General features: G+C 41.3%; 5 protein-coding genes and 2 long non-coding RNA genes across 19 annotated transcripts; 2 read left to right on the top strand and 5 right to left on the bottom strand.

Annotated features, from left to right (window-relative positions):
• Positions 1-26,163: 26,163 nt before the first annotated feature.
• On the bottom strand, positions 26,164-49,423 carry usp53a (ubiquitin specific peptidase 53a). 2 transcript variants are annotated; one of them, XM_026161868.2, is made up of 16 exons: positions 48,927-49,423; positions 48,133-48,225; positions 47,798-47,932; positions 45,663-45,773; positions 44,728-44,810; positions 44,419-44,503; positions 43,776-43,922; positions 42,348-42,497; positions 40,332-40,500; positions 39,115-39,261; positions 37,707-37,844; positions 34,455-35,214; positions 32,541-32,608; positions 28,556-28,622; positions 27,730-28,454; positions 26,164-27,637 (listed from the first exon to the last, which is right to left on the bottom strand). In XM_026161868.2, the coding sequence occupies exons 1-16, from the start codon at positions 49,068-49,070 to the stop codon at positions 27,561-27,563; spliced, it is 3,099 nt and encodes a 1,032-aa protein (XP_026017653.2). In that variant the 5' UTR covers positions 49,071-49,423; the 3' UTR covers positions 26,164-27,560. The 2 variants fall into 2 exon arrangements, with proteins under 2 accessions (XP_026017653.2, XP_026017655.2); XM_026161870.2 differs by having other exon boundaries at positions 27,730-28,451.
• A 17,938-nt stretch (positions 49,424-67,361) lies between these two features.
• Positions 67,362-74,862, bottom strand: myoz2a (myozenin 2a). Of its 2 annotated transcripts, XM_026161867.2 has the most exons (6): positions 74,675-74,862; positions 73,731-73,814; positions 72,838-73,004; positions 70,639-70,783; positions 68,558-68,741; positions 67,362-67,894 (listed from the first exon to the last, which is right to left on the bottom strand). In XM_026161867.2, exons 2-6 carry the CDS (start codon positions 73,810-73,812, stop codon positions 67,669-67,671), a joined length of 804 nt encoding a protein of 267 aa, XP_026017652.2. In that variant the 5' UTR covers positions 73,813-73,814; positions 74,675-74,862; the 3' UTR covers positions 67,362-67,668. The 2 variants fall into 2 exon arrangements, with proteins under 2 accessions (XP_026017652.2, XP_026017651.2); XM_026161866.2 differs by lacking the exon at positions 74,675-74,862 and having other exon boundaries at positions 73,731-73,958.
• A 3,458-nt stretch (positions 74,863-78,320) lies between these two features.
• Positions 78,321-100,746, bottom strand: synpo2a (synaptopodin 2a). Of its 5 annotated transcripts, none has more exons than XM_080290117.1 (5): positions 100,507-100,745; positions 93,239-93,390; positions 91,395-92,074; positions 82,755-85,651; positions 78,321-79,055 (listed from the first exon to the last, which is right to left on the bottom strand). In XM_080290117.1, the coding sequence occupies exons 1-5, from the start codon at positions 100,612-100,614 to the stop codon at positions 78,462-78,464; spliced, it is 4,431 nt and encodes a 1,476-aa protein (XP_080146243.1). In that variant the 5' UTR covers positions 100,615-100,745; the 3' UTR covers positions 78,321-78,461. The 5 variants fall into 5 exon arrangements, with proteins under 5 accessions (XP_080146243.1, XP_026017634.2, XP_026017633.2 ...); XM_026161849.2 differs by having other exon boundaries at positions 82,695-85,651; positions 100,507-100,744; XM_026161848.2 differs by lacking the exon at positions 78,321-79,055 and having other exon boundaries at positions 80,722-85,651; positions 100,507-100,746.
• Positions 86,734-89,683, bottom strand: LOC145420690 (uncharacterized). 2 transcript variants are annotated; one of them, XR_013902005.1, is made up of 5 exons: positions 89,546-89,683; positions 89,056-89,091; positions 88,545-88,697; positions 88,090-88,180; positions 86,734-87,484 (listed from the first exon to the last, which is right to left on the bottom strand). It is a non-coding gene; the product is annotated as an uncharacterized LOC145420690 (long non-coding RNA). The 2 variants fall into 2 exon arrangements; XR_013902004.1 differs by lacking the exon at positions 89,546-89,683 and having other exon boundaries at positions 89,056-89,193.
• An 823-nt stretch (positions 100,747-101,569) lies between the features above and the next one.
• sec24d (SEC24 homolog D, COPII coat complex component) lies at positions 101,570-118,036 on the top strand. Of its 2 annotated transcripts, none has more exons than XM_026161855.2 (23): positions 101,570-101,708; positions 103,390-103,592; positions 103,731-103,833; positions 104,156-104,292; positions 104,403-104,708; positions 105,285-105,406; positions 106,949-107,060; positions 107,251-107,378; positions 108,966-109,104; positions 109,586-109,701; positions 110,558-110,682; positions 111,725-111,916; positions 112,094-112,187; positions 112,701-112,817; positions 112,977-113,147; positions 113,523-113,619; positions 113,714-113,859; positions 113,970-114,108; positions 114,471-114,589; positions 114,690-114,869; positions 114,959-115,150; positions 115,619-115,708; positions 116,253-118,036. In XM_026161855.2, exons 2-23 carry the CDS (start codon positions 103,442-103,444, stop codon positions 116,391-116,393), a joined length of 3,117 nt encoding a protein of 1,038 aa, XP_026017640.1. In that variant the 5' UTR covers positions 101,570-101,708; positions 103,390-103,441; the 3' UTR covers positions 116,394-118,036. The 2 variants fall into 2 exon arrangements, with proteins under 2 accessions (XP_026017640.1, XP_026017637.1); XM_026161852.2 differs by having other exon boundaries at positions 101,590-101,728.
• Positions 118,037-119,613: 1,577 nt separating this feature from the next.
• Positions 119,614-278,366, bottom strand: kcnip4a (potassium voltage-gated channel interacting protein 4a). 5 transcript variants are annotated; one of them, XM_026161857.2, is made up of 9 exons: positions 263,423-263,596; positions 262,621-262,775; positions 136,409-136,533; positions 123,772-123,841; positions 123,197-123,267; positions 122,531-122,638; positions 120,775-120,879; positions 120,626-120,688; positions 119,614-120,535 (listed from the first exon to the last, which is right to left on the bottom strand). In XM_026161857.2, the coding sequence occupies exons 2-9, from the start codon at positions 262,757-262,759 to the stop codon at positions 120,488-120,490; spliced, it is 729 nt and encodes a 242-aa protein (XP_026017642.1). In that variant the 5' UTR covers positions 262,760-262,775; positions 263,423-263,596; the 3' UTR covers positions 119,614-120,487. The 5 variants fall into 5 exon arrangements, with proteins under 5 accessions (XP_026017642.1, XP_026017648.1, XP_026017647.1 ...); XM_026161863.2 differs by lacking the exons at positions 262,621-262,775; positions 263,423-263,596 and adding an exon at positions 278,166-278,366; XM_026161862.2 differs by lacking the exons at positions 262,621-262,775; positions 263,423-263,596 and adding an exon at positions 229,625-230,295.
• Positions 126,692-127,302, top strand: LOC145420692 (uncharacterized). The gene is made up of 3 exons (XR_013902010.1): positions 126,692-126,828; positions 126,977-127,032; positions 127,164-127,302. It is a non-coding gene; the product is annotated as an uncharacterized LOC145420692 (long non-coding RNA).
• Positions 278,367-288,358: the final 9,992 nt, after the last annotated feature.

Below are 288,358 nucleotides of genomic sequence, written 5' to 3'. Positions count from 1 at the left end.
GTTTACTGTACTTAATTGACCTCCACAGTCACAAAGTGTCAATCCAACAGAGCATATTAAGGCTATGCCAAGAAATCTGCTGCAAATATGTGACGCTATCATGTCAGTATGGACCAACAGGTCTGAATCCATACCATGCAGAATTAACACAGTTCTGAATGAAAAGGGAATCCAACCCAGTACTAGCAAGGGGTACAGAATAGAGTGGCCAATGAATGTAACCGTATGGAAGCACCTTTGAGTATAACAGCATAAAACACGATTCTATGTAATCGTTTTTAGTAAGACGACAAGGAAGTGACGTGAATACATTCATACAACTTACATAACACAACAGGTTAAGTATATGCTATGTACTTCTCAACTGTACAGCAGGGATTAGTTGAAAAAGCACATTCACAGCATATTCTGTTCCTCATATGTGAAACAGAGTAACACCTATATTGCACCGGCGTTACTCTGTATCAGTATACAAACTATAATGCTGAACTTTATTGGGGGGCGGGGTTACAATCTTGGAGACTGTCACACCATCCTAACTCTCTTCCAAGTTCCCACCATCCAACCTCCACCCCACACGATGCAAACACACACTTTAATCATTTAGATTTCCATTATCACAGCTTCCTCTTCTCATTACTCAACCTAGTTCCCCTCACTACTGAGCCATGAACCAAAATTAATTCATTACCTTGTCTTCACCAGAAGATTGCTATCTTAGCCGGCTTTGAGTTCTCATTTCAAACTCAAACATTTGATTTTTTTTTTTTTTTCCTATAGCTTCTCACAAAACCTACCCAGATTAATTAGAATAACGTTGCTCAAAGAGAGAAGAGGCAGCGTACAATCCAACTGCTCGAGGGAGAAATAGCAAAGAGGAGGAAGACTACAGGATGAGTCTGTATCACTGAAGCACTGAAGCAATTTCACAGAGACTGGAAAAGTGTGACTGGGAGGTTCCCATCTACTTGTCAGTCACAGAAACCTGTGCCTAGTGGCTTTGAACACTGTGTGCGACCGTGCTCGTGCTTGTTCTTTTTACTCGTCGCCTCTCCACCCCTCCCACCGCCTATTTCGCTCCTGCTTCAGTGCATTTCATATCTAAGGGAAAACAAACAAGCAATGTCATTCCTCTATTATTTGCCAAGAAGCCCACTACTCAAGCCTTGACACTTGCATAATGAGAAGTAGATGTACACGCAGCCCTTCTCAGATGAGAGCTCAATTAATTGATCTACAGCAACAGCCCAAAGAGTTTGAGGAGTTTAGTGAAGGAGGAAAAACACACAGAGGCAGAAAGTGTGGGGAGTGCAAAGCCGAATGCAGTGTTGCTCTCTGCAGCTGCATGTCATGTGCATTTAAAATTGCTCGACTTGTGGTTTTTAGCAATTGAGACCAATTTGATCACATATAAACTAAGACAGCTGTTTGTATAAATTCCTTGCCACTTTGGCCGGTGTTAAAAAACAGGAGTCTCAAGTTACTCAGATGATCTTTTGATAGCCACATAAAAGAAGGTGAACTCTGGGCTTGGGTGCGATTGGGACTTTGATCAATGACTGGGGAAACTCATTACGAGCGTGGGCCAGTGCGTGAGGCATACCCTAATTGTGTGCCAGTCTGTAATTCTGTGCTGTAATTGACAGCTGGATGAAGCAGGTGTGCCCAGTGACACAGCAACGCGATGAGAGAGACAGAGGAGAAAGGGACAAAGAGATCACCAGATGAGGAAACAAGAGTGCTAGTGATTTTAGTTTAAAGATAAAGGGAAACATTTAACATTTCTCAACATGAGGAGATTTAACATGAAAGTAGCTATGTGGATTTGGCTCTGAATATTTCAATTATATAATTGGGTGTTACCAAGAAAACTTTCCCGTGATATTAAACTGAATTAATGAAGTAAAAACTGTGTTAGGAGAGAAACTGTTGAAGCGTGTGGCACCAGGTGCTGTGCAACTAAACATGTTTTATATTATAAAACATGTTTCCGTGTGCTCGCTCTTCCTTCCGTTTCCGCCATCGGTTTCTCATACAACAATTCAGCATCAACGGGAGCTCAGCCACTCTCCTAAGAAGCTCCCGAGATGAGGCTTCATCAGCTGCAGGTGTGTGATGCGCTCCAGGTGCGGCGAGTCCCCCATGGCGGGACACATTCTCCAAGTCTGCTGTCCCAGGAAAACCAGGACACAAGCACAACGCCGGTCACCATGCGGGGACGGCCAGCACAAGATAACCCCAGAAAATGTTTATCAAGCACATGAGTCCTGGGTCCCCAGGCCTGTGACAACCTGATATATTGTTCATTTTCTACTTTACTCCTAGAAACTTTACCTTTGCTGTTAGCAGTAACCAAGTGGTAAACTAAAGCTAGAAAGCTACATCAACAAGTGAGTCATGTCCCATAGTTCCAAAAAGGTCACAAGACGTCAATGAAAACTTTCAAAGAGGATGCCTTGACATGTACACAACAGCTTTAGCAGAGCAGCGCAGGGGTGTAGCACTGTCACCTCACAGAAAGAAGGTTCCTGATTAAAATCCCAGCTGAACTTTTTCTATGTGGAGTTTGCATGTTCCTCCTGTGTGTGCATGGATCCTCCGGCTTCCACTCACAGTCCAAAGAGATGCATGTTAGCTTAACTGGGGATGGATGTGAGGTAGATAAAGTGAGTGAGTTAACTACAGATCACACTTTAGTGCTTTGAGCGGTCAGTAAGCAAGATGCTACATAAACGCGAGTTCACTGCCTTTGGTCTTGCAATGTGTTCTAAGTGTTATTTAATGCTAAATAATTCTAGATGTAGTTATGAGGATCATTTTATGATATGGCAGTAATGACAGTGTTTAACTGCTTTAACGGTTGCATAATAAATCCCAAACAGCTCCAGAATATTCCTGTCAACTTCACTTTCACTCAAATAAAATGATGATGGCTGTTTGTCTTAGGTAAAGTACGACACGATAGTGTTTGACAGCATTAAACCTAATATATATATATATATATATATATGTATATATATATATATATATATATATATATATATATATATATATATATATATATATATAAATATATACACACATATATATATATATACATATACATATACATGACACTGTCCTGACTAAACAGATATGTATTTACCTATTCTGTGAAGACAGGTAAAATGAACAGTGTATAAGGGTTCAATTCAATCAGTGTTATTTATATATCACCAAATCACAACAGCAGTCGCCTCAGGGCACTTTACACTGTAAGGTAAAGACCCTGCAATAATAATACCGAGAAAATCCCAGTAAAGCAAGAAACCTCGGGCAGAACCAGTCTAATGGAGGGACAGCCATCTGCCAGTTGGGGGGTGGTTAGATAGTGATGTTGGAATACTATCAATTATGGTTCCATACTTACAATTCAGACAGAGCACCTCATATAATCTGTTAGCTTACTGTTAATAGCCTGCTGATAAGAACTTTTAGTGCAGCCTTTGAAAAAATGCTAAGAATAAACATCCAGCATATACACCTATCTGATTATGTTAAATGGACTGGTTCTTATATAGCACTTTTCTGTTGTAACGTATAATACAACGTGGCTCATTCACCCATTTACACACAACTTCTTCAACTTTTTGTATGCCTGTGACAGACGTGGTAACAAAAGCTGCAGGTCTTTCTGTGAATGTGGCTTTCAGACTATCACTGTTGGTACACTTGTCAGCTTTTAGATATATTATGTGTTTGATGAGGTGTTACCTCACATTACGTGTGTCCAGCTTTGTATTTTGCACTACAAAACCTGCATTTTTGGCTGGCTGCCACTGCTCTTATCTCACAGTAACATCACATGTTACTGTGAGCCCTCTTTTTCCCTCTTCTAGGATGTTAATAGTACTCGCCAAACAGGCATTTTTTACCAGGCCTGCGGCATGTAAGGGACACTCCGTACTCCCCGTACTCTCACAACGTACATTTGATGTCAGACCTGAAACAAGCTCAAACAGAGAATGCTACATTGATTTTGCATGAAAAGGATGTGTAGCAAAATAATCGCTGTATCTGAGATGAAGTGTGTGCAAAATTTCATTCAGATTGGTCCACCAGTTATCAAGGAGACAGGGTACATACAGACATGTATACATACAGTATGAGGGATACAGTTACATGAAAAAAAAGCAAACTCATAACAGCTAAAAATCAGCTTGAAAAGAAACCCAATAGTTCACATCATGATGATTTGTGGTTTTTGGTTTGCACCAGTAAGATTGCCATACATCTACAAACCTCATGACGTTCCTTTATTTCCTTTCCTAAGGTCAGTATGAGTTTGGATGCATGAAATCCGACTCAACGTCTACCTGTGGAGACTCTGCAGTAGGCTAAATGTGCGACATGAGCTACAGTGTGCGGCACACCTAGTAAAAAGTTGTCCCAGAGAAAAGCCTGTTTGTTTGCTTCAAGTGATGCACCAATAAAGGGTAAGCTCTTTGCTATCTTCTGGCAAGCTGTCATAGACCAGGGGCACAGAATGTTGAATTCAATCAAGCACACCATAATTCCTTGCAGTGTATGAGTGGGGCTGACTCACAGGCTTCTAATGGCTGCTCATAATCAAGCACCATGATTAAGCACTTGGGGAAGTGGGCACACACTGAAAATCCTTTGGAGATGTCCTTTCCCTTAGAGCTAAGTACACTCATTACCTCGCAACAGCGGGTACGTGGGTGCTTCATTAGCTTTTATGCCGATTTGCCTGTATTTGCCCATGGTTTTTCTGATTTCCATAGAGTGAAAAGGCACCCGAAGAGCCCTTGACTGTAACAGTTTGAAGTCTGTATGTGGACCAGGAAAGTCTCAAACTGTAGCAATTTCAAGTTTCATGGTCTCACTCCAAGCAAGAAACAGAAGAATGGTTATTTCTCTACCACAACTGTTCATATTAGGGCTCATTTTTACATAATACCCTATAAAATGATTAAAAATGACTTGAAAACTCCATTAAAACATGAATGACCACCGAGCTGATGTGACATTATGCCTTGATGCACTCAAAAACCTCCTCCTTTAACTCTGCCGCCCATTAATATTAAATCAACATGATCCATAGGCATGCATGTTCTGTTCTTGGGATTAAGGAAAACATCTATTCTATTTTTTAAAAGTACTTTCAAGAGGTCGTGCTCAGCACAAACCACGCTGAACCCCTCAGGATGCTTTGATCGTGGACTAATTACAATGTCGACTCTGCCAGTAGAGACTTGACTTGTTGCAAGAGGCCAGACGGTGGATGACATTTTCCACATGGCGAGCGACATTAGATATCCAGACAGATGCTTCAGCCAAACAGACTCATTAGTAAGAGCCATCAAGGTCCTGAACCAATAACCGCAACACTGACCACAGCCATCTGTATTCGAAAAACACCATGAATCCGTTTAAAGAGCATTATTAAGATGAAATAAGTAGAATTTAAAATTTCTCTGTTCTCATCAATAAAGGCGCCATTTTTGAGGATTTTTCCAAACATTGTTCCGCAACGATGCTGTGCAAATTGAGAAAAAGCAAATTTGGGTACACGCATCCCCGCAGACATCCACGGCACTACCTTAAGGCATAGCAGAAGATGGATTGCCACTAAGTGTTTTCTGAATCATATTACAGTCCATAGATTATAACCATTACAGGTAAACCTTCTGGCAAAAAGATTAGTCTAATTAGTTCTCTCTTCAAGTATGCCCATCTTTGGTTGGACACATTCATGATATATTGCCTCTTTAAAAATTTAGAGAAGCAAGTAGAATGCCACTTTAATCGAGTGTTTTACACCTTCCAATCTGTTTACCCTTGTCATTGTAATGAGACTTGAAATGCTTAAATGGCTCTCGAAATGATTTATTGATGATGATTTGCTTAATATTTGTTTGAGAAAGCGTGGCCACAAAGAATACCCAAGAAACAGTTGAACTGCCGCGACTCTTCCATATGAAAGGCATCTTCCATCAACTTTGAGCCGTTTTTCCTCCTCAAAATATAGATTTGATGATACTCATCTCTCACTGCTAAAATAAGCACAGACAGATGCCTGACAAATGTCCTGATATCTATCAAAGTACTATCTCCTTGTCTTGTTTTTCCCTATCCATGCAGCTGCTGACAATACATCACTGCCTTTGATCCCGACTGTCACAAATGTCTGCTGAATGTCACACGAGTTTTTTTCAGACAGGTTGTCAGGGTGGTGTTTAGACAACGCTGTGTGTGTGCGTGTGTGTGTGGACGCAGTGTGCAGGCGCATCGCTGTGTAAAAATACGCACAGATGTGCAAAGAGCACTATATAATTTGTATGTACGCGTGGCTGTATGGGTGCATGTGTGCACACACACACACACACACACATGCTTGAGCACAAGCCTTATCCAGAGAGGGATAAATCCAATCCATTACTTGGCGGGACTCAGGGCAGCTCAATCGATGGCACTCTCAGTGGCTGCTGATGAACTTCCCTTTCTGACAAGGTGTATCATTCAAACCTGTCGCAGAGCAAGAGGCTGTCTGGCATTTCAAAGCATCAGGGAAACTGAAGGCCAGAAATTTTACTTGAGGGAAACTAAGTATGTGTCCACACTACTGAAAGCATGTCCACGGAGCATTCGCGCTTTATAAACGATTCCCGCCTCCCACTCGTAACTTGAACGGCTGCGAGTAGAGCTGCGTGTATTCATCATGTTAGCACAGCACTCGGCGCTATTGAAGGCATGTATTATCAATTTATGCATGGGTTGAACATAAAGTGTAATTATATTCAATCACGCCAAATAGGAAAACACTGAATAATATGCTTTCGGCATGTCGAATCTGGACTCATCTGCAAGCATGTTTCCTTATCGTCAGGCTGCCACTTCCCTTCAACCTGGGAGGAAAACAAAAACAAAACAAGGGGGATGGAGAGATGGTGGAGCAGTCAGTGTGAAGGAGGAGGAGAAGATCAAATGGCAGGGCGGTTATGAGATGTGTGTCTGATGCCTTTTCAGACTGCACTGTTTTGGCCGCCGCACCAGTCAATCACGATTACAATGGCGAGGAGAGATGGGAGCAGTGGTGCAGAAAGAGCAGGAGTGATAATTACAATGCAAGGGACAAGATAATGGGAACACGCTGCACTCTCCCAATCATTTCATGTATCAGCTGCTGACTGACCGACCCCCACCCCGTATCCCCCCAACACGCACACACACACACACACACACACACTGACAACCAGCAATCACAGGTCATATTTGTGAAATCCAAAATGAATTAATTTGATGACAGGCAGTGGGGGATGTGATCCGTCCCTGTGCATGCACGTGTTTGCGTGCGTGGTTTTTACTCAAATGTCAACGGATATTTACTTCTCTCTTCCCTTCCTTCTTCCCAGTGAAATAAGCATTATCCTTGTAAGATGGAGAAGAGAGGGGGGCCGCGAGTGCAACACTATAAGCAGCTTTTTTTCTGTATGGATGTCGCAAGGCATGTCAATCCCCGATTTAAAATTGGATTACATTTTGACGTTGTTAGTAATTCACATCACTGTATGTGATGCTAAGCTAGCAATGCACACTTCTCGTTGTAAATACTCCTAGCTAATGGTTAACTCCTCGATCGGTTCTTCGAATTGTAATAAACGATCAAGTTATCAGAACTCTCACTACTTTTCTTTTATGTATTTATATCCATCAGTCACGTTCAGTGGTACTTTGAATGCGGCTTGTTTGTAAAGTTGACTGGCAGCTACAACAGGTTGGGGAATGTTAATTTTTTCTTACTGACCAGCAGTTACCCAGTGGTCCTTAGGTTGTCTCAAGGCTTCTGTAACTGGGACTTTTGCAGTAGTTTTCACAGCAACTCTGAGCAAGTTATTGCAACCTATCAGGGAAAAATTTTCCCTGCCAAGCAATGGTTGCCAGATGGTCAGCAAACGGTTTCTAGGCCTACGTAAGATTGCAAGGTGTTTCATAGACTATTTACACGGGTGCACATAAGTGGTCCGCAAGTGCGCATTCGCTGTCAAAATAAAAGACGCGCACCAGATACGATTTTCACGGCATACTCTGCACCACATCTCTGTGCGTCCATCATTTGTTTGAAGCCAGCTCACCTCCTGCCACCACTTTTTGGAGAATACGCGCTTCTTTTGTGGTTCGGACTCCTTCTGACATTTCTTTGCAGGTGGAGGAACACCAAAGTAATTTCTTAAAGGAGCTTGCTTCTTCGACATCTTTAAGAGTTCTAAACAAATGTCTGTCCTCCTCCAGAAAATCTTATGTACGCAAACGCGCGTTGCAACTTCTTATCTCGTGCGCGTCTTTTATTTTGACAGCGAATACGCACCTGCGGACCACTTATGTGCACCCCTGACTATATAGGTGTATTGTACAAGGATGGATACTTTTAAAGTAGCTGCTAAGTAACTTACTGATAAATTCATGAAATTCCACTCACTTTAGAAGGTTTTTAGCCACACATCAAGCCATAATATTTGTATGATAGTTGCATTAAAATGCTGCAAAAGGCACCAACAACACAAACATAGTTGAGAGGTTAAGTTCAGTGCATTAATTAAGTTTAGGTGAAACCTAGCAGAGGGCTAGTGGCTTGGTGCTCCCACCCATCAATGGAAGAGGCCATGCCCCTAATAATGCATAATGCCTCTACACAATTATAGCACTTTGGTTATTACAAAATAACCCATCCCCTGTGCAGGGAAATTAGCAGCCATTAGAGTCTAAAGTCACTTTTTTATGCCAGGCAGGAAGCACGATTCATTTCTTCTCCAAATCTGAATATTTTAAGGTTGTCTGTGAGGGACTGCCTCAAGTGGCATTTTCAGGAACTGCAGTTTTCGAGACCTTGTGTGTGTGTTTTTTCAGACCACGCAATTGCTCCTTGATTTTAACCCAGACTTTAATATCCAAACAAGTAGTTTTAATCCAAAAGGCTACAAAAGCCTAATATGGTTAAATTTACTTTATATATCTTTAATCATTTGATATCATTCAAAAGGTGCATGTCACATAAAAATGCACTCCAACTCCAACAACCAGTCAAATCTTTTTAGGCAACATATTCGTAGTATGAGGTTTTTGGGGGGTTTTTTCAACACATTTTAACAATTCTATCTTGTGCAGGATTATTACATCTTGCATTACTGCCCATCATGGCACAGTCTGGCTGTTCCTTCACTATGTTGAGAGCAGCACATGCGCTGCTCCTCTTAAGTATACTCAGCTGAGAACATTAATCATAGGATGATCTAAATTAAATTTACCATAAAGCGTAAAGAGGCTTAATGAAAATGAAGTTGTTTATGATGTGCATGATTACAAGGGTATCTTCTCTTTACTGGAAGTACTTGAGATGAGCAATTTTAGTTGGACAACCAAAGGCTTTCAAGCTAAGTACATAGCCACAATCAATCATGGCGCTGTTTAGCAGGGAGTTGTTTGCATTATGTATTTATGTAGTTGATAACTTAGACGTAAAATGATCTCTATTTTACATGCTAACTCTAGGATAAATAAATAAATGCACATGTATTGCATCATCTTGGCCTGATGAGATACGATACACTTTTAAACATAAGGACACGTGCCAGTGTAAATAGTGCTTTGCATTTTGTGTAAAGGACATCGAGCTTGATCATCTGCAGCATTCACAGGAAGAAGCAGAACAGAATTTAGTTACTCTGAATACTGAAAGTCTTTGAGAGCATTAATTGTGTCTGCCGGCACAATGTCAATCAACTGATCCTTGCAACCAAAGCTGTTCACACAAATACACGAGGAGTGGATGATGGAGATTACAAATTATATGCACCCATGGTCTGTTTAAACAATGTCAATGATAAGGTTGCTTTTCTTCCTTGCTACCAAACAAATGACAAAAGATGCTAAATGCTTTGCAAAACCAAACATGAATAAACGACTGATTGCCCTTTTGACCGAGAGTTCAAGGGTCACGCCTAGCACAACACATTTGCTGCACTGACCTAATTTGCACACGGCGTCTAGACACGCACACGCCTGCGTTTCTGTATGCCGCTTTTTCAGACAAAAAGAAGGAAGGTTGAAGAGGTAGAGACCACACAGCTAAAGCTGCGTGAGGGAGAAGGCAGAGCTAATCCACGGTTATCAACACTTTTAAGCCTGCAGACTTCAGAGCCATTTGCAACCCCCCCTCCCCACCTCACCTCCCGCCTTATTTCTACTCCACATTCCCTTTTCACGAAAAGATACTTGTGTTTCCACCTGAATCCGTGATAGACCGCCTGGAAATGGCAGCGCAGTAATGGTTTCCAGGGAGACGGCAAAAGGCAACGCTCCTAGATGTATTGGGATACAATGCGTCACGCCGCATTTTTGCTCCCAGGCACAAGCCGCTGAGTCCTCTACCCAGCGAGCGCCTTCTTGAACCTGTGTTTACCTCGTCATCTTGGGAAATAAGTGAGGATGATGTTTCTATCTTCTCACGTGTGCCTGTGAGTTATACCGCTGGATGTGGCCATGTTGCAGGCTTTTATGCAGGATTATCACAACATGTCAGTAAATAGGGTAATGATTTAACACTTTAACGTCACCAATGCGGAATGATATATATATATATTTTTTTTTTAATATTAGGAGGTTCAAAAATAGTGCTTGTACAACCAAGCACAAAGTGTGCCTCTGGGAAATGTTCCTGGCATCAGATTAAATTATAGTTTATGTTGGGGGGAGAAAAAGGGAGAATGTGTTAATAAGTAGTGCTTTAACTTTTTTATCCCGCTATTTTTCAGGTAAGGAAGACTTAAGTCTAACTTAAAATGTAAAATTTGCTGTCACATGTGGTTCATTTGTCAAAGCGATGTTGGTAATGTTAAGTTTCTGAGCAGTTTTGTAAAAAAGATTTTTAAAAAATTAGGCGCACTTCATGATTCAACAGTAGCCTTTAGCAATAAGTTGCGGTAATTGTTTTTTTTATGACTTTATCAGTCTGACACATGCTTGTAGAATGATTTTGTCCCCAACTTCTTTACGATTTTGCTTTAGTTCATTGAGGTTTACAAGCATTGTTTTATGCACAGCTCTCTTAAAGTCAGTATATCAATCTGGACTTTGACTGGGCTATTGCAGCATTTTGATTCATTTGGTTTTCAGCCATTCTGTCTCTCTGTGCTTGGGATCATTATCCTGTTGCTTGACCCAATTTCAGACAGCTTTCTAGAATACTTTGGTATACAGATGAGTTCATAGTCGGCTCAGCTGAAAAACAAACCCAAATCATCACACCTCCACCACCGTGCTTGACAGTTGTATGAAGTGTTTGTGCAGATATGCTGTGTTTGTTTTTTACCACACATGGTGCTGTTCAGAGCGGCAGACGTGGTGACAAGGGTTCAAATCCACCATCTGACCATGACTTTCTGTGTGGAGCTTGCATGCTCTCCCACGTGTCTCTCCGTAGGTTCACCAGCTCCTTTCCACAGTCAAAGACATGCAGTTAGTGTGGTTAGATTAAGTGTTGGTGATTCTTGGCCACAGGTGTGAATGTGATTGTGAAATATTATCTGTCTCTGTGTTGGATGGATGTATCGATGGATGATAGATGGATGAATGGTTGGTCGTTCGTGTGTATTACAGTTAAATGTTTCCACTTTGTTGTCATCTGTCCAAGTCTTGTGCTTTCTTCTTCTGGTTACCCTTCCAAACAAACTGCACTTGATCAGGCTTTTTCTAAATCTAACTTTAACATGCTAACTGAGCCCTGTAGAGTCTGAGATGGAGGTTTTGGGGTTTTTTGGGGGTTTTTTGGCAATTTCTCACTGCATTGCACAATCTGACCTTGAGGTGAATTTTCTGGGACATTCACTCCTGGGAAGATTGTGGTATTGTTTCTTCACACACTTGAACGCTCCAGAGCAGCAAACTGCCAAAACTTGTGTTTTTATAGAGGCGCTCACACCTGCTGATGATCAATTAATCAAATGCATTTGATTAACAGCAGCTGGCTGCTGTTTACTCTCATTTATCCTATGGAAGCATTAAGGCTTTACTTAGTTTTGAAAACTTTCATTTTTGTTAACAAAAACCAAACGTTACTGTTGTTTGAAGAGAGTTAATAAAAGCTGATGGCTTTTCTACTATGTTTGCTTTAGGGTTAGTCCCAAGAGACATGAGACCAGTCCGCCTCCTAACTGCGCGTGTTTGAAGCCAATCTCAATCAATTTTCTTTTACCGAAACGGCTGCTGGTGTCACTTTTTGTGTGAGTACGCAAAGTTTAACATGAACAACTTTGCAGGCTTCGGCGTTTAAAGCAGAGAAAGGATGTGAATAGTTTGCTAAATGAGTTTTTCAAAAACGATCTGCTGGGGTCAAAGCAATAACATGCAATCAGCGTGGCCTCCGCGCAAAGCAGGAAGATTATGGAAGGCAGGGGGAGAAAAAAAATTGTTTTCTCAGCTAAAGAAAGGATTAAAATTTTCAAATTGCAATTAAAACCATTCAGAAGTCACTGAGAGGGGGAAAAAAGTTTACACTGAGTGCTTATTATTGAAAGACACATGTCAAGTTCAGCCCTCGCCTCCCTCTCGGGTTTTACACTTTTTTTTCTATCATTCTAATCCTTGTAATAGCTTTCGGCGCATTATGGAGTCTGAGCTTCCTTCTTGCATGATATTGATTTGTTGCAGGTGAGAAAAGCCGATAGCATTTGTTGCAGGTTTTGGAGAAACAAACAGCACGCCCGGAGAGAGGACAGCAAAACAAGCACAGTCATAACAGGGGCAGCATGATGATGTCATAGAATCACATCTCTGGCTTGAATTTTACACGCACGGAGGAGGAGGTAAAAGGAAAAAAAGGGGTAATGTGTGAATTTTTAAGAAGAGGGCGATAGCAGAACAACAAAAAGATGTGATGTCTCCGAATGTCAAAAGCATCACACCTCTGTTTACAGGCTTTCTTAAAAACCTCATAATGCGACACCAGAGTGCCGCTTTAATGTGTTTCCTGCTGCTGGCGGTGCACACCTCCTCCACCCCGGCGCAGCCAGATGAACCAAAGCACAACTCTTCCCCGTAAAGTCGTGTTTCTCTCCACAGTGCAATCATTACAGTGATTTTTTCTCTCTCTCTTTTTTTCTGATGCAGGAGTAAGTGAAAGTGTTGGAAACTGGCAAGTGGGGCTTGAAATAAAAACAATGCGTTAATGCCCCCTAGTGATCAATTGCAGCAATGCCGCGTCAACGGCACGTCCTCTGGGAAATTTTGAACCTTGGTGCTTTGCAATGTTGGCGAAGCTTAACTTTTTATGTCAGAGCTGCGTTCAGGAGGAGGTTTGGAAGTGCAGCGGCATAAATGGGAGATTTTTCCTCGTTGTTTCAGTGTTCTTCCATTGCGTTTCCGAAATATTAGCCGAGAATAACCTTAAATATAGACTATAGAATAAAAGAGAGTTCACAATACTGCCTAAGCAAAACTAAAAAAGTCACTATTTTCCACCTATGCACTTTGCAACTTCTTCTCTCTGTCCTCTATTAAGCTACCCTCTCAAGTCTGAAAATTTCACAAATCCCCGGAACAGACTACACCCAGCCGCTATACTTCTTCAGCCGTGCTCGCGTTTAGGATTCCGCCGACCTCACGGGGTCCTATTTTTTAAATCTTCCAAAGCAATCAGATTTCACACTTTCTTCTGCCCCAAGAGGGCCTCTACCCGTAATCCTGTTCCTACTGCTTGTCAGGATGACAACAAGAACAGAGGCCCCGTGGGCCGTGTGTGTGCGCGTGCGCACGGCTATGCATTTGCACACAGCTGGGAACACCAGTGGTCTGCTAAAGAAGAAATACAGTCGAGACAGGAGAAATCTGTGGGCTGTGGGTTGTGTTTGTGTGTTTGGGAGGGGTGGGGAGGAAAAAACAGCTGCGGGGGAAATTTTTTGTGAAGCGTTTGAGGGGAAAAAAAGAGCGGGAACTGAAGTAGTGATGTGGCACTTCAAGTTCAGCTGTTTCTAAATAAGTTTCAAAGAAAGCCTGACACAAACTAAAACGTCGGATGTAACAATGAACATCTCGAGTCCCCCTATTGCACAGAGAGCAGAACAAAAACTTCAAAATCATGAGGTCTTTTATGCAGGGCTAGTTGTAATAGTCCTTAAATTGCACTCCTGAGACATCCTGCAGAGACTAAGTGAGTGGCGCTTCTACAGGAAATGAAGAAGCTCACCTTCTTACTCTCTTTCCTCCATGTTTCCCCAACGGTTTAGCACATGTAACAGACAAGTTACCTTACAGTCTGAGTTAGATCTGGATCCTTCAGGGCTTTTGGTAGGTTAGTAGCTAACATAGACAAATTCTGAGGAACTCTGGGAAGCCTCTAGTCTAAGTCTGCAATCAATTTTTTTAACCATGCTGGCATGTCTGGCCTTCCACACTTTACTTACACATGCTTGAACGTTGATCCATTGCAGTGTTTCCCGTAAGGTGTGCCGTGGAAGATTATCTGGTTCCACCTGATTTGTACTCTAAGCGACCAGCGTGACTAACGGAAAGAACAGTTACATTCTCTTCCACTAGAGGGCAGTACAACTACCTGCTCTAATTAATTAATTGGGTCGTCAACTGCCAGTAAAACAGAAGAAGAAGAAATTACACGATAGTCACGCTGTGAGACGACGCAGTGCATAATAGCGATAGATAAATATTTGAAAAGAAAAAGTAGTCAATGTGACCTGGGTCCTGGAGAAAATTCCAACCCAGGTGAAGGTCTTAGCATGAGTAGTGGTCAGAAGAAAGCAAAATATTATCAACATGCTTTTTGTGTCAGTTTTGTTTGGTGGCGTGCCGTGTGAATGTTCAAATGTGAAATATACGCTGTGGCTCCAAAAGGTTAGGAAACACCGATCTATTGGAACTACCTGATTTTTTCGTGACCCGACAGAGGAACCGCACTGATCACCTGGTTCGTTAACTGTGTCTGTGTGAAACTACAGCCACACATGACCCTGATGTAGAAAAAAGTGAATGAGACATGTTGTGCAAAGAGCTGCGGCTGCTCAAGTAGAGTAGAAAAAATGTTAAATGAGACCTAATTCATTTACACTGTCAGTGCCCTATCTATACTACATATCTCTACTACTCTACTATCTATACTTTATTCCTTGTGGACGTATATGTGGGTTTGTGTTCTTCAGGGGATTTTCTCATGAGGCTTTAGAGTTAAGTAGTCTCATGATGACCTTGCATGTGAAAGCCCTTGAATTTTGCTTTGTTCTTCCTGGGTTTGAGTCACAACCGTTCTTTAATTACACTTGTCTTCATTTGGTTTTTATAAATTTATAAAGTGGCTTTAATTGTGCATCAGTAACGTTAAGCTCCTGGCAGCCTTTACAGTCAGCAGGTGTTTCTAAAACTACAGCTGGCATTGCTTGCAAAGCTTTCCCGCGCTGCATTCACGGAGTCCTCGCCGTCACAGATTTAAAAAGTGTGAACAATGAGCGGCACACCGATCTACAGCAGTGGCTTAATGTAAGACTGTTTCTAATGGCTAGCGCCCTGTAGTCATCTGGATTTATAACAGCGTTCACATCCACCGCACGCTGTTAAACTTCTTAGAAAGATTTCAATAGAATTTATGAAACACCTTAAAATTACTTCAGCACTTGTGAAATCCAAGATACACCCAGAGTGAAAACAATCATATAAAGGCCCCTCAGAAGCTGGCTGAGTGCTGTCGTTGGCGGTCACAGGCTTTATTGAGACTGTAAGGTTTGATGATGGACAGCTTTCAGGAAAAAGCCGGCATCAGGACGGCAAGAAGCCTAAATCTTACACTACAGAGTGAGCGCTAAACTTTTCTAGCCACGCGCTTTCATATTATAAAGATTCGTGATTTTTATAAGTGTTCACACAAAACACCAGCTGTGTGGAAGCTTATTCAAATGCATCGCATCCACGTGGTTTTAAGTGCAGCTTCTGTGTCGCCCGCGTTTTATGTCAGGAATTTAGTGGTAGCTGGTTTTATGTAGGCTAAGCTAAATGCAACGTTCTCCCAACATTTGAAGGAAACTTCAGAGCCTGTATGGAAATTAATTATTTCTCTGGCGGGACATGAAACATTTGAATTTTCTTATGACTAGATGAAAGATACTGAAATGACTGCATTTTGGAGAACTAAGTCCACATCCACGCTACAGAAAAACCCGCCTTTTTTTTAAAGGTGTTAGCATAATAAATGTGTTTGTGCAAAACAAAGGTTATGCTGATTTAAGGAGGAAATAAGACTTTATTTTAAAAGCTGGAGCATCGAGGGCGGCTGATAAAACGAGTTTGGGGAGGAGAGAAGGTGTGGGCCGAGAGCAGGAGGGGGGAAATATGTAGCAAGAGGGGAAAGATTGAGGTAAGTTGACAGTGTGAGAAATCAGGATTAGGATGAAGAATGTGAGCGAGCTTGAGGGACAGTGTGCGAGCGGGGAGGGTGGGCAGAAACACCGAAAGAGAGAGCGCAAAGGGAGGAAAAAGGAGAAAACAGAAGTCTGACTCTGACAGTAGAGCAGTGAGCTCAGCTGATGGCCCCTAATGAAGTACGGCAGCTGCAGAGGAGGAGTTCGCGCTGACAGCCCGAGACCCACTCTGACGGATGGCGGCGAAGACACACACACACACACACACACACACACACACACACACACACACACACACACACACACACACACACACACACACAGAGCAGAAAGACAGCTAAAATTTAAGCATACCAAAAACTGTGATAGACATGCCATGCAAGGAAGAGCAGAGAACTGAATGGGGAACATTTTCAGGATTCTCTGAATACACTGCAGGATATGAATTTTCCCTGTTTTATCCTCCAGTGAACACAGTGAATTCTTCTCTGGTCTGCGGCTGTCATTTGAAAGAGGCCATAATACTGCTCGTCTACTGATTCTCGGTTAATTTGAGTTTTTAGACACAGAATACATGATGGTTTTTTTTCTCTTCTTCTTTAGTGACTCGTTTACGTTGCTTTCCTCAGTTGACACAGCGATCTGCTTTGTTTTAGGACATGGCAAGCTTCATCCAAGGAGTTATGCATATATGTTACTTAATGACATAGAGAAGTCACATAGAGAAAAAGTCTGACTGCTTACAAGGAGAGTAAGATAGTTTAGGAGCAGGTCTTTTGTGTTGCATATAGCTCCCTCTGGTGGGGCTTTATAGGTTTGCATTTTTGACATATAGAAGCTAAACAAAAACAAAAGGCTATACTTCACAAAAGAGCTAAAAATGGGTACCACACACTGATACACAACTCCAACCACACCTACCCATCTGACTAGCTCTTGAGTTCCTATCTAGTAAATTTGGATCTAGAAGCAAATGAACTAGTGGGGAACAGTGAATCAATGAGCTGGCTGATCTCCTGGGGAGATCACCTCGCTTTTTGTCATTTATGTTTAGTCACTGAACATGTTGTTGCCTTCGACTTGTTAAGACAAGATTGAAGTGTTTTTAGTGTCCAGAGAGACCAATGGTGACTTGGAGTTTGGAGCTATGAACTGAAACATGACAAACATAGTACTCCGTGAATTTGGTACACATGTTGAGGTTACAAAGGAAAGATTTTGACGAAACAGCCAGTTTGAATGCAGTAATAGTTTTTAAATCAGCCCGCATCTTGCTAATTGTCTGACACACATCACAGCACAGGTCACTAATTAGACACGTTGCCTTATGTTGTAAATATGGACTAAATATGGTTGTTTTCAAACCATCAAAATGTAACATTTGTCCACATCGAGAAATGAAGAGCATCACAGCAGCAAGTATGAACAAACATATTGACCATATGTTTGTTCATACTCGCTGCTGTGATGCTCTTCATTTGACGAGTGTAACGAAACAATTTTCTGTTTTGTTGTTAGCTGTGTAATGTTTGAAAACATAGGCTTTAACATCTCTGCACTGGTACAATACATCGCATATATACAGTGGGGCAAAAAAGTATTTAGTCAGCCACCGATTGTGCAAGTTCCCCCACTTAAAATGATGACAGAGGTCAGTAATTTGCACCAGAGGTACACTTCAACTGTGAGAGACAGAATGTGAAAAAAAAATCCATGAATCCACATGGTAGGATTTGTAAAGAATTTATTCGTAAATTAGGGTGGAAAATAAGTATTTGGTCACCTCAAACAAGGAAAATCTCTGGCTCTCACAGACCTGTAACGTCTTCTGTAAGAAGCTTTTCTGTCCCCCACTCGTTACCTGTATGAATGGCACCTGTTTGAACTCATTGTAGAGTACACCCAGCACAGACACACGCACACACAGGCAGGTATAGCCAACTTCCACGTTTATTGATATATTTGTATTTTGACAGCTGACTCAGTCGCACCGTCTGACAGCTGGAGCCCAGCTGATCTTCCCTGGCCGCTCCTCCTCGTCTCACTATAAACACAGCGGAGGAGACCATCATTAGTCCATAAACAATATCAGCTGTTCTTACCGGCCTCGCGGCGCCGCCCCGTTGAGCCTTCCGCTCCACTCCTCCCCTGCAGCTGCGCCCGGGGCCACGCCTCCGCCACACACCCCCACCGCCCGTTCGAGGCCGGGGAGCCGTCCGGCCGAGCCAACTCCCCCCCCCCGCAAGCGAGAGAGGAAATCGGCCACTGCCATCTGCGCCCCCGGCCTATGGATCACCTTGAACTTAAAGGGCTGTAACGCCAGATACCACCGGGTGATCCGGGCGTTGGCATCCTTCATGCGGTGGAGCCACTGCAGCGGGGCGTGGTCCGAACAGAGGGTGAATGAGCGTCCCAGGAGGTAATAGCGCAGGGAGCCGACCGCCCACCGGATGGCCAGGCACTCCTTCTCCACGGTGCTGTACCGGCGCTCGCGCTCTGCTAGCTTCCGGCTGATGTATAGGACAGGGCGGTCGGCCCCCCTTACCTGCTGGGACAAAACGGCTCCCAGCCCTCTGTCCGAGGCGTCAGTCTGCAGAACAAAAGGGAGGGAAAAGTTAGGAGTGTGAAGCAGCGGCTCCCCACAGAGAGCCTTTTTCACCTGCACAAACGCCGCCTGGCACGGCCCCGTCCACTGGACCAGATCCGGGGCACCCTTTCGAGTGAGATCGGTCAGGGGGCTGGTTAGCTGCGCAAACCCCGGCACAAAGCGACGATAGTAACCCGCCAACCCCAAGAACCGTCTCACCTCCTTTTTTGTCCTGGGGCGCGGGCAGGATGCGATAGCCGCCGTCTTCTCCACCTGTGGACGCACCTGCCCGCCCCCCAGGTGGTACCCCAGATACTGCACCTCCCTCCGTCCAACCGCGCACTTCTTCGGATTGGCCGTGAGCCCCGCCCCCCTCAGGGACTCCAGGACCGCGGCCACCCGCAGCACATGCTCCGCCCAGGTGTCGCTGTGGATGATCACGTCATCCAGGTAGGCGGCAGCATACGCTGCGTGCGGACGCAGTACCCGGTCCATGAGACGCTGGAAAGTGGCCGGGGCCCCGAACAGGCCGAACGGAAGTGTCACGAACTGGTACAAACCGTACGGAGTGGAGAAGGCCGTTTTCTCCCTGGCCTCGGCAGACAAGGGAATCTGCCAATAGCCCTTGGTTAAGTCCAGTGTCGTGAAAAAGCGGGCTGTGCCTAACCGGTCCAGGAGCTCGTCGACCCGAGGCATGGGGTAGGCATCAAAGCGTGACACTTCGTTCACCCTGCGATAGTCGACACAGAACCGTATAGACCCATCCTTCTTCGCCACCAGAACGATGGGGCTACACCAGGCGCTGTGCGACTCTTCTATTACTCCCATCCTCAGCATTTCCGCCAATTCCCTCTGCACGATTTTTTCGCTTGTGCTCCGGGAGCCTGTAGGGCCGTGAACGCACCGTCACGCCAGGCTGCGTCACGAAATGGTGCTCGATGAGGGACGTCCGGCCGGGCAGGGGGGAGAACACGTCCGCAAAACGCTGTTGCAACGCGACAACATCCGCTCTCTGGGCCTGTGTGAGATGGTCATCACAAGGGAGGGAGGCGGGAATGATAGAATTTGGCACCTCCGGCCCCAACTCATCTCTCTCCTTCACCAAGCTCACCAGAGAAGCGGTTTCAACCTCTCGCCACAGTTTGAGGAGATTGAGGTGATAAATCTGCGTGGCTCCTCCCCTGTCCGACCGAGCGACCTCATAGTCCACGTCCCCGACTCGCCGTGTGACCACAAAGGGTCCTTGCCACTTGGCGAGCAACTTCGAGCTGGAAGTAGGGAGTAACACAAGCACTTTATCTCCCGGTGAAAATTGCCTGAGCCTAGCCCCTCTGTCATACAGGCGTTGCTGACGCTGCTGAGCCTGGAGCAAATTCTCCCGTGACAACCTCCCCAAAGTGTGGAGTTTTGCTCTCAGGTCCAACACGTACTGAATCTCATTTTTGGCGGGGCTCGGACCGTCCTCCCAGCTTTCTTTAATCAGGTCGAGCACCCCACGTGGCCTCCTGCCGAACAGCAGTTCAAAGGGAGAAAATCCCGTGGAGGCCTGGGGCACCTCCCGCACTGCGAATAACAGAGGGTCTAGCCAGTGATCCCAATTGCGTTCATCCTCGTTAATGAACTTCCGAATCATGGACTTTAAAGTCTTATTCAGCCGCTCCACCAGCCCGTCAGTCTGAGGGTGGTAGACGCTGGTCCGAATAGATTTAATGCCCAGTAATTCGTACAGTTCCCGCAGTGTACGAGACATAAACGACGTGCCCTGGTCAGTCAGTATCTCTTTCGGGATTCCGACTCGGGAGATGACCTGAAACAGTGCCTGCGCCACACTCTTTGCAGAGATGGTGCGCAGCGGAACTGCTTCCGGGTACCGCGTTGCGTAATCCACCAGGACTAACACAAAGCGGTAGCCGCGTGCACTCCGGTGAAACGGCCCGATGAGGTCCATGCCGATGCGCTCAAACGGGACCTCAATGAGGGGGAGAGGGCGCAGCGGCGCCTTCGGTATGGCCGGCTGGTTAACAAGTTGGCAGTCCGGGCAGGACGCGCACCAGCGGCGCACATCCGCTTGGATGCCCGGCCAATAAAATCGGGCCGTTATTCGCTCCAGAGTTTTCTCGTAGCCCATATGCCCTGCCATGGGGTTATAGTGGGCCGCCTGGAAAAGCGTTTCCCGGCGGCCCTGCGGCACCAACAACTGGGTGTGTGTTTCCTCGGTCTGAGTGTCACGACTCACTCGATATAACCGGTCGTTTAATAAGACGAAACGCGGGTAGGTCTGCGCGGCCTCAGGGCGCACCACGTGACCATCAATAGCCATCACTTGGTCAAAGGCTGAGCGTAGGGTGCCGTCACGAGACTGCTCCAGTGGGAAATCACCCATGGGGGACACTTCCGGGGCCGGCGGGACGTCCCGTGAGGGACCCGCCGGCTCCTCCCCCCCGGAGTCGGTGTCGGACGACCCCGCGTCACCGCTGAATGCCGCGCACACGCTACACCCCGCTTCCGGTCGTGATCGCACCCCCGCGTACTGCCCCAGTAGCTGATGAAACCCCGGCCAATTGGTACCCAGAATCAGGGGGTGCGACAGGCGCGGGCTAACCGCCGCCGTTACTCTATGCATTTTGCCCTTATATTTTAATAACAGCGGCACTATGGGATACCTGTGAACGTCACCATGCACACACCTCACCTCCACCCATTCTGCCTCCAGCAATGCCCCGGGGCGAACCAAGCTTTGGTGTACGAGGGTCTGCGTGCAGCCCGTGTCCACCAACGCCTGGCGTATACCCCCTCGAGTCCTTACCGGAATACTGTATGTCCCTCCTGGACCGGGGGAGGGTGCTGGGGCGCCAGCAACACGAAACACCTGCCCCACTTCCATAAGCGGACAATCCCTCCTCAGGTGCCCCGGCTGCCCGCACTTCCAACACTCCGGCCCCGGCGTCTGTGCTGCTCTCCGTGGCTCGGGGGCGGCTCCACTTGGCTCGGCTGCCCTGGACGGCACCAACGCCGCGAAAGGGTTAGTGGGGCTCAGCGCCGGCAGCCGCTCTGCCTGCCCTGGTGCCGGCACACGGCGTCTCGGGGCCGGCACTGGGGCCTGTTTGTTCGGCCTCCGTCCGGCGTCCCCGGGTTCCCCTGCTCCAGCGGCAAGGTGGTCTTCCGCTAGCGTCACCGCTACCTCCAGGCTTGCGGGCCGGTGGCACCGGACCCATCTCGCCGTCTCCGCTGGCAATCCCTCCGTGAACTGCTCCAGCACCACCTTGTCCACCAGCTTCGTCTCGCCCTCCGATGCTCCCGGTTGCAGCCAGCGCACCGCCGCGTCGCGCAGCTGCCGGGCCCAGGCGAATGGTCGGTCCGTTGTAGCCAGCCGACAGGCCCGGAACCGCCGGCGATGGTCTTCGGCGGTGAGCCCCAGCCTGTCCACCACCGCCCGGCTCACGTCCGGGAAGCTGCTCCTCGACGCCGGAGGCAGACTCAGGGCCGCTGTTTGTGCCTCCCCAGACAGCAGGGGGAGCAGCCGCGGAGCCCACTCCTCCTGCCCTTGCCATTGGCAAGCCTCCGCCGTGGCACGGAAGGTCTCCAAAAAAACTTGTGGGTCGTCCCCGTCCCCCATCCGGGGCACCGACACCGACAGCGGCGAGGGCTTCGGCGTGGCAGCGGCCCCGACCAGCCGTTCCAGAACTTGCGTCTGTCGGTCCGTCTGCTCCCGCAGCGCGGCCAGGTGGGCACGCTGGTCGGCCGCCTGATCCCGGCTCATCGTCGCCATCTCCGCCAGCATCTGCGCCAAGAATTGCAGAGGCTGGGCGGGTGGCGTGGCCTGTGGGTCGGACATTTCCCCACCGGCACTAATCCTGGGTTTCGGCACCACTTGTAGAGTACACCCAGCACAGACACACGCACACACAGGCAGGTATAGCCAACTTCCACGTTTATTGATATATTTGTATTTTGACAGCTGACTCAGTCGCACCGTCTGACAGCTGGAGCCCAGCTGATCTTCCCTGGCCGCTCCTCCTCGTCTCACTATAAACACAGCGGAGGAGACCATCATTAGTCCATAAACAATATCAGCTGTTCTTACCGGCCTCGCGGCGCCGCCCCGTTGAGCCTTCCGCTCCACTCCTCCCCTGCAGCTGCGCCCGGGGCCACGCCTCCGCCACACTCATCATCTGTATAAAAGACACCTGTCCACAGCCTCAAACAGTCAGACTCCAAACTCTGCCATGGCCAGGACCAAAGAGCTTTCGAAGGACACCAGGAAAAGTATTGTAGACCTGCACCAGACTGGGAAGAGTGAATCTACAATAGGCAAGCAGCTTGGTGTGAAAAAATCAACTGTGGGAGCAATCATCAGAAAATGGAAGACATACAAGACCACTGATAATCTCCCTCGATCTGGGGCTCCACGCAAGATCTCATCCCGTGGGGTCAAAATGATCATGAGAACGGTGAGCAAAGATCCCAGAACCACACGGGGGGGACCTGGTGAATGACCTGCAGAGAGCTGGGACCAAAGTAACAAAGGTCACCATCAGTAACACACTACAACGGCAGGGAATCAAATCCCGCAGTGCCAGACGTGTTCCGCTGCTGAAGCCAGTGCATGTCCAGGCCCGTCTGAAGTTTGCCAGAGAGCACATGGATGATACAGCAGAGGATTGGGAGAATGTCATGTGGTCAGATGAAACCAAAGTAGAACTTTTTGGTATAAACTCAACTCGTCGTGTTTGGAGGAAGAAGAATACTGAGTTGCATCCCAAGAACACCATACCTACTGTGAAGCATGGGGGTGGAAACATCATGCTATGGGCTGTTTTTCTGCCAAGGGGACAGGACGACTGATCCGTGTTAAGGACAGAACGAATGGGGCCATGTATCGTGAGATTTTGAGCCAAAACCTCCTTCCATCAGTGAGAACTTTGAAGATGAAACGAGGCTGGGTCTTCCAACATGACAATGATCCAAAACACACCGCCCGGGCAACAAAGGAGTGGCTCCGTAAGAAGCATTTGAAAGTCCTGGAGTGGCCTAGCCAGTCTCCAGACCTCAACCCCATAGAAAATCTGTGGCGGGAGTTGAAAGTCCGTGTTGCTCGGCGACAGCCCCAAAACATCACTGCTCTCGAGAAGATCTGCATGGAGGAATGGGCCAAAATACCAGCTACTGTGTGTGCAAACCTGGTAAAGACCTATAGTAAACGTTTGACCTCTGTTATTGCCAACAAAGGTTATGTTACAAAGTATTGAGTTGTATTTTTGTTATTGACCAAATACTTATTTTCCACCCTGATTTACGAATAAATTCTTTACAAATCCTACCATGTGGATTCATGGATTTTTTTTTCACATTCTGTCTCTCACAGTTGAAGTGTACCTCTGGTGCAAATTACTGACCTCTGTCATCATTTTAGGTGGGGCAACTTGCACAATCGGTGGCTGACTAAATACTTTTTTGCCCCACTGTAAATACATGGATAATCAATAATATGACACAGTAACAGCACATGTAAGTGTGGTTGTGTTAAACAGCAGCACGGACTCACTTCAATCAATATTTCTAAGATTCTCGGCCATTTGTTTTGTGTCATTTTTTAGGACAGTGTGGGCTGGACTGAGGTGGTCCGTGGGCCGGTCCTGTTTTTTTGCCCATGTCTATTTTAAGACATCTGCAGCACTCCAGAGGAGACACAAATCCTGAAATATTTTTGATTAATCTTTATTGTTTCTGTGTTGCATGTTGAGGTCAGTGTACTGGAAGATTAAAATATTGTGCAAAAAGCAATTATGACTTTAATAATGGATTTTTTTCCTCTCCTTTCCAACTAGAAATCCTGTAAACAAGGAAAAGACTGAGAACAGAATAAATACAAAAAAATCGGTAATACCGTTCAGCAAATCGCAGGCAGGCATGGTGATGAAATCAAGTGGAAGTTAGGGTGCAGATAGTGGTGCATGCCTAAATCTAGCTGCACGATGATTACAAAGTCCTCTACTCCCCTCTTCAGGATAAAAAAACAAAATTAAAATAAATCTATCTTTATGTATATGTTCATATAATTAATGCAAACAAATAGACGCTGCAGGTAGCGTTAGAATACTTGTATAACACTCCCTTTGGATGGGTTTATATAATACTTTCCCATCTCCCGTCGAGGTATCAATTTTCCCCATTTATTATTTATTGAGGCTGTTCAATGACATACAAGCTGTAACTTGGATTCTACAGTCACGACCATTTTATTACTTACATTCTGCATAGATTCACCAAGGAAACGTTCCTCTGACGTGTTCATCCATACTGACTTGTCATCGCAATTCCTGCAGGTTTGTTGGCTGCATATCCATGATATGAATCTTTTGTCTAATTAGATGTTCTGCCTGAAACCTCAGTATGGAACCACAATCAATAGGACTAACGTCACTATTTAACCACCTCCAACCAGTCAGAGCACGTTACCCCTCCCTGAACCTGGTTCTGCTGGAGGTTTCTTTCTGTTAAAAAGGTGGGGGGTTTCTCCCCACTGTCGCCAAGTTCTTGTTCAAGTGGGATTGTTGGATTGTTTACAATATAAAATGATAAAATGCCTTGAGGAAAACTAAACTGAAATATTTGTACACCCATTACCTAATAAAAATGGGCAGTTGCTCTCTCTGATGCCTTTCGCTCTGTGAGAATTAAACCATACTGGTCACTGATGTATCTTGAGAGAGTTCTGTGCTTTGGTGAAAACTAGAGGGTTCCACAGAGGAGGGAAACTACAAAATTATTACAAAATGTTTTTAATAATATCAGTCCATGTGTGCTAAAGGGGGCACCTTGATAAAGCAAGGTAAAAAAAAACTTTTTTGTTTTATTAATTTGGAAATAGCGTTATTTAAAACACTTTAAAAATTGATTTCAATGGAAAAATCAAAATCATAAAACTGTATATTTGTAGTTGGGTAGCTGTTATATGATATGAAAAAGTGCATTCAAGACACACGACTGCAGGTGGCAGCAAAACCCCACATTTCCCACCAGCTGCCTTGCACAGTGACGTCCATGCTCCAGCCAAAAGGCAACATTTATCATCATGGAGAGTTTATTTGGATAATTTGATTTCTCCTCAAATCCCTGTTCTAAGCTTTGCTCCCCCGAAAGCAAGAGCTGACACGAAGATATGGTTAAGTAGAGCTGTTTATTTGACAACTGTTCAATAAAAATAAAATTAAAACGCTACAAAAATTCTTTAAAATCAAATTGTACAAACCATGGCTTCGATTTAATCTCGCCTCAACACAGAAAAATACAAAAGGCACTGCGTATTAGTCTGCTGAATATATATATATATATATAAAACATCTGAACCAAAAACAGTAAACCAGTGAAAGTCACAACACATTATTAGTAACTCCCTTCATAAAAAAAAAAAAAAAAAAAAAAGCAAAAGCCATATCTGATCACCAGATGACACAATTAAATCATCTCGTGTCCTCCAAGTGCAGACGTGCTGCTCACAGAAGCTATCGAAGAATCAAGTGACCAAAATCCAAAGAAATTATTCTTCTAAAGAGAAAAATAACAGAACCAAGGAGTGTGAAAAGAAAAAAATAAACAAGGAAAACAGTGCAAAGACATACATATATTTTTTTTTTTTTTTTTAAGGAAAAGAAAATTCCGTAAAGATGATGGGATATGTGCAGGTGTCAATGAGGAGTAAGGATCTGACGCAGGCTTCTACCAACAGGCAATCAATTTAACACATTGACCCATCACCTTTTAAACCCACTCCAACACCCCTCCCTCACTCTTGAACAGTTATTTTGGTATACCAAACCTCTCACGAGTGTCTGACAGAGGCAGAGAAGGAAGAAAGTCCAACGCTGGTTATTTGCACAAGTTCACGCGCAAACAAGGACCCGAGTCTGTTGGCTTTACGGATTGTGCAAAGATGTCTCATCAGCTAAAACCTAATGTGGATGTCGTGGAGATTCACATTCATACGGATCCTTGGGATCCATTTTTTAAGTCGTGCCAAAAGCATATCTAGAGATTTCTGACCACAACTGGAACCTTTCCTTCTAAAACCCCCTGACAGGCAGGTATAACTGACAGAATTGGGGCAGACACCTCAGTCATAACACTGAAAAGAGAATAGTTAAACAAATAAGGGCATTCCACAGGATGTGCAGGAAGAGTGCGACTAGGAGGCATAAACAAAGAAAGAAATCACTTCATCTGCTGTTTAGTAAGTTGGTTTTACGTGACACATTCTTTACCTTCCCAACCCCTCTGCGTCCACAAATCCAGCAAAATATTTTTAGGCATAATTCTGTTTGTACCTTTCTGCTGTGCAAATTCACTGTTCAAAGCTTTTTAGTAGCTAGAAAGCTAATTAAAGACACCTGACATTTTTTTTTAGTACAATCTCTTTGGCATCCAGTTTCATGTCCAACTAGCTGTTATGACAAGTACAAGAGAAAATACCTCTCCACATACGAGTCAATCTGTAGCAGTCGCAGTGCTTAACAATTCCTGTTGGCATCCAGCCATCAGAATCATTCAGTCCATAAAAATCATAGGAAACCATGCTCATCAAGACCCTTCGGAGTAACTGGATTCCACTTCGCAAAAGTCTTAGGAGTGGAAATGCCTGGAAAAACAAAAGCCAGAGAATCAGTCAGAGATTTAAACCAAACAGGTGCATGTGAGGTCTTAATAAAAGTGCGCTGTGCTTTTGCATACCTGATTCTGTTCTGCTTTTGGAAGGTTCTAGTGTTTGAACATCTGTCAAAGGGTGCCCCCTCCCTTCGACATCGCTCTCCCCTGATGACGTATGGTCCTGTGCTCTCACGTACACGGCAGGCCTCTTGTGGTATTTGGCCCGGTAAGTATCTGTCATACAGTTATCCACTGAAAAGTAAGTGGTGGGAAGAACTCGATCTGTCAGAGTTTGAGAGTCTGTACCATCATCGTGTCTGGACTTTGGACTGGGTAACCTCTCGTCGCTCTCGCTGGCCGACAGATCGTTCCTCTCCTGGTCTGACGACCCCGACTTGGAGCTGGCATCTGATGAAAGCCTGTGCTCGGCAGGCGTCTCGATCCACCGCCGGAGGCTTGTGTGCGAGTGGGGAGACGAGCCATTTTTAGGTTCGCTTCGGGAGCTAAACCGCTCTGGCACCTCTGGTGGTAAGGAGTGGATGCCAGATGGGTCTGTGCGACTGTTGCCAAAAGTCTTGAGAGGTAAAGGTAGAGGAAAGCTGTGAGACAGAGAGTCTGCAGGGCCAGAGCCATTCTCTTCTTGCTCCGAAAACTGTCCAACAAGGTCATCTGAGCTGTTCCACTCAGAGCTGCTGGTCTTTGCTAAGTAGGGAGGCACAGGGCTGCTGTCCACATTCTTCTCTCGCTCGTCGTCCAGGCCATTGTTCTTTTCCAAGATCCCGGGTGTGTACCGGAAGGCTCTTCTTCTGCTTGAGCGCAAAAACAGAAACATTTATATTTCACTTAAACTTGTGAAAAGTCAAGTGAAGCATTTTGCTAACAACGTGCACTTCTGAATAACCTTTTTTACCTTTGTAACAGCTGATCAGACAACATGTTGGACTCTTGGAGTTCAGGAGATTTTCTCCCTGGTTCATCTACACAAAAAAAATACATTTTCATCAGTACTTTATAACACAAGACCCTAATTTTGTAAAGTTATCACAAACAGATGGTCCAAAATAAGAGCCAGGTAGCATCTGTCACGGGTTTCCATTTGAATATTGCTACAATATCTACTTTATTTTTTTCCTGTCTCTCTCCTGCAGAGACATGTTATCTAACAGGGGTCATGGTAAGGCCTTTTGCCTGGTGCTGCGAGAGGAAGTATCAAAGCAGCTAGTCTGGCAGAGCGCCCTCAAGGCCCCAGTGTACCACTCTGACTGTCTGATCCAGCCAAAGAACATGGGCCCTCAAAGGGAATCTGGGTTCATATCCAGGCCTGTTAAGTTCGAGCCAACAGTCCTAATAAAACAATAAGGACCTTGATTGAACTCTAACTGGTTCATAAGTTCAGTCTAAAAACTAATGAATACAACAACAGACGAAAGTAACAGTCTTTTAACCTATAGGCCAAACATATCCCAGTGAGATGAGCCTGAGTTATGCTGCTAGTACTTGGGGCTGATGGTTGATTTTAGCCATGAGATCAGCACAAACACATGTTTAGAAGCAGGTCCCTGCACGGGGTCGGGTGTGGAGCTTTGCCAAGTTAGCTGGGCGTGTGTGATTTACTTGGCCTGCGCCAGACAACAGCTGACTAACAGGACAAGGAAGGGAGTGAGCGGCTGAGGACCATCTGTGATGTGTCAGCATACCCCCTCACCCCCACCCCCCACCGCTCTCTCAAAGCATTAGTGGCTAAATCCTTTGTGCTGGCATGCAATTACGCCGGGGTCAGACTCCAGACTTTACATACACTATTGCGTTTTTAAGCCGCTAAGACCATGCGACAATTCCCAATTTGATGCTGCTGCTGATTTGTGATGTTGGCAAGCAACCGTAACAATATCAGTCTTGATAACAAAAAGGGATGCAGTTGACGATGATTTTCTCTGTAGAAAATCCCCTCTCCGTCTTTAACGTCACGTGCAACAATGCAGAGAGAAAACTTGAACTTTAGCACTTAGCTGGTAAATCCTCCAGGTTCTGTGATTGATCTAATAACATTTCCAATTTTTCAACATAAACTTGAAAGTATGAATTAAAGTGCTTAAAAATGTGAACACCACAAAGAATGAGAAAGCATGAGAAAAAAATCAGTTTGAAAGAAAAGAAAAGGAGCTTTGAAAGTTTAAAACATTTAAACGAGGGTCATCAAGAACTGATCTGGTATCATTTTAATTTGCTGAAGTTTCGTTGACCTTTTTTGACTATTACAAAAAATAGAAAATAAATAGCACACAATGTAGCTTTAAGGCAGTCAAGTCATGATTCCAGCCTTGTGTTGTCTGATGTACTTAAAACATCTGGAACATCAATCAGAAGGGCATGCAGGTTTGCAACTCCAAGTTTCCAAGCAGGGAAACTGAACAAGAAATATCACATAAGTGAATCACAAAAAGTTGGGAAATGGCACGGCTTTTTTATGTTTCAGTGTAGCATGGTAATGGCACGGCAGTAGGTCAAAAGCCGTGGCGTACATGTGTACTCATTAGCATCATTCACTGGCTTGTTAAGTGGCATTAATGAGCCAAGCAACTGGCTCTTAACGTGCTACATCATGGACACAAATAAACAGCTATAAAAGATGTATGCAAACAGAATGTAGAAGGCATCCATGTAATGGTATAAAGGATGAAATTCAGTGACATTTAACCTTTTCTGATTGTCATGTCAGTTTGGGTTTTTTTTTTTTAAACTAGATCAGAAAGCATCATAGTTGACTTTTGGCAACTATGATGATGATGACAAACAGCTGTAACAGCTTCAAAAGTGTATTTCTGTAGATAACTAGTGAGGTCTGCAGAAGCCAGTAAAGGAAAAGTGAGACAAACGCATCAGGTTCAAGTGTCCGTCCAATATGCTGGCAGGCGGGCAGGACGTACGATTTCACAGCGTGTCAAAAGTTCTGTCATTAAGGTGGCAAAAAAGGCCCCGACTCGAATCTCTTTCCTAGTGCAACAAGCCATCAGAAGAACGAATATCTGCGGTAAAAATGTCAACAATGCTCCTCACAACTGCCCTCCCACACGAATGTGCTTTCCGAAAGGATTTTAGTCTTTAATGGACTAGTGGAACCTGCTCAGGCTTCTCTGAAACTGCAGCTCACGCCAGACTACCACCACTGAACTCGTGCCAAATTGACTCTGGACACATTTACTGCGGCTTGTCAATACAATTTGCAGGCAGCCAGGCGTAAATATCCCATACTGATTTCAAAAATAGCTACCAGAGAAGAGTCCTCAAAGGCCCTTTCAGGGTTTTTTTTGTTCTGTTTGTTTTTTTTTAAACAAGGTTGAGCTTTGACAGTTCACAAAGCAACATTTCAAGACATTTGTGAACTACAAGACAGCTGTGGGTACTTTTGAAATATAACCAGGCCCTGTGAAACATTACAAACAAAAGAGAGGGAGAAGGATGAGTGGATGCAGCTTGATACAGATATAATCATAATTCCTTAACAGCCTGAATGAATAAATGAGAGGATCGATGAGTGCTTGTCCTAAAATTACTAGCAATAACTAAACTAAAGCAATACTACAGTTTGTTTGTTTTTTTACATTTTGCCAGATTAAAAACTGTGTATGCCACAGTAGTCTTTGCCTCCTTGCCAGGGCTTCAGTCACATGAATCTCTCTGCATGTGCTGATGCTCACAGACAAAAACAAGACCGGCGATGCTTCTGTTTCTCAACTTGCCACCCTTATGTTGTAGCTATATTTAACTCGGCAATGAACCTCAGATCATACCTGCATTTTCTTTTGGGAACTTGAAATAACTGCAGAGCTGTAAAACTGCATTTTATTTGAGCGGTGTTTGAATACCACCTTCTGACAGGTCCAGTCGTGGCATTTTCTGTCTGGCTGGGCACAGCTGGGTGGCCCCAACAAGCTCACTCATCTCCCCCTCCAATTCAGGATTAACTCAGGGTATTTCCATTGAGGGAATTAGCAAGGCATTTTTCATTTATAGTTTCTTTCGCTCCTTTTGCAGTGCTGATAGTGTGCATCAGCAAGCACATGCTAGATAAAGAATGTCAAGGGTGTCCAGGAGACAAGCCCCCTAGTGCTATTCGTGTCACCTTATCTCCCTCCCATCCTACCTAGAGGATAAAAAAAAATAAAAAAATACTGCAACTTCGCAACATGACTCATAGTTAAGACTCATCGTTTCTTTTTCCTTTTAAAACAGAAGTTCTGAGCTCTAAACCCGATTTTCCCCCCAGATTTTGCATCCCTGTGAATCTAAAAGTTATTGTACTTCCTGTAGAAAGAAACCATTATTCACTGCAGTTAACAGTTGAAAAGGTCCTTGAGGTTTTTTTTCCCCTCCCCCCTACCATTTTCCATTTGTTCTTCTATTCACTGAAGGACAGCCAATTAAATAAAATTAAACTGAGCCTGGCTAGTATTTTTCCACACCAAAATAACAGTGTTGAAGGTACAAAGCTTGTTCCCCACATGGGCTCATTCTTCCTTTGAGCTCATGTAATTTCACTAGGTGCTGCATAACATAAACTTTACTCAGGAAAAAAAGGTCAGGGCCAGTCAGTCTGGAACCAGAGCGCACACTTCCATACAGTATCCCTTCAATCAGGCTGTGACCTTAACACGACTGATAGAACAATAAATCAAGGAAACTGCAGCATACTATCTTAATGTTTCAGGTCCTTACAACACATGGAAGTCTATTGGGGAGAGGAAGTATCTTCAGTATCAGGGCGGAGCCTTTGTCAGAAACTGATGCTTTCATCTATTCCCCTCTAATGTGTGATGAAAAATGTACACACATCTGGAGATTTACTTGAATAACGACAAAATACTAATTTTTCACTTAAAGCAATAGTTACTTACTAATGGAAATTGTTGAGTACAGCACGTCACTCTTCAATTCATCACTTCTTCTCTGAGGAAAGTTATCCCTAAAACACAAAAAATATAGTTATTATTTGTTTTTTTTAAAAGAGCCACGAGCTCAGAGCAGATAAAGGTGGATAACAACGACTTTAGTTAGAATCTGAGTGCATAGTTGCATCTCCAAAGAGACAGTGCAGTAGCATGATTTGCATCCCAGTATGAACCCAGACATCTTATTGTAAGTGTTATGCTTTTATCTCCTCTTAGATCGATAAGATGTATTAGAGAATAGAGCTGGGCGATATATCGAGTTTTTAAAAAATATCGATATATTTTTATACGAGATATAAGATGTGACAATATCGTTTATATCGATATAGTCTATGTTACGTTATAATTATACTTGTGGAGCCGCAGGTTTGCCTCTCTTTCGTCCACTTTCGTCTTTACGCAATGTTACTCGGCCTCGCCTCTCTTTCACTGAACACAACTCCCCCTCCTCCCCCATCGCTTCACCTGCAGGAAGCGACAAGACGGACACGGCAAATCTCCGTTAACGAGTTACTGCGCATCGCCCCGTGCGTGGGGCTGGACGGCGTCAACGTGTTAGCTAGCTAACCACGCTAACGAGCTAACCACGCTAACGCCATGCAGCCCAGAGGTGCTGCACGGACTAAAATCCTTTCATTTTCTCAAAAGTTGACAGCGCGCCTTATGTATGAATTCTGGTTGTGCTTGATGGCCGCGAACCGATTTTATGTGGTACACGGCGCTCAGCAATCTGTCAAAAAATGTTTTAGTACGACTTTAGTAAGCTACGGAGCTGCACCGCTTGATGGATTGTCGGAGCATTACGGCTGAGCCTCGCGGAGTGATACGTACTGTGCTTCAACGTAATATTACCCTACTGTGTATAAGGACTATAAATGGCACCTGTTAAGAGACGTGGTTGCGAAGCGGATTTCAAACTCCAGGCTGTCAGTCACGCAGTACAAGTTGGGAACAGAGCAGCTGTGAAATCTGTCTTTGTTATTGTGCTCAGCGTCTTTTAGTTTACATTTTGACTGCACAATTGTGAGCTTTTTGTTATGCACAAAAACAACATTGTTTTCTTTTATTTATGGAGCATTATTATTTAATAAATGCTCATAATTTATTTTTGAGTAAATTTTATGTACATCTGCTCTATGTTAATAAAAGTGCCTGTGTGACATCTGGGACACAGCTTTGACTAAGAACTCTCTTTTTGTTCTTACTTTATGGCTTTAAAAAATATATCGAGATATATATCTTATATATATATCGAGATATGAATTTTGGGTCATATCGCCCAGCCCTATTAGAGAATAAAAATAATACAATAAAAAAAAAAATCACAATTTCACAGTTTTAGTGGCTTCAAGCTTTAACCCAAACCAGTCACAAAAACATCTTAAATCATGTTGAAGAATTAATAATTAAGGAGACTCTTTACTAGCGTACTGTCAACAGATATGCTTAAATAATGCACCGGCTTTTGAAGAAGTCAGCTATCTGAGGCTGCCCCTGCTGAGTACAGGAGTTGTCAGCTATATGGGATCATTATCTACAAACAAGCCCTGAACTACAAATACAACAAATGACAGCCCAGCAAAATAGGATTTGTGCATCTGCCTTGTGTGCATTTATTGTTAAATGAGACCTGCTATTCTTAGATCAGTTTGTTTGTAATGTTTTATTATTTAGAAATGGCAGCACTTCCGAGACTCGAGTCCTTAAATGAGTAGGCCACGAGATGACAAAGCGCCTCTATGATGCTGTCGTCATGCAGGAAATATTGTGTCAGCTTTTTTTTCCTCTGCATCATGCTTTGCAGTGCAGAGTTTTGGTGCGTCTGGGTGATGTAAACCCAAGTGGAAGGATCTGTTTTACCTCATCAGATGCAGCTCAGGTATGGGCCGGAGGTCCTTGGAAGAAATGTTCTCTACAACGGGCGAGTCGAGATTAGCTGAGCCATTGCTCAGTCTATCACTGCTCTCATATCCAGATTCAGTTCTCTGAATCTTCCAGTTGTCACTGCGCACTTTAAGAGTTGCTGAGCCCTTTGCTCTGTCTTTGTCAGTGTGGCCCCCGCGGCTGTCCGAGTCCAGAGAGCTTCGGCTGCCACCTATTTCGTGCTTCTGCTCGTCCTCGTAGATGGTCATCAGGCTCTTTGGCTTACGTTCTTCCCGGCCTCCCCACAGATAATCTCGATCACGTGAGGGCGACTGACTATTGGGTCTCGTCTGGGGGCTGTGCTGCCTTCGTTCGTGACTTACATTCCCGCTACTTAATACGCTGTCTACATTTAGCGCTTCCCGTATTGGCTTCCAAGCTCGACCGGGCCTGCTGCGGCCGTTCTCTATATTTCCAGAAAGCCCTCTGGAGTCTTGGCTGCTGTCTGTATCGTATCCATTTGAGATCTGATCTAGTCTCCGCCTGTTATGACGACTAGTTACAATGGGCACATCAGGTAGCACTTGGTGCCTTAAACGAGAATTTTCATTGGAAGACCGGCCCCCAAGCTGCGGTGTTCGCTCAGTCCGAGTGGGACCTTTTCCTTGGCTGCTGTACAGTCGAGTCTCCAGGTACTGCTTGAAGCCATTCTCTGGGGGTGAAGCTGAGCGGGAGTAGGTCCTGTCGTGAGCTGGGTCTGAGAGAGAGAGAGCGAGAAAAAAAATTCATGCAAGAGCTTAAACTAATATATCTGTAGAGGATATTTATTAGAATTTTTTCGACTGGCATGTTGCAGGAACGATATTACAAAAGGAAAGTGTCATAAATCTCATTGCAAAAGGTAAAAATTGACTTAAACTGGCACTTCCACACAATAAGACAGGGCTGTGTTAAGAAAACAGCAGGCTAGGTGGAGAGTGAAGGAAGGGCATGATGACAATGGAGTTTCTGACATTTATGTCTGCAGCAGGCAGGAAAGTGTAAATTACAACCACAAGGAGTCGAGTTTCTTCCATGCTGTGTGCACAGAGGGCAGCCAGCTCATGCACAGACATCCATGCAGATATCGATGTCACCGGTGTGTTCCTACATAGAGTCTGGCCCATAAAGTTTTGGACAATGATACATTTTTTTTTTATAAATTTGCATCTTTATATATCTACAGAACACTTTCAGACAATCAGACTGAACTCCACCGTCACTGACTTTCAATTTGAATTCAAGTGGTTCGACAAAGTATTGCATTAACTGTTTAGGAATTACAATAATTTTTGTAAACAGTCTCCTAGTATCTCTATCAAGAAGCATTTGCGTGCTTCCTATCATTCTGGCTGTAAACTTGACAGCTCGAAAAGTTTAGAATAAATTTTGAGAAAACATTTTAGGGGTGTCGAGTGGAGTCATGTTAATAATCCATTAAAATTTGTCTTGCATCCACTGAGGTCTTCAAGGACAACATAATTTATTGGTCGAAAATGGACAACAAAAACCTTACAACTCAGAAACTATGAATCCTACAAGTGTGCGTTGTATTGTTAACATATGCAAAGATCTTTATACAAATTTAAAAGATGTGACTTTGGACCTCTGGCCTGTCCTTCAAGGGCAATAGATGGATGTGAAAGTCACAGTGACAATAGTGCTGTATGTCTCTTATTGTTTGCATTAACATATAGACATATGGGAATTCTAAATGCCACATTATTTTGGACCTTAGGCCACTTCTTCAAGGTCAGGTAGGGTCAAACTTTCATTAAATGGATTCTAAATATCACATTTAGTTTGAATCCAAATATCATGTCACTTTTAACCTTTAACATCAGTTTTATATTTCACATTGGTCTTTCTTTCAAGTTGATCCCAAATGTGTTTTTACTGTACTTTTAAAAAGAACACAAAAAAGAAAATAAGTATATACAAAATACAATACTATTACCTTAAAATTAAATGCTGCCCAGAGAGTGAGCAGCCTTGGCGGAGGTTTGCGCTCTCTGAATACTTCTTGTTATTGGGCTGGATTACAAATTTTTCATGTTTTCCTTTCACAACGTTGATACTTAAGTCTTCTCCTACATTTTTAAGCAAAATCTGGTACTTTTTACATAAAACAAAAACTAGTGTCATGCAAATTTAGATTGCAAGGATCATCTGTTAAATGCATTCCCCTAACCTAAAGCTGGCAGCTAAAGGCTCCCTGCCTTGTACGGGAGTCATCATCTAAATGACGGGTAAACCTGATCCTTTTTTTCAGCGTACAAAAATGAAATTTTATTCTTCACATAAAACTGTCATTCTTGGGAATAAGCATGCAAGAGATGGAGTCCCCTGCTTTGGATTTTGCTGACTGTGTGGCACAGTTAAATCACTTTAAACAGAGCTGTCTACAGTTTTGCTCACATATACACCACGATACCAGCCTGTTTTAAAAATTTTCTGCTGCCACCTCAATAATGTCAAATGTACACATGACTGTGAATCATTTTGGGAGAAGGGCAAGATGTTTAAATCTATACGGTTAAAGATCATGGAAAAATTCCTCAGGCTACTGAGGAAGTTGATTGAGCTTTTCCTGTTTCGTATCGTCGAGAGTCTGAGAATGAACTATGATACGGTTAATTTATACCTCTAGAATCGCCATTCATCACAACAATGACACTAGGCTGCCTTAACCTGGTGCATTTATTCATAAAGGGATGCAAGCTCTGTGCTAACACAGGCTACCGCTGTTGTCATGGTGGATTTGGTGTATTATATTGTGCTTGATAATCCCCCCCACACACTGACACTTAATGAAAGCAATGATATGCTGAAGGAGTATTAAAGTAACCTATATTAATCAGCATACTCATTAAGGCACACTGACTTAATTTGTGAGAAAAGTTTGTGCAGAAATACATTTTGGAATCAAATTTAAACCTTAGAATAAAAAAAATTAAAAAATTAAAATCAGCATTTGTTGCTCTTTGGTTTGATCTGCTTAGTTTCTGGTGTGTTTAATAATATTGGTGAAGACTACAGGACTACAGGGATCAAGGCAGGCACCAACAGACGTCAGCACCTAATCCCCTTTCTAACACATTGCTCCCAAACAGAGGGTGATATAAGGGAGGGGGAAGGCTGGGCTTTTGTAAAGCAACACCTGGCAATTCTGTGTATGTGCAGTTTTGCAGTCTGTATAGAGCAACCCACCTCTGTAGCGTGACTCCACCCTGTGTTGACCAGTCCTATCAGGCTCTCTTCGGGGTGAATGCGCCCTACGCATCTCTCCTGCTTTCTGGGCAACTTCTCGAGAAATCTCCCTAAGGCGGCTCTTGTGATTGCTTTTCACTAAGAAACAAGAAAAGACAAGAAAGGTATTTGAGACATTTTTTCCCCCTCAGTGTGTGACGAGGTTATATAGCCAGCACTTGAATAACGCTGACCCTTAAAAGAAATAAAAATAAAGTAGCGACGGGGCATTTGCTGAATCAGGTGGAGATTCCCACCATTAAAGTATTTTTATCCCCGTGTGCATAGATACATCTATCACCGCTACATCCTTTTCCTTGTCGCTCTTCGTCCCCGGCACCCCCGAGGCACTGAGCAGCTGCTGAGTGTGTAGACACAGGCGAACTTTACGGCACATTGCTGTGCTGATGGGAGAGGAAAGGCAGCGGGGAGGAAACACGGCCATGCAGAGGCTGGCGCTGCATCTCTGGCCCCACACTTTCTTTAAAGCAACGATTGGTCCTGGAATAATGCTGTTAACCATGTGAGATTTTAAAAGGAAGCGAGCGAGGACGAGGTGGCATCTCAGAAAAACAGAACAAAAAGGAAACAAAACATTCATATCATTCCAGATTTTTTATTCGTTTAATAAAAAGAAAAGAAAAGAAAAAAAAAGCGGCGGATGTTTTTGAGATTCCACACATTCCGCAAAGCAGGAAGTGTAGCAGTTTAACCACACGATGAATCAGTTTGATAAATTTGACTCTGCTACTCCTTAAAACTGCAGCAGCTGCTGACATTTCATTGTCTTGCAGCATCCCCTCCCATAGTGATCTGTTCAAGGACACGAACAACTTCATACCAGCAGAATGTACAAGGATATCAAAGAAGACGCCGTTAAATCGCATAAATAACTCCTCTTCTCAATTCACTCTCCCCTCTGCTTGCAATTAAGCATGTGCATAATGACCTCTCTCTCTCCTCACTAAGGGTCTCTAATCCCTTCTGTATTACTAGCATGGCCAGATTTAGTTTCGGAGCAAAGACATTTAATTATCTCTTCCGCTAGCTGCTGTTCCAGATCTGTGCTTGTCACCACTCTCCGAGGACAAAATATTTATGAATTAAGGAGTCTTTTCAAGGCTGAAAAACTGCCACACAACATGACTCACCTCTCTGTTTGCATCTCTTCTTATTCACATCAAAACATTTGTGTGTAAACCATAAACTAGGTTTACACAGGTTACATAGCAAAGTGTAGCAGTTTGTAGCAGGTTGGTTTGCGCTGCTAATAATTTGATTTAATTTGTAATAGAGGCAAAAATGAAATAAAAAAATAAAAAATAAAAAAAAGCTGCTTAATCCCTCCATATTCGTTCCCCCCCTTTACCTGTTCCCCGTCCTCCACTGGTCTGAGTGCTGCCCCTGCTGAGGATTGAAGGGGTTTTCTTGAAAAGATCCTGGCCCAGCAGAGCATTCAGGTTCTCTCTGGTGAGGTCCAGTTTTCTGGGGGAGACTGAAACTTGGGACTCAGTGACTAGAAAGAAAGGAAAAATGTTTTAAAGGTAAGGCCATGCATGTAGGCGTGTCCTTCCCATGAAGAAAAAAAAAATCCTGTTGAGTGAAGATCAATAAAATAAAATAAAAAAACTAATTTTACCTGAAACTACAACACAGAATTCAATTACAAGATCCACACTGTGTACTACTTCTTGATTTTTGGAGGATGATCCAGTTTAGTCGGGCGCCCTGTCAGCTCTGACGGACAGTGAGCGCTTGCCACAGCCTGGACCTGGGGCACAGCCAGCGTGGAGGGCTGGAGGAGGGTCTTTAAAAGGGATAAAAACCTCCCCAACCACACAAATCCAGGGATATGTAATCCCAACAGGAGAGATGTTCAGCTGTTCACATCAGCAGCGGCAAAGGCAAACAGTGCATTTGATTTGGGAGGTTTTTTTCCTTATTTTTCCCCCCCGACTTCTGATTTAAATTTTACATTTTAATTTTGTTACTTTAATGTACTCGGAGGGAGTATGGAAATTTTTCAACTAAACAGCCGGCTGTGTGAGAATTTTAAGTAGTAAAAAAAATTTTAAAAATACATTTCCATGAAAGATTTAGTGCTCAACTCAAGCTAAAGGTTTACAGAGGCAAATAAGCCACACTTCAAACCCCACAGCAAACATTCACCTCAAACTTGAGACTACATTTGCATTTCAAAACAAACCACTCGGAAAACTTTGGCTACACTTTGCCATTCGACCAGGCGGTAGTAGTAACATTCAGATTTTCTTTTTCTTGGCCTCCAACACTGCACTAAAAAGACAGGCATCTGCACCAATCAGCTTCACTTTAATGGCTGCTTGTTTTTTTTAATGGTGGGACATTATAATCAAATGGGGCATTTGGGATGTGACACCACATAATGAATGCTGAGAAAAAGACAGTTGGAATATCAAAGAGAAACACACAGGGGAGTTTGGATGGTGTCATTTCCACAAAAAGACACTCAATCAACAACATCATCACACCTGATATAAAACTGCTATGACGAGGCTTTTAAATGCCAGCATGATGACCTCTGAGGTTATTTTTAAAACATCGTACCTTGCGCTTCTCCATTAACGGGGTTCTTGCTGTGGGACTGGCTGCTGTTTTGTTTTGAGGCATCTTCTGTGGCGATAGCGCTCCCATTTTGATTGGCATAAAAAAGAAGAAGAGGCTGGAAGTGACCTTTGATACATTTACTGACGACATCTTTCCACCGGGAGCCGATCTGCACCAGGAAACAAAGAAGAAAAGAAGAAAAAAGCAGGGTCAATTAACACATTTTAGCATACCGTATAATACTATACCTTCATGTGTGATAGCACAAAGTGAACCAACATGCATTCAAGGGTATAAATATATATAAAATTCACATGCAACTTCAGACTATGTGTGACAAAATGGGGTGTAGCTTTAATTTGTGAGTGAATATAACACACTAAGGCCAAAGCACACAATCACATTAGCAAAGCTGTGTAAGGTGCGCATCTCTCCACAAAGGTACCACAAAGGCAGGCTGCAGGCTAACAGATGCTTCTGTGCTCCTTAATTAAGCAAATGACGGGGGTAGAGGGAGGGGGGAGAAAGAGAAAGCAGGTGTGGAAGAGATGGCAAAACAAGGTAAAGAGCAACCAATTCAAAGGAACACAGACAGAGGGGGAAAGGATTTTGACTTGGGGAATGTGCACATATACAATATAGAGGAGGAAGACAAGCCGTGATTGACAAAGCATGTTAGATCAAGGCAAAACAGAGACACATCTGTGTTATTTTTGGATCCTCTTTTCAATGGTGAGGCACAACATTTTTTATCTGAAAGGGCCAAAGACATGTTAAGGGTTAAGACTCTTGGCCAAATCTGCCTTTCTGTTACAGCTTTTTCTCTTAAAGTCTATTTTTTTGCCCTCCAGTTTTCAGAAAATCTTTAAATGAATGTTAAAGCAGATATATCTGTGAGCTTCAAAACAATCTCCAACCTCTTCAGCTAAAACCAGTAAAGCTTTATCTGTTGCTAATGTTACATATCATTTACCACTAGTGCATTAACATCGGCCATGTTCTGATTAATGCAAGTGTCTTTAAGCTACCCATGACCCACCATCCGATCAGAACAGCTAGTGAGTTACTGCACTTAGGATTTTGTGCAATTTTATTTCATGCAATGGAAACACAGTAATTGGGCTACACTGCAGCAGTCATTAAGGGGCTGGGACTTGGGGAGTCACAGAAACACTGGCAAGTTTCATTCCAGGTATGGACTTGGCAGGCGCAGAGTACTCTAGCTCCTCCATCTCAGTTGGGAGGGGTTGCACACGCAGCACAAGCTGCTGATGGATTGACACAGAGCCAGCCGGCCGCTGCACCACAGTCCCCGTGAAAATTGTGAGGATGTGAGACAGAAGGCATGCTTGCATGTACACACCATGAAAATAAATCCAACATTAACGGGAAAAAACAACTAAAGGATGATAGGATTCAAAAGTGAGTGTGCACAAACAAACTACCAGAACACAGACACACAAAACCCACTTTCTACATCATGCACACTACACATTGTAACGCAGCATTGTCACATCTCCTTAAACTTTACCCAGCTTCATAAAAAAAAATAAAAACGTCTTTATTAGCTATCTGTGCTTTACTACTGCAGTGCTCTGAGACTACAGAGTAGAGTGTTTGCAGTAGAAATCAGGCAGGAAGTTGGGAGTTTGGCTGACTCCTCGCTGCCATAAAGGCTCATCAAACCAGAGGCTCATGAAGCGCAATCAATGTGGTCCTTATTGGACGATAAAAAGTCTTTGTAACAGAGATAAGAGACTGAACATTCGGTCTCGTCTGTAGCAGCTTCTGCTTATCTGTTCAGTGATAACATGAATCCCAAACTCGGATTTTTTTCTTCTTTAGAAAAAGCTTGCACTAATTCTATTCTAACATCTAAAAATACCACAAGGAAGGGAAAAAAAAGACTTTTCATATGTGTGCTGTACAACTTCCTTGCTATTATAATAAATATGTTTCTTATTTTCACATGTGACTCATTTAACATGACTTGAGCACTAGTGCACGCTCTCTCACCTCTTTGACTGTTGCGTCATCAAAGAAGACCCATTTGGCAGATTTGGTGTGGAAGGTGAAGGCACAGTAGTGACGGCTGGAGTAGCAGATCATTCCCACGAGCATCAGCTCTCCCTTTTTGGCATGCTCATCTGTCACCCTGTAGAAGAGCTGTGTATACACACACACACACACACACAAATGCATCAATCACACAGTTAAATCACCACCAAAGTAAGTTGGAAGGCAGCTAAATGATGCAGAGAGCTAGCAGCGTCAGTTACTCCATTTGTTTACAGATTAAGGTCTGAGGGAATGAACTAGCATTGATTCGGTAATCAGTACAAGTAAAGGCTGGTTTGAATCACTGCAGGGGCAGCATATCTTTCCATCCTGGCTACAGGGGTAACCTAGTACTATGCTGTGTTATTTTCAAATGATACAAAGTGTGACTTGTTTGTCCCTCCCATGATTCTTGTACAGCCAGTTCTCCGGCTCTCACTCACTCACACAAACAATGGATTTCAAAGCAAATGATGGTGGCAGTAAGCTCCCTTTTAACGCCCAATAAAGTCACATGAAATGTGACTCCCCAATGAATAAAAGCCTTTGTGGCACATTAGCGGGTGGGTGAGACTGAAAATTCTTCCCATGTCCTAATTTTGTCTGAGTCGTAAAACGAGTGGCTGAAACGCTTCAATCCAAAATAAAAAGATAAATAAATAAATCAAAGTTATGTAAGGTGTAATTCGTATGAGCACGTCCTCACATCAACTCCACTGATCGACTCTGGCTTGTGGAACTCATCCACGTGTGTTGGATGTAAACACTAACAAGCACATATTAAGTAATGTGTCACTATAGTTTATGTTTACTGTGAACATGGCTGAAAATGATCTATGTACATAAACAGAAAGCAGACTTTTATGAGAAAAAAAAGACAACATCACTCCAGCTGTGCATACTTGTGATTAAGAATATATGAATATAAATTAAAAAACATAAAAACAAAAACAAAGTTGTGCTGAACCCCCCCATCTCAGTGGTATCCATTTAGTTGACATGTTCGCTTAGGAAGGGATCCACGCACACACACAGACACACAAAGATGAGAGGAGGGGCTTTTTGACAAGCTGACCAAGGCCAGCAGGGGCTTTTTGATCAGTGGCATGGGCCAACTGGGCATTGGGAGTTGACGGCTTACGCAACTACCCCGATTTACAGAGAAATAAATCCCTACTTTATTTCCCACATATGTTGAATTGCACAAAACAAAACAAAACAACAACATCAAAACAGCAGGGCAAGAGGCACTGCTTGTGTAACAGTTGTATAAATAATAATTCACAAATATACTGACACATTCAATAAAATCTCTGAATACTCAGATTAATCCAGTAAAACGTCATAATGTGTAGGATATAGAAACTAATGCATGAGATTGCTCACCGAGGAAAGATTGAGAACAGGCCCTAGTGAGCGGATAACATCCTCAGTGAGGTCCGACTGGTCGGAGTCCCACACAAAGCCTATGGTGACAATTTCTGGGGAGTTCATGAGGACTCGTCTGATCCTGATCTTCTGGCCACAGTTGCTCTGGCAAAAAGAGAGAGAGACGCATAGATAAAGACAACAAAAACAAGTTCAGCTGGTTAGAAAGTAGCCTACGACCACAAAAAGCCCCCAAGAAAATGTACTAATTGGAAAGAGTGCCCTTAAATCACACATTTTACTGAAAAAAATGATTAATTTTGCTGGTTAAATAAGGCAAGATAAGATTTTTTTTGTACTAGAAGGTTTGTAATTTAAATGCTATCGAGTTACACGCAACCAGTTTGAGCCAAAGAATCATGGCATCTGGCCAAATGTGTCAAACGATGCTAAGACTGAATAATGTTGACATTTTAACTTTCTTATAATCTTTCTCACACTTCAGTAATGGCCAATTTATGAAATATGATATGTACTGGGTGTACTAAGTAGCAGCGAGGCCAGTCAACAAAGTTGATGTTTTCCAGATTGCTCTTTCACGCAACATCAATGTCATTTTTGGGTGTAAATGCTTCAGTAAAACTCTGGAAGGGTCACTTACTGGACAGTTACGAAGGTCCCCGATCGTACTCGCTGCTTTTAACACGTCCCCAAAAGACTCATCTCTCCGCTGAGGCGTCTGTTGACTGAGAAAGAAGGCAGTGTAAACAGCACATTGTCAGCAGAACTATAGGAAAGAACAAGCAGAGACAAATAAAGATAAGGCACGCTCAGAGACAAACACACTTTTGAAATGCCGCAGTCAGCAAAAGAAATCAGAGTTCTGACCTTGTGATAATTGAAAGAGAGTGTGGAGCAAGACAAATGACAAAAGGGTGCTAAAGGAGGTTACATACTGTCTTTGGCTTACCAGAGTGCGGTGGTGGAGACATAATGCACCAGCTCTGTAAACGGCAGTGGGTCAGAAGATGCCCCACAGCTACGGCACACACACTGCAGAAGAGAGAGGAGAGAGTGACCAACGTGGGCGACAAACAAAAGGATAGAAGTTACCAACAAATTAACGAAATAATAAGTGCACATGTGATTTCGCAAACGTAAGCACTGCATATGACTGGTTAGCATATCAGAGAGTCACTTTCCAGAAATGGGACAAAACCAGTTCTTTGATTTTTGGCTTATTTCCCTGTGATCACATATAAACTCCGAGCTCTCCAGTATCCTTTTAAGTCAGACAACTGACATTATCAGGCGTACGATTTCAGGCCTCTGTTTGAGGGAGGCAATGCTCATTTGGGCCTTTATAATATTTGCAGGATAGGGTGCCCTGAAGTCGAGGTGGAACCAAATCCACCGACTCTGCTCCTGAGGGATTTAGTCCAAAGGCGTATTATTTGTTAGATTCACAGATAGAACTGGTTCAGGACAGAGACAGTGATGGGCATCAGAGCCACGGGGAAGAGTCTTGTGTTTGTGTGTTTGTGTGTCTGTGTTGCGCCGAGGTGGAATTTATGTGTACTCTCCTGACCAGAAACACCCTCTATATTTCACTGGGGGCGAGCCAGTATCAAAACATGAACGATTGGATTTCTATTGTCTCAGACGGTGATTAATACCTGTGTGCGCATGTCGCTTAATCCTAACACTGTCTAGTGTGTCTGGCTTTTCCACTCAACACAGTAGAGACTGTGCAAACAAAGATTAAACAAACTAAAACACACACACACACACACAAAGTGAAGACACAAAATTAATATAACCAACTCGTGCTTAGATAAGCCAGAATAAACAAGCAAGCTTCCAGGGAATATAATATTTATTATTACTTCCTAGCCTCTTACTGACCTGTTCATAAAGTGACATGGCGAACTTCTGATGTGTGATGCAAGAGTTTGAAGTGCAGGCATCTGTCTCCTCAGGCACAATGTGCAGGTGGATCCTCTCCAGTATGTTTTCCTGTGACAGGACAGGAAAACTGTCAGGTATGGGGCTGGTGGTGGTGAGGGGGAACATTCCACACAGCCTATAGTTTCTCTCCAATTCAGCGATTTCCAAGACAAAGATTGCAGTGTAATAAAATATACGGCCCATATTATACAGAAACTTCAATTTTAGCAGTCGTGTTGTAAACCTTGCAGCAGAAGGAGCACGTTAAAAGAAGAAGCTCCACTCCGTTTTAGCTCCTTCCTGGTTCTAACGCTTGTGAGTTTATGAAATATTAAGGCTGTGAGGTAGGCCTGCAAAGGTTACAGGCTATACTTCACAGGCTGTTAATCTGACACTAGCCAACTCCTCACATAAATTCTCTGCCAGCACACTGCTGCCAATGCTTTAGAGAGAAAACGCTCAAGGGCAAAGATCTGCGCGGTATTAAGAAATGGTACGTCCACATGAGACAAAGAAAACTTTGGAATTTCAGTTTAACAATCCCTCTTCTGAAAAAGCAGGGACATGATTTAAAACGTAGATAAAAATCTGCAGATCATTTAAATGATGTAAAGCAGTCAAATGCAAAACATCAAACGTTGTAACTATGAAAACATGAAAATATTTTGAATAAGATACCAACAGTTCAGATAGAGCATCATATCTTTTAACAACACCCTGTACATGTTTGGGAACTAAGGAGAGCAACTGCTGTAGCAGATGAAAGCCAAGGGAAAAAAAGAAAAACCAAGAAGGGGGTTTTGCATTTTGGCTTGACACTGGCTTTAAGCTTCTAAAGAGTTCAGGGCCTCCTTTGTCTTTCCGTTTCATAACGTACCAAATATTTTTAATGGGAACATGTTTGGCCTCAAGACAAGCCACTCTATTAACCAGACTCTTTTACCACTAGAAAAAGCACAAGTGGTGGTTTTTGTGCTGCTGAAATAAGTTAACGAGTCTCTGAGAAAGACGTCTGGATGGCAGCATGTTACATTTCGTTAGTATGTGCACTGATGACCCCCGTGTGATCACAGATGCTGACTAACTCTGAACCACGTGCTGATAATAAGCCCAACAATCATCCTTTTTAGTCCTCATAATGCATCCATAAAAATATTTTTAAATTAGAGAAATTTATTGGAATTCTCAAAAACTTTTAATTACTTACACAAAAGTGGACATACTCCTTTACATATCTACTTCTGTAAGTGTTTCTGGGATCTCCCCCCCTCAGCCAGCCAACTTTGTAGTTAGTTGAAATACAAAATAGCAGGTAGAACATCTCGTAACGGAATAGTTTGCCAACTATTTTTCAGACAACTGCCCATGTGCCATTTTTTCTTAACTATTCATATAGTTTATATGGTTTTCTACATAACACCTCATCATGTGGTAGGTTGATCTGTAACTTATAGGAGAAGCAAAGTGACAAAAATCACACTTGTACAGCCCAATGTGCACGAGTACACTCATCCCCCCGTTGTATTCGCCAGATTCCCTCTTTTGTTTATTCCATTTCTGTGTAATTGCACTTCCTAAATAGATAAACAACCGTTGCGTGGGGAGGGGAACAAAAAAATAAATAAATCAGGATACATCTGTGCCATTTTGGTGTACAGTTTACAGGCACAAGATATCAACATTGTAAGAGAAAAAATTCACTAACCAAACGTGATTGACAAAGTAAAACTTTTTAAACAAATTAAAAGCAGGGTAACAGGACCTTTCCTTTTTGGCTGGAGTGGTAAAAGAGCAGAAAAACTGAAAGCAATATGCTAGAACGATAAAGACCATATGAAAGTGATTCTTCAAAAGCTCATGTGCCATACTATGGCAGCAGATAAAAAAAGCGGTTCAAACACAACTCTGGTACTTATATAAGCTGTCATGATGATATTCAGCGCCTATGTGGCTGGGGTTGATGGGAGGGACAGAAGCTGTTTCAGTGACCTCGCCGAACAGTTTCATGGCAGTGCTTCGCTTGAGCTGTGCGGCAGGATAACACACAAACATACACGAATCCCTCCCGCCATAGTGTTGCCACAGGAACTTACAAAGCACTCTGCGGCATCATCCATGAAGCCCAGCTGGAAGCGCTGCTCGTCCTTAAAGGTCTCCGCCAAGGCGTGACGCAGGTTGTCAGAGGGCAGGGCTCGCTCCCGACTGTGCTGGAACTGGGTGAAAATACCCTGAAGAAGAGAGCAAGAACTTGTTTACACCCTGACAACGGCATATTGTGTTTGCAGAAAGCATTTGTGTCACATTTACCGCTCAATGCACAGTCTGAATATGAGAGCAGATGCTCTACACATTCATGCTGACAAACAGGAGCTGCACGGTTACTTTAAAGTGTCAGCTCTTATTAAATAGGCTTATGATCGCATCTTACCTTTAATGCACAAAAAATGCACGACTCTCCCAGACAGAAGTGTCCAGGCAGCTGCCTCAAGCTGCGTCTGAAGATGTCCAGATGCCATAGTACCTACACAAGGGATAGAGCAGAAGCTCGTGAGGCTGCCCTTACACCATAAGATGTTGGGCATATCTCTTACTTACAAGATAAAGCAGTCAAGCAAACACATTCATATGCACTTCAAATATATAGATTTTCTGTACCAATCTGCCTATTTACAAAATAATCATTAAGAAAAGATTCACATTTTTCCCCCATTATGAAACTTAACATCTTTTTAGTTGCTCATAACATGCAGGCATGCTACAATAATAAACTCTCCAAGGTCATAACAACGAGGAGTGGGTGAGAGAACAACTCCCTCACAGAAACAAAGCCGAAAGTAATGATCATCTTCGACCAGCTCATCGGTTGTCTCACACACCCTCTGAGTAAGACCGTCCGATGCTGACCTCACTGCGCGTTGGCTGATATAATGAACTAACTCACCAGCCAGTACCCCACAAGAAAAAAAAACAAAACTAACCATCCAGAATGAATAAATAGCTGGGAAGCTCTGACAAATACAGACAGTGACTAAGCTTTGCAATTTCCAAATAAATAATGGTTATTTTTTCAAGAGGGTGGAACATGTTCCCAGAGGGGGGCTGCAATAAATAAAGTTATACAAGCAGCAAATAAATTGAAGAAGTTTGGAGGACCGGTTAGAAGCAGTGACCGCCATTTTTGTGCAGTTTTTACATAAAAATGTTCATGAGGTGTCAACAAACCTGCACAGCACTGTTGAGGAAACAGCTGTTCTGGCCAGGCTCGTTGAGCAGTCCTTTGGTGGGGGCCAGAGACAGCATGCTCCCCGGCTGGTAGGATTTCCCCAGATTGCCCCCTGGCTTCCTGAAGAACTTGACCCATGCCATTGGTTAGTAGGGTTGCCTTAGTACAGGTGAAATAGTCAGATGACACGGTGGGTGGATGCTTAGATCAGATCCCCGGAGCCCTGAAGAAGCAGCTGTCCAACAGTCTGAAGCTAAGTTATTCCACAAGCTGCAGCGGCTGCTCTGCTATACATGGGAGTCCAGTCTATGTCTGCAGCTCAAGGAAAAGGTCCTTATATCGTGCCAATTACTTAAAAATCTTCTGTATTAAAAATTGAAAAATAAACACACATGTGCGCACAAACGCACACATACACACAAAAAAAAATTACAATCCAACTCTTCTTTTTGGCCGGCCTTTGTTAACCAGTGATCTAATATGATGCATTCTCAACACGAAGGGACGCATTTCAAACATCTTGTGCTGTTTGTGGTCAAAACTTCATAACAGCTTCAGAACAAATTGTTGACACCTATAAGAAAATCCTGCCACATGGTCCTGGCGACTCTTCCCTTGTTCCCGCTCAGAAGTTCACACGTCGAAAGGTTAGACAGCAAACACGACCGGGCTGTGTAAGAAAAAACAAAAAGAGAACTAGATTTAAAAACACGTTAACAGCTAATGTGGTTTGCTGCTTTTTATCCATTATGCCTTGCTGCTTTAACATACATTTAACACTACTGCACTGGATGAGTGATTCAAAACAATACCACAGGAAGTCACATGTGAAATTTCAGTCGTGTACCTCCAAATTGAGGTCAAACCTGACTGTTTATACATGTCAGGAAAGCTTATATATTAACTTTTACAGCCACCCTTTGCACTGGAGGCGTGTCAAACTAAAGATGGCACTAACTTTGGTTTCACATTAACATTCAGACAAATTTATTATTTCCTAAACAATACAGACAGAGAGCCAACACACACGTAGGAGTTACAGCTCACTAGGCTGCAGCCTGTACTTCATTTAAAAGGCAGAAAAATTAAGAATTATGAATTTTCAAATTTTCTACAGTATAGACAAAGACACTTAAAAGAAAAAGAAAAAAGGGAGGGGCGATGGTGACAATTGTGCAAAGAGCTATCATCAGACAGGAAGCGAGCTTAGAGGAAACACTGGATTTTTTTCCCCCCCTCTAATACTGACGCAGAACATCACTTCCCCAGTATGTATCACTTTCACTGGAGGGGATTAACTCTTGTCAGTATCAGTTAATTGGTTAATGTTTCATCCAATTAATAATCCAACATCATATTAAATAGAAAAAAAATAAGGGACCAGAATCCAAAGCAACAGATCAGTTTAATTTGCCATCTTGTTACTGGACTTTAAAGTCCTCAGGTCCTCAATTTACACGGTAATTTGAAACCAGAAAACTACTTCCCTTTCTCTACTCAACATAATCGAACAATAGTTAAAAGACCCATCTGAATAAATTCTGCGTACTTCTCTACTTCTGACTTCTCACTATGGGATGCAGTGGTACCTCTGTTGAAATAGAAGCATACAAAGATTGTGGCATTATTTGCAAACACCAATCACAACTTTCACTTTATAAATGCTAAAAATACATATGGGGAGAGAGGCCTGAAAAAGCAGTTCTAAAGACGTGGCTGTACATCAATCAGCACCGAGACACACGGTCTAAAACTGGAGGACTCTCCCGTAGAGCAGGCAGCCAGCAAAGCTCAAACTCAGCTCAACTTGCAATCCTGTTATTTTGGCAAAACAGCAGAAATTTCTACAAAGCTTACATTTTTGCTCATGTGTCAACAAAAAGAAAACCAGTGAATGGGTTTATGGGCTTTTCCACATGTCTGGGATAAATAGCATCATGATTGGAGGACCCAAAAACCTCTTTTTCAGTCTGAAGCATAGTGGAGGCACGGTGGACTTACGTTTCTATCTTAGGAAGGATATAAAGATTTTATTTATTTGATTTTGTATTTTTAAAGAGAGAGATAATGTCGATAACCTGACGCTTATGCATGTAAGAAGCTGGAGAAATATAAGAATATATAGTGTACTGCAAACACAAACAAGTAAATTTATAATTAAATGGTGGAAAAAGAAAGAAAACATGTTTTGGAATAACCATGTGAAAGGCCTTGATCAGGAGGACAAATGGTCTAAAATTCCTTCACATGGTTGTGTAAGTTTAGCAGCAGCAATATTAATAACCGAGTCTGGTGCTACCAAAAGGTTCAATTAACTAGAACTACTTTACTTTTTTCAGCTTGCACCGCCAGTTATTAGTGTGTCCAATAAAGACACACACAAAAATTCAACTGTTTGTGTGGTAATTAGTTCAGTCATACCGTGCTTGTCTAGAATTATGACTTTAAACCAGACCAACTTTAATTAGCAACTCAGTTATCCTGATAAATTTTCATAATCTCTTTATTGCAACTGTGTGAACCTGAAGTGAAATAAATAGTTTGAAATGAATTTTAAACAACGTGGGCGGCTGTAACTCCAGAGGAGAGCTCAGTCTGAAACTGCTAGTCAGCTATTTGTGGCCTGACATTTCTAAAAACCCATATAATGCTGCTCCAAGTTTCTATTCTGTCCCATTTTTTTCTTACTTTGTCTGGCCCCGTCACGCTTTTTATAAAATCAGCTACAAAGAAAGACTGCCCTGACCTATTTTTTTTTCCACCATGAGTTGAGCTGTAGTGAGCATTTTAACAAACAATTGAAGATGCAATAAACTGAGCTACACCAACAAAATCTGGAGGGAAAGTGCATCTTGGCCGGAACACATTCATCCAGCAAACCTCTTAAAAGTGTCTGTGTTTATGCTGAACAAGTCAGTGGGGGGTGTTAATATCAGTGAATGGCCAAAGAGGTCAGCATACAGTCAAAACCTTTCAGTTGTGATGTCTTTATTGGGATTTTCACATGGTAGCATTTTAAATGGTAACAGGACATGTCCTTGTAACTTTACATATCTCACATTGTTCTCATTGTTCCAGTACCAAAAAGTACAAAGAAGCAACAATGTGCAACAGTGACTCATCCAATTTTAGTCCCCAAGACCCAAAAAATAGTCGCAAAGAATAAACCTCAAACATTTTGTTATTCAGAGTAAGAAGAAGAAGAAAAAACTGCCCTACTTAGAACAAACAATGAAACTTCCCTCTTGTGACAGTCGCCAGAACCACTGAAAAGTTTCGGCTGAAACTTGCAGGACGACATTGCCATCGTGGTATTTTAGGAATCCTCGATGTATGATGACATTGCAACAACGCAGTTCGATGCAGAATCTAAGGTTGTAAGCTGCAGTTTTGTATTTTACAGTCATCTTCACATGCTCTGACTAAATGCACAAATGTCTCTGCCGTTGTACTTTGCAACTGGGCTCCTTGGCAACAGCATTCCAAAGCAATCACTTAAGCTCAGAGTTTCTTAAGAGCTGCTGTTTTCGGATTTGCTTCAGGGCTGGACTGGCAAATGGAAAACCCACCTTTGCCGATGACATCACAAGTCGGGACAAGTCTGTACAAGGACATCAAGTTTGTGATCATGTGATGAAATGGAAAAACAATTAAATTAATCACCTACACCTTAGACGACAGAGGCCGAGCACTCTACTAATCCATTATACATTTATTGATTCTGTTAATTAGGAACTGGTACATTTATTCCTGTTTTCAGGGAATAATACGCAAGCATCAAACATATCCGGCTATCGTCTCACCCATACCCATTTAGCAGAATGCAAAAACAATCCCAACCCTTGTCTACATTATTCAATGTCAAACTGATGTAACAGAGAAAGAAGCTGAAGCATGTGCTGTATTGAGACACTGCTGACAACAGCATGAGTAAATATGGCTCTGTCTTTCTGGTCCTATGAATGTTATTGCATTATATTGGTCCATTTGGAAAAAACTGTCAAGCTCAGTTATGTTAAACCATCATTTCTAGGAGCAAAACTGACAGCAAGTACACTTCAGTAATGTTGTGACGATTGTAAGATCAACATTTTGCTGTCTGGCTTAAGTTAAGCAGGCAGAATTTATAACCACCGCCTTTATTTAACAATAATTAATTAACATTACTGTTATTCTTTTTCTTTTGTTTGTTATGAGGGGATTAATGGATATAAAATAAAATAAAAGCAGGAAATCAGAAAACATCAGGTGACAGAGACCGCATAGTGTTGGCACTACAGGATACGTGCACATTTTTAGACAAGGGTTGGCTATGCTACAATCCTGAAAGGTTAAAGTAGCACATACTGTGCCTAACGTGTAAACACGGACCAAGAAGAGTGACGAGAAAGTAAAGAGAGAAGCACACTGCCTGCACAGATGACTCTGCTGACATTCTTGCTGTATTTCATCTTCTTCTGTTATGTGATATTAATGATAAAATACCTATTTTAAAATTGAAAACAGATCCCCCACAATCAATTTCAACTAACAGCAGCCATATGAAATATGTGCTTTCTTGTTTACAGACCTAGGTGGAGGAAACGAATCTGGCCAGCGGCAAAATTGTCCATAAGCCAAGTTTACATCACTGAGTAGTAAGCCAAGACGGCTGTTGACACCCTTTGCTTTCAACTCTAAGTGGAGAATTACACCATATTTCTCTTATTTTCCCTTTTCTGCTTCGATCCCAACAACATAGTCCACAAAACCGCCTGACTTCACTTTAAAACACAGTCGTGTTGACCTCCAGTTTCTGCCTTGTGAGCAAGTAGCTCCCTCGAGTTCTCTTTGAATTACCTCTCGTAATTAAAACAAAACATTGGTGATTAAAGATAACAAAAGGCTATGTTTAAAAATTAACCAGCAATTGCGCTCTCACACACATACACACAGGTGAAGCAGAGTTCAATCACATGCAGCAAAGTATCTTTGATAAGTGGAAATTAGGTCACACCTGTGGCCAAACGTAGTGCCAAAGTTCCACTGAGGTAAAGTACATAAAAGGGAAACATTAGTTTACACAGCAGCGCTTAAAACTGCAGAAAATAAATAATCAATCAGATCCTACTTTACACATGAAATATCCTTAAGTATATGTTTACATCTTATATTTAGGTATATCACCAGAACTGATATTTACAATACCTATTATACCAACATTTTTAAAACTCAAAAGGTACTTGCTTTTTACAATATTGTAGTTACCTAAAGCATGATAACTGAATAGGGTTGTCAATAAAAATGGATTACATACTCATTTGAAACAGTATTCATACCAGCAGTACTTTGCCTCCTCCAGCTGACACACAGCCCCTCCCCTCACTAGCAGCTGAACACATGAACAGTAGTATCTTAAAACATCTCATCTGCTGACACTACAGTCTTTACAAAGAATTTGGTGAGGTCAGTAAAGCTCCTGTTTAAACAACATCGAAGTAATAAACACTTAGGAACAGATTATATAAATAATTGTTTTTAAAAACTGCTTTCTAATCCCGAGTTTAGTTATCCATGTGGTTATGCAACATCCTTGACTTACAGCCATTTAAAAGGAGAAATATTGCATTGGAAAACATTGTTACTAGATAAAATAGTTATCCATAAAAAACAACAGCAGCAATGATTTTCAATGTACTATGGAAAAGTTGTCAGAGATGCAGCATTGAGTCAAAAACAAGAGCCAAACAAAAGCAGTCATTTCTTTTTTTCACCAAGGGGCACAACTGCAGGAAGTCCAGTCTTCCTTTGTAAACAAAGACTGGCTCAGACTTGTCAAACAAGGACCAGGAATGACTCCCTTCTCCCCTTGTCATATGGAAAATGCTAAGGCTAGCACCTTCAAGCAGTCAGCCAAAGAGCATGTTGTGCAGTGGCAGCTTTGACGAGCCTGGAGGATCTGTAAAATGTGTCCAAATTTGGGGTGACGGAGTGGAGAGTCAGATGCTATAATTTATGAGTTAGTGATCAGTTGATGGATAGCCCCATTAACAATGATTCAACTGATCTCCTTAATATGGCAACGCCAGCAGCTGCTGATGAATCAATCTGTGGTAAATTGAGTCACACTATGTCACTTTTTTCAAGAAACAAAAATAGAAATGCATCATTGCAGCAACACAAAGAGAGAAGATTTCTGATGTATATATTGTTGGAACGGTCGACTTTCGGGTTCCCAGTAGCGAAAGTCTGTAATTCTCTCCACATCGGCTTTTTCAAAAGCCCAAATTACAGCGTTATTAATTAATAAGGCTGTAAGGATTAATTCTTAATTCACGTTCACAATTTACAATATGAACTGCCACAGAGTACGATACAGCTTAACGTCTCTGAAACTCCTTCCTCTCAAATGCAGATCAATACATCTCCCTGTCAAGCTGGTGCATTATACACCTAGATGACAGCCGAGTGTGTTCCCTCCTGTTACTCCTCAGCTGTGACTCACTGTTGATGAATGGCTTTTTCCTTACTGGAGATCACGTAGAAAAAGCAATTGCTGCACACGTGTTCTCGCTGCGTGTCATGCATTTTAATGGCATATGTTAAAGAGGAAACTCGTAAATATTCAACTTTCCCTTCAGAAAAATAACTTCAGGGCCACGCACACCGGCTCCTACTCTGCATCCTATGACAGCCATAACATGCGTCATCTCTTTCCCACCTTCACAGACACTTTTCTAAATGTGCTTTAACCACACGTGAAAATCATTTCCGGCTGACAGCAAAATGAGATCTTTTTTTTTAAATTAAAGAATAGTGGAGCTAGATTAACATAGAAACACTAATGTTAGAAAGAAAAGGGGTGGATCCAAATAAAGTGAATAAAAATAGCTGAGCGAGGTAAAAGAGTGCAGTGGGTTTGTTGTTATAAAGTGCGGTTCATAAAGGCTGCCAGGTGTAAAATCTATTTTAGCGTTAAGTTAACCATATCTGAATTTAGAGCCGTTCCTTGGAACAGATTGACTTTTGACAAGTGGACAATTACTCCCATTTTCTGGGTCTGTTTTTAGACTTGAAAATGAACTTCTCCACTTTTGGTAAAGTCATACAAAGTTCCAAGTCTGACTCATATTGATAGAGTAAGGATGAATCACAATTCTTCCTCATAAACTACTCTTAAAGCAACATTTAAAATTTCCCTGAACTGAACGCATTCAACATTTCTTCCCTCGGTCGGTTTAATTAATTAGGCGTTAGAACTAGGAAACAGATTCATAAACAAGCAGCCAATGCATGTACAAGAACAAGCAATAAATTTGACCCTGTGTGTTTATTCTACAAAAAAACAAACAAAAAAATAAATAAATACCTCCCCCCCAAAAAAAAAAAACCCCAGAAAAAAAAAAAAAAAAAAAACAGTGAAACTTCACTTGAAATTCCCTGCAGACTGCAGACATGGTTTAAGAATGGGTAACAATGCAGCGGTCATTTCCTGTGTGGGCTTCCTGCTCAAAGTCTTGCTGCGTTCCAACACACGGTCCCCGTGTTCAACCCTGTGAAACTGAACAGGTCACCCACACCGCGCTGAGTCACCCATTACTCCTTACTGCTTCCAACAGAGGAAAAGGAAGAACAAAAGCACAGAGCCAGGATCCAAAGCTGAATAGAATCTGACTGAAATATAACATCCGCCTTTCTGCTCTCACAATTGCTTCCTTAATGGCCCCTCATTTGACAACAGCTAGCCAAGAAACATCAAGCATGATCATGACCCTGCCCCCAATTTATCTTTTTTTTTCTGCAACTTTTTTTTTTTTAAATGCATAAAGAAAAAACTTTTAAAGCTAAACCTGAAGTGGCAGACCTCTGGGTTAGTAGCTTATCATCACACACCATCTTTCTAAAAAGCTGATGAAGACACAGCACATTAGTAAACAGTTTTTCCAAGTACTCTTGCTCAATGTACTTGCACACAAAGACGTGGCAGAAGGCCCAGCGTCAAAAACTGGTTCGTCGGCATGCCTTTATGTTTATTTCACCATCTTTGTCCTTAAGGAAATGTTCCACTTGCATCAATGTGAAGGCTGAGTGAGCAAGATGTCTAAAGGGTTGATGATCTCATCGCCTCATCATCACTGTGCTTAAGGGACTGGGCTCGTCGGGATGAGGGTCTTATCATGAGTTTAGAGGGGAAAAACCAGTCTACTGGTGCCACATAAGAGAAGTTCTGTTACAACAGATCTGATCCCCCCCCCCCAAAAAAAAACAAAACAAAAACAACAACAACAAAAACCAGACTAGCAGCAATTTTTTCCTGTAGATATAAACAAAAGTGTACATGATTGCGCAACATGAAACCTTTCCACACGCAATAAAAAGTGATGAGACATCCTCTGATAGCACACTGTGTGACAGAAAAGCTGACATAACGCACGTGTGTGTGTCACGAAATAAAGCATTCCAACACTAAAAACGTCACGCCAGCTTCCGTGACCTTATGCTACATTTTATAATATTTAATGACCGATTCATAGCCTCACTCACAGCTCACTGTTCACAGTGAGCCTATTTCAAGGCCCATAAATAATAATAATAAACTGAATAAAATAAACAGTCAAAAAATAAAAACGACAAATAAACTCTACTAAACTTCTAAACAATTTCCACACCTATATTTTTATAGCAAGTTATGCTAACTAAAGCTAGCCTAACTAACGCTAGGCCTACCTGGTTTCCGACTTACCTGAGTTCCAGGTAGAGCTTCCGCCCCCACGTACTGCCACAAACATAAACAAGGAAAGACAAGTACATTTGTCAAACTTCAGCTGACGCTTACCTGTGGCTGAATAATGACAACAAAAAGTGCCGCAATATCCTTTTTAGAGTTCGCTGAACAAGAGTTGGAAGTAATTTTTTTCTTTTGGTTGAGTTTCGCCGAAAAGCCGAATGAGTCTCTGCTTACTATGTTCTTCAAACGGGGAGACGCTGGGAACTAAAACACCGCCCAGACAAGTAAAGTGTTGCCTCGCGTCGCTTAAACTTCTCTCTCCCTCTCCGGGTTTTTCTCTGTTTTCTTCTCCTACGGCGAGTTTCCACTTCGGATACACACCAGCCCCGTCTGTCCACTCGCGGTACACTCCGGCTGGAGGAGGCGTGCGTTTGTGCTGCAGTTCTCTGAAGCGCGGCGGTAGTGAGCAATGGTTCGCTCGGTCGACTTGGCCACCTGAAATACTGGATTAGAGATGTTTTCAGAGCGGAGATGTCAAACCCCGCCTCTTCAACACTGTATTTACTGCAGTCTGCCATGCTACTGTACACCGCTGCCACTGCTAGGGCGCGCGCGCACGCACGCTCCAATATTTGCAGAGCGCCAACTCTGCTGGCAAGCTCGTTAATGTTGCTTTATGGTGCTGGCGAGGAGGGGGGGCAGCTTACTGCTACAATGCGGAGTGCGCTAGAAACAGCATCACATGCGCACTTGGACGGTTCTTTATAATATTCCAAAAGTCAGTTAAAGTATATTTGAGTGCATAAAAATTTTTTCACAACGTGTGCTTTACAGATTCCCATAAATCTCACAGGATATCCGCGTTCTTGCTTTTTTTTTTTTTTTTTGCTCTTTTCCCCCCGCAGATCAAGTGTTGCAGCGTTTAAGGTTTGTTTACACCTGCGTGGTTACACTAATACTGTGGTGGCAATTCCTAACAGCGATGATTATGAACAACTGGGAGTGGAGGGAAGTCATGTAAGGCTGGTGTTACCCAAACACCATCTGCCTGATCCTGTTATATAAAGAAAGCAAATGAAAGGAGTGTACAATTAAGCCCCCCTCATCCCAACCTCTCTCTCTTTTTTTTTAAGTTAGACACTAGTGTTTCATCCCTGACGTGTTTCATGGCTCAAGCTCACCATATTTTTTTTATTTAGAATAATTACATTAATTTAAACAAGCAGCTTGGATTTCGTTGACATTTACTCAGTTAATACCCTCTAAACCAAGGCCAGGCATCTTGTTATCCTTTTTCTACATGACAACTACATCACACTGTATATGGTTGAGATAAATTTATCCAACCTGACTGATTATGCATGTGAGCATGCTGGTTTTTGGTAATGGATTTGTCTGATGCATCAATACAAATATCAATAGTGTCGATACCAACGCTAGTATTGGTATTGGATCATGACGCACTGCTCTCCCATACATAAACTGCCTTTAAAGGTCACTGGTGGCAGTATTGGCCCTGTATTTACTCTGTATCCAATCGATACTAAAATTTGCAGTATAGCACAGCACTATTTCCAATGTCTCTCTAACACGGAAATGTGCCTGCACCGCACCACCTGCGTTTAAACTCATAAATCCTGTGTAAGTGATTAATTAGAAAGACTAATAATCAAACGTAAGATAAGTCCATATATTTTTAGAGAGCTATAAAGACAGAAGAAAACTCTGCTTTTAAAAACACTCGTTAAGTCACTCGTTAAGGCTGAGGAAACTCTGCGCAATGATGGAGTGTGCGCTGAGGGGACACAATGTATCAGAGTGGTCCAGCCTTTCCCCAGGAAGTACTTGAAAAGGCCCATTGAGGAGACAGTGCTATTTCCCTGTGCACACATTTCCTAGAGGGACATATAATGCTTCCTCTTGAAATCTAAAAAAGCTCCGGAGTGCAGTAATAATATTCGTGAGTGATGTGAGCCTTTAAGATCTTGGTGTAAAAGTATTTAACTTACCTCTAGGCCTATACTTGCTTTATTTTATGGAAATACACATTTTAATAAAACATATTCTACTTCTATTGAATGGGATGCAGTTAAGCCATGCACACTGGGGTGATTTTATAGAAGTGATATTAAGATTTATTTTTTTTCACACAGGATTAACGATTACTTTGTTACCAGTGGTTCACGCTCACATTAGAAAAGATTCATATTATGGACACCTTCTTGGCTACCTTTGAAGTGCTGCCACTGAGTAATTTAAAGTCCCTATAAATTATGAATCAGACAGCTCGAAGAGATCAGGCCTTTAACAAGTTCCACAAATGCAAGCTTAATATTTTTTTTTACTTTCCTGACCTTGGTGGACAGCTTGCAATCAAGCTGGTGCATTTGATAATTTGTGCCCCGTCAGCATTATTTCCAACTTTGCGCTGAAACTCTAAAAACAAAATGACTTTATCACTGCACTGACACATCATTGCCTGGATGTAATGCACTTTAAATGACTTTTGCAAAGTAGTGGCTGATTGATTTTAAGATTCATTTTTGCCTCTTTCTACTTTTCTACTATTTTTTGTCTGTGCTTCTCACTTTTTGCAAATGGTCCAAATGTCTAGTAAATTCCCCAAAAGCCCAGCCAACCACCAGTCTTTCCAGGTTTGATTCTGTTGTGAAGGGTGTTTTATTTTAAGAATAATTACCAACACTTTGCCAGCTCTGCAAGGAGACAGCGCACATGGTAAATGTCCCGTAGAGACCTGGTGCCATTGCCCGGACTTCTCACCTTCAGAAAGCTCCAGTGAGCAGCAAGAGATTTGCTGAACACAGTGAATAAACACAGCTCAAATGACAAAACTATACCATCTCTTTGCCAAGAAAGAAAACCACAACCAGTACACATCAGATTAGTAGAATCAGCTTTTATTGAAATAGATTCATTGATTATCTCAAATGGGTTACTGGGCAACTAAATCCCATTTCACCTCAGCTGTGTGGTGCCATTTTTTAATGGTATATTTTTAGCACTGCTGTCTGATTTTTCGATCCATATTTACTGTACACCATAAACACAACGGGAGACTTGTGTGTTCAAAAGGTCTCTGCTTTCATCTTGCTCCTCTTTACTGTGAGACAGATTGAATCTAAATAGCAAAATCTTCTATTTAAATGTTGAAAAAGTTAGAATTGGTTTCCCTAGAGGACAGTGGGAATACAGTGTAAGGAAATATGAATGAATAAAGCTTCAGTTTCTGTGTCTCTCATTGCTTTTATCTGCTGTAGCAAAAGCATCTGCAAATTTTAAAGCGCCTAACTGAAATCTGAACTTAATCTGCTCCTGTCTACTAACAATCAAAGCCCCAGTGTGTGCGCATACAAGTTTGAATGTGTCATCGTGGGAAACGCAAATAAGTTCAAAAAAATGCAGGGACACAAACAAATATGGATTTTTTAAGGACACAATGCAACATGTGAGATCGAGTTGTGAAATTGACAATCAAGGTTATTTTCCCTTCCTTAAAAACAACTTCCCACGGAAGAACGACTGAACAAAGCAAAGCTTGTTGTCTGTGAACACCATTTGCTGTGATCCTATTGAGTTACTACTAATGAAGCAGTGAATGTCCTGTTGTTACGTAAGAGATTAGACATGCTCCAACGCCGCAATGGAGGCCATGGGAGGGCGACGCCTCCAAAGCGACTTGTACTATATTTAACCGGGGTTTAAAATCCTGTAATAATTACTTTTTCGAACGAAGAAGCCTTTTCAGGTTTCACAAGAATGTTTCAACAAGTAGTTTCTGAAGAGGACTTTTGTTGGTCAACCACTTTTTCATCCACTTCATGGTCGAAACATCTAGAAATGCATTTTTGGGGTACAGTTCAAAATAAAAGCCTGTAGAAAAAGACATAGAACAGGCTAAGATACAAATATTATCTTTGGTATCTTGTCTACATTGTATAACATTCACCAAAATGGCATTTGTGTAAGTCATGATGACTTGGCATCACCTCAGACTTGTCCCGTGGGACAGGAGCAGGGGCAATTTGTATTAATTTACATTTTCTATCTGACCCCGAGTGAAACACTGCTCATTGTTTTACTGCAGAAAAGGGGATGACATGAGCATTGTTTTTTGCCAATTCCCCATGTTACATTAACTCTGGAGTGCAGCCAAGGTGGTGACGGTGATATATCTCTCTGCTGTGTTTGCTGTATCCACGGTAGCTGCAGCACACAGAGCAAGCATGCTATTGCCCCAGTGCATGTTCAGAAAGTGAGATAGCTTCACTGACTAAGATTAGGTACATAAATTAGTCTTTCCCCAAAAAAGACATCAGCAGAATGGGCTACTTCCTGTATCAACATCGAGGGCAATTACTTTTTTCTTTGTTGTTGTTGTTGTTGCTGTTGTTGTTGTTGCTAGGAAAAAGAGCATTTGCTTACCACCTAAAGGTGTCATTGCTGCAGATTGTTTTAGCTGCTGTTCATATTAGAAGCAGAAAGTTAATAATTCCTGGCTGACTATTAAACAAAGAGAGGAAATTGATGTATACTGACCGCTCCGGAATATAGATGAGCCCTCTGAAGGCACAAAGGCCTAGGCTGGATTACCGTGAGGGAACACAGTGCTAATTGGTCTCAAGGGCTTTTGCAAGTAAACAGGAACATGATTTTGAATGTTCATTTGTCCATACAAGGTAATTATTTGCCTAGCTGTGTGCATCCCTCCATGAAGCTGTCTCTACATTCTGTTTGCTCAAGCTCGGTGCATTTAGTGAGAGAGGGAGAGCGCATGTTCCTGTCCTTAAAAGCTGGAAGAAGTTCAGAGATTCGTGCTGGCATTCACCTTAACGCCCACAACACTTCTGTACCTACTCACAGAAACTAGCATATTCATCACTGTTTGTCAGTTATTGTCCACTTGTGGTTTCTGAGGCGTGATCGACTGAAGGGTTTTTTTTCTCAAGAGCCAGACATACTTGACCCTGTTGCGTCACTCCACCTCATTTCAGAAGCGGAATGTGTGCCGCGTCACCCTTCACCTCACCTCATGTGCAACTAAACGCCGCCCGACTGACCCCAGGAATGCTTTATGTTCGCTCGTATATTTAGAAATCCCACCGGGCTTTGCACTTTCCTGTGAGAATGTACACCTGCTTCGCATCAGATGAGAAAGACATAAACTAAAACGCTGACACACTAGATTAGCTTTGCATTTTAGTTGCTAGTGGATTTTGATGTCAGGAGGTCATATATTAAAAAAGGTTAATCCCAGATTTCCAACATTTCTAACCTAACCTAACCAACCTAAAACGTGACACTGAAAACATTGGAAGTGCGGCCATATGCAAAAACCTTTGAGAGAACCATATGTCTTCATGTGGGCACTCCTCGGTGCCCTTGCAGTTGTTATTTCACAGCACATTTGTTTTTCTCGCTAGACCCATGCATACTTAGAGGAATCCTTCTGGGATATTGGCCGGTCAACTTGTGCAACCTTTAAGCAGTTGTCTGTGTCAGCAGCCATACTGCACAATCAGTGTTCGGTGCTGTGTGTGCAGATGGAAACCCACGAGACTTCAGCTTTAAAACCTGACAGCGAATGCAACAGCAGCAGGGACCATAGTTAACTGCTGATAAACATACAGACAGCCAGCTGTTCAGACTTAGCCGGGTCACACTGTACAAAAAAACATGACTCTAACATCTCTACTTCTTGCATCTGTTGAACACACCCAAAAACTGTACGTTTCCATCTTGTCAGGGTTCTTATTGCATAACAAGTGATAACTTGATATCTATTGGGTGTTTGTGTACTCATTCTTTTGCTCCAAAGGCATTTTATTTTTGAAGGAATGTCCTCTGAGATTTCGACATGCTATCACGAGTGTCTCTCCCTGGTGCTCTTATTCAAAGCAAATCTTTTTATCAGTGGTGTTAAAGACTCTACAATGTCTTTTAACTTAACAAGGCGACGGCCTATTAACTTCACATCAGTGATCATGATTGACTACGATAGTAGTCAAACAGTAGTTTCTCTTTGCCAGCATAAAAAGGATTTGTTTTTATGCTAACAAAGAAAGGATATTTTGAAAAATGGGAAATTTTAAAGGAACCCAGTGAAAATCTAGAGAGAGTTGTAGATTTACACAAGAACCAGCAATATCCCAATTAGTAGATGCTCTGCTCTACGTCCTGAGTCATAGCTGGAAGCTATTTTGAACATGGAATCTGGAGTCCTGGAATCCACATTTCTAAACAACTGCAGATTTCCAGATCAAAGAGTTGTTTGTAAGTACAAATTATTTGGATGTGTCACCACTCAGGCCAGTTATGGAAGAAGACCCAAACTGTCGTCCTCAGATGAGAGGAAATTGGTTAGGATGTAGAGTTGGATGTCTCAAAACCGGTCTTGGTCTCGAGACTTCGAGAACACTTTTACGTGGTCTTGGTCTTGTCTTGGTCTGGACGGACTTTGGTCTTGGTCTTGTCTTGGTCTCGCTGTCTTGGTCTTGCTGTCTCAGATCAACATAGTGGTCAGGAGATTTGGAGTCAACAGTATCCTGACACACAATGTAACATTTAATAATGTGTCCTGCGCAAAAGCATCAGCTCTAAGGGCCGTGCTTAGAGAGTGCTTTGTAGTGAATCTGAAGAGTCGCCTCCCATTGAGCGAGAGCCGGCTCCTCACTTAATTTCCTTTCGCTGCTCAGCTCTCACAGTGGCTCAGCTATGCTCCAATCCCTCCATATTGTGGCCAATCACATGCGAGGATATAGGATAATATCATTATGTGAATAACAGAGAGGGTGAGAGACGCGGCAGTCAAGTGGAGCGTGCGTCTGTCCTCTCAGTAAGTGAGTGAGACAGTAGACAGCTCCAAATTACTATGACATCCATGCCCATAATGAGTGTATGTAAACTTCTGACCACAACTGTAAGAGAGCAAAGGATTATAAAGTTTAATCTCCTGTTCAAAGACTCCATAAGAGTCCATTGCTGAACCTACATCCAACCTTTTAGTTTGGGACAATCCACTATCCCGGGCAAACTGTAGCTCTAGCCTGTACCTACTGTTCTATTTCATGTCAAGGCGAATGTGCCTCAGGGGAGACCGGTTGCAGTTTGACACAAATAATCGAATCGTCTGGCTTCCCCAACCCCCAGCTAGGGTCTCTGCCAATAATATTTCCAGTGCTGCATTTTGATAATGGCTACATTCAAAGTTCAAAGTGAGTTTGTGCCTGGTGCTGATAAACACTGCTCGATATCCGCTGTGGTACTTGGCTGGGCTATTGGAAGTGTTGGATGCTAGGCGGTGTGCTGTACAAACAGTTTTCCTGAAGAGACTGGTTAGAGGAATTCAGGAGGACAAAAAAAGGGAGTGGTAGCCGAAGCTGCACATACCAAAGGCTCTCCAACAGCGACAAGGAACACCTACACTGGCCTGAGTCACATGGCTGCAAAATATCTGACAGGCATTTCTTATTTCATTTTTGGCAGCAGGAACAGAACCACTTTAACAGAAATCAGCAGCTAAGTATGCAGCAGTGTTGCAAATAGTCAAGGTTTCATTATATAGCAAAGCAAGTTATCTTTATCAAAGGATGATTTGCCTTGATAAACTTAACTGAAAGCTAATTCAAGGCAATCAACTTACCTGAAATCAAAATGACACCTTGTCACAGTGATTGGCAGTTGTAGCCAACCTACAGCAGATGTGATCTGTCATAACTGAGACCTTTTAGCTGTTAAACCTCCTGACCGTTCAGTATCGTTTAGTATTGTCTGTTTGGTATTTCCCACTCATATTTCCATCAGTTGGGCTTGAGTTGTAAAATATACACACATCACAAGACCAAGAAAAATTACTATTTACTATTTACATAAAAGAATAAGATCTTGAAAAAATAGAAATAAGAAAAAAATAGCGATAATTTCACCAAAGTAAAAAAGGCTATTGAAGTATTAAACACAATAAAGTGCAATGTTACTTTCATTAAACATAGGTTATCAAAGTATGCTGTGTAAGTATGTCAAATATAGAAACTCTGGTTATGTAAATGAAAATTTAAATTAAAAATTTATGTAAATTCAATTCAATTTCTGTAACTTCAAACACAGGTACATCAGAGGCTACTTAAGAGTGATCTATATCAGATATTATGAAAGAATCATGTTACCTAGCAACCATCTGCCAACAGGCTAAAATGATCATTTTTTTGGCAATTATGCACATATGACAATTTATAAAAGCATCTTATCATTCTTTCACCTAATTTGTATCCATGAAAGTTGAATTTTGCTTGATATAGTTTGGCACATTCACACTGCCTGACAACCACCTAGCAATGTGCTAATATGATCTGCTTTTAGCCTTTATGTGCCTACAGTTCGATATGAAAGCGTCCTTTCATTTTAATTTCATGTAAGCAACATCTCATTTATATACCTATTTTTTGCATATAAACAACATCTGTCCTCCATAGAGTTTTTTAATCTTATCAATATGTTTCAGTGTATCTCTTTGACATCACCAAGAATAGAGCATGGCCATGTAATATTCATATCACTGCTAGTACCAGGTTGATTTGATTTGTGTAATTTGGCATACCTTCGCCTTTTCTTCCTGTTTCCATTTGTTAACAATAGCCTCTTGACAGTCACCCTTCCACTGAGCCCATTTCTGATGAGGTGAGGGATCTCTCAGGTCCTATGTCAGGTCTTTGCTGTGTTTTTTAAAGCACATTTCTTTCAGATACTGTTTATCTTCAGTAGATAGCCTTTCAGTTCTGCCAATAGTTCTTTTGTCTTCCATCAAGTTTCCTCAAATTTTTTAAGGACACACTGCACACCATTGACAGCTATCTCAGGATTTTGGTCAATAGCTCATCAGGAATCACATTGTTGGTGAAAAAAGTATTTTGTGCCTGCCAAACTGTCAGTCAAACTATCATTTCTTAAATAGATTCAACTAAAGAAATGGGAATCAGCTGTTTGTTTTTGTCACATGCTACTAGTGACAAAGTGCCGAAAGATATAATTTTAAACAGATTAATAGAAACACTTAGTACAAAGTTAGCATGCTAGCTAAAAGTTAGCCTGACAGTATGCTACTATACTAGCTGCTTTAAGCAAAAAAACATTGTATGAAGAGATGGTGCTTGAGTATACATGAACAAAATTCCAATAATTTCTTTAATTTCTATTTTATTTTATTAATTTATCTCTCTGAATAACCATAAGATAACTGCACAATATCTATTCGCCCCAAATGTAACATGTATGGTATCGGGGAATAAATATGGCTGCTTAAGCTTGTTGTAGCTGGGGTGCCTTCCAAAATAGGCTGTTGTGGTAGTAAACAGAAAGACAGCGGCCACAGCTTATCAAACGTCAATCTTTCTTCTGCTTGGCATAGCCAAAAGGTGAGAGACACATCAGTCAAGTCGCTCATATCGCTGAAGCAGATTTGATTTGTCAGGCAGTGTAACCTTGAGGCACGTTACACTGGCTCACATGGATCTCTGGCCTCTCACACACTATGATAACTGAGAAATTTGCATAGGACTATGGCACAAAAATGCACCGTCCTTCACTGGAGCTAGCTCATACCAACCCGTATCGCACACATACATATTGCATTCTGTTCCCTTTCCCAAAACAGAAATGTGCAATTTTTTCCCTTTCTTTTGAAACCAATTAAAAGGAAAATCAAAAATTCTGATTGGATTTTTGATCATTGTACGCCACTTTATTGAGCAAAAATGTGAGATAAAATCTGTTTATGAAAATCAATATACAACAGTTTTCAGTAGTGTGCCTGTCTAATGTACACAGTGATTTTTTTAAATTATTCCCTGCAGTGCAACAGTTAACATCAGTGGAAAGACCAAAGGGTACTACATACACGCTAACTTGAACCAGCAACACCCAACAGGATGCTCTGTTCTGACTCCAGCATCACTCCACAAACAACAACCTCAGGTTAAGCAACTAAGTAGACAGCATCTCTGTGTGACTTCAACACGGGTTCAAAGGTCTTCTGACTCAGGGATGAGCGCATTCTCGACAGAAACATTAGGGAGGGGGACTGGACCACCCGTAGACACCCACCCCAGAGCAGCTCTGTTGAAGGAGGGTCGAATTACCGGGGTGTCCCCTTGGAGCTCCGGGAGCTCTGGGAGGATTTCTACCTGAAGGGTCTTGACAGGAGCAGGCCTGGGTGCTTTGCTGAAACCACCGAAAGGGGTTGCCACCCTGGAGATGACAAAGCCACGGTGTTAACAGCAGACAACATGTGCTAATGAGAGAAACTTGAAGTGACATTTGAAGTGATGCAATTAATTAAAGCCAAGCAAAGACATTGACCCGGGGACATTTCTAAGATACAGTTGCTGAGTGTGAGAAACACTGTGCAACGAATGAGGTGAAGGACAGTATTTTCTTTGCTCACTCACCACTTGCAGTCATGCTATATTAAAGCAAGAATGTATAATTCAGAGAGAGTTAGACTTTTGAATGGATGCGATTTACATTCATAAATAGTAAAACACACCCTCAACAGTTATATATTTAAATGTTTTATTGTTATAACTTCACTTTTAACTCCTAATTTCCATTTGTGTTTCCATTTGTTCACCTGTTTCAGGGATGTCAGACTTATTTTACATCGTGGGCCACATAAGGTCTGCTTTGATTCAAGTTCGTGCAAAGAAGTTTAACTGTGCATTTAATCTCAGGGCTATCTTTTACATGATTATTTTGATCTAGTATGAATGGCCATGGGTGAGGCCTTTATCAGTAGGAAAATCTGTAAAACGTCATTTAAAACTCCAAAATATATGCCCTCTTTTACATTTGAAAGGATGATTCTGGCCCTCGGGCCTTATATTTGACACATCTGACCTATTTGGGAATTACCTGTTGAAGCTTTTGTACCCTGGCAGGTCTTGTTGAGGTGCCAGCTCTGGCATGCGGGTGATGAGAGTGTCAGCCAAGGCAGGGTCATTGATGATGGCCTGCTCCCAGGGTGAGTGGTAGGACTTTGGCACAGCTGTACTGTTGAACTTCTCCGGAGGGATGTCTTTCAAAGGACCTCCATACCCTGGATAAATTATACAACACTGGCAGTGAAGGCATGTGGGGCTTTTCTGTTTTTCTATGTCAAATAAAGACCAGGTGTTGGCTTTTTCCACACGGTTCGCAAACCAGAACTTTGTGAGAGTCAGTTCAAAAGACTTCTTCAACAGCCACCAGCGAACGTACTGTCCAAAGAAAGCAGATCCTTCACTTTCATCGCAGATCTGAAGAAAACTTGAGTTCAGAAGTGAAAAAACGTTTCCCCTTTCCACCGTCTGTAACTGTTAAACTTTTAACTGATTTTGGTTTGTCTTTTAGTTTGACTGCATGTAAATACAAAAGAACAAAGAGATCAGGTCATTTCAGACTAAAGGAAAGTGACATTTAAAAAAAAATATCTTCATCTGTATTTTGTTACAAATGTGTACCTAATTTAACAGCAGTCTAAGTGTCCTGTCTTTCTTCTTTAGCTCCTTTTTTTCTCATTAAAGTTCACAGCCAAACAGAATAAAGGCACAGCTTCCCCGTGTTTGTGCGTGTGGGTGTGTGGATGCATGCCTGCATGTATGTCTCCCCACATACACTGTGTGTGTTGATGGGAGAGTCCAATCGAAAGTACTATCCTTCAAACCCAGCGCTTCACTCAGGGGGGCTTGCAAGCTTGGCGTTACATAACACGGGCCGCTGTGTCACGTCCTAACCCCTCACAATGAACAATTCCCCCTTCCTGAGTTTATGTTTTGCCCTGAGGAGGAAGCAGGAGAAACCAAACAGACCTGTGGGGAAGTTTACAGATTTTTTTGGTAGGGGGGGAATAATCTATGACAAAACACTGTGTAAAAATGTTTCTGAGGCCATGGGATATTATTCCTGTGGTTGGACGTTTGGCTAAGCTGATACTTTCGTGGGAAAGGATGATTACACCCCAGTTTCATGCAGGGATAAAAGAAGGAACTAAACCAAAAAGGAAATGTGAAAAAAAAAACCAGCAGTTGGCTTAATTAGTGTCCAAGTGGCCTGATAACTAAAGGCACGTTTGCTTATTCCTTTTTCCATTGTTGAAAAATGGCACAAAAATAACTTTTTGTGAAGTTTCCGGTGTTTAACTGTTGAAATGGGCTTACTGTATATGACTATTGCCTGGCATGCACTCCTACAGTAAGTGGATGAGTGGGCTATTTTAAACATAATTCCCATTTGATACCTGATGCACTTTGGCCAGATTTCTGCTACAGTTGGACTGACTTCATTCACATACCCTGGGGTCTGTGTCTGGGCCACAAATAGCACCCCACCCTAGTGTCAACACGGTCATCCTTAAATCATGGTTTTGTGTCAGCTGAGCAAAATTAGGACATGAGGGAGGATGTGAGTGCACAGCTGATGGTATCAGCAGCACAAGAGCCAAACAGGAAACGGTTTCCGTGAGTAAAACTCAACGAATTTTAGAATGATGGTAAGAGCTGATTGCAATAAGGACAGTTGAATAAAAGGAGTAGACATGAGAGAAGGGAGTAGGATGAATATATAGAAATAAATAAAGGAGTCAGGCTCAGAGAGGGAGAACAGAAATGTGTAATCATATTTAGCCCGAGGCCAGCAGATTCCAGGCAAAGAAGAAAATTGTTTTCCTGCACGATCAAAGCCTGCTTGAGTACAAACAACGAGAAACAGTTGAATCCATATCAAAACACGGCACATCTAGTACTTTGTGCAGAGCACATGTGCGCAGTCACTCTGCTGGGAGCTGTACTTAGCATTCATCATACAGCAAAAAGACCAAAGTTTAGTACAACACAATTAACGCAAACAGGTTAAATGGATAGGAACAGCTGAATATAAGTCAGTAGTATATCACTGCTGTATGATTTTGAGTCCTTGGAAAGTTTTTTCAGTGCACTGTATCACACAGCTTTACCTACCCGGAGCAATGCGGGTGGGATCTGGCACCATTTCCATAGTTGTTGTGTCACATGTCACTTTCGGTGGCTGGTCAACACCTACGTTGTTCTGGCCGCTGTGGCTGTCAGTGGTATTCCCAGTCTCAGTTTGGAAGATGGCAATGCTCTACAAGAAAGATCAAAGAGGTCATTCGGGCCCACAAAAAAGGTTTGAAACCATTTATCAATCAGTTGATTCCTGACAATTCATATCAACGTTTCACACGATTTTTGGAACATTTTCGACAGCATTTGTTTGGTTACTTGGTAACAGGAGAAACAAGCAGCAAACATCTTGCCATCTTTGAGGTTAATATGACATAAAAATGGATAACCATGACATGCATATCAAAGTTTCCTCAGTTTAGAAGTCATAAATCTAAACAGTAAATCAGTTGTATCTTCATTGCAGCGATATCACATGATAAGCACATAACAGATCTTCAATTTTCCACGTTTTCCTTAAACAAAGGAGCTATCTGTTTGTCCAGTTGTCTGTCCATTTGCCCTCTACATTCGAAATAGTATTCTCTGGACTGAGATGAAATGTACTGCAGCCCCAGCACCCGGCTTTTCATCCCCTCTGAAAGATATTTATGATGATTTACTCGAGGATTTCCTCAGGAAATGTTGACAACTTGAAACAAAATCCTTCTATTGCCCAGAGCAATAAACAAACCGAGATATCTAAGTCCTTCATACATCAAAGATGAGGGGAAAAACTTCTCTTGAGCATAATAGTTATTTTATCTGTGGACTTAAGGGGGGCATTGAAAAGTACACAAGGGAACCACACAACTAAATTAAAGAGGACATAACTACGGATCCTAATTAATTAGATATAACAGAGAGAAACCTGGCTTTACTTGATTTTGCTGTGCGCTGTGAGACATGAACTTCTTTGTGTGACCAGATCAGCGAATGGTACCGCTGAGAAAAGAAAATGCTAACTTGGCGTGTTGCCCATCCATACACAAAGGAACATTAATAAAACCACTTATGACCAACTGCACGACTTGTGCTACAGATACACTGCCCTGTGTTTGTGGCACAAGCAATATAAACACTCGAAGTGCTTATACTTTGTCAGGATGTAAGGTGGAATGTTTTTCATGTTTTGGTGAAAGAAGATGAATTAGGAAAGGGATAATCGGGCATGAAAAATATGCACGCTAGCAATGTGGAATTCTTACGGTACCCTCTTAATCTTTATCCCTACAAATGATCATAAATTTATGTGCATTTCAATGATTAGTTGTGCAGTTTAATGAGATTATCTGCTTATTTGCTGTCTTATCAGGAGTTAGGTGGTTAAAAGATTTAAAGATTGCAACCTTGGGTGCTAAAGAATTGACCGTTAGAGATGCCAAGAACTGCCTCCACAAGTGACTGAATCCCCATAGACTCCAGTAAGTAAATGCTCAGCTTTAGACCAGAGATGAACATGTCTCCAACCTATTACAAAAGACAGCTTGGGTTTGTATCAAAAGTTTAAGTTCTGCATGATTAAAAGCAGTAACTGGTCAGCACCAGGCTGGTAGCCATCTTTAGACTTCATCTTGGTGGTTGAACTGGACCTCAACAGTGTGTTTGTGATCTTTATCCTTTCTGGGGCCTTTTAATTAAAATATCTGACTCACATTATTGTTTAATGTGAGCTACAGTGGCCACATTAATGCTTTAAAGTATCCATTAACAGCTACGTATGGGATTTACATGCTGTTATGTTGCAGTGATCTTAAACTGGTACAGTTCAAACAAAGAAGATATGAAATGTGGATTATAAAGTTGTAGAGGACAGATTTTTGGGGGGGTTTATTGTTGGGTTGGTTGTGTTGGTTAATTTGATTAGTTTGGTTGGTGTTTGGGTTAGTTGGGTTGATTGATTGTTTGTGTTGCGTTGGGTTGATTAGCTTAGTTGGTTAGATTAGGGTGATTGGTTCGTCTGGTTAGTCAGTTTGTTTGATTTAATTAGTTTTTATCTTTTGAGAGAGTCAAGGTAACTGGCTAGCAAATCTTCCTGATAAGGTAGCCTGCTGCTGCCTGCAGCTTTAACTGTAGTTCCTACGCAAACATGAACAAGGACTCGATTTTGGGACCTATTGTTGAAAAAGAAGATTTTTTTTCCCCAATATCTAAAGATTTCTTTAAGATAATAATTTAGACCACAGTTCTTCTTACATTCAGCTGTGTGTTGTTTTGGTTCTGGATGCTCTCAAAAGTGTATTTTTCTGATCGTCTCTGACGCATTTTGAAGAGACGGGAGCCCCGGTTGGAGGCGAAAGACAGCTCCTCCAGCATTATGTCCTTAGGCACACTCATCTTCTTTCCCAGATCCATTTCTATATCTGAACAGAAGGAAACAAAACAAGACACTAAACAACTTGTGTTTATTCAGTGCTTGAATCAGACTTCTGACAAGACAAATGTATTTTCACGATTCCTATACTCCCACCTATGCTGAATCAAATTAAATCCATACAGGAAAAAAAAAACCTCCCTGCACAAAAGAAAAAATCCTGTACATGGCTGCTGACTTAGCATTCCTGCCAGTATGATGAACGAGGAATTATCTTCCCTCGTAATCAGCTCATATTCAGTGCTTGTTTTATGGTTTGCTCCGCATGTTAGCTACTGCATGCTGATCATGGAGATGTCATCGACCTATATTCAAGCGTGAGACACATAATTTGCCAGAATATCTTTCAGCTGTCAGTAGCCTTCAGACCCTCCCCATCCCCAAGGCGCACAGTTGTCCACGCCCTGAAATAGCGTGTTCAAAGGAGAACGACAAAGGATTAGTTACTATGAGCCATAAAAGTAGTCATTTGCTTATTTATAGGATCATAGAGGGGAAGGTTGGCAACTGTTTTGCTAGAAAATGATGGGCTCATGCCTTTTATAAAGTAAATTTTGGAGAATTTGACAGTAAGGCTAACAGATCTGTACTGTAACTTATGGTGTTGTTAACTAATTGTCTTTGTTTACATGTTTAATGAAGAAGGTAAGAACAGAATGTGGGAGGTCAGAGGGATCAGGAAAACATGCAAGTGAAGAGGAAACGATACAGCTACCTTCTTGGGCTTGAACCTCCCTGCAGATTGCTGCTGCCTGCATTTTCCTCTCTCTGGTTGTCATGGTGGAGAACTGTGACATGGCTGCCATTGGGGAGATTGGGGTGAGGCAAAAAGTCACAGGAGACAGTGCACATCAGTACAATCTGTTCAAATGTACAATCAAAGACAAAAGCAAGGCAGCTGCATGTTAGTCATCAAACACCCACAACACGCACAAAATCCCACCGAAGCAGATAGAATTTATCAAGGCAGTGAAAAGGGCAAAGTTAGCACTTCCCTTTAAATAACCTTGGGCTGTTAAACGCCAAGCACATGCTCTGCAGATATGGCAACCAGCAGTGTCAGGGGCGTCTCAGAATCGATATGTTTGAAATTACCCAAGTGGGCTGAAAGGACAGGGATGCAGAGCATGGTGTTGTCACATCGAACATGTGAGACAGCAGATTAGAGAGCAAATCGGAAAGTTTACACCGAGGTGTCGGAGAACACGAGTGTTTTATTAGAATCCAAAATGCTTTTCACAAAGCAAAGAACAATTTCTCAAAGAACCAACGAGCATTTCACAGCAAGTCTTCAAATTACCATCACTTAGAAATCAGTTGATAACAGACAAGGTTGCAAAATGCTTTACCTCCAATACGCTGTTGTGTAGATATATATATATGCTATTTATAGCTTTGTATTTGAGGTACATTCGCTTTAAATAAATCAGGACATATCCCATATATACAATTAAATTAATACAGAAAAAAGACATACATTTTCATGTATGTGTTCATTAAAAAAATAAAAAAATAAATATAAAAGCAAGCTATCACACCAACAGTAAAATACAGAGGGACTGAGTGTAGGTGGCAGAGAGAGTCATGCTTGATTAAAAGTGCAAGTGTCACGTTAGACATGGACAGCACACCTGTGGAGAAGCCCAAGCGATGGCTTACCTGTCCTGAAGGACCCTCAGGGGGTTGTCTCAAGTTGTGCCTGTCTCCTCGGGGAAAGAAAGGTGAGGTCAGACCGGGTAGTGTGACCCGTGTGGGCGCTCACGCTCCCCGTTACTGAGGCTTGTGTTGGGGAGGGCAGCAAGTGGGGGCTGCAGCCTGTGAGTGACTGAATGAGTGGGTGGGTGGGTGGGTGTCAGTTTGTCTGTTGTCATTGGTATTTAGTTCACAAGCAGAGGGCGACTAAATTTAGACCGCTGCCACTACTACTTCACTTGCCCAACACCATCTCCCTTGGCCCGGTGTTATTACAGTAGCTCAGAATGAATCTGTGTTCATTTCAAAACAGGCAAACATTTACCTAGCGGGCACTTTTAGAGTTATTATGTAAAAAAAATGAGAATGAACTTAATGAAAAAAGCAAATAAATAAATAAAAGGCAAACACTTTTATTAGGCATACCTGTTACCCAGTCGGATAACTGCAACTCACTGCATTTAGGCATGTACAGTGCTGTGCAAAAGTCCTAAGCCGCCACTAATTTCTTTATATATTTGGAAAATATAAAGTAGGTGCAGAGATTGAAAATCAGTATTTGGTACGATCGCTTCCATTCTTCAACACAGTCTGAGCTCTCTTAGGCAGCTTTCTCGTCATTTCTTTAAGTAGCCTTCAGATATAGTTCTCCAAGCTTCTTAAAGGACATTCAAAGAAGAAAGCACACACTGCAAGCTCTGCGGAGGCCATTGTGTTTGACTGCGAACCAGTGTGTGTTTTTCTATGCTGATATGCTTTTACAGCACTGGCAGTATTTGGGATCATTATCATGCTGAAAAATGAAGCTGTTACCAATTAGACAGAACCCCCACCATGCCATATAGATGGCCGAAGACACTCAGTGTTGTCCCTCGCTATCCTAACACATCAAAGATGTCTTGAACCACAAATTTCCCACTTGGATTAATCACTCTCTGAGACCTGTTGCAACTGATTTTCAGTCTATTTCTTGTATAATCCGGCAGTCTCTCCTCCATGTTTCCCTTTCTTCAGAATGCTTTCTTGACAGCCACCCTTCCACTGAGACCATTTCTGATGAGGCTTCAGTGAACAAAAAGGACTGAAAATGAATGAAAAAGCAGCTAATGTCAAAAGAAAAACTTTGAAAGACCTTCAGAAAGACTAGAAAACTATTCTTCAAGAGCACAAAAATTGCAAAAAAAAAAGTCTGGAAGCTAAAGAAGTAACAAATGTGGGGCGATTACTAGATCTGTAGTTCGGATAAACTTAAATGAAAACCCTCTGGAAGATAAAGTGAGGATATATCTGGCAGTTGATAAGTGTTGGAGGAATTGGAGTTGCTCTAACTATACATAGGGCAATAATGTGCTGCCAGCTTGCAACTTTTCTAATAGACGTGCATTGAAAAATGCTAAAGACATGAAAACTCGCTTAGTAAACCACTGACAAAGCTTTAACATCAAAATAAAGCTGTTTCAGCACTCAGGAAATTGCTATGCACAGCTAACATTAAATATATTCAGTGACATCCACCACGGGAACATGGTCCCCTCAGGGCTTGCAGACCAATCACATACTATTTGTTTTAAGTGCCATCATGTGATAAAGGAAGTACCAAAGTCTAATGGAATTCATTTACTTTATAATACCATCACAATGTTTCCAACGACCTTGCTACATTTAATTTAGTCTCATTTCCCCCCAGTTTTTTAAGAAGGCAGGCTGAGTTTGCGGCACATAGCAGAGCTACAGTATGTTGGATTCAGGGTTGGATATCAAGCTGAGTGGCATAACTGCACTGCATAGTGAACAGAAAGCTATGCCTGGGACACAGAATAATAATAAAGTTATGTCCCAAAAAGTTGATTCTGTTCATCTGGACATAGCGTGACTGAAGAAGTCACTTGGATGAGTTATGTTCAGCTGAACATAACTCATCCAAGTGACTTCTTCAGTCACGCTATGTCCAGATGAACAGAATCAACTTTTGGGGATTTTCTTACTTGGATAATTGAGCGTGCATCAAGACAATAAAATTACATGTGCTACAGTGCTATGCACTTCAACAGGCTTCACCCCTTTAAAAAGCATTTGAACCGCAAAGTGTTTCCCAGATCCAAATTGGTGGGGAAATACTTGCTTTTTATCGGCTCCGTCTGTGCCCTTATCTCTCATTCTCTAATGGTTCAGCTACACTAGGTACCCACTGTTGTTATGTAACATCTGGTCACCATGGGAACTGGTCTCCCTCTCAACTCCCCGTGCTGTATATGGAGTGACCATTTGAGACAACACATCTTGCAAAAAGCTTCACGGGATGGCACAGCAAGCAACAAATGGCCCCGAGCACAAGATGGGAATAGACAGCAAAGAGCACAAAAGGGCAACGTCTTAAATTGTGATATTTCACTGCATTTATTTTATAGAATGCTCTACATGAAATGGACTGCTGTATTGTATTACGACCATAATATGTGTTGTTTGAATGGAAGTGATACAGTAAAACAATCTGAGATTGTTACACTACACTATAGTACATCTGCATAAAACACAACACTGTGTAATAAATCTTATTTGCATTTATGAGGTTGCTCAGTGAGAATCGCATTAGGACATTATGCGCACTCTGTGGAAACACCAACGTAGCTTTAACATTTGGAGATGATTACAAGTCGATAGCAAAAGCCCAAACTAGAAATAAGCCACAAGCCAATTGCACAGTGTAAGTAATCGCCCTGGCAGCACTAAACCTTCCATAAACTAAACAAAAATCTTTTTTGTAGTGTTGATTAGATTTCATTGGTATGAAGCGATCGATGAAATTCACTCCCAACAAAAAGTTGTCAGTCGTTTTACATACTGCATTTGATTGTCTCCTATACAGTATATACTGTTATGTATGTGATGCTAGACAGTTGAAATGTCTATTCAATTCTATTTTAATGATATAGCACCAAATCACAAAAACAGTTGCCCCAAAGCACTTTATACTGAAAGGTAAAGACCCTACAATAATACAGAGAAAATCCCAACAATCAAACGACTCTCTTTGAGCAAGCACTTGGTGACATTGGGAACGAAAAACTCCCTTTTAACAGGAAGAAACCTCTGGCAGAACCAGGGTAATGGCCACATACCAATGCATTACTGAAAATACACCTATTGTGCACCAACGACATCACAGGTTATGGCACCTTTTCCCAAGGTAATTGCATTCTAGCACTTGAATCATTTTCTTATCAGAGGACACCACAAATCCTGCATGGATTTTGCAAAACAAGCAACAAAAAAAAAGAAAAAAAAAGAAAAGTGTACACCCATGGTAGCAACCTACATGGCAGATGCATGCATCCACAGCAAAATATCAAACTCAGATTGCTGGAAATCCACAAGCTCAAGAACAACTCAAGAAACAATCTTCACTTAAAACCTACAAAATGACAGGTGTCTTTTTTTTTTCCAATCACAGATAAGTCCACATATGCAATCAAATGCTTTTTCCACCAAAGATATTGATGCACTCTCTCTAAACAACGTACTCATCTCTTTATCTAATCAACTAGTCTTCCACATCAGTGTGTTTGCCATCCATTTTTCCCACATCTTTTCAAATATCTAACAATAGAATGTATTAAAAGGTTCTCTACCAGTTAACTTTCTGTCCTTTCTAACAAGCTGTTGTTTTTTATTTCCTGACTGCATGTGAATGTATTACAAAACTCAGAATAAATGAGATTTGACTCATTAAAGACCGCACAGGCTGAACTGTAGTCTACCGCCTCCAGCTCCAAGTGTTGCTGGTGTACACAGACTTGTAAGTTTGCTTTCCGAAAGGGCTCTTAGACTCATATGAAGACACCGAGGGCCTCGGGTTAGCCTCTGTCACAGATTTCTGAGGCTGCCACTGTCTGGGCAGGGACCTGTAACCGGCATGATTAACTGTGGTGGAGATAGAGCTCCTTACTGGCGACACAAACGATGGGAGCGAAGCTCGACTCAGGCTCTGGCTTTGGCTCCAAGTCTGGCTGCCTGTTTTCTGCGGTGCTTGGTAAGAAACCCTGGCTTTCCACTCTGCTGGCGGCTCAGGCAAGATTTTGCGCTGGGCTGCCAAGCGCACATTCGAGGCAAGGGTTTGCTGGAGGCTCTGGAAAGCAAAAGCTTCATCTACCAGGCCCATGGGATGCCGGGAGGCAGCCTCCCATGGTGTGAGGAGCTTTTGGCTTTTTTCCATCCAGCATGTCTGCCTTGCCGAGGGAGTTGTGGAGCCCAGTGCTGGGGGCTTTGGGGAGGAAGAAGTTGAAGCTGACTTCTGGCCCGTGAACTGTACTCTGGCTGGTGGAGAAAGGGAGTAGCTCCTGCCAGGGGCCTGTAAAGAAGAATCCAGACATGTTTATTTTAGTAAGGGTTCATTTGTGTTTGGCTCTTTGGCCAAATCAAATTAGCTTGGATAAGAGTGAGATGCAGAGTAGCTCCCTGCCAGGATTATTTCTTTTAAATGCAGTAATACATGTATAATTTACTTGTGTATAGAAGATCAGTCACTCTCTTATTCACAGGGGGTATGTGTATGTGTGTAAAAGAGTTCTAGGACATGTCATACTGCAGCCAGTGAATTAAACTGCACTAGCATTTGTCTAAACACATTGTCCCGCTTATTAATCAGAGCAACTGGCACATGAAAGTGCATAACCTTCTGGAAGTATAAGCCACATTCGGCTCATTTCCACTTAATATAGTTTGCTAAACAGCAACAGTTTGAAAGAATAACGAGATGGAAATGCTAAATGCCCAATACCAATAATATCCCCAGGATACCGGTGCTGCAGAGGGTTATGTGGGGTGAAAACACAGCTATACTGCACATAATCTCATCCAATGCCTCCTGTTATGTATGGTGGATAAGCAGAAAAGCCAGTGCTGCCATCATCTGGTGAGTGATGTGCACTGTCAGCTGATAAAATATGGCACAAATTTAAGAAGAGAGAAGAAGAGCGTGCAGAGATAAATGCTAAATCAGTCAAGGGGAATAAAGTCTCTGCTGCTCAGGTATGCGGTAGGCTTAAAATGCCCACAGGAGTGGGGGTCCTGGGCACAAGAATATATGAACAGATCAGTAGGTCATATTTTTACTTTGCTGAAGGAGACCGATAGCCCATTTGCACATGGTTTATGTCCTTCTATGTGCCATTTCTGCCAGATTTAACATGCTCAGAAAACGAGCGTAACAGCTGGGCTCCTTACATTTTAAGACAGATGTTCAAAACAGTCTTTAAATGCAGGAATGTTACATCCTGATTTATGGTTTGGCTAAGGTTTGATTTAGGGCATAAATACAATATTTATCTTGTATTTTTCTTATTAAAACAGAAATAATATGAAGCAAAAGGTGTCAAAGCTTGGTGTATTAGCACTACAGGGCATTAATGTGTGGGCTCTAAAGCAAGAGTAAACATTTGCTGTCTCTCTTTTATTGTCTTTTGATTGCAGATTGAAGATAAATGAATCGGCATGGGGATCAATTCCCTTCAGAAATAGTCGGTAAAATCCGCTAACTAAGATTATGAAATGATACTAATACTTTCATTCAACATATATCTGCTCTTTTTCAAAATCCATGATGCAACATGGATATATATTTCAGCTGTGCTCACTCACTTGACCATAATTATCCGGTGAAGTCACAGCTCTAATAATACTCTTCGTAAATGCATCATCACATGGTCATTCTGCAGGAATGTGCATCTCAAGTTTCTAAACTCTCTCTTTCTTTATTTTATTTTATTTTTTACAAAAAGGAGGTGATTTGGATAATTAGGTGCACCTTGCTGATAACTCTTGAAAATGGAACCACCAGATGCTGTGGTACGGACTAATTTGTGACAGATTTTTCTTTTTGTTGACAAGGTCAATAAGGACAGTATTTATAGTGAAAGTGGAGAAGTGGTGAAATTCAGCAAGACAACAGCAAAGAGACTAAAAATAGAAGAAACCCTAAAAGCATGTTCAGAGGACAAAAGAAAAGGAAACCAAACAAAGATAAAAGACAGTTTAATGGCACTGCAGTGAATCATACAGAAAGTGCACTATGAAGAGAAACACACAGACACAAAAAGAAAAGAACACAGAGAACCAAAGAAGCGACCCTGTACCAAAAATCAACTTGTGAGCATTACCAGGCTGGTTATCCTTTCAATAACTCTTCCTTTCTAGATCATGTATCATCTGTTCACATATCAAAACAAGGAACAGATACATAATGGGTAAATCTATGAGTGATAGACATTACATAACTGTCTCTTATCAGGAAAAATACTATGGCAGTCTGGAAGTTGGTAGCTTTCACTGGCTTAAGTTGAAATTTAAGCCTACTCTCTGGACCTCAGAATCTTGTCTCATGAGGGACTTTAAATATAGTGTCTAACATGACGCAACAGCTGGTAGAGAGCTTTAAATAAAACCCAACACACTTAAGTAGGTCCTACCAAAAAGGAATTGGGGAAAGTACTGGGGAAAAAAGAAGTATAGCACATTTTATGTTTAAGGAAAACAGTGTTAGTTGTCACAAGTCTGTCTGCCGTGTTATTTGGCCTAGAATAGCCTAAAATCCCACTGCTGTTACATAATCTCCGTACTCAACATCTGACGTTACACATTAAGCCTTCTGCTTGATATTATTACAGGCTACAGGCCCCATCCTTTTCACTTACCCACATACAAATACTTTTAGTATTTGCTTAAAAACTTTTTTTGGTCTTTTTAAAATGTAATAATTTGTAATATTAAGAACATTTATCATTTTCCCCTTTAAAAACATCAACCTGTCTTGACTTATCCAGTTCCACTGAATCTTTTTCTCGCACCCTTTTCTTTCACTTCACACTGAGCATTAGGCTCCCCTACATTCTTATTAATCACACAATTCTTTTGCATAAAATGTAATGAATTTACATTTATTACTTTTGCCTAATAAAATATGTTTACAATTATTATGACTATGCTGCGTCTGATAAGATATACTAAAATTCTATTAAAATAGGATGTAAGTCTATCCTTATATTCTTAATTTTATAGATATTCCTTTTTTCATTAGCTCCATGAACTTTTAGACTAGTAGGTTCTGCACTATGACAATAAATAGAGCTGGTAAGGAAAATAGTCCATGTGGCGGGGCACAAAACCTTTAATTCAAGCAGACGTCAAATAAGTCATGATTCTACAAGAATCACTCTTTATCAACTGCTGCAGGCTTCCACACCTGAGCTGAACTCTTATTAGCTGTAAACTTAGGCTTGGGAGCCACTCCAGGGTTACCACCAGATGCAGACTCAGGCCTAGCAGCCACAGGGAAACTGGGAGCAATATAGCTACTAAGAGGCTGTGGCTGGTAGGGCACTGAAGGAGCTGCCAGATAGGGAGGGCTATTGGCTGGCTGGTAACCAGCTTGTACCGAGTGTTGGTAGGGAGAGTTTGGAGACTGAGGGGCTTGGGGATGATAAGCAGGTGGAGCAGGTTGTTGATACTGTTGGTTATATACTTGCTGGTATGGACAACTAGGAGGTTGCTGATAAGGATTAGAGGGGGGATAAACATTTGGTTGGATCTGCTGATACTGGCTATCGTGCATCACAGGCTGCATTGGCATCTCATAGGTTTGTTGGGGGTATGGGACACCAAATGGTCCAGCAGGCTGGACCAGGGGCATTTGCTCATATCTGATTGGTTGGTTATCATCAGGTGGATTAGGAGGCGAACAGCTGGTCTTAGGTGCGGAAGGCTTGGTGGCCTCTGCTGCTGGACCATAGATAAAGAGTGAGGAATTTAGTTGATAGGGTTGATGTTTCATGACATCTATTACATTAAGAGGTTTAGGAGCAGGCATCTGTTTCGCTTTGTCTTTTTTCTTTGCTTTGGTTGAGGGGCTACTTGAAGGGGGTTGCTTTGTTGCTGCTGGGGGATAAAAAGGTGATTGAATAGGGTTATATGCACGTGGAGGTGGAGCACGTACATTGGGAGTGTATTTCCACTCATTCGGTAAGGAAGCTGCTGGTGATGTTGACCTGCTTGCCTTATTTGCTTCCACCGTCTCAGAGTCCACGATATACTTCTCCATTCGAGACTGCCTCTTTGCAAACATATCAGCTCCTTTTCCTTTAACAGCTGGCATCTCAAATGCTGAACCCTGGGATGATGGGTTTAAGACAGTGGCCATTGGGTTGATGGGCGATGAAACTCTTTGACCAATAGTGAAAGAGTGCATTCGCTGTGGCGGAGTAGGAGGGGATCGGCTTTGTGGAACATTTTGTGGTGGTTGCCAAGGTTTTGGAGAGGGGCGAGTGTTCACTGTCAGTGTGGAAATATTCACAGGTTTTTGCTGTGATTGTGGAGTCCAGGCATTCACAGGTGTCTGAGGCTGTGTCTGAGCTGGTTGCCATGTGTTTATTGGTGGTTGTGGTGGACTCTTTGATGTAGGCTGTTGCCACTTTGGCTGTGGTGCTGGCTGGGCTGGAACAGGTTGAGCCCATGGAGACTGATGGTGGGCCTGATCCTGCTCTTGAGTCCAAGAACTTATGTGGTGTTGACCGTGCTCTGGGGGGTGTTGAGCCCATGGAGGCTGAGACTGAGTCTGGGCAGGTACTGGCGCCCATGGATTTAAATTGGCTTGAGGCTGTGCTTGAGGTTGTGGTTGAGCGACTTGGATCCAGGGTGGCTGAGCTTGGGGTTGAGTTTGTGATGGGGCCCATGCATTCACTGAAGGTAGCTGTTGCTGTTGTGGTTGAGCTGATACCCAAGGTGGTTGAGACTGACCTGGTGCTTCAGTCTGTGGCCATAATTGTGGAGGAGCCTGATGTTGTGCTTGCTGAACCCATGGTGGTTGTGGCTGGGATTCTGGTTGTACCCCTTGAACCCAAGGAGTTTGTGCTTGGGATTTTTTATGAGGTTGTTGCATCCATGGTGGTTGATGTTGAGAGTCTGTTTGTGATGGCTGTGTCCATTGGTGCTGTTGTTGTGGCTGCATTTGTTCTTGGGCTTGACTCCAGTTGGGCTGCATTTTCTGTAGATGTGGCTGCTCAGTAGAGTGTGCCCAAGGTGGGTGAACCTGCGGCTGAGACTGAGGTTGCTCTCGTGACTGGGCCCAGGATGGCTGAACATGTGCTTGGGCTTGTGATTGCTCTGGAGGCTGCGTCCAGGACTGCTGAATTTGAGGGGTCCAAGTACTTGTGGGAGGTTGCTGTGCCTGGTTCTGAGTAGGCTGATGTGATACCCAAGGTGGGTGAGGTGAGGACTGTCTTGGAGGTGGTTCTGAGGGCTGCACTTGAGCTGAATGCCAAGAACTTGAAGATAACTGTTGTTGCATTTGTGTTTGAGCTGCACCCCAGGTAGTCACAGCAGACGACTCAGACTGCAGCGTAGAATTCATATGACCATTTGCCTCTTGAGCTACAGCTTGTGTGGGCTGTTGTTGAGATTCGGGTTCTGGGAGCGGCCATGTGTGCTGTTCCTCTTTGTTGGTACTGCCAGGATTCTCCTGGGGTGCAGCAGGGGGATAAGACTCAGGGGCAGGTGCAGGGGTTGGCTCTAGTTCTGGAGCAGGAGTAGTCTCTGCGGTGGGGGCTGCAGCAGGTGTGGATAGACTATTTTCAGCACACTGAGGCATCTCCTGGTTGGTTGCTTCTATCTGTGAGGACCAAGGAGGTGATGTGGGATTGATCACAGGCTTTGGGGCAACTGGTGGAGGAATCTTGTGTTTGACTCGCTGAGACTGAAGAAAATTACAAGCCTCGGCTCCAAGACTAAGATAATCATCCTCAGGTCCTGATTCAAACCCGGGCTTTTTATCACCTTTGTTTAGGAGGTTCAGCAATGCTGGGTTTGGGGATACTTTTGGGGCTTCCTTAAATGTGAACATAGGCTTGGCTGCATTCTTTTTCCTTGAATCCAACAAAAGTCCCGTCCTGATTGCAGGAGTAGAAATGCGCTCATCACGGGAAGCAATCTGCTCTCCTTGACTCACAGAATCTTGATTGGTCCCACTCATTGCGTGAGAATAAGGGGTGGCCGCCATGTTGTCTGCTGAGAAAGGCTTTGCAGTACGATTGCTGAAAGAGCTCTGCATTTCATTTGTTTGATGTTGGACAGTGCCATTGACAGTTGCTGAATACTGCTGCATTTTTTGTTGCTCCTGATGATATTCTTGCTGCTGGTGATACATTTGCTGTTGCTGATAGTGACTTTGCTCATATTGCTGTTGCTGATATTGCTGCTGATATTGTTGCTGATATTGTTGTTGTTGTTGGTAGTTCTGCTGTTGCTCATAGTACTGTTGCTCTTGAAACTGCTGGTACTGTTGCTGGGTTTGCTGGTGCACGTTTACATCCATGTAACTGCGGCCTTCTGCAGCCGACTGCATGTAGGAATGCTCCACTATTTTATTTTCAGCCTCTTGCACTGCTTCAACGGGGATCCCTTGGCGCCTAAGCTCCTCGTGTTCAGCAGAAATCTCATCCATCCTCTGGCGACGCTGGGCAAACATCAGCGCACCCTTGCCTTTGGTTTCAGGCAAAGATTCCATCTCTGCTTGGTTCTTCAAATTCCTTTCGATTTCAAGAAGACCCTTGTCCAAGGTAAAAGTTAGCACACTTTTGCCACTGTGGGTGCTAGTGAGAAAAGGCTTATCTATGTCAGAGTCGTTTGGGGCCACAAGGATAAATTGTGGAGCAGAGGTTTCTTGTCTGCTGTCTGGATTTTCCTCGTACTCCTCGTCGCTGTACTCTGGCTCGTCTTCTCCTGTGCCGTAGCTCACGAGCGTGAATTTCTTAGCTCTCTGACGATGCTTCTTGAACATCAACAGCCCCTTGTTATTGGGGTTGGTCGGAGCAGCCGTAAGAAGAAGGGCAATTCGTTTACATTTGGACTTGGCTTCTTTTAGCTGTTTCTCTGAAATGCTCTCGTTGCGCCTGAGCCCTTAACAGAGAAGGAAAAGAGAGACAGTTGTGTTTAAAAAATGGCCAAAATGAATCCAATTTAATGGTACTAAAACCTTAAAGAATTACAATCATAAAAACATTTAATCTGTTCATCTGAATTTACTTTAAAAAATAAACAGTTCGTAAAGATTTTGAACAAGAGACTTTAAAGAGGCTTTACAAACTGCACTAAACACGTGACTATAGTTAATATTTTTATATCAAATGCTGTTTAGTTTTGCTCTCATCAAAGCTGCCTGGAGAAGTTATGTGGAGACAGAAGATACAATTCACCTTTAACCTCCTAGGACCTGGCGTCCACATACACTGAAAAAAATATGTTGTTGGATTTACTTAATTCAATGGTGGACATTTGTTGCACACAGATGTTTTGCTTTGGCAGCAACTTAAACAATTGAGTTAAATTAACACAATTTATTCATGTTCAATAAACCTGTGCAATTTGTGTTGATAAAATGTGACTTAAACATGTTTTGATGAAGTAATTTGAGCTCTTGGAATATTTTAATCCTTCACAATTTTCTCACGTTATCCCAACACGATTCAATAACTTTTACCCAATACTACTTGGTCACTTAAATACTACATGTTATCTTCAAATTACATTTTGCTATTATATTCTAGTATCAAATACACAATTTTCAAATGGAGGCCTTATAACAGATTGTATTGTTCTCTTCCAAGATGGTTGCTGGCATCCACCAGTAACCTTTCAAAACAACATGTCTAATTTCACTGCAGTAGGTAAAGAATTAAACTGACATTACTCCTCTACTGAATCTATATAAATCAACAGTTAAATAATGTCAGTTCTTCCGTGTTCTCTGGAATCAATCACAGCAAAGAAATTGGACTGTTTCTTTTGAAAAATGTTGGGAAAGAACAATACAAAACATTCTATTTAAGGCCTCTGACATCAAGATTCAGTTAAACAACAATTATAACTAAACAATTTGAGGTAATGTTAGTTTCCATTAACATTAAATTAGGTTACTGAATTGGCAAACACCTTCCTATTAACATTACCCATTTTACCCCAATAACTAAAGAAATTAGCACTTGCAGGTCAAAAACTTTATTCAAGAGACGCAAAAATAACATTGATACAGTGACTGTCAAAAATTACAGCACTGATCATACTGTGACATCTTGGTTCAAAACAGCACACTTAGAAATATTCAACGTTCTTTACTTCAACTGAATGAAACTGAAAATACCATTTCACACGACCCATATGGGATATTTAGACTGTATAACTGTTCACGCTACATCTCTTCACTAGTAAAAGAAAGAAAAAATACAAAGAGAAATTTAAAAATGCTGCCAAACAGACAAACAGAACTTGTACAGAGCAAAAGGAAAAACAAACAACAACAAAAAACAGCTCGTCCTCATGGCAGTTGCAGAGTATATAAAAATGAACCCTGCGATCCGTTCCTGGAATTGAGCTTCAAAAATGCAGCAGAACAAGTGTGAGATTTAAATGTCCTCTCACCTAGAGCTGGTCACCTCACATGCATAACAGTGAGCTTCGTTGCAGGAGCAGTTTTGTCTTAGTTGTGAGCTTTTCTTGAGAGCTGAGTTGCATCCAACTCCATTACCACCCTTTGAATCACCTCAAAAGTGTAGCAGAGTTGTGATGGGTAACTCATGTTGAAGGAATAAAAAAGGTCCAAACAGCATGGCTACTGCAAAGGTCACGTTATCCAGATCTTGAAGAACAACATCAGAAAAGTCATTGCCTGGCGCATCTCTGGAGACAGATGTTCATTGTGGTTTTCTCAATCTGTGCAGTGGCCTCAGTCAAGTCCTGGTTAAACACAAAACATTTCTTTAAGATTCCTTTTTAAACTCATCTCTTTTGAATCTACCAGTTCTAATGTTAGAGTAATTTAAACCAATGCAAGCAACATAGTAAATAGCTATAGCCAAAGAGTGGCCTGCCATGCTGCCATTCATGGTCTAACAGAGTTTCTAAGAGAGGGTGAAAAACATAATAATTTCAAATGCTTTACATTAGTTTTTGTTAGAAAGACACCGGCCCATCAGAAATCCAGGCTATGTCACTCAGAAGATGTTAGAATTTAGACTTTCAGCCCCACAATTTGGTTAGCTGTTGGTCAGTTGGTCTTTTTTTTTTTTTTTTTTCAAACAAAAGCTAATGTAAATACTGGTGGGATTTTCCTTTGTTCATTAGAATGACAAATTTAAAGTTTTTTCACACTGATGTGACCCCTAATACAGGGGTGGGGGTGGGGCCTCAAGGGCCGGCGGCCGAGTTCACTACTAGGCCTCATGTGAACTTCAAATTATTAAAGAGGACTACTGGTCCTAACCAGTCCAATGAGGATCAAGTGGATAACTAAATGCATTTTTAAATGTTGCAAAGCCACAATCTACTCATAAAACACTCACCATGAACTCCTGCACCAAGATGTTGCAATTGTCTTTCACACAGATGCGGAGCACTTTGATGAGGGACTCCGAGCATTAATGTCATCCTTGACTATTATAACAAAGAAAACAGAGATTTGTGAACTTTTCAGTAGCACAGAAGAAAATGATCCCAGACAAAAACTCTTGACTTTTTAAACCAGTCAACATGCAACACCAGCATCTACAAAGCAATATCAAAAGTTCCTGTTTGACATCAACTTTATGGATATATAGTTTCCAGAACATTTATTTTTAAAAAAAGATAAATTTTTCTCAGTGGGCCAGTAAATGCATGACGAAAATTATGGCATCCTTTTAGTGGAATCATTACTCACAGGTAATAGTTGACTGTTTCAATGGATGTAGCATAAAAATTTTACTGACCTAATGCAATACATATACACCTTGTAGTTAAAGAATTTTAAAGTTCTTACTGTCATAATGGCAGCTACATCCTTTAGCTTTGTGCCCTGTTCCCCCGATCACTTTGCAAACACTTTCAGCAGACTGTCAGAGAGAAACTCAGCTCCGTCAGAAACCTTGACTGTAAAGGCATGGTTGGGATGCACTGGAATGCTGCATTTTATCTGAAATGACATAAAATTATTTTGAAATAACAGCAGGCACTGTGCTTGGTTAATCAGTAATGTTTTGTTGAATAAAAACTGTGTTTCCAGATCTTATGGGATTAAAAAAAATCCAAAGATGTTTGTTTCTGATTTGCAACCCAACAACCCACAAGTTACAACCTCATTTCAGTTCAAGTGTGCATTAATGCGAGTCCAGTAATCACCTTTCTGGCAATACATACAGGTATAAGTTAAACCTATGGCAGATTTTGGATTTCTCAGTTGTATTAATAGGGTGAGTATGCATGCACCTAATAATTATAAAAAACCCATTATAATTAAGTTACAGAAACGAAAATAGAATATACTTTCTTACCATAACACCTTGAACCCACAATCCATCAGCTGACTCCTGGTGAAATGCAGAATAGAGGTCGTCTCTCAATGTGCAGCAAAAAAAACAAAAACAAAAACAAAAACAAAAGGACAGCAGGTGAGGCCAGGAGGGGTAGGGATGTAAGCTAGCATAATGCCGCTGATGATATTAGCTAAAGCTGTTCAATGTCCAAAATCTCACTAACACCACGGTGCAGTAAATACACAATGTAACTGAAGAGTCAGTTGGCAAATCTATTCACACAGAAAACCAAATTATGTTATGAGTGCCTCGTAATTAGGTTTAATGTGATATTACGGCTCTTGTGCCAAAGACAAATTCAAATGAAAAAGCGCCAATTCTTTGACAACAGATAAAACAGCAAATAAGCTAACGGCTCTTTTTTAGCATGTTACATGGCGACACTCTAGACGTTTAACTACATTTGGCTGAAATATGGTAAAAATGAATTAAAAAAATCAAGACATACCAAAAACGTAGAGTTGGCTGCTCGACTTGACTGAGATGGATGCCTTTTTTAAACCACGATCCAAAGCCCGCGAGATGAAATCACGCGTGGTTTCACGAGATTTAACGTTGCTATCTTATTGACTTACTTCACCTGAACATGATATGAACAATTTAATACACCCTTTCTGCATATCATGTAGTTTTTACACTATATAGTTACATTTAACTTTAAAACATGAGGCAATTGTGTTAAATACATGCAAGATGCTTACATAAATCCAAGAGATGGCCAGTCCCTTTTTTTCAGTGTATGTGGACATCACATTTTGGGTTATTTAGACCAAAATACTCAATTTTGCTCTACATGGGCCTGATATCCACTTACGAGGACATTATACTGCTACTGTTCTATCAAAATTTTAAACAAATATCCGTATATGTGGCTCTTATTTTTCATAAAAACAAAAATAAGGTAAAAAAAAATAAATCTGGTAATTCTTTGTTTTTACGTTCATCTGGCCCCAATATGCCCAAATATCAAAGAGAAATTAAAAATGCATGCCGTGGAAGAGTTTGGGTCTTAGGAGGTTAAAATAAGCAAGCCACGAAGCAGTTTCATCTTGTAACGTTACTTTGATATTAACCTCATCCAGCATTTACAGCTAAAGCAGATACAGAAATAACAGTAAACTAATAATACAGCTTGCTCTGTGGTTGAACTGATCCAAACACTCAGCAAATAGACTGTAAACTGAGCTATTTACAGATTCATTCACTCAAAAAAAATGATACATTACATATTTTCTCAGTCCACACATTACATTTACATACTTACATACTATCCAGCTGTGATTTTATCATTCAAATGAGCTCATTCCCTTGAACATAATACACTGGCCCATAAAGCAATAATGAAATTCTCCGACCCATGTCTAATATTCCCATTTGTACACTCAATCACTCATCCAACCCTGTAAAGTAGCCAAGAATAGGAAGCAAGAAAGATTATTTTAGCATGCATGCAATAAATTCACCAGGACAGCAACGTCTTTACCAATCCTTCTGTGTGTGTTGGCACGCAGTCTACTTGAAAGAAAAAAAATAAAATAAAATGTTTTCTTCTGAAATCACATTTCGTCCAATCCGACAGTCACGGAGAATGTGCGCCGAATGCAATCGCACAATAACACCAGCGGGCTTACTTTTTTATATTCTTGCAAGACTAACCTGAAGGTGGAGGAGACAGCGGGAGTGAGCGACAGACTCACTTTTTGAGTTTAGTTAAAGCACTCAGTTTGAAAGGATCAGGTAACGGGTCTGGGGGAGCACATGCTGGTGTCTGTCAAAGGGCCACTTCTGCAGGCATCGTCAGCGTGCTGGGGTTATATTTATGTCTTCTACACAGCTCAGAGGAACGCCCCGGTATCCATATTCACCATTGCCTCTCTTTAAATGGATGGTTTTAATGTTTTATAGGGTGCAGATGCTCCCCCCCCATACATACAATCCATTCTTTTTGTATCTTTCTCTTGTGATAGTGAATTCTTATATGATAAGACTTTGTTAGAAGCTCAATCGACCCGTAATACTATAACTTTGGTTCTGAGATAATTCAGGTTAGATCCGGATGCATCTCCTTCCTTTCAAAGGAATGAGCACCCCACCCCCTTGCAGTTGCAGTGAGAGACTATTTTGAGGCGTACACACACTGGACATCAGGCTTTGGAATGCACACATGTTGACAAATGTAATTTAGTGCTGAAGATTACCCCTCTTAAAGAAAAGACAGTTATCCCCACTCACACACACAGAAAGAATGCACACGAAGGTAATACTGGTGCAGGTGGAACCAGTCCAAATATACTTACTGGCATGCCTAGCCCGATGCTTGTTGGGTTTGTGTTGAACTCCTTCAGAATCAGACTCCTGCTCTTCTGCAGGACTGCAGTCCTCTTCTTCTCCTTCACTTTGAGAACCAACTGTTTCCCTTACCCGAGTGCCACCTCCACTCTGGAGGCCCCTCCCTACTCCCGATGCCTCCAAAATGACCTCCACCTGCCCCAGCATTAAAGGGGAGTTGAGAACCACTCCATGATGGCTTAGCGGCTCCCTGACGGAGCGCGATGCAGTGGCGGCATTGGTGATATGAACAGCCTCCACAGCCTCCCGGTTTGAGAGGTCCCCATCAATCCCACGAGCACTTCCGAGCGAGGCGCAGCCCACATCATCCAAGGTTTGCTCAGACAGGGACACCTGGAGCTCCACCATGTCCCCGGGTGAGAAGCACCGCTGTACTTTATCATCTTCTTCCTTAGATGAGGGGATATGTAGCTGAGTGCAAAGCAGCTGGCCTTCCTTGGAAAACTCTGTGTTGATATTAAACTCTTTGCTGTAGGTCTCATCCGGGGATTCAGGATTTGGGATTTGGGATGTTTGCTTTGGGGGGAAGATGTGAAGGGTGGTGCTCTCTAAAGTCTCACCCGCAGAGGCCCTCTCACTGCAGTGCATTTCATCCGATTCATAGTCTTCAGTGGTGATGGAGTGGTATCTTTAGAAAAGAAGAAGGCGAGATAAACAATGAGTGACGGAGTAAATGTGTTTTTTCTTTTCATTATTAAAATGAACTGAACTTGGGGGAAGACATGAAAACAATTACTTATTGATAAATGTTATTGGTTACATTTTTTCCTCTTCTACAGTTTGAAATGTACACTTCCTGTTTTCCAGTAATGTCAAAACTTGGACAGATTTCTTTTAGACCCGTGTTTTAATTAAATCTCTAAATAGACTAAAACCCACCCAATTTACACCTCTAAGCAAGATGCAGGGGTGTTCACTCGACAGAAGCAGGCATTTCAGCACTGGATTGAAGCCCTCGTTGTTCTGCTGAAGTTGTCAAAGCAATCAAGGAGATTTAATCTCGATGTAGAAAGTGAATCGAAAAGGTCAGGGCACCGAAGTGGAAAATAATTACGTTCAGACACCGATCTGCCTAATTTCGACTTTCAAGGTCAGTTTGGAGCAGCATAAACTAACGTCATTATGCATGACAGCAACTGTGCTCAAGTCAATTAGCCGTTAAAGACCAGCTCTTGTCTCCAAATGTAATCAACTTCTGTCAAACAGCAAAGTTGAGACGATCTGCTCGGAATCTCCCTTTAAAGCAGCTACACAACAAGCAGTCAAGGCCTGTTAAAGAGAAAGCGGGATTATCTGAGGACATGTCACTCTGATAAACAGACTGGCACTGCCAGTTGAGTAATGGCTGAGCAGCTGCATGCCAATCAGACACACAAATCTGCAACACCTTGGCAAAGCCACTTGGTAGGTTCAGCATGGTCGAGGCACAGGCTACAACACACGCAGACGTGGCTGGATATGATCACAGAAACAGGGGTTCATTCAAGTATGCAAAAAGGCCACATGTCATAAAGCTACATGCTATCTAAATGCTAATAAAACAGTGGAACGATCAGTTTTCCCTGCTGCTGTGGTCACCAAGGACTTACAGTTTGCATGGCTCAGTTGTCACAATGCAAAGGCTCTGCGGTGTAACTGATAAACCTACATTATTTTGTGTTTTACTACTTCACATTATTACATGTTATCCTATGAATACGGTCCTGTGCCTTTGTTTTCTGAAACTCGGGGTTTTCTAGGCTTCGCACATGTCTCATATGATCTCAGTTCAGCGGCTGGCATGCTGCATTACCTTCTGACTAGCAGCTGCAGACAGTCGATTGATGTGTCGATTAGCGCAAACGCTTGTAAAAGGGTGAGGTCAGCACACGGCTCCCCGTTGATTGACACCACCTCATCTCCATCCTGTACTCCAGCCAGGGAGGCACGACCACCCTCCTCTACCTGCAGAAGACATTTGGGAGTCAGAAAAGAAAGGAAAAAAAAAAAAAACACAGTTTGATGTGTAACTTCTTCACAAACAGCGTAGCGGGGTGCAGCATCAGGCAATAGAAGGATAACATGAGATAAAGGCGTGCCAAGAGTGAGATCTGCTGTTTAAGATTCACGAATCTCGGTTGTCATGTTTGAAATATTACCTGTCAAAAAGCAGAAATCAGTTTCACAAGTTCATATTTTTTCTGGGAAATCAGATAAGAAAACTCTTTTTCACGTAACACGAGGTGAAAATGGACGTCCAGTAAAAGCCAGTGTGAAGATCAAGCCAGCCAAAGTGTGCAGAGGAATTCAGACTGGACCGTTAACATTTTAGAGATCTGAAGAGAGCATGCCGGCAGCGTAATTTAACTTAACGTAATGTACATTTGGCACCAAAATGTACAAACACTGACATAGGCTAGGTGTTCAGTAATAAAACTATTAATTCTACCTTGAATCTTGACTGTGCTGCTGCATATTATTGCTGTAGTCGAGCTCTGGGCAGAGCCATTTAAAGGGCACCTCTTTACACAGTTAGACTAATGACTGATGGTTTCATTTTCTTCTAATTGGTTCCTGGAGCCTATAAAATGGTTCATTAATAAGAGGATTTAATAAGGAGAAATACCTCATAAATTCAGCACAAAAGGCCACTCATACAGCTAAGGGGATAAATTATTACTGTAGTACTATGCTATTAGAGGATTTGGTTTCAGGAGTTATGTTAAGATATTTTGCCAGTATCCCAATTACAAAGCTTTAGGAAGGTTTCTCAGATATCTTAAGACTGGCAGCCGTTTGAAAATGTTGATTCCTTTTTCTTTACGCTTTATCTTCGTCAGTTCTAGATTAAAGACCACATGCCATAAAAAAAATAAACCCTGGTAGTGATAAAGTTATGCTTTTAATAAGCGTCTTTGGCTAATTTTCCTGAGGGATTGATTTAGAGAACTTTATACTGGCATCAAAATCAATACACAGGGAAGGCACCATGATTTTCTACTGTTACAGAATGTCTCTCTGCTGAATGATTTAAATGATCTCCTGACAAGCTGCTCTACCTGAGCACTTGTACAACATGTCTCATTCACACAAGCCTTTTTTTTTCTGTGGTGCTTTTCTATCTAACATTCACACTCGGATTGATGCATCAGAGACCAACTTGGGGATTTGTAACTTGCCCAAGGATATTTATCAAACCACCAACTTTCCAATTAATAGAGAATCTGCTCTATTTCCTGAGCTGCAGCCACCCCGTTAGTGGGAAATCAACCCCAAAATCTCTTATTTACAATCACTATGCTGTGTTATTAGGATGAAAATACATAAAGCTGTGCAACATCTAAAATGTCAAAGTCGTTTTACATTGTGTACCACATACTGCCAGCTTTGATCTTAAGTGGGTCAGAGTGGACCAGTGAAACTTGATAAATGGGTAAAATTACAAAAAAAAGTTCTGATAGTTCATTGCCCAGGACATTGTTCAATATCCTGTAATTCTAAAATATAAAGTTTTCATTAATTAACAAATGCTGGTGAAAAACATAGTAAAAAAAACAACAGTTTGTCATCGTTTATCTATAACTTAATTACTTTGGTGTAGTAAGAAAAGTTGGAAAACCTGAAAATACAGGTAAAGATCTATGTACTCATTTTCCAAAGCTGTCCAGTGGGCCAGATTGGAGACTTTACCAGGCCAGTTCTGGCCCCCGGGCCATATGTTTGATACCTCTGGTCTTAGAATAACAATGCTTTACAAAAGTGTCCTGAAACTTTGTGACTTTCATACTGCAAATGAGGCAGTTCTGCATAGCTGCAGTGAAACAACTTCATCACTAGATGGAGATGCACACACATTGTACAGCTGATGGGGGGAAGCGAAAAACCTCTGAGTGAGATTTCATAATATAGAAAGGAATCAAAAGTCAAAAAAGCCTGCCTTTACTTTGTACACCATTTTTGATTTCACATATTTGCTATTAAAACTTTCCCCAATGAAACCAGTTGTAGTCTTTCTTCTTTGGATGTCATTACTTTTGCCCATTGCTTATATTTAAATATAATGCAAGAATGATCCTACTTTGTTATACATACAAATATCTTTCAGGTGTTCCATTATAGAGATGGTAACTTTCCATCCTCGCTCCAGTTTTTCGGAGCAAACAGCGAACAAAACAAGCCCTATATGGCAGCCAATGTGTCCGTCCCTTTGGGACTCGCACCTCGCTACAGGGAGGACGGTTACTTCTGGGATGCCACAGCAACGGTCCACACTCCAAAAAAGGAGGGGAAAGATTTGTCGTTGTCTCTCCTCACAACTCAAAAATACACAGTCCGCCAATGTTTACCGCACAGCTTACAAAGAAAAGCCTCAGATATGCACTAAGTGCCCTTGAGAGGATAGCAGATAAATGCTGTGTAGGTTTCTTCAAATGGAGAGGAACTTGTCAAAATAATTGGCCACATAACTATTTTAATGTGGGGCTGTAACAATGTCTGGGTAACCACTTTTCAAATGAGCTATTTAAGTGCATTAAACCTAACAGAAAATCACAGGAAATACAGGAACGGGTGATGTCTCTGCCTACCTCCGTGTGGTTCCTGCCTTTCACAGCTTTGAGCAATTATTGTTTTTAGATTACAGGCAGATATTTTCCAGGTGTTTCACATTTAGCACTAAATCCATGCTGGAAGATTTATATTTGACCCTCCTGTATGTTCCCCTTGTTTTGTGTTAGGTTATTTATGCTATCAAGAGTTTAGCTTTCCTCTAAATTTGCATCATTTCTTATTATAACTGTATTTCCTTTCATTTGAGCTGTATGTGTCTTGAGGGGAGATACATTTGTTTTTTTGTCATGTGCATGCATGCCAAGCCATAACACACCAATGAAGGCACTGAAATAGAATATAGATTACTTATTAATCTATATTAATCCACATACATGTGGAAGAAGATTACTTTTTTTTTTTTTTTAAACTTATAATATTCATAAATCATTATTCTTCATTTCTGGCTTTGATGTTTTTTCTTGCAAAGAATAATTAAGCCCCCATTTAAGATCTAGCTATAAATCTGTTATTGTTTGTGTCACTGGTAGACGTTTCTCTAGTCTGCAGTATTTTTTTCTATAATAAAGATGGCTTTTAGCTGTAATTGGGTTTTATTTGCAATCAGTAGCAGAATTCCCGACAGTTTTCCATTTGTTACATCATCTGGATGTATGACTAATGTATGGAGTAATGGATCTGGAATGACATCAGTTCCCAAAAACTGCCTAATGTCTTTTTTGAACAGCTTTCCAAAAATTCTAATAATTCTTAAAGATGTCCTGCGGGCACAAAATAGATGAAATACAGTTTCACTTTATTTTTTTTAATTACCTGGCTGTAAATCCCAGAAAGTTCACTTTTTCAGTGTGTGCATAGTAATGCCCTGCTCAGTAAAATAAGCCTTAAACTCAGATTAAACTAAAATAAATAAATAAATAAATGATTTATCCAAGAACAGCAACATTTAATTCATCCATCATCTATAACTCAACCAGTTGAAGGCTGCAGGAGTCTCTTCCTATCCTATCCCAGCTGAGAAGCAGACACTCATTCTTATGCATGCCTTCAGACTGTCGGAGGAAGTCAAAGAAGACCAACGCAGACACGGGGAGGACATGCAAACTCCACACAGAAAGGTCCAAAAGGTCTAAAGCAACAATCCTAACCACTGCACCATCACGCCACCTATATCTGTGCACCACTCCAAACATCACACGCAATTGCACAATCAGCTATTTTAATATTGCCCTCACATTTGCACTGATGTGAGGGGAATAGCTGGACTCTGACACAAACATCACCTCTTTCACAATAAAAGCGACTTTAGAAGAAAGCAAGAAAAACAGTATTGCAACATCCAAGAATATTTTTTTTCTGTCACAAATTAAACACCACACACTTTGGGGGGTTGACGAAGAGCAGGAATGCCGCAAATACAAAGCTGTTTGAGCACTGGCCCTCATTTGTTTAGATGATGTGAAACAGAAAAGAGGAAAACAAGCCCGGCCAGCCATCGCGTAAGGTCACTGCTTTCTCCCAGGATTGGAAATGAGATGGCTTGTTGCACAACACAATGCCCAAACTCAGATAAGTGACTGAGCTGTGAATCACTCTGCTTAGTCTGGGAAAACAGCAGTGAATGACTGAGGAAACGGCTCATTGGCTCATTTCTTGGCAGCTTAACGAGGTTCCTGTGGCGCACTATTAGGGCCGAAGCATCAGCAACAAAAGCCGTCTTTGCTCTGTAAAAGGCAAAAGAACAACTCATAAAAGTTTTTATACTTTAACAGACTAACAGATTAGTTCATGTATGTAAGAATAAACTCGTGCAAACTTTTAAAAGTCTTTCATGAAGATCACAGTTATCACTGCGTGCTCCTTAACTGATCTGATGCATGTTGACATTTCACATACAGAGATGGAATACCTTAGTAATTAGGCCAAAAAGTCTCCTGATCAGGCTGGTGGGATTTAAACTCTCTTTAATTTTTATATTTTTTGTATTGGAATATCTGTTTAATATGAATGCATTCTGCATCACATAGCAAACGCAGCTTTTTCACCTCGGTGCGTGTTAGTGAATTTGACACGGCTTTGTACTGAGCGTGCTCCTGCAGCTTTAAAAAAATAAAGTGACCTCATCAACTTTGTACTCAAGCCAGGACTCCAAATAAGAAGAAAAATACAAGCACCCTTATATGGACAGAACCTTTTAAGAGGGGATACAGAGCGCCTTACTCTGTGTCGCTTGTCAGTACACTGAACAATCACTTTCCCCCAGGAAACAAAACACGGTGTCCACGACATTCAGCAGAAGCATTAAAAAACACACATTTTTTTATCAGACGCAGGAGAGCCTCTAGCTCGAGAGCATTTGTCACGATCTCGGTATGTTTGTTTCTCTTTTTGTAACTTCTGACTAACAGACTTGGCTCACTCACAAGAAAAGTTTAAAGGTATGTTTAGAGTTATGTCTTCCAGATGAGGCAGACTGGAACTGAACCCCCCCACACACAACCCCAGATGTCCCAAACTGGGGCATATGTAGCTACTTCACATTAATAGGCCCATACTTGAACGCAATGTATTCACAGCACCCGTTTGTTAACACACGGGAACACTTTGGGTGCAAGGATGCTTTAAAAAGCACATTTATGTCTGAAATTAGGCAGCACAGTTTCACGAGAAAATTAAAGCTTCAGGAGGCATCGAAGGGAGAGCAACTTTATAAATAGCTTTGCTTGCTTTACCTCACGTTAAGTGCTGTTTTTGGCTTAGAGTTGTGAGAGGGGATATAGTAGCTTATGTGCAATATTTGCAATTTTTTTCTCAATACAGTCTACTAAACTTTATGGGGTATTTCTCTCACTCAAAGCTAACAAGATTTAAGAGTTGTTTATTGCCCACAGGAGATATTTGTCTTCAGGTGCTTTTGCTGATGCTTTTATTCTGACATTAGGCAGACACTGAGTGTCAGGCCTGCGTGAGGGGGGCATTTCATAGGAAAAAGTGTCACTATACTATTTAATCAGACTAATCATATAAAGGACAGAAAGCAACTTTACAGATGTGGCTTCACTTGTTGGAGACATGCTAAACATCTGTCATGAAAATGATCTGCTGAGGTTTTTGGATTCTCCAAAACTTTCTCCCGGTGGCGCTTCGATGTCGCAGGAATGTGGCTTAAGAATGGTTTTTTTAAATTTTATTTTTACATGCACTCTGTTGACAAGTTGATGGGGAATGTGTGCAGCTTGAGCACTTTGGAACATACAGACCATATATAGAGCTTAAGCAGCTGGTCAAGGTAACGGCACCTGGTTTCACAAATACTGTGCATCACAGTGTGTGCAACACTATCCCATGTCTTTAAGGCAGATTGGTTTAAGGTGATCCAGCCTTTCAGTGATCCTTACACTCACAAAGATGCTCATTTATGGTTATGGTAAAGAGTAAAAAAGCTCCACTTAAGCTTAAACTTTCATTTTTCCATCCATCTACTTGTTTATTTGAACGTTTGAAGGCAGTAAACTAAGTTGGCTGGTACAATGGCTTTTACTGTATTATTAATTTTTTTGAGTGAGTTGTTGTATGCAACGCTGTCCACACTTGCATAATATGTAAAGCTGTTAAAAGTGACTAATTAATTATGATACTAATTTAAGTATCATAATAAGCTTTAAACTGGTTTCCATTATCACTGGCTGCAAAATGAGAACGTGTGATGGACGGACGAGCAAATAATAGGAAATAACCTAAAGAGTACAACATATATTATCTGTCTGTGTACATTTACATTACAGTATGTTAAAAAATGGCCTCTGCGTCTCATCAGAAAGTGGCTACATCAGCAGTTACCTCTAAGCAGATAAAACCCCGCACCTCTAAGGTTTATTACCTTATTATCAGGCTAAACAAATGTCACGCAGCTGAATCGTTCTTACAGCAAAACTTCAAATTTGCCTGTCCTCCTCTCTATCTCTTATTTGAATTCTTTTTGAAAGGGATATTTGCATGATAACCTCTTAGTTTTAGCCGCACTTGTTTTTTGTTCATACTAAAACGTAACACCTTGGTGTTATGCACATATACCTTCACTCTTCAGTCTGGTTACTGGACTTGCTTTCTTGCTTAAAAAGTCTTTGTGACTGAAAACAGATCATACTGCCCTGAGCTTCACACTCTGTCGTGGCCTTGACCATATAAGGGTGCCGAGGAATCTCTCACCAAAACACAGCCAACGCGCACAAAAATGCAGCGGCAGACAGCTCTCTCCCATCAAATTTCAGACTTTTTAAAGTCTCTGTTTTTCTGTTTTTTTCTGTTTTCCTGCTGAATTTCTCACCTTAAAAAAAAACTGTCGTGACTCTGAAGAAACAGAAACTTTTCCAGGATCTCAACAACAACATGTCCACAAACTTTCATTAGGCTGTTTATCCATCGTTGCAGTCTCACTAGCATTAGATTAGACAGGCATGACCCTGCTCAAGTGGTATTAAAACATCCTCCCACGCACGCTCGCATACATACCTGGGAAACTAGAAGAGGTCTGTAGGTGTCCCCTTCTCCCTCTCGCAGGGTGAATCCCCAGGGCGCACCACCACGCAGCGTTACGCAGATGTAATCCCCGGTGCCCATGCTGCGCGCAGCTCCTCAGCCAAACTTCCACGGCGCGCTCATGGAGCTGTCAGCCGGGCCAGCAGCACTTAACGAAAAACCACATCCACCGCACCGCTGTAGCCTATAACCCCCATCATCTGTCCTCAGAGTCCAGCCCGTTTTGGAAACGTCACTGCGCACGGACCCGCCTGGCGGCGTTAAACGCAACTGGTGGTGGGTGTAACTATCACTACTTCACCAACATCCCTGAACATCTTATTCAAAGGGAGATTTTGGGCAAGTGAGGTGAGGGGTACTTTTATGATTTAGAGACAGCAAAGACGAAGACAATGAATTATATTATAATAATACTTCTTGGTTATTTGTTTAAATCGAGAATGTTAATTCCAGCTTTGTTTGTGTCAGATACCTAAATAATGAGTACTGAATGTACTTTTGTGGCTTCATATCAGCATCCATTCATTCTCTTTGCCGTATAACTTCATTAAGGAATTAATTAGAATATTTAAAGTAGGTGTCTGATATGATTTTCATGTGTTTTATTACATATAAAAATGAAGTGTGACTAGGACATTTTTTTTTGTCGGAGAGAAAGCTCATGTGCGTTACTAAGGTGACGAAACAACGCATGTACTCTCGAGGACCACCACTCAACCCCTGTGGAGCCAGTGGTGCTGACGTGTATGGGTTCCCTCTCTTCCACGCATGCGCACACGGCAAACTGCGTCTGGGCCTCGTCAAATTAGCCACTCCATTCTGCCCGAAACAGAAGTGCATGTAATTCCTTCAACGTACAACGTGAAGTAGCGTTTTGAAACAAAAAAATAAGGGTACAAAAGGTTGTTATTGTTTTAGTTAGTCGTAAAATATTGATATTTCTACACTCAGGCTCGCGTTTGCATCGTTCATTTTGGATAAGCAAGTTTATTCGTCGTTAAGAGTTTTATTTTGAAACGCATAACAGGAAGCAGCTCACCGTTCTCTACGTGGCTGGAAACGCTGGTTTCGTCGCACAAACCAACAGAGCGACCGGTGCCGTGGTGGAGTTTGACGTGGCACTCTGCTTCAACTGAGAGGTGTAGATAGTGAAGAGGACTCTGCCCGACACACAGGTAGATTACAGCCAACAGACGTGAGTATTTCTATCTCCGGTAATTCTTCATTTGAATGTATTTATTGTAGAAATAGCTACGTTTCTGTCTCAGAGGAAAACTTTGTAGTAATTTCCGCGTTGCTAGCAAGATGTTTTCAGTCTGTGTGATTATAACTGAGCCGAGTGCTGTGTTGTCACATTACTGCTCCTCCTTTTTTTTCTTTAAAAAAAAGGGCATTAAGCTACATTTATTGTCAAACAACAAGCTACGTGTTACTGACAAAATTGTGTAGTAGCAGCAAACGGGCCAACGTTTCCAGCTGGATGTGAATTAAAGGAAGGCAGCAATGCTTTTTCCCCCCCATTTTTTTTTATAAAAGCCATCATAACGGTATTCGACGTGGCAGCTCTCGAAAATGTCACACGCATTAACTATTGCACCGCTCAATTACCACTCATATTGCATTTTTAAAAGGTTTTATTTGGGTGAAACGTGCTTAAAATTGTCACTTTAAAGTTATAAAAGTAATCATGGAGATGTCATAGGCAGCTGTTGCGCGTTGGCCCAGCTGTTCCCATTTCCTTTTAAAAACTTTACAGGCCACGTTTTGTTTATAAGGCGTTATTTTTTTTTAATTTTTATTTGTTTTTTAAGAGCAAGTTTAAAGCAAGTAAAACTAGGCATTTTGGTTAAAGGTTTATTAATGTTGGCAGAAAAACAATGTAAACACTTTGGTAAACACTGGAGCAAAAACAGAAATGAGCTGCTGGTGTTGTTAATTACTGATGATACACCAACAGATTGGCATTGTTTATTGCGAGATAAAGCAGTCAAAGGTTCATCTTACTGTGTGCTAATCATTGCATGAGGTCAAATATCAGTAGTCATTGGTGTGGTTTGTAAACACTGAAGATATGATTTGGTTTTGAATGAGGAGCGTAAAGATCCACCAAATGTTTGTGCAAACGGTTGTTAATTTTATGAATGTATGATTACCGGTACAAGTCACATGTAATTATGTATGTGTCGCAATGAAGAACCAGACCTAAAAAGTTTTGATTTAACTTGTCCAACCTTGCCACCTGGCAGACACAAGCTTCATTATATGCTTGTGTTCTGGATACAAACATCTAGGATTTTTAGCAGGTTTTTACATAAACGTTCACCTAACAAGCAAAAGCTTCCTGGTTTGATTCCAGGAGGAGATGCGACTGCCTTTGAGGGGCGATCGTGGCTCAAGTTGGGAGTTTGCCTTGTAATCAGAAGGTTGCCGGTTCGAGCCCCGGCTTGGACAGTCTCAGTCATTGTGTCCTTGGGCAAGACACTTCACCTGTTGCCTACTGGTGGCGCCAGTGTCTGGCAGCCTCGCCTCTGTCAGTGCGCCCCAGGGTGGCTACAATGTAGCTTGCCACCAGTGTGTGAATGGGTGGATGACTGGATGTGCAAAGCACTTTGGGGTCCTTAGGGACTAGTAAAGCGCTATACACATACAGGCCATTTAGTATTTTGTCAGGAGAGGCATCCAGCGTAAAAATGAGACTTGCCAAGCTCTCCACTTTGGCAGCCAAAAGCAGCTTTATTTTCATATTAAACTTTTTTTTTCAGACAAAAACAAACAAACAAATTAAAATCGCTATATATAAAACTGAAGTCCTTGTTTACTTTTTATAATCTAAGTATCCCAGTTTCACTGCCCTAGGTCATACTCTTTCATCTTGGCATGAGAAGACTGTGAGAGACATCCCAGCATCATGAGTCAACAGGGTTATGTCGCTGCACCCCCGTACTCCCAGGCCCAGCCAGGGATGGGGGCATATCAAGGTGGATTCGGATCTGGTCCTACACAGCCCCTCTACGGGCATTATGGGGGCCCACCTCAGGCATTCAGTGCTCCACCTGCAGGTAAAATGCATTTAAGTGTATTAAATATAACTTTTTTTTTTTGTTTATCTTGATGTGCATGTCTTTCAGAGTAAGAGTAATGGTTCATTTTGAAGCTATATCAGCTCCTGATATTATAATGTCTGTTACTCACTGAAGGTATGATGAAATCATCAGTTGCCCCAGCTGCTAGCATGCCTCTGCCTGCAGGGTCTAGTCAGTACAATCCAAACGTCCAGCAGAATGGCTCTCATCCTCAAAGGTAACGTTCCTTATCAGACTGCACCGACTCAGATCGACTGATTTTCCTTGAAGTACAAACAACAAAGTGATGAATTTATGTGGGCTGAAAGTTCACGCCATCTGCCTTTAAAAAAAATAAAATAAAAAATAAATGTATTTTTCACCATCCCACACCATGAAAGATGTTCACTGTTAAGTTATGTTAATAGGTTGTTGCAATAACAGCTGCTAACTTTTGCCATGTCTTTAAAGCAGCTTTAAAAACAAGGAACTGTGCAAATATAAGAATGCATTGAACCTCACGTATAGCTCAGTGCAATAACTGTTGTTATGATCTTCAGCTACCCGGCTCCACCAGCTGTATCTGCACCGTATGGACAACCACCACACTCACTATACAACAGCATGGCATCACCTGGCCCACCTCCAACACAGCAGCTCACCAATCAGATGAGTTCTATGAACTTAGGCAGCCATGGTAAGTTTTCTGTATAGCCTCAGATCATACGGTCTTTTAATTATAGTCTTTTAGTGGAATTGTTAGGTTGGAAAACTCACTACATAAGATGTGCTCTTTTTATTTCTTAGTCCAAGGACTGCAGAGCCCTCCTCCTCCAGCAAGCTCTGTTGTTCAGCAGCCTTTCCAGACACCACCTCCTTCAACAATGGCTCCACCACAGATGCCTCCAGGCCTGCAGTCCCCCCACATGTCCCCTCTGATGTCTCCTCCACAGTCACCCCCAGAAAGCATGCCAATGGCAAGCCAGTCGATGGCAGGCACATCAATGGCAGGCATGGGTAGACCGTTCCCTGGGCCACCTCCTCCAGGCCCTGGAGGTTTCCAGCAACCTGGTTTGGGATCTGCTGGTCAGCCAGGATACCCCCAGCAAGCAGGTAACTCTGAGCCAAAAGCAGTGGACATCACAGGTTTTCATTTAGACAGGTATCTCAACATCTGCATCTAGGGACCTTACAATCTATACAGCATACAACACAATCTGGCTTTGATTCTGATCAGGAAAATTCAAGAACAGTGTCAGCAGTGTACCCTCCGTGGAAATAGAAATATCATTTATTGTCCCTCATTGGGGAAATTCACATGTTCTAGCAGCAAAGTGACAGGCAGGTGGAGCATGCAGATTCACACAAAAGTAAAGAATATAAAATAAAAAACAAGAAATAATATACTGTAAAGCAGCGCTCCCCAACCTTTTTTGCGCCACGGACCGGTTTATGCCCGACAATATTTTCATGGACCGGCCTTTAAGGTGCCGCGGATAAATACAACAAAATAAAACTAGTACAGGTACCGAAAAAAAGAAGATTTATTCATAGCACACGTGAAAAGACCCAGGAAATCAGAGTTAACGATCGCTGCTAATTCATCAAGTAGTTATAATACAGCTGACTGTTCTTGCATTCTTTTCAGTGGAGCCAATAAATACCTACAGATGTTGTTTCAATGTACAGGTCAGTTTGGAGGATACATGGCTGGGCCTCAGCAAAACATGCCAGGAGCCTTTCCTGGAGCACAATCTGCAATGGCTGGCCCACCTCAGAAGAAACTGGACCCCGACTCTATCCCTAGCATTGTGAGTGAAAAGCATGCCTTCACTTATCAGCACAGCACATTTGTCTGTCCTCATTTTTTGTCGTGAACTAGCAGCTTATTCATTCTTCAAGAGTTGTGTGGCAAAATTACTGACATCGGCTACTTTGTTACTAAATATTTGTAGTGATTTTAATTAAAATGGTGGCTAATGCAAACAAAAGGATTAAGCAAAAAGTCTAAGATTACATAAAAAGTGTTCGGGGATATTAATTTGTCTTCAGATCTGGGCATGAACAGTATGTTTTTATTTTGTCATGGCAGGTCTCCTGTCTTTATGAATGATGGACATATTATGCTTTTATGTTGAAGTCTGAAGCCTGAGGTCCAAAAGCTCAGGATTCAAGCTACTCTAAATACCCAGTTTCTGTGTATTTTTCTTAAGCGCTTTGTTCAGTGTGATGTCAAAGGGGTAGCATGACTAATATGGTCATCTCTGGCTGTGAGCGCATTAGCCACACCTACCTGCTGTTAGAATAAGGGGCAGCCAATCAGAACAAAGTTGGCTTATGCTACAGTCACACTAGGCAAAAACACTGATAGGACACCAAAGCGAAACCAAAATTGTTGTGATCCTGTACAGTGAACTTGTTGCCTTAGAAATGGTTGCTTTGAAGCCAGGGGTCAGGTCTTTGACCACTTGCAGTCGGTTTTTGTCTTAAAATTGACTTTGGTGTGTCAAGACGTTGATAAAACAACTCTAAGATAGTGTCAGTCTGCTATCAATCAGCTGTCCATTTGCCATTAAGTTGAGTTAAGTTTGCAGTTACATACCAACTTATCACATACATCAGTTTGTAATAATACCACGATTAACGGCAATAAATAAATGTGGAAATTCACATTAAGTACTTGAATGCAAACTCCAGTCATGACCTCATAGATTTGAAACAGAAATTCCCTCACAAATAGTGACGTAGTTGCTACGAGACAGCGTTTTAACTGCAAAGTGGCATAACTGTTTTTATATAGGAATATAACTGGAATACAACCAGTTTGCAAGCAGCTGAGTCGAGTCTACCACTGCAACGAGAGATGTCGCGCAAAGAGATATGTTGTACTCGTCACCATGGACTGAGTCAGACTCTGTCTGCATTTATGAATTACATGGAAATATTTTGCAAACCTTGTCTGAGAGTGACTGCAGTCAGTCTGTACAATTACCTTACAGCCAAAAGTGGTTGCCCCGAAGTTGAGGGTGTTGCATACTCAACCTATTACAAAATATTTTTTAATACAATAAACTGGACATTGTAGGGATGGTAACCTAAAGGAAAAGGAGCTAAAACAGCTCATTTCAGACAATGGATCAACTGTGGGCAAGTCTCAGTACAAGATAAATAACAATTATATTTAACTGTAAATCAGGTAGAATTACTGTAGCAAAAACATGGAGTTGAAAACTAGCACAATATGATTACCTTTAATGAAGTATCCATTCTAAAAAAAAAAAAAAAAGTGCTTTTAACTAAATGATGTTAATAAATATCAGATTGCACTTTAATGCATAACATTTCTACTTTAGACCCATGTGATCGAGGATGACCAAGTGAAACAAGGAGGACAGGTTTTCACTACAAACATCAGAGGACAGGTTCCACCTCTTGTCACCACTGACTTCACAGTGACAGATCAAGGTAAAAAATGCATAACCAAACTTTTCGTTGAGCATTTAGTTACAGTAGAGTATTCATTTATCCCTTATAGCGAGTTTATTTGGGAAAGATTTAACAGTAAAAACAAAGAACTGTCCTTATATTGAAATAATATAACAATATGAATTGGAATAAACAACAGATTATTTATGCTTCGTTTTGCTAAATCCAGGTAATGCCAGCCCCAGATTCATCCGCTGCACCACCTACTCGCTTCCCTGCACTGCTGATTTGGCCAAGCAGTGCCAAGTGCCCCTTGCTGCCATCATCAAACCCTTTGCCAGTTTGCCAAAGAATGAGGTAAGTTACCGATTCACATAAAACTTCATCCGGTCGCAACACAAAATTAAGATTCTACGATAAAAGGTGGACAGCTACTGTAAGGTCATCCATCCATTTCTCAGGGTTTGCATTTTCATTGTTGCAATATTATTTTCAAAACACTGGACGTGATGAGGAGGAGTGAAATAACTATGCTAACAATTAGTGATTGATTGTTAGCAAATGAGCATATCACAGATATCCTTTTTTCAAATATAGTATCACCAAGATTTATAAAATAATTATTTTTTAAATTCACTTTTTAATTCAGTATGACCCAAAATGATGAACCCATTAGCAAAGTGTTTACAGAGACCAAGAGAGCAAGCTGTTTTCCAGTAGACTTCTATAAGAATAGATGTTTTTTTGCATCGTAGCGATTTCCATCTGGTGGCTTTCAGGTAGAGTTTCAGGTTTTTAGGCACTAATGCATCATCACTACAATCTTTTTTTAATATACAGTCTGTTGTTAAAATACAGTAGAAAGAGAGAGGAAAACAAACTCATCTTGTACTGTAAATGTAACATTTGCAATGACTGATGGGTGCTAATATACACCACTGTCTCTGAGAATTTATTCATATCTGTTGCTCATCCATCCCACACTTATCCTTGGACTGAGCTGTGTTTTTGAAATCTTGAACACTGTCATATATAATGATTCATAAATCTTACTCATAAAGAACACTTGACACTGACTGTTTCTAATGCTGTAGAAGGAGAACCAGTTGTTTATGCCATATTCTCCCAAAGAGTTTGACACTTTATAAAGTCTATGTTAAAGTCTTTTTGGCATCCTCCTGTAAGAGAGACAGGATCGTTAAAATGTCAAAAGTCACTTGTGATGGTTACATATTCTACACTGTTATTTCTCCTTTAATAGATGTTTCCATGAACTACAAAAGATCATTTGTCCCACGAATGACCTCCTTTTGGATCACGTGTGGTCCAAGAACCCTGTCTTAGATATTTTCCCCTCTACACTCGCCTTGTCCCAGACACCAGTTGGCCTTTTTAGGCAATGTTAGCACTGTCTCATCTGGCTTTTGGCTAATTGGCTAATGTCAGATCTGCAGGGACCAGAGAAGACAAAAAAGTCTTATACAAAAAGAATGGAAAATTAGACTCAGTCCCATCCAGTGCAAAAGGGAATTTAGAGTAGCCATAGTTAATCACTGCTCTGAGGTTGTAGAGAACCAAAAGAGCACGCTGCTGGGTCTTAATGTTGTTTCATTGCTGTTGTCATACAACTGCTTTTGCTTAGCTCCAAGATATTATAAACACTTTTACTCCTTAAATTTGCTGGTGTAATAACAAACCTGCTTGCTGCCCTGTCTACATGTGTTTTAAGGCACTGGAGTTCATCTGATGCAAACATATTCAGTTTATGTTGTGTCAGAGAGTACTGAATAAACAGTGCGAAGACACTTTGTCATCTGTGCGTGGTGTGCGTAATCCTCACCGTTTCTATTCTATTTTATGATAAACTCTTCTCATTTTGAAAGCAAAGTGTGTTTTTATTTGGGTGCCGTAGAGCTGATCTATTTATCTTTATTCTCTGTGCAGACTCCACTGTATGTTGTGAATCATGGTGATACAGGCCCAGTCCGCTGTAATCGATGCAAGGCGTATATGTGCCCTTACATGCAATTTATTGATGGAGGGCGCCGCTACCAGTGTGGTTTCTGCAACTGTGTCAATGAAGGTACAGCACAATACAGAAAAACTAACTATATTTTAATCCTTGGACTCTGTGTGTGATTCACTGTTCAGAATATTACAATATTATTGTTGTTATACTCGATCTTGTGGCAGCATCCCAGTTCATCCTTTGTCTGAAACAAGTTGTTGAGCTCTATTGCCCCTCTCTTTAAGACATATATTCCTTGTGAATGACTGCACTTCATACATTTGAAAGGCAGATGGGTGTTTATAGCCAGAGCTGAGTGCTTAAGATGACCGTATCTTATTGACGTCATGTGGAGTAAACAGACAAAAAAACCCAAACGACTGTTTAGAGCAGGCTAAAGCCTGAGCTCACAGGGATTACTTATACAAATGCTAACCTCATTATTTGAAAGTCTGTCCCGAGGGAGCAAGATGAAAGTTATTAAATTTAATTTAAAGAAGAAAAAGCACACAGTGATCAGCTCAACACAGAGTTATATTTCTCTCTCTGCTCCTAGTGCCAGTCTTCTACTTCCAACATCTGGACCACATGGGCCGAAGGGTGGACTTCTATGAGAGGCCCGAACTGTCCCTGGGATCGTATGAGTTTGTAGCCACTCTGGATTACTGTAAGGTACACAAAGACTGATATCAAGTACACAATATGCAGGGTAAATAAAGCTGGTCAGACTGATAGAAACAAGCACTTAGATTCAGGCGTTGTTTGCTTGTGAAAGGATGAGTTTATGCACTGATGCAACTGAATGATGTATCACTTCAAATAGCTGATTCTTTGTTTAGTTTGTTGAACGCAGTAAAAGAGATTTGTATCGGAAGAACGGCTTTTTGGATTTTTCAAAGGACATTTTTGGCCAAACATCCTGTGTTTTCAGCATCGCCCGAACAGGACAGAACAGGGTTCAGCTCAGTCTCTTCAAAGTACAAAAAAACTGTCAATGATGCCAATCAGTGTCCCCACTGAGCCTGTTGAGAACATTAGAGGGTTAAAGTAAGTAGGCAAAGCTGAGTCACTCCACTGGCCTACTTTTGCTCTGTTTAATATGCCTTATAAACAATCTAGGCAAGGCCAGATAATAAACAAAAGCCTGTAAGGTGAGTGTCTTGTAATGGGTGTAACTGTGGAAACATAATATCTCACTGACAAGCCCCCTCACAAACTTCACTGCTGTTCCCTTGTTTTTAGCAATTTATCCCTGATACGGTGTTCAGAGTTATAAAGAAGCATAGAGGGAAATATCTTTGATGAATAACAGAAACCTAAAGTGGAAGACAATGATTGATCCTGTTATGAGCTCACTGATATAGGTCTCTGATAACGGTGTGTTATCTCGTGACTTGTGTGTTTAAAAGGCCAAGGAGAGCTGCTTTCCTATTTGTAAATTCGACATGTTACGTTGGAGGTCAGCCAAGCTATCATTGCCCGAAAAGGAGCAACTCATTTATTGTGCCTGCTGCTGTTTCTCCCACAGAACAACAAGCCTCCAAATCCTCCTGCCTACATCTTCATGATTGATGTGTCCTATAACAACATTAAGAGTGGCCTGGTAAAGCTGATATGTGATGAGCTGAAGACTCTGCTGGAGAAGCTGCCCAGGTACACACAGTAAAAAGCACACTTGCTCACTACGCTGCAGGGCTTCCCCTGAAGCCTTACAGATCAGCCATCCTGCTGAACATCAGCTGAACATGAAACTTTGCAGATGACGGGTACGAGGGAGCGCCAAAAGGGAAAATATGACAGTGCACGCTCTCATCTTTGAAAAGTATCCTAAACAAAAAGCTTTGTTATGGTTTTCTGTTAAGAATGACTTGATTTATGTTAGAGGAGAGGATTGTGTACTTCACCTGGTTACTCCCAAAATAACTTGGAAACTGTCCTGCCTTCTCACTAGTCCATCAGTGCCAGCAACAACATTTCCTTAAATGTCTCCTGCCATGACATCACTCTTTAAACACCTAGCAGAAGCATATGCAAGATAAGGGCTTCTTTAGCTGCGTTTGAACCTCTGCTTTTGCTTTCACAGGCACTAAATTAAACCCACTGGATACTCGGTGGTTTTCATGTGGTTCATGTAATTCTGCAGTATTTGGAAAAAATGCATGAATAATTCACTTAAGAAGGTGGAGGGAACTTTAAATAGATCCAGATGTGTAGATGAAGGCTTTTAATGATATTTTTATCACCACTGGTATGAGGAAGAGCACAATAAATAAAATCTGCTGAATCTGTTATTTAGAAAAGCAGCTGTAGCTGTAGAGGAGCTGTTTCCAGTCACATTACATATTCCTACGGTGCGAGCCCTTGATTTAAGAACGTACGTCTACAAAGTGCAGTTGGGATTGTCAGGAAAGAATGTTTTGAAATCACTCATATGGTGACAGGTTTTTATTCATGGTCCAGGTCAGTGCAGCTGCCTATTAGACTTCTGAATCCAGGGGTTTCTGATAAATGTCAGCAGGTATTGTGTCTTTAATTCTTTACGTGTGCTGCCACCTTAACCCAAAATCATCTTTGTGCGCCTGGAGGCACAGTGTAGAAGCAAAAAATGACCACGGCAGGCAAGACTCCCCAGTAAATACACATCCTTTGGATTTAATCCATCCTGGAATTCACCGATTGCTCGTTCTCTCCACAGAGAGGAAGGCATGGAGACCTCAGCAATAAAGGTCGGCTTTGTCACCTACAACAAGGTCCTTCATTTCTACAACGTGAAGAGCGCTTTGGCTCAGCCGCAGATGATGGTGGTGTCAGACACGGCCGAGATGTTCGTCCCGCTGCTCGATGGCTTCCTTGTCAACTACCAGGACTCGAGAGCCGTCATCTACAAGTAAGAAGCACTTCGTCACTGATGTGCGGAGTCACTGTTTATCTTAGAGGGCCCTCTAGCAGAGAGCATCGGACGCAAAGTACTGTCAAACATTTCAAGAGTAGCTGTTGTGAAAGCATTAACGAGGCAGTGTGACACGTCCGTGTCAAACCATAATCCTCTTGCTTGTCTCTGCAGCCTCCTGGACCAGATCCCTGACATGTTTGCGGACACCGCTGAGAGCGAAACGGTCTTTGCCCCTGTCATCCAGGCCGGCGTGGAGGCATTTAAGGTTAGCCTCAGTGTGACACCTGTCAACACTGAAGTGGAACTGAGTGTAGCTCCCTGAAACAAACACTTACTGTAGGTTTGTTTCAGGGAGGGTGTGGGCTTCCTAAAGGTTTGGGGTAATTTAAATCTAAAACGCAGTGCTACTATGCTCTCACCAACACTGGCTCTCAAGCTTGAACTCATTCAACCTATCAACTGAGTGAAGCAACATGTAGATTTTACTCGCCCTGATATGTTTGTGTTTACTTAAAGTCCAGCAAGCTTTCCCAGTGATATGAAGTCAGTGTTTTGGCCAGTGACAAAGGGAAAGTTCCCACGCAGCTTTTAATTGGAAGCAGTTGCGATATTACACAACAGCGAGGAGTCAGAGACGTATTTATTTGTTCGTGCCCATTTATGTGGCGTACATGAAGTCTAGCATTAGAATATTTGCAGGAGTTGATATTTTTTTCACCTCTTGACCTCGTGGCTAAGCGAGATCTTCTTTCCCCTTCCATCTCTTGCCGCCCTCCAGGCAGCAGAATGTAGCGGAAAGCTCTTCATCTTCCAATCGTCCATGCCCACTGCCGAGGCTCCAGGCAAACTGAAGAACAGGGATGATAAAAAGCTGGTGAACACAGACAAGGAGAAGGTGAGTACCTTTTTATGTCAGTTGTGCCCCTAATCTGAATTCTGAACACACAGTGCTGGGCATAAGGAAAACCAATGCTGGTCTGATCTCAGTCTAATTACAATAAGTGTTTGAAACTGGTGACCTAATCTTGGTAAACTGTCTTGTACTTTTCCACAGACCCTGTTCCAGCCTCAGAAAGGTGTTTATGAGCAGCTGTCTAAAGACTGTGTGGCAAGTGGCTGCTGTGTGGATCTCTTCCTCTTCCCCAGCCAGTATACGGACATAGCAACCATGGCTGATGTGCCGTCACACACCGGAGGCTCCGTCTATAAGTACAGCAACTTCCAGGTACCAGCAGACGTGTGGTGCCTGTTTACATTGTATTTGGCTCTAAGCGCACGCACGCACAAATGCTGCATGCAGACTCATAACGAGCAGTTGTTTTATTCTTGTAATTGTATTAAGAAGTCCTAATTTCACACAGAGGCAAAGTTTGCTGCCTAATAAAAGTGAATTGTACCTACATAATGAGTTTGGCACAGAAGCCAGTCTGATATAAAATAGTCCCAAAGGAACGGTGCAGTAAGCATGGGAAGTTTGCACATAAGTACAATGTTGATTTTTATGCCTGGATCTGCTTCTTACAGACACGGCTCCAACAGTAACAACCAACACTGCCATCTGCTGGCTAAAACTTTGTTTGTTTTTGCTTTTTGTTGACAGATAGAGACAGATGGGGAGCATTTTCTGAGGGACCTGAGGAAAGATGTACAGAAGAGCATCGGGTTTGATGCCATCATGCGTGTCCGTACTAGCACGGGTAAGAGGAAAGACACGGTCGCTCTTTTGGTGTGTTCTGATCTATCACGGCGAGTTACCTCCCAGTTTTTCACACTGGTCTTTGTCTCCTTTAGGCTTCAGAGCCACTGACTTCTTTGGCGGCATTTATATGAACAACACCACAGATGTAGAGATGGCAGCGGTGGACTGCGACAACGGCGTGACAGTAGAGTTCAAGCACGACGACACACTGAGCGAGGAGACCGGAGCGCTCATGCAGGTGTGTGTTAAACCAAGCTTTATCCCAGACTGGTCATATTTGAAATCTTTTCTCTGAAGATTAAAAACCCAAGTATGTTTAAAGCTTATGTTTCACGCTTTTTTCCCCAGTGTGCCTTGCTGTACACCACCATCGGCGGGCAGCGGCGTCTCCGCATCCACAACCTGAGTCTGAACTGCAGCTCGCAGTTGTCAGAGCTGTACAAGAGCTGCGAGACGGATTCGCTCATCAACTTCTTTGCCAAATCAGGTTAGATTCCTCTGGAGTTCAGGTGGACTGCATTAGTTCAAACTCTGCTTGTGGGAAACATATTTTATGATGTAGTGCAGAGGCACGGCCTGCTAACACACTCAAATGTCATCTGACATTTGTTGATTATATCCCATGTATCACTAAATAATCTACTTTTACTCATATGTTTCACATGATGCCGTCCTTCTGTAATCTGCACATAGCGGACCATGAGTCCAGCTGTGTTACTGACCTCTGTTACCTTTTGGTTTTTTCCCCCCATACTTGCCATCAGATGCCTCTGAGCCGCCCCCCATGTTTTTTGTCTCTCCTGCTCTTGCTTTGTTTTTTTTAACTAATCTTTTGTCCTGCCCCCTCAGCTTACCGTGCCATATTGAACCAGCCTCTAAAGAATGTGAGGGAGATCCTGGTGAACCAGACGGCTCACATGCTGGCCTGCTACAGGAAGAACTGTGCCAGCCCCTCCGCTGCTAGCCAGGTCGGAGAATCACACCTAGAAAGAAGTTTCAATGTGTATTTTAACTTTAGGATTAAAAAAAAACAACTAACCATATATTTTTTAATAAATCCACCTGTAGCTGATCCTTCCTGATGCCATGAAAGTGTTCCCAGTCTATATGAACAGCCTGATGAAAACTGCCCCCCTGGTGGGCAGCACTGAGCTCTCCACGGACGACAGAGCCCATCAGAGGCTGTCGGTCATGGCCATGGGAGTGGAGGACACCCAGCTGCTGCTCTACCCACGCCTCATCCCTCTGGTAGGGAATAAAAACACTTTGCGCTTGGTCATCTCACTTAGACGCACACTATTAGTTTCAGTTGCTAAACCCTTTGTACTGTTTTTCAGCACAACATAGACGTCAACAGCGAGAAGCCGGCCACTCCTGTGCGCTGCTCTGAGGAGCGTCTCACAGACTCTGGCATCTTCCTGCTGGAGAACGGCCAGTCCATGTTCCTGTGGCTGGGCCAAGCAAGCTCACCAGACCTCATCCAGAGCCTGTTCAACCTGCCCTCCCTCGCCCACCTGCAAGGACACATGGTCAGCATTCATTTCATCACTTTGGCCTCAGTGTGCTCAGAATCCACATGAAATGGTTTTTGAGATATTAGAGTTGACATTTTAGCTCCCCGGTGCCTGGCGGCATTACGGTATGGTCAGAGAATGTCTGGATGGTAAAAGTCCAGTTTTGAGAAATCATCTCAGCACATCATAATTCAGTCATGTTCGACTGTGCCCACATTTTATGAAGTATGACTCACTTGAACTCCACTGCTGTGTAAAATGAGCTAAACTGAGTCAAAGCTTTTGTAAACCTCAAAGTTTTAAACAAGTACGCCCCGCACACAGAGATCAAAGATCCACGTTTATTTTCAAGGCAGAACTCAAAGACTTCAGTATGTGGTACTGCGGCACAGGAAGGAGGCAAGCAGTATTTAGGACTGGTCTTTATTTTTAGTGATCAAACTGCTCCTAATTACACTAAATCTTTTTGTTTGTTTGTTTTAGTGTGCGCTGCCGGAGCTTGACAACCCTTTGTCGAGGAAGGTCCGCTCCATCATCAGTGGCCTTCTTGAAAAGAGGTCAAACTCTATGAAGGTAAGCGAAACACAATCCAAAAGCATTGTTTAAACACAGTTCACATCCTTTATATTTGAACCTATTTAAACCAAAGAGAACATGGTTTACTTGAGGTGAGGCAGAGACGATATTGAGGCTTTTGTTGATCTCTGCTTCCCTCTAGTGGAGCTTTACAGTAAATACACTCCCCCAAAAGTTGCAAAAACATCATTCATTTATTCATGTTTTGCCCTGTTTCTATATAAATAGTCTAATCAAAGTACATCTACAGAAAGCACTGTACAAATGGCCCCATGCACTGCACACCCAGTGCTATTGAGCAGTTAATATATAGAAAGTTTGAATCCTGGATCCACAGAGGACCACACACATATACACACACACCAGCCTTAAAGTGAAGCTGAAGTAAATTCGATAAAATAGATGAGAAACATGTTTCACAAAAACAGGAACGTGCCAGCTGTGACAACAGAAACAATGTGAATAGATTTTGTAGTGTGACAGCTCCTGTGTTCCAGCTGTGCTGGAAATCAGTCACACTTCTCTTTTCTGCCCTGCTCAGCTGCAAATTGTGAGGCAGAAAGACAAACCGGAGATGCTGTTCCGTCAGTTCCTGGTGGAGGACAAAGGCTTGCACGGCGGGGCTTCCTACATGGACTTCCTTTGCTACGTTCACCGAGAGATCAGGCAGCTGCTAACCTAACCCGCTCACGTTCGGGCTCAGGTTCCCCAACTGGACCGTGTGCAAACCTCTAAGGCTCAGTCTCATTAGGTTCTGTTTGAATCTTTAAGATGAGCCACAGAATGACAAGAAGAAACAAGGAACCAGGGAGAGCCCGTCGTCAATTCAACTTCCAGAGTCCAAAGTTGCCTTTATCATTGTTTAGTGGCCCACAGTATGATCTTCAAATAACCACTTGACACATGAGGAACTTTAAAGTAAATAAGGGAATGAAATGGACAACACATTAAGGATTTCCCGCTTGGGCACTCTGTGTGATGGACTGACATCGATGCCCGAGGCTGAAATGCACTCTGGCACGAGGCCCATCGGCATAAGCAGTACAACTCACTGTGTATTCAATCGGGTAAAGTGTTTTTCCCCATTTTACTTTGTAGATTTATAGGATCTGGATTAGACAAGGGGTTATTTGTGGGCCATACTGTAGACGTTCACTAGTCTACTCTCCCAGGAAGACTGAGTATATTTCAGTATATTTCACTTTTTAAAACTCTTTTTAAACAACAGATGTTCAGAGAATATTTGCAATATTCAAAGGTCTTGCAGAGGTTTGTACATTTTATCACGCTTTTGGTGTCTGACCAGAAAATTGATTTCAATAAATGTTTAAAGCATGTATCAGTCATTTCATAATTTAACAGAAACAACGCTGAAACAAAAGCCACAGGCTGCCAGGTCCGAAGCGCGGTCCTGTTATCGCACCCTGAGTGATTCAAAGCATTCGATTCACACATGCCCCCACCAAAAATCTCATTCTTTGACCATTTATGGCTTCACTGCATGCAGTGGTAAACATAGCGTTTTGTTTGGGTGCTCTGAGCACACAATGAGTCGAACACAGCTAAACCCTCTCTACATAGAGAACACGTCTGATGAAAAGTGACACTTTTTCTTTTCCAATTACGCGCGACTCAGAGTCGGTGCTCAAAACGGAAAATATTTAGTGAGGGATTACCTCAACAATCCAACATAGGAATTTATATATGACTTTTTGTTGTTGTTGCTTTGGGCCTGCGCTGCTGTTGTGCTTCAACTGCAGCACGTTTTAATTTATACGCCGACTTTTATGGCAGATAAAAACAGTCGAGCTACTGTTTGTGTCGGCTGATCATTAGTGTAAGGGACTATCTGCTTACTGCATAACCATCCAAAATCGTTAAATCTTGTGTTCAGTGATAACATGTAACATCATCACATCATTCAGTGTAAGGTCACCTTCTGTTAAGAGGTACTGTACTTGCATCAGTATAATTAATGTTATCTATCTGCCTGCTTTTACGTTGATATATGTAACATCATAAAATCTACATGTCTCTGTGTAATACAATATAATTGTTTGGTTTATAAGCAAACTTATCTCAGGTAATCTAAGTATGTAGAAAGCAGTGGCTGGAATCTGACTGGAAAGATCGTTTTTGTGGAAATTTGTGCCAGATGCATTTCATTTCTCACCTTAAATGTCCTTTTTTTTTTTTTTTTTTAAATCCAAGTCAACTATTGTCTTTAAATGTTGCTCAACTTTGTGAACGTTTATGTTTTGTTTACAAGTGCAATTTATTACATCACCCTCTGACGCATATTAAAATGAAAACTTCATATCCATACGCCTCATTGCCGCTGTGCTTTTTAAACCAGAGCATTGTTGCTAAAGAGATAGTAGCACTTACCATGACTGGTGCTCATCCTCCTACTTCAACATCCATTTTAGCTACACTTGGTAAGATTCAAAATACAACATTCATTTTTTTTCATCCACTTTTTTCCTCTATACACTCTAAACAACAATATTATTATATATCCCAGTTTATGCCATTCAGGCAAGAAAGAATCAAGTCAATCGCCTTGTGTAATTCCGCATTGCTACCACCAGGAGGCTTCAGTGAGAACCAGTAAGCACAACATACACTACATGGTCAAAAGTATTTGGGCCACGCCTCCTAATCTTCATTTCAGGTGTTTTCAGTCCCATTGATGTATGAAATCAATAACCGAGCCACGCAGGCTGCCTTTACAAACATTTGTGAACGAATGGTTCAAATGAGCTCCATGAATTTCAGGGTGGTGCTGTAATAGGACACCACCGCGGCAACAGGTCAGTTCATGAAATTTCTTCCCTTCAAGATATTCCAGGATCAGTTGTAAGTGGGATTATTGGAAAGTGGAAGTGTTTAGGAAACACAGCAGCTCAGCCATGAAGCGTCAGATTGTGAAGTTGCAGAGCATCAGCACGGAAACTGTGCACCGGGAGCTTCATGGCTTGGGTTTCCATTGCTGAGCCGCTCCTGTGGGTGTAATGTGTAGGTGGCCTGGTACTTTTAGATCTAAAATATGACACGCTTTTGATGGAATCGATTTTTAAAAGTTTTGTCTGCAAACTATTTGATCTGTTTGTAACTTTCCAAATCAACCGTGTTGCTCTTTTGTATTCCGTAGTGGATAAAAGTTACTTTTCATCATCAGGTCTCTGCAAATAAAATACAAATCACACTCAAACAAGCGGTTTAACAAACAGCAAGTTAAACAAGCTAAAACCAAACTATCTCCTTTTACATGAATAACAAGAAGCAGGGCTGAGAAAAAGTGTCATTTTCTTTACTAAATTATGGATGATTAACATGCCTCACCGAGGAGGTTCATATGTTCCCGACTCCCAGTGATACATCGTAGAAACACACTGTACACTTCGAAGGACAAACATGATGAACCATTAAATGTTGCGACACATTAACCATAAACCACAGCTCTCAAGTATAAGTCGTATTTCTGCCTACTTCCTGTGTCTAATATCCAAGTCTCTGTGGAAAAAGAGCAAGAAAAAAAGAGAGCGCATGTCAGACAGAAACACTCAGACACACTTGAGACACTTCTCTCAATAATCCTGTAGTTTTTGCTAACATTTGGGAGCCAATCAAACCAATCAGGCTGAATCGGTGTGGGCAGCTGCATCCCACAGGATGGAGGAGGAGGAGAGAAACAGCAAGAAAACCCAAACTAATGAGTATAATACAAAGTTTGTACCAATAACCAAACCCCACTGGCCTTTCTTATTAAAAACAAATCTAAAGACCTGAAAATCACCCGAGGGTGACTTTTCATGTAATACTGTACAATGACCTGAACACCTTATAAATAATCCCAAGCACTGCTCCTAGTGTAAACTCATAAAACCCAAAGAAAAACATACTGATGGATGATTTTACTTTACAGGAAATATACATACATGAGGTTAAATGAATTCCACTGAAAGCAGCATTTCTCCTGTGACAAAGAAATGGTTGTATAACATCATAAGTAGAGCTACCTGTGTGCTTCTGTAGACAAACCATCGATATTATGGTCCAAGTTTGACATCAATACAATCCTTGTGTTGTCTCATTCTAGTTGGCAAGTAAACAAGAACAAAAGTTTCTCAAAGAGTTCTTATCTAATAATGTTTTTTATATTATGTACAGTTTAAAATGGTAAAATGTATTGTTTTTTCTTTTTTCCCCCTCTAAACAGTTCCTTCAAAGAGCAGAAAGACAGACCACGATGGCTAACTAAATCGGGAGGGAACACTCTGGAATTGGGAGCCGGTCTGGAATGTAAAAGCAGACGGAGTGTGACGTTACACCCGATGTTTTGTTCGGGTGTTTCTGATGCTGCAGAAAGTCACAGTGATCTGATTTGGCAGTAAATAAAACAGAACAGAATCTGTCTGAAGCCTTTCGTTAGACGTCTTAGGCAGAGTTCGGCAAACACAAAGACACTCCAGAGACAGAAGGCGGAAATCAACCTTAAAGTTAATGGTTTCATTTTGAAGCATCTCCTTTTAATCCATTTTCACTATTTCACTTAGAAGTTTCCCGAATTTGTTTAAAAGAAAGCGGCAACCAGCTCCAGAGTGTCCACGCCTATACCGCCTACTTACAACTGAGGCCCTCTGTAATGAAGAATAACTGTATCTATGGTCAAAAAGTCTGCATAGCACACTGTACACAGTATGAGTCCAAGTCAGTAACTGGGCCAAGCTAAAGATGATGGTCTCTTCCAAATCCTCCACAGCCAGCCGAAAATTAAAGAACGTTTTCAAAGAGGTGCATCGATCGCATGATGTTTTCATCCTGAGGATACAAAATAAGAGACAATACGATGAGCGGTGCTGAGACTGTGCCAGCAGCAGTGCGAGCTGATGTTCTGGGGATCGGCCTTACGTTTTGGCAACAGTCGATGAACTCGTCTATGGTTACCACGCCGTCTTTGTTCTTATCCATCTTCTGTTGGAGGCAGACAAAAGGAGAGATATGAAGGTTTTCTGAAGCCTCGTACATAAAACAGTAAAATCTGCCAACTGCCTGCTTGCCTGAAAGAATACTTCTACGTGCTGACGGGGCGTCTCCTCTTTGAGGACGGGGTATGTGCATTTTCCCATCATGTCGTAGATGGCCTTCATGATGTCCAGCATTTCCTGTGATGCGCAGAAAACATAACAGAGATAAATACAATGTCTTACACTCAGTTTGCACTGACTGCTCGCTAGCAGTTCTTGTGTCCTCACTCATATCTTACGTGTGACTGGATTCATGCACGAGTCGTGTCTCAGGATGAATTATTGGTCAGCGTCAGAAAAAAAATAATTTAAATGAATGGCCCTGAGCCTCAGCTGTTATGCTAATCAGCACGTGTTGCATTATAGAGCATTCATTTGTTTGTTCTTTCAGGTCCCCGTAAAACAGATTCAAGGAGCAGGAAGTTCGAATAACAACCCTGAGAATTTAAGGATGGCGATTATTTTATGTTGTTTTGTGATTTCTGCGCTACATTATTACATTATTCAGCTTTACTTATAGTGTTGAATCAACATCCTAATGAGTGATATACATATATACTCACTGGCCACTTTATTGTTCAACTGCTTGTTAACACCAAAGTCTAATCAAGCAATCATGCGGCAGAAAATCGATGCATTTAGATACATAGACATGGTCAAGATGGGACCATGAAGTTCAAACCGAGCATCAGAATAGAGGAGAAAGTTGATTCATATTTCAGTGACTTTGAACTTAGCACGGTTCTCGGTGCCAGACCAGTTTAGCAGTTCCTGAGTGTTTCAGAATCTGCTGGGATTTTCCCACACAACCATCTCTAGAGTTTACAGAGAATTAGGCAAAAATAGATAAAACATGCAGTGAGCAGCAGTTCTCTGCCTTGATGGTGTCAGCGGTGAATGGCAAGACTGCTTCAAGTTGCTAGAAAGACCATAAGTCAAATAACAGCTTGTTACAACCAAGGTACGCAGAAGAGCATCTCTGAACACACAACACATTGAAGCTTGAGGCAGATGGGCTACAGGAGTTGAAACAAACAGCTGTGCAGGGAAAATACTATTAGCTTGTTTAGGCCGGCTTTGAAAAAAGTGGCTTTAAATGTTTGCGGGCTGACTTAATCCCTGCGTTTGAATTAAATTAAAAGGAGCCAGCTTTGTTAATGAACATATGGCAGCTCGACAGCTTTAAAAATAGTGAAAGTAAAGAATAAAATTAAAGGTTAGGGTAGTTTTAGTTAAGCTGTAAATGTAGTCAGGCCACACTGGCAGTACTTTTGACACAAACTACTTTTGACACAGTAGATGGCAAAAAGAGCCAAATGTGGCTCTGGAGCGGCAAACTGGAGACACCTGCTCAGTACACGGACTGAAAACAGTACTGCAACTCAACCATAAGAGGGCAGTGTTTGTTTTCAGTACAGCTAATTCTTCCTAAGAACTTTTATTTTAAGTATTGTGAACTCCAATGCTTGAGTGCTTTCACACTGACAAGCTTAGTGAGCCAGTAGGAGGAGGATATGTCAATGTTAACCCACAGAGGCAGATTCCTGGGAGGATGTTTTCTTCAGTTTAACTGTTACATTTTGATCTTTACTGTACAAAAATCGAGCGCAGTCTGCAGGCTCAATGTGAACATTAGCAAAATGCAAACTGGCGTAGCGCTGTGCTCGATCAAAATCGACGAATCGTGGACATCCTGTACAACAACATGTAAGTGAATTAACTAAAGCATGCGGCGTGAAACACGGCAAATATCTCAGCACTGTGACCTTCGTGTTTTTAGGAGACGTACCTCTTTAGTGATATATCCGTCTTTATTGATATCATAAAGGTTGAAGGCCCAGTTGAGTTTTTCCTGGACTGTGCCACGCAGGAGGATAGAGAGACCCATAACAAAATCCTGTAATGGAAACGCAACTTACTGACAAATGTGCAAAACATCACAGCTTTAACTCAACAACGACGCATGAGACACTTTCTACGTGAGGCACTTCAACCGATTCCACCCTTTCTGTGAGGATGCCGTCCTCTATCACGTATTCATTAGAGGAAAATGATGAAACGGCAAAAGTGGAGCTATCATAAATCAAAAATAGCTCATTATTCAAATGTTTAGTCGACTCAGTGTCAGTCCTCAGGGAGATCTCGTACTTCAGAACAGAGTGGACCGCACATTAGGCAGGGAAACTTTGTTTGGCATAATGACAGCTGTTCCCTGTTCTGTCCTAATAAGCAAATAAGTGCCCTTCATAAATATTAATCAAATGTTGAGCATCTTGAGTAAACTTGATGAGGCTAGATTTTTTTTCTATAAAGGGGGTTGCAGGTTACATAATGATCGAGTGTAAAGCCTCGTCTGTAGGAGCGTTTGATGCGCACGCCTTTTCGACAGCGAACCCACACACTGGTCGAGCTTTAAGACACTGAGAAATGAACAATCTGGCAACTCTGGGCTTACCTCAAAACTCACAGAGCCATTGTGATCCGTGTCAAAAGCATTGAACAGGAAGTGTGCGTATGTCGAGGCATCTATGGAGAGAACAAACAACCAATCACAGAACATCTGTCGTGATTACGGCTCGCTGGCAGTGGTGGCTACTGCAAACAAGAAAAAGGTTCAAAGCGGAGACTGTTTTTTCTTTTCCACTTCAAAGAAAACAGGCTCGCGATGAGAGGGAAGAACAGTGTGCTTAGAGCTGAGGGTTTTATCATTGTTTCCTCTGTGCTGTGCCATTATGTTCACTGGCCTGCCTTTCTTCTCTCTGAACAGATATATCAAAGCTTCCTAATGTTTCCTCTGTTCCTCCTCGGGTTGAATCTTTGCATAATGATGAGAGCCAACAGAGAGAAACTCAAGGCTGCCTGAATACAAACTTCTCTTCTCCCTCTGCCTCTCACCGACACTGTGTTTTCATGGGAGGCGAGGAAACCTAACGTACTCCGGACTTAGTGCAATTTTTGTAAACACGCATGAATGCGGGAGCTCCTGGGAAAGGGAAAGCATGCTGGGAAAACAAAGCAGCAGGCACAGACCTCCTTGCGGGAAGAACTGTGCGTAGATGTCTTTAAAAGTGTCTTCGTTGACGACCCCGCTGGGACATTCCTGCAAGACAAAATGGAGATGCGCAGGTTATCTGACATCTATGTTTACAGTCCTAGCCTTAAACTTGAGTTCACATAGTGCCAATCACGGTCACGTCTCACTAAAAACAGGGCACCTCTGAGAACGACAAAGTCAGCTAGCAGTGGGAAGATGTCTTTAAATGAAAAACAACATATTCCACCAGTGACTGACCATCGAATCCTCAGCAGCTATCTCGTCCATGCCTGTGGTTATCTGGCAGCATTCACTGGAAAAGACTGAATAGTAACATACCCAAGAATTGTGCGTGTGTCTCTTTTCAAACAATCAAAGTAGCGGATGACCTTGCTTGGAGCAGCGTGGTGATGGAGGCAAATAGTTTTACAGGTTCGATTCTGCGGCACACGCTGACGGGATATTGACTTTAGAAAGTTACCCCCTACATGGGCAATTTCCAGGGCAGGAGCCTCGTGTTTCTCTGTATTTTATGGAAGAAAATAGCCAACAGCAGCGAGGGCTTTTATTGGAAATCAAATATAACAAAACAAAACAAAACACGGTGTGGATGCAAATGCGAACACCTCTATGATAGAAGGACTTCTGAAGCTACATTGTGCTTGTGAACTTGCATCAACATCAACATATTCTATTCCTTTTCACGAAAGTCAAAAGTAGACACGTTAAAAGGCTCTCTGAGTATGAGTAACCTCGCTAGAATTAAAGGGCACGCCGGGTTTCCTGCTTCCCGTGACCACGTCTCATCAGCCACTTTGGGAAACAGTGCGGCGAGGGGAAGAAAATAAAGACGAAACCTTCATCGTCTTGCTTCAAACGGGCGTCTTGTGTTTCAAGTTAAGAGGATGCTGCAAGGTTGTCTGCGCAAGTCCCCTGACACCCTCCTCCTTCTTGGTCTCACAGACTCAGCTGAATATCTTGCAGGGTGAGGCGAGAAAGAAGTTTCGGAGACAGAATGTGCACAAGTCTGTCTCTGCGTTGTCATCTGGCAGGCTCTAACCTGATTTGTGAAGTCTGAAAGTCGTTGCTTGGACTAGCGTGTATGAATCATAATGATGTACAATGAGGAAAATTACTCTCCATCATGGTTGGAATAAATGACACCTAATTATAACGGTCACAGTGCCTGGATTGAGGAAAAATATTCAGGCTGTTAATTTATAAGTATTGATCTTTATTCCTGGTAAAACAAAAGACTGCAGCTGCAAAGAAAACAATTAGTGCTTTTTGACTTAGAAAAGTATGACATTGCTGTGATATGTGGATGTTAAATGTGAAGCAACAGCGTTGTGAAAAGTTATTTTTTGCATATCTGTCACACTTGCATGTTTTAGATCAGCGGTCTCCAACCTTTTTTGCGCCACGGACCGGTTTATGCCCGACAATATTTTCACGGACCGGCCTTTAAGGTGTCGCGGATAAATACAACAAAATAAAACTAGTACCGGTACCGAAAAAAAGAAGATTTATTCATAACACACGTGAAAAGACACAGGAAAAACGAGTTAACGATAAAAACGATAACAAAAAACCCTGAAAACCGATAAAAACCCTGAAAACCATACATTTCACACCTGAGCCTCAACTCTCGCAGCCCGGTACCAAACGACTCACGGACCGGTACCGGTCTGAGGCCCGGGGGTTGGGGACGCTGTTTTAGATTATCAAACAATTACAACACAAATACAAAGTGTTTTTAAATGATGATTTTTTTTTATTTAGTGAAATTTAGCCCTATGTGACAAAGTTTTTGCCCCCCTTCTTAACTCATTAATTAACTGTGACTCTTCATTTTTTGGAAAGCTGAGTTCAATCTACCAGCCACGCCCAGGTCTGACTACTGCCATAGCTGCTGAATGACTTGCATACTAACATTAGTGATGTGCGATACCACTGATTTCCTTTCCGATCCGATACAAAGTAATATTCAGGGTGGTATCGACGATACTGATCCGATACCGATACTTTGTACTAGAGATGGCACGATACCACTTTTTTATGTCCGATACCGATACCGATATCATAAATTTGGATATCTGCCGATACCGATATGAATCCGATATAGTGTTTTTTAATCAACAAAACTGTTTTTTAAAATATCTTGCTGCATTTTGCAAGTCTGCAAGTTCATACTCAAGTTTAAAACAACAACTACACTAAAGCTATTCTGTTATACCTGTATACAAAAAAAATATTTCATAGTTCAGCAATACTGATCAATCTAATAAACTTAGACCTACACCATCCTCCCTATTCTGGTATTTTAAAGAGTACTTAGCGTAAATATTAAGCAACCTAACTAATAGGGTTCCAACTCCCAGCAACAACAAAAATAAATAAATAAAAAATAGGGAACCACCCCTCACGCTCCACCTCATGATGCTTAATCGACGTAATCAACCTTAATTTGATGCAGTGTGAAAAAAAATGCACAGAAATCAATTATTTTTCAAGAAATATTAAATAGATTCAACATCTTTCTTCAACAAAATTGCAGACTGCACAGATGGTACCTTCCCAAAGTAAAAAGTACTATAGCTTACTAGGGTATATATTAGACTTAATAGTTACTATATACAGTAATTGACTTCTATTCATTTTGCATCAAATTAAAACTTTGGCTGTCAGATAGTGATGGGACGTTCTGTATCGAGGCTTCGGAGCGTGTGTCGAGTAATGGAGGGGGCGTTTCCGCGAAGCGCGTATCGAGGCTTGCTTCATTTATGGGAGGAGCTGAAAATGATGACGTCTGAAGCCTCGCTGCCCGGCTGTACCACGTGACTGGTTCATGAAGTGGTTCGAACAGCGATATAAACCCCTCAGACTTCATTCAAAAATGTGGGTGTTTGATGGAGAGTTGCGGTTAGTGAGAGTTTGGAGACCGTTTGGAGGTTTATGAGAGTGAGGAAAGTCAGGAGAGAATGGAGCCAGCTAAGAAGAGGAGGATGTCCTCCCCTGTGTGGGAACATTTTGATCTTATTCCTCCCAACAAGGTATGTAAATTTCTACAGAAGATGTATTTTCATGATACTGATGGTGCAATACAATTTATGTTGAGCTGTCTTGACTTTTGTACAAGGTGAAGTGTTTGCTATGTGCCAGGGAGCTGGGATATAACAACAACACCTCATCCATGTTTAGGCACTACAGAGCTTTGCATGAGAATAAGGGGGACACCGATTGTGGAGCAAGACCAGGTGAGCCATCAAATGCAATGATAATATAGGATGCAGTAATGTTACTAAATGATATAACAATATTATACAACTGTTATAAGTTACGTGTGTGATATTTATATTTGTGCTTTATCTTTATTGTCTTTCCTCAGGAGAACAATCTCAAATAGATGAAGACCTGGTCAGCATGGTGATTGAGGACTCCCAGCTATTTAGCATTGTGGAGGACAAAGGATTCAAAAGATTTGTTAAATCATTAAATCCTAGCTATGTTCTCCCCACTAAAAAGGTCATAAAAGCAGTGAAAATTTTGTTTTTACAGAATAAAATGTGAACAGGCAGGACTGAGGCTCAAAGCCTCAGTGTGTAGCTGTCCATACCTCAACGTTACAAAAGCACAACCACTGTCCACACCCCAACCACACCTCACCTCACAGTAAATGATCATTTCCATTTCAAGCATTTCCAAATAATCATTTTCCATACTGCCACTATAAATATACACAGTATACTGCCATCACTACAATATACATGTTTTACACACTCCTTTTGTTGTTGACATTTACAGGCTGTGTGCAAAATGCCACACTCTTCAAATTCATGCCAGCTATTATTTTTACGTCCAGTAGGTGTCCTGCTAGAGCAAATGAAGCTTCATGAAGCTTCGCGTTGGGGTGAACCAATTGGATGAAAAGCTTCAGTGCTTCATGGGGCTTCATCTGCCCATCACTACTGTCAGATAATTATTTATTAAAAGCTCGACATTTTAAATGAGAATAAGAAAGAAAAGTATGTCTTTGTGCCCCCTTTTCCCTGTTCATGCCCTATCGGCCCCCCTGGCTAAACTTTGCTAGATCCGCCCCTGCACAGTTACCAGCGTCAGCTACGTAGAAAAAGATCCTGGTGTAGAAAGAAATATTAAATAAATTCTAACAACAGCTTATCAAGCTTAAACGTTCTGCTGTTGTTCAGCCGCTGGTTTCCTCTTTCTGGTGCAAAGTGGGCCAAAAGCAAACAAGAGAGACGGACTCGCGACAGAAAAGCCGATCAGCTGATCATTTAAGCAGTTTCACGATTGAAGTAGCAGCCGGAGAGCGAGAGGCAGTCGCTCGTTAAGCTCAACGTGGGAATGCTTTACAAACATTCAGAGATGGACTTACACACTTGCTTTACTTCTCTCGGGGATAACTTTGTCGGAGATGAAATGCCAGGTTGCTAGCGAAGCTCCAAATGCTATCCAGACCACGACAGGTCCAGCTGCTCTATCACGTGATGCATACTGCTCTGACTGTTAACGTTCTGAGGTGAGTTACGGCGTGTTGCAAGTTTTGTGAGGTGCTTTCGTGATATTTAATGGATCGGATTACATTTTTTATTTTTCTCCGATATCCGATCCAGTAATTTAGGTCAGTATCGGACCGATACCGATACGTAATATCGGATCGGTCCATCTCTACTTTGTACAAAAACGTATTTTATTTATTGTATCTCAAATTATAGCGTCATAATGATTACAGGGCATCAGATTTCTTGTTCTTATCACTTAATAATGCAGAGTAGGGCTGCCACAAACGATTATTTTGATAGTCGACTAGTCACCGATTATTTTTGCGATTAGTCGACTAATCAGATCATCATCCATTGAACGTAAAAGTACAGCTTATTGCACCAGCAGCATCTGCTCTTATATAACTATCATTAGCTTACAGCTTTAAGTGTTTAAGGTCTGTGCTAACTAAAAATAAAGACAAGATGATAGTTAATTGAATTCTAATTAAATGTGCAGATTGTTTCGGTGGAGTTTAATAAACTCAGCCGATTTACTCAGGAACAAATAAAATACTGAAAAAAGCCAAACAATAACATTTTTAAGTTATCTAAGTGACTTGTATATGTTTAACCTGAGTAGGGCGGTGGGTTTGAAAACGATCTACCGGGAGTCCGGTGCTCTCATGGCCCCCGGCTAGCTATCGAGCTAGTGGGTAACAGACGCCTCCAAAAACGTCGGAGCACTTTTGAAAATATGTGGTGTCTTGATAAACTGAGCAGATATTTGAGGTTTACACAGCTACATTCTCGCCTGAAAATATGTTAAACGTTTATTTTGTGACCCAGAAAGAATAATAAGAGTAATATTAAAACTAACTAGCTGCCACCATTGTTGACAACTGAGCTGGGCCGCGCTATGAATTCTGGGACACAGTTTCTTCTTCTTCGGGGTTTAACGGCAGCTGGCATCCTTGTACATGCAGTGCTGCCATCTTCTGTTTCAGTCCGTTATTACACTCTTAAATCCTGCTACTTATTCCTGCGTCTTTCGCGATCTTACAAAGCTTCAAATGACGCGTCGACTATTAAATCAGTCGTTGACGATTTTGATAGTCGACGTAATCGTGACTAGTCGACTAATCGTGGCAGCCCTAATGCAGAGTTCATCATATAGAAATAAAAAAACTAAAGTTGTGCCTATTTGAACACCTTGCCTGCCTGCAGCACTAAAGGACTCCATGAGAGAGGTCTGCCTCGCCCTAGCAGCACCTGTCCCTGTCCTCCTCTTCAGTTCGTCTCAACATACGCTCGTCATATTCTGTGATATGATTTACTCTGAGGTGTTTGACAAGGTTAGTGGTGTTGCCACAACCATACATGCCAACCCTCCCGATGTTTCCGGGAGAATCCCGGAGCCACCATTCTCCAGAATTTCCACCTGGACAACAAAATTGAAAAACCATATCGCAGAATTCATAGCGGGCCCAGCCAATTCCAGTTTCCAACAATGGCGGCAGCTACTTAGTTTTAATATCACTCTTATTTCTCTTTCTGGGTCGCAAAAAACCCCCCAACTTTTAACATATTTTCAGGTGAGAATGTAGCTGTGTAAACTTAAAATATCTGAGCCGACCGACACATCGTTTTCAAACCCCCGCGGTCTTTCGCTACTCGGGTTAAACATGATTTATAAGTCACTTTGATAACTTAAAAATGTTATTGTTTGGCTTTTTCAGTGCTTTATTTGTTCGTGAGTAAATCGGTTTGGCTGAGATTAAAGTTTAGATTAGATTAAATTTAATTTAATCCATCGAGAGGGTTCCTCCGGGGTTTTCACACGGCTGAATAAACATCAAACAGAAAACTAATTAAAGAAAGTGTGAGACGGTCGAGAGTTTACGCCAGCGCCCGGTTATATTTTAGATAGCAAGGAGCAGACGGCAGAGTTTCACTCCACCGAGGGAGCTGTGACGTACTACCCGGCTTTCTTTAGACCGCGAAGGCCGGGTCCTCAAGTGGAAGCAGCCTCTGAATTTGGACACCCCCGCTGTTTCCGGGCCGGCCAATAATAACGGTGACATTTAACGTATTTTATCTGATAAATAAACACTGTAAAATGTATTTAAACCCCCCCCCCCCAACAGCCCTTTTCAATGTCTCCCTAATTCTGAGGTCTCAAGGTTGGGAAAGTATGGCCACAACACCTCACTTTTTGCCACATGTATCGCAAACCACGTCTCAGCTGTTTGTGAAGGTAAAATACGTCCGCACAATTACGCTCAGTCATGGTTGTGAGTGCGCACGCCAAGGGGCTGCGAGACATTTATACAGCCGTATTTCGCACATGACTATGAAAGGCGGAAAAGCTTTCTGTGATCTGTTCATCTATTTAAAAAAAAATTATCTACATCTAATATAAAGAACCAAAAGGTCACATTTTTAAGAAAGAGGAAAAATCCATTCACTGAGAGAAAAAAAAGATTTTTCAGGGGGGAAAGAAGGTTTTTTTTTCAGGGAAAAAAGGCTGAAGTACAGTGGGGCAAAAAAGTATTTAGTCAGCCACTGATTGTGCAAGTTCCCCCACTTAAAATGATGACAGAGGTCAGTAATTTGCACCAGAGGTACAGTTCAACTGTGAGAGACAGAATGTGAAAAAAAAATCCATGAATCCACATGGTAGGATTTGTAAAGAATTTATTCGTAAATTAGGGTGGAAAATAAGTATTTGGTCACCTCAAACAAGGAAAATCTCTGGCTCTCACAGACCTGTAACATCTTCTGTAAGAAGCTTTTCTGTCCCCCACTCGTTACCTGTATGAATGGCACCTGTTTGAACTCATCATCTGTATCAAAGACACCTGTCCACAGCCTCAAACAGTCAGACTCCAAACTCTGCCATGGCCAAGACCAAAGAGCTTTCGAAGGACACCAGGAAAAGTATTGTAGACCTGCACCAGACTGGGAAGAGTGAATCTACAATAGGCAAGCAGCTTGGTGTGAAAAAATCTACTGTGGGAGCAATCATCAGAAAATGGAAGACATACAAGACCACTGATAATCTCCCTCGATCTGGGGCTCCACGCAAGATCTCATCCCGTGGGGTCAAAATGATCATGAGAACGGTGAGCAAAGATCCCAGAACCACACGGGGGGACCTGGTGAATGACCTGCAGAGAGCTGGGACCAAAGGAACAAAGGTCACCATCAGTAACACACTACAACGGCAGGGAATCAAATCCCGCAGTGCCAGACGTGTTCCGCTGCTGAAGCCAGTGCATGTCCAGGCCCGTCTGAAGTTTGCCAGAGAGCACATGGATGATACAGCAGAGGATTGGGAGAATGTCATGTGGTCAGATGAAACCAAAGTAGAACTTTTTGGTATAAACTCAACTCGTCGTGTTTGGAGGAAGAAGAATACTGAGTTGCGTCCCAAGAACACCATACCTACTGTGAAGCATGGGGGTGGAAACATCATGCTATGGGGCTGTTTTTCTGCCAAGGGGACAGGACGACTGATCCGTGTTAAGGACAGAATGAATGGGGCCATGTATCGTGAGATTTTGAGCCAAAACCTCCTTCCATCAGTGAGAACTTTGAAGATGAAGCGAGGCTGGGTCTTCCAACATGACAATGATCCAAAACACACCGCCCGGGCAACAAAGGAGTGGCTCCGTAAGAAGCATTTGAAAGTCCTGGAGTGGCCTAGCCAGTCTCCAGACCTCAACCCCATAGAAAATCTGTGGCGGGAGTTGAAAGTCCGTGTTGCTCGGCGACAGCCCCAAAACATCACTGCTCTCGAGAAGATCTGCATGGAGGAATGGGCCAAAATACCAGCTACTGTGTGTGCAAACCTGGTAAAGACCTATAGTAAACGTTTGACCTCTGTTATTGCCAACAAAGGTTATGTTACAAAGTATTGAGTTGTATTTTTGTTATTGACCAAATACTTATTTTCCACCCTGATTTACGAATAAATTCTTTACAAATCCTACCATGTGGATTCATGGATTTTTTTTTCACATTCTGTCTCTCACAGTTGAAGTGTACCTCTGGTGCAAATTACTGACCTCTGTCATCATTTTAGGTGGGGGAACTTGCACAATCGGTGGCTGACTAAATACTTTTTTGCCCCACTGTATGTCAAATTATATAAGAACTGGACTGGTTATCACTAGTAACAGATCTTTGGATAAATCCAAATTTAAAATGTTTGTTTAAATTTGTTTGGGATGGAGATCTTGTCAAAATTGATGGAAATAGTATGGTTGGATTGGGTTCCACCATGCAGTACTATCTGGAAAGCATCTGATCTGATTGTTGAATGATCCCAAACCCACTGCCAACACACAATGAAACTCAAACTAAAAATCAGTCATGGATTGGCCTCCCCCCAGCCTGGACCTCAACACAATTGAAGCAGTGTGGGATCACGCTGACGGGGAACAGAACAATATGCAGAAACCTCCAAAGATGAGCTTTGAATGTCCTTCAAGAAGTCTGGAGAACTATTCCTGAAGACTACCTAAAGAAATTACAATAAACTTCCTCATAGAGTTCAGGCCGTTTTGACGAATAAAGGTGGTCACACCAAATAAAGCTCATCGGGGTTGTTGTCTGTTTTTGCCTTATATGCTTTTTTCTAGATATGTTTGCACACATTTCAATAAATTGTTATTATTGTATTATTATTTAATTTCCCATTTTCATACTAAAATATAAAGAAGTAAGGGTTGGATCAAGATTTTTACGTAACGCTGTGTATTTTTTATCTGTAGCTTCTTAAGGAATGTAGAAATTCTGTCCCTGCAGGGACTTCACGCATATCCACCATAAAGACAAAATGCACTGTAGCATCTTTGTATTTGACAGTATTTCTCTGTTGTTTACCAGAGCAGCTGTTAATTAATGCTTTGTTTATCTTCTACAACCGTGCAGACAACACGCTCTCAACAGTCAACCTCTTGTTGTAGTTGTGCTCTGTAAATAAATATAGTAAGCAGGGGGATTTTTTTTTAATAGGACTTCTACTTGACTTGTAGAGTATGTGCATGGCTGCACCTGTGTGTGTCTGTGCATCACACACACTTCTTCTTCTATTCTCTCTACTGCAAATCATCCTAAAAAGCTGCAGAAAAAATAAAGCTCAGTGAAAGCTGTTGGAGCGAGTCTCACTCTCGTGGCAGAATTCAACTGATTGTATATCAGCGTTTCTTTGTAGCCTGATGATGACATTGGTGAGCGAGGCTATTTTTCAGTTGGGAATGGAGCCTGTGCGTCATCTTATTACCACATGCAATGCAGCGCCCCTGCAATTCAATTTCAAGTACAGAGAAATAGTTACACTTTGACTTTAGGTCCCATCAAGGAAAACTTTGATCTTGCTGAGCTAAAAGTCAGGAACTCATTTATTTTATATTATATACATATATAACATTAAGCCAGAGTTCATTTTATTTTCATAAAGTATGCATCTGTGTCCCAACAACAGATGAACATATCACCAAATTAAAGATATAACAAATATCTAAATGTTTACATTTACATACATATCGATAAAATTAATTAGCTTATTTTTCCTGCTAGGACTCAATTCATAAATATTTGCTCATGCACTTCTAGATCAAGACTTTAAGAAAAAGAAAAAAGCAACTAGAAAAACATGGGTTACATTTTCCAGGATGATCACCAACGTAGTCACTGTTTCCCTTTGTCCTCGTTTTTTTGTTTTGTTTTGATTTTGCACATTGTTCAATGCCGTTCTCATTAGACGGACTGAGAGATCAGAAAGTTTATTTGTATTCATTTGATATGCTTGTAAAATTAGCTCATCCATGATAATAAAATCACACATCCAATTCAATCAAATGCAAAACTGGCCAGGCATGAAATTCCTTTTGGAGACCCATGAAGCGAGGCGGCAATAAGCAGTGCGGGGAATGAAATATACCTACGAACAGACGAATCGTGACTGATGGCATCGAAAGTATGAGATCTTAATCTAATGCCCAAGTCAGTGCCCTGGACTGTGAACTGTGAAAGCTCAGAAGATTCAGTCAGACGTGAGGACAATATTGTGTTATTTTCTATAGTCTGAGGTCAAGGTTTTTTTTTTTTTTTAAATAATAAATTCTCTCAAACCTTTAAGGTGACCCCTTGCTCAAATTCTGCCTCGAGATCAAGGCCCAGAACCAGAGGTTTCATTTGGTAGACGAGACCTGCTCGACAAAGCGCTATATCTAAAACAAAGCACCACTTGTGCTACAAGTGAATAACTTGTAAAGTCTGTTGTCAAGACAGATGACCTCATCCTTCCACCAAATCAAACTTGGAGAAGTTTGATTTGCTTCAAAACCCTGGATACCAAGGACAAAGGGCCAAACTTCTCATCATGGGAATCATGCCAGCTTCTATTAGTCTGGCTCGCCTTAAAAGCTTTCCTTCATTCTGCCAATGTCACTGGGATAGGGCAAGACAAGATGAGCTGTTTGACCCCAGAAGTTAAAAAATGAGCCACACTCTAGATTTAGTGATGGACAGAAGCTATTTAATAGCTGTAATTTAAGCGTCATTACTCTTTCTCTTTGTCCAGTTTGGGGTCCTAGTTCAACCACATCTAACTCCACAGTAGACAGGAGCAACTGAGTAAACGGAGACGATGACCTCCTATTCCAATACATAAATGAATAAATACACTAAAAACATTATAACCATGCTAGTGGCTCAGTGAGGCTGTATTGAGGCTCTTTGATGTACAGAGGTAAATGCTAACATGCCAATATTTTACTATTCTAAACAGCAAACAAGCTAAACACAGTGAGGATCATGTGAATTTCATTTTTTGTTTTTTATCAAAAATCAAAGAATTTGAATTTAAAATTCAAGTTTAGATTTTAAAAAGGCAGATGGAGAATTAGGAAATGATACTGCGCGTTGTGGAAGGCCGGACAGATCCCCATGTACTAAGAAGAAGTAAATAAAATAAAAAGGTTAGATAGTGCTCAATCACAATCAGAAGAGTTGCCTTTTGGTACTTTCTAGTGTAAGTTAAAGACCCTGCAATAACAGAAAGAAAACCCCAACAATCAGATAATCCCTTTCAAGCAAGCACTTGGTGACTGTGGGAAGGAAAAACTCCCTTTTAACAGGAAGTGACCTGTTTGGAAAGCCATCGGCTAGTTTGATAACTTCTGGGCTAAGACTTCTTGTTGAATTGTTGTCAGATGATATCAATGGTTTCATGACTGCAGTTTAGCAGTTGCAATCTTTGTTTTGCTGTCCACACTGTCTGCTTACCTCCATCCAACCAAGACCTGCTTAAAGGTGGCATTATATGGTACTCAGACTATGAGCCGACAAAAAACGAAAACCAGAACACTTCCAGTACCAAATGGAAATTATGTCCCTTGCTAATAAATTCTGCATATATTCCTGATAAATCACCCAGAGGGGCAAATTAATATGTATGCCTTTTTCCTGGTGCTCAAAGAAAGCTGAAGGGGCCACCTGAGTTATTTGGATTCATCAGTTCATCCCTTCCAGTGGCAAAATAGAGAATGTCTTTAAACGCTGTGAAATCAGGCAGCGTGAAGCACAAATTAAATCCCTGATCAGAACACTTCTTACCTCTTACACCATCTCCAGTGGAAACGAACTAATGGGAAAGATTTGCAGGGACTTGGCTAGAGCACATTGCAGGCAACAGGAAACTGAAGCCTCACGGGAACACCATCACAGGACTCTCACTATCCTCTTTCACAGCCAGATAATCTGGGTTGGGTTAATTCTGGGTCATCTTATTATGCCTCACACCAGAGATGACAAAGAAGTAAGCTGGGAGGGGGTGGAAGGGTTGAGGTATGACCTCATTATCTCTGACACAGTGAACCGTGTACCGAAGTTTAAATTTTCTGTGGTAAGCACTATTGGACAGTTTAACATTTAATGCAGGTTGAGCTGCTTCAGGAGACTTGGGTGGAAACACCCTTGCTCACTACAGCAGGTTGTAAAAGAATACATGAAATAAAATCAAAAGGAAAACAATGTTTTTGATGTGAAGAAAAAAAGAGATATCCAAGAAAGAACAAAGCATTCCAAGGTGTACATTATGTATGGTGGCCTCGTCACTTACATTCTTGAAGCCGCGGTAAAGAATCTGTAGCTCCTTTCGGGAGAACCGCGTCTGTGCTTCGAGTTGTTCCAGGCCTTCTGGGCGATGGCGGACTGCTGATAGTTCCAGCTCGTCTTCGACGCTGTCTGGAGAGGAGAGAGAACAAGGTGAGACATGAAACGCGTCCTTGCAAATTTGTATTTTTGACACTAGAATTTTAACTATCTTGTTACATTTTCAGCAAATAGATAATCAAATAAAACAAAAAAAACAACAAAAAGCTCCATTCACAATGCCAGAACTCAACATTTTACTACAAAATGTTATTGGCTCATGGGAAAATCCATTCAAGCGGATCAGTTCTGAAGTCCTTTCTTTGCCTCACACGCCACATTCCTTTATCGGACCCTTCACAAAACCAAACAAAAAATCTGAATGCTCTTTTCTTCTCTACAACAAACATGACAGCAGAGGTAATTAGAGTTTTTTTGAGACCCTGGAACACAACAAGCCCTCGTGGCAGAGAGCCTCTTCATGAAAGAGTGTAGCTGAACCCTGTGAAATGTTTTAATGGGCCTTTAATGATAGCAGATGCTGTCTGGGCACTGTCACCGACTGCACTGTCCTCACAGCACAGCGTTTGACTTGTCTTGTGCAGGGTCTCTCATATACCTGAAGTGTGACACACTAAGTGCCTCATTAGCTCGAAGAGGCTTATTACGGCCCACAGTCAAAAGGCCAAATCTTTAAACGGACCATAATTAACCTGTTGCTATGGAACAAAAGCTCCGCATCCGTTGGGGGATGTCAGCTGATATAAAGGAAATAAAAATGGCTATTTGATCTCATTCTCATCATCATATTAGTCCAGAAACTGTAGCATTACAGCGGTGTAATTAACAAATTTCTGTTCACCTGACCTGTTTAGCATCACATATTCTTTTTCACGTCACCGTGTAATTACGCCGAAACTAATCTGCAATATGCAAGTGTTTTGTTTCAGTGAAAGATGACAGTTTTGACTGTGAACAGCAGAAAAACATTTTTATTCCCTTCAGAAAAGAAAGAAAAGATTTCACGTTGCAGCTAAAATGCAGCTCCGTCAATCATGTGTGACTAAAGCCTGTACTGGCTGAGAAAAGACACAGAAACAAAAGAACATCTTAGACAACAGCAACAAAATCATCAGAGAGACAGAGTGAAGGGAGAGAGAGGGAGAGAAAGCCTTGGAAGAGCCACTTGCTTTGATTAGTGGAGGATGGCTTTTTGGCTGTGGAGCATGGAAAGAGCCTCATGAGTCGAGCTCTCACCCCGCGCTTGTGGACAATCTGAGGGTAACCTGGGAAATACAGCATTAGGTCTTGTGGGTTACCCAGGCAACCAAGAGCCTCAGAACACTGTAGGACGCTGGACATGCAAGACGTGAGGGTCTAAGTTTGGACATGAAGCTAGCTGTCTTCAGGACAACAACACAGTGTTTTTGCTCTGCAGCAAGCAGCCTCAAAAGGAGCTCGGCTTGTGTCATTTTGGCTGTTACTAATTAGCTTTTAACACAATGCATAGCACACTGATGAGTAGTTTTTAGCTATTCAAAATCCTCAGTATAGGTCAAAAAAAAGAAAGATGGATGAAAAGGAAAAGGAATTTTTCAACATTGTTCTGCTCATTCTGAGGAGAAGTTGTCATGGCAATATCTCCCTTCAAATGGGAAACTCATCCCCAACAACAGGTTGAACCATTTGCACCAAGGACGAAAAACTTATTTTACATCATGTGCCACCCACAACCCACGTAATTTTCAGATTAGAAGGCCCAGAGACACTCTCCTTCCTGTTACTGTGACGACTTTAACTGCACTTTTATACCAAGAGCTCTTAATATAAGGAAAGTATGACAAAAAATATGTCAGACGTTTGCTTTGCTTTAGCTTTTTTTGTTTGTTTTTGCTGTGGATATGTTGTAAAAACTTTAAATTTCTACAGTAGACAGTAGAAAACAGGACATTTTCTTGCATTTATCTGTTTATCTATTACTTAATTACTTTGGTGCATTATGAATGACCATGGAGGAGGTCTTTATCAGTAAGAAAAGCTGTAAAATTTATGAAAATGCAGTTAAAAGTCCAGCTTTTATGCAAACCTTCAAATTTCCCAAAGTCTTTACCAGGCCGATTTGGTCCCTAGGCCTAATGTTTGACACCCCTGAGCTACACTACACTTCTCTTAATCCAGCCGAGAAACTTCTTAGACTGAACCAACTGGCAGATCAACAGACATTTTTATTTACTAGCACTGCTGAAGTTATCTCTGAATTTACTTCACGGACAGTGCTCCTAACAGATAAAAACAAGACCAACGAGGAACTTCTTCTTCTGTTTAGCTGAAACAGTACAAAGCTACTCCCAAGACCATCTACGAACTGTCTTTGGATTCTGTGCTTTGTCTACTGAGCTAGTCCTTGGCTTTTAAACAGATGTGCCCTTATATCTAGATTTAGTTGAAAAGTAAAACAGAAAGAGTTGTCCTTTAGGCTGAGGTTTATTGCAAAGAGTGTTCAGGCCCTTTAAATTTACCCACTGAGCAATTTTATGTTGATTAGAGAAAGGCCTAAAAGATCTGTCAAAACCTGTAATTCCTACTTGTGTCAACAGTGTTTAGTCCATCGCCTTGAAGCTGCCAATTTTGGGGTTTGCAGAGGTGGTGAAGAGGAATGGCGTCTTTTTAACCTTTTTAACCAAATTTATACTTAAAGTAGCATCTTTGTAATGACCTGAGAAGATGGCTTTTCACATTCCAAGAGAACAGATCTTAACAGTGTTTAGGTGTCTGTGAAAGTTGCTTTCAATGCCATTTTGGTGTATTTTTTTTGTGCAGTTTTGATGCAGGTTGGTGAAGCTATGAACTACAGGTTCAGGACTGCAGAAGTGTGAGATAGGACTAGTTCGCTGGTTACATTATTAATCAATCTCCAAGCACATTGTTCTCCATCAGTGTAAAAGACGGGCTCTGAATGTGATATGGAGGCTCATGACCTCGGGTCACGATGTAAGTTAATATCTCATCGGGTGTCATCTCTTCTCGCACATAATCAAGCTGGTTTCTTGACAAATGTGTTGCCTCCTCTTTAATTTAACAAAGTGGTGCATTCAAGGTAGGAATTGATGACCCCGCTACACACCCCAAAAAATCTTCTGTTGTATGCAAAACCAACGCGTGAATATGAAAGCCATTAAGTAATAAGTCCACAGTGTTGCCAAAAAAAACTCCATTTGCCCTCCCTCTCCAGGCTATTGTGAAAAATTTAGTTCAAGGTTTGACGGCAGCTGTGGGTGTTAAGACGAGTGCTGTGAACCATTTGTCAATTGTGCACCAAGCACAAGGCAGCGCTCGCAGGAGAAAACAGTAATAGAGATGTAGCTCATGGCATGTTTATAACTAACTAGTTAAGATGGCTGATGAGAGTTGCAAGAGGTCTCTATAAACCTGGGCTATAAAGGGATGTAGTAGTAACAATTACATCATTGTACAGAGGGCATGGGAATAGTGTCATAAATCTGCAGCCTACACCGTCATGAAGTGTAGAAGCAAACTGGAGGTAGAGGAAAGAGAGAAATGATCCTTGAAAAGGTTGTTGAATTAATGATAATTAATGCTAATATTATTCTTTTGGATCATCTACTGTTTGGATCAGATGTTGCAGACTTACACTAACGATGTATCATACTTGCTTTATTTGTATGAATTCATGTATAAGCAAAAGTGGCTGAATTGGAGGAGGAAGAAGCTCAACCAAGCTTAGCCTTAAGCGTGAATTTTTACTCCTAATTTTGCCAAATACTTATTCCACAGAGCTGGAAAGAAGCCCCGGCAGAGTCAATATTTAATGTGCCTCTGCCTTTTCAGCCTCACAGTGTATAAAGCATAAACAGTGCACACTGTGTTAATGGACCACAGGCAAACCGCAGAGTGTAGATGGTTAAAAGCTCTTAGGTCTGGCCACATAATGACCAACATTATTGTGCACAACAAACTTGTTTGCTGTGAAGAATCTCTTTCTGTTGAAGGCCGCTTCATATTGCCTCCTCTGATAACACAATAACTTTGAGATTTAGAGGATGAAGCTCTCATCTGTTCTCGTTACCTCGGTGACACACACACACCTTCCTACCTGAGTGGAGAGGAGACGTCTGAGTGCCCCCTCACTGAGGTTGAACTAGACAGATGTTGCTTTTGTTATCAAGATATATTGGTCTTGACAGCAAGCTGGCTTCATCTGGAGGCATTACTGTGCTCCAGAGAGGCACCTTTTTCTACCTTGGAGCTCAAGGACATCATGGAGAAGGGCCTTTAGTAGATTCTTTAGCAGCTGAACCGAGTTTAGGAGGCAGCGCGAACATTACAACGAATCTCGACTGTACTGAAGCGACAGGATGACTTAGCAAGAAGGCAATAAAAGCTGATCTCTAAAGTGGAACGGAGTAGAGCTTGAGTGACAGAGTGCTTAATCAGGCAAGAAAAGAGCAAACAGTCACGGCTGTCTGATTAAAAGTTGCCCTTTTATTTTATTGACAAAAAGGATTCGACGCTCGACTGTGTGTGATTCTGTGAAGAACAGCTCAAGCTGTGTCCTCCTGCCCCTTTGATAAAGGTTAAAGGTCGCACCTTTGCCGGTATTGCACCGCTTGTGTCCAGTTCATTAAAGGCAATAAAACCGCTGTTGTTGTCCTGAAGAATTAAATATATCATGCAAGTCTAAACATTTACTTCACTGGTTTAGTTAATACGTGCCAACTCATACCGTCATGCCATACTTTTGCCTTCCTCGAAAGAAAAAAAAATGACCTTAGCAGCTTCTTGAGTGACAGCAGCTATAATAGTAGGCTCTGGCTGACTGTACAGCTCGCCAACAACGTAATTCACAGCCACCCCTGAACAGCAAAGCTGCCTTCACTATTTTGGCCTGCAGCAATACAAGAGAATGAGACTGATGTCTCAGCAAAATGTAATTACCACAGACCATAGTGTAACACGCTTTGCAGACTAAACTAAAATGGTCTACCACACAGTATCTTCTTTGTCAATGCCCTGCAAAAACACTTATATCCTGAAGAACGAATGTCAGGATATTTCCCTTCCTCCCAGTTTGGACTGATCAATCACGGCCCCGCTGCTACAGTCCCTTAATGTTTATTATATCAGGACTCATTCATTCCAGAGTTATAAGGTCAAGCTGGAGGATAAAACTTTACTAAATCAATCGGGTCTATAAACAGAAAGAGAGGGACTAATAAATACTTGACACACAGACACAACTGCTTACTATCAATAACTCTTGGGTCAGTGCTGTTGAGCTTTCTGCTTCTTTGTTGTGGTAAGAGGGGGTACGTACAGTCTGAAGCTGCATACAGCCAAATGATGGCCTCGGGGAACACATAGGACAGATGAATTTAATACAGTAAGTGCAAAAGACCTGACTCCGTGTGGGGTTCAAATTAAAATGATTAAATTGGTCTTTAGTGGGGGAAGTCTGCATTTAATCTGTGTGAAATTGTCCAAGATCGTTTTTAATTTCAGCCACTGATAGGCTACATCAAAGCCTGGATTTTGCTTCCTCTCCAGCCGTCATTTACTTATTTGTTACAAGCTGCTTTTTATACGGTGACAGTCAAACACTGTGAACCAGCAACATGTGTCATTTTTAAAGACCTTCTATTTTGTGTGTGTGTGTGTGTGTGTGTGTGTGTGTGTGTGTGTGTGTGTGTGTGTGTGTGTGTGTGTGTGTGTGTGTGTGTGTGTGTGTGTGTGTGTGTGTGTGTATCTAAGATTAGGTCTTATATACTTTAGCTCCAGCTGCTTTAGCACAGTGGCGCCAAGAAGGCAGAGCTCACAAAAGTAGGCCATGACTCCAAGGGAGCACAACTTATCTTCTAGCACCAACAGTTAGATAGGGTTTTACAGGCATTAGAAATGCTGATGTGCACTTGTACTGCTTCAGTAGGTGGTCTGAAGATGACCGTGACTGGACTGGAGAGTTTTGGTTACAGATGATGGCCAACTTAGAACAAAAATACTGCATTTAGGCACGGAAAGTGAAAACCAAGGTCTGGACATTGAATAAAACCTAAATAACGGAGCTTCATGTTTAAAATGTAAACAACAGCAGGTTTTGGTTACTCACACAGATGCGCTAAAGCTAAATGCTAGTGTCAGTTAGCTAACATGCGCACATACTTATAACATACTTATCTTTTAAGTATCATGTTTTTACCTGCAGCCAAATTCAAAGATGCAGCCCTTGAATTTGGGCAATTAGTTTGCCATGTTAGCAACCTAAAATGTTCCTATTCAGCATTATACCCATTCTGCTGCTAGCTTAGGCTAACATTAAGCATGTAAACAGAAAAAGGGGGAAAGCTACATGACAAAAGCTGATGATGACAAAATCTCAAATTCTTTAATACATCAATGTTTACACATCCTTAAATTTATATTCATGAAAAGGATTGTTTTTCTGCCCTATTTTTGAGCCACGCTATACAAGACACTGTTCTAGATTGCTGATGCCATATAAACGTAGGGACAGAGAGAGCTGTTGATTCTGATTTTGAAAGATGGTGATTTTCACTCATTTCAAAGTCAGTGCTGGGAAATGAGACCAATGGTGTGGTGAGTAACCACAGTCCTTAAATTTTAAAAGAAAGTAATAACTCCCCCTCAACTCCACCATTTGGTTTTGGGCTATAAAATCATTGTTGGAAACATATTTTACACACTGTGGCAGAAAAGTACAGAGCTCCCCCAGAGGTTTTTTTTTTTAATCCCTAGGGAAAGTTTTCTGTAGTGGAAACGTGACTTTAGATGCATGTGCAGCACATCCTTAACCTCATGAGACCTGAGCTCTTTTTTGGGATGCACGAGATGTAACCGGTTTGAGACACGGGGTCTCAGAGGTTAAAATAAATTAATATAGAAGGACGAAAACGTCATTTAAAGTAGCTACAAAAGATACCACAAATACACCACATGTACGGCTGGATCAAAAATTAATCATTATGTGGTGTTTTTAGTATCAGTTTCCATAACAGACTCATGTCATCATGCTAAATCTATAATAAACAGATGTAAAAAACAAAAAACAAAAAAACCCTTCTTATCAGATTGGCTTTAGTGCAGAACACTTCACTTTAACAGCAATAAATAAAGAGATAGAGAGAAGAAATAAACTCTTATGAGTTATTGCAGCTTTTCTGGAGCAATGAAATAACAAAGATCATGACAGAGACAGTAAATAAGTGATGTAAATAGCTCTTTTCAAAGCGTCACTTACTATCAAAACCTGCCTGAATAAATCTGACTTCCTCACATTCACCAAAGTAACCACTGAGACTAGCCATCGATAAGCTCCAGATGACAACCAAACTCAAATCTGATCTTATCTTAACCCATGCTAACTCCTAATATAGCAGGTTCTGAATCCTGGCAATGCAACACAAGAAACTGAGGGTATCAAGTTAATCACAAGGCTGTGCTGTTTCCTCTGTTGGCCTTTTAGGGTCAAAATATGCTAACATAACAGCAAGGTATGGATGACTGCAATGGTTGTCAAACACACTACTGACTCAGATATTAAATAGTTCATATCCAAGAGAAAATAAAATGAGTGAATTTTAAGTTTGTTGGCTTCCAGCATGATTTGATTCGATCATTTTTTTTAGGCACAATATGGTCAGCAGTGATTTTCTGGGATCCTCCAAGTCACCTGTATGAGTGATTGTATGTGGCGGAGGACACCAGTGCTGCTGTCGCTTCTATCTGCATCCTGATGTGTATCTGGTCGAGAATCAAACTGGTTTAAAAGAAGTAATTAATCGCTCTGCACAAAATGGGATTGTTTTACTAAGCTAGAGAGTTAGTGAGGCATTGGTTCACTGAAGTGCCAGTGATTCCAACGATATTGGATAGTCCGTCAACAAAAATATACTGCCTTTTCAACAACTTCTGCTTTATAGGTTTTCTGGGGTTTATAAAAAAAATAAATAATAAGCTCTTTACAAAGACAACAAATGACAACATGCCAGACATCATTTATTAAGAGATGGATGGTATTGGATATTTTGAAGTGTTTACTGTCCTCAAGCCAGGTTTTAAAGTCAGTGGTTCCCCAGGTGTTAATCTCTTAACACCTTAATCTGTCTCCTGGTGGCCTCGAGACAGATCAAAGTTGGAGTAGAGTCCGAGCAGCGCCACCTCTTATCAGCCAAGTTTTACATTACAACAAAACACACAGCAATTTCATGGCATCTGCAGGGTCAGTGCCAGCTTAATTTGACTGGATCTTAGATGCAGCACAGCTATTTGCTTTTCCTTAAACATGCTTCATATCATTGAATGAACCAAACAGAGGCAAAATGACAAGAGGCTGTAAAAAAGGATTGTTTGATTGGATGGTATTTAAGTCGATGCTAGTGACTGGTAATTGCCATGCTGGTTTGTCAATACCTCGATTTAAATTCTCTCATCTTTCTAAAGGTCACCTTGGTATTAGTAATAGTCTGTATATGGAACATTTACAAAAGGTCATACAGCCAATTGATGAAATTCAGAGGCAAAGCCTTTTCGGTCATATAAATCTAATCTACTCAGCCGGAGCCAGGGGCTAGGATGCTTCTTTTAAGCTCAGTGTTATTTGGCTGTAACGCTACCAGTGTTTAAGTCCCAAGGCTGCATGCTGTTTTTGGGGGACAAACGTGGCAGATACTTGGCAGCTAGCAATTAACTGAAATTATACCCAGAGACAAGGGACGAGGGCAGCAGATGAGCAGTGTCTGGCAGCCTGCGCTTGCATGATTGGCACGAGTCCTAAAAAAAGGCCAATGTGATGTGAAACTGACCTGAAGTTACATCAACTCTGATGTCACAAGCTGTCTCCCAGCAGAATACTGAATTGCGCTAAGTGTTGTGTGGCTATGTTGATTTATTGCTCAAGATATGCTTCTGTCAACACTAAAACATCTGTTAACAGATGATACCTCTGGCGCAGATGCTAAACATAATGAGCATGCATTAGTGTAATGCTTGCATTACAGTATGTTAACACGTCGAGCGCAGCCAGATTATACAGATACGGGTAAACAGTTTTCAAGCTACAAAGCAGAGCAGTAAATGGGACTCGTGCTTATATGGTGCTTTTGTGCTTTAGCTGAACACTTAGAGCACTTTGTACTACAAGCATCATTCACCCATTCACACAGTCATACAACAATTTATTCTGTGCTTTTTGGCACTTTCCCTAACATTCACGCGCACAATCACACTCCAGTGGATGAACTGGGGGCAACTTGAGTTGCAATACATTGTCCAAAGACGCAACAAGCAGACTAGAAGATGCAGGGGTTAAACCACCAACCTTCCAATTGATACACAACCTGCTCTACCTCTTGACCCGCAGCCGCCCAGTGAAGCAGAAGGTAAGCAGAAGGTTACTGGGTTGATGCCAGACTAGGTAAGTCTGGCATCAACTTAGATGGGGGTGATGTCACTGCATCAAGACAGTTGACCCTGCTACAGTAGTAACATTGGAAGAACAAGGAAAAACTGGATTTCTTTTGCTTCTAACAAGGTCGAGTCATCCATCACTAGTAATTCAGCCCGGTCACAGCAGATGGCCGCCCCTCCCTGAGCCTGGTTCTGTCGGAGGTTTCTTCCTGTTAAAAGGGAGTTTTTCCTTCCCACTGTCGCCAAAGTGCTTGTTCATAGGGGGTCATATGATTGCTGGGGTTTTCTCTGTATGTATTATTGTAGCGTCTACCTTACAATATAAAGCGCCTTGAGGCGACTGTTGTTGTGATTAGGCGCTTTATAAATAAAATTGAATTGAATTCAATGTCTAGTTGCAACCCATTCATGGATAGTGCCTGATCCTCCATGAATTGCTTATTTACCAAGTTATAAATACATAAAGTAATAGCACAGATTGAATGATTTACTACTCTTTGCATGCACTGCCATCATCTTGGATTGTAAAGTCGAAGATTGCAGGACATGTCCAGCTCTCCAAGCCAGAAATTCAATTTGGGGGGGCAACTCAGAAGTTAACAAATGGAACATAGCATAATGGCTAGTTTATGGTGACTGCATTCACTGTGTCCCATACCAACTGGGACATCGTAGCCCTGTCGCTTGAGGCATGCAGGACTCCCTGCAGTCTTCTCCTAAATGATAGGTGTTGCCACTCAAAATAAAGTTCCGCATTAGCGATGATGTGGGAGTAGAGGGAGTCAGAAAGTCTTAGCTTTTCGGACTGTTGCAACGTTTCCTTCTGTATAATCTGGGAATCTCTGAGCTCCTGTACTTAAATATCACTGACATGGTGGTAAAGGCTCACGACAAGACCAAACGACACTAAAGAATGGAACACACCAGTAATTGTGAAGTCAATTTCAGTGCGTGCTGGAGGGCATTCAAATGTGGTATCTACTTAGGGCTGAACGATTATGGAAAATAATCTAATTGCGATTTTTTGCCCCAATATTGCGATTGCGATGCGATATGCGATTATTTTTTAAGGTCTTTGTCTTCTGTATTATTAAACAAAGACAAGCAATACATCATATAGTATGGCCAATACTATATTACATTAATTTTAAACTGTTCTTTCCTGGAAGACAGACCTCTGTTATGATGACATGAGGTGATGCATGAATTGATGACTGACATTTTTATTTAACTTCTTCAATCACAACAGTATATTTGAACATACACAATAGTTTATTTTTAGCTTACAAACATCTGAGCATAAAGTGCTGACAAGGAACCCTGGTGTAAACATTAAAATGAAAGTCAGTACAATGTGCAGATTGCAGAAATATACATAAAAAAAAATCAGTGGCTTTACCACACTCAGTTTTTCGACATCTGTGAACTACTAGACAGTCATTCAATTAAAAAATAATATTAAATAAATAAAACTAATAAATAAAAAATACACACATCTTACTGATCTCTGCAGTCAGTAACATTACACATAAAGTGCAAACATAATAGCAATTGTATAAACACAAACACGCCTTTAAAATTTAAAGGCGTGAAATTGGACGGTCTAGTTCTGATTAGCGTCACCGCTGTCTCGGTGGAGTTTAATAAACTCGGCCGTCTGCTTCTTGCTATCTAAAATATAACCAGACACTGGTGTAAATTCTCGACTGTCTCATACTTCTGTTTAATAAGTTTTCTGTTTGACGTTTAGTCAGCTGTGTGAAAACCAAGGAGGAACCCACCCGGGGGATTAATAAAGTTTTATTTTATCTAATCTAATAACTTTAATCTCAGCCAAACCGATTTACTCACGAACAAACAAAACACTGAAAAAAGCCCAACAATAACATTTTTAGGTTGTCTAAGTGACTTATATATTACGTTTAACCCGAGCAGCGAAACTCCGCGGTGATCTGAAAATGATGTGCCGGGAGTTGTGCCGTTCTCGGCCGCATCAGTAATCCTCGAGCTCCCGGCTAGCTGTCGAGCTGGTGGGTAGCAGACGCCTCTGAAAACGTCGAAGCACTTTTGCAAATATGGGATATCTTGATAAACCGAGCAGATATTTGATGTTTACACAACTACTTTCTCGCCTGAAAATATGTTAAAAGTTTATTTTGTGACCCAGAAAGATTAGTATGAGTAATTTTAAAACTTAGTAGCGGCCGCCATTGCTGGAAACTGGAGTTTGGCTGGGCCGCGCTATGAATTCTGGGATATGGTAGTAATTTGGACAGCCTTCGGCGCGTCGCTGTGACGTAATCGGTCTACAAATGCGGCCTCAGGAGGATGCAGCCCATGAATTTGGACATGTCCAGAGTATAATCGCAGCCTTTGCGGTTAGAAAATTGCACTCGATCATGTCGCGATATTATCGCAAATGCGATATATCGTTCAGCCCTATATCTACTCAGATGAAAGTGACACCATGTATATTCAACTCGGAACACAGCTGTTTGGGGAAATACATACTGAACTTTGGAAATATGCCAAGTAATAAAACTTAATAGCAAAGAGGTTGAAAGCAGAGCAAAAGCACCAATGAATCCATCATCTCCAGATCCGCCAGCAGACAGATTTTGCCTCTACCTGAAGCACTCTGAACACCAGAGCTGCCAGCAGTGGACATCTGCTGATTACAACACATTTTTTTTCCATGTGTAAGATCTGCAGATGCAAGTCAGTGAGAGATAAGTAATTGAAACGCAGGCCTCATGCTATAGCAGATAAATGAGAGGAGCAAAGAGGGAGGTGGATACAGACCTGCCATTTGTTTCCATTTTGGTGGTCACAAATACAAATAAGCTCTGAGACCAGAGTCAGCCAAAGCGATATGTCATTTCTGTTATTTAATAAAACAGTTTCTTATGGCAGGCAGGAAAAATGGCAGTGTAATCGCTGTAGTAATAGGAAGGAGTTGGAGGGCAAGGTCAGTCGAGCAAATTTCTTAGACCACATGGAACAGTGCAAACTCTTTTTGCTGAGATATGAATTTATTTATCCAGAGACATATTAAAAATTCTGCGTCATGCTGCCAGTAATGAAAAGAACATCCAAACGAGCCAAACCAAGGAGACCGGGAACGGATCCGTGTGAACAGAAGCCTTGACTATTCCCTTTACAGCAGGTTAGCTATTACAAGACAGAAGGCAAAATATCTCCAATTACAGTGGCTCTTTACTGGCACCAGGAACACATTATCCAATGCTTTCCACCATTAGTACAATTTGCTACAGCTTCTATGTTGCCTAATGCAATAATAGTAGTTTTAATTAGTTTAAACAAGCGGATACCGAAGACATGTAGGAACTAATTTTTCATGCTGAGTATGGCCAGGACCATAAAAAGCTGTCCTTTCCTGTTCTGACCTGAGTGTGAGTGACTGCACTGACTGGTGGTCTGGGAACCGGATGGCAAGGTTCTTTATGAGCGAGAGCGGACTCTCACGCCGGCCATAATGACACACCATCACCATTTATTGGAATCTGGGGGAAAGAGCAGTCTATGTTTTTAATTGCAATCATTTGTCATGTGGAAGTGCTTCAATAATAGTCTGTCTCTGGGAAGGCGTTGCTACAGCAGTGGAAGAAAAGGAACTTTGCCCTTTCTTCTCCAATCATTTTAAAGATTATAAGATGGGACAAGGGAGGGAAAAGGAGGTTTATCATACTTCAGCTCCAAAGATTAGAGCTTTCACGCCAAGAAAAAAGGATACCCGGAGAAGAGATGGTCTTTATGACTAACTTCAGAGTGAGTCATCCTTATTCCAGCTGCTGACACTGACGCTACCAGTCACTCAGAAAAGTGCATCAATGGATTAATGGATTTTACCCCAGACAATGTTTACAGTGTAATTCACATCAACAGTCTGAGATGCCAAAACAAACTTTTGAACTCACATCCAATTTTCTCCATAAACTGCGGCTCAGCCAAAAGACGTGATGTGATCACTTGAAGGGGAACAAAATGGCCCCAATAGTTGATTAACGTTTTACTTACTTCCTCCATTATTTCTCTGACAGTGAGGCTTTTACTCTGCCACCGCTATTGTGATGAAAAGGAAGTAGCCAGCTGGGATGATTTATGGTCTGCAACACCAGCCAATAAGATCCAAATGAGCTAAGTGATTTTTTTTCCTTCCTTTTTATTCAAATATAGAAAAGTATTATTTCATGTGCTCGGACTACATTAACATTTTCCTGTAGCTTTACAGCTGATGATGTATGATATTTCATCAGACTCAGTGCAAATTCAGACTTGTCCTTGCTCAGCAAATGGTTTCAATATAACAGAGGAATCTCTCGTGATATGAGATTGGTTTGCGAGAGGTACAATTCAGCACTTTATATTTCCCAGTGTCCCAGTTCTTTTTACAATAGTGCACACCACTAAATTCTTCCAAAAAGCCCTGCTGTTCAGTTAGTCGAGGAGTTAAAATCAAAACAAATAGAAGAAACATCAGTTGTGCCCAAACATGCAGACCCACCTCCCCCAGCTTCCACCCACAAACAACAAAAAAATAAATCCTCAGTGAAATTAATGGGGACTATAAACTCCACTGAATTCACAATCAACCACAACAAGAAACATGCATTATGAATAAGAACTGATGTCCTTGGTTTAATTATGGACAATACTGTTGCTGGAATGATTATTCATTTTGCAGGCTAATTAAAGCCAGAAACACGCTGAATGAGCACGCTTGTTGTGCAGCCTTGATTAAAAAAAAAAAAAAAGGGGGAAAAGCACGTGCAACTTCAAAGGTCTAGAGATGGTTGAAAGAAGCAAGGCTCAAGCTTAAATTAACCCCAAAAAATGCAACACCAAATCCTTAAAAACCTCTTAATGTATTCACAAGACAATATGCTTTGGAGGTTGTGTCCTACATTGCTGCGCTGTATGTACAGGTCATTTAATTAAGTGAATCTTTAAGTATATATTGTGCCTCCTGCTCACTCGTCCATGGGGAGCTTTTTCATGCTGCCATCACCTATCTCGCAGCATATATATCCTTGCCTCAGAAGCATGCAGCTTACTTTTATCACCACTTATTACCAGTGATGTTTTCATCAACATTGATTGCTTGTGTGATACTTGCCCTTGCTTTAAAGTAAGTCCTCTTACTTCCACTAAGATCCACTGCCAGGCCTTTCTTACCTCAAAAGACACCATGAGGACCGGTAACGCAGCACAGGTGGTTGCTCTAAAGCATAGAAAGTAGCTAAAGGAAAATTAGACCATTTGACTGTTTAAATTTACTGCTGAGTGGATGAGAGATTAAAGCGCTACAAAACACTTTACACTTCTTTACCTTTGACTGGATTTGTTTCCAATCTTTTAAAAGTTTGCCTGCTGGAGTAATTATTAGATTTATTCCCACAATGGACACAGCCAAATGAATTTACTGAAAAGACTGTAAATGCCATCCATCATAACAAAAAGGATGCTAAACACTTCTGACCCAACTTTGATGATATGTGACTTAAACAAAACAATCCCATAATAAAGATGCACTAAACCATCTACGATGTCCAAAAAACAACGCGTTTGAATGAAAAATGAACGCAATGCACTTAAAAAAATGAAGAATACCTTTTTGGTATTTTACAGTGATATAAATCCCTCACAGGCTGTATGCCTTAAACAATATCATAAGTATGTGTACAGACAATGAAGACATAAAGACCAACACAGTTAGCTGTCATTCTCCTACTGCAGGGGTCGGCAACCGAAGGGTTAACTGATGGCTCGACCATAGCTGGACTGGCCATCGGGCATACCGGGCATTTGCTCGGTGGCCCGGTGACTTTTTTTCCCCTTTGTAACGGTAAAACACTGAAAGGTGGTGGATTGGCCAGATTCTGGTCGGTGTGTAAAAATAACTCAGTTGTTTGGTGGCGGCTATGGCGGAGCTTCCTCAGATTCAGTAAAATTAGCAAGTGGTGGAGGCCAGCAGGTGGATGAGAGAAAGGGGAGGCAGGAGGAGAGACCCGAGGCAGCCGCCAGTCCGAGTGTCAGGTGAACTGAACTTCAGGTAAGAAGTTATGACCTGCAGTCTGTCTGGGTCAGATATAAACCAAGTTTAGGTGGAGTTTATTTTTGTTGTGCTGACTTTTTACAGTCAGCTACAATAACTTGTACTGCGTACTAGCTAGCATGACGGAGTTTCTATACTGCTGGGTGGGTGCTATGATGTTACTTACTGATAGTGAACTTTATTTAATTCATAAGGTTAGTTAGTAGAGTTGCCAACCGTCCCGTAAAAAGACGGAATCGCCCCGTATTCAGAGAAAATATTACGCGTTTCGTGTTGAGGTGAAAAGGAACAGTTTGTCCCGGACTTCAGCTAGAATGAAAAAAGGACACAAGGCTGGAGTTATTCTGTGTCTTTGCTGCACAGCTGCCTCTTCTCTCATCTCCCCCTCCCTCTCCTGTTGCTACTTCAATCATGAAACTGATCAGTGATCAGCTGATCGGCTTCTCTCTCTTGTTTGTTTATCGCCCACTTTGCACCAGAAAGAGGAAACCACCGGATGTCGCGCTAAACAACAGCAGCACGTTTAAACTTGATCAGCTGTTGTTAGAATTTATTTAATATTACTTTCTACTATCAGCTGATGTTTGCTGGAGCCACAGCTGTAAAAGCTGCTGGTCATGATATCGGTTTGGTTATCTGGTGAGAGGGAAACATGAAGATGTCCTTACTGAATCATCAGAGCTGAACAGGTGATGGAGAAACAGGTTTACCTTTTAGGTGACATGAATGAGTTGAAGGGAAGTTATGAACTGTTTCTGAGAGACAAATAACACCAGGATCCTTTTCTACGTAGCTGACAGCTGGTAACTGTGCAGGGGCGGGTCTAGCAAAGTTATGCCAGGGGGCCAGGTAGGGCATTAACAGGGAGAGGGGGGCACAAATAAATACTTTCTTATTCTCATTTAAAATGTCCAGCTTTTATTAAATAATTATCTGAAGCTTACAACCAAAGTTTTTATCTGACGTAAAATGTATAGAAATCATACATATAGCATCGAAGTAGCTGGAATCCATAGATGTGCGTGTTCATGGAGCTTGCATTTTCACCTGCTGGACATCACTACCTGACAAGTTTAACTGTCTTCAGAACATTGCAAAGGCCTTATTGACAGTATTTGGCTCTACTTATCTGTGTGAGCAGATTTTCTCTCACATGAGTGTCCTCAGGTGGCCGTCTGAATGCTGGACACTTGGAGACCTGTGTCTTTGAGTGGGAGACCAGAGATCACATTAACACACATTAACATAGTTTATTTTTCTTATCATTGTTGTGAGGAGACCATCAATAGCATTTGTATTTTCTGTATTTTCTGTATTTGCTGTTATGGATAAAAAAGTGTCTTTTTTTGTTTCCAAATTGCTGATAACTATTCGCTGATAGCTGCCAACATCTGCGAACAAATATAATTCTATAAAGTGGTCCTATATAGTGTGTAACTGTTAATAAAGAGCATTATTAAATTTATTGCTAATGCAATCATATGGCACATTGACTTCTGAGGAAATTTTAAATGGCACTCGCCATCAGAAAGGTTGCCTACCCCTGTCCTACTGTATGGCCAGCTTCATGCCGAGATGATGTGATTATCAATGACAGGCATGTCAGAACAGCTTGATCATAAATAAATGCCACCAAACAGCAACAGAAAGGTCACTCATAATTTTGGATGATAAAAATTCACCAGCTGTGGGTTCCAAAGATTTTTACGCAGCAGGCTTTAGACATCTTGCTGCTTATTAACATTAGCTGAGCACGATTATAACACTCAGCAAAGCTTGGTTGATCCTTAACACCCAATCAAAGAAATCTGAAACAAAAGCGGTGTCACAATGAGCTCTAACTATATTTGCGCTATCAGCATTTTCATCTTCTTAACTTAGCACATTGATCTAAAATGTGTTAGTTATGTTTAACAAAAGGTGTTCACAACCTAAAGCAGTGGAAATGGACAGCAGGACATAAAAATTGTCTAAAGACAATTAATGCAGTATCTGTAGAGATATTGAAATGTAAACCAACTGGTGGTGCTTCAACTGGCTTCATCCATGTGACTGTGCATCCATTTTCTTCCCCCTTTCCAATTCAGGGTTGGTGAAGCCTATCCCACCTGTCACAGGAGGAGAGGAGGGGTACACCCCACACAGGTTGCCAATTTGTTTGCAGAACTAACGCATAGTGTCTTTTCTCCCGTCTTCCTCCCCTCAGCCCAAATGGTGGCAGTAGATGTGATCCATCCCTGAGCCTGGTTCCATCAGAGGTTTCTTCCTGTTAAAAGGGAGTTTTTCCTTCCCACTGCCGAAAGCTTGCTCAAAGGGGATCGCCTGATTGTTGGTGTTTTCTCTGTATTATTGTAGGGTCTTTACCTTTCAATTTGCCTTGAGTGTTGTTGTGATTTGCCACTATTTAAATAAATTGAGCTGAATTTAACTGAATGGAGACAGACAACCACTCACACCTACAGGCAATTTAGAATTTTGCCTTACCATTTAGAATCCATCATGTCTTTGGACTGTGGGAGGCAATCAGAGTACCCAGCAAAAACACACAGGGAGAATATGGAAACCAGGACCTTCGTCGATCATTCTTCAAACCATCCATGAGATATGTGATTATCAACAAAGTAATGAACAACATGATGTGTTTCAGATTACGTACCGCCATACTAACACCCACTATTCTATGTGTACAAGCGTGTCACTAAGTGTATCTCAATGCTGTGCTTTCAGTTAAAAAGTTAACTGAGAAGCACTCAATTCTTGCTTCCTTTTATCCCCATTTCAGGCAAAGGAAGGGACGATAAAGCAAGTTTTAGCTGCTAGAAAGAGGGTACACCAACACCAGCGATGCTAGTTAGCTGTAGCGCGCTAAAAGTCGTAGATTTATTTCAGCCACTGTAGGTAAAAAAAAAAAAAAATCGCAGACTGCGTCAAATGTTATTTTAAGTAGGTGCCTGACACGCTTTACAGCTTTACCCCTTCACCTTTGATCTCACACGGTCCTGTGAAAATGCATGCAGAAGTAAGCTGTAACGTACTACACGGTAGTACAAGTGTCCAAACTGACTGAAACCATAAGAATGGCTATGATGACGGTCCAGTTAATTGCAGGTGATTATTATGTCTGGCTCTATTATCTTGGCTTGATTTTACTGGAGTTTTTGTCTGCATCACCTACAAGCATAATTTGTTGGTACTAGGGTTGCCAACCGTCCCTTAAAAAACGGAATCGTCCCGTATTTAGAAACAAAAGTACACGTCCCGTATTGAGCTAATAAGGGACGCACTTTGTCCCGTAATACAGTGAGAATCAAAAGTAGTCTATAAATGTTAATGGAATTAACGCTTTGTTTGAAAACATAATTCTCAGCCCCTCTCCTGCTTTGTGACCAATGAGCTGGCAGCACACTTATGACAATTCGAGTATGACAATTCAGATTATCTCATTGGTCGAGGAAAGGTCGCTTACGGAGAAAATACCGGAAGACAACAGATGACCACAACAACAAGCATGGCCAACAGGGAAACAAACGCCGTCACTGCGGTGCAAGTCTCGGATGACAGTACACCTAAAGCTGGGCAGACACTGTGCGATTTTTTCAGTCACGTTATTCAGCTCCTGCTCAAACTGCACGATTGACTCGCAGGGTTAGAAGTTGGTAGGTCATGATGCAGGGTCTCACACTATACCGCCCGATGCTCTGATGCGACCTGAGTGCTCACACTGTGCCTCCATAAAATGAAGGTTATAACAGATAATCTGTCGCTCGCTCTCTCTGTCTTTCACTCACACAGACACACAAACCACCACCATCAACTTTGCTAAATTGCTAATGAAAAACATTGATCAGGCAGCTGTGATTGAGCAGCAGTGTAAATCCAACTATTTTCACGGTTGTTGTGGTCGTGATCATTTGTGATGCCACATCGAAAAGGCTCGGATGAGCTTTCCAAAGTTCTACAAGTTGTGCCTCCATCGCTTGTGTCCAGATCACACGCTGCACAGCCGTGCTGCTCCATCTTTTTCACCGATGTTTACGTGTTTGCGCGTGAGCAGTGTGAGCGGCTGCGGTGACACCCTCGCGAGCGATTGATGATCGGGAGCTGGTCGTGAGGTGTTAATCGCTTCTCGTTACCCCACGTATACTACACGACGCACGATGAAGGCCAAAATCGGTCCGATCACCAAAACGGTCGCACGACTCAAATCAGCTCAAAATGGGCCTAAAACCGCACAGTGTGAGCCCAGCATTAGAGCAGTAATGTTTGTTCCCCCTCAGAGAAAGGGAAGAATGGGAAAAGGAAAACACCTGGCTGGAAAAAGTTAATATGGGCATGTGCAGTGAATATCAGCGCTATGTGGCCAGAAGTGTGATAATATAACTTATTTTGTGTAATAAACAGCTGCAAGGATAGATGATTACAACAAATAGATGACTAATACATAAAAGTAATACATAGATGAATAATGATGAGTTATGATGCGTAATCATGGGAACAAGCGGGTTTACAAACAGGAGCAGCTGATTAGCATTAGAAAAGCTGAAATAATACCTCAACTGAAGCCAATTGTACTAAATGCACTAAATGTGCACTGTTACAAGAATATTTTTCTTTCTATTGTTTTCTATTAATTTATATAATTTTAAGTTAAGCAGGACAGAGTTCTTTTAAAGAAAGATTTACTTATATTCTCAAAAGTTAAGCATGACAGGCTTCTGTTTAAGAAAGAGACCTGTTTTACTGTGTTAATGTTGTCATTTTGAGCTAAAAATAAATGGTAAATGATCATTTGTTTCACATGTGTTCATATCACAAAGAATAGAATATGCATCTACTTAAATCAACTTCAAGTCAAATGGTTAAAAAATAATTTCACACACAAAAAAAAAGAGCTACCACACTGGGAAGGGTGAAGACAACTGGGTCGCCCGGCCCTGGCCACGAGGTGTCCCTTATTTATTTTTCAGGGAGTTGGCAACCCTAGTTGGTACATAAGAGTCCTGTCACTTATGTACCAACAAATCGAGCCAGCATGCTCATTAGCACTTTATTACCACTCTAAATAAATAAATAAAAACAGGCAATAGGGAACAAAAAAGGGTCCTGGTCAGTTGCTGACACAAATTATTTTTATTTGCCCGCCTTTGAAAATCCAATCAAGGTCACACAGAACATAAGAACATTGTTAGATGAATGTCGGTGCTGAGATACTCTGTCCTCTGAGCCGGTAATAAACAAACGGCAGGTCCAAATTGACACAGTGTTCCATCACCGTTCTGGTAATGCTGTAATTGCGTGCAGTGTGTGCGTGTTTGCAGGGCTACGAGGTTACGGTCGGGGGTGTTGCTGTGTACAGCTGAACCAGAGAATAATTCATCATTTCGTGACATACTGATTAGCCTGCACCTTGAGGCTTGAGTCTTTACTCAGCAGTTTGCAATACTGCATTATGTAAGTAGAAATGTACATACGTGTGAGAAGGATCTGGATATGTTTGTGAATAAGCAAGTGTAAGAATCTACATTGTTATTCGCTATTCTGCAAGGAGGAGGAGAAGGCTTGGTGGTTGATTATTCAGCAAAAAACAAGCAAACATCGTAATTTCTCCATCTTTAACTCAGTCTCTAATAAAAGTGGTCATTACATTATTTCGCTAGCCGAGGAGGGCAAACACTTGCCAGCTGCGCTGCCATTCTGCTCAATGGCAACAATACAAGCACACATGCATCAGTTCTGCTGCATTCACAATTAAACTGAAGCAAGTGACTTTTGTGCAGCTTGCCAGACCTTACTTTTATTCACAGTGAATGCTCTGGTGATTGTGCACGGTCTGATGCAATAGTCCTGTTATATTTCTCCAACGTGAAAGCATGCCAGGAGCAGGGAGAGGCTGTTAATAAACTATTTCTCAGGGTCTGAGGTCCTTACAGTCTGTGAAGTCGAAATAATCAATCCCAGGAGGTCAGACTTGATTTTTTACAAAGGGTACAGTTTCTTACTTGCTGCCAGCTGACTCTTTACAGTAAAGAGCCGAGCAGTGCTGGGACACATCCAGAGCGTGCTCTCGGCTCGAGATAACTCCCGTGACTGGAACGTTGCCAGTTTAAATCTACAGCGCAGCTGAGAAACTCCCTCAACATTTACCCCACACAGGCTTTTGAAAGAAAGACCTTTATCCTGCAGAAGCCCCAGCGGAGCAGCTCAGGTGGCCTGCAGTAGAGGGATGTGATCGTACTGGGCAGCTCCCAGCTGTGAACGTGTCTGACTGTATGAATGTTAAGCAGACCGTGCGCTTTCAGTGAACCTCTGTCCCTGGAGGTTTCTTCAAAAATAAAAAATAAAAGGGGCAAAAACAAACTATTTTAGTTATTGCAGAACGTGACAGCTGCTACAAAGGTAAATCTATACAACTGTGAGGTTTATATACAAGTGAAGCTACGCAGATGCTTGGCGGTTAAGACTGTCAACTCAGATATTTGCAAGCACAAGCCCTGAATCCTGATCTTAGCTTGGCCTTTCTGAAATGCAGTTCTTTTAGTTTTAGTTTTTTCCGCCCCTGCTGACTTGAAAATATGAACGCCGACTGAATAATGACCTTAAAGTTGTTTTCTGAGTTTTGAAAATGCAGAAAAAACAAACCTGTTTCCACTTATTATTAGCTCCTCTTTCTGCAAGAAACTTACAAATGTGCAGAATACCCTTAAACCATTTGGAAACATGCTTGTTGTCTGTCCTGCTGAATCCTGGTTGAGATGATCAGTTTGTGTTTAATTCAAACCTCGCTTCAAGACATTTAGCTTTGTTTAACCGAGCAGTGGAAACAGGGAACACAACTGGTCTGTCTCTATAAAAGATGCCATCTAACACAGTGCAAAGTTCTCCTATTTACACATTAAGATATCTGCGCTATAGAAGAAGTTACAGGGAAACAGAAACTGTGGAATAATGTGCTGTTGACTAAATATATTCAGGCCTTTATTGGCTTTTAGCTTGCTTACTAACAAGATCTTTAGATGGAAAGAGCAATTTATGTCAACATGGGATCTGTGAAATGAAAAAAGGACCTTTACTAATTGAGCAATCAAGAAAGGAATAAAACTAAAAAGTAATTCTTAGTTGCACCTCGAGTTTTGATGATTTATTTGCTTCTGTATGGGCTTAATTACAAAATTTAACTTCTTTCTACCCCCGCATGCATCGTGGGAGATTTTAAGACTACACACAGCTTGCGTTTGCCAGTGTTGATATGATTACAAAAAGATTTGTGGTCTCTCATTTGAAAACCTATTTGCCTAATGAAAAGCATTTCGCGTGCATTTTCAGCCCCTCTCCCAATATCTTTTTACCATTCCCTCGTCCTGAAAACGACTGCAAACACAAACAAAACATCGATATCTGTATTGACAGCCTGTCGGGCACCGCCAGCGCAGGCATTCTGTAAGTAATCAGGCTCTGAGACGGCTCCGTGGAATATAAATCACATCAACAGGCAAACGGCACCCGACATGCCAGCCCTGACATCTGTATAATCTCACCGTCGCCGATAATCAATATCATGTCAGCTGCGCTTGGAGATGCAGAGCGAGGGGAAATCTGAGTCGCCAGTGTTTAGCGAGGCATGTAAACTGTTACGTCGGGCGTGAGGTTCACCATCCCCCCAACCCAAATGAAAACCCAGCTCCCAGGTGCTTTTGAAACAGCACAGCCAGAGACAGTCAACAGACGCTAACACGTCCATCTAAACACTCGTCTCAGGTCGGGTCAGGTCGGCTTTTTCCTGCTACTGACTAAAGCACATTATCGCCTCTCTATTTACTTGCTGCCCCTCTGAATATGCACCCACCTTTGATTGATTATTCTAATTACAGGTTAAGGTGTATTTACTGAGCAGCGTGTGCTGTTCTTCGGTTTGAAGTGCTTACCATAGTGCTCGACTTTATTTAACGAGACAGCTTCAGTAGGTCTAAACTGAACGCTTTCTTTTCTCATTCTGCGCTTGCCGAACTTCCCCGCTCAGTTTTCCTCAAGAGCAAAGTGAAATGCATGCACAAGAAAACAACAGAGGCTTCTAAGGTCTGAAATACAGAGATTCTCTTGCCTCTCAAATGTTTTGATGCTTCAGAAGTGACACCGTTTTGCAGCTCAAGACATTCCTCGATCTCATCACAAGCTCACGCATACTTCTGTGACATTTCCTTTGCTACGCATTAATTAGACCGTCTTTTTGTGCTTCCCACTCCTGTTTTGGCATAATGATTACCTCAGTTAACTTCAAAACTTTTCAAATTGCAGTCTTAGAAAGTTTCAGAGAACTTCGAGCAAACTGAGAGTGAATCTAATGAGTCGAGGGAGCAGACGTGGAAAGCTGAAAAGGTGAGACTGATTGAAAATACATCAGCAAGGCTTATTATAGTCTATCAGTGAGCAAGCTTTAACTTGTTGTGTCTGCCAACCTCCACCTCCCTCCACCACCCCAACAACCTTCAAATCAGTGTCTTACCCTCTGAGAAGCTGATGAGCCCCAGAAGGTGCAGGAGCTTGATGGAGGCAAACACCAACACCACGATGCCCACCGTCTGTAGCCCCTCAGTTTCCCAGATCGCGTTCAGCATCACTCCCCCTTCTGCCCACTCCCCACCGCCATACCCGGACCCGAACCCGGAGCCCGAGCCAGCTTCTTCTACTTCCGGGCCGCCGCCGGGACCAGGACCACCATTCTCACCTGGCCCCGCACTCCAGTTCCCCTGCACCAACTCCAGCGCTACGCCGGCCCAAGCGCACGGGCCGGGCGCCCCCTGGCACCCGCCTTCTGCTCGCTTGTTCTCTAAATCCACTCTGGGTAAGGTTAAAATTGGAGATTAACAATCAGCAAGACTTGTCCTCAGGTTTGCGAGAAGCCTGAAGTCATTAAGGATGTTTCTGATTTCGAGAAGTCACTGAGAATTCAGGACGATCCTCTTCCTCTTCATTTCCTTCCCTCACAAACGAGGAGACCCTTGAAAGCCGGGAGAGCAAACTCTGCTGTTCTCTGACAGTTTGGAGCTCTCGCTCACTCTTTCAGGCGCACCGACTGCCTCGCTGCAATGTAAGGGAGGGAGCAGGAAAGGGGACGGATATGAGTGAGGGAGGGGAGATGGGACGGAGGCTGTGGGGAGGTGTGGTCCTAGAAGGCGCACAACCGAGCGGGAGCTACACATGTTCAAATTAACTTTAATCACAGGAGCGGCACAGCAAGCGTAACTGAATTCTGTCTGCTGGATAATTATACCATTAAATCAAGAAAACGGCATAATTCTGTGGTTATAGGAAAGACTGATCTTGGAGATGGGAGGCAAAAAAAAAATTAAATTGCAAAAAGCCGTACAGAGAGATCAAACTAACTTTTTAGCAAGGCAAGACAAAATAAATATCTCGTGGTTCAAAAGGAAGGAAAAAGAGAAAAAGCTGATAGCGTTCACTAGATAATCACCTACTTCAGGAGTAAAGAAAGCAACAAATCGCACAACTTTATTTAACTTAATCGCTTGTTTTTGAATCACATTTGATTGCGATGAGATGTGGCGAGCCGATAAAGAAAACTAGAGCGACAGAGACCGTGTGTGTCCAAGAGAGAGGCTGATGCATGCAGTCAGCGTTTGGAGCAAATGAGTGAAGACACCACCATCTACTGGTCCTGTGCAGACTGTAATTATCATACAGCACAGCATTCGATATTTATCCTGTTTTAACCAAAGAAAGAAAATTACTCCCATTTTATTTTGAAAATAATAAGCTTTCATGTTTCAGGAAATCAATGCTTTAACTCCAATAACTACAAGTTCAAAACAAGTAGAAAAGCCACATTGAAAGCTTGTGCGTTTCTGTGAGTTATTTGCGACTGCAAACACAATTTCACTGCACTCTACTTGATTATTTTGACTCAGAATGTCCCTCTGTCGTGTAAGCTGTGAATCAATTTAGAGTAAAGTCCGCCATATATCACTGATGTAAATGCACAAAGCCAACTTGATTACAATCATCACAACAGGATATTTTTTTGGCACTGTGAAAGAAACCGTGTCTCACCGCTTACTCAATTGCTCTATGATAAATATCCAGTGTGACGCAGTGCTCTTTTCCAGTGATGGAAAAACGCGCACTCATCCATTTACATGCGGTCCATCTGCCGCTGCTTTTTCTTCAGCAACACAGAATGGAAAGTAGGAGATGTAATTCCATGTTTTTTTTTAAATTCTCTGAATAATTTAGCATGATGCTATTTGAAAAAGAAAATAATATTCAGCAGACATCCTGCTTAACCTGAATAGCCCAGAGCATTTTTAAAAAGTCGTTGGTATGGGAGACTTGTCCTTGCAAAGTGAGACATTTGATGAGGACTGAACTCAAGGATTATTTTGTATGCAATAATTTTAAAAATGTGTATTTATTTGTATATTTGTATTTTGGGTGCGCTGTTCTGAAAACTGAGTTAGAGCAAAAAGTACATCTTTAGGCAGTATAATACAGCATGTATTCTGTAATTACCTCGTGCAAAAGAGTCTACTTTTCTTTTCCAAACATTTAATGACTGCAAATATCTCAGTTGCTCTGTGTCTGGATCAGCTTTCTATGCTTTTTTTTTTTTTAAAGGAAGATTTTTTTTCCTAAGTAACATATTCAATCATTGCTTTTATCTGTGTTTTACTTAAATCCATCTATTACAGACACTAAAAGAACAGTCAGATGCCATTATTGCACTACACAGCTTAGATAATAGCAGATAAAATAACTGTTGTTGTCAGATCTAGATGCCAGCAGTTTATCCCATAGTCTACAATCTATACATATATTTTTACTCTGAATTTGTTGTGTCCAAATCACAGGTGAGAGGATAGCAGACCAGTTAGTCCAGTCTTTTAAGTGGTATTTTCATACCAACTGTTTATGTTGGTTTAAGCTGAAAACCTCCAATGATCCGACTCCACAGAATCTCTCAGCTATACAAAATCCCCACGTTAAATCCCCCACATCAGTGAGCAACGTCATTGTTTGCATTCATACTTTTGTTCTGGTTGACTTTCATTGCTCTGAACAGCTCTTTTTGGATTTGGAGCTCATTAAATTATGAGGAGAAGTTAATTTCACTGAAATGCACATTTTCGAAGTATACACATTGTCAGTGCTTTAAAAACTGCATTTGTGTAGTGTACAAGGGCAAAATACGATATATACACACACACACAAGCAAAAATGAATGACAACAACTCCATGAATTTAGGCATTTAGACACGGTCAAGCTGACCCCCTGAAATTCAAACTGAGCCAATTCTGAGCATCAGAATTTAAGAGATTCTGAATGTGGCATGGTTGTTGGTGTCAGACTGGCTGGTCTGAGTATTTCAGAATGGGATTCTAATGGGATTTTCTCACAAAACCACCTCATTGTTTGTCTATTTGTTTTTCAGAAGTGGCCCAAAAAGGAGAAAATATTCTGTGTGTGGAAGTTCCTGGCTCTAAAAGCCTTGTTGGTGCCAGAGGTTAGAGGAGAATGGCCAGACTGCTTCACGCTGATAGGAAGGCAACCTCATGGTGCGGGGCGATATTTTCTCAGCACATTTGGGTTCCTCGGTGCCAACTAAACCCCACAGCCTACCTGAGTGTTGTTGTTGACCATATCCATCCCTTTATGACTACAGTCTACCCATCTTCTGATAACGGCTCGCAGCAGGATAATGCTTCATCTCACAAAGTTCTCACAAATCATCTCAAACTGGTTTCTTAAACACGACAATGAGTTCACTGTTTTAGTTCAGAGCCATTTTATTAGACTGAGTAACCAGTCTCAGTCTAATAAAGCACCTTTGGGATGTGGTGGAATTGGATATTCTCATCATTCATTACTATGATGCATAGTTACACTTCTGGAAGGGGACACATCAGGCTGCAGCTGTTTTGTACGACAGTGTAACATAGTCCTGATATTTCATAGTTTTGGTAAAAGTTTCCATTCTCGGTAACATCATTCCAGTTTTCCGTAAAAATGCACCAACAATCACTTTAATGTCTCCTTGAGGTCAAAGGCAGTATCAACATATTTCCAATGTTAGTTTAGCATATTAAGCCAATCAAAGTCAATAATACACATTTATGTGGAAGAATTACAGGTTCAGATCAGATTGTATTGGTATCAGTATTGCTCAGCTTTCACATGCAATTTATGAAAAATCAACTAACCTAAAAGTTTAGTTCTTCAGTGTCTCCTGACAACTCACAGCAGAGCTGCCAACATGTGGGCACTGGCACTGCCTCAGTGAAGCCACAGCCACATCACAAGGCATTCAACGGGCCAACAGAGGCTTCACTATCCCCCTTTTCCAAAATCATGGCTTGGCTTGCCAAACACTTCCCAGAAGACCAATAGTTGATGAAACAAGTAGGAATAACTGTCCAATCATAACTTCTCTCCAGCATACAGATACCATCTTAAAACCATAAATTACTAAAGCTGTGAGGGCGGAGGTGAGACAAATGAGAAAAGTAGTAGTGGGGATTTTGTGGCATAAGCATTCACTCAGCTATTATCTAAGCCATGATTCTATCAATGGTGCTGACAGATAAATATTACACTCCACATCTTGCTCAATTAATGTCACACAAATTCTGGACAATCACCACTCTAAAAACTATTACAGGATGGCAGGTCTGACAGATAGAAAACCTGAAAATTCTGCGTTTATAGACCTGACAAGAATATTTATCTTCGCGAGACTGAGATTACAAAATGATTTTATTTCGATATTGGAGAAGAAAATGGAAGCTGTGGAAAGCTGACACTTCTATCATTTGAAACAAAGGCCTGAGGGTAAAACACAGCTCCCTGAATGAGGCTCTATAGAGCTGCTCACAACACTAATGATTCAATAACCTGTTTGAGAGCACTGAAATGTTATTCAAGGAATATTACATTAAAGACCAATAAAGATGCCAGCTGCCTCAATCAGACATAAAAATATGAAATTATCACAAGGAATAAGAAGCCTTTCAGCTGTAACGTGAAAGGCTTTCTATTAATGTCATCGGGACTATTTAAAAGTCTTGAACCAACCCGCATTTCTTTCTGCTTTCCTACAAAAATTGGAAATAGGCGGGGAAATTTATTGCAAACATACATGGGAATACAATACAAGGCCAAAACAGAATTTGTACTTTCCTAACGAACTTCAAAGTCCATATTTGGTATCATATATTAATAGTAATTCACATTTGACCACCTTTATTCTCAACAAGCTTCCTTGTCATTTCTTTAAGTCATCTTCAGGAATAGCTCTCCAGGCTTCTTGAATGACATTTAAAGTTCCTCTTTGGATGTTGGCTGCCTTTGATTCTGTTCTCTGTCAAGATGATCCAACACTACTTCAATAATGTTGGGGAGGCCAATCCATGACTGATAGGGTTCCACTGTGTGGTTTTTCTATTCAGGTATGCTTTTACTGCACTGGCAGTGTGTTTAGGATGAGTGATCCATCTACCCTCATCCATTCGCTTCCGCTCATCCTTCTCAGGGTCGCGGGGGGCGCTGGAGCCTATCCCAGCTGTCGGACGAGAGGCGGGGTACACCCTGAACAGGTCACCAGTCTGTCACAGGGCTAACACACAGAGACAAGACAACCATTCGCGCTCACACCTATGTGAAATTTGGATTAATCAGTTAACCTATCCCTAGGGCTGCTCGATTATGGCAAAAATGATAATCACGATTATTTTCACTGAAATTGAGATCACGATTATTTGACGATATTTATTTAACCCTTTAAGACCTACCATAGAACCAAGTCCGCCAGAGCTTATATTATTATTTTTTTTACATGTTGTAGTGCCATTTGTGGGAGCATTTCAAGTTGCTATACATCAATACAACTGTTATAGCCCATATTTTAATAATATGTATGCATTAAGTCCATAGTAACTACATTAATTGCAAACAAGTGCAATAAACTACAAAAAAATTGAAAATCGTTTTTGTTTTGTTTACATATATTTCTACTTGGAGAAATTTAAGAGGTTTATCCCTCAAAACTTTAAATACAAAAAAGTTGCAAAAAATAGTTTACAACAACAGGAAATTTATTTTGAGTGTCTTCATAGTTTTATTTTGGAGATACAGCAATTTTTATATACTGCAGGAAAAAGAAAAAAAACAATCCTATGATGCAAATTTGCAAAGAAAACAGCACGTGCATCAAAATAAACTATTTCCAGCTGTGCAATTCGAGTTCTAAGCATCCCAGCAACTATTCAGAAAAGTATAGAGTCAAACATGACTTATAAAAACACTAGTATAAGTATAGTATAGTATAGTTTTTTACTTAAGGCCTACAAGTAAAAAACTACATTTTCCGCAAAAATGACACAGCTTTTTATGCAATTTTTGCAAAGCTTTATGTGGAAGGAAACTGTGACCGAGGACAAGCTGATGGCATAAGATGTAAGTACAACTCCTCCGGTTTCATATGCAAAACAAATTATTGCGCTAGCTTACACGGTTCAGGTTCTACAGGGATTTAAAAATAGTTACGCAAAACGGAGTATGCTGCTCTGACCGGCTTTAAAGGGTTAACAATAACAATGTATTGAATAATGACTTTAAAAAATAATATAAAATAGTGTGCAAATACTGATAACAGTGCAAATGTTTGCAATATAAGAAATAAATGAAAAATGTAAACATCTATGTTTAGTGAACTTTGCAGTGTTGCTCTGTGGTGCAGCTACTACATCGTAGCAAAGTTTACACACTGTCTACTTGATCCACGTCTAACTCCGCCAACCCATAATGTTTCCACACCACTGAAGTTTTTTTTTTTTACCTCTTTTCAACCAACGGCAGTCACTCTCCTCTCCAAATAACTTCTGCTTAGCTTTCCGAGCTTCCCTCGGGTCCTCTTAATTGTTGTGACGCGTGTTCGAAATGGAGAGCGGTGCGCTTGACTTACCACACGGAGCAGCGCGAGAGTAAAGCATGAGGGAGGGTCTAATAATCGGCTCAGTCATTTTTAATGATCGTTGAAAGCCCAGATCGTAATCGTGATTAAAATTCGATTAATTGAGCAGCCCTACCTATCCCCACTAACTGCATGTCTCTGGATGGTGGGAGGAAGCCGGAGTACCCGGAGGGAACCCACGCAAACACGGGGAGAACATGCAAACTCCACACAGAAAGACCCCGGCCTGATGGTGGAACTGAACTCAGGACCTTCTTGCTGTGCAGCAACAGTGCTAACCACCGTGCTGGATGAGTGATGAAAAATTAAATTGCTGTCAATCAGATGCTTTCCAGATAGTATGGTAAATGGTTCCATTGGGTTTTATTTTTTTTTATCTGGGTACTGTATTACTGTAATGGCAGTGTGTTTGGAATCACTGTCATGCTGAAAAATGAGACCATTGCCAATCAGATGCATTCCAGATACTATTGCATGGTGATGGCTGAAATTGAGTTTCAACCCATAACAGAGCCCCCACTGTGTTTTACAGATGGCTGTACACACTCATTGCTATACCTCTGTGCTGACCTCCTCTGTACATACTGACAGTAGTTCAAACCAAACATTTCCAAATTCAATAGACTGCTCCATAAGGCCTGCTACCACTGATTTTCAGTCCATTTCTTCTGTAATCTAGCAAATTTCATCTTTTTCTCCCTGCTTTCCTCGGCCACCGTGAACAGTAGACGGAAGAGCTGATAGGCCAGATGTAACGCAATAAGCTTTGTGTTATTGCAGCAGGTGCTTTGCTGAGTTGTCTGTTATGTGCAGACACAACACTGGTCCATCCTTAGAGTTAGGTTTTTGTGTTTGAATGATACACAGGTCAGTGTCAACTGACTTAAAAAAGAAAGCCTGGAGAATTATTGCTTGACTTTAAAAACAAACAAAAAAACCAAGTTAGCTCCTTGGAAACAAAGTATAAAGCTCAAGACTTTAGCAGAGCAATGTATGTTTAATGACAAAGAGCATTTGAAAACTGTGCACATCTAAAGATGTCTCCTTTTTTCCAGATGCCAGGGGATGTGTGTTTTTGAGAAAGACTATGGCAAAAAAAAACAACTATTATTTCCTGTGCTGTAGTTTGGCACAAAGGAGGTGTGCAATAATTTCTCTAAATCAGTTCACATTAAGTGCTTTTAATTTGGTAGTTTCTAGTTATTCCTTCTAATTTTTGAGAACCATACAAGAGACATGTGCCTGATGACAGCTTGCACCAACCAAATCCCCACATTCATCATTCCTTCACTGAGAGCTTTCACAAAGACCTTGTCCAACCTCTATAACCTTTGTTAGATAGCATCTTTGAAAAGAAAAAGTCTGAAATGTCAAGCTGCACTCAGGTCTGGAGATTTGCCATGTCCAAATTTCTTATCTGCGATCAGGCAAGACAAGTCTGAGTGACAAACATGCAGTCCTTTTTGTTCATTTGCCGCTGTAGACTGATGGACACTGATCTTGGAACAGATTACATATTTTTCTCACTCACTTGCTGCCCACACGTCTCGTCACTTTTCATGCTCAGTATTCATAAGGGGAGGATCTTATCACGTTTGGTCTGGGCAGAGTGGATACGAAGGACAGGATCGACAGTACAGGTCACTGAAAAAGTCTCGCGAGCTTAAAGTGTTTCCTGTGTACATGAAACTTATGCACCAGCCAAATGGACTAAAACTAAACAGTAGCCTATGTGAGGTTTTTTTCTTAAAAGATTTTACCCTTTTTTCCCCCGCACAGTCACTGCGTATGCATACCAAACAGGCCCCCAAGAACAAAATTCCCATTAAAAACTGGACACGTGTTATCTTTCTTAAGCACACGGTGAGCCTTGGTGAAAATACAAGACCAACAGCAGAGAAACTGGCTTCGATGTAACCGTCATCAATCAAAGCTACACCGATCGGTGGATGGGAAAAGAGGCGAAGATGAGATTGTCCCGCTGTTTACAGATCAGCTTAGAGAACAAGTGGATGATATAATTAGGTGACACCTGCAGTGATTTGCTCAGGCATGCAGAGCAGCGTTAGTGTTTGGGTTATGTGTTCCAAGGCACATTAAAATCAGGCTGTCATATTTACAGAGGCAGCGCCTGTGAAAGGGTAGACAATTATGAGCCGTGAACCAGGGAAACCCTCAGTGAAGCAGCTTGTGCAATCAACCATGGAGTGCCGTGGGGTGACTGATATTGAGGACTTAGTTTGTAGAAAGCACACTCTGCAAGGTGCGTGCGCATGCATGCATTTATAGAAATTTGCAATATTTAACCCTTTCAACCTCTGCATACACATTGTAACTGTAGGGAAGACAAAAATGACTGTTTCAGACTATATATAGGAAGTGACAATTCATTCTGTCTACTGAGTATAATCCAGGACTCAAATAAATGTGTATTTATGTGATATTCAGCAAGAATTCAACAAGTCAGCAAGTGCATGAATAGTGTACAGAATTTCATGTTACAGTATTATGCAAAACTCTTGAGCCACCCCTCATTTCTTTATATTTTGCCTTCTTTTTTTGAGTGCTTGACCAATAGTTCTCCAGGCTCCAGGCCCTTCACTTGATCCAGCTGCAGGTCATTGAAGCCTTATTAGAAATTCTTTCAGTGGAGGCGTGGATGTCAAGAAGCCATTCTTAAGAAAGCAATACATGGAAAATTGCTGAGGTATGCCAGATTACACAAGAACTGGACTGAAAATCAGTGGGAACAGATCTTTGTTGTCAATGCATCAATAAGAGTTCAAGACAGAAGTACAGCAGTGAGTGTCTGCAGCCATCTGTAAAACACGGTGGAGACACTGTCGTGGTTTCTGGCTCTATTTCAGTCAGTGTTGTTGGACAAAATTGATGAAGTTTTGAATGTAGAAAAGTACTATAGATTTTGATCCACCATGCAATACTATCTGGAAAGTGCCTGATTGGCAACATCTTCATTTTTCAGCATGACGATTATTCCAAACACACTGCCAAGGCAGTAAAAGCATACCTGGTTAGAAAAACACACAATGGAACACTATCAGTCATGGATTGACCTCCCCAGACCCCGGACTTCAGCATTAGTGAGGCAGTGTGGGATCATCTTGACAGAAAAAAAGGCAGCCAACATCCAAAGAATCGCTTTGAGTGTCCTTCAAGAAGACTGGAGAACTATTCCTGAAGACTATCAAATCTCTTATCTAATAAAAGCTTGTCTTTATAGGAGAAAGAGTTAAAGAATCCACAAGAAACCTTGTATAGGAGGGTTCAGACAATGTTGTAGAATAGAGGTGGTCATACCAAAAATTGAATTTCAAGCTCATAAAAATTGAACAACTTTGTTTTAACTTACATATAGTATCTCCATTTTTTATTTGGAAATTTCAGTAAATCGATGCACCAATTTTCCGAGCAAGATATGAAGAAATGGGGGAGGGGGGGACAAAAGAGTTTTTGCACAATACTGTAAGCTCACATTTACCTAAAGGAAATGCAAGAAATGAATACTCTGGGATCTGATGCATTTCCTATGGGCTGTAGTTTGTTTTTTGATCTGGACCTTATTACTTGTTTTATGTCTTTTTGTAAATGTCAAGTTAAATTACTCAACAACTGATGTAATATGACTGTAGTAACATTGTTCTATTTTAGAGATGGTATGTTTGAGCTTTTTATTTAGAAAGAAATGCAGAGCTGCGATGTGGCGTGATGATGTGCACTGCTATACTGAGCACTGTTACACATGCAGCACATGAACAAGAGAAACTGTCTTTATCATCATTCTGAGTTGTTGGGTGGTGGCAAAAATACATCCGTGTATGTGGAGACACCATCAATCTACCTTGTCTTTTTTTACTACTGCAGGTATGTGAGTCGGGCTTTTTGGTTATTTTCTGAAATATGGGTGTGTGTGGCCTCAGCGACATTCACAGGAAATGCGTTTTCCGCTACCAACTACATCTGCTGTGCTATGGCGATGCCTCATCATTCAAGGTTGGATGGCTAGTAAACACATACGCTCGTCCTCCCCCATTTCCCCACCTGAATCAGTTCTGTCCGGTCCAATTCACCAACTCTGAAAGTTACAAACATGCCCCAGGAAGCCTTAATTTTAAAGGTAATGAGCCAATTCAGAAAGCAAACCTTACTTGTTATACGCTTTTGCATTTTAGTGGATTGCATGTTTCACCGTGTTTCCATGCAAAAAAACGAAAAAATGCTAATTCTATCCATAGCATGGTGTCAAATAAGGAAGAAAGGGAGAAAGACCTACAAATTGCTCAAATACTTGACCAACCAGATCATAAAGGATGCTGAAATTTAGCTCCAAGAAACAAAAGCACAATAAAAGAAAAGGCAACGTGTTGAGTGATGGGTCGGAAATTCCCTTTGGAGGCAATAAGCCTATAAATGAAAGACATTCATTTTCTCAACAAAACGGCAGCCATCTCTCTCTACAGCAGAACCACTAGATCTTTATCAAACTCCCAATTCATTCCACATGATTAGTTGTAGTGAAGGGAAAGGTCAAAGGTATTGTCTGCAGGTGGACAGTAATACAAAGATCCAGACAGCGTGCTACAGGAGATAACATTGAACTCCTCCTTTCTGTACCTCTGCAATATTAGCTCCTGCGCGGCTATCTGTTGGCTCACTGTGGACAACACGTGAGGCCAAAGAGCAGGACTCGAGTTGTCTTTGCACAGCCAGCCTGTCATCTGATTTATGATGCACCATCCTTTCAGCAGCAGCAAAGTGCCAGTCAAGCTGAGCTTCGAGTGCAAAGGTCGATGGAGAACATGCATTAGCAGGAACAGTAAAAAGAGACCAAGGGTGGCATAAAATGGCAGACAGAATACAGGACGGCTGGAGCCACTGTCCAAAGGATGAGATATGACGAGCACAGTTCAGCAGAAAGAAAAAGATGCTGAGAGGAAATCGATATAGAAGGCTGTTCCTAAAAGGAATCATCAACGTGGGTATAAATTTTTTTAGCAGGATGTGGAAAAGTGATGAGTAGTGCATGAGCTATTGTGTCAAAGCACTGCAAATACTAAACTTTCTGGGTTATAGAGAGCACGCATTGTGTTGAAGCTATTAAGCGCCAAATCAAATATTTATAGTACTGCTGAGTTTGCTACTCAAACAGACACTGATTTGATGGATCGTATCAAAGCAAAAACACGTGAACCCAGTTTATCTGCAAGACAGAATGAGGAGACTGAGCTACTGAATTTCAGGTTAATGCTTTTATTTCCTCCTCTTCTTTCAGTCGTGTAAACTTAACTGGCTGACACTCCGGGACTAATTCCCGTGTTTGCTTCAAAGTGTAACTTCATTCACCTGTAATTAGAAATAAACTCTGATAAATGAGTCCCAATAAATCTCATATCCTGCGTTGTGAGTTCGGTAGAGACAACTCTGGCTAGGGATGCTTAAAACCACCTTTGCACTGCTGCATGCTGCAGGGCATGCATGCTTTATCGTATTCCTGATTCTCCAATTAGGAAAAAACAAATACAAACAATTTACTTTTGCCCTGAAAGCCAGGATAAAATAATTATGCCATAAAGTATCTAATGAAAAAATATCTGTATTAAATAAACATATCCACTTAATATTCCAAGCAAGGGGATCTCCTGAGGCGAAGTTTGGTTGAGGTGTTAATAATCTCGCACTGCTAAATATTCTGGTATTCAATACAGCTTCATTTCTAGTTAATTGTGTCGAGACATCCCCTGCCATAACAGTATTAAATGTGAGGAAATAATTTATGAAAGCTGTTTGGTCCACAGATCAGATATCATTTAGCAGCGGAGCATCCAGTAGAATAATGTTTTATCGAACCCAGAGATACACTTACAAATCAAAAAAATGTTCATCGTGCATAGCGAGCGATTTAATATCACGGGCGAACATGAACCGGAGTTCATTGCTGAAGAATTTCCTGATAACAGTGGGCTGTCACAGTGGCACAACAATAAATAGCACCACAAGCAGGTACTGCGTTATATTAGGAGGTGGTAAAATTATGTGAGAATGCACAAACTGAGAAAACTGCCACAACAACAACATGAAAGTGCAGTTAGTCTGCATTTTTCATGAGCTTATTCGTCATTTCTGGGAATAAAAAGGCTAAATAAGCAACAAGACCACTATATCTGCTATATTTTGGTAAAACCATAATCCGAGTTAGCACTATAATCTTGTTACAGTATACTGCAACCAAATTTTTCTTAACTTGCTTTAATTTCCTATTATAAAATAATTGTGCCAATCTGTTAGCGAAATGGCTTGTGTGTATTAGGGAATAAAACTTGATTTAGCTTTAACATTTATCATGAGGCTTTTATCAATGCCTGAAGGCAAGCATGTAATGATTGCACTGAATATAATCCCCTTCATACAGTTCTACACTGTGCACAGTCCACTATAATTTATTAACATTTCAGTGTGATAATGAGCTTTTCCTCATGTTATTGTTGGAATCAATTCAGAATTTTACAAAACATGAGCATAAACTCGGACTATTTCCCACAACGTCTCCCTCTCCTTACCCCAAACCCCTGCAGATGGCTGCCCCTCCATAATCCTGGTCCTGCTGGAGGTTTCTTCCTGTTAAAAGGGAGTTTTTCCTTCCTCCCGTTGCCAATTGCTTGCTCATAGGGAGTAGTCTGATTGTTGACGTTATGCATCTGTTATTAACGGGTCGTTATCTTACAATGTAAAGCACTTTGAGGCAACTGTTGTTGTGATTTGACGCTATATACAAACAATTGAATTGAATCAACCAAAAGCAAAACCCAAACACGGAACGAACAGATATAAACATTCAAACACAAATGTGTGAAAGGAGGAGCTAGGGTGGAGGTGGGTTGCAAAGAGGCTTGCAGATGCACAATGAGATTTACCAACTGGATGAGTAAAGGTTCCATGTTCTAAAACGTCTACGTAAAAGGAAGGAGAGGTGATTTCTAAATGTTCTGCATGCTCCAAAAAGGCTTAACTCTACTTTTCCTTAATATGTGAACAGGTTCCAAAACCAAAGACCAAGCTTAAGGCTTTTAGTTGGAAAAAGTAGATTTTCAAGAGGAACATGAGATTATACTTTGTTTCCTCATGGAGGCCATACAGATTCCAGCACTTAGAAGCATTTGTTTCTACATACAGCTCAGCTCCAAAAAAAGCTTAAACCTCATCTTCCCTTTTACAAATGTGCCTGCAGGATGATCCCCAAAACAAATGAAAGCATCATACGTTCATGATTTTCCGAATCAATCATTAGCAGCTCTCTCATTGCAGAGATTGATGGCAGAGTAAAACTGAAGCCTGTGGAATCATCCCTAACAGAGTTTAATTCAGCAGAAAGACACAAGACACAACAATATTTCTCTCATACCTGTCTGAGGCTCTGGGCTATTATCCAAAATTATAATAAATTGCAGATTTTTTAATATTCCTCCACTGAATAATATAGGACTAGATTTGTGAAAAATATGTCGAGAAAGTAAGATGAAGGCAATAAGGAGCACATTACTCATGCTATGAAGGGGACTAAATGTTTTTTTAAAAAGAGAGAGAAATCTTACATATTCCACTTTATTTAATGTGCTCTATACAAACATGAGCCTCCCTTTGCTTTGTGCCCACATTTTAAAAGTTAATAACTGTCACATCCACATGTGCTGTTCTAACAATATTTAAATGCTTTGTATTTTGTTTAAAACTCACACTGTAGTGTGCTACTTTAGGTTTTACATTTGGTTTCAATTTGAGTTTAAGTGCCCTCCTGGTGTTTCATTTTCTATCTACAGAGCTTTATTACTGCACCCACTTACTACATTACTAGCATTTATATGGTTGCGCTGCACTTTGTTAGGTTGGTGTGCAAGTGCAAGATAAGACAATTTATGTTCTTCTTACCAATTACTGCCCATTAAATCACACAGCTGGAACTGCTGGAAAACGGAATCCGCCTGATAGATACTGGTTTGTTTTTACTAGAGAACCTGGCTTTGCCTCTAGCTCCCAATCCTGGACTCATTAGTACTGAGTGGTGAGGCTGACTGTAAACTCTGGTTCCCTCTGGTGGCACATCTGCTAAACATGCACGTCAAAGAGAACATTTTTTACATAGGTTCAACTGTAAAACCACATTAAAAATGTGAGCTTATCGCAGAGAACAGTTATGGGCTTTTTAATGGACTGGAACTACTCACAGTGGTGTAAACATACAAATAATGTACAATAATAACTGTTCTCTGTGTTTATTATGTTGACAGATTCTCTGGTACACAAAACCATTGTAATAAAAGCTACACAATGTAATAAAAAACACACATAAACAAAACACATTATATCTAAAAGCCGTGTCATGGCAGCTTGAATGCCAGTGATTAAGCATCTTTATGTATTTTTTTTCCCCAAACACAGTACTGTGTTCGTTCGACTCCAAGAAATCATGTTTTATAATGCAGCCAAGCACATCAGAGCACTCGCTTAGCAAATATTATTAGGATGCAAATACATGTCCTCTCCATTCACTATAGACCAGAGTAGTTTCCTCTGTAGATAGATAGATAGATAGATGAGATAGATGAGATAGATGAGATAGATGAGATAGATGAGATAGATGAGATAGATGAGATAGATGAGATAGATGAGATAGATGAGATAGATGAGATAGATAGATAGATAGATAGCATTAATAAATAACATGTGCACTTTTGTTCTTCTTTTAGCTGCTGCCTTCAGGGGTCGCTACAGCGCCTATCTGCACCATTCACCATCTCTAGCATCCTCCTCTGTCACACCAACCCTCTCCATGTCCTCCTTCACTACATCCCTGTGGTCTTCCTCTTTTCCTCATAACTGGCAGCTCTGTCTTCAACATCCTTTGAGCAGTATACCCACTATCCCTCCTCTGTACATGTCCAAACTAACTCAGTCTTGCCTCTCGAACTTTGTCTCCAAACTGCTCAACCTGAGCTGTTCCTCTGATGAACTCGTTCCAAATCCTGTCAATGAAAACCTTAACATCTTCAGCTCTGCTTCCGTCTTTCTGTTTGTGCCGCTGTCTCCAAATCATACATCATACATCTTTCTGTCTCTTACGCATCATCAGTTGCTCTGGATGGTTGATGCCAGGTATTTAAACTTACCTACCTTCACCAGCCCTTCCTGTCTCCCTCTTATTCACACATGTATTCTCTCTTGCTTCAATAAACAACATGTACACTGTAAATCTTATAATCTTGGGACACAGTCTGCCAACCCAGCAGGTGAGACCTGTGGCATGAGGGGTGCACTGTGTTCAATGAAGGTGAGAGCATACATTATTCCATCCAACACATGAAAATAATTTGTCCTCCTGAAGTCTAAGAGTCTAATTTACACACGGTAATGGCTATGGCAGCATGTACTGGCAGTGTGTTTACAGAGTCACAGCTGATGAAAGCCACACCTTCAGCAGCAGCCATGTAAATGGCTGCCCTTGTCAGCTGTCACGTCCCACTGCACTGGTGACACACCGCTGTCACTCACTGTCACACCACTGAAGAGAGGCACAGACACTGAAAAGAGCCATTTGGGTCTGGCTGTGTTGCGAGTCTATTTTTATCCAAAAACCATCAAGTGGGAGAGTGCCACAGAGTAATAATCAGCTCTACAAATTCCTGATATATTTCCTGGTTTATTGTTGGCTTGGTTTTGGAGAGAGCATGTCAAGTTAAAAAAAAATCAAGTCCTTTGTTTTGGTTGGACCTTTGAAAAGGCACTCATACGGGACACTTCTTTGCTTTTATGACAATAATTTTCATAGCAGACTTTTAGTAGAGGGTGTATGGAATCATCCGATTTCAAAGTGCTTTAATTTAGCAGCTGTTGAAGGGTAACGATTGAAACATGTTAGAAAGAGCAGCTTACACATAAGTAGCATTACAAGAGCAGCAGCTGCAGTAAGCGTGGACACAAAAATATGGGATGAGTTTGACTATCTACCTGCTGGTTTTAAAGTTATTTTAAAGTCATATCCCTGAATTTGATTTTTTGTGACATAAATCATCTCCACGTTTCTTTAACAAACCTAAAAATACATTCTTTCTTCTGATTGGTTGAGTTCAGTATCGACCACAAACAAACTGCATGGGACATAAATGGGATTTTCTCACAGTCCCACGTGTGAATGTGACTGTTGCTGTTGGCGTGCTTCAACCGGGTGTTCGTGTCATGAAAAACATGGAGGGAACATTAAAAGTACAAGTGGAACGAGCAAGTGCTTTTAATTTTGAATTGTCAAACGTTGGCAAACATTGGTCCAACACTGGCAACCGACTGCTTTTATCCTGGCTGGTCTGAAGATGTTTGCCTTTCGCAGCCATAAGGCAAACAGCTTGGCAGCCTGTACAGTAAGTGGAGCTCATAAACAACAGGTGGTCTTCTGTGCCGGAGAGACCCAGCTCCTCAATATTAGATTCACACTTTGGTGGGAAAGATTCAGCATGGCACCTTGACAAATCTCCAGTGGGCGAGGGTTCAATCATTGTTCCCTCCTAAGCCAGGAGAAAGCGAACACCAAAAACAAAATGAATCATGAAGCAAAGGCATCTTTGAGAGTAGCCGCAACCAACAAGAAAAATTCAGATGAATATAAATCACTGCTTTTCTACTTCAGTACCTGAATTAGTGAAAACCTTTCATCCTTAAAATGACAAAGAACAGGATTTCATCTGGATTTGAACCCTCTACGTTTCCAGCTAATGAGAGAAAAGCAAATGTCACTGCGGCAGTTTAAAGCCCCAACTATAAATTCCAGGTTCTCAGCACCAGAATGAAATCCAGTCCTCATCATCATCATCATCTCTCTCTCTGTCTCTCTCTCTCTCATTTGGATAAATAAGTTAAACGACCCACAGATGATGCAGGCTTTCACGCCCAATTAAATTTAATTTCAATTTAATAAACAAACCATCAAAGTGGAGGCGCAAATGTCAAGAACCCACAAAGACTACCGGGTGTAAAATGAAATCCTAAAATTACACTGAGACGCAATGAAAAGGAATACAGTCAAATTATAATATTTGGATGTGTGTGATGTGTGAGTCATCACGACTGTTAAACCAATTAGCGGCAAAGTCAGGTGACTCAGAGAGATGCAACATATTCAATTAAAATAGCTTGAAGGGCGGACGCAGAGGCTGTCGAGGACTTCCGTTTGACGAGCAACAGACAACAAAGTTGACCTTATAAAGTCCACAGAGCACAATCACACAGCGAGGAGACAGTAACATCCATCTGAGCCTCTAAGGCTCACACTCAGCCTGTAGCATTAGGTCTATTTTCAGGACATTTGCAAAAGGAGTCAGACTTGTATTGTATATTGCTCAGTGTCCACTATCACACGTTTTAACCATCAAAACACAAACATGTCAACATTTTTAAAATCTATGTAAGAGGACCTCCACTGTTGCACAGCAGGTAGTCTTACTGTAATAAACTACACTCTGCTTTTACAAACTTTCAGCAACAAGTGGTTGAATGCCAGGACAGAAATGATTTAGCTGTTCCCTTACCATCATAGCCAGATTCCAACAAACCAAACTGCTCCAGCACCTTAACGAACAGGACCACAACCACGAGCACGGCGATCATTTCCAGTCCCTCCAAGTTCATAGTCAACATGTCGGACAGGTCATAGGGTGCCCATGGCCAACGATGCAGAGCTCAGTGTTCAGCACTGTCAGCAGGCCATTTAACTCCACTTAAGAGCCCTGCATCTCTGGCTCTGATGAGAAACCGGCACAAGTCAGGGAGGGAGGAAGGGGGAGAAGAAGCACGTGGAAAAGAAAGGGGGGGGGATAGAGTGGCAACGCTAAAGATGAGGGGGCGTGAGGAAATGGAAAAAGAGGCAAGGAGGGAAGGGCGAGGAGAAGGGATGAACCTGATCGTTGTGACAAAGATAAATAACAGACAGAAGGGTAAAAGAATGAGGAGAGACGGTGAGCCACCAGTTGCTGTGGGATGTGAAGCACTGATTACGTTTAGGTGTGCTCACATTTTTATACACTTTTTCTTGCTAATGCACGAGAGACAATCGTTACCTGTCAACATAATCCTAATTTTACACACAAACACGATGGATGGCTAATTTAATCATTAACACTCATTTCTATAAGCTTCAACAATAGACTACATACAAAAAAAGGTAGGTTGCTTTGCTCTGTTCTGTTTTGAAGGCTCAACTATTTACCAGCTAATGCTAGCTAGCATTATCAGGCTGCAACCGTCAACTGTGGTTGTGTTGCACAGACAAATATCAATACTAGTGCAGACCTTGTAAAAGGTTCCAGTAACACAAGTCAAGAAGTCTCAAATCACTGACTTCAGTGTCTCTGCAGACAGTGACACTGTCACTGACACCCAGTCAAAGTGGCCATAACCTAATTCTCACAGTTTGAAATGTTGGGTTACAAAGGAGATTAACCCTGCATGTAATTTCTCACACAGAGTCGCCCGATTGTTGGGGTTTCGCTCCATTATTGTAGTGTCTTTACTTAAAACACTATGAGGTGACCATTGTTGTGATTTGGCACCATATAAATAAAACTGAATTTAATTAAAAATTTAGAGTTTTTGTGGATTAGTTACTGTTAGTTACTTTCATGCTCTTGTTTTTTTTTTTTTACAAGTCTCTTTAACATGTTTCCCAGCCATCCCCAGTGTTTCCCCTCATGCAGAGTTGATTTGTATATTTGTGTGTGTAATACTTTCATTTGTCTATTACTTCCTGTTTTGGCAGTCATCTGTTTCCTGTGTCTTGTATTTACTCATTATTCTCATTGGTTTCACTTGCTTCTTGTTACCCTTCTGTGCCCAGTCCCCTGATTAAACCGTTGTGTAAACCATAAATAGTTCTTTGTCTCTGTGGTTGTGTACCTGCCACATGTGTTTGCTCTCGTCGTGTGCCTCTGGCTATAGTTTGCTTTTCCATTTTGGACTTTGTTTTTCGCTTTGCCCTTTGGATTTCATGTTTTCCTTTATGGACTTTTGCAACAGCCTAATTAAACGTCTTGCCTTTTGTATAACCCCGCCTGCCTTTCGAGTCTGTGTTTTGGGTCCTCGACTTTTACACAGTCTGCATAATCTGCAGATTGTGATAGAAGGTCTTGACCTTTCTTAAATGCCACTTACGAAAAAGATAGCATGATAGAACGATGAACACGGCCACAGTGTGCTTCGCTTTCTAACCCATGCTGCAATCATTTATGCGACTGTCTTTAATAGACAAAACTTTTCTATAAGTATCGAATTTGCGCGATTTTACTCTTTTTTCCCTTTCCCTGAACAAATTAATTCAGTAGTTTAATAATTAATTATAAAGGACTATCCAAAACACCTGTGTAAATTAGAGGTGATATCAGGCTTAATCAAGGCATTGACAAATCAAAAATACTTGCCACAATCGAGTGAAATGTGATACTGACAAGCTCAACTAATCAAAAGCAGGAAAAGCAGGTTGAAAACTCAAAATCAGCTTAACCCAGAGTGATTGTCTGAAAATCATGGCAAATCGCTCTAGTGATTGTCTTGACAGAAGAAGACTGCAAATCACTCAAGTGATGATGTGAAAATGTTTTCCGTCTTTTCTTTTTTTCAAACTCTGTTAAGGAACTAATAGCATTGTTGATTGAGGCAAGACACCAAAGAAAGTTGGCAGGAGGACTGATGAGTGTAAAATGTCAGCTCGTGAAAAAAAACAACAACAAAAAAACAACATGTGTCTGACCTCACCATCACCTAGACTTTAAATAAAGAGCAAAACTATAAGGGACGGATGATAAGCGAGAGGTCAGGGAGAAAGACAACACTGCAGATGAGAGGGCTTTGAGGTTTCTGACTGCGGTCAGCAGTCAATGAGGTCAGAGTAAAGTAATCATCTGGTGTCTCCTGATTCTCTCAGTTCATAGTTGTTGATATTGTTTGTATCGTTTCCCTATTTATCAATATACGATATTACTTATTAATCCAGAAAACAGCCCAATTCCTTCACTAACGGTGAGTGAATTCCACAATTCATAGTGTGACCTGAATGTGTTTTTAAAATAGGTCATGCAAACTTAGGGCATCAAGCTGCTAAAAACTGATGAAAGGAGCAAGCAGCTTCTGTCAGATTTTCAAGATGAGCCAAAAAGTGAAATAGTTCTTTCCATTCAGAGCAATAGTCACAACTGCCTGGTGCAGAACCGCAGAAATATGATCCTGCCTAGGCACTTTTTGCATGTTTAATTAGGAAAAAAAGTGACATGGTAGTTTATAATTAAAAGCTGCTCCAGAGATAAGGTCCCTTACACACCCTCTCATGGATGGGAGTGATCATTTCCACATTTAATCTTCGCAGCCCGTTGGCTCAAATGAACTGTTAGGACGCTGTTTTGCCATGGAAACAACCGCTCTCTGCTGCGCATGCTATTGGGCAGCTCGTTTATCCCACTATCACTTACTTTCCTTTATTTGTGGCAGCTGGGTAAGAGCCAAATATAGCTCCCAGGTCTTGTGTGTTTGTGTGTGTATGTATGTGTGTGCACTAGCATGCTGTCTCTGGACATGAGAGGACTGGTAACTGTGTAGCTTTCAGAGAAAAGGGATTGTAAAATTGGTGAAAAGAAGGTGTGACAGAAGCCTCAGTGACAAAAGCTGTACCCCGACATGAAGAAAAAGAAAGTGTTTTAATCTGGAATTCAATAAGATTTTGCTCCTTTTTTTGTTCTTTCAAATACTAATATCAGACCACAACCTAATCGCAAAGATTATGCCTCCACTTCTCAGCATCTCAGCTCTCCAATCACCTCAAAAACGTTGCTCAGGGTGTAATCAAGGCCCTCGGCTAATGGTAATGAAAATAATCAAGGTCTGTGCGTGTCATCAGCACACAGTGTGCGGGATCAATCAGTGTATGATTGGTGATGAAGGTAATTGCCACTGCAGAGGATTGTGCTGTGTTGGATGGAGCATGCACTGTACTGTAGGGGGCAGAGGGCGTCTGCAGCACCTGCAAACTGACAAAACCGCTACAGGAGAAATACACGGAGCATCACATGAGCAGTGCATCAGTCTAAAGCCATAAAAAGGCAGTGAGCCGTACCCGCTGGGAATTGTGATAATTATAATTACAACATTACACAAACAGGGAAAAATGATTTAGTGCTGATATTTGAAAACAAAGCTGAATTCCTTTATGCCTGCGCAGATTCTTCCTGGAAAACAGTCACATGTTATTATTAAAGGAATACTGATTCTATTTTAGTTTATTCCTGGTGTCGATCAATCTTGACATGTCTCATGTGTGAAAATACCAACACATAGGAAATCTTGGGCGTAACAAATAGATATTGATGACTTTTGAATAAAATATATTACACTCCTTAATATAGTGCCATACTGCAATATATACACTCCCTAGACACTTTGTTCTTGCTAATACCCGATTGGACCTCCTTTTGCTTTCAGAACTAGCTTAATTTTTCATGGCACACATTCAACAAGGTGTTGGAAACATTCCTGGAAGATTTTGGTCCACATTGACACGATAGCATCACACAGTTGATGCAGATTTATTGGCTTCACCTCCATGATGTGAATCTCTTGTTCCTCCACATTCCAAAGGAGCCCTATTGGACTGAGATCTGGCGACCAGAGATGGGCAGTAATGCGTAATCCAATTACTTTTTTCAAGTAACGAGTAAAGTAAGGGATTACTATTGCAAAAACGGTAATTAGATTGCCGTTACTTTCCCGTAGGAACGCTGCGTTACTGCGTTACTAAAACCGTGATTTTTTGCAAGAATGTCTCACGACAGTGACGTAAGCGAGTGCGCCGTTCGTGACAACAGCTGTGTGCAGATCAACAGTGGATCATATATCGAGTGCGGTGAGAGTATGAGTGTGCAGCGTTTAAAGCGTGGAAGTACTGACCTTACTTTGAGTTTGATTCCACAAAAAGTGACAAAAACATTAGCGTCCGTCTTTTTACAGCGAAAAAAACCCCTAAACTTCCAAGCAAGCACCGAGTGCGCAACGACGTAATGGGAAACTCAGAGAAAGTCGCGGATCCTTCAACTGACCGCGGCACACCTGCACCAGGGTAAACCTCCGCCTACCCTACTCCTGCTTTACAGGTGAAAATAGAGCAACAGGACCGCTGAGTCTTTGACTTTATTTATTTTCTGCTGTATTTTACTTGCATCTATTTGAAAGAGTGAGTGTAAATACACAAGAAAAATTATTTTATGTGCTGGAATGTGCAGAAAATAGGTTTAAATGTTAAACAAATTTCTTCCAGTCAGAGAATGTTGCATATAATAAAATTTTTGCTTGATGCATAAAGTTAAAAGATTAAAACTAATAAAACAAGTTTTAAAAAGAGACTTTTCCATTTGATTACATTTTGTATGATGGATTATGTAGAAAAAGTAGAATTGGGCTGAAAGATCTATCGCTTTATCACCTCTTCAGGTTGTAAATCGTGTTTTTAAAAAGTAACTAAGTAACTAAGTAATTAATTACTTTTGAAAATAAGTAATCAGTAAAGTAACGGGATTACTTTTTTGGGGAAGTAATCAGTAATTAGTTACTGATTACTTTTTTCAAGTAACTTGACCAACACTGCTGGCGACTGTGGAGGCCGCTTGAGCACAACTCATTTGAGCTCATGTTCACGAAACCAGTTTGAGATGATATGAACTTTGTGACATGGCATGCTATCCTGCTGTTAACAGCTATCAGAATGAGGTTATATAGGCCTGGTCATAGTCAGCAATAGTACTCAGGTAGCTGTGGGATTTAAATATGCTTAGTTGGAGTCAAAGTGTGCCAAGAAAATTTCCCCCACACCATTACACCGCCATCAACCTGAATCTTTGATACAAGTCAGGATGGACACATGTGCTCATGCTGTTTACACCTCATTGTGACCCTGCTATTCAAATGTCACAGCAGAAAATCAATACTCATCAGACCAGATTCTTTTATCTTGTATTGTCCAATTATGGTGAGCCTATGTGAAATAAAGCCTTGGTTTCCTGTTAATAGCTAACAGGAGTGGCACTCAGCGTGGTGTCCTGCTGCTGTAGCCATCTGCTTCAAGCCTAGATGTATTGTGTGTTCAGAGATGCTCTTCTGCAGTGGTTGTTTGATTTACTAATTTCTTCTCTGAAGTTTCTAATAATCAAAGGCAAATCTATGAGCACAACGTAGTGCAGATATATCTGAAGAACAAAACAAACTCAACCATTCTGCTTGTGCACATTTGCTCAGCAAGACATTAGGCATTCAAATAGTCTATTTAAGCTAATGTGATCACAACTGTGATCAGTGGACCTGCAGGTATAGCCCCCCTCTTAACATAAATGCAGTGGGGGGAAGAAACGTGCTTTCCTTACGTTAAATTAAGTTAAAATTGAATTCCCATCTGCAGACAAAGCAGAGCGCTGCAACATGGCATTAAAACAAATTAATGTCTTCCATTTGTTTGGAAAAATTACACAAGAAGGCCCCAGTGGCCTGTAACCTTCAAAGAATATGGTTAATTGCAAACTGATGTGATTTGGATCCCAATAATGAGATGGGTTGTGCAGTCAAAGTTGTAGTTGAAGACATTTTCTTTCTCATGTGTTTCAAAAGAACACAGTCAAATCAAAGGTCTCTTTTTTTGTTTTGTTCTGCCAATATTACTGGAAAATCAGGCACTTTTATTCTGGACAGGTCTGAAATGATCAATGAAGCTAATATATAATAAGACATATCAGTATCATCTACCTGAACTGCTTCAACACATGCTTAAAATTGATTTGTTTGTGCTCAGCGCTGTTTAGATTTGCACTATTGAGCAAGCAGAACTTGGCAGAAGATAAGTTGCCTATATCTGCTGGCATTTTCACTACTTTGAGGTTTTAGCCAATGGCAATCTGACAGGGCCACATTTTAACATTCTGAATCATCACTGAGCTTCTGTTTTTTCCCCTCTTCCATCTTACTGCAAGAAGCTTGTTTGTTTGGACCTGCTGCCATCAGGTGGAAGAAGCAAGAATCAGCCGGTCAAAGCCCATTAAAGTGGTAACAAAGCAAAGCACAACGAGGCTTTTCCTCCAGACACTGTCATTGCCTCTATATAATTTTAACATGCCCCAAAGAGGATTTGGGCCTTTCCCTAAAATAAAATCAACAGGATGGCAATAAAAATATTTGTAATAAAATTTTCCAATGGTATTTCATTTATTCTACTTGTGAAACTGTGCTTTCTCATGCAGCCAGCCCCGCAGCAGGCCCATTTTGAGCCAGGAAAAACCCTGTTGCAGCCACTGGCTCTGAAATCATCTCTCATATTGTGAATTTTAATGCTTGATAGTCTATTGCCGTTTTTCATAAATGAAACAGACACAGTCACATCTCTAACTATACTTCAACATTTTGGCTTTGGATCATTGCCTCTCTGTCGTCTTATCCTACCTTTCAACAAACAGTACAAAGTGTTATGCATTATTATGGCGACAAATTAAGTATTGATCAAACCAGCGCTGCACCCAGGAGTGACAGCAAGCACCTGCGGTTGCTCTACAGATGTCAGTAGGAACTGCCGTTGTCCCACTGCTAGCCACGTCACTCCGCATTCAGGCTAAGCCTATTTTCCTGCACCTGCTGAGCTCCTCCGAGCAGGAAGCTATTCATTAATCCAGTTCTAAGTGAACCCTCTTAATACTGGTCACCATGCCCTGTGGGAACCGAGTGATTAATATCAGCGAACAAACTGCTGCACCGAGTACCACGCCACGGCAGGAAACGCAAAACAAGCTCGCAGCCCAAAGCCCACCGGTGTGGCTTCACTTTTCAATTTAAATGCTAATTTAGCGAGCAGCAAAACCAATACTGTATAATGACGGGGTGACTTTGAAAAGGACTGAGATTACGCGCTGCTGATAACATAAGAAAGAAAAGAGAAATCCAAAGGGAACTAGAGACTCCATAGGTGACCCCCCGCCTCCTCCTCATTTACTCCTGCAAGAGTAGCTGAGGGTACATTTGCATATCAGAGAATATGGATAGCTCTGTCTTTTACATGCCACATGGCTTAATGAGAAGCAGTGCCACTTTTCAGATATCATTCTGAGATAATCTTCCCAGGGAGACGGTATAGATTCATCCAAAAAGTGCAGGCTAGGCCTTACTTCATAAAGATGTTAACAAAGGGAATGTCAAGTCTTTTCTGAAGGTCTGCTTTTCACTCAGAATAATTCACAGAGACAATACATTCCAGAACTACATATTAACTGACTCCTTAGGGGATGTCTCATTAGCTTTCACTTAGTACTGTGATACTCATCAATGGACTAAAGAACCATGTGCATACCGAATGTTCTCTCTATTCTCTGTCACATTGTGACATCACCCAGCACTTCTGAACACGACGAGCAGCTCTGTGAAAAATGGTGCATGTGGCAGATGGGTTGGAAAAAAAAGATAATGAGATTCACTCAAAGTGCTTTTGGCACACAGTCCATTTTACAGTGATTTGCCTTTGACTCAGAGACTCTATGAATACAGTAAAAACAGTTCCCGCAGGTCTTTTTGAGGCGGAGGAAGACGGGCACTGCTCAGATATGACTTTAATTAAACCAATTTCCAAACTGGTGCTCGAGCTAATAGAGTTTAGTTTAAATATGTTTCTCTGTTGCCAGTGTGCTCAGCAGAACCTGAAGGATTTGTTAAACACAAAGTTACAGTTTACAAGAAAAAAAATAAAAGAAATAAAAATGTGTTTTTCCTATAATCATACGGGGCTGTGAGCAAACATGGTGATCGGTGGCACGGCTGCCCCTTAAAATGACATCTGCTGTCCCTGTGGTCGGCCAAAGTAGCCACTCAGTTCTGTAAACACCAGAAGGCCTGGGAGGAGAGGGGGCCAGCGACAAGAAGGATACTGGATATCTCTGTCGCCCTTTGTGTAAATGTCACAGGAAAGTACGAGAACATGAACCATCACTTGTTAGTTTAGACTGCGTGGTGCTATTAGTCCACAAAAAACAGAAAGAAAAAAAATCAGACTGCTAGTTCAGGATGTTTTGAACAAATTTCAGTGCGGTAGCTTGAGTCATACTGCGGTTAATGTTTTGCCGTTTCCATTTGAAGGGCTCTACCTCTGAGTGTACCTAGCTACTCCTACACAAACTCTACTCGCAGAGGCTCCCAACAACAGAAACAGGCGAGGGATTTAAATGACATCGAACACAAGGCCAAACACATCAGCGAACAACACCATAATGAGACTGGAACGTCTATTATCTTTGAAACATTTCAAACACTGTGGGGAGATTCAAAAGTGGTCCAGGTGCATGTTTGAAAAGGAGCTGGAGGCCAGACTACTTCCTGTGACTACTTACTGGACCATCAGCTCTTATCATGCCGATGAGTGGAGCTATGAAAATTAATGGAAAATACTAAAGTGGGTAGTGTAATAGCACCGAGGTCTCTCGGACAGAGCATCTTTTTTATGTTGTCTTTATATAAAGACCTTCTATGGTATGAATCAGTATGTTGCATGATTTGAGGAAACAGAAATGTCAGCAGTGGAACTGGTTTCAGCTGGATTTGCAGAATAAACAAAAGGGTTTAAAAGGGTTTGCTTTGTTCGATTATGTAAGAGCCGTAGTTTTGTTTTTCACTTTCTGAAGGAGGCATCCATTATTCTTTTCTCTTTTTTCAGTTTGCTGATCAACAACTGAAAGTCCACAGAACAGAACAGCAGCAAATATTAAGGATGCACATTTGTGAAACTCTGGATACCAGTATTTAAAATTAAAATCTGCTCAGTGCCAATACTGATTTTGTTTTTCCAGGTTTTGGTTGAAATTTGTTTCTTAGTTTCTCAACATTTGGTGTGACATACAGTACTAGTAAAGTATTGGCTGCTAACAATGGTAAATGACATCTTATTTATACATCATGCTGATGTAACGATACTAATGTATTGCTATACTGTTGTACATCTACCAAATATTCGTTTTCCAGAAGCAAAACAAATTATTCTATTAGAATACAAATACTAATCACTTGATAAACTAATTAAGAGATCAATACACAACTTCCCAGAACATTTAAGCATGTTAGGAAGGACCTGTCAAGCTTCCTCGCATAAATAACAGTTAGATTTTTTTTAAAAAACTTCTGATGAATATTTTTTATTTTTTAATAAAAGAAAATAGCCTGAAGAAGAAGTGTGTGTTAAGCAGCATGTTCATATACTCCAACTAATTCTGACAATAAGGACAGTTAACAGGCTGCTCTTCAAGGTTCATTGTTGTAAAAGATGCCGCTACAGTCTGAGAGGCTAATGCCGAAATGCTTTGAATTTGCAATTTTCCTAATGGCCAGAAGGGGGGGTTCCTTCTCTGGCTGCAAAAAGATCTGCTCACTTGATCCATAACTTCAGTAGAATTCCTGATAAGTGTCTCAGTCACTAGTTTCTTTTTCAATATGACATGATGTTAATTTTAAAATTTACAGCCCCAATTTGAGTCTAAACCGATGACGGCACGTGTGTGGTACGTGATGGTATGGTATGTATATGAACAGGTTAACTGTGAATCATAGATTGTTACAAAATGAGTAGGTTTGTGTAACTACATTGCAGCACAAACATTTCTGTGTCTTACAGATGGATCGCCAACTGATGAGGACGTGTTAAGAGATTCACTGACTGAATAGCCAAGGACATGAATTGGATGATTTCCAGTGCTCAGGCCTGACCGGTGACCAGCTGTCAACCTCACATACAATATATAATTATGTACCAGTCTGTTTTACGCACATGCACAGCGGGGCAGGCTAATACTCGCACCCAGACTCACTGCCACACGTTAGCAGCTGTTCGCTGTGAGTGAGGACAAGTGTTTTTAAAAGTAAACCACAAGGAGACCACCATGAAAAAGTATTTAGCAACAAACCTAAGGAGAAACTTAAACAACATTTACCAAGCTGAACATTTTAAAGACACTAATAAAGGAAAAGCGGATAACGCTAAAGCTAGCAAGAGCACAGAGCTAGCCACGAGCTAGCAAGCTCAGTATTAGCAAACAATCAAAGAACGCACAAGGAAAATTGTGGAAAAGGTGAATTTATAAACAGTTATAATCTTGGAAAATCAATTACGATCAGAAAAGGTCAGTATCATCTGTTAAATCTGAAATCAGTGCATCTGTATTTGCAACCAACCTAGGAAGTTAATTTGTAAGCAGTTAACTGCTCAGTTAGCCAATTAGAACCGATTTTACCAACACAACAAGCTAAGAGTGTGAAAACCCATTTAACTGCTGTCTGACACCATGAATCCACTCTTTCATAATAATTTTATATTCTACGTTTAACTTCACAGTCTACTAACAACCATCATCGACAGACACAGCAGTCTATTTTGAAAAATCTCAGCTCTGTGTTAATTTCCAAAAGCTATAAACACTGTATACATGTACAGCAAGCATATGGCACAATATATGCAAGAAATCTCCTGCAAGATTGTGTGTATCTGGATCCCATGTTCTCCTTTCTAGGTCTCTATAAAATGTGCTTACAGAGCACACTGTGATCTATTGCTTGAGAGAGTTACATAGAGCCCCTCATTCATTTTGCTTTCAAGCCCTCCAACAATACCCAAGTGAAATATGACTTTCTATACTTTACATGTCATCCATTCTGTCTCTCTCCCACTACACCACTAAATATAACCTCTGTCAGTTATTGTCCACTGGCCACCCACTGAATATTTCATTGTTCTTTAATAAAGACTGGACTTCCTTTTGTTTTGTTACAGTGACAAGCTGTGACGGTGACGCTGATCAGCACATTATTGGAGGGATACGACGTTGTAACACAAGCTTGTGCGACTGCGTTGGCAGGGAGTCGCATGTGGCATGCTGTGTGTGTGTGTGTGTGTGTGTGTGGGTGTGTCTGTGTGCTGTCACGGTAAAATCAATACCGGGTGAAAAGCAAATGAAAAACTCGAGCAAGTTTGTGGAGTTCAGCCTCAAACGTTTACTGAAATGCGGCGAATTTCGAGTCAATTTCATGGACTGCTGGTGTGGCACCGTGAATTCATTTGAGATTAAAAGGAAAACACAAGATTAACAGGAAACTTCCACAACACACACACACATATGCACAAACACACACCATCTGTATGAAATACATCATACAGTGAAAGAGTAATCATTACTTTACTGGTTGGGCAATTAGTTTCGTTATTTACAGATCTTCAGTCTTGCGTACCTGTCTTGCGTCTTTGTTTTGGCTGAAGAGAGAAGATGACCATTAAAGCTCCCATGATGCCCTCTAGACTTTCTCGCTTAGTGATCTAGAAGTCCTGCTAGATTTCGCACACTTTCCCTCCCACAACTGGGTCGGCTTGAGAGTGAAAACGGAGGGAAAAAAATCCAGTGATATGCTGGGATCCTCACATTAGGAGAAAATAAAGTAAAATCTGGTCTCCGGTCCAAACTTCTCCTTTATATTCACCGTGTTAGGTGGGCTGTACGTAGAGCAGAGTGGGAGTAAAACATGCGTGCCTCTGTTGAGTTTTGAATTTTGACGCGCACGCTCTGCAGACCCCCTCCCTCCTCTAGTGTTCCCACTATGAAGTGAGAGCTTGCTGGCTGATCTCTGCACTGCAAAAGCTACTTTGTACCACTTGAGCACCTAGATTAATTGAGCGCTATGAGAGAAAGGCAGAAGCATGCTGTGGAGAGTGTTTGCCGCCGCTCTTTTCAACAGACCTTTCCTCACACGGGGAGGGTAAAGCTGGAGGGAGGCGAGAGAGCTCATACTGTAGATAGCCATTTTTCCTCGCTAGCTGCCTTTTAACTACATCTCCTGCTGGGAATGGGAGGAGAAAACCACGCTGTGTCCACGGCAGTAAGTTAGAGCTGATCTCTCAGGCTGGTGGCTGGTGTAAATATTTAAATTATGTGCAACGTTGCTTGTGCATAATTTAAAGTCTTCTCGTTGCAAATGCTGACACCCATTTTATAGATTAATGACAGAGCAGTTTTAATGTAACGTAGCCCAACTACTACAACCGAGGTATAGCAGAAAACTCTCTTTTATGAGAGATAACAGCATGGTATGTATATAAGAATGGTTTCTGATGCAATACTGATTCAGTACTCATAACACTGAATAAAGTCTCCTACTTCCATGCCTTTATCCACCCTGAAAAATAAAGTAATTGCCTCTTCAGCACTGATCCTGCACCCGCTTACGTGGCAGAGTCAGGCTGACTTCGTGGCAGATCTTCAGGATTACGGAGACGGTCAACAGGTCAGAAAAACGCTGAGGCCCACATCTCTTTTATTCTCATCCTTTGCTTGGAACATGTGAAAAAAAATACAGCAGAGATGCTTTGCCTGATGTGACACATCAAAAGAGGAAAATAGAATGAAAAATACTTCCGCTCCCTATGCCACCCACACGCAATTCATTTCATGAACTGTGTGACAGCAGTCCAATTCAGGAAAAAAAAAAGAAAGAACAGCCAACCACAGCAATCAAGTACCAATTTGCACCCACTCCATTAACCTGCTTCCTGCCTGCTGTGTGTTCTTTGTTGCTCAGAGGCCTCTTTCAGACAGAAGTTAAAGTGCAGTTTAACTTCCACCTTTAGCAAACGCACTCTCAAAACCAAGTATTTATGTAATCTACACAAAAAGAAACAGACAAATGAGTGTCTGTAGCTAATCTGAGGTTCAAGGACTTTTAAATCACCAACGCAGAGTCCATTTCTTTAGTAAATGTTCTCCTGAAGGAATCTGACCAGCATTTACTGCAGCATTAGATTACCAACCACCTCCCTATTTCATACTCAGCAAAAGCATTTATGCTATTTTTCATGCTATATTTTCCTCCACTGGGGTCAGGGAACAGCAATTTTAAACAGGCTCAGCATTACTGTGGCTACATACAGTACGATAACTTACTGCCTTCATTTAACCTCATTAATATGACCATTTTCAGACAACCACAGCACCCACTGGATGCTTACCACTGCAGTGTTTGACAGTTAAAGTGGAAACATTATGCTTATTTCCACCTTCGTGTTTTTATCCTTGAACTCTACTAATGTGGTTTTGTATGATTCTCAGTTGACAATAACTGTTATTTATCTGGTTGCTCCTTGCAAACAGCATATTTGAACAGCAGATGGGCGGGGCTTCTGTTCCTGAGACAGCCATAAACAGTATATCCCCTCATCATACAGATCCAGGAGTAGCAGTCATAAACCGAGCGTTTAAAGAGCCTGATTATTAGAGAACACGAGCGTTCGGCTCATAAAGATTATTTGTGCATTCACTGACCTCATAATTTGAAATGCTGGAATATATGCATGTATAATGTGTGTGAATGAAAGCTAGTTAACCAAGTAAAATTGCATTATAGTAAAGTATAGACACCCAATATGAACTCTATCTTCAAACCCAGTTTGAAGATTGGTCCAAACCAGCTGAGCATGGCTCTTCAAAGGGTATCCTAATTATGTTGGAGCAGTAATGACTTTTCATTAAATTGGACACTCCAGAGAATAGGATGAAATAATCAAATGTCTCTGGGGTGAATCATCCCCGCATATGCTGAGGCATATTCCACACCACTTGAGGAAAACAATCTAAAAACAATCTGATTAGCTACATGGGTTTGGAGAGAGAAAGTGCAATAGCAGCATAAGTGCTTCGTAACTGGAACGAAGTTGGAATTTGAAGTTTACAGAGCTCTCTGGTAACAACGAGGCCTGGTCAAATCCAAGGACTACTGTTCAAAACAGCACGCAATCCCCCTGTAACTTCAAGAAATCAACACTTCACCATCTAAAGCAGGCAGGTGCTCTGCTGCCTACACGCACACACGTTTGATATGGTTCTCCTGTTGCTTTTCTTTCCTTCTTCCCTGCTTCCTTCCTCCCGTTGTTTCCTGTTGATCAAACTGTGCATATAGAGCGCTTCGTTAAAAGAAATCCTGGAAGGCTGTAGGTGTTTGTGACTCAGCACAGGCTGGCGAGCCATAGCCTCACTATCTTCTGAACTAAGGGTGGGAAAAGGCAAATGCAAATTGCACTTGAGCCGTAGCTGCAGGAAGCTTGCAAACAGTAACTGAAGCGAGATGAGAGCGATGAATCAGACAGGTTGAGGTCTGAAGAGGTGGCTGCAGGTGGACCAAAACAGGAGGTGCGTGCAACCCATCAACACAGCGTGCACAGAATAAATGAAATACCAGAGGGAACCTGACTGAAACTCAGCTCCAAACATTTTTAAAAAAGGTTATGATGGGGGTTTTTTTTGGCCTTTTTGTACAGATTAGGTAACTGGTAAAAATGGTGCAATGCGCTATGAATGAAAGTGTCTGAAAGCAGCGGTGAAAGGGTAGAGCACGTTTGATTTAGTATCATTTGATCTAGTTTAAAAAACTCCAAAGTCTAATAATGCTCCTGATTCATTCAAATGATATCACTCTACTAAGTCAGTTTAAATCAGTTCCATTATTTTTTTTACAATTTTATTTATATAGTGCCAAATCACAACAGCAGTCATCTTAAGGCTTTACATTGTAAGGTAGAGAAGCTCCACAATAACACAGACAAACCTTACCAATCTAATGGCCGACTTTAATGAAGCCCTTGACGACAATGGGAAGGAAAAACACCCTTTTACAGGAAGAAACCTCCAGCAGAACTACGCCATCTACCTCTACCAGTACACACTTAAAGTAGGGGGAGGGGCCAGTCGCAAGTCTTTTATGGTAAATGTAGTAAGCTCAAATATGTACAGCTTTGGAACGTGTTGTACTTGGAAAAAGGGTCATAAACACGTACAATATATTAAGTGAATTCTCTGCTTACTGAACTCCATGAACTGTGGAGCTCACACTTCATGGAGTTCATTCTTGCTTTATCCATTGAAGGTTCCCATACAATGCATTTAAACGAGATGTACTCAAAGAAAGACAGCAGCACTTTGACTACTGCAGTTTTATCGGTTAATTTTAAGTACTGATGAATGTGTTGGAACAGCTTCTCACTCCCGACCCGTAATATACTGACAATGTGTCACGTCTCGAGGCGTTCCATGGCAACGCAAAAGGTGACCTTCCGCGTTCCTATGATACGCGCCGGATTGTGGATGAAATCGAATAGAATGACGCTCCAGCGGTAACACAGGTTCCAACCGTGTATTCCAGCACTAACCATAGCCTTATCCCTAATCTTAACCACCCCGTTAATCGTGTTAGATAGTGTTTTCCAAAGCAATCTAAGTAAAATAAACGCACATGTGTAGATTATTTCTAAATAGTTCTCACGTGTCTCCATTTTTTGGAACTTGTAATATAGGGACGTGTTGGATGGCTGAAAGCGTACCTAGCGTAAAATGTTACGCTTTGGGAGTGAGAACGTGTTGGTTGGAAATGTCTTCATGGACATTTTGTATGTTGCATTTTATTACCAAGAGTGAGCGCTATGTTTTCTTTTCTTCAAGCTCAAAACATGCAACTGTTTGAAATCTGCAACATGCATCAACAGAATTACACAATTACTCGATGTTTCCACCACATCTCAGATCTAATTAGCTGCATATTTCTTGTAAACACAACATGTACTGGGGATAAACATTAGGCAATATTTGCTGGTGTACTGATAATACAGAACATTTACAGTGGGTCTTTGCTGATTTTATGAGAGACTTATTCGTGCTCTGTCAATGTTTAAGCAGCCGTATCTAAGCCACTGGAGTTTTTAGACCAAGTGCAATTTGCACAGAATAATTTGTCAACAATCATAATAATGAAGTTAATATTAAGGACACAATGTAAATTATTCACTTGGTCCACCATCGGTTTAGACTGATGGCTGGATCAGCTCCTCTAATTTGTCTTGAACTAACTTTACTCGAGTTTGGACATTATTGGAATAAATAATGTATGCAGGTGTAGTTTTATTTCTGGCCATGATGTAATACTGATGAGAAAACCAGAGAACAAAACTATACTTATTTATCATTGTTTAGTTTGTGCTAGGCTTTTCTATCGCTTAAGGAATGAATGTGAGAAAGTAAGAGACTCATCACTTTTACATTGTGTTTAATTAAAACTAAACTATTTTTAAAAAATGTTCTTTTCACTGTGTTAATAAAAAACCTACACACTGGATCTCATACAGCTTTAAACTAGTTTAATTCAGCAGCTGTGGCTGCTTTTACCTCCTGAGCCACAGCCATCCAAATGCTATGCAATATGTATTACTTTTGCTATGGCTCAGTTTTCACATCGTCCACTAAGTGGCAGCAAAACTGTGCAAGTTCAACAAAGCCAACATTTACTATACACTGCTCACTTTTTTAAAATGTTATCAGTGCCAGAAACAGGACAAACTCGATAAGCATTGTTCATCACATCTCACAGTAAGATATTTTCAAGCCTTTTTCCCTTGATTAGGACATAAGTTGCAGTACTATGAGTTCTAGTCCTCCATCAGTCCTTGTTATACATGCATAAAGAGAGAGAGTCATAAAATTAACTGCTGGCATACCATTAGTGTTGGCCGTATATCATTAAATTAGAAAAACATTTAAAAAAACAGAAATAGGGGAGAGAAAAAAGTGGACTTAGAAGTATAATCAGCTTGTTTGATGAATTCTATAATTCTATATATTTATATATATTAGAAACTTTCAAAAATCAAAGTGAAAGAGCATCTTCTATGAAACAAACACAGCCATGACCTCTAGGATACAGTGAGGCTTTTCTTTTTGTGCCACCATCAGTTGCATGCATGAAAGTAGACACTAGAGGGCGCAATTGATCTTGAAAACTAAGAGCACCACACAGTCCAAATACATACATGGAAGGGAAATCATTTCTCGTGATCTTTACAATAATGTCACATTATCTTGCTAAAAGCAAGCACACCGTGCTCCCACTTCTTCTCTCTAAACATTATTTAGATGAAAAGCACTTACCTTTAAACAACCACACATGACACGCAACACAGATCTTATAACAAAGATTAGCGTCTCTTGACAAAAAGAGCAATGTAAATAACAGAGAGCAGACGTGCTTTTTTTTTCTCTTCTTTTCCGTGACGCAACCCACAGCCTGCCAAAAGTACACTGCAAGGTGTCAAGAAATTATTCTAAAACAAACTATAAATCTTCTTTCAATATATATTTGAAAGAAAAAAAAAGAACTTGTCACACCAGGCAGCGACGATCCCGCCTGTTTGAAGGCTGCTGAGAGTTTCGGTCGTGATGGAAAACTCGAAGCAGTAGTCAGAGAGTTTCAGAAAAATGTACTAAGAACTGCAAGCAAATAAGCACAATTTCAAGAGGAAATGAAATTGAAGGAGGACGGGAAAATGGTACATTAAGCCTTTTTAGTCGGAAGTCATTACAATAAGACAAAAAATTCTTAATCAGGAGTACATTTAGCTCAAGATAAGAAGAAAGAATCCCATTAAGTCGCAATGCAGGGAATGCAGTGTCGCTACAGTATATTGGTAAAATGGCAGAAAAAATGACTGCTTTATGCTTTATGCATTATTGGATGCAGAAAAGCAGAAACTGAGCCCAGTGCACCACTGACCAAAACAATATTTAGGCAGCAGGTATACCCAACATCCTGATTTAGGGAGAATCTGCCTGCTGGTTGTCAGTTCAGATCAGTTAAGAATGGTCTTTAGAGGACATAAGAGACGTAGTGGGTGCAGGGTTTGTCATGGGGCTTACTTTCAAAGCACAGCAGCAGCAGATTATGTAGCAGAGTTTGCTCATGCAGGCTTTACTTTGCAGTCATATAAGAGAAATGGCTTCCCTTGCACACAAATCATAATGATGCAACAATAAAAATGCCAGAATCAGAATATGCACACTCAGCTCCTTCTTTTTCCTGCACAGCAAACAAAGTGTTTTCTCTCGTCTATGCCCCCGTCTGTAAAGTGATTCTCCTAACATCCTGGGACTGGTCTAAACCATAACGTGTGGCTGCAATGACACTGGGCTGCACTACCTGGCACTACCCCGCATCCAGGTGGATGCGGTGCACCCCACACAGCCCAGATGGTCTGTATCAGTGGGGAACTGGACTGTGTGGGGTGCACCGCATCCACCTGCCATCAATCACAGGCAAATATGGTCCAGGAGAAAAAGCTTACTTCCCTTCAAATTGTGGCAGAAAAACAAAAAAAAACAATTTCCACAACAGGGCAAAGTGCGGTAATATAGCCACTCTAATGTTTAGTGAACCCCAGTGGGTTCGCTATTTGTTTGCTTCTATCTTAGCTAACAAAATATCTCGTGTTCAATGAGGTAGCACAGTCATTTGGGGAGATGTGGAAGAGACAGAGGAAGAATTGGCAAGCTTAATGTATTTCTGAACTTTTTTCTTCCCCCTTTTTCCACAGCCGTAAACAGAGGAGAGGTGTATGACTCAGCACTACCTTTAATGACGCATCCAAGTACAGAACTTTCCCGAAGCCATAATAAAAACCGAGCAGCAGGCCATAATTTTAATCAAACTGTGCTGCTGCCATATGAAGAACAACCAGGCAGCATTACTGAGAAACTGTTGAAAACAAATAACTGGCCCAGACGCCACACAGATTTCAAACCCACACCCTGCGCCAGTGGTTATATGAGGCTTTCAACGTCAGCCGAGCAGTTACAGTTGGACGTGAGGCTCAATGGCACCCGCTCGAGTGGATCTGTCATTAGCCACCCCACCTGCTGCCACCGTGCACCCCGTAGGCCGCGCCTGTGTCACATTCTTTTATTACAACCCTCCCCGACATGAAGCTGCTGTCTACCGAGCCCACTCTTACAGATCGGTGCCCACTGAGGCGTGCGCGACATCGGAAAGTGTCCAAAGCGGCATGGAAAAATTACAACAGAGCTGCTAAAGTGGTGCTTTTCTGCTCAGCCAGTTGAGAAATGTGTCGGGTCAAGCCAAAATCTAAAATCTCACTGAGCAGCAACAAATAACAAATCCGCACTGATGCAGGAAGACCAAATTATTGTTTTTCCTCCCCTTAACCAAACCACTTTCCTTGCTTCTTAACACAGTGGATATTGCACTGCAGCTGCGTAATGAGAACTGTCCGCTGTGAATCATAGCTTCTCACATCTCCAAATAAAAAAGGAAAAAAAAAACGATGAAACTCGTGCTGAGATGTGAGGATGAACCCAATAAAACCTTGCGAGGCACATGCAGTGGCATGATTGCCAGCTATTGTGGTGGTACAAATATCACAAAATAAGCAATCCACAAGCAACATGAAAACATAATTTAATGCTCCTTTGAATCGGTGCGATCATAAACCCCAAGAGCAATAAACATTCCTCCTCACTCCAGTTCATTTTAGCAATACCGGATACTGTACATTATCATTCTACGCGTATCTTACCCAGTTGTGTTCTACTTGAGATGGCAAGGGAGCAGTTTAGTTTACTGCGTGAGAAATTATACTGACATATTAAATACGTGCTCTTTAATAAGATCACTCTGTTTTAGTCATATATACCGTTCAGCTCAGAGGGTGGGGACTTATCCCAGGGGTATCAGTAGTTGGTGCACATTTGAAATTTGTATTTTGGCATTATGGAGACATAAAACCAGTGGAAAACTTTTAATTAAAGACAAATTATGGTCTGTAACACGTAGGTTGAAAGGGATTAATGACAAAATGGTATAATATCCTCCACGGATCTTTTGTGAGTTCCACTGTTGGATAAACAAATTGTATGAGTACCCCTTTGCGGTCACAGTTATAAGATGACACTCATAACAAACTGGTAGATTTATTAGGTCAGTAAACTGACCTGCTAATAGAGCCAAAATGGTTCTGAAACCACAAAGACCAAATCCACAGTTCACCGTCTCATATCGAGGCTCGATCTTCTTGTGTCACAATACCGGCTTACAATGAGCTGCTGTTGAGCAATCACAGACATATTCAAAGAGCGTTTGTTTCCCGGAAGAGATGTTGTAAAGGTTATATAAGGTGCAGCAGCTTTGTGCATGGAAGTCAGGGAAGGAAGTTGATGACTGCTGCAAAGAGGGGGGATAACGTCATTACTATAGTCAGCTGATGGAACATATTGTATATTAGCAAATAGAGTCTGACAGATATATTGGCGGTGATGATATGAACTATTTCCTCATAAATTTATATTGGCATTTATAATGGTTCATAAATGAAAATGTAGAAAAAAAGAACGTACAAACATCTTTTATCGAGGCTATGATTGTTGATGTTGCATAGTACGTCCACCAGGGGGCACTCTATAACATTATTGTTATAAAAATCTGTTGCGTTTTGAATGCAACAAACAATAACAAGAAAAACAAGACTATTTTAAAACTGCATTGTCATTGTAAGAAGTCATAAATAATACATTTTAGGGTAAATCTGTTTTGTGCGCCTGAAAGAAAAAATATCGGCTGATATTTTAGATTTTTAAATCATCAAATATCGGTATTTGTATTGGTCTGAAAAATCCTCTTTCGGTCAGGATCTGTGAACAACTTTTGCAGGCATCACTATTTGTGCTCGTGTAAACACCACGTGTACAAATATATGCAAAGATCTAGCTTAAATAAAATGATATTTAGCCATGTGCTAATGATGACCATGCTAGTTAGACACCTGGACCTGCCTGATTAAAGCATGCTAGTTTGGTGAAAGCTACAAAGTTTTAAGATCCAATTGTGATCTAGCAAAAACACTGGTTTAAAACAAACTGTGGATTTGTAGAATTACACCACCACCATCAGTAATGAATACAACAAATCAATGAATGGATTGGATGAATGAAAGTATGTTTCAGTGTTTATGAACTTCTAATTACTATTAAAAATAATTTAGTTGGCAATTATTCCAGTAAGGTTTTGGTCACTGGATGGGTGAAGCTACATCAAATAGTGCGCCAAAATTTCTACACATGGCAAAACATTAACTAACTATTGAAAAAGAAATGACATTACAAGTGGAAATTGCTCCATAGGCTTGACCACTTTGAATGTTTTGCCCATCATGGTCATTTTTTTAACCTCTTTTATATGATTTGAAGAAGTTCATAATATCAGCTGAGTAATACAGTTCAATATCCTTAGACAGACAGCCTTGGCTGTGCCAAGGTCACAAAAAGTGCAATAAATGATGCATTCATCAACTTACTGTGTGCCAAAGTCTCATCTAAAATCTATTAGGCTGGCTCTGATGACAGCTTATCAGCAGCAGTGACAGGTGAAACACTAACCGTGTCAATACCGCTAACACTGCGTCGCCTGCCCGACATCCACCAGCTCGCTATTAATAAACCACAGGGTGGAGAGGAAACCCTTTTCCCTGGGTAAATGGCGAGACATGTTGCAATCCATCCTCTTACACAGACCTGCAGACCTTAACCAAACCTTATCTGTGCCAGCAGCTACTGGAATCCTCAAGTATCACCTGCTCTCTTACGTTACCCACATGAAACACAGATTACGTGTCAGTGCTGGGAAGTTGCAGCATGAGTTTCATCATGCTAAGATGATATTTAGTTCTCTTTCCGAGGCTGTCAGAAAGTGATGATGTTGTTTAAGAGAAAGAGTCGATTTACTCTGCTATTAGTAGTCTTATCTGATGTACTGCGGTAAGAGAGGATGTGAATGTGAACAGCAGCAGCTCCAAATGAGATAATCCTTAAAAAGATGGGTTCACTATCCAATTTAATTGCTGAACTCATGCCAACAGCTTCTGGTCATTAATCCTTGCAGATTGAGAAGGGGATATTAGTATGTGTCTGTTTTATGCCTCTCTAAATCACTCATGTTTGCTCGCAAAGAAATACCGTAATCCCTAATGTGGCCTCTGCGCTTCTTTGCATCTTTGATCTGAAAGTGGAAGCCAATCAATATGTACAATCCACAAGGCTGTGTAAAGCAGAGCCAGCCTCACACACATTGTTGAGTTCACACAGGGATCTACTTTAAAGCAACAGCTCAGACCTACAGGTATAAAATGCCTGCAGACAAACAGCGCTCCTAAAACGTATTATTCGTTTTTAACGCCTTTCTGATCTGTTGTTATTGTTTTAACAAGCATCCTCGGAAACAAGCGACCAAGGATGAACATTTCTAGTCACAGATTGTCTTCTGAGCGGATGCTACAGCACAGAGTACATCCCGTCAGCCTAATTCAGTCGCGCACATTTCACACCAACAGTTGAGAACAAAGTGCTGAATAATACTCTCGGTGTCTCTTAATATACAGAGACAAAGCAAAGGCAATTGCTTCAGTACCAAATCCATTGTAAATTTCTCACAGGGCCAAGAATTTGTTGATCCTAGTGCAATATACAGATACATTTTGAAGTATTGAGCTGTAATACCCAGCTTTAGTGAGGTTCCCTTCATTTGAATCATTTTTAGATGCTATAACAGGCAAAACTGCACAGTTTTTCCACAATAATAAAAGAACAATAACACAAAATGCAGAAAAATAAACTGAATTACAGTTTCACCTTCTATTTTGTACGCACATGCATCAACCCCTCGATACTATCCGAGCTTCAAAGGCGGGGATGAGCAGGGTTTAAACTAAAACACATTTTTTAATTTCATGTTACACTGAGAAATGAGAATTAAATGGTGCCTAAGGTATGCTGAGACAAGACTGGAATATTTTACTCAGTGTGAAGATCCTAATGGAGAGCTGATAAGGGACAAGTGGAATAAAATTATTTTTCCTGTCTGAAATATATAATAATTAAAAAATGGACATAAAATGAGCTATTGGATATTAAGGAGATGATAGGTACAAGAAAAAGGTAAAAAAAAGATAAAAGATCACATTTTAGGCAATAATCCAATTCCCTTCACTTGATTTAGATGCAGCACTGCAGGCCTGGTATGATGTAAAACATGATAGAGCAGGTAAAGCAGCGAATGTGAGCAAGCTACACAAAGCAAGTCATGCACAGGGCACAGATCTATAAATGAATCACGTGCCAGTCTTCAGCAGTCTAACTGCTGTTTGACGCATTGCTTCTCTCTTAACACTTTATCTCCAGCTCAAAGTCAAGAAACCCCTTAACCTTTAAAACCACCTCCACACAATACTATAGTGACTGACCTTTCACCCTACCAGGGATATTTCCAGAGCCAGCTCGTGTCTCCGGTGTATGTAACAGAATTCGGTTGAGTTCCTGCTCATAAAAATTACATGACTTTAAGTTGACTGGCAGATATGTGTGTCTGAATTATGCATTGCATGGTAAATACCGACCTCCGTGGGTACTGCTTCCAGAGATGTTTCAGTTCAGTGCATTAAGATCTTAGGCTTAGAGGTAATTGGTTTCAAAAGAGGCGAGAGTATCGTTGTATTATTAAATGTTTATGTGGTGTTATGGAGCATGTGCTGAGGACAAGTTCCCAATGCCAAAGGTGAAACGGTCACCTATCATGTAATCTGTTTCTTCAAGTATACAAACCTGCATTAACAGTGTGTATGCAGTTTGGAATCGGCTGACAACCATGATCTTTGTTTCCCTCCCCACCAGTGTTTTTTTTTTAATTTAAATAAAACGCTTTTGTTTTTTTCTCAACATTGGCTACTGCCTTTCTCTCTTTCTGTTATGAGTTTGAGTAAATGAATCGCACAGAGGGTGCTGTTAAAACAGCGCTATTATTTTTTCAGTTGACTGCTTCTCTTAGCTTCAACCAACATTATAAGCAAATGTGCTCATGTGCAAATAAATAAATTGCTCTTGTAAAAACAGTCGGTGAAAGGCTCTGCCTATCATCGATGGTCGATATATTCATCCAGTCGCCCAACCTTAGTCTCTTTTGGACTTTTTCTCATTGTAGACCTAAAAAGTAATTCACTCAATTTTGTACATTGACACAAATCAATAGATATGAAAATGCAAGGATACATTTCCAGCCGGGGTACCTCCGATCTGAGACTGTAGTTGAAATAATTTAAATGTGAAATATATATTTTAGGTTTTTTTTAAACTTCGTATTGTAGGGTTTGTTGTCATAATACTTTATTGAAAAACAAAAACAGATTTTTCAACTCTGTGGTTCAAATCTCCACAAGATCTCAGAAAATGAGAGTCCAAATTATTTATCTGTGGGCTAACATTATTGGTTGATGTATTTACCAAAATCGACATTGATGGAACCAGATAACATTTTAATTTTCAAAGTAAAGATGAGACGGGCAAATAGCTTTCAAAATTGTTATGATAATTGACCCCTAACCCCATGGAGTTACACATCTACTCATAACCAAACATAACAACTATTTGGGAAATCTGTTGATATTTCATGTGTCTGAAGGGAAGCTCAGTGACTTGACCTCTGCAGAAAATAAAACATAGAGTTGCAGAGGACCTACAAAACCACATAAGGAGACAAAAAAGCTTATATCTTATATCTTTCAATCTTCCTGTTGCTGAATCTTATGCAAAAAAATTATGGGTGGTATTACATGTCTCAGACCGCAAGCTTGTTTTCCAATAATCCACAGAGTCGGGAACGCCATTCTCTCCCCGTCAAACGCTCTTTCACTAACACTTGTCAGGTTGGTGCAGTCTACGAATCATGAGGTCTGGCTGGTATTATTAATTCAACAAACACAGAAGCACATACATGTAGAGCCATCTTCACTGTGCTCTCCTCTACATCCACCCACCAACTGTACATAACAAACACAGCAGGTGAATACATTCCAGCATGTCTACACACACCTGAGGGAGGGATTTGTTTTTCCAGCCAAGCACCAGGACATTGTGAGCCATGACAGCTACTGCCTCAGTAGCAGGGTTTTTCATGGTTTCAGCTGTAAATCAGAGCTCAGTGCTGGAAAGCAGCCCGTTTCTGCAATTATGCAGCTAATTTCAATTCTGCTGTTTGCAGGAGTCAATTATAGTAACCCACTCTGCAGGTTTACAAGGCCTCGGTGCAGTTTTAATGTGAAGCCGCTTTAAATTGCACCGAGTGCTGTTTAACATGCATTCGTCACAGTGGTACAAGCGGACGCCTCTCAAGTATTAATACAGTCATTTTCAGGGCACGAGAAAATTTAGTTAGGGGACATTTCAGATGTGTGCAACCACACAAATGTGCACAAAGACATACACACAAACCCAAGGTGAGCTTTCCACCAAGAGCTCAGATTTGTCAGTGCTCTGGGGAGGAGAGAAATGGAATAAGGCTTCTTTTTTTTAATGCAGTTAGAGGCCGCTGCACCGTGTCACCTACTTGGTGAAGGACACGCGTCAGCCTGTGAGCTGCTACCACAGCCAAAGCTCATCATCTTTTCTGCTCTCTAGGAATGGCCACAGGGAGAGGGACCAAGCAGGCTTTAAAGACGACCTATTATGCTCCATTTAAGATCCATAATTATATTCTAGGACTCCAGTAGAGCAGCTTTGCATGATTTCCAATCCAGAAAATTCTTATTTATCTTATATTGGGCCTTGATGTAGCACCTCTGTTTATATTCTAATTATATGACAGACTGCAACAAAGAGTGTGTAGCTCCTCCATTTGTCAGTGATGGAGGTTCAATGAAAATGTAACTATACAAAAAAAAACTATTTTATTCTTGATTGCAAGTTGAGCTTTTTCCAAATCTATCCAAACATGTTGAAGCCCAAAAATAACAGTGCAGAACATGAAAACCAGAATAACATTACCTGCTTGTTGTGGAAGATAATACTCTTTCAGTGTGTCCCTGGTTATAACTATACATCACCACAATGCTGAAAATACTGAAACAGAAAATGCCCGCTATCAGGTGGCGTAGCAAGAAAAGGTTATACTGCTCTAAATGGTAAATGGTAAATGGCCTGTATTTATATAGCGCTTTACTAGTCCCTAAGGACTCCAAAGCGCTTTACATATCCAGTCATCCACCCATTCACACACACATTCACACACTGGTGATGGCAGCTACTGTATAGCAGCTTCCTGGCTCATTGCTTAACGCTCTTTCACACATACTGCAAGACTAGAATTATAAAGAGCAACTTAGCTACACTGGAAATATGCCTACTGTCATCATGAAAAATCACAAGCCACTTGGTCTGATTATCAATAAAAAGCTAACATTTCAGCAATATAGTGTCACTTAAAGTGCTACTGATGCTTAACCACTGGAATTTATAAATGTGCTCAGGCATTAGCCTTGGCAAAAATCCAACTTCATACTGGGTTGTACTGAAAAGTCCAATTGAATTCAATTTTATTTATACAGCGACAAATCACAACAGCAGTCCCCTTAGGTTACTTTATTATGTAAGCTAGACCCTAAAATCATATGACCCTTCTATGAGCAAGCACTTTGGCGACAGTGGGAAGGAAAAACTCCCTTTTAACAGGAAGAAACCTCTGGCAGAGCCAGGCTCAGGGAGGGGCGGGGCCATCTGCTGCGACCGGTTGGGGTGAGAGAAGGAAGACAGGATAAAAGACATGCTGTGGAAGAGAGACAGAGGTTAATAACAAGTATGATTCAGTGCAGAGAGGTCTGTTAATACATAGTGAGTGAGAAACACCCAGTGCATCATGAGAATCCCCCAGCAGCCTACACCTATTGCAGCATAACTAAGGGAGGATCCAGGGTCACCTGATCCAGCCCTAACTATATGCTTTAGCAAACTAATCTTAACAGTACAGATAGTGTCTGTCTCCCAAATGCAAATTGGAAGCTGGTTGCATAGAAGAGGGGCCTGAAAACTGAAGGCTCTGCCTCCAATTCTACTTTTAAATACTCTAGGAACAACAAGTAGGCCTGCAGAGCGAGAGCGAAGTGCTCTCACTGCAAGGTCATTAAGATAAGATGGGGCCTGATTATTCAAGACTTTGTATGTCAGTAGCAGGATTTTCCATGTCCATTATGAAGCAAAATTTGGCTTTTGTGTATGTCTGTGTCCATTTTGTTTTCCTCTCCCGGTCTCAGTCACACAGCTTTAGAGACCAGTTCGCAACCCCCTAATAACCCCAGTCGGGGTTAAAAAATGTGTATTCCTGGGTAAAACTGGTCACAAAGAAGATGCGGCACCAAAAACTTCTTTTGTGTAGTCACCTGTAGTTTGGATGAAAGACACCGACTTGTGTGACTAGGACCTTAAGCAAGCCAAGCAAAGCTTTTAAGGTTTTCTACATAACTTTAAAAGCCTTAAACTAAACTTTGCACACCTTAATCAGCTAAAGTGTCTAAATTTGTACAATCATTAGTTTGTGAAACGGTCTTGTGTTTATTTCCAGACTTGCTTGGATTGTGAAGGAATATGTATATTTACATAAACAGGTTTAAAGCCATGACAACCTCATATTTAATACTTTGAATAACTTCAATCTGCAAAGCTCCCCCATCTGGTGTGGGATGTCAGAAAAAAAAACATCCACACCTCAAGTCACAGTGAGATATAGAGTCATTTGCTGGCACCAAAGTTTGACAGCAGCTCAAGAGCAATTTACATTTTCACAAGTATGATTATGTTAGTCTGGTATGTTGCAGGTGTAAGCAGACAACTCTTCAACTGGAAGACTTCCTGTTATGACAGGTGTCTGATTTACTTAAAAATCTTTGAGGACATAACTGAATCCCTACCAGCTGCATTGACGTTGTTCTATAGTCATTCTGACATCCATAAAACATCACGCTAACTCTGCTGCTTCAATGTAATCAGCCTTTCATGATCTCTCAATTGTCTGGCAAGCATCATGAAATCCCATTTCATGGTCGGGCTTTGGCATCACAGCGCTGTTTTGGATCTGAGTTTGGGGACAGTCAATACACAATCAATAGACTTCATTTCCCATCTTCACAGCTCAGCAACAGAAACCAATAAGGTTCACGAGTACACTCAGGAAGTAGACAGGTGCAGCTTGAGGATTTGAAATTTGGAACGATATGCAACGTCTATTTGAGACTACAACTTCAGGTGATGTATTCAAATGTGTAAAGCAACAGTGTTGACGAGCATTAATAGATACGCATTCTGAACAGATGCAGTTTAACATGAGCATCTCTGAGAGAAGCTGTTTGTGGCTGGGTGAATAACTCACATAAAACTCTGCTGCATGCATTCTCCTTGCCTTTCTTCATGGCATTTGTTCAGTGACTGAAAATAAATATGATTTGAATTTTGAATTAAAAGTTAGACTCTCTCACATGAATCCAAATTTTACTCACATTTGGTACCACTTTTTTCCCCCTAGCTTGAGCAGAGCTAGCCTCTCTCTACAGTGAGCATGGCTTTACGCCAAATCCCCACCTCTGAAAAGATCCTTCATAGCACAAGCTCTTTCATCGCCCGCAGCACTGTAAACCTTTAAGTTGAGTCAGGAACTCAGTCTTTTATATTCTTGCCCTCAGACATGGCTTGTGCATCAATTATTCACAGTCTACTGTTTGCCAGAAGTGCGGAATTGAATTTAAGACCAATAAAATCGTGGTTTAAACACAGATCATCAGTGATTCATGAGCAAACAGTGCACGCTATTGAAGGTGAGGGCAATATTTACCTCCCTATAATAAGCTTGTTTTTCTTTTGTAAATCAAGACATACATAGGTTAGGCAAAGTATGAAAAAATAATGAGAACACAACTGTTTGGATAAAGAACATGAAGTATCTGTATATGCGTGGTGATGTGTTGGGCTCAGAGTTATGTCATGTTGAGGTCATGAATAAGAAATCAGCAGATGCAATTTGATTAACAAACGCCCAAAAAGCTTGAGAACCCTGCCTGAGGACTTTTTTTGCCTTTTTATATTTATATACAAATCTCTACAATCTCTTTTTTTGTGCAGTGATAGCAGACAGATGCATTGTGACAGCCCACACATGGGCAAGTATTTTTGCACTGTTCTGTCAAAGAACAAGCCACAGCAGTCCCACTACTGTGACACAAACCCACTCACACAATCTCAGAGAAATGCAGTGTGCAGTGGCCGCCTGATATGGTAGAAAAAGCCTGGCAATATCGGTTTGATATCATAAATAGAGTCAATAAACATGCGTGTTTGTCCTATATTTACAGAAAGAAATATTAAAATAAATCAACTTCCTGTGCCCTTCACAATGCTTATTTTGATAGCCCATTATAATACTATGGCTGGCTGATCAGAATTGCAAAGTGAGGGCAATCAGTATTTGCATAGGTTATAAAACAGTGGTATGCAATCAGAGCAAGCACACATGAGGTGACTACATAATAAGACTGCAGGAAAGTAATTTTTCTTCTCTTGGTGTCTAAACTACAGTGATAATGTGCTTTAATTGTCCAACAGCTCAAATTAACTTAATTTCCTTATTGCCATGTACGCAACTGTGTTTGCTGTCATCAGGGCCTGTGAAAAAACAACAACTGCTACACCTTAAAATCAAGTGTGGAAATAAACCTCACCACTAGCTTAAAGTTTAACAACTCCAAATCAGCCCCAGGGCAGATCAAGCAGGAGGGACTTACTGGGTTCTCATATCAAAAATGTACCTCGTGAACCTTTCTCTGCCTCATTATTCCAGAGCGTCACCCACCCAGAGAGTCTATTTTAGCGTGTCCCAGCTTGCGCCGGTCAAACTCATTGATCGTTGTGTTAAAGGACAAGTAATTGTGGGTGAGTGGTGAGCTCTGATTGCCTCTGGGCTTCTTCAAGACCAATTTGTCTGCTTGTCACTTTAGGGCTGGTGCTCGAGGCTCAACGTGGGGCAGGGAAAGAGCTTGATGGGAAATGTGATCTCCTGGTGACGTGTTGAGTGCTTCCTCCTTGTCTGTTTGTGAGAATTTGCTTGCTAAGTGTATTACACAGTACTGTATGTGCTTCTAGGAACCATTGTCAGATAATCAGACCACTTTGTTTGAGTTATTGTTTGCAGACTTGTAGGCTATTGTTGCTACAGAGCTCAGTATTTCAGATGGGCCTCAGACAGGCTGCAGTTCCTGATCTGGCAACTCGAGGCTGGCTTTAAAAATTGCAACAATCTCTCGCCTCAGAATGTCCAACTATAAAAAGAAATAAATATGTTTTGATCGGGAGAAGAAGCAGCTGCTCTATAAATCTAAATTGTTTTTTTTCCATACACCCCTGTTAAAGTTTATTAAAAGCATGGACATGCTGACTGGCAGATGGGTATACCATGTCTTCCAGACATCACCTCAGCTAACCGGACTCAGTGAACCTTTTGGAGCCTTTAAATACAATCCAACAAATATGACCAACGGTGACGAAATTGCATGTTACATGGCACTTGCTAGCCCCCATACAGTCAATACATGCATCCAGCTTACCGAGTATGCTAGTGTTAACTCTTAACTTAGCCCTTAAATTAAACCCTGACGTCTAAAAATAATAATAAGATAGCAACAGCTACAAAAAAGATGATGCTTCCAGAGGACGATGCCTGTCCTTGCTCTATATGCAGGTTTCCTTCATAGGTGTAAAAATATTGTCTTATCGAGTCGTTTTATTTGGTAGCTGTAAGAAGAAGTGTCAAGTGTTTGATAATTATGCCATTATAGTGAACTTTCAGATTGAACACCAAAAAAACTAAAAATCAATAGAGCCTCTTGTGCTACATCTTATTTATTGATCTAAAGAGAATTAACTGACTGGCTCAAGCACATGATTTAAAATATCATCCAGCATGCCGATGCTATTCTTTCATATATCAGGCCAGCAACATAAACTATAACAATGCAATCTGATTTAAGCTAAATGTAATTTCACACATCCCATCAGCGTCTTTCGCCAATAAAAACTGACTTGCTGTGAATACATACTTTAATGTGACGGCACATGCTAACACCTTGTCAGAAAAACCAATCACAAAATAACATCCGGCATCTTTAGTGAAAAAGATCATCACTTATACAGCGTGTACCCGCTTTAGAGCATTTTCTGTGTTGTTCCTGCGGGCTCTGGATGTAGCCAGCCATTACAGAACAAGGGCCATTTTTCATGTGTAATGGGGTCCTCCATTAAACATGAACCTGGAGGAACTATCATTTAGCTTGGCGCCATCACCTCCACAAACCAGCAGCAGATACTAGAAGAGATACAGCCTCTGTGACAGACTGGCAAAGGGTAAAGCTTTAAAGGTTGGGGAAGAAAAAGAAGAAACGACACTGTACAACCCCCGAGAAAATGACCAAAAAGCTCATCTGTGCAAGCTATAATTATGACCTATAGGTATGTTAAAGACAGCCATATGAAAAAAGTGCATGTAAAATATGGAAGTGGTGTTGTTACCCTGGTAACCTGGAAAATGTAGCTTTCTACATGTGTTTAACCCTCAAGCAACTGAACTATTTTAGCGTAAAATGATTGAGTGAGGTAATTTATGACCCAATTATAGCCTATACAAGAATGCTTTATTTAATATCTATAATAATATCTATAATAACTATAACAAATTATGTCTGTCAGTCAGATTTTTTGCATTTGGCCAGAGTTCTTAAGTGGAAACCAGATTTTCTCACCTGGTTTCCACTTAGCCAGAGCAAACAATCACAAAAAAAGGAAGAAATAGAAAGACAAACAGCCAATACTGAGGCATGACAACTAACTAAAAGATACAAAAGAGATGGCAGCAAAAATGGGGAAACACTGAGAAGAACCACAAGAAAAATTAGAAACACAAGAAAGAAAACAGGAACTGTAATGCAATAAATACCAAACAAAAACCAGGAACCATGAAAGAAAGCTTCAGCAAGTAAGTCTGGCTAATGTCAGTCTGTTAGTCATGAGTCACAGGAAAATTGCAGTTGTAAAAAACATAACTTTTCTTTTTCTTTACCACAGTAATGGACCGTATCCTGCAGAAAAAAAAAACAACAAGTCCGACAAGTTAATTAACCAAGTAAGAGAGATTTCTCTACCGCGTGGGTCACCAGAGCAATACCACAGAAAAATAGAGTCAACTTGACTCATTGGTGGACCATTATCAGCTGATAGTAGCTACTTGGCGACCTATCAGCATTTATGACAACCAATAAAATAAATGTTAGAAATACTGGAGGCAACCAGTGGTAGCCCTCAACCTCCTAGTAGTAGACCGATGGCATCAATTTCAAAATCCTAGGTAACTTCTCGAGTTATCAGATTCACAAAATCTTCAGAAAACTTGACCTCTGACCTTGCCCTTGAGGTCAAGGTCCCTGGGATTAAACTCGTCTGAGAACATTTGCACATACACCTATGTCCTTATGCTGTAGATAAAGTCGTATGTCACTTCATTCTCTCTTTATTGCATTCACAGACTTGGATGTCCATGTCACCTAACCACCCACACCCCAGGCTGATGTTGGAGTAACCCCTTCAGCCTTTTGGGCACTCATCACCCAGAGGGCACTCTGTAACTTAACTGTTGGCATGACTCATGTTTGGAACGGCAGCTCAAGGTCCCCAGTATACCTTTTTTGCTTTCTTTCGACCACTACTCATGCTAGGGCCTTCGTCTGGGTCTGAATTTTCTCCAGGGCCCAGCTCAGATTGACTACTTTTTCTTCTCAAGTATTTATCTATTGCTGTTATGTGCTGCGTCGTCTCACACCATGACTATTATATAATTCCTTCTTCATCTTGTTCTGTTTTACTGGCAGTTGGCAACCCATTTAATTAGAGCAGGTAGCTGTACTGCCATCTAGTGAAACAGAATGTAATTGTTCTGACCGTTACGTTGGTCGCTTAGAGCAGCGGTCCCCAACCCCCGGTACCGGGTACCGGGCAGCGAGAGATGAGGCTCGGGTGTGAAATTCATGGTTTTCATGGTTTTTTAGCGTTAACTCAGTTTCCCTGGGTCTTTTCCCATGTTTTATGAATAAATCTCCTCTTTTTTGTACCGGTACTGGTTTTATTTTGTTGTATTTATCCGCAACACCTAAAGGCCGGTCCGTGAAAATATTGTCGGACATAAACCAGTCAATGGCGCAAAAAAGGTTGCGGACCGCTGGCTTAGAGTACCAAACAAGTGGAACCAGATAATCTTCCACGGCACACCTGATCATTTCTCACGGGACACCTATGTGCCGCGGCAAGTTGGGAAACACTGCTCTAAATCACTAGATATTGGTACAGTCCTAAAAATGTTATAGCTATACCTGTAAAAAAAATTGTAAAGTTCTGGAAGAAGACTAGCATTTAAAATATTATACTAACAGATATGTCAATAACATCAGTTATCTCTTTGTCATTTAGCTGCTACATAGCTTAGCTTTTCACCGCTCAATACATTCACAATGAAGAAAAGTAATACACCGTGGCTCCTAAAACCAGGAAATGAGAAAAGACAACGAATACTACAGCAAGCAAAGTGAAAGATCCCAGTGAATTAAATTCAATGAATTGCTGGGGCTTACAACTTTTTAAATTGAGAACAGGGTACAGTAAAAAAATAAAAAATAAAAATCAGGCAATAGAGATTTAAGAACAACCACCAGCTAGCAACAAACCCTTTTCATAATACCCAATCAAATCCCATGAGTGTCTGATTACACAGACAATACCAGTGTGAAACATGGCAGAGAAATCCAGTCTCCTACTCGGCCGCACTGAAACCCTGAAATCCCACACCACTATCCATGCTTGACAGACAATATCAGCCTCCCCCACAAGAGGCCCTTATCTTTGATAGCACTTTCCATCAGCACATTGTGAAGAACACTGCTTCAGTTGCAACCACTGTTACAACACTGGCTCTCAATATTTGCCCTGTATGAAGTCATAGCTCATCAGACAGCTTAAGTGAAGTGATGGTCTATAAATCAGAAAGCAAAGAAAAAGTAAGAGTCTAATGAAAATCCATGAGGCGCAACTAGAGGCGGGAGAAGTTCAAGCTTGATATTTTACCTTATACAATTATGATTTTCACAATAAGGAAAGACTTTAACACATTACCCCACCTGATATTACAGCTTAGAACAGACACACGAATAAGTTCATGCATCTTTTAGTGAAGAAATGGAAAGATAAATCTAAAAGCTGTATATTGAGAAAAATGAGGGGAAAAAACCCTTAGCTGCTACTTAGTTGGACGCCCTACTGCTTAAACTTAATTCAAACGTCATCTAAATTTCTGTTTAATGGCTGCATATGCTCAGAACACCAGACCACATGTTGGCTTCTTTCTGAGATCAAACCAGTGATTATACTTATTTTATGCTGGCTCTATCAAGAAATCTACACAAGCTGCTATATGAACGCTCACTGTAATGAGCATTCACTATGATTATGCACTTAATCATAAAGTTGCCTTGCATAACGTGATTTTTTTTCTTCCAATAAGCTAGGTGCAGCGTGCAGCCAGTAGCTGTTTGTCAAATAAGTATTTTCTCTTCCTATTAATGCATCTCACATGTCACCTCTAACTGATTCTCACTAACCCTGAAGCTTGCAGAGGCTGTTTTCTCTGCTACCATGTCTGTTTTTTAAAAATAAATTATCTTATTGTCTTATCTTAAGTATTATGAAGGATTGATACTCCCTGGTTGTTGTTTTTTTAGGCTTTGTTGAAATCTAGTTCAAATGTAACTCAGCTAGATGATAAGATGAACATGAATTAAAAGCACATTCTTGCACTGTGTTCTCTCTGTGTTAACATTGGCACATTGTTTGGCTTCTCTGCAACAAAATGGACACTTCTGAGAATAGTCATTCTGGCTCAGTCCCTGGCATCAAGTGATACATTTCACAAAGGATGAGAATGGAAATGCAGGAAGGAAATATTGCTTTGTGCGCATCTCTATTTTCTCCTTCAGCTTTTCCATTTCTGCTCCAGCGACTCGACTCTATTTACTCTAGCAAAGCTCAGATTACACTTTTATCCACAGACCGGAAGAGATTAGAGCTGTAAACAACAGCATTACAATCCCCAGGCTGAACAACATACAACTTTTATTGTTTGTTGTCTTTGTTTGTTCTTAATAAATACCGTTAAATGTGAAACCCCGTGCCCGAGCAACCAGCTGCATTTTGGTCTGAATGCCCAGCAATACAGCAGGCAGCGATGTTGTCATTGTCGCAGACTGAGCCAAAAGGTAGCTCTGTTTACACTGTCCTCAAGTCGTCTGACCTGACCGACCAGGATCTGAACTGATGTGACCTGGATAAAGTGGTCTGTCACGCATATGAATAATATTTAGCTGAGAAATGTGTCTGAGAAATAATAATAATAATAATAACGGATTGGATTTATATAGCGCTTTTCAAGGCACCCAAAGCGCTTTACAATGCCACTATTCATTCACTCTCACATTCACTCACTGGTGGAGGCAAGCTACGGTTGTAGCCACAGCTGCCCTGGGGCAGACTGACAGAAGCGAGGCTGCCATATCGCGCCATCGGCCCCTCTAGCCAACACCAGTAGGCAAGTAGGGTAAAGTGTCTTGCCCAAGGACACAACGACCAGGACAGAGAGCCCGGGGATCGAACCGGCGACCTTCCGGTTACAGATACGCTTCCCAACCCCCTGAGCCTCGTGAATGCAAACATGACGTCACATTCACGAGGACAGTCGTTAATTGAAGGTTTAACGATAAAAATACCATCAAAGAAAAAGGCTGACCATCTTTTATGGTACAGTAGTGCCCAAAAGTCTTCCTCATTTCAAGATGATCCCACACCGCTTCAATAATGTTGGGGTCCGGCCTCTGGGGAGGCCAATCCATGACTCCTAGTGTTCCACTATATGGTTTCACTATGTGTTTGTTTTTAATCTACACTGGTTTGTTTGGAATCATTATCATGGTGAAAACAAATCTGTTGTTTTCCAGGTTGTATTGCATAGTGGATCAAAACCAATTTTGACATGATCTCCAACACCACTGGCTGAAACCATGACAGAGCCTCCTCTGACTGTACAGAAGATCTTCACTGTTGTACGTCTCTCCTGACTCCCTCCGAACTGATCATTTGTACCCAGCATTCCTAACTTGGATTCATCTATCCTCCATGATTCACTTCCTTTAAAATGGCTTCTTGACAGCCACCCCTGCACTGAGACCATTTCTGATGAGGTTTCAGTGGACAGTAGATGGATCAACTGAAGGACTGGATGGCTTACCCAGGACCTGGCTTTTCTCTTTTTCTCAAGGACACGCCTTTTAGATACTGTTCATGTGCTGTAAATAGTTTTTTCTTGTCCTGTTTCTTTGAATTTGTTAGAAACACACCAATGTTTCAGCTAATAGGTCTTTTGCATCAACCAAACTGTTATACTTACTCTATCCCCTCACTTAAATGTCACTTGCATGCCTCAGTGAATCATAGATCAGTGTTAAGTAGTGTAACATACAGAAATGAACCCAAAAACTGAAAAAGTGAAGATGGCCAGGTACATGAGGTGGAATGAGTGAAAAAGCAGCCAATAGTCAGTGAGTTAGTGCTCAAAACCACACTTTGCTTAAAAGTGTGGCTTCTTGGAAGCAACATATGAAGAAATGAGCGGCATGTTCAGAGCTTTTCCACAGTGCTATGTTTTTACCATAAGAGATGGTCTGCCTGTTTCTAGTCAGGCAGGAAACGTTGCATTCAAATAAGTGCAAATAAGGTTAAGTTTATTCAAAGGCCCATATTGCATTTGGGGGTAAGGTAGTCCTTTCCACTATAAAAATCCATCTGGGGTTTTGCAATGATGAATTTTCAGGTAAGTGAATCAAAATCATCCAACTGATCCATCTATTACTAAACCAATGTAACTATTCCCCAGAAAATTGACTGTGATTAATCATCTCTGTCGTGTAATATTATTATTATTTATTTATTTATTTATTTATTTTTTATTTTTTTTTGCCTGTCCCGTTTGGCTCTTTTGCCATCAGAATTGTTGTCTAAAGGCAAAGAAAGATGCCCAACGGATTTACTTTACCAAATTGACCATCCCAGCCTTGCCGTAATGGTCCATTTGATTCACCTTTTATTGTTTATTTTATTTTCACTTACTGAACATGGGACAGACTTGACTGGGGGAAAGAAAGAGGGAAAGAGTAACAGCTGAGAAGAGGGACGGGGGAGAAGGGCAAAAACCAAAAACCAACAGAATGAGCAGAAAAATAAAAAAAAGAAGAAAAAAAAAATGCATATATCGATCACCTGGATCACCTGCTGAGAAAGAAAAAAGAAAACAAGCAGAAGAGAACAAGAGTAATAGAATAAACAACATCACAATGATATATGGGAATATGACAGTAAATACTAAATGTTAAACATTATTGTGCAGCACATAAGATCAACAGAACACAGTGTGCTTTGAGGTAGGTTTGTGGGTGTGATCACCCGTGTGTACACCTGTGAGCATGGACGCGCTTGTTTTTTTAAAAGGTTCCTTCATGTAATGATCTGCTAGAGGGTGTGGGGGAGCCACAGCCCCGTCCTCCAGGGCATGAAGCAGGTATGGAGGAGATCAAAACTCCAGACATCCAGAGGCCCCCAGAACACAAGAGACCAAGGAAGACCAACAGAGGGGCAGCTGCGCCACTGTCCCAGAAAGAGCTGAGGAGAGTCCCAGATGAGGGCTCACTCAGCAGCCGCGGAGCAGAAGCCAGGGGGAGTTGCAGTGACGCGCCCGTGAGCTCCGCCGGCAGCCAGCCGTGCCTGAGTGACCGAGCCCCAGGCCGAGAGGCCGGGGGCACCCCACCTCCGAAGTGGCCCGAGCGAGCCCCAGGCTCCAGGCCTCGATAAGCGGCCACCAAGGAGTGAGCCGGTGTGTACCTGGACGCCCATCCCCGGACACAAAGAACCACCAACGCACCGACGTCTGAGGGAGTCCGCCACTGGCAGGGGAAGTGGTGGTAGGGGGAGATAGGCCTCCAAACCTTGGAGGGCCTAAGATGTCCCCAGAGAGGTGGCGCCTGACACCCAACCTGACATATAGACACAGACATACAGGCACACACATATACAAACATCCATTCCCACCCTCATGCTCTCATATGCACTTACTCCACACTCAACCAACGTGGAGACAGACATAAAGAGACGCTGTACACACGATCACACTCCCCAAGCGTACTCTACAAACCGGGTCTAGGTGCCCCTGCCCCTGGAGGGGGGAACTGCACCTAGACCCAGGTGGTGTTACCCTTTTCCCTGCGGTGGGGGGAGGCAGACCGCCCCGACTCCGCAGCAGCAGGGAGGCCCCACACTCCAGACCGCAGTCGGACGGCCAACTCCTCCTCCTAGCCCCCCCGCTCCAGCAGGTCGCAGAGAATGGGGGTGAGAGAAGACTCCGAACCTCCCTCCACCCGCTCATTGTAGTGTTGATGCATGTGTGTTCTAAGGTGCATTTAAAACCCAGGAGGGCATGGAGCTACCTGCCAGAGAGCAGCAGGTAAGCGCATAGTCCCTCCTGCTGGCCCTCAATGTCTACGTGTATTTAAAATTGAGAGGTGGGCAACGATGCCAGGGGTGGGGTGTACACCCTGATGGTACTTTGGATTCCGTGTATCGTGCCCACCCCCAAGATCCTATATGTATGTGTAATGAGAGTGTGAGTAATGTGAATGTCTAAGTTGTGGGATAAAATTGAGGCAGAGGCAGCCAGAAGGGGACAGGGGGGTGGCCTCCTCTGCACCCTGGTGACATACCCCTACTCCAAGGTCCTGCATGTGTGGGTGGTTGTGGTGGAGCGGGAAGAGGGAGGCAGCTGGAGATGGGGAGGGAAGGAAGGGAGGGGCAAGTGACCCCTCCCTGGGGCCAGCTCCCCCGCTGACCCCAGTAGGCACTCCCACCCTCCGCGACCTGCCAGGGAAAGGGGGCCCAGGCCCATCCAGACCGGGGCCCAGCGCAGCAGCGCCTCCCGGCCCCACAGAGCCCAGGACAGTCCACCCAACCCCACCACAGAGAAAACTGCACCCACCCCACCATCCACTCTTCTTCCAGACTACATAAGACAATAAACACCCAGGCTGAGATCTTCCTCCACCTCTCCTGTATCTCCCCCTCCTGTAGAGAGAGCCCCTGAGGAGAGGAAAGCTCCTGCAAGATGTGACAATCTTCCCCACCAGTTGAAGAGCCCCCCAGGTGGCTCGATGCACCGGCGGCACCCTGCTCCAGGGCTGGGCCCCCATGCACCCACCCGCCCACAACCCCGGCAACACACCAACCAGGACCCGGGCCCCCGAGGCCCGGCCCGGGCCCCAGCCCAGAGACGGAGCGCCCCCAGAACCTCACGCCCATCCCGGACCCACCCAGGGGCAGCCAGGCTACCAGGTCAGTAACCCACGTCCGTCAGCACAGACCCTCCCCTAGTCCCGCTGCACGCAGCCGCGAGGAAACAGTCACCTGAGAGCCAACAGAGCCCCTAACCGGACATGACCGCTACCCCGGGTTGAGCCCCCCAAGGAAAATGCCTCCGGGGAAGCCCCCGATGCCCTAAGCCTGTCCCTACCCCCACACCAATCACAACAGTGAAGGCGGGACCAAACTATGACCCCCCACCCCCACTAGGTGATGGAGCTGATCAAAGGAGCCCAGAGCAATTGATCTGATGTGGTGGCAGAGGCTGTATCAAGACTAATGTAATCTAATAGATAATTTCTATATTGGTTAGAATTAAGATTATTTTTATTTTTCCAGTTCATGAGGACTGTTTTCTTGGCTATGCATAGGGCAGTGAAAACCATATGGGCGATATTCTTTTCTGAAGTGACATTATCTAAGCTGCCCAACAAACACACTAAGGGGGAAGTTGGAATGTTACATTTCAGACACTTCGATAAGTCTTCACATATCTCGCGCCAAAACTTCTGAACTGGTGGACAGAACCAAAGAGCGTGGATATAATTGTCCGGTGAATTGGTTTGGCAGTGTGAGCAGTTGTTGGTAGACGTAAAGCCCATCTTGAACATCCGATGACCTGTATAGTGCACTCTATGTAATATTTTGTATTGAATTAATTGAAGACTGGGATTTCTAATTAGATGAAAGGTTTTTAAGCAAATCTGAGACCAGAAGTTTAGGTCTAAGTTAACTGATAAATCCGCTTCCCATTTTGCAATAGGAAGTGATATTGATTCATCTGTTTTAGAAAGCATTCTGTATATTTTGGATAGTAATTTGGGGGTTTTAAGAGTAAGAAATTGAACCACACTTGGTGGTGTTTGTAGTTCAACTTGACCCGGTTTAAATTTCTTTTTTACTATGGATTTAATTTGTTGATATTCTAAAAATCTTTTCTTGTTGATCCCATATTGTGTAACTAGTCTGTCAAATGAAATAAATTCTGTTCCTTCTAGTATAGGTTATAAATATTTGATTCCTTTACCACAAAGGCCCATATTGCATTTGGGGGTAAGGTAGTCCTTTCCACTATAAAAATCCATCTGGGGTTTTGCAATGATGAATTTTCAGGTAAGTGAATCAAAATCATCCAACTGATCCATCTATTACTAAACCAATGTAACTATTCCCCAGAAAATTGACTGTGATTAATCATCTCTGTCGTGTAATATTATTATTATTTATAATGCAGATCTCTTAGAAGGCTGAAAGTTACATTGGAATCACTTAAAACAGAACAACATGTCAGAAGAATAGGTACAGATTTCCTTGGGAGGGGCACAGTTTAATCAGAGAAGATAGCAGGAGGAAAAATAGGCTGCAGAAAAGAAGTGACAAGAGCGGAAGGGTAATCCATCCTTATTAGGTACAAATCAAATGCATCAACCGGCCAGTCAGAGGCAATAGAATGGTCAGGGTGATCTGTGAAACAGTGCACAGGACGAGATAGGCCTTAGCTGCTCGGGCCCGAGCTGTGTGATTGCTGGGGCAGAAGCACTGTAAACGCCAAACACAAATACCTTTTGTTCTGTTGCTTTGCATTTAAATTGAATTTGAGACAGTTTCAGCAGTGCGTGGAAACCGCAGGAGACTGAAGACAAATTCTAAACGATGTCTTGCTTCCACATAAGATGCTCTGTAGGATGCTCGGTTGCTCGGAGTCCTGTGCATCACTTCCCTTCCCCGTCACTACAGTCGCTCGGTGAGCTGCCACCATTTAATCTGTTTTCAAAGTATTCTGCAGTGTCATGCTGAAAGGAAAGCTCCTGCCAACTTCTCTTACTGGCAGGCTTGGCTAAAAATACAGCAAGAATCGGACTTTTCGAATCATCAAACATTAAAGATGTTGTGATCAATCTGGCACACAAAATACTCAACTGGTGGTCTATAAAGCTGCTGTTCAGCACTTATCTGAGAGAGCTTTATAGTCAAATTTAAGATGTGGGAGTGTGCATCGCTGTTTTAAGGTCAGATGAGTCCACCAGATGACGGCTGCTGTTGAGGGAGCCCTATCAGGAATTATGACAAAGAGCGGTGTTAGTGACGACAGAAATATTGTAATAAGTCATCGTCATCTAAAAAGTCAAATTCAATGGATTTCAAAAATAATGACAGCTAGAGGAAAACAGAGTGAAAGGCATGCCTGTAGCGTAAGGTTGCATGTAAGACGCACACAGACGACGGTCTCGCTGTTATCTGGACAGCACAGTCAAGTGTGAATGAGGCTCTAAGACACACAGGACTCTGCAGCTAACCTTACAAAGACTAATGAAGCACACGCAAGTTACACTAAAACACATTACCTGGCTCACTTGGCTAATTTATCAATTAATTAGTTTCTTCTGGTGGTGCAATGTGAGCTCCCTGATTATGCTTTAACAGTCATGTTAGACAGCTGAGATCCATTCTGTTTACGCCTGCCTGGTGTTGACACAGAGTTAGCCTGGTAAGTAATGGGACCCGTGGGGGTGGCGGGTGGTGTTGGTCGGGGGGGAATCTGTCTGCAGAATGATGGAGAAGGAGCTCCATTTTCTGCATGGCCATCCATGACAAGCTGCGCCAGAGAGAGTGAGTCATTACACCGTTTTACAACAGATGTGTGAGATGTGTGGGGACTTGATGGGGGCGTGGATGTATCTGGGCTCGATCTTGGCAACCGCACACTCCCAGCCGCGGCCTTGTCTCCTGCGGACCAGACTGTAATGTCCATCCAGGTTTTAGTGCCCTTGACTTAAGAGCTCATACACTGCTCGCTGAACATGGGCAGCAAAATTCTGGTCACACAATGCCACTTTATCCTCTGGAGCCTGCAACACAAAGCTGAGCGCCTGCACGGTGGAGCCAGAAAGCCATTAAGTTATTTCATTTGTCTGCATGATCTCTGCAGCAGCTGTGGCTATTTAAATTAAAATGAAATTATGCAAACGATTTGATTACAGTGTGCAGAAATAATCCCAGGGTGGAAAAGCAAACAACGCAACAAGGTAATGTAATAATTCCACCTTAAATCATCCGTTTCCAAACTGTAAGTCTACTGTAAATCACATGCCCATATAGCTGCAAAGTGCACACATTCTTTGCATGATTGCACGTAGATACAGTGTGTGTGTGTGTGTCTCATGTGCCAGCTAGGGAGGAAAAACATGCTGACTTTAACTCAATGCTGCACCAAAATGAGAAGCAAATTGGCCCCGCAATGAACGAATGTAAAAGGGTGCAATTTAGAAGTTAAACACTGCTTACACTCTCTGCTTTAATGCAGTTCATTATCTTGGCGTCTGAAACAAAAACCTCCCCTGTAATATTTGTAAAACATTATTATTTCCTGTCCAAAAGTGTAGAAGAAAATAACACGAACAGCAATGCTCGCGACACTAATAACACCCCCAGACATTACGCCCTCGCCTCAACTTTGATCACGAGTCACAGAGAGAGCACGGCAACGATCATAGTAAAAAAGTGTCCGAAACTGCAAAAGTAACGGGCCGTCATTTACATCCGGCCTCGTGTCCGTCTTTTTATTTCCTCTGTCTATTCAACCGTGTGACATTTTGCGCAAGTGAGAGTGAGAGAGATTGATCTGTTTGAAATTTCAATCTGCAGCCAATCAAAGGAGACATGAAAACCATTTGAGAGCAGTCATTTTCATCAGTGGATCTACGCTTCAGGAAAATGAAAAGTGAAAAAAAGCACAGAAACATGAGAACACACACAAAAGCCCCCAATTCCTTCGGGACTGCAGCAAGAAAGGTCTCTTAATAAAACATCAAGTGTTCAATACTAGAGCTTCTACTTTTACTTTCGTGGACATTATCATTACAATCACAGAGTAGATGTGCATGAAGAAATAAGCGCGTGTTAATGATGCTAAGTTGCTCTTCTTTCCCTGGAGTCTCCACTCCGACCCTCAGAGGTGTATTGATTTTCTTGTTCTGGTTGGGGAGCTGGAGCAGGGCTGCAGTCCCAATAATTGCCAGCTAACGGTGCGTGGAGAGGACATTGTCTCTTGTATTGCGGAGCGTCTGGGGCAGGTTCAGTTTTTTTTGTTAAAACGCAGCCAAGGCAACTGACAGTTGGAAACATATGAAACAAAGAGCCTTAAAATTAAGTGATTAAACGTGGAAGAGGGAGAGAGAGGAGATAAAAGTTAGGACATGGAGTTGGAAGCAGCAAAGAAAAAGAATGGTGACAACAGAGAAAGGAGAAAACTTTTTAATTTAAGTTAACAATAGCAATGATCACATGAAGAAGAGTCAGAGCAGGGACAATTAATAGAACAATCTTCTGAGGTGCTGATAACAACAACAGACAAGGGAAACAAATCCACACCAAACAAATTACAACTGCTCTTAATAGCGAGTGTTTTAAAGGGCGTAGTTTGGTATTTTTATATTCTTCAGTGCTATTTGGCGTTGCTCTACTTACATGCCGTCTTTACAGTAAGAAGCTTAAACATGAAAACGACCCACCAAAGATTCAGTTTCTCATGATCTCCAAGTCACGGAGGTGAATGAAAGCTCAAATCTTTGAACACGCACTCATGCAGGAATTTGTAACCGAAGCATGCACGCACTACTAAAAATAGCCCGGCCATTCCTTCTACTCAGAAGGACTCTCGTTTACAAACATTAGCGCAAATGGAAAACCTGATTACTCTGGCTATAGGAAGGGTGACTTCAAAAGGACAGCGGCACAGGAGAAACACGGGCCAATGTCGAATGCAAATGGAGACAAATGAAGAAGAATGCCATCCGGGCGATCCGGAGGGTGTAGCGGTGTTGAGGCGGTGACGCTCGATAGGAGCACCAGAACCACAACTACTGTGTCAGGTTGCCTTAACAGCCCTGTATTTCATTTGAGCAAAACCTCAATTGGATTCCCAATCCAAACCAGATTTGGATGGGGAATAGAAAAAGGTCAAAAACTAAATACATTAATTTCAATTTTGACTAGATCCCCTGTACACATCAAGGTTTAATCACTCTTTCAGTTGCGATGGCGATATTATAGTGACAAGCTCATCATTGCCTAATTAGCTCTAGTAATTAATCAGCGGTTCCAGGACTGGTGAAGGACAGAGGTATTCTCTGCTAACACACCAACAACGCTGTTTAAATGACTGCACCAGCTTTCAAATGTGTTTTACTGGCTTTTATGGGGCCAAAACGATCCACCGGGGACTTCGGGATAGTTTTGAAATGTTAATAATCCATGTGCTACTTATTTTCCAGCCATAGCCTCGACAATAGCAAGGTCAAAGAATACTTTCACTATAAGAATACTTCCACGACAGCGAAGACGCTCTCCCTCTTCTGCTTTACATAACACTAGGCCAGATTGTCGAGCAGCACTTTAACGGGCTCTGACAGACACTCACTCATTTTCAGTCAGGCAGAGGAGGATCTGGGTGGACTGAGCTGGTGCTTAGCTACTGTAGGACACCAACTGTAAGTTCTCAAGCCAAGCACTGTTTGTACTGCTCTAATGAGCCAAAGAATCTGTGCTGCTCTGGTGCTGGACAGCAACACAGCAACAGAAACCAGAAACCAGAAGTAGGCAGGGACTGAGTAACGGAGAGACAGCAGGACGTACCTGCCAGGAAGCTGATACGGATAGATGTATCACCGTTAAACATCTTCCGTCTGCCCTCGCCAAAAGGGAGTGAACCTTAAGAAAGGGGTCATGGTGAAAGGTTACGCTTCAAGTTTGACAGAAACCTGTTACTGGATGAACCTGATGCGTCTTCTCTTCTTCCAGTTATGTAAGAAGCTTGGCAGAGATGATTCGATTGGATTCTACAATTGTCCAAATCTGTTGTTCGCTGTGTTAAACATCTCGCAACCATTGATTTCCATCTGCATATTTGTAAAATCCAGGAGCAGAAGGTGCACTGAAAGAATTTTGCACACTAGATGGACAGTTCAAAAGAATCATCAGAACCGAACTTTCAACACAGATCGTTTGAGGATTATATTTTGTGTGAGTAAAACGGAAGTTCATGATCTCATCTTGCATGACATCTATGTTCGTGATTCAAACCAGATGCTTGTCAGGTGAATCAAGCAGATGCTACGATAATGCAGTGGGTGTGAAAGAGACATTATATAACATGGTTTTCCATCTGTTATTGTTCCGCCTGTCCAAGCCCCAAAGAAATGTTCAACAGATACATGCACGGCTTTAATGCTGGGCACTAAAAAAGTGCTTTGTCTGGACTTTTCCTCGCTCAGAAAAGGCCTTTAGCGAGTGAGGTTTTGAAAAAAGGTTTAAAAAAGCTGCATCAACCTTCTACGAGAGACAAAAATCCTTTTTTTTTTATATTTGATATTTCACATTTGTATATTTTTTGGTAGTTTTGTAACAATTCTAGTAATTTGTGAAACATGCAGGCTTAAAACTTCCAGAAATATTTGGGTTTCTCTATCAGAAATGATCTCTAAACGCCCTCTTATAGTGAATGTCTTCATGTACAAGAAGTAAAACAGTCTGGCGTCTCCAGAGCAGGCACTGTTGCACAGATGTGATGCCAAACCAACCTGCCTGTGGGTATCAAATATTCAGTGTTTGGTCAGGGATTATGCGCTTTGAACGTGCTGTCCTCATGGGACAGGTGGAACATGACCTGCCACTATCCGTCAGGAAACCAAAGAGAGGGAAACAAAGAAGGGCCTTCGCGTCACTGGGCATGCCCCCACACACATGCTCACAACTGCATACTGACAGGTAGATTAATGTCGACAGCATTGTCGTATGGCCATAGATTAGATAAGTAACTAAACATCTCGCAAAGGCCGCATCGACTGAGTTTTCTCTGAAGCAGAACACTTTCCCAACACAAATAGAACAAATCTTTTATTTTGATGCCTTTGTCACCAATTAACACTTTTTTAACTTGTAGTTACTATACAGGTAAAAAGGCTACAGAGGGGTTTTTGATTTTAGCATTTTTTCCTTAAAAGTTCTACAAATTATTCCACACAGCAGACGAGAAAGCTCATTTCTAAGTTGATTTCCCAAAAAGGCGACACAAGTTCCCCACAAGATTGTCTCAAAGGACACGTTTCAAGCCCTGATGTTCCACACAGATACTGCAAGAACCATTTAAGGTGTTTGGTTGGGACTACTACTTTGGAGAGGAGCCAGACATGATAATCTGAGAAGCAGAGGCAACGTCTCCAAACTAAACAGTGCATGTTTTCAGGGGCAAGCATGTGGGCGCCTCTGTGCGTGACTGGTTACACTGCAGTCGTGAGGCTCATTTAAATAACTCTCTGATTCACGCCAAACGTTTATGTCTGCGCGAGGATAAAAATGTTCTTATATTCCGCCCATAAATACTCCCACAATGAACCATAAATCATCAGTGCAGTCTGGGCAAACATAGAGGTTAGTGTAATAAGCTCCTGCATCAACAGTGGGAACGAAACCACGTGCAGCTGATGACTTTGCACACTACTTAACCAAAAGGTGTCTCAGGTGCCATCTTTGAACCTGATGCCCCTGACGTCGCAGTCACGCTGAAACTGACGAGGTTTTACACAAATAAAATAATGTGAGAACAAATTAAGTCTTAATTTGACAGCATTAGAAGATTTTGTTGAAACCCCGCCGTGCGCTGCTCTTTCAAATCATGAAGAGGCTTGTCCAATTAAGCACTGCTTCCACAACCGACGGGGCAGAGTGAGCATCATAAGCCTGCCCCTCTTTTCTGTGCTCTGACAGCCGAGGAAAGTAGTGATAATCAAACGCAAAATTTCACATTTCAATTATAGTTTATTAGGGGAATATAGATATGTATTATTTGGCTTGGCCTGAATCTCACAAAAATAAGAGGAAAGAAGTGAAGAGTCTTGTCACAGGCACAAGCAAAAAATGAATTATTTTATATCACAACTATAAAACATAGTCAAGTCAAACCTTCTTTATGTATACAGGTCATTTAAAACAGCAAAAGATGATCTCTAAAATCTTTGTACCCATGTTTGGTATTCACAGCAGGTCACAACATCCAAACTGTAAAATCATCAGAAAGTTTATAAACACTTCAACTGTTCCATTGTAAGGAACGCAGCCAATAAAATATTCGTCTCCGCTAAGCACACTGACAAGCCGAATTAACCTAATTAAAATGATGCAAGCTGCTTAATGGCTCATCAACGCAGTAGCAGTGCAGAGAAAGCAAGTTTTATCGCACAAAAGGTTGAGAGGAGAGGTTGGAAGGGCATGTGCTGTGATGTCAAACGATATGCTTGGACTCGGTTACGAGCACGTGAGCTTGTCCTGATGAGAAGAAAAGGATGATGCATCACAGATGCTGGGACGCCTGACAGCCAGACACTGAGGGAAGAAGCGAACCGTGACGATGCGGTGAAAGATTCCAAAAAAGTATCTGCTCCGAAGCAAATGGCAGATTTACTGTGTTCTGCAATGCAATCCAGCTAAATACAAGCGGGAAAATATATGCTTTAAAATGTCCCAGTGCACAACCACGGGTATTGACTCTAAAACGAATAGACATTGAAAATGTGCTACATAAAGGTAATCAGTATAAATAAACCTGTGACACATACTGATGGTGGACTTGCAGCTCTCCCTGCTCATCTGTCACAGTGGCTGAAATGGAAATGTTGAAGGAGATGAAGATTTCCCCTGGTGTGAGCAGCCAACAAGTTTCTGCCTCTCACACTATTGAGCATGTGCTGACACTGCTGTTTGGATTTATAACCTCAGAAAAGCTGTGCATCTGTGATTTGTTTCCCCTCTACAGTTGGAAAATTCAACGCCTGCAGTGGTGGTGGCACGAATATGAATGGTGGGCCTCTTAAACAGTTTATATGTACAGCATGTTTTATACTGTATGCTCTGTTTTTCTTTAATAAACTATGCCCTGCGCTCACTGCAGATATCAAAGGAACTCTCTTTGGAGTGGAACTTCACATTAATGATAATACATCTTTTTCAGAGACCTACACTAACAAAAAGGCTTTTGCGGACAGCAGATGCTCACTGCAGACATCAAACATCTGAAAAGCCCTGTCCTCTTACATCATGCGCATTACCCTCCACCTACTCTATGTATCCATGATGTCCTTGGCAACAAAATGACCAAATGAAGCGATGACTGTGAGTCTCTTCTAGGACAATGAACATCTCAATTAAGACCCCTTGGCCTGTTAACTGACTCCATCTATCATTCTCTTCCCCTGGTCATCCAAATATGGCCGAGCCAGCCTCGCTCTGGTCAAGCTCCATTTATATTAATCTGCAGTGCAGTCTGTGGAAGATGAGTTAATACAATGTGTTCATAGAGAAATGGACCCAACCAACTGGAAACTGGCTAATAAATTACTGGTATTGGGTTTTGTAACCTCATACATGTAATATCTTTTTTCGAGGAATTAAGCTCCAGGTGCTGACATGCAGACATTATCTGTACAGGTGGGAGGAGATAAACAACCAGAACTCTCTTAAGGATTTGAAATAGGGAAAATGTGGTGGCTTCGAATGAGGACTTCAAAACTGAATCCATATATGTGTGATAACACATATATTACATACAGGTGTAATTTAAAGCGTATTTCAATATTTAACTATAATATTGAGATTTGACTGAGCAAAGTATCCTCCTCTGGCTCAGCACATTTACAGTAATTACCCGGGTCCAAAGGGAAATAACGTCCAGCCATGCAGTCTACATGAGTAATAATTAACAAGTACTAACACTAACAATTAAGAACACAGTTTTACACATGAACAAACAAAGCAATGCTGCATTTTACCAGCCAAAGCTTTGGGGACATGAAGGTAAATTACTCCAGAATATACACTAATCGTGTTTGTTACCAAATGGGAATTGCAGTCTGACCTCAGCAACATGCTGGTGGCCATGGAAACCAACAGCATACTCCTCTGGGCATATACTGTAGATGGATTTCTTCAACCTTTGCATCAACCACAAGCCCGTACTCATTGCTATGATTGGAAAACTGAAACCATCTACTCCTTTTATAGTTCACCCCATCGACAAGGTGACTCTTCTGTAGCTGCCTCCCTTCCTCCCGACTTGTTCCTGCTGTCTCAAAGGTCATGGACACCGCAGAAAGTAGGCCACATCTTAGCAGCTTCATTTCGCTCAGCTCAGTTCTTTGACTAAACACACACTGTAAGAACTGAAGTGGCTGCAAGAAGTAAAAATAGTCTTAAATGTTCAGAATCATGTTGTAATTCATTAGCATGTTCAAGAAGCACCTCTCCGGGGCTTAGCACCTTGCGGTGTGATAATCAACAACCTACTCGACAGGAGCTCAGTGAATGCAAAAACCAGACAGGAGACACACAAGGCAAGGGTGTCAATGTATGCTACTAGTGTTGTCACATCATCTGTGCACAAACCGCACATGCCACTGTAAAGTCCAAGAATAATCAACTCTCGAATGATAGCTGTGAATAATTCAGAGCTCGTTTGATGCATAATGTGCAATATGTGCAACGATCAGTATATTCTGCTGCTGGTAACCTTTATCCTTTATTGAACCCTTCATGGAGTAATCTGCTGGTAATCCACCATAATCCATGATTTAATCTTGTTAAAGCCATTGATTTACTATCCTGCTTATTAGAAAAGCTCTTGGTCTGTGTGCACGGATCCAAAAAGAAGCCGAACTATATTAGGCTTTGCAGCACGATACAAGTCCAGAACTATTGATGATTGGTGGTGTTTGTGCACACTGAATGCAACAACTTCATTTTCAAGAAAGGACTCGTAAGGATTTGGAACAAACATACTGCTACACATTATTTTTAATTGACTGACACCACATTACATACAATATGTTGTATGCAACGCTGCTTAAAATTGTTAAGATGCAGAAAACAGGACTGCAACGCTGAGCTGTCAGAACCAGCGAGTCAAATCCTTGAATACATAAAAAAACCTGCTGTTCCTGTATTGCGTGAGATGTTTGATTACATTTCTTTCAACTATAATGACTTCACCTTTGCCTCCGGTTATATTCTGTCCTTCTGTGCACATTTTAACATGCGCGCACAGTCAAACAAATTATGATGGAGAGCAGGCGATAAATCCAAACCCCAGTCTGGAAATCCTCAAGTGGGCTTTGCTGCTGTAAATGTATACACAATGTAAATACTGCATGGTCCTGATGTTACGCAAGGTGGATATGTCCAATTTGGACTTTGTTAAAAAAAAAAAAAAATTATGAAAACATTGAGGAGAAGTAGAACAAAACTGCTTAGATGTAAATACAAAAATCGGCGGAGGTTTAGGAGAACTGCAGCAAAGACGCCTGTCAGAGTCTTACCGGTGTTGAGCGTGCCTGTGATGAGTCTGAACAGGTACTGTGCGAACTTGAAGATCTCACGCTTGCATCTTTTCCTGCAGCTCATCTTTGCAGTGGGGTAAAGGGGGGATGCTTGTAAAGGTCAGCACAAAAGGAAGACTCTAGTTTCAGGGTTAAAATCCAGGAAGGACTTTCACTTTGACAAAGTCTTGCAACGGGGCAAGTGTCCTTTTCTCTGCCCCACTCTCCTGGCTGTGTCAGCGTGGCCTTTGTGTCGGTGTGTGGCAGGAGTGATGATCATGAGTGAGTGGAGAGAAGTGACCGGGGACTCCACTCGCAAGTGTGTATGTGTCCCAGCTCGTCTGTTGCGCGGCTCCAGGGTAAAGGCTGTCTGATCAGCACGGACACGGGGATGGAGTGTGCTCTTTTGTCAGATCGTTAATATTTGCTTACCGACGCTTTACCTCCTGCTCTCTGGAGAGAGGTGAAGGGACTTCTTTCCAACACTCACTCCCTCCTCTCTGGACTTTTCCTCCAACTCCTCTGAGCGTACACTCTGAGCATACACTCTGCTGCTCTTCTTCTGTGTTACTACTGTTGGAGTCACAACACAGTGGTTATCCAGTGGGTCTCTCCTTCTCTGTCTCTCTCAGACACAAACAAACACACACTCCCACACACACTCGTAGTGCGCCTACTGCTCGCTCTACTCAGCACCATCTGTGGATGTTTTACCCTCAATGACGGTTGCCATGGAGGTGTGGCCTGATTGGCCCGTGAAGAGGAGGAGGAGAAGAAGAAGAGAGAGAGAGTGGGAGAGAGATAGAAGGCACACACAAGGAGGAGGAGAGGCATAAAGGAGAATTAAGGGGAAAGTATCCACCTCGATGAATCAGCAATGGCAGTACATTACAGCCCTGCTGTGTGATGTGTAACTGAACGTTTTTTAAAAAGTGACAGTAATGGGCAATTTTAATGGCACACAATGGGCGCCTCAAACAGACAAGTGACTCAATAATTAAGGGTACATTTCATAAGAAAAAGAAATGAAAAAGTCTTTTCTGCTAAATCATCAAGTTGTTCCACAGCATGCCCCAACAGTATCTAAAATCCATAACCACAAATCATGTTTAAATGAAAATAAAAAATTATTATGATAGTTAAAATAATTATTTTGTCAGTAAAAGACGAGAAAAGCTGTCTCACAGCAGAAATACATGAGAAACTACATATCTGAAAAAATGTGTTTAAAAGTTCTTGAGTCTATTCACCAGCGGTTTTCAGGTTTTCATTATTTATTCATTATTATTCATTTATACGTTTGAGCGTGGCTGACTGATTTTCTGCATGCCGATATGATTGGTGACGTCACTTTTTGAGCTAAAAATCCACATTTCAGTCAATTTAAAGTTATTTAAAATCCATTTTCATTGCAGTTTAAACATTCAAAAGGTCACAACACAAACACCACATGTAACAGGACAGGACTCATGAGAATAAAAATATTTTGTCTTCTGTTTCTGCAAACGTGAACCCCTTCTCTCAGATTCACCATCTCCCTACACAAACTGTTTAATACAGTCATGGCTTAAAGGAGCACTTTGGAATTTTCCTACATGACTTGTATTGGATGAAATTACAGAAATGTAGCAGCCTCTCACACAAATGCATTGTATCAAAGTGAACGATACTTCATGAAATCATATGATTAATACTAGGTCAACAACTCGCCACCAGGGTTTAAATACCTGGGACTCCCCATCATTTGCTTTTAGCACTGAAGAAGCCGCTGGGATGAGAGGTGAAACGCTCCATGACCTGGATGTCTGAGAACCTACACAAACATACTTCTTGAAATCATTGCTTTGTTGATACAAGTACTGCTGAGGATAATATAGATGATACTAAAAGGCAAATGCTGCTTTAATTAGGTAGTGAAGCCTAGTTAGTCATTATTCATTCAGTGTATCAAAACAATATCAAAGCATTTAAATCTGAAACATTAATCTCTCCCAAAAGTATCATGTATATCCCATGCTTTTATCTCATTACAATGTAAATGCACCTCTTCTGCAATATAGTAATAATACTAATAATAATGATAACAACAAGAAGCCCTCTTGTAGCCAAGGAGACTCACTGTCTTTTCCCACTATTTACTTTTAAGTATTATATTGTGTTACTTTGTTCTTTTTAAATGTACTTTAAGACATTGTTAGTGCAGCAAAACAAGTGCAAAGTGCAGACTTTTGTTATTTGCCCTGCTGAAACCCAAGAAAAAATGTGCCTCAACTATAAGATTTCTCCTTGCTTGAAGTTAATACTTAATAAAATCTCTTCAATACAATATGTGAACATGAAATGTACCCCAAATTATACAACAGACCATACACAAAGTAAAAAAACAGTCATTTACAATATAAGAGGAGGGCAGAGAAGAAAAAGCTGTGGAGCTCAGGACGGCGAGTTATCCTGCAAGAAAATGTCAAGGTCGGTATTTATGACTGACGGGCTACACTAAGCATCTGTGATGACATTAGGATCAGTCGAGTGCATCATCTCCTCCACTAATTAGCCTACACTGTACCTCAATTGCACTCATCTATCAATGCCAAGCTCTCCCACCTCAAAAATCTGTCATTAACTCGAACCTTTCCAGTCTTATTACAGCAGTGACTTCACTCAAGAAAACTCTGATAGCCATATTTTCTCATTATTACATGTCCATCAGGCTGACAGGTTTAGGTTTCAGATAAGTTAAGGCTTAAAATGAGGCTAAGTTTCTACAGGTCACTTGACAGAGAGATACTTCTATTTTGGTAAAGTCTACTCTGTGTAGAAACTCTGCAGACTCTGACCTTGGACTTTTCATCAGCCTGTAATGCTACACAGACTTTGCAGACAGAGTCCACAGGCAAGAATAAAAAAATATGTGCTTGGAGGAAAAAGAAAGATTTCAAGGACTTAGTAAGTATTGTGAAACTTCTTACTGGGTCAGATTGCCACAGAGAACTAGCACAGTGTCTGAAATAGGTGAATAATTTACAAGGTACCTGTGGGGTGTAGCAGTGTCTTTGTGACACGACTTGCTTTCAGAAACAGGAGACACAGAAGATGAATAATAACGAATAAAAAACGTTCAAAGTATTTTCTTTATGTTCATCCATTACCTAAGCACTAACTACTTTATTAAATTGCTAATCGAGTCGAGTTTTCCATTTTCATTTGGCTCACATGCAGTTGACAATGACATAAAGGCACATTTACGACTAAAAGTCTTGGTTTTCTTTGAAAAAATAAAGTGTTCTTGAATCAACAAAAGCGAATGCCAGTCAATTCCAGCCAGTGACTGTTGACTTTGCTGCGAGTCACCAGCTAGTTATTATTAGCTTCATTAAACTGCAAAACGCTATTGTCGCATTTCAATTTGAAAACACAATCTCTTAAATGGTGCTAATAACTTCGTGTCAAGCAAAACGACAAAAGCTGAAGCTCCTTTTTAAAGCCGCTTTAGCAGTAAAAGGACAAGATTAGATACGCAATCTTATGGTCCATGAGTGCACAGAGCCATCGTTAATAATGGCATAATGCTGTTTAAATGGTTTAATAATGGAAAAACAAACAACGTAATATTTCTTCTTTATTGTTTGTATTTTCTAACTTGTGAAAAGGCCTTGAGCATTACCACTGTAATTGTGTTATAGGTGAAAAATGTGCTTTGGTTGCTCAATTGTCATTTTCCACAAACCAGGGAAGAGCTGCAAACGTTAAACTACACTGAATATTGTAACACTACACAATGGATAGATCAGACACAATTGAGTGTTTACTATTTGACTAAGACTAAGTGAGAGGCACCCTGAACCAAAATGACTACCACAGCATTCTGGAGCACCATGCAATACCCTCTGGTATGTGCCTAGCTTTCAGAGGTTCATCCTACAGCAAGATAATGACCCTAAACATAAGTCCACACTATGCCAGAACTACCTTAGCAAAAAGCACAAGATGGTAAGCTTGAAAAAACAGAGCAGCCAGCACGGTCTCCATCGAGCTGGTTTGGGATGAACTGGACAGAAGAGTGAAAGCAAAGCAACCTACAAGTGCCACACATTTATGGGAACTTCTGCAACAGATATGGAAAGACCTTTCTGAAGAATATTTGATTTCTATTGTAGGTAGAATGCCACAGGTGTGTTCAGGTGGTATATCTGCAAAGGTGGCTACTTTGATGAGTCAAAAGTCCATGGTTTCTTTTTTTCTTTTTCTTTTTTTAACTCCAGTTGCTTATCTGTACTATGTTTTCATTTCAGAATGCAACAAGACATTTAGCTTCATAATTTTAAATAAAAAAAAATGGAAGAATTTGAGTGTTCTAAAACTTTTGACCAGTTTTGTTTGTTTGCTTGGTAAGCCACTTAATGCTGAGCAATGAATCATTCACACATACAAAAGCCACCTAAACCAATGACAAACAGTGCTGTATCTATACATACCAGACAACTTAGCAAAGATCCAATTTTAAATTGTATCTTTAGGCACTTTGTTCCGAGCACGCTGTCACAAAAACACACAATTTGCTCCCATTTTTTCTTTAGCTGAGTCAATGAAAAATGCCAAAGATAACACAGTTTGACAGGCATAAAACAGTATTTTTGCACCAACAAGGTGATTTCCAAAGAGCTCTTGGCTTCTCTCTCAGCATGGTGTGCAGTGTGTCCTTAAAATAAGAAATAGCAAGCGTAAGAATCAACAGCAGATGAACAGCATCTGAAAATCATGCTCTTAAGAAATACGAAAAAATATCCAGCAAAGGCCTGAGAGATGCACCTGGTCCTTCTACTGTTCACTGCAGCCTCATCAAGGATGATGTAAGTGGAAAGCTGGCTCTCAATAACCATTCTTAACAAAGGGAAACAAGAAAGATTGCCTAAGAGAGCTCGAGCCGTGTTGAAGAATAAAGGTGGTCAAAACCATTTTAAGTACCCAATCTTTACTGGTCCCACACACCTATTAACCCTCTAATGGTTGATTTCAACCTCTGCAACTCTGATAAACAGAAAGACTCCTGAACTCTCTGTAATTATAGATAGAAGCACTACATTATATGAACTACACCAGATAGCTTCAGGTCACACAAGGAACAAGCACAAACTGCACTGACACAATGTTTGTCACTCCACTATTTCTCTGGTAAACAGATGGCCTGCTGCTCATGTTGGTTATTGGTAAAGCGCCGCTGACATCACTCACACTTGATTCAAGTACACTGTGCTGCTGCCAAACACTGAGCTAAAACCTATATATTTTCCTACAAGCCTGCAAGTCCATCACAGATCACTCTCAAGGCCTCTCCAACACTCTTATAGAATTTGAAGTGTGGAACAAATCACTACAATACAAGTCCACGCGCAGGCAGGAAAACTCTCACCAGGAGTAATGTTTAATTTAATGAGCTGGTCAGGACACGGGGGGATGGAATGAATACAACAGAAAATACTGAAATCTTACAAGATATTTGGGTGAGTCTAAACAAAGAGAACAAAGAGCAGATTTACACTATTCAGAAGGCTTGTTTGAAGGCAACACCAACTACAGCATTTATTTAGTAATTGCAATATCTTATGTTAATTAAGAATCATGAGATCTAATGAATATCACACAGCAAACTAAATTCTTAATTAAAACCACCCTAATCTTAAATTATATTACCATAGCTGCAGCCTTTAGGGTCCTATTAAAATACTATCTTCTACAACTTAGCATGATCACATTCCTTCCCATAGCACTGTGCTATATCTGCATTGTTTAAGTAATTGTAGCCTTAATGCAGGATGATTTGACGTCATTCTTCTCTGAAGCACCCTCGAGCCTACAAGAAGAGTTCACTTGATCGGGCGGACCTCTTTTCTGCAGAGAGTTTCCCCTGATATGAGACAGAACTACCAACTCCCTACAGATTTCAATTTGCAATTTCAGTCTGACATCAGGTGTGCTTTTCTACCAACACTAGGACACTGTTTAAACAAGAAATATCAGGATGTCCTATTGCAGCGAGACCATTACGTTCAGATTGCGACGTATTTGTATCCAATTGTATGCATACTGTAGGCAGCTGAAGTCATACTGAAAGAAATGTGACCTTGATTTTTGCAGCTACTTTACTCTCTACTCTGCTGTCTAATTTCTGTGGCAACTGCAGATATAGTTTCCCTGTCCACTGAAGACTATCGTATCCACCTGCATCTAATGAGAACAGCTTGAAATAACAGTCAGTCCCACTCACAGTGATGATTGGCTAATTGTTGGGCTGTCAGTGGTGCTCATTAGACCGATCGCTTTTCAACAATAAAACTCCTTTGGGGGGGTTTTCGTGTCAAAAATCGGTCAACAGGGTAGAGCGGACAAATTCAAAAGGAACCGAAGATCAAATTTGCACACACATAACATTAAAAGTCTCCATGTGGCTCAGCTGGAGGGAGTAAGAGCAGTGGCTTGCTCCTCAGATTTCCACATTGCACGCAAATGATGCATTATATTTTTGATTGAGCACAACAGCCCAAGATGCAGCTGTATTTTCCCCATCATCTAAAATATAAAGTCCCAGAGAAACTTTTCTTCATTCCCAGACTTTGATCGAACATGAACTTTTTCTATGTTGCCCCCTGCAGCAATGGAAGGAGTAAGAATAGGCTCTGCTGGGGAGAAGTTGACAGATATACTGATCCATCCAGAAAACACTGACTGCAGGTGCCCAGGGGTGAGAGCCAACATTACCACAAGAGCTTTTCTTTTCTACCCGCTGCGTGAGAGGCGCTCGGCCAGCTGAAAAGCTGCAGAGAGCAGCTTATCATCAAAAACAGGAGCGCGGCTGACAACCGCAGACTTCTATTGTGAATCGCTGCGTCCCACATTGCATTTAAAGAAAGCCCATTTACCACAAACTGCACAACCACTCTGATCCTTTAATGTGAACACAGGTGATACATCGCTGTCAGAAACTGAGCACTCTGAGGCAAAGTGGCCAGTAAACTGAACATCAAGTGCTGAGCCACAATCTAGTCGCCATTTGTCATCAAGAAGTGGAGTGTGCTTCACTGTGATGTCTAAGTGCTCCACCTTTCTCACTTCAGCGTGCTTGACAATATCCACAAAATAGTTCTACAAGTTGCTGGGCTGGAGCAGGACAAGTAATCATCCACAGCCTCAATCACCAATATGCGCCCTTTTACATTTTAGGGATGTTTTCTTGTTGCTAACGAAGGATCGTGCACAAAAGAGGCATGCTAATAGCCTTTTAAGGTAGTCCATTGTGCTGATTTCTAATCAGACCAGCTTTCGACAACTAAAGGGCGCTTCTTTCCCTGCCAGTATTAAAAACTGATCGCTTCTAATTACCGGTTCACTGTATGTGAATTCTGACAAGTGCACTGTGCAGTCTGACAGAATCCAGTATGACCGTTTACCACATGGCTGCTTCAGCTGCTCGATTCCTGCACTTGTGTGCGTCCACCCGCTTTATGAGTCACATGTGACCCTGGCTTTTTTCTTTCTTTTTTTCCTGCATTGCCTTCTTTACGTGTCAGGTCTATTTCTGTCACGCCGGCTCACATCTCTAGCTGTAGGTTGAAAAACACTCACATACAGCAATTACTGACAGCTGACATGAAGAAAATTGTCTAGCATTTCTTTTCTTTTTTTCTATTTCTCTTTTAATACTGGCTGACTGAGATGGTGTGAGGGAGGAATCTATGTTCAGCAGAGCAAAGATGCTGCTGTGGATAAACTTACTGTCAAATAAACATAAACCAAAATCCATGTGAATGATGCTCTGATGTCAAATTATCTACATTGACCTTTAAAATGAGCGATGACAGAGGAAAAAGTTGTGTCTTAAACTCAAAATACGGTGGCCTTGAGAGGTTAAACACACTGCACTTAAGACAACACCACTTATCAGAAAAGGATTACATAAGTACACAAAAAGAGAAACAGTTAGCGTGACAGAACCACCATGGAATTGACAAGCTAACAGTAAATGGCTGCGACACCAGAGATGGGTAATCCGATTACTTTTTCAAGTAACGAGTAAAGTAAGGGATTACTATTGCAAAAACGGTAATTAGATTGCCGTTACTTTCCCGTAGGAACGCTGCGTTACTGCGTTACTAAAACCGTGATTTTTTTGCAAGAATGTCTCGTGACAGTGCTGTAGGCGAGTGCCATGTTCGTGACAACAGCTGTGTGCAGATCAACAGTGGATCACATATTGAGTGTGGGAGAGAGTATGAGCGTGCAGCGTTTAAAGCGTGGAAGTACTGACCTTACTTTGAGTTTGATTCCATAAAAAGTGACAAAAACATTAGCGTCCATCTTGCGTGGGAAGAAAACTTCTTTTTACAGCGAAAAAAACCCTAAACTTCCAAGCAAGCACCGAGTGCGCAACGACGTAATGGGAAATTCACAGAAAGTCGCGGATTCTTCCACTGACTGCTGCGGCACACCTGCACCAGGGTAAACCTCCGCCTACCCAACTCCTGCTTTACAGGTGAAAATAGAGCAACAGGACCGCTGAGTCTTTGACTTTATTTATTTTCTGCTGTATTTTACTTGCATCTATTTGAAAGAGTGAGTGTAAACACAAAAAATATTTTATTTTATGTGCTGGAATGTGCAGAAAATAGGTTTAAATGTTAAACTAATTTCTTCCAGTCAGAGAATGTTGCATATAATTAAATTTTTGCTTGATGCATAAAGTTAAAAGATTAAAACTGATAAAACAAGTTTTAAAAAGAGACTTTTCCATTTGATTACATTTTGTATGATGGATTATGTAGAAAAAGTAGAATTGGGCTGAAAGATCTATCGCTTTATCACCTCTTCAGGTTGTAAATCGTGTTTTTAAAAAGTAACTAAGTAATTAATTACTTTTGAAAATAAGTAATCAGTAAAGTAATGGGATTACTTTTTGGGGGACGTAATCAGTAATTAGTTACTGATTACTTTTTTCAAGTAACTTGACCAACACTGGTCGACACAGCCTGCAATTACTGGGTTTCGGGTTACATTGCAAGTTATGACATAGATTCCCAGCAGAAGTCTAAATCAGGCATTGTATACATCACATAATTAAAACGCACGTTACCAATGAATCCTCCGCTTCTTCTTTTCTGCCACTTTCTCGGTTGTTCAGTCACGTTACTGTCTCCTCAAAAACACTTCAGTTTAGTTTTGTGAGTTTTTACAGCATTTTTTTTTGTTAGTGTTTTCTTAAGTTCCATTTGACGTCTCGAAAGACACATTTATTCAAGCCAAAGTCACTCTCATTAACTAATCACTGCAGCTTAGTTGCACAGTTTATGTCGTTACTAATTCATGAAACCACTAAGTGAGTAAAAGACAACCTTTCTGTTTTCAGATCAATAGTTATTACCTTTCGATCCACTGCCATGTCTGCCGTTTGCATTATGGGACTAGAATACTTGAAAAATTGACGGATACAAGTAAAATGTTACTTCCACCAATGCATAATAAAAATAATCCTCATTAACAGCAAAGCCTTTTTAAAAAGTCAGCTTGTCAAACTTTGCAGGTGGAGAATCTCCAGGCTGTCTTTACACTTCCATTAAGTCTAACGTCTTCCGGCACCTGGGAATATCGCAGAACACCAGCATGCACTGAGATGAGCGCTATCTGTAGCATAGCTGAGTTTTGGCAAACAAGGCAAATGTCAATATGCCTTCAGCACAGTGCAAATATCTCTAAGGACCAAGAAGTCACAGAAAACACAAAGCGGATACACAGGTGTACATATGGGAATGCCTAACAATAGAATCAGAGGAATAGAAAAGCATTAAATGTTTAGTTTTAGCTTTAATTAACAGTATTTTCACATTAGTTAGACAGTCATTTTGTTTGGTGTTGTTTTTTCTTTTTACTTGTTTTACTTGTGAAATTAAAAAAAAAATAGAGGAAACTAAAAGCTCATCAACTTAAGCTGGGACAGTACCACACAGGACATTCTGCTGAGTGCACAGAAAGCTGGCAGGAGACTAAAACTGCACCATCAGTTCTGCTCACTGTTTTAGATAGAACTGAATCCTCGGAGGCTGTCTGCATAAACACTTCTACTGAAGTCAATTTCAACAGTGAGGGGAAAAAATAACTGGAAATAGTAAATATACTGTGGTCTACGGGGTGATGCATTCAATTCCAAATTGAAGAGTTAAGCCTGGGCTCTCTGCCCAGACTTGCTTACTGAATACACAATGTCACGAGCCTCAAAAATAAGGTGATAATATGAAACATGTCTGCCAAAGATACACAATGATGGTAAAATAGGACACAGCAATGAGCAGGACAGTCATCGCTAAATCATAAATAATGAAATAAAAATCTTGGAAAATGTACAGCAGCAGCTTTAGCAACAATCTCCGAATCCAAATCCACTTTAGCAAAGGCAGCGAGACGTGGATGAAATGCAGCAAAAATTTAATTCAACACATTTTTTTAGTCTGCAACCTAAAATTAACATAAGGTCTTATCAACATCTAGTTTGATAAAGAATACTATTGTAAAGCAGAGAATGAGGGAACTGCTGGGTTTCTCATTGTCATCTGCTGCAAACTTTCTGTATGGGTGAACCTAATAACACCAAGAGTGTAGTGAAACTAAGCTTTCTTTTCCCCCAATGGAGTCTTGCTCAAGAGCCAAAAAATGTCTTCCAAAGTCTTAAAGCTTAAAAGTTTATGGTCCAAAATATGTTGGTAATGAAACAGATTCTCTGAACAAGTCTATGGTTTGCTGGACTAAATCCCTTTAAACACTGGGTCTGAACTGTGCAGCCAAAAAGGAATAAAAGAGGAGCCCATACCACAGCAAACAGTAGAAACTAAAGCCAAATGGCTGCTATAGTAACCTTTGCTGAACTGAAAGATTAAGGACACAGACGCAGTAAAACAAAAAACAACTGAAGTTGATCGATGTTGTTATTCTGTCATTAGCAAAAAGGTTAGCAGATTTGTTCAAGCATATGATGAAAAAAAGAAATGTAAAAACCCCTTAGGATTAATGCAGTACTTTCATCAGGGAATTAAAAGAGCATTCTGGGAATTAAGGTGAACGCTGAACTAACATTGAAGCAAAGTGGACGATATGAGTGCATGGATACGGATCCTTGTTTCTGATCATGAACTACAGCTGACTTAGACAAACAGAAACTTGTCATCTTACTAAAAAGGTATTTTTAACAAGATCATGCATTTTCAATTCACTTCAGTTCACTTTTATTTATATAGTGCCAAATAACAAAAATAGTCACCTCAAGGTGCTTTACATTGTAAGTTCAACCCAACAATAATAGAGAGAAAACCCCACCTACTGTGTGCAAGCACTTGGCAACAGTGGGAAGGAAAAAGCATCTTTTAACAGTCTCAGGGAGTGGCAGTCATCTGGACCATTTTCAGTGACTCTTTATTTCTTCAAGCTTCTTTACAAACAAAATAAGAAACAGCATAGCTGCAAATAAACAATAATTACATTAGTGGTAAATCTGCAAATTAGAGGTGAAGACTCAGGGTCAGCTTATCAATGATTGGTCGATATGCTTTCCTCTAACCAAATTACCTGGTTACTTTCATAAGAAGAAAACTGCTACATCAGCATCCTTCAAGGATCATTCTTTAATTTTGCAACTTTTACAATCTGATGCAGATGCTAGGTTAGTTCGGGCAGGCCAAGAGATCAAGTTCAGCCACAAACCAGGCCAGATGCCGCCAACATCTGCAGGTAGCAGCTATACCTGGACCAGGCTGCATGTCAGGCGTCTCTCTTTAATCCTAACTGTTTGTTATTGCTCAAGACAGCTCTTACCGTAGTCCACCACTTAATCTAGTTTCAAGAAATATAGTCAGTTTAAAACAAGTAGCTTAAACTACTTAATATGCCGCAAATACTAGTTTTAAAAAAATATTGATTGCCAATTTAGGCGAATAAGACAAGCAGGTGACGTACGCTCATTGTAGTGTGGCAGATTAATATAATTTGGTTGAGAAATAGATACCATTTTTCCAGCAAACTGTTACTGGAAACCACCACTGTAAATAATAGTACTATACTATAATTCACGTGATTAGAAATATACACTATCTAGTTCTATATTAGAGCTGATAAGCTGACATTTCATGTGACCTCTGCACATAAAACATTTTTTTTTTTATCACATAACGTTTTTGTCATTTTGGAATAAAGGTTTCACTGCTGATCAGTGAGACCTTTCTCACACACAAGACTTCAAATACTGCCAACCAGTCAAAGCCATGCACATAAGCTAAGCTGGTAAACATTTGTTACTTCTGGCTGGAATACAAATGTCAATTGATTTTCATTCAGCTGACTACTCGTCTCTATTTTAATATTAGCCCAGGGCATACATACATACATACATACATACATATTATTACAAAAAATAATGAACGATCAAAGTGCCTCTGAAGAATTAATGCCCAACAGTTTAGAGGATGTAGGAAGTGTTGCTACACTTAAGTGTTGTTATTAAGCCGGTTACTGCAAACATTAATATTGATGATTCTTTCAAAAGGGAAGGAAGAAATAACCTTAAATCATTAAAGGATAAATGGAGCCGTAGAGCTGAAGAAAAAACATCTTAACCCATCCCGTTAATGCTAGCAGATGCAGAGCGCACAGGAATTTAGTGGTTTCCTTGGACAAAAGGTTAACCGTAGAAGTGACAATGCAGGGTGTCACTGCAGATAAGAGCCAGGTCGATATCTGACGACAGTAATGAATTGCTTATGACATCAGTGTACTAACGTTAGCGCAACTGTTCCCTCAGGGCACTCCTGAAAAGCATATGGGATGCCTCCTGAAATTAAAGTCCATTCCCCTGCTTTGTATGCTCTTTACAGATCACTCTGATGCGCTGTGTGTTTGTATACTCTGCATTTCAGAGTGATGGATCATTACTCTGAACATATGGCAGGTTTTAAATGGCGTTTTGCCCAAACGCTTGTCTAGATGCCTACTGCAGTCTGTCTTCATTGGCATTCATTAGCATTGTTTAGAATTAAGGGGTTTGTTTTGAAAAGGTCGTTACGGAAACTTTACGTGATCCCCTCGTTATAAATCTGGGTGCCTGTAATGGCACAGAGAAACCTGAAATGCTATCTCTGTTTCCTTCTGCTGAGGACATTGCTCTGTATATCTCCGTCATTATTCCTTGGGCTCAACATTTTATCTACACTCTGGTATCTCGCCTGGGCTATTTGAGGAGATGAAGGTTCTTGAACAAGACGCTGATAAGGCTGACTCACTTTATACGTCCATTCGCATGGATCTAAAGGGGGCCCGTACTTGAAAACTCATACACACAGCGAAAACTTTAGCACGTCAAAAACGAATGCTATACTTCGTCCCGATTGCATTTTAACTGCAGGCTCTGAGATGGCAAAACTGACTTCCAACTCTTTTTCAAGGGGCATTAGGTCTTATATTAATGCCTGCTGACAAAAGCTGCTTTCACACTGCAAGGCTTAATGCGCAGTTTTGATTTATTGTTGAGAACTGATTTTCTGTTACACACATAATGAACTCACTGTGGCCAAAATCTAATAGGAGTTTGAAAAGGTTCGATGTGGAAAACGAGCCACGTATTCCTCTTTTGTTAAATTCTTCAGATGTCTGAAGCAATCCCTAAGGCTCTTAAGTGTGAGGTGACATTGGAGCCACATTCACCTGTGATCCTGTTCAGCTATTTCTTTTGATATGCTTTCAAACATGAGCGCTTTGAATTTTGCTGCAAACCTTTTTCCCTAAATCCTTATGAGGTCCAACACCTCATTATCCCACTGAACAATGCCCTTCATGCTCACTTGCTAGTACAGCCAACAGCGTGTATTCTAGATCCCCAAATAAAGTCCTACAGGGACATAAAACTTGTATGAATTTTTAATATGACTTCTGACAGCTCGTATAAGATAGACAGTGTGTCAGATTTGGGTACACAGGACTGAGCTGGAAATGTCAGTTTGTGACGCTGTAAAAGGCAGCTCTCTGGCTCTGTACCAGATGTAGCAGTGCCCACATCTGTCAGCAGAGCAGGTGACCTTCTGTTTAACTGGTGGACATCAAATAGCAAAAGCATGCTGTATAGATTATAATGTGAGCTAATGCATAGGGCCCCTGCAGCTTGTTAATGGATGCGGACGACCTGACTGCAGAGCGAACGTGACAATGTAAGTGCTGATGCTCATGCTTGATGTTTCCACCTAACACACAGTACGGTTTAATACTGGTGGGCGCTGTTTAACGGGCAAGGTGCCTTTTTATGCTCAAGCACTATAAAGTCACAAGGAGCAGTGAAGATGCATTTACGTAGAAGCTAAGTGCTTGTGAAACCCTCCTGCTTTACATGATCTACATCTAATGGTGTAGTTAAAAATATATTTCGACTGTTACAGACTTAAATTACACTCTTTAGTCATGACACTTAAGAAACCACAAGTTTTGAGTCCTCAGTAGGTCTTTAACACTTTTCTGAGACATCACTAAAACAAATCTGGCTACCAAGCACAGATTTGGGCAGTTACTTTGAAGGATTATCTAAATCTGCTTTAATTTCAGTGGTCACTGAGATATAAAAACTTAATGCATAGAATTAACTTTGCTATAACTTTGCAGTTCAATAACTGATTACTCACGTCTTGCTTGTACACTCCACAGCCACTATATTAAGTACAACTTGCTAGTACCAGGTTGGACCTGCTTTTTCTTCATAAATGCTTTAATTCTTAATGAAAAAGATTCAACAAGTATCAGGAAACGTTTATCATAGATTTTGGTCCATATTGACGCAACAGCGTCACACAGTTGCTGCAGATTTGTCAGCTCCACCTCCATGATCCTTCGCCAAGGTGCTCTATTGGACCAAGATCTGGTGACTGTGGAGGTGATTTGGGTACACTGAACCCGTTGTCACGTTCCAGAAATCGATTTGAGATGATCTGAGCATTGTGCAACAAGGTTACATCAAAAGATCAGAATCAGAATCAGAATGACTTTATTTATCCCCACGGGGCAATTAAGATGGAAATGCATGTGGTTGGGAACAATACTCAGGTAGGCTGTGGTGTTTAAACAATGTCCAGTTTGTACTAAAGGGCCCAAAGCGTGCCAAGAAACCATTACCCACACCACTGCACCACCACCATAAGCCTGAACCATTGATACGAGGCAGACTGGATCCATGTTTTCATGTTGTTTACACCAAATTCTAACCCTACATTAAAAGCCAACTCATTGGACCAGGCAGCATTTGTCCAGTCATCTGTTTGAAAGTAAATACGAGACCGAAGAAACACCCTTCAACGATGATGGTGTCGCATAGTTTGTCCACCATAGGTAACTCTGCTACTTCCTCATTAGCAACACAAACACAACGACCAGCTGGTCGTTGTGTTTGTGTTGCTAACTGGACTATTTTTAAACTGCTTTGTTATATTATCTTATTAAGGGATTATAAATACATAACAAAAGCTACACATATCCTGTGTCTGAAAGAAAAAGAATATAGTCTGATATGTCAGATTTTTTGATTCACCAAATGTTGGCAATGGTTTAAAAAATACTGGCAGCTGCCAGTGTTAAATCTCAGCCACCTTTAGATACCCGTGTGGTATTAACTTAAAAATCAGAAAAAGTGACCTTGAGGTCGAGATCAGCGAGATTCAAACTCATCCCAGTTCTAAGTCACCTCATTTTTGAGTTATCACACTTAAAACATTTGGGTGTCCGCACAACCCACCCACTCCAGCTGGCTTACTACAATAAAATCCTAAACCCTAGAGAAGGTTGTGTAGGAAAAACACAGTGGATGCAGTGGATCACCAAACCAAACCTCAGCAATGCTGATATGAAAATGAAAAGACAACGATGACTACATTTTCTAATGACATGATCAGGAACACCAACTACCACGATCCCTAATGTTAAGTAGGGAGTAACACTTCTTGCTCACCTTTAACAACTCAAAAACTCTTGAAACAGCTTTTGGAAACATTTCTTGTGGAATTTCAACCTGTGTTTCTGATACTGGGAGGTGATGGGAAGAGGAAAGACAGAATGAAAAGTGAAGAAAGTAGAAGGAATTCACCATAAATCTGAGTAATGAACACATCAACAGCAGGGACAGTAATGAACTTCATCGTTTCTTCCAGAACCTCATCAGCCGGTTTGATTGAGTGAGGGGTCAGCATTCATTTTCACTGAGAGCAAAAACCAATAATGATCTAGAAAGCATCAGTCCCCCTGTATTTACTGTGGCCCGTTCCAGCCAGGCTTCTAAAGTATGCTGGCACACTAAAGACACAGACATCATGAATCTTAAACTATTTTCCACAGGTGATGGAATAGGGAAAAGGGGACAGTCACCAGGGAGATGTAGATGGCATTTAAATTATGGGTTTATACTGCAGAGTGCTGCTCCTACTCGAAATGGAGTTGGTCCAGTGTTGAATGTTAAGGTAATGTTCCAGACCGTCACTTTTTTGATTTATCACTTCTTCGGGGAAGACCATTCCTGCTATTTGACATAATAGCTGAAACCTGTGTTTCACTGTGATTTATTCATAACGATTATGATATATTATTAACGCACAGGTCCCTGTTAGTCATCTGGAGTTCCATTTTTAAGGTTTCAAATAAAAACACATAAAACCATTTTTTTTAAACATGGTGTGTGTTTAAAAAAAGACATTTAAACAAATACACAACCCACCAGAAACACATACATGAACACCCACACACATACAAATATAAAAATACAAAAAAGCCTGTAAAACACAAAGAAATATGAAAAATGAACAAACCTGTGGCTAAACTCACTAGTAGGTACATCTGCATAATTAGAATTATCAACATTATTATTATTATTATTAATATTAAATGGAAACACTACTTAAATGAGGGATCTGTGATCTAAAAGTGTGTTTTAAGAGTTTCTTGAAATTATCTGTAGGACCCATGCATGCACAGGAAGAACATCCAAACTCCACACAGAAAAGTCCACACTGGATTTAAACTCAGTCTCTTTTTTATTTTCCTCAGGCATTGCAGTACACAACCTTAATGCCAGACACATTCATTTCCCTGTTGATGGCGTGTAATTCAAAGTGAATGCATATTTATCAAAAAACACAAACGTTTCTCCGTTTAATTTTGTACTATTTACAATAAAACGTGCCGGTTAAATGATTTACAAGTCATTGCATTCGGTTATATTTGTGTCTGAGTTGTGGATGAAGACACAGCTTTATCTCCATGTTTTCATTTCCAGCCTGGAAATGTCCAAAATGTTGTTGAAAGTGTGAAATTAGATGCAAATTTTGAGCTTGAAAAGAATCACAGATTTTCTAGGGCATCGATTTTGATATGCCGGCCAGGAACTCATTGCAGATCAGGCAGTGGAGGAAGCTGCTGTTCAAACTAATTTTTCAAAGAAGAAAAACAAATGTTTCCATCTCTCAGGGATTGAATAGGCTTGTTTTAAATACTGTTACTTTGATCCAATTTAAAATAAATACATTAATCTTGTTGTATATGGTAGCCTTTCATGTGGGAGTTGGTTATGTAAATGTATTTGAGTAAGAGCCAATCAGTCTTCCTTCAAACTCTCCAAACACTCAGTGTGAGGCTAAATAGAAGCAATATGCACAGCAGTGATAGTATCAGTAAGTCTGGGATACATATGTCCTTTTTTACCTTAAAGACGTATTTTTCAAAAAAGCTTGAAAAGCTGAACCAAAGGATGGTCTGAGCATTTGGATGTAGTGCGAACATTCATTCATTCTGAGACGCTAAATCATTCATAAGAGCTATAGTGCACAGGAAAAAATTCACCAAGGCCACCTTTAGTTGGCTCACTAATAATGTGGCAGAAGTTGCCGTGAGCATTGATGGAGAGGACAAAAAATACGAGGCAGGAGATTGGGTTTACTGCTGTGTGGCTGCTTTTTATTTCATGATTCACAGATTCAGAGCTAAACCACAAAGGCTCACTATCTGCCAGTTTTATGGACAATGCAGAGACTGCAGGAGCTTAGGGGGCACTTAAAAAGAGTGAAGGCTGAACTACAGAGCAGAACATAGATCGAAAATTCAACCACACTGAACCTCATCTGACAGGAAAAGTCGCACTAAGCTATAACAAAGTAAACCTTTAAACAAGTCTATAGTCACAATAAAGTGTTGCTAATATAAACTTTTAAACTGTACCTTAGTTTGGCTCAGCCATATGAAAAAGAACTAATTATAGTCTTACTGCTTCCTTAGGAATAAGGAGGTTAACTACAAGAAAGTTGTTGCTAATCAAACTAATTTGATAAATTCAACATCAGTGAAAAGAAAAAAGGAGAATTATTGGCTGTTTGTTGGTCTGTAACATTCGGGTATGTGCTAACACAATACCAATGGACAGCACAGCAAATTCACCCTAATGTCAGATTGTGCATTGAACCCAAGAATGTCCTTTAGACAGACAAGACCAAAGTGATGATTTGGGCTTGTTTTGCAGCCACGTGACCTCGGCACCTTGCAGTCATTGAGTCGACCATGAACTCTGAAGAAGAAAGGAATCTAGGTGCTATAATGGCCTAGTCAAAATCCAGACATTTACTGTGGCATGGTCTTAATTGTGCTGCATATAAATAAATGCCTACAAACATCAATCAACTAAAGCAATGCTGTAAAGAAGAGTGGGCCAGTGGCATCCATATTCAGCATCCTTTGTCTAATATTCATCCGCTCTCCCGCCTCCTCATGTCCAAACCAAACTTTGTCTCCAAACTGCTAAACCGTCCATTTGAGCTCATTTCTAATCGTGTCCATTCTGGTCACTCAAAATGAAAATCTTAACATCTTTCCCTTCTGAAACCTCCAGTTTGGCCTTCCATCTCATTGTCTGTGCCATCATCTCCAAATTCTTCAACACAGCAGGTTTCACGCTTATAAACCTTCCCTTTCCAAAATATTGGCTGACTATGCTCCAAAACGGCGAAATCCACCACATCTCCTCTCCTGCATTTGTTGTTAGATGGAGTGGTGTCACCACACCATCTAACAACTCCTTGTCTTCTCTATTCCCATTAAACATGGCCATTAAAGTCTACTACAATCATCAATTTCTCCCCTTGGAGATACCGTTTCATCCAGCTTACAACAGAAGCCATCTCCATCTTCTAACTGACATCCAACCTGGGAGACAACATCTTGTCCAACATCACTGTCTGACGTCACAAATGAGCTTCTGGAAGAATGGTCACAAATTCCCATAAACAGACTCTTAAACCTTGTGGAAAATCTTCCTAGAAGAGATGAAGTTGTTTTAGCTGCAAATATTCGACCAATCATATAGATTAATAGTATTTCACTTAACTTCATTAACTTATGAGTGTGAAGGCAAACAAGTGAATACTTTTAGAAATATAGTCTATCTATGATCTCATTTCTACCAAGGGGTTTTGCAGCTGCCTGCTGTGTTTAATACTGTGGGTTGTGTCAGACCAAACAACTGCAACCCTAATTTGGAAGTGGCATTTAGAGGCATGCTAGAAACATACTTTAACTTCAGTGTTACGCAGTCATCCTATCAACAAACTTTTAATTCAGTTAATTATGAAGGCTTCCTTTTGAACCTTTAAATCAGGAGGGGCACAATTCTCTCTTGCAAAAAAAAAAAAAAAAAGCTATTTACTGAATGAATGCCTTTAAGATGAGAAAAATAAAAACAACTTAGTCGCTGTCATGGGAATGGGCAAATTACACCCACCACCATGCAGTACAAATGATCATTAGCACTATAATTACTGGGAGGCCATCATGTTTGAAATTCATCAGCAGAAGTGGATTGCCAGTAAGCACTCCTAGAAGTACAAGGAAATGCATCACATGGGGATTATGTGGTGGGGTAATGTGCTCTAGCTCACAAAAAGGCGCCAATCCTTCAAGTTGCAACTGATGGAAAAGAGACCATGTCTTCCTTGTAAATAACCAGAATTCAGCAGAGTCTGCTATCAAATCAAATCAAATCAAATCACTTTTTATTGTCACATCACATGTGCAGGCACACTGGCACAGCACATGCGAGTGAAATTCTTGTGTGCGAGCCCCACAAGCAACAGAGATGTGCAAACACAACAACACAAACGAGCAAAATACAAGAATGGCTACATCTGAAACTAATAAATATATGTACAATATATAATAGTGTATGCATTTCTGGATGTGTATACTAAATATTTTCCTACGTGTGTGTGTGTGTGTGTGTGTGTGTGTGTGTGTGTGTGTGTGTGTGTGTGTGTGTGTGTGTGTGTATACACATTTTTACAAATTAAATAGTAAAAAAATAAAATAAAATAAAATAATAATAATAATAATAATAAAATATATAAAATATACAGAGTTGAATATGTGCAAAACAAGTGGCATTTATATACAGTATGGAGTGCATAATGTTGAAGTTCCAGTAGTGAAGCTGAGGTGTCTATGAAGTGTTCAGCAGTCTAATGGCCTGATGGAAGAAGCTGTCTCTCAGTCTGCTGGTACGGGACCGGATGCTGCAGAACCTCCTTCCTGATGGAAGCAGTCTGAACAGTTTATGGCTGGGGTTACTGGAGTCCTTGATGATCCTCCCCGCTTTCCTCAGGCAGCGCTTCCTGTAGATGTCTTGGAGGGAGGGAAGCTCACCTCCAATTATCCGTTCAGAGCACCGCACTACTCGCTGGAGAGCTTTGCAGTTGTAGGCGGTGCTGTTGCCATACCAGGTGGTGATGCATCCAGTGAGGATGCTCTCAATGGCACAGTGATAGAAGGTCCTGAGGATGCGGGGGCTCATGCCGAATCTTTTCAGTCTCCTGAGAAAGAAGAGGCGCTGCTGCGCCTTCTTCACTGTTTTGTTTGTGTGTACTGACCACGTAAGATCCTCATCCAGATGTACGCCAAGGAACCGGAAGCTGCTCACTCTCTCCACAGCAGCGCCGCTGATGGTGATGGGGGTGTGTACTTCTCTGCACCTCCGGAAGTCCACTATCAACTCCTTTGTCTTTGCGACGTTGAGGGTGAGATGGTTGTCTTGACACCAGTGGGTCAGGGCGCTGACCTCCTCCCTGTAAGCCGTCTCATCACCGTTGGTGATAAGACCCACCACTGTAGTGTCGTCCGCAAACTTCACAATGATGTTGGAGCTGTTAGTGGCTGTGCAGTCGTAGGTGTAGAGTGAGTACAGGAGAGGGCTCAGTACACACCCCTGTGGAGCACCAGTGTTCAGTGTGATGGGGGATGAGGTGATGCTGCCCAGTCTGACCACCTGGCGTCTGTCAGACAGGAAGCTAAGGATCCAGCTGCAGAGGGAGCTGCTCAGTCCTAGATCCTGCAGTTTCCTGTCCAGCTTCGAGGGAACGATGGTATTGAATGCTGAGCTGTAATCTACAAACAGCATCCTCACATACGTGTCTCTCTTCTCCAGGTGTGACAGGGCAGTGTGTAGTGTCAGGGCTATGGCATCATCAGTGGACCTGTTGTGGCGGTATGCAAACTGTAGAGGGTCCAGTGAGTCGGGTAGTGCAGAGCAGATGAAGTCCCTGACCAGCTTCTCGAAGCATTTGCTTACGATGGGGGTCAGGGCTACTACTGCTAGAGTTAAAAATACTGCAAAATAATGTAAAAGTCCTTTTAATACTGCTTTTCACTTTGCATTACCATAGGCACTGTTAGTTTAGCAGGACTCACAATGTCAAACACACAGGAAGAACGCAAATGGAAAACGTATTGTGGTGAATGACTTTGTTAATGTTGAGGGTAAACTGTCATAACAAAGCATATATTGTGCCATGCTAAAAAGCTCTGCAGGCCAGCTGAGAGCCATCTCTTTTCCATGACCTAATTTTGTTTGGTTTCTTCCAGGAGGCCTGGTGTGGTTTGTTGACCTCATTTCTACAGGCTGTGCATCTGCCCACAGAGCGACATCCACAAACTGCAACAGTTACTTAAGAAGGATAGGTCTTGTCCACTGGGAGCACTGACACTCCTCGTTTTCCCTCAAGTAAGAACAAATGGGACTGATGCCATTTGTGGAGCAGCAAACAAAGAGGTTGCCCTTAATCTGTGGCTGCAATGGTAACAAATTCTCAACCTTGTTAACTGTGAAAATAAGAAAAACCTAAAAGGGCCACAAAGATGAATTTCCTGATATTACCCCAGTCAGGGACTAATAAGAAACCAGCTCCCCATTGTAAAGCAAAAAATAGACTCTAGGGTTGACATAAAGGATAAAGTGAGCTTTATTTAGCAGTTACTCCTATTATGCCAGTAAAAGATCAATTTGAGGATCAATCAAGGCCCAGGGCATGTGCTGGTGCTTCAAAGGAAACTGACTTACTGTGCTAATTCAGGCTAAAAATATAACTGTATGACCCATGTAGGGCTCAGTGTTGTCTGGAAATAGTAATGCCACTGTAATTAACATGATGTTACCAAAACAATCATGTGTAATTTGCAAACATATCTAATATTACCAAAGCTGCACAGAAAATGAGGCTTATTTTTGTAGAAGCCCATAGATTTCAGAGTTGTGGGATAACAGGAGGAATCGCACATCATATTCACTCGCTGCAGATCCTACTGATGTGCATTTGGGAGATCTGAAGGAATCACATGGAGAGACAAACTCCTGGCGAAGTTCAAATCTGCTGCAGCAAAATACCCATTCACTCCTAAACAGTCAGACAGCATCATACTAAAGAAGACACAAACTCAAAATTATCAAAGAGGTTTGTGAAATTGGACGACTGTTCAAGTACAGAGTCTTTCCAGCACAGAGGAGTTTTTGGCTAGATGTTTAAAAGCTACTTTCTTAGAAGTGCTTTAGTTTCCTTCTTTTTCCTTCTACTGTGTGCATGTTAATTGGACATCAATTAAGATACTATATGATGTAAACATACCAGATTTTAGCAAAACTGTTGATTTACAGCCAAAGTCCCATAAAAGTCCCATAAAATTTTGCAATAACCAAAAAACATTCAGATCTGCATTAAAGCAAGCACAAATACAAGCATCACATCTTACAAATAAATAAAAAAATATCATACATCATACAAACAAAGACTGCCAAGAATGGGAGATGTAACGCATCCACTCATAAGATCCAATATTCACTCACTTTTATTGATAGCACTGTTTGTCTGAATGCGGCGGGCCTATGAGGCACCCTCTAGTGGTGGCCTTGGTCCTAATCCCAGGTTCAGTCTTTAGATTCATAACTTCATTTAAAGGAGGTGGGGAAACACTTATATAAAGAAAACAAGCATGCTTCCATGTATCTTTTTCTTCTTATGGTTGTCATGCACGGTCAGGTTTATCAGAAGGGCTGCAGGAGACTCCAGTCTGTTCCACAGATTTCTGCTTGTGTCTCAGAGGAATGTAAAAAGTAGCATTTCTCTGCCTTTTCTGACAGAGATTCCACCTTCAGCCATCTGTCTCTATCACTCCTCATGCACTGCCCTTATCCAGTCCTTCCAACATTTCTCCTGCTTAATTACTCTACCCTCCCTCCCCCCTTCTTCTTCTCCTCTACTGTCTCAGATCCACTTATTGCTGCTCAGAGATGTCCTTCTTGGTTAAAATAGTCACCAGTGCTATAAATTTGCTTTAATGATATCAATCACTTCTCATTAGTCTCGTGGGCTAAACTGCAGGATAGCAGCACACAAAGGAGCTCTAACCAGAGAAACTGGGAGGGTATTCACATTGTGCCGATAATTGTTATTGCACAATTTGAACAGGGTTCTAATAAGTAAAAAAACTCAACTACATAGGCAAGGCAAGTTTATTTGTATAGCACAATTCAACAACAAGGTGATTCAAAGTGCTTTACAGAGACATTAGAAACAAAAACAAATAAAAAGCATGATTTAAAATTTAAAACACAGCCTTATTATTCAGTCAAATGCCAGTTAAAGAGCATGCCTATCATAAAAAACTGAAAAAACAAAACAATAAAACCAAAATCATTTGGGGCCAGGCTATAAACAGACGCAACAGGAAGTGTGTTTTTGTTTCCGAAGTGTAACCTGCCTTCTTGCTCTATGACAGCTTATAACAGTCTCCAGCAACCCAAGCTTGATAAACAGCTGAGGAAATATAGCGATGGGTATTTGTATGAAACGTTGTCATAATTAATGCATGCATTCCTGCACTGTGTTGTCAGTTTGGCAATAACTGAACGGTCCTCCCACATTCCCCCGAGGCATTCCTGAGGTATTTCATTTGTGAAAATAAAACGGAAAACCCAAACACCTCCGACCACACAACCTCCGGATGTATAAAAATGGGAACTTATGTGTCTTTTGGTGCTGCCCTGCTGACCCTAGAGGACTGTAAATCAACAAGTACCTGTAAACAAGCAGCTCACTCACACCCTGCCAACAACCTTGTTAAACTCCTCCCCTTGGCCAGACGTAGAGCTCTGCATCTGAAAACTACCAGACACAGGAGCAGTTTCCTTTTTTCATGCCATCAATGTCATAAATAACTGAACAGGGAAAATACCAAAGCAACTCCTATTTGCATAACCACTTGTGCTACTACAACTCCATGTACTTCCTGCATTGTTACAGTCCTTTGTTACAATGATTTTATGAAGCTCAGAATTACTTTAAAACAACTGTACACAAAACATTCTAACATCCAGACCTGAACATACCAAACTACAGTTGGCCAGAGATGCTTATCCTTCATCATGAACATTAAATACAAAACACCTTATTAGACACGTCTCTGGGGGAAACATGACTGAACTTGTGCGCTCTTTCAGGCCTGCGTCTGAACCTCTGCCTGTAACTTGGATGGCATCTGACACATGCGGGGCAGATAAATTAGACCATGACAGGGACAGGTGTGTTAATGTCGAGTGGCACAGACACAAGAAAGTCATTTCTGCCCAGCAGCAGCCAAACGCTTACGAGGCTTCACTGTGCTGGGTATCAATCAGCAGGGACTATTTATAGAGGGCCCAGGCCGCTGCTAGAATACAAACACTTGACTGAAGTAGGTTACCATGAAAAGGGCTGTATCACCAGCAGACATGTAGAGAAAGGAGGACGTATGAGGAAAAGACTGGAGCCAGGTTAAGGATAAGTTAGAAGCTGATGATTAATTACACTTCCAACAAACTTCTCCTCCAGTATTTTTGCAGTCTATAACTAGATTTGAAACTTTAAAGTCTCTGCTTTCTGCTCTACTTAAAGAAATATAGAGTTATTTGAAGAGCCATTGCTGTTGATTATTATTTCAAGTAATCTTTTTTAGAAAATATATTTGGAAAAAAAAAACACTCTAAAGACATTTAGTCCACATGGCCAAAAATCACGCATGTAGATATGGTCAAAATAACCTGCTGAAGTTCAAAGTGAGCATCAGAATGGGAGGCAAAACTGATTTAAGTGACTTTGAAAATAGAAACTGGTGATCTGCAGGGATTTTCAGAGAATGGTCATAAAAAGACTAAATATCCAGTGAGCGTCAGTTCTCTGGTAAAAATGCCTTGTTGATGCCAGAGGTCAGAGGCCTAAAGTGCTATGAGCTGATAAGCGGGCCGCAGTAACTCAAATAACACAGAAGAGCATCTCTGAATGCAAAACATGTTGATCCTTGAAGCAGATGGGCTACAGCAGCAGAAGACCGCTCTGGAAATGAGGCTACCATTCACACAGGTTCACCCAAATCAAAGACTGGAAAAAACATTGCCTGGTCTGCTGAGACTTGATTTCTGCAGCAACATTCAGATGGCAGAGTCACAATTTGGTATAAACAATGTGAGCATGGATCCATCCTGCCTTGTATAAACAGTTCATGCTGATGGTGGTTATTTAGCAAAGATCATTTAAACACCACAGCCTACCTGAGTATTATTGCTGTACATGTCCATCCTTTTGTAACCACAGTGTGCCTATCTTCTCATGACTGCTTGCAGTAGGATAACACACCAGGTCACAAAGCTCAAATCATCTCAAACTGGTTCTTGAACATGACAATAAGTTCAATAAGTTCAATGCACTCAGATGACCTAGTTGTATATAGTAGGTTATCATGAGAAGGGCTGTGTCACGCCGAGAGCAGCTCTGGAATTTGGTAGAGCTGTGTGATGCTGTCCTGTCAATATGGACCAAAACCTCAGAGGAATGTTTCCAGTACCTTGGTGAAACTAAGCCACGTTAAGATATTTCTGAAGGGAAACTTAATGAGGAAACTCTGAAGTGCTTTTTTAAAGGTCAACAGTGAATTCAAATCCCAGTAAAGATTTTCAGGCTACAATAACAATAAGAAAAGACTGCCGAGTCATAATAAATGATAATAAATCAATGGGTTTTGACTCCAAAAGTACTTTTAAGCAATAAATGACTAAACCATTAAACCAATTGCCAAAATCATCTGTTCTTAGAAGCAGCGCTTAGCCTCACAGATATTTGCCCTCAGAAAATCAAACACTTCAAGTCTGTGAAAAAACACCTGCATGTGGCAAGAAATGCATCTTTAATGATGTGTAGAAAGAGCTCCTTGTATAGCCTGGACAAAAGGACCCAGCTTGGTTACATATATGACTGGTGCACAGTCACGTCTCCAACCAGCCAGCATCTCAGTTAGCTGTATCCAATTGACAAAGCGGAGAGGGAGTGCCACTGTCTGTCAACAGGCTACTTTAAGGTGTTATACAAACAAAATGGTTCACTGGGGTCGCCTATTCTCTGACTAATCCCTGGCTGTTAGCTGCTAATCCCTGTTTATCATGGGTGCGGGTCATGGCCAAGACTGAGAAACAGACTGACAGGCTCGCTACTGAGTCAAATACAGTGGAAGAAAGTGCTTCTTGAATCATGTATGCTTTGGCTAACACAAGCAGTTTCTGTGCTCCAAGTATTAAATAGTGAAAAAAACTAATTTTTTTCTTCCATTTAACTGTTTGTCTGTTGTATATTGATTGCTTGTGTAGTGTAGAGTGCCAGTGGGGGAAAATACAGTTAAGTCAAATACTTATGTTCCTTTTCACATTTTCCAAAGCTGTCCAGTGGGCCAGATTGGAGTCTCTTTTGGCCTGATTCTGGGCCGTGGACCTTATGCTTGAGAAACCTGCTTTAAAGGATCTCTCTCTAGCACTGAAACAAACATTTAATACAGACAAACACACACACACACGGGAGCACAATGCACAAAACATTTTGTCCAGCTGAATGAGCCCAGCCTGCTACTACACCTGCAGCTCTGCTAGTGAAATATAAGCTAGATTACAAGCATGCAGAGGCTGCAGTTCTGCAAATTCACCATCGTCATCTCTGGGGCCATTTGTTGTAAACGGCGTGTAGCACCTTCTCTTTGGCTGCCACCAGCACTAGCCGGCACGATGAATAAGATTAATGTCAGGGAAAGGCATCGCTGTGGGATCCCGTCCACTCTTTCTCCAGCAGTGTTTTTCACAATATATGAATCAAATGAAAGACAACAGTAGGACATGTCAGCATCGCAGCCAGCCAGCGGTCTCTAGGCAATCGCTCTTTTCCCCCTGTCCTCTGAACTGAGAGGCTGCACGCTGCCTCAGCTACCTCTCTAATCCATCATTGCCTTTTTCCATTTCCACCTCAGTTCTACAGAGGCCCGCACTCTTGACCAAGAGGGAAAACAGATTGAAATGGAAACAGAGTTGCTTTATCGAAAGCAGACGTTTGGCCTGAAGCTACAGGCAAAAATTGTGATTTATCATTCGATAAAATGGGCAGAATTAGGCTCATTTGCTTAATGATATCTAACATGTTCTCCACAATACAGCAACATGGAGACTGGCATTATATCTCAAGGTTTAAGGTTCCTTTAAGACACTGCATCTAATCCCCAACTGTTGGACGTGGGATCAAATTCTCAAAAATTAATTTCACATTAGAGAGGAGAAGCGGTGGGATTTGAACAAGACAATAAAACGAAAAGGTGGTAATTCATCTGAACGTGTGTGGAATTTTTAAAAGAAGTTCATAACCACCGACTTGGCCAAAGCAAAAGCAAATTAATTTGGCTATTTCTGTGCTCTCTGAAGGACGTGACCAAGAAATGCAGCCTTCAAGGTGGTGAGGATCTGCTCTTTGCGCCACAGCATGCACAGTTATATATTAGCCAGGGAAATATATTTTAAAAATGCAGTGACAGTTATCATATTATGATATCTGCTAAAAAGACCTGGAAGGAAATAATTCAAACAGCTCTCCATCGTCTCCACTCAAGCAATATCTGCCACTGATGAACACTGAAATGGTTAATTCTCGGTGTCATGGATTTCCATGCAGTCATATTCTGATTTCCTTCCTCAATATTGTGCTGTAATAGGAAAAAGCTGCATCCCAGCTACACTGAGTGCATTTGGGGCCACTGAATTACTGCTGCAGTGCAGACATTCTGTGGAGTTATGACAGTCTCAGTACCTGAGAGCGATTCTGACACGATTTCGGAGCAGTCTTATCTTGTAGGGTTGTTTTACTTTGTTTTCTTGCCTTTGAAAATTATGGTTTTGTTGTCATGGCCACACTTTTACATGTACATCGATGGAGTTAAAGCCAAGCATGATAAAACTGGGCAGATGGCTGCAGCTCCAGATTCCTACGGGTACCTACTGCACCTTTTATCTTGGTGGGATGTTTTTTACTGCAGTCTGTCTCCGCAGATCAGCTAAATTTCTGCATTTTGTTTGTTCAAAGTAGACAATAAGCTCTATTTTCATTACTGAGAAACAAATCTGTCATCTTTGCTCCTTTTAGTCCTCCTATTTGTGGTGGCAGTACATTTTAAACACATACTCTAATCCCATACTTATGTAATATCATCCTAACCCAACTAAATGACTCACTTAAATCTCCAAATCCAATAATATTCTCACAGCACTGCAGCTAAAGATCTCTGAATGCAGCAAACTGTTACATCAGCTCGGACATCTTTTTAGTCAGTAGCTTGCTGCCCTCTGCTGGCAGCAAAGAACAGGTGCAATTCTGATTACCACAAGTGTCCAACAAGGAAAAGTATGAGAATTTCTACAGGTTCAATGCAAAAAACGGGCATCAATGGAAATTTCAAGTTCCACTTAATGCACATTTGCCACATGAGGTAAATCTAACAATTCTATGTATTGCAGCTTAAAACAGGAGAGTGATGTGCACAGGTCCAGCACATTCAGAGTAAACTCCAACCACGCACAGGTTGGCAACATTTTGGGGCATGCAGCACAGCATGCTATTTCCCTATAAAGCAACTGACCCATTTCAGTGCGTCACATAGACAGCGGGGATTTGTAAAGAGCTCGCTTGTAGCAGACGTCTGTCCCGGAGACACAACATGGGGGCTTGTGTATTTCTAGAAACAACCGCTTTATTGAGCGTGTTCATTTTCCCTCAGACTGCCTGAAAATCCAGAGGGTACCATTGCCACCTGGCAGGTTTATGGTGTGATCATCGGCATGCTGAGAGGTTATTCTGGGTAACACGGGGGGATAATGTTATTAGTTCGAGATGCCAGCTAATGAGAAGAACACCTACAAGAAGAACATATGCTAAGAGAGGCTCAAAATCCAAAACAACTGTTGTTAAATCTCTGTTACCTGGTGACTCATAAATCTGTTTTTATGCGTGCATTAAAAAAGCAAGAAAAAAATGGGAAAAAAGAAGGAAAATTCATTTCTGCTAGGCTATTATAAAAAGTCATTATGTATCTTTGTGTCATACACTCCACAGCTTTTTAAAAACTTACAGTGGCCTGAAAATACAGCCCACACTCAGGGACAGCAGCGCCTTTTCAGCAAAAAAATGAGCAGCGATTGCAATGAAAGCGTAATTCTTATGTGGCCAACAGAAACACCTGGGTCCTGGTGTGGCTCCAGCTGTGTTTGTCAGCTCGCGTGTTATTAGATAGATTCAAAAGTTAACTGTAAGGTAAAGCAGGGGAAAGAAACCACAGTGATTATGAGATGTAGAAACTGCACCTGCCCCACTGGCTGCAATCTAATCAATACAACTACAAAGAAAAAAACACTCTTTTTATGACAAAAGGTGAAATTTCACTGTTGCTTCTGTGATTCCTGAGGAAAAAAACCAAAACAAAAACAGCTGTTTTATAGACCTTCTGTTATTGTTTTACCCCTGCAGAAAAATGTTTACTGCAGATGCCATTTAGGAGTCCCTGCTGGGATATTCATGACTGTTTAATAGCATGCTAAATCACACCCAAACACAACCCATTTATCTTAACAACTGGCAAATCATACAAGTGCAGGAGACCACCTGTCTATTACCAAATGCTTTAACGGCAACGCTTGTCATGTCAATGAAATATAGTGCAATCATGGGAACTTCAGAAGTGTAAAAATAAATGAGAAACAGATAAGATTATAAAAAAGCCACATCAATGTGCCTGCATACTGGTGCTAAAAGCGCATAAAGGAAACCCTGAAAAAAAAATTGATTTACATGTTATTAATAAAAATATCTCCAAATATCAGCGAGCAAAACATAAAAAGCAGAATAAAAGACGCCATGATGGATCACCAAAAACATTTCTTGTAACTAGGTCAGTAAAAAATCGATCATTTGTATGCAGATAAAACTAAAGCCAGAGCAAAAATGCATCACAGCAAGGATCACATGTGGTGGCTAAATGTATGCTCTGCTGCAACTGGCCTTTACAAAAAGACAGCTCAGTGTTTTTTCTCTGCACTTTAGTTTCAGTTTCAGTGGCAAAAAACAAAAACAACTGTAGCTATGAATCCAGTTGTGCATATATGGCTGTAGTAAATATGCTTGACCTGAGAAGTAATCAAGAGAGGGCTCGACTGTGACTTGCGGTGTTCAAATCATAAATCCTGGCGTCTCTATTGGAGGTGGGAATCGCCAGACACCCCATGAAACAATATTATCACAATACTTTTTTACATTTTGCAATAAGCATGAGTATAGCTTTAACATATACTGGAATTTATCACCTTTTTTTAACTGCAAATTATGTCCTCAAAGTTAAACTTCATTAGTATCTGTTTTATCCAGTAAGATAAAATTATCTCACTTCAATTAAGTGTTTTTGTTGTTGTTGCAAAATGAGCCTGTCTAAGAGTCTAAGAGTGTGTAAGAGTGTCAGTCTGATAGTAGTCTGCGATTGAATGGGGTCAAGTTGGCAATTACATGCAGTCTGTTTCAGATAACACAATATTACTATTGATAAATCAACAAAAATCACATATCTGTTGCTGCCTACATAGACAGATATTTACATTTAATAGAAACTGTCAGCAACGTTCCTGTTCTATAGGAATATAACCAGAATACAGCAGCTAATTGAGTCGAGTCTCCTCAAGTTGTGCTCATTGACAAAGGCTCTTTCAGACTCGTGTGTCTGCACTTATAAATTAGACAGCAATATTTGCAAACCTATGAGATTTTCTCTGATAGTGATTGCAGCCAGTCCAAGTCCGACTGCAGCTGCTTGCAAAAAGGTTGCCTCCTATCAGGCGACCTCTTGTTTAAAGTATTCCCATTATTTTAATTTATCTAGTAAGATATTGATATTTGGTTTCTCTGCATCGATACGATATCTCCACACAAAACTTTGTAATAAGTTGAGAGGTTAATGGATCAGATCCACAAGGCTTTACAACGTTTTGCTCCAGTTCTTCTTTTCAAAGCTCAATTTAACAGTACATGCAGTGAGTGTATAGGGTTACTGTTAAATCTAATCACATAAGTGAAATCAGCCTTATTATACATTTTCCAGTTCTTTAGTTGCTCACATTGTACAACAATGTTCTCTAGTAGAAACTGATATTTCCTTGACCTCCCAGTTACGGTAAAAACTTTGGGAATCGGAAGTAACTCATAATACGGGACAATCACAGTAAGTTGGCCATGGTAACAATGGGATAGTATAGAGATTTTGCACTACTCAGCCAACTATATCAGATGTTAGCCTGTTGATAATTTACATCTACATATGAGGAAATTACATTGTACAGATTAAAATTCTGTAATTTTCCTTTGTAATGCTGAAATCTGAATGCAATCCTGAATAAAACTGTTTCTGTATATTGCTCCTGTGGTCACTAAAACTTTCATGGAAAAATACTTGATTAGTTAGTAGCTGCACCTTTAAAGCAATAAACACAAGTAGAATAAATTCTACTGAATTCATACTGCCCATACATAATAAAGTCCATCTTATTCTTCTAGAGGTGGGAATCACCAAACACACATATCAAATTTTTAACATTTTTCAAAATGCTTAGAATTACAGTAACAAATACTGCAATTTATCACCTTTTTTAAGTTATGTCCTACAAAGTTAAACTTAGTCAGTATCTTTAAAAATAAACTTATTTCCTTTTAGTTGTGTTTTTTTTCCCCGCTGCAAAATGAGACTGCCATCAATGTTGCCATAAGTCAGAGTCACTCTCCTATCAGTCTGCTATCAGTCTGCAACTGAAGGGAGTCAAGTTTGCAATTACATGCAATCTGTTTCAGATAATATAGCAATAACCTCTGATAAATCGTCAAAAATGACACATATGTTGCTGTCTACGTAGACAGATGACAGACTGATGACAACATGTTGGCAATCTGTCTGCATTTATTAATTAGAGACCAACTATTTGCAAACCTCTGAGAGTGATTGCAGTCAGTCCGAGTCAGACTGCAACTGTTTGCAGAAAGTTTGCTTCTTATCTGGGGAGATAAGTGCTCTTATTTGTAGTATTCTGAAAGTTTTTTAATTTATTTAATTTTTGAAATATTGCTATTTTGTGTCCCTGTATCAATACAACATTGTCCAAGAAAATATCGTATTACTAAGCAGTATCGATTTTTTCCCCACCCTTATTATTCACTGAATGGGAATTGATTCCTGATCTTTCCAAACTTACAAATCTGTGCTTTTTGTACCTTGAGGGTTTGGCGAGGCCCAGGTGATGATGCGCCGCACCAGGCAGCAGTTGAGCAGGACTTTCCTGGAGAAGCCGTAGTCTTTGCGGAAATGCTGCAGGTCGCCCCTCATCTGGTTTGTCTTACTTGGCGTAAACATGGCTGGAGACTCGCTACTGTGAAATATAGCGTGCAGTTATTTGCAAGGACAACGACCAACAACTACAAGCACTTTCATAACCCTAAATGCACAGCATTATGAGAGTGCAGTAAACATAATTCGACTGCATATTAAAAACAAGAGACGCTGGTCTTCATTGCCTCCGGTAAAGATTCAAACATGAATAGCTGCAGCCACTACACCATGCAATGCAAACTGTCACAAAGCAACACACCTGAATAGATATGCTAATTTGGAATCTCTTTTTGCCCCCAGTTATGCGCAGCTATAATGATATGCGAGACATTTCCACATGCCCTTTTTCAGTAGCCAAAAAAAGCTTGTCTCATATCCTTTGAGCTGTGGGTTTAAGAAGATAGGAAATTTGTCCACCTATTGTGGCTAAAAGTAAATAAACTGAGCAGATTGTCTGAGCATTAAGCACCTGCAATGACAGTTTGCCTTTGCCGCTACACTGTAAGTACAATTCCCCTTAAGGTCCCATTTCAAGAGCAAAACTTTCAGACATCAACAGATCACAGGTCATTCAGCTACTCTAACCGCAAGGTCTGTTTTAAGGTTGGATGTCATTCATTGCACAGAAAATAGAGGTGCACTGCGCAGACTAACTGCTATCAATTGTTCCTTTGGGCATCATCTTACCTTCCAGGCTAAAACTCGATGTGGCTGCTCTCTCCGGTTCCTCAGTCTGCAAGTGATCCTCAGGTTTCACACAAGCACTTTCCCTTTCCTGAGCTGATCAACAGAGTGTGAAAGGAAGGAGGAGGAGAAAGAAGCGGCAAGCGAGGACCGCTCAGTGAAGAAGACCCAGTGAATGAATAGCAGGGGAAGAGAGAGAGAGAGAGAGATGGAGGGAGGGAGGTAGAGAGAAAATACTCCATAGCAATCTGGCTTTTACTTCAAGTTTGGACCAAGTATGTGCAGGTTTATTCAAGAAGAAGAGGAAAAGAGTCCAAGCTGCGGGTAGCTGTTTGCAGTGGACCCTCTTTGATCATCCTACCTCATCCTCTTCAAACACATGAAAGCTGTGATACACACACACACACACAAACACACACACACACACACACACACACACACACACACACACACACACACACACACACACACACACACACACACACACACACAACCTCATCTATACAAAGTGCACAAAGTGCAGAAAGTCATGAGTTTCACTTGAATGTCAACCAGTTACTTTAAGAATTAAAGTTAGCACCAAAGGAAAAGTCCTGCAGTCACCAAAACTGTTCAGACAATTTTTTAAAAATCTTAACCTTGTGACAACCTTTGTGCAAGAGAGTGCCACTATGTACCTGCTAAGACCTTCTCCGAGGAACATAAATGCTAGAGACAAAAGTTATAGCGTTTCATTAAGCACTACATAGTTCAATTATCAGTTGGACCACCTCAGCTATACTGACTCCTGTTGCCATGATGATGTCACTACCATGATATGTTTTTCCTACTGCAGGTTCAGCATCAGCTGTACTGACACTTTACTGATCAATTGCCACACAGACAGAGTTGATAATCAACATAAGCAGAGCTGATAATAACTGAACAGATGATAGCAGCAGGATAAATAAAATCATATCAATATCCCTCGTTATTTATGTCTGCATCTTGCATGACTGGGACACAATCTGGTTCTTCATAAAGAACCAGATTGCTAAAATCAGTGTTGCCAGGACCAGATCTTGCAATGGTGACACACACAGCATTCAGAGGTGAAAACGATACCAGCTCTGCTATCACAGCTAAGGATGCAAGTAACTTTTAAACCCCATAAAAAACTTGCTAAACCTGCATGTTTGTACTCAAGTGTTTAAGCATCATTACACAAACTTTCCCCAGACAACCATGGATTTATTACCAGGATCTCAGAATGCAGAATTTTGTCAGCACTCAACATACACCTTGTGTTTATCTTACAAGACTCTAAATGTCACTCATTTCTGTGACTCATGCGCTAATCATTTTGGCCATTTTCCAAATGAGCTTAAGTTTACATTTAAATGCACATAATATTAATTTCTGCATAGTGATATATGGTTGTGCTTACAGGGAGACAGCAATGCTTAATCTAATTGCTTCCCCTGAGATGTTCGAGACATATTTTGTACCTGAGGAGACAGAGGGGGGCCCGGGACAGAGAACTGGGAAAGGAGCCACGCTCTCCCAGCAGGCCGAGACGCACCGATGATTGAAATGAGAGAACAGATTGGTCGCTATGTTGCGGCATGTTATGCATGCATGGATATACATTCTGTGGGAGCACTTGTTAGGTGAGCACATTCTGAGGGACGTCCAAATCCTGAGGGAGAAGGCTTGAAAGGTTTGTCCCTATGCTGAATAATTTATACTCAAGGAGCTATTGATATTCAACACTGCCTTAGTTGAGTATGAGTCAACTCCAAGAGCAGGCATGGTTGAATTTTTGTATCGTCATGTTTCAAATTGAGACATAATGAGACACAAATATAGAAAAAACAGTGGACTAATATACTGCTCCGTAACCATCCAGAGGAGCTATGCAATGTCCAGATTCCAGCAATAATCTGCGAGATTTTACTCAATTACAAGTCTTCAGCTGTTCTTCTACGTTATGAAAAATATTTTGTCTGTCTGATTGTGGCACACCCATTCAGTGCAGCACATAAATCACAGCCAAGCAAAAAGAATACAAATGTGCGTGTAAGTGGAAGATGGGTGGAGTACTGCTCCTACCTCATCCTCTCAGTTATGATTATCTGTCCTGCTCCCGCCACCCCACGAAAAAAACTGAAATACAATCCACATGCATTGGCTGCTGAATGCCTTTAAGGTACTACGTGGTTTTGTAGGAGATATAAGACTGAGTCTGTGAATGCCTTAAATCTTTATTGTTCCTTGATTACAGACACACATCGGTAATGTCAGAAGCAATTTGTGATAATGTATTATAAAAAATCAATTCAGAGAGCAGCTCAAGTGGAGTGGATTTAACGTTACACCATATGTGTGTGTGTGTGTGTGTTTGACACCTAGGCTTTATCATCTAAGCTTGTCACTAACTGCAGCCTGCAGGATGTTTTGGAAGACTAAGCCTCGCCCAGTTTTGCACAAAAAACACATTAGATACTGTTTTTATTATAAGCAGAATAAGCAGTAACTTTAAGTGTATGTTTATCCATTTGCTTTCCTTCTCAAAGACCAGAGAGTGAGACATGTACTTGACCAACTAGCCAACAGAAATGGCCGTGTGTCTACATGTTCTGTGGCCCTCATTATTAAGTTGAGCAGACTAAAAAAACGCCTGACTCAAAACTCAGGAGTCGATCCACTTTCACAGAGTTTGCACTGCTTGCGAATATTTTACCTCAGTATTCTGCAGTCTGGCAGCCAAAATCAAAGCAATACTTTTGCTACAGATTAACAAAGTCATAATTATCCCTGATTTTAGTTCATAAATCTCTAACGATTTGGAAACTGCCACACCGGCTTTCTTGTTCTTGTTACACAGGAAAGTACAGAGAGGTGGCTCAACGCAGGAAGTTGTCTTATTGGTGACTTTTACATCTACTTCAGACCCAGCTTTGTAACTTCACGTAGTCTGCCACTTCATGGTTGAGTTGCTGTGGTTTCCAAACACTTCCACTTTGCAATAATCCCACTCACAGCTAATCGTTGAATATCTTTGAGAGAAGAAATTTTACAAACTGTCTTGTTCTAACAGTACCACACTCAAATTCAGTGAGCTCTTTAGAAGCATTCATGACAATCTGTGAAGGCAGACTGCATGAATTACAGAAAATTACATACTACATGATATAATAATTTATCTACCAAAAATTAACCCAAAATGCTTCAGCAGTAAGTGAAAAACTAAGAGCACCCTTATGTCTTTCCCAGGAATTAATAGGTTAAGTAGCAGCCAGGCGCTAATAATCATATACACTCCAATAACTGATCATCAATAAGTGTAAGCACTTCTAAAAAAGCAGAAGTTTTTGTAGTTTCCTGGTGTCTATAATAGGGCTGCCACGATTAGTCGACTAGTCATGATTACGTCGACGACTGATTTAATAGTCGACGCATCGTTTGAAGCTTTGTAAGATCACAAAAGACGCAGGTAGTAGGATTTAAGAGTGTAATAACGGACTGAAACAGAAGATGGCAGCACTGCATGTACAAGGATGCCAGCTGCCGTTAAACCCCGAAGAAGAAGAAGCTGTGTCCCAGAATTCATAGCGCAGCCCAGCTCAGTTTCCAACAATGGCGGCAGCTAGTTAGTTTTAATATTACTCTTATTATTCTTTCTGGGTCACAAAATAAACGTTTAACATATTTAAGTCCATCATTCTGCAGTGAGAAAGTTTCTTCCCCTCACATTCAAGACAGCCGTCAATCTTCCCAGAGTCCCAGAAAATTCACCCCAGCGTCAGGCCATGCAATGCTCACAGACTGAAAAAACCCAAGAGTTACATCTCTGTTAAATGTTAACAGAGCGGCACTTGTTTGGAAGGATTGTCCGGAGAAAACCAACTCTCCCTAAAAACAACATGACGGCACAGCTTAGGTTTGAAAAAGTTGAAAAAGTTGCATTTGAACAAACCACAAGACTTCTAGAACAATCTCCACCAAGCTGGAGATCTCTGACCACAATGCACAGCACCACGCCAGTTAGTAGATGCACATGTGGTATCAAACTCCTGCGTCTTTCTCACGTTATCGCAACCCCATCACCATTTTACAGCTGAGGGGTAAAACCTCACTTTGAAAGACTGTGACACACACCTGGTACTAAAAATTGTTAAGTTAACAAGGTAAAAGCAAAAGAGGTCTATGGCTTTATTACACAGCTACTCCTCCTCAAAATTCAACATTCTGGCAGTTACACGTGTTTCTGTTCTCTGTGTTCTGCTTCACCATGTTCAGTTTGAAATAATGGACACATTAAAGCACCAAGTCTCATCTTAGGCTCATCTTCCTCTAATTGTTTCTGGCAGATGTTTTAACACGCAAAACAGCTCACCCATGAGCTGATGGGGTGATGGGATTTAACAAGGAACGATAAAGACACTCTATTTTTGCATCAGGCACTATTTTCTGTGAGTCATTTAAAAATGAAATTTTGTTCTTTAGTAAAAAAAACAGTTTAGTTCAAATTAAAATCCCCTTACTTTTCATTGTAGAGTTGTCTGTGTTTCTGTAACTACTGCAAAACAAAAGCTCACTTTGGGTAAACAGGTAGAACTTCCTACACCTTTATGTGAGGTTTTAAGAGGGAATCTTGCTTTTTAAGTCCAAATGTTGCAGGTGACTTTGGAAAAGCTAAAGACTTACTAAAAACCCAGCTCGGTGTGAAATGATCGAAGACACACATCGGAGGAAAAAAGGAGTCATTTGAACCAAGCCCAACATTATTATAAAATCTTGCAAGGATAATGCAACGCCCCATTACAGAAGCCATTACCCAAATGGAAACACTATCCAACAATATGAGCAACATATTATTAAATCTTTTATTTTCTTGAATGTTCCCCAACACAGTACTAAACACTGTCCACTAATTGTCTTCACTGCTCAAGTAAGTGTAAATGCTCCAGGTTAGGGCAGATGAGTGAAGTTGATTTAACATAGACTATAGCCAACGTTAAATCTATGCTATAAGTTTTACCAGATCTGCCTGTTTGTCTCATATTAAGGTTATGAGAATGGGTGAAAGCCAAAGTCTGTTTGTTGTTGGGAATTTTTTAAGTTTGTCCTTTCAACACCTTTTGGCTATATTTTTTCCCTGCAGTACTCCTGATGCAAGTGAACTACTGCTTATTAGCTGGTTAGGCGAGTCTGTTTATATGAATATGCTACAATTACTCTCTAAGGACGTTGCCATACCTACTGTATAGTTTGTTTACTCTGGTCTGAATCGGTTGATGAGTTTGGAAACTTTTCCCCACGGTTTGCTTTGTATTCACACATAGAGAGATTTATTTCAAACCAATAGTGAGAACATTACATTGTAGGATTTCAAAAATTTATTGAATTATTGCCTCATCCATGCCCACACAAGGTAAAACTTTAAAAGCATACAAACACATACACAGAGACACACACACACATACACAAAACAGCTGCAGCCACTGCAGGAACTCTGTAAAAAATGCTGTCACAGGTTGGAGCCATAAACCAGGGAGCTCATTATTCTCTGGTGCAATAGCTTGAAATGAGCTGCTACCTCCTTTGCCATCTCCCAAGCCGTTCCAATGTTATGGTGGTCAGAACCCCTGTAGCTCAGTGTTACCGTGTTGGCTGGTAGTCACAGTGAGACACACTGAGCAGAGTGCTTCGAGGCTGGATGACTTTCTGCCTCCCTTCAGCACGCATAGACACGTACATTTTGTCTTCCCAATTTTTCACACACCGACCACGACCTTGTCCTCCAAAGTGGCAGCTAAAATTAGCACAATGCAAGTGGGAAACAGCCCTGTGGATTAAACAAACTGCAATGCAGTACTTAAAGATGCGAGCCACACTGAAGGCTGATCTCAGTGAAGTCACATCTACTTTCTTGCTTGTTCTGAAACCCGAGAGCTCCATAATGGTATCTTTGCGGAAACGGCTGTTGTTAACTTATTTACTTAAGCTGACCTGAAACTGATCCAATCACTTCTTGAACCATGGCTGTGTAATCTGATCAGAGGTAAGGTGAAGACTACAAGAACCAAAGATCGGTGTCAGATGGGGGGAAAAAGCAAACGTTGAAGCAAGGGAAGCTTTTTTTCCTGGTTCGGTAAGAGTCTCCGGTTACTCCAGAATGCAGCTGGTTTATTCACATGAACCTTCAGCAGCTTTGGCTGCAAAGGCTAATTGAAAGGTCACATAAGATAATGAAAAAAGGGTTGACATACCCACCTAACAAGCTTGCTGATACAATTATCTGTCAATCACAGCATTTTCTCATTATTATGTTTCAATTACATACCCGCACTATTATGCAACTGTTGTGTAATTAGGTGTTGAGCACTTTTATACACTGGGTAATTGACAAAGCTCTTAGGAGAGGGCCCCTCAGCGTAATGAAAATGAATGGGGCGAACAGTCCATCGGCTCACATTTGCCTGATCTCTCTCACTCTTGCTCGCTCTTTCATCGTTAAATGAACTGCAGCGAGATGTCCCACATAGTTTAAAAACAATGAAAAAAATCAAACGAGAAAAATCGGAGAAACTCAACACACACACAACACGCAGTGCCAAGAAAAAGCTATAGACACACATCTTTGAATATGCACACTTTCAAACAGGCACCCACAAACACACCCCCAGATATACGCCTCAAACCTTTCACCACCGCCCTGCCCTCTGTGGGTGTGTGCAGTTTCCTCTGTCAAAGTGTTGGAATGCCTCCATAAATTATTCAGCCGCAGCGCCTGCTATCTGAAGATAACAGAGAGTCTTTATCGGTCAGCGTGTACAGAGACACTGCGCTGGTGACTATACAAGCACCCAGAGGGATTTGGGGCACGTTCTGTGTAAGGATGCGTGTCACTGTGGCAGTCAAGCATATAAAAGAATATAGCCTATCTGCAGGTTTATGTAGTAAGGTCACTTTCATTGTCTCCAGGGATGCGCTTGATTTTCAGCTCATCAAACAAGGAGCAATTTGTTTGCCACTGCACAACGAATGTTCTCTTATCGGGATAGTTGCCTGTCATCTATACTTGTTTTATGGATTAGCACAATGGCGGTAGTTGCAGCTCCCAAAATGTGGAACAATTTGCCTTTGCACACTAAACAGGGCTCTTCTCTGTCTGTTTAAAATTGGCCTCTGACACCGTTTATTTTATTTTATCAATTGTATTTTTTAAAAATTGTGCAGCTTTTGTACAATGTATAGCACTTTGGTCCATTGTGGATTTTTTTCCATGCTTTACAAACAAAGCTGGTATGATATTGCAGTTAGCAAAATAACTAACAATGAGTACATTCACTGACTAATGATACTAAAAAATAAGTCATAGAGTTGGTTTATTTTATTTTTTCTGCACCAAACTCTGCATACAGGGAGTGCAGAATTATTAGGGAAATGAGTATTTTGTCCACATCATCCTCTTCATGCATGTTGTCTTGCTCCAAGTTGTTTTTGTTTTGTTTTTGAATGTCAGAAATGTATATTTGTGAATGTGGAGATGTTATATTGGTTTCACTGGTAAAAATAAATAATTGAAATGGGTATATATTTGTTTTTTGTTAAGTTGCCTAATAATTATGCACAGTAATAGTCACCTGCACACACAGATATCCCCCTAAAATAGCTACAACTAAAAACAAACTAAAAACTACTTCCAAAAACATTCAGCTTTGATATTAATGAGTTTTTTGGGTTCATTGAGAACATGGTTGTTGTTCAATAATAACATTATCCCTCAAAAATACAACTTGCCTAATAATTCTGCACTCCCTGTAAAATCAACTGATAAGAAAAAAATTCTAATATTTTAGCAAAAATACTACAGATTCACTCTTTCCTGTGTCATCTCATTTTTATTTTTCCTTTCTGTGGTAATAATGAATTCTATAATGATGCTCAAAATGACACAAAGCTACTAACATTTGTAGGCTGTGGGTAATTTAGAAGGGTATTTCTCACTATTCACTAATATTTCATAAGGATGCCGGAAAAAACTTCCCAAGGGAGGGAAGCACAACAAACAAACAGTTAGAGAGAAGTGGGATGCATCTGTCCATCCATGCATCCATTTTCTTACTGCTTATCCAATTAAGGGGTGGTGGGGGAGCTGGACAGTACAGCCTGGACAGGCTGCCAATCCATGAAAGAAAGATAGAAAAGAAAAAAAATGCACTTGTATTTTGGACAACAGTTGAGGCTTAGTTCACAAGCTGTTCTTAAACGTGATTAACAATTAACTGGCAGAATAATCAATACCTAAATCACTTAGTAGCACCAGCATTAAAAGCAGCTTTATGCCTAAGTATGGCAACCTAAACCCAGTCTGTTTGTTTTTCAAAGTACGATAAGCAAGCATGCCCAAACTAGACTTTAGCACAATTATTTCATACTGTCATCTTGACTTATGGGCACCTTTTCTCTGAATGGCCACTAGGTGTCATCCTTGCACACTGCATGGATGCTGCAACTACCATACAGCTGGCCAATTCTTTCCATCACTTTCAAGGTTGAGTGTTGGTTGACAGAACGCTGCAAAAGATCTACTAATAATCACTTAAACAAATAATGATAAGCCCATTAGCAGTCATTGTCATTCCATGCAGAGTGCTGCAGTCTATTCTCAGTTCCATGCTAATTATCAAGATGGACCCAGGCTGGCATATGGCACATATCAGTATGCTTTGCATGTCATAATCTCCCACTGGAATGACAGATATGTTTAGTATTTTGCTGTTGTGAGAGTCTATATTAAGTGCTGGCAATACCCTGTAGGACATGGACTTTTGAAGAAACTAAATCCCAGAATAGAGCCCCCCTACTCCCCTCCCTATTGGGATGAGAAGAAAGACAGACGGACCCTCCAGTTGGCCACTCATGCCGGGCCTGCCTCCACATATGGCCTGTATGATGTTCAGCCCTGACACCATTTCATCAAGGAGTCTTTGGAAAAACTTGTTCTCCCAGACATACGGCGGATCCTTTAAGGGGTATTTTTATGATTTGCTTTTATTTTCAGTGTCTCGTAGTGGAGAGTAATGTTGGGGGCGTGAGATACAATACATTTCACCAGCTGAAAATGAACTTAGAAGCACATAGTGATGGACTGTTTCTGTGTTTCTTGTGTAATAATTCAGTGGTAAATATAAATCGACACTCATTTACGCAGATATGATTTAAAGTGCTCGGAAATCTTGCCGTAAGGAACAAAGATACATCAGCTGATATTAGTCATTTGCTAATATATCGGCATCAGCATTTACAGCAGCCGATAAATGAAAGATTTTTTAAATTTAGAAGAAAAGAAGAGACAAGGGAAACGCCTTTAACCACATTGTGTGTGCTGCAACTTCCCTGTTGGCAACCTTTGTTTGGGCAGAACAAAAATGAGTAATCCACAACTCCATGTGACAAGAAAATTATTTAAATTCACAAAATCAGTATCTTGTAATCCTATATCAGTCAGGCGCTATTATGGGATCACAGCAAAATAATTTCTGGACAAAATACAGGATTTTCTTTCTTTGTTTGTTTGCTTGCTGGTTGTTATAAGAAAGGCCCTGGGATCAGCAATGTAAACTATGAAATACATTACTATAAAAAGTCACCTTGCACCTATACAAACAACAGTTTCATTTATAAAAAAAGAGGTTTCCAAAGCAGTCCGAAAGTTTAATTGGAAAGGTAAAAGGTGACCATGGTTTCTTTTTTCCCTAGGAATGCAGTTCTTCCGCAGTGTGACCTTGGCACTAACAAACAAAGGCACGTTTGCAAGCTGAGGCCAAGCATTTCCCACCCAGTTGGAACCGGCTGTTTGGCGCACTATCCAAAGAAGTCCAATAGAATGAATGCGCGGCATAAACAAGCCTGTGGGTGGACACATAAACACAAAACACAGTCTAATTCTTTCAGCTTCCAGCAGTCATATACAAGCACCTTATGTTCCTCCGTCCCAAAAGCAGTAACCCACAGAAATGGTACAGCGACCCTCCTTCGGCGTGCCAGTCAGTCGCACTATGTGGGTTCACACTTCACTGTGTTGTGTTGCCTCTCCTTTTCCGAACCCTGCATTCTCACCACACCCTCTTTTCTTTTTGACTTTTCCTTCCCTCATTCTTGTCTGGCCTGTGTCCCAAGGCAGATGGTCCATGCAAGCAGATGCTCCCCCCCCAGTCCATGTGAAGGAAAAACAAAGCCTGGATGCAAAGCAAACAAAATCTGCTTGAGGGTGCCCATGAGATAAGGAGGGAGGTTCATTGTACAATTAATCCTAGATGTAACCACGGGTCTCCTTTTTATCGACAGGTAGAGAGGACACACGCGGGTGATTACAAAAACGAAACCTATCGACAACAAAGCCTTCTTTTGCCGTGATGATGATAAGTACACTTAACTCCACAGCAGTTGGTATGCCTCCGACTGTTTAACAAGTCAAACTGTCCAATTATGAATCTATTTACATAATTAATATAAAACCTGACAAACAGATCCAAAATTCTGATGATCCCCACTGCCAAATGATGGCAGATTTATCACGGTGAAGAGGCACAAAGCTAGAGCGAGCAAAGTCACACAATTACATCTGCAATTTTCCTGATTAAAAAAAGCCCAAACACCTGCAGATGCTTCCAGGAACGTGTCTCGAAGCTGCCACTTAAAAACATTACGTGGTTAATTCTGAATCTCATTAATTGGCCTTTAAATAGTTTTATTTGCATAATCTCCACGTCACACTTTGAGATCATCAAGGACAATGTAAATTGGTCTAATAACAAATCAAACAACTGGTGGTTTGAGGTAACAAAAAGAAGAAAAAAACAGAAGAGACTTTTATGTGATCCTTTACTGCATACTGTCAAAACACTCCTGTGAAATGCTGAATCATTCCGCCCTGCTGTCTGACAGATTTGGAGCAGTTTCCTCTTCAATCTGTACCTTTGCTTCACTGTGATCTCAGGACCCCTGACTGCCAGATGCTTGGAAAGTACACACATGCACACAACATGTGGTCAATTCTCAACTCCATAAGTGCTCAAAGCTGAAGTCTGAACACACACACACACAAAACTATCTGTATGTATTATTAGTGTTACAGAGCCAATAAAGGGGAAGTAAAAATACAGCAGATCAAGCTGATGTTCAGTCAGTAAAACGTACCTAAGCAGTAATAATTTTCCTCTCATTTTTATAGCATAAACATTTTGAATACAGCACTTAAGTGTTTTAAAAAAAACATCAACTTAAACATTACCTGACCAATTCCTGACTAACTGCTAACCTCAGTGCGATTTATAAAGTTGCCCACATGTAGACCAAAATTGTGAATGACAACAGGGGTGTGCTGTCACTATAGTCATGACTTGTTACATCTGCTGACTAACAAAGGTCTTACAAATGTGTTAGCTGATGCATGGCGTAGGTAAAATGCAAGCTTAATCAAATGCAAATCAGAGTAAACGAAGCATTGATTCAACACTTTTGTGGTGCTGCTTTACTGCTAATATGAAAAGACGGCGTTTAGAAAAACTCCACAGTGCACTCCCAAAGGTTTAGGTGCAAGAGAAGGAGCTGGCCGTGGTGCTGAAAGCAACTCAGTCAGAACAATACGCCTCGCGGGGCTGCGCTTCATATACCGCCGTTTTTTGAAACTCTGGGAATCTGCACTAAAGGAGAGAAATGTCTAGGGGAGCCGTTGGCAGGCACCGACAGAAGTTGTAATGGTGATCTGAGAGAGCTCCGAGGCACTGATGCAAAGAATCACTGCACCAAGGAAGCAGCTCTTGGGAGGATCAACTCATGGCTGGGCGGTGTAGCATATTTATGGCTGATTGTTATATTTTAAGATTTCCTTGGGGCACCACCATAATGTGGTATCCCATTGGGATTTAAAAAAAAAGTAGTGATGGCTTTAGTGACTGGAGTTAAGGGAAAGGGAAGAGCTGAGGAAAAATAAGCGCCATAGGGGACAGAATGTGGATTCTCTCTGTGACAGTCAAGTGATTTCTGATGCAAGCTTGTAGCAAATGTCTACATGTTTCAGCCCCTTCCAGTCCCTCCCACACACACAGACTGACCCTATAGTTCTAATTAAATCTAAATTGCCTTAAATACCAAGCAAAAGGGTCAGAAGTGGCGACTACAGTAAATCAGAGAGGCTTAGAGTCAGCTGCAAAGGCAAGCTATAGTCAGATTCAAACTCCCACAGGCCTCATTAACTTAAGATAAACAACATATCCTGCAAAGGTTTATGGTACACCTGATATAGCCTCTCCTACACCCTGAGGTCTCTGTTAGTGTCTGTGGCACAGGGAGCACATGCAAACTCCTCAAAGAATGGCCCCAGATGGCAGATTCAAACAAAGGACAGCAAAAAATGCTAATCGCTCCACAGTCTCATGTCCCTGTGTTGGTGTCGTTCCTGGATCATCATAATTAACGTTGGTGCAGGTTCAACATAACAAGCGGCTGATCACAGTATTGTGATGTCATAGTTTTGCAATGTAGAAACACCAACTCCAAAATCATAACCCCGTAACCCCAATTACATCCCCCAACCCCAACCATAATCCTAATGCCACTTAGTGCACATTGGTAGGGTTTTTTTCTACATCACAAATCTATGACATGATAACAGTCTGGTCTCTGCAGTGGTGAACCTGGATCAACAATAATTATGATCAAGGAACAACACCAACACGGGGGATATCACACACACCCTAACCACCTCACACCCACACTAAGCAAGCAAGTCATCAATTGCTAGGGGAGTCTCGGACATGGCACTCTATTACTAGCCAAACCTCAGCCACACAAACCACAACAATCAAAGTTTAAACATAAACCATAACTGAAAAAAAAAGATTACAGTATTATGTAATTTTTAAGCTAAAGATTCAACCTTAAACAGTCCTGAGTCTTTGAGCACAGTCCTGATGAATACTTGGAAAAAAAATCATAAATATATTATGACTGAAAAGTATATAGGCAAAAAAAATGACTAGCACAATAAGGTATCTCATTTAAATGAGATTTAAAATATCCTTCAATCACATAACATAAAGCATAATGTGTTTACATTCCAATGCAGCCAACAGACCGTTTTCACAGCAGCCATTTTTGGCAATAAGGTAAACACAGGTGTTACTAATGATGTTACCGAAGGCACTGTTCTGTTTAGCTACAGAGCCCTAATCAATGTGATTACTTACACCTGTGCTCAGCTATTATTTCATGTCAAAATGGCTGCTATGAAAAAGCTCTTTATACTGTAACTGCAACAGAAGACAACTGGGACCTGCCACAGTCTTCACTTTCACCAGCCTGATTGTCACAGTGCTTTTGTTAAAAGACAACATGACCTCATTAGTTGTTCTAAGTTTTATTCCTCACCAGTGGTTGTTTAAGCAGCTACACACAGTATTGTTTCCCACCTCTATACACCCTCCCGCTTATGGGCTAATACCTGAAAATCTAAACCTCCAGATAGCAGTACAGCGTTTGCTGGATGTGTTATGCTCCTCAGCAGCTCAAATCTGTTTAAAACCTTAAAGGTATGACTCACGTCTTTAACAAAAGGATAATTAGGAGTCAATTAGGCGTGCAAACAAACATTAACCCGTGTCAGGAATGATGAGAAGTTAACTGCTCCTTTTGGCTCTAAGAGAGGCAGTGAACGGCCTAAGGGGAAACCTACGGACTATAACTGAGTGATCATTATTCTGGATGCCAGCCAAGTACTGTGCAGGAGAGAGAGGTGGAGGAACCCAGGAGAGGGTTTGTGCTACTGAACCCATTATGGTCTTTTTTTATGGCTACATAAATTCTATTGCCACAAGTTTTGAGTATGCACAGTGTAGGGTACAGCTGCAGATTAAAAAAAAAAAAAGAAGCCTATCACAAACAACTTAAAGTCAAAGAAGGAAAACCACAGGTGTCTTAATGAAGACTGGATTCTGTTAAGGTGAGGTCCTGCTAAAGGGTATGCTGATTCACTGTCACTGTCATCAGTTTTCTACGATTCTCCATTAATGAATAATGACAAATGTAATATAATTATTGAAAAATATAAACATAAATATTTTTTTTAAAGGAAGTGACGTATTTTGTGACATTTTAACGACCAATTGCCAAAAAACTAATAATTTAAATCTAGGTGAAACTGCACAGTAAAAACATGCGATGACAAACTAATGAAAGCTGTCAAAGAAATGGTCACCCAAACAATATCTGTCTTTCAAAAGAAGGCAAAAGTCCTGGCATGGCTCTGGTTACAAACAACGAAAAATATGCTAAGCATTAAAAAACATGCAAGCTAAAAAATTAGCATGGGAGTAATTTAATGTTGCCTTTGAAAACATATTAACCGAGAACCCACTGCACTACTAATATTAGTCACTTCATTGTAACTTTTCCCTTTGGCAGTGCATTTGGTCTTATCTTTAGCCCAAAAAGGCTCTAAAGTTGTGTTTTTTACCAAAGTAAGACGTCCGCTTTGCCTAATTAAAGAGTATCCCTGTGTCCTCCACCTGTAATAACAGCTTTAAGGCACGCTGTAAAAGGTATTTTCACCAGGAAGCGAGGCAACATTAAATTTCCACTCTTCCACTTGGCTTCTTTTGCATATATATTTTCCACACGAGAGACCGAGCAAAAGACACCTTATAAATCACTCTGTTATCGGCGCACGAGCCAAAACATGCCATCACTGTCCTACCAGTTGAAGAAACAGCGGCGTCCACGCGGGCGGATACGGTCTCCACTCTTTTTGCGTCCATTGTTTCTTCCCAAAGATGGAGGTTTTTTTATTAATATTATTGTTGTTGATCACAGGAGCTCGTCCTCGCTGACTTGTACGCGGCTGGGTCTACTTGCGTGCTTCTCATTCAACTCCCAAGTTTCGCTGTGTGTGTGAGAGGCGTTCTGCGCTGAGTGGATGCTCGTGCACAGTTGTTTGGCGGGAACGAGCTTAGGTGGGTGGTAAGTGATGATGGTGATGGTATATAGGGAGCTCTGTTTGTTAGTCAGGGGTTTCATTGTTTCTGGAAGGTTAATCGATTAATTCCAGTTATTTACTGGACATATTCACGGATTCATCTTTATACAAGCAGTGTTAGCCACTGCAGATACAATCAATCTGTGTCTCTAAGGCATTATATAACTACCTGAGTAGGGGATCCAGTTCCCCATTTTCTGGGAAAAACTGTATGTTCCTCCTCAGTGAGCCCTTTAACATAGATAGATGCAGCACTGAAAGCCAGTTTTAGTTGCAAAACGATGCATTTCTTACAACTCCATTTCCCCCAAAATATTAGGTGGTGTGTAAAATCCAATGATTTGCACATCTCAAATCTCAATATTTTATTCACAATAGAACATAGAACACATATCAAATGTTTCAGCTGTGAAAATGTAACATTTTCAGAAAGAAATTAGGTCTCAACACGTCTCAAAAAAAAATGGGGGCCACGTTTGCCACTGCTGGACATTTAGGTGAGGAATGTTGTCCCATTCCTGACTGATTCGCAACAGTCCTGGTTTGTATTTTTCATTTCCTGATTCCCCAAATGTTTGTTGAAATGTCTTCACCGCAGACAGGCCTTTCCAGATGTTCAGGCTACCAGTTCCATAGGCACTAATGCACCTCCATACCGTCAGAGATGCAGGCTTTTGAAATGAGTGCTGATAACATGCTCGATGCTTCCCTTCCTCTTTAGTCTGGAGGACACAATGTCCTTGTTTTCTAAAAAGAATTTAACATCACCACAGAAAAGTTTTACACTTCGGCTTTGGGCTTTGAACCAGAGAAGACAGCAGCATTACTGAATCATGTTCACACATGGCGTTTTCTTGGCATGATACAACTTTAACCTGCATTTATGGATGGCATCGCAACTTTTTTGGAACTGGGTTTATAGTTTTTTAGTTTGGTCCATTATCTACCATTGCCCAACACCTTTACTTTTGCTTCTTCTATCCATGAGGCCAGATGACACACACCAATTAGTCAAACTGCAAGAAGGTCTTAAAGGCATAAATAGCCAATGACCTCTAATTTCCTGCTTCTACATTCAGATAAAACTAAGGTCATCGTACTTGTCTCTAAAAATTCGAGAAAAATTAGTTTTACTCTCTGCATTACCTTGGCATCCAAAAACACCGTGAGAAATCTTGGGGTAGTTTTTGACCAGTATGTGTCCTTCAATGCAAATATTAAACTGCTCCATCCTCTTTCGCTTATCCTTATCAGGGTCGTGGAGTCTCTCCCAGCTACCATAGCTACCATCTTCCCTGTTAGATCCTTTTCCTCAAATACAAGGTCAGTAACAAATGAACTTTATTCAGTCTTATCTGACAAACCCCATAGTGCCAGGACCCATCAGAGCACTTGGCTCTTAGATTGTTGGCTACTTGGTTGGTAGGGTTTTTAAAACTAGAATGGGAGGACGAGTTTTCAGGTTGCAGGCTTGTTTTCCATGGAACCAGCTCCCAGTTTGGATTCAGAAGACAGACACCCTCTTTACTTTTAAGATTAGGTTTAAAACTTAATATATTAATGATGCACTGAGTGCTTCTTCTTCACTCACTATGTCCTTACAAACGACTCTGCATGTCATCATTAGTTATTATTAATCTCTGGCTGTCCTGTCGCCCCTCCCCCCTTCCTGAGTCTGGTTCTGCTGAAGGTTTCTTCCTGTCAAAAGGGAGTTTTTCCTTTCCACTGTCGCCAAGTGCTTGCTCATACGGGGGTCGTCTGATTGCTGGGATTTTCTCTGTAATATTGTATGGTCTTTACAATATAAAGCACAACAAGGTGACTGTTGTTTTGATGTGGTATTATATAAATAAATTGAATTAAATTTGAAAAGGTGAACTTAAAACAAGGATGCATGTACCATTTTTAGAATACCCCCCGCCTTCCTTGGTACCACATTTAAAAACAGTTCTGAAAATCCCCTTGGGTCTGGGTAACACTTTTAACAAATACAGTCTGAGGCTGTTTATGTGCTGTTACATCATAATATTGTCCTCTTTCACAGAGCCAGATCCATAAATAAAGGGATTTCCAGTTTTGGATAGAGGGACTTGGCTGACCTCAGTTTCATCTAACATATTTTGAATCTTCTGGAATGCTGTCTGCAAGCCAGGCCTTATCACCCAACACATCCCTGACCTCTTCTGGATTAACAAGCGCGAGTCCCTGCAGCCAACAAGTTTAACAAATCCTACCCCAGAAGAGTGGCCGAGGCATTAACGCCTGTGGTTTTGCAGTGGTATTCAGTCCCATTTGGGTATATTATTGTGGTGTCCACATACCTTTTCTTTGAGACAGCTCTTTAGGAATGCACTTTGCCATAATCCACAGTTGTATGCTGAATTTATGGCGCCTCTGCTACAGTGTGGTTTGTTTGGCACGCCATAGGCTACATTAAACTTTTACATTGTGGTTCAGTGACCACGAGGGGTCTTTAATAACAGTGTTTTCATCATAAATCGCTTCACTTTCCCAACTTGCCACAAACAGTTTAGACAGTTATATAACTCTGCTGAAGCCAAAACACTTCGGGAAGCTGCCTGATAAAAAACACAACAACAAAAAATGGGGTCTGCAGATAAATGCGCCCACCCGCACGCGCACAGAGCACTTGACGGGAATCACATACACTCACACACACTCACAAACAAAACCACAGTGCAGACAACATATCAGTTTTTAGACAGACGACTATGTCCAGAAAGAAATAAAGTGGAGATTTTCCACACGTACTGTTGCCACACAATGAAACGGCCCCACTACAGCTGACAGTAAAGCCCACAGTGAAAGATAAGCCAGGCTGCTTCTTAGCAAGTCAAGTCAGCTGTCAGCTTTTTTGAAGATTAGAACATTTTTAACAACGCTGCGCATCTGTTTCATGGCAGCTAAAACTGAGCAATTCCAAGTGATTTTTTGTTTTGTTTTGCTAAACACACTCTCAGTTCAGTTAAACACAACTGACAGCGTCAGACAAATCACCAAACAGGAGGCCATTTGCTCAGCAGGTATCATGGGAAATTGCTGACATTTCTCACAGCAAGAGCTTCATCCTTAAATGACTTTGATGCCTCTGTTGGATAACGTAACTTTAAACCTTGGCATATCAGATATTTTTAGACATATTTATTTCTGGCATATACATGAAACACATTCAGATGATGCGTATGTATGCACCTGGTGCTCAGTTGGTCCACATACTTGACGTGAATTTCAGCAGATTTATTCTTCTTAAACTTCCAGCTTCCTGAGTGATTCATCAAGGCATAGCCTATTGTTCATCAAGGTGAAAGGTGCACACTCGACTGCAGTTTGCTTCAAGTTTTCTGTTTTATGCCCTGTGAGCATTTTTCTATCCAAAACATTTAATCATGACTCTAAAAAACACTTCGAGATACAGCCCAGCCTGCCTCACTTCAACAAATACTTTTAATAAAAGCTGAAACAGTGTGACAACAACATGTGTACAGAGTAATTATGACGGAAAATTGACTAATAATTGGCTTATAAATGTAACTTTTTATTTGAAACATTGTTTTTCAAATGTTACACAGGCTCACTTTGGCCAGTGCTTCCTGAAAAGTTAAGATGATTGCTGGACCTCTGCAAAAGTCTGATTTCTTTGTGTTTTGCAAGGAAAATGGGAAATGTGTGCAGCCATTTATTAAAACACGTGAAAACATCAATGGAAATACAGTGTATAAGACAAAAACAGGCGTTGTACAGTTCTAACCAGCATTAGTGTTCATCATAGTTTAGCTGTATTGCTCCAGGCCTGGCCTCCAGGCCTCTTAAAGGATATTCCAAAGCTCTTCTTTGGATGTTGATGTTATTTTTTGTTCTGATAATTTGAACAAAAAATGTCAAATTTGGAGTCAACACTACATCAGATTTTCAGTCCAGTTCTTGTGCAATTTAGCCACCTTTTTTCTATGTTTCACTTCTTTAGTTAAAGCTTGTCAGCCAATTATACTATCTTTGACGAGGCTTCGCTAAAGAGGAGATGGATCAGCTGAAGATCCACATGTATCTCTCAGGTCCTTTGTCAGCTCTTTGTTGGATTTTTTTCTATTTCTTAAAGACATGACTGTCAGATATGGTCCATCTGCTTTAGTTAGTCATTTTTAGACCTGTCACTTCTTTTGCACTCCACTTTTCCAGTTTCCTCAAACTTTTTAAGGACACACTGCACACCGTACCATCATATGCAATGTTTTAAAATTGGCGTTTTGCTAAGTTTTCCATTATATGTAAACACAACAGTGATTCATCCAAAGAGTTAGATGCCTGTTTTATGCTTGAGTGATTCATAGGCCAGTTTTAAGTTGCTTAACAAACAAACAAACAAAAAAAAATTCATCTGAAAATGATCAGCAACAAGGACTGGACTCCTTGCACAGTTTGCACAGAACTTTATGCTCATGCACAGCCTACACAAAACTAAGTTAGAAGCCTTTGTCTTGTCTATGGTAGATAGATTTGTTAGCTTAGCTTGCCCTAGCATCAATGAAAGTGGGATCACATGGCTGCCCTGCCTCTTTTTTCACATTTAAATTTTTATAAAATTTTCAATTTATAAAGGTACCTGAAAAAAACAAACCACAAAATACAGAATCTGTCCTGCCTCTTTTTTAAATGTTCGAAAATATTGGTGCTTAAACCTCTAAAAAGTTTCAAAAAATGTTTCAAAGGAAAACAAATTGCAATAATGGCTTTGACTTACTTTTAAATACGTTCTTTTCTTTTAAGCTGACTAAGATGTAGCCACTTACTGCTTCAATTTTGTTCCCCAAAAACTTATGTTGACAAGACACATGTATACCAATAGCTAACCTTTTGATTCCTCAAATGTACACAACAGGGAGGGTTACTCTCTCCAACTGTCACCATGAACAATGACTGAAACTTTTTTTTTTAGGTGGCTATAAATAACAGAGCACCTGGACAGAAAGAGGAAGCCAAATCTGTATAGCCAGACCGGCACAGATAGATGGATGGCAATATGAGGGCATTAATGAGAGCACAGGTCTGCCAACACATGGGATGTGAGCTCTGCAGATGGCTTGATGTCATTATTATATGGCAGTGTAAGAGGTTACGTTGCTGTGACTTTGGTGGGTGGTGGGGCACAGGGTAGAGTGAATGAGAGCTTTAAAATCATAGCAAGAACAAGGTCAACTGAAAACTTTGATTTTACTTACTTGTGGGCGGTCAATATCTCAGCAATCGAAATACAAAGAAGGAATTACCATTTACACTGTCTTGGAGTTCTCTCTCTCTCTCACGCACACACACACAGACACACACAGACACACACACAAGTATAACTGATTTAATGATCAAGCCAGCAGCACAGCCTTCCTCTTCTCATGCCGCCCCCTGTGAGATGAAAAAAAAAAGTGAGCATCTATTTCTGTCCTCATCTCTAATGGTGCCCAAAGTTTAATCAAGATATATTTGGGTTTGCACAAGGCCTCTGTGCTGTATTTAATAAGGAGACTGTGCCGATATTAGAATTCCAGCACTTCGATTCATCAAAGCATTTACAAAGTTTACATCGCATTTTTCATCGCAGCCGTTCCAGTGCTATGAAAACAACCATTGGTTAAGGCTGAAATTTATGGCGGATCTACAACAAAAGGGCGGAGAAGTTCATCGTGAAAACTGAAGCTGATTGTAGGGTGATTTTACAAATGAGACACGGAGCCGCAATTTCTAAACCCATAACGGGCGGATTGTGTTGTTTAACCAGGGCTTCTGCCAATAAGAACTATGGAAGGCTCAATGAGTTTGAATGAATTAAGGCAGAAAGGTGAAGCATTAATCTTATGCTGACCCATGACTGAATGTCACGGAGGCAATAGCAGAACCCATTATGCTATCAAAAACGATATGACAGGAAGTAATAAGATTCCACGTTTTTTGCTGGGATTTTTTCCCCTTTGAGAAGTTATGGACTGTCAAATATGAGCTACAACTTGAAGGGCATGGTTTGATCAGAGGCTAAAAAAAAAAAGAAAAAGAAAAATCTCCTAGAATGAAAACTTTTCAAACAGGAAGTCTGGTCTGTGTCCCAGCAGCTGAGCAACAAATGAATACAAGCTAAGCTGCCTTTGACATTGAAGCATCAGCACTACAACCATTAAATGGAAAGGTCAAAGTTCACGTTAACCCACAGTCCATCGAGCGTTTACCTCCTGAACTTACTAACTAAAGACAAACATACTAAACACCATCCAGGCTTCCCATCATCTTTAATACTTTGCATTTGCCTTCAATTGTAATTCTTTTAAAACAGTTACATAATGTGGATCGGCAAGTTTTTCCTATTTCGGATTCAGTTTCCATAAAAAACTATTTAACTTTATCAGCAAGAAAATCAAGTTTGAAAAATGCAAATTTGGTACAGGGGAAGATGTGGGTAAGCCATTCTGAAGAAAATGAGGCGGAAAATACATCATTTTCTCACTGAATAAGATATCAATTAAAAGAATGCAAAAGTATGAAAAGCATGAAGGGCGGCTGTCGTTTTCAGCCTGAACTTGCATTTATCTTAAAACTGTGCTAGAATGTTGGGAAATATGTTGAAGTGTTTGTAAGAGCCCTGACATACAGTAGGGCTTCAACAGGGTTCATAATGCTTTTGCTAATGATCTGTTATATAGACAGTGGAGGAAATTAGGTCAGAGCGTGTAATAGTAATTTCAGGCTGTTCTTAACACTCACTGGGTTTTAGGCAGCCTTTTAGACTTGTGCTAAACCGATGTCAGCTCAGCATGGACCTCCTTACACAAGGTTGCCTCACTTCCTTATGGAAATAGGCAAGCCTAACAAGCACCAAGTATTGTTTTTGAATTACCCTCTTCTTCCTCTTGCATCCACTTCTTCATTGTATCACTCTGTTTGCTATTTGGTCCTTTAACTAAGTAAAAAGTACAGGTGGCAAGTTATGAAGTAGTACAGTACAGTAACTAAGTACTAGTTGTACTTAGTTACTGTACTAGAATTTTCATGTATCTGTACGTTACTTGAGTAGTTATTTTTTGGACAACTTGTTACTTTTACTCCCTACATTTTAACACAAATATCTGTACTTTCTACTCCTCACGTTTTCAAAACGAGCCCGTTACTTGAGGTTTAAAAGTATCTTTATAGTGTTTATACTCAGCCATAAGTTGTAGTTGACCATCTAGCTAGCGCTACTGAAGAGGAGCGAGCATTTTTGAGTGGCGGGTAAAATGCAACATTTGTATTAGCTCAACAGTCGGTCGCACAGTGTGTCTGCTAGCTAAAGGTACAGCAACTGTATTTCTCAGGGACAGAAAACAGTGCAAAGTAATTTCAGAGATGGACAAAGATGTAAAAAGACAGACAGGACAGGAGAAGAGAGGCACATTTAAAGGTAAGGACTGCTCAGGGGCATTTGATAACTTTAGATTTTAACATTGTATCTAATGTTGTCATTTTTAATTACTAACTGGATCTGTATATGATTTGTTTTGATAAATTGTGTATTTGCATATTGGGAAATGCCCTTAAGATTTTTGGACAGCCACACATTAAATCAGACATCTTTCTATGTAGTATTTAACTAACAAATAAAAACAAATATCTATGTGAATACATATATGTTTTGTTTTGAGGAAGCCAGGCGAGGGGGAGCCAATTGGAAAACATGAGAAGGGTTCTTAAAGAGACAGGAGGGCTTGTTTCAGAGAGAGGTTCACCTCAGGTTACCTGGGGTGTCACAAAGCGGACTCCTGTGATAAAAACATCGAGCTGGATATTAGCATAATAGGTCCCCTTTAAATATAACCTTAACATTGATGCGTGTTTACCTCATTTGCAAATATTTAAAGTGTCTCCTTTAGCTTGCCAGAATATACAATATACGTCAGATTTCTATTGGGTAACGAGAATATTGCAAGTTAAGAAGAAAAAAGCAGAAAGCGGATCCTCTGGACAGCCAGATCCACGTAATTACAATCAGCAGTCAGATGGCTTCATGTACTAGAAAGTATCAATCTTCATTCCAGTGGCAAGCTTCCACAACAGAGCCAGATGCTTCCTCCAGGCACCATGAGCAGCAACTGGAAAATGTAAACAACACATCACTTGTCTGATGTTGGTCGTTCCTGGGCCTCCCGGTAAGGAATTGTGCTCGGATGCGCTCTACAGAGCACACTAAGTGGAAACGGGGCGGAGAGATCCTGCCATGTCTGAAAATAAAGCGTTCAGCTGTAATTGATGCTTTTGGTGTCTGAATGTAATTCTCTCATCGCTGATTTATTATTTTGGAGATGGGTGATCTAACCCCAAGACTCCCGAATGAGATTAAGAAAAGGCCTAAATGACTTAATTTGTTTTATCTTAATTTATTATCGATTTCTGCCCAAGGTGTCCCAGTGATCTTAAAGCCGAGATACTATCAGTTTATTTGCCTTGATGAGCTTTTTCCCCACGCAGCACCAACACCCTCCGATTGTCATTCCCCGCCACGCAGACTGCCTCAAATGAACTTTATAACAGATGGCAGCGCTGAAGAACCTTTGCGATTATTTGAAGATCAGTCTTTCATGCCTCCGGGGAATCAGCGAGCCTGCCACTAATCAAGGCCTAACTGCTCTCTACATAATTCAAAAGTCTTATTATAATTTGTCACATCCAAGATGGCCAGGCAATATATCTTTGCCCGAGTGAAATATGTGTTTTATTAATATGCCATTAATGAAAAATTGGAGTTATTGGAGCTGCAGTCTCTCTCGGTGTCTCCTGTGAATGGGGTGATCTGTAGACGGCGATTACTGATCGGTTCCTACATGTGAAAAATTGCTGGCGTAGTTTTACGTCTGACCTTCCAACATTTTATGTTGGTTAGTTAATGGCAGGCTGTGAAGATGTGAATACATCACTCGGAACAAGTTGTTTTGTCATTTAGTCTGAGCTTGGTCCTCCCAAAAGTCGCAGGGACTGTCGTGTGTTCCTGACCCCTTGTTTGGAAACTGTAACACTGCAGTGGGAAGTAAATGCTAGTCATTTTTCAGCAGAGCAGATATCTTAAACTCTAAGAGTTTTCCCCGAGGGAAACAAGACAGGCTGAAAATCTTAAAAAGCAAAACTGAGTGCAGGAAGAATCATTAACATTATAATTCTCCACAGTTTACAGCATCTCGGTCTGTTCCCAGCTTTCGCTTGTAGCGTTGCATCATCATTAGCTAGGTTATCGCACTGGATTTCCAATGACTCACTTTGTGCTGTCAGTGCATTTCAACCCTCTTAGTAGTCGACCAGTTGGGTCTTACATGCATCTAAATTTCAGACCCTACTGTTACAATGACCTGGTGCATTTCTGTCTTAGGAAGGAGACGTGTATTCTGGATCCTTTTAAAATTATATTAAAATGTAAAGTTTTGCATTAGGGCTGTCACTACATTAAGTAAACTGTGGCTTGCTGGTTGTCTAATTTTACTACATATTCTCCTCCTGTTATTTATCTATTTAACATAAACTTAGAAGCACATTTGGCTCATGTTAACCAGGATTGAAGGTATTAGTGTATTTGATTACTTTAGGTTCCTAAAATTTGCTAAAATCACATCTCCACAAATCATTGGGTGATGTTAAATCGTCTACATCCATTCTGCTGTAAACACAACACTGTGCATTCATGTGTTTCAGTGGTGATTGAGTTTACCACCAAATATTCACTGGTGGCAAATGAAGTCATTATATACCTATGCTCTTACACAGCTAGGGAGCTGAGCCAACATCAAGCTCGTTGCTGTTGACAGAACCACCAAGTCTACATGCTACATGGCATTCGCCCAGCAAAAAGTCACAGCAATTCATCTCTTGAGTACTCAAGCAGTCAAATCACA

The sequence above is a fragment of the Astatotilapia calliptera genome, chromosome 3, assembly GCF_964374335.1.
Source record: "Astatotilapia calliptera chromosome 3, fAstCal68.1, whole genome shotgun sequence".
Classification (NCBI taxonomy): domain Eukaryota; kingdom Metazoa; phylum Chordata; class Actinopteri; order Cichliformes; family Cichlidae; genus Astatotilapia; species Astatotilapia calliptera.
Note: the sequence above shows the minus strand (reverse complement) of the source record. Positions and strands in the feature narration are given on the sequence as shown.

What these genes read in the sequence shown, in the direction of transcription:
- synpo2a (XM_026161848.2), bottom strand. Translation starts at nt 100,614, where the DNA reads ATGGGCACCGGGGATTACATCTGCGTAACGCTGCGTGGTGGTGCGCCC. An exon ending in CTGCAGCTGCTAGTCAGAAG is followed by an intron (nt 92,075 to 93,238) that starts GTAATGCAGCAT and finishes TCTTTTCTAAAG; the next exon opens with ATACCACTCCATCACCACTG. An exon ending in GCATCGGGCTAGGCATGCCA is followed by an intron (nt 85,652 to 91,394) that starts GTAAGTATATTT and finishes TTCTCTGTTAAG; the next exon opens with GGCTCAGGCGCAACGAGAGC.
- myoz2a (XM_026161866.2), bottom strand. Translation starts at nt 73,821, where the DNA reads ATGGCAGCCATGTCACAGTTCTCCACCATGACAACCAGAGAGAGGAAA. An exon ending in TCCCACCCGCATTGCTCCGG is followed by an intron (nt 68,742 to 70,638) that starts GTAGGTAAAGCT and finishes TAATTTATCCAG; the next exon opens with GGTATGGAGGTCCTTTGAAA. An exon ending in GGGTACAAAAGCTTCAACAG is followed by an intron (nt 67,895 to 68,557) that starts GTAATTCCCAAA and finishes TGTCATCTCCAG; the next exon opens with GGTGGCAACCCCTTTCGGTG.
- usp53a (XM_026161868.2), bottom strand. Translation starts at nt 49,070, where the DNA reads ATGGCATGGGTCAAGTTCTTCAGGAAGCCAGGGGGCAATCTGGGGAAA. An exon ending in ATGACGCAACAGTCAAAGAG is followed by an intron (nt 40,501 to 42,347) that starts GTGAGAGAGCGT and finishes TTCCTGGTGCAG; the next exon opens with ATCGGCTCCCGGTGGAAAGA. An exon ending in GTACTCAACAATTTCCATTA is followed by an intron (nt 28,623 to 32,540) that starts GTAAGTAACTAT and finishes TTTTTTGTGTAG; the next exon opens with ATGAACCAGGGAGAAAATCT.
- kcnip4a (XM_026161857.2), bottom strand. Translation starts at nt 262,759, where the DNA reads ATGTTTACGCCAAGTAAGACAAACCAGATGAGGGGCGACCTGCAGCAT. An exon ending in ATGGCTCTGTGAGTTTTGAG is followed by an intron (nt 122,639 to 123,196) that starts GTAAGCCCAGAG and finishes TTTCCATTACAG; the next exon opens with GATTTTGTTATGGGTCTCTC. An exon ending in ACGGATATATCACTAAAGAG is followed by an intron (nt 120,880 to 122,530) that starts GTACGTCTCCTA and finishes TGCGCATCACAG; the next exon opens with GAAATGCTGGACATCATGAA.
- sec24d (XM_026161855.2), top strand. Translation starts at nt 103,442, where the DNA reads ATGAGTCAACAGGGTTATGTCGCTGCACCCCCGTACTCCCAGGCCCAG. An exon ending in GCCCCTCCGCTGCTAGCCAG is followed by an intron (nt 114,590 to 114,689) that starts GTCGGAGAATCA and finishes ATCCACCTGTAG; the next exon opens with CTGATCCTTCCTGATGCCAT. An exon ending in CCCACCTGCAAGGACACATG is followed by an intron (nt 115,151 to 115,618) that starts GTCAGCATTCAT and finishes TGTTTGTTTTAG; the next exon opens with TGTGCGCTGCCGGAGCTTGA.